Source organism: Gossypium hirsutum, chromosome D11 (genome assembly GCF_007990345.1).
Source record: "Gossypium hirsutum isolate 1008001.06 chromosome D11, Gossypium_hirsutum_v2.1, whole genome shotgun sequence".
In the NCBI taxonomy this organism is placed as follows: domain Eukaryota; kingdom Viridiplantae; phylum Streptophyta; class Magnoliopsida; order Malvales; family Malvaceae; genus Gossypium; species Gossypium hirsutum.
Window position 1 is genome coordinate 19,999,248 of NC_053447.1, and position 288,358 is coordinate 20,287,605.

The window sequence follows — 288,358 nt, forward strand, 5'->3', positions numbered from 1 at the left end:
GAGAAACAAACAGGAACATCATCATAATTCTGTATGTGAAGATAATTAATTTTTAGTGCAGAAAGGTTGAAACTGTCAGACAGCAAAACAGAGAAAACTTTAAAGAATAAACTGTACTTGTTGGCTAAACCAATAATTCTGAAAATTTTATGGTAAGAAGATATATGAGTCTGGTTTTAGGGAAAATTTGCAGATCTTAATTCGGAATTTTATAACTTAAGATACAAATAATTTAGTAACAGTGACTCAAGTAGACAACTTTGAAGGATCATATTAGTAAATAGTGGAAATACATATGAATAATTAACTAGCACGGGTTACATTAAAATGGATCACGAGGCCAAGGCCAATTTGGGTCATGTGGGCCACACGGGCGTGTGGGCCCACACGGGCGAACATCATGGGCTTGTAGGCCCATTTTACTGTTTGACTGATAAGGTTACACGGGTCGCCCAAGTCGATTGTGAACCTACTGTAGGGTCAGTAAGTTTACCTAAACCCCTAATTGACTGAAATAACTGTATGACTGATATGATTAAGCCTGATGATGTCCCACTAATTTGATACTGTATGCCCTGTTTACATGCATGATATTATGTTATAGCATGTCATATCTGTATATTGCATGACATTGGGTTGAGGGATTATAATGTTCGGAGGAAGTGTACTGAAAGGCCTCGAGCCTAATTTACTGGCAGCTCAGCTGCAAACTACTGTCTAGTGCCGCATTTGATACTACTTGGAGTGTAGGAATGGGTGGGTTGATTATATCCCCACATGGAGTGTAGAGTTGGACGGAGATGGTGTGTAGAGGCTGGATGGGTAGGATTTTTATGACTGCATATCTGTTACTCTAATGATACTGTGATGGGCTACGGCCCAAACTGGACTGATATTGATATTGAAAAGGGCTTAAGCCTAGACTGTGATTATTTGTTTACTGTCTATTCATTTGTATGGGAATTACACACTAAGTTTATGTAAACTCACCCCTTCTATTTAATTTGTATAGGTAATCCCCATATATAGGCGGATCGGTGCAGCGGAGGACTCAGTGGTGGTCACATGACTTCTTTTACACTGTTTACTGCCTATTTATGATTTTACTTTTATTTGGGAGTATTTTGTTGTAATTATGGCCTTTACAAATTTTGGTTTAAAATTTTTTCAAATGAAATTAATGTTTTATCAAAAATACCACAAATAAGCAAACTGTTTAAAAGCTTCCGCAATAAAAATAAAAAAAATTGAAATTGAATAACGATTTGTAAATGAATAATATTTTGAAAACGAACGACACGATTTGAAGTTAACATAAGATCATAAAAAAATAGTTAAATAGAAAAGAGGATTTAGTGACGACATATTTTTCAAAAAACACTACCATGTGACGTCGTCAGATTCGGCCATAACGTTTCGGCCGGGTTTGGGGTTTTACAGTATTATTTATTCTCGACTTGATGCCACAGTGTCTTTCAACAATGGTCTTATTCATTTTTCTTCGTGTTGCCATAGTGTCTTTCAACTATGGTCTTATTGGTTTGATTCATGATGCCATAGTATCTTTCAGTGATGATCTTACTTGATAAAATCGTGATGCCATAAAGTCTTTCAGCTATGGTCTTACTCGATAGAATCGTGATGCCATAACGTCTTTTAGCCATAGTTTTACTTGATAGAATCGTGATGTCATAACGTCTTTCAACTATGATCTTACTCGTTTCTGGTATGGTGCCATAGTGTCTTTCAACTATGGTCTTAATCATTTCTTTCAAGCCAACGAACTCGATTCATACATAATCAATCAGATATTAAACAACCAAAACAATAACTAATTGATTTAATCAAGTTCTGAACTTACCTCAACAATAACAGTTGTAAAAATGAAGCTGGCGACTAATCTGACACTTTAGCTTTTCCTCGGTTTAGATCCATTCGGTTCATTTCTTAATCTCAAACCCACAACCATGCAAGGAGAAATGCTTGGCCGGACCTCTTTTCTTCAAAATGGTTATTCGACTAGAAATGTTGAAAGAACAAGATGATAGACATTGTTTTACTCTTTGTTTAAGTTAATATTATTTTTCTTTACTAAATTACCATTTTTCCATTAAAATAACATATATTAAATATAAAATATATGTAATAACGGTCAACATAAACAAAAAAGGTTAATTTTCCTAAAAAAAAATCCCTCCACTCCTATAATCTTATTAATTTAACACCTTAAACAAAAGGAATTTAACTTTTGCGACTTTTACAAATTAGTCCTTTTCACTTAATTAACTATTTAAACGTTAAAATTTATTAACCAAATTTTTAATATGACCCTCATAACACTCCATAAATATTTAATAAAATATTTACAGGCTCAGTTTATGGAAATGAAGTCCCAATACCTCATTTTCTAAAATCACTTGACTTTAGGGATATACCACTTGAACCTAATTATTCATTCAAATAGCATAAATTATCAAATCAAAATTTATTATAACACTATATTTGACTTGTAAATATTAAATATAATATTTATGGACTCACTCGTCAGATTTGTAGTCCCAAAACCATTATTTCTAACACAACTAAAAAATGGGATGTTACATATAAAATGTGAATTAGATTAATGATAATGAGTTGAAATAATGATATGAAATGATACTATATGTGCATGTATGTGAAATGTGACTAAAGATAGCATGTGAAAGAACATGCGAATCATATTTTTACGAGCCTTGAGGGCCGACATGGGAATGAAATGAATCAGCCGATTCGAGAAATATCAAAATAAGAGAAACAAATAGACGGTATGAAATGAATGAATATGTTAGACTATTGTAATATAAGGCCTTATATGTGTGTATAAACTTGGCTATATGGAAACTTTACATTATTTTGGTAATTGGGATGAATAGTATATGAATTGGTTGATCTAAAGCATGAATTGGTTGTGTTTATATGGTTAATGTTATTGTTATAATATCTTGAATCATGAAAGTACCACTAAGCTTTATCACTCAACATACGGTTGTTTATTTCTGTGGGCAGGTTCTAGTAGATCTCAAAGTTTTGAGGAGTGAATTAACATAAAATTTGTAACCCTCGACTCAATAATTTTTGTATAGTTCATTTTTTCAATAAATGTCATGTACCTAGGTTTTGAGTCGGTTTCATATAGTAAATGGTCAAATTGGAAGTGTAATGACCTGAAAGTTAGTGGTGTCGAAAATGGTGGTTTCAGAACCCTATTTCTGACGAAAGATTCCATAAATATTACTATTTAATATTCACAAGGTTAGTATAAATTTTAATTAAAGTTTGGTCCAATAGTTTAATTTATGTTTTATTTTTTCTTCCATCGTTTGAGCTAGAGAAAACCTAGAGAAGTCATTTATGTGACCTTAAGCATTCAACCCTTCATCCAGTAAGTGAATCTAAGTTTTTTTTTTGTAATTTCTATGTTTTTGAGATCGTAGAAGCTCGAATTAGCTCACCTGACCATTATTTTGTAAAACTGTTAAGGTTTTAGAAACTTCCTATTCTTGAATACTTGATGAAATTGGTGTTGATTTGTTAGATTTTAAGCTTAGAAGTGAAAAAGGAATAATTTGTAAAGCAAAAGTTGTTAATTTTGAACATAGGGACTAATGTGTAAGTAATTCAAAATTGATGTTTAATTTCTATAATTTTAGATATTAGAGAGCTGTAGAAGGATGGAATTCAGATTGGTTTTGAAATCAAATTTCAAATTTGAAAGTTATATCAATTTCGGTTTTAGGGACTAAATTGAGTAAAATGTAAAACTTTAGGAAACATTAAAAAATTGAAATTGAACTGTCATATGCAGAAAAAAATGTTATAAAGTATTTCGATTTGATAATTGAAATGAATTATTATTATAGATCAGGATTTGAATTCACGGGAGGACAATTGAGAAAAAGGTAAAATTGCGAAATAGTCTTTGATGTTTTTTTTTGCTATTTTTTCCAATTAAGTTCATAGGGTGAAGTTATATGTAATTGTAATGTATATGTGTTTGAATTATGAATTTATTTGTGTGTAAGTGTAATTTGAATTGTTTATGATTTGGTACAAAAGGGTAAGATATGGACTAAATTGTAAAGAATTGGTTATATGTATGAAACGTGCTTGAGTAAACATATTAAAGAATAGGATACGATTGGCATGCCAACACACTTGTATGGGTTCAACACTTCTATGCTCTCTGTTTAACACTTTAGTTCTCTTTATTTAGCATTGCGATGCTTTTTGGTGTGGTGTAGTTACTCGTGTATCCGAATGTATTTATTATAGTTCATCGGGCTAAATGATTAATGAAAAAGAGAAATGACAGTGAAATGTTACTAGCCTACTGTACAAATGGTATTGAATTGTGAAATATATGCGTATAGTGCTAAATTGAATAGTATGTTAAATGTTGAATTACCATATTACTCGGTTATATAATGAAGTCAATGTATTATTGTAACATGCTATGTTAGACAATATAGTGACAAGTTAAACTAGTATGATATGTTTAATTGTAAATCGAGGTAAGTTTATCATTTTATTACCTATAAACTTACTAAGCATACAAAATGCTTACCTTGTTGTTTTCCATTTCTGTAGATTGTTTGTTTGCGGACTTCTTCAGTCGGATTAGATCGAAGATCACACTATCCCTCTATCAACTTGGTAGACTTTTACTCGTTTTAATCTCTATATTGTGGCATGTACTTAGATGCTTATATATGTAATTGTAAACTCAAAATTATAAAGGATTTCTCTATATATTTATACCACCTTTTAACTTAATAATTATATTAATCTTGAGTAATTGTTAATAAATTAAGTTGATTTTGCTTAAATGTTAATATGAGACATGAATTTATGAAGTATGCGAAATTATGCTTTATTACGTGACTTTTTTGCATAAATTATATTATTTTCATGTTAATTATTATTATGTGACTTTTATTATGCAGTAGGTCCATGGAATATGAGATTACCATAAGGATGCATGGACATGGACACATACACCTTACTTGGACGATAATGCCATGCAAAATTGAGTTATAATAATTCTAATTTGACCCAGTTAAAGTGTGTTACAAAGTGGACATGTCTAATTAATTTTTGGATCATGAAACCGTCCAACAAGGAGGAGTCAAGCTAAATTTCGACACAAGCATATGGCTGCCCAAAAATCAACTTTGGGATATTTCATTGGAGGTCCCTGCAGTTGCAATTTAATTAGAAATCAGTACAGACACTATGCATTTGAAACCGTCCACTCTATGCTAATTATAGCATGATTTTATGTTTGAAATAATCAACCAAACCACCTCCTTTTCCACAATTTATGGTCAGCCATACAATGGAGAAGATGGAGGGATTTTAAACTCTATTTTTAATAAACTTCACCCTCACCTTCACCTATAAATACCACACTACTCATTCCTCATTCTTCATCCCTTCATTCATAACACATCTCTCATTCTACAATTTTTTCTCTCATTCCATTTCCCTTTTCTTTTTCCCCACGCCTAGCCACTCCATTTTCCCTTCCATTCTTTAGCCAACAAAAGCCTTGTCAAGATCATCTCTTGGCCGCCCACCTTGAAAAACCCTTAGCAAAGGAGCAACGGGCGGATCGAAGAAACAACTCAGTCAAAAAGATCCAAGAGGCTGCTGAATTGAATTAGAGTTTACTCTTTCCTCTTTGTTGTTTAATTTAAACATGTTTCTTAAGTGTTTATTGATCTTGAAATCAACAATGATATCTTAATTTTGTTTAGCTAGGATGATTATGTTAATTCAATAATATTTGTTTGATTCATGTTTAATGTGTTTGTGCCTCGGCCGATCATGTTTTCAATTAAAATCAAGATGTATTTCATTCATATGTGACTAGATGCATTCAGATTAGTTGAGTGATCCTAACTAGACAACGGCTAGTAGACACATAATTGAAAAGTGTAATGCTCAATTTAGATCACTAAACTCGACTACATTAGAGGTTCATAATATCTTTAGTTAACTCTATTATCTTGCATAGTTTTTAGGTTTATGTGATTAAACTGTTTCAGACTTAATTGTCCCTGTTACCTTGCATAAATACTAAGAAACCCTTAGTTTAATATCATTAGTAAAATGTATGTTTCACTAAGTAAAATATCCGAAAGGACTTAATTTTGTTTCCAAACTCATGAAAGATTGAGTTGCCATGGAATGTTTTCCGAACATTGTTAAGCATGATGAAAATGAATTAAGTTGATTAATGTAATTATCCTACCCTATACATGTTATTGATTGTTGAAGTTGTGTTTCTGTTGCTAAAATCCATCTTATCCATTTTAAACATTCATTTCATTTGCATTTAGGTTAAATTGCATTAGAGATCAATTTTGCATTTAGTTGAATTAATCTAGTTAAATCATCATCACTCAAATTATTGTATTTTTATACCAAATTGTGAATTTATAATTTTGCAAATAATCAACTAACATACATAGTCCTTGTGGAGACGATAACTCATTTTACTTACTTATTACTTGAACGTCTGTGTACACTTGCACAAAAATCTCGTTACAATAATATCGTATGAATGGATTGTTTGGTTGAAAACCTTGTTTAATGTTTGAATTTGAAAAGCTAATGTCCATATATGCATAAATGTGGGCTTTGGCAATATGATAGGCTTTATATGTGTGTCTTGTTGAATAGAGAATTTTGGTTGTGTAAAGGTATGATTTGCTCATAAAAATGATATAATTAAGTATTATTTGAATGATTGAAAACATGATAAATAAGTTGGTACTTTTGCTAAGTTGTTTGGAGTGTTTTTTGTAGGTTTTGATGTGTGCTCTAAGGCACCTTTTGTATATATGTTAATTTGAGCATGAAATGGACACCAAAATGAAAGTTTTGACATTTTGGCTTTAAGGTATCGATACCCTAGTAAAAGGTATCGTTACTTAGCATTTTCAATTAGTTTTCAAATAAACAGAACACCAAAATGGTATCGATATCGGACTAAAGTATTGATACTTTACATCAGGGTACCGATACTTTACAAGGGTACCGATACACTTGTATTTTGATTAGTTTTTACAAAAGAAACTGAATCATAAAATGGTATTGATACTTGTAAGGGAGTATCAATTCCATAAGTATAGTATCAATACTTGTTGAGTTAAGGATGAATTTTCCAAACATCGAAACTAAATTTGGTATTGGTACCTTTTAGGGGTATCGATACTTGTTAAAAATTTTGAAATTTTGCAATTTGACCCTATTTCGTCTCCAGATTAACAATTAAGTTTTCGTATGTTCGATTAAGTCTCAATAAAATCTATTTATCATATAATGACTGTAATTATGAAATGTTTGTTTGTTTAAATGGTTTATTTTAATGTTTTAGTCAGTAGTTATTACAACAACGACTGTAGCATTCCATAATTCGGATCCAGCAATCGGGTCAGGCGAGGGGTGTTACAGGATGTTTTGATTGTAAATGTTAAATTGAACTTGGGAAATGACTTATTTGTATGATTAAAGTTGGCATATTAGTTGAGATGGTTGAAATGAATCAAATATGCAATTGTTTCAAGTGTCCTGAATTGGTACAAATAGACCTTTTGGAAACAGTGAATGACATCGCGATTTTGACATCAAGCTCTTAATGTCGTAACGAGGACAAGTCAATGAGTTGCATCACGACCTGGAACTCCCGAAGTCGCAACGTCAACTCGATATTTTGAAACCTTTTACATTCTAATCCTAATTCGACCCCGAGTTATTAAAAGAGCTTTTGTAAGCTCGTATAGGACTCGAATATGATTATATATTATATTATAATGATGTTTTGAACTAAATAATATGTATTAGCTGTGAAATTGAATTGTATTTAATCGTAGTTGCTCTAAAAAAGAATGTGACATCCCGTAGCTTAGACTCGATGATCGGGTCGAATATGGGATGTTATAGCTACCAACAATCTCTTAGTCCAATGGCAAGAGTATTATGTTGTAGGCATGAGAGTTTAGGTTCAATTTCGAGTAACCCCATTCCTCTACGCCAATTATAAAAAAACATTAATTTGCTAAAGTACTATAGTTGATTGAATCTTTGCAACATTTTATTAACCGAGGCCTTAATTTTTCTTGCTAGTTTTTAAAATAAATTATTTTAATTATGTAATGAGTTTGAATTGTTGAACATAATTAAAATCTATTAACTTAATTAACCATTTAAATATTATAATAATAAAAAATTTCAAATCATAATTAAAATAATTTTACCATATTTAATGTAAAACACTTCATATATTTAATATGACACAAATATATGTTAATAAAGCTTTTTTAAACATTTGTACAAACTATAGAAAATTATATATTTAACCTTTTCACTGTTTTTTATTTTTAATAATCAATAAATTTATCACAATAGCTCATAAATATTATATAATTAATTAACTTATAATATATTAGATTAAACTATATAAATATATTTGAAAAAAAACTATATAAATAGATTATTTATAAAATTTTATGTATAAAATATAAAGTTAATTATTATATAAATAATTAAATTTTATTATTTAAAACAAAAGTAATATAATTTTCCTTGTATTTTTTGTTAATGGAAACATAATAATACAAATATAAATTTGTTATGATACTCACTATTATCAATCCGTAACCCGATTGGGTCCGGTCAGGTTCTACACGGTTTGCACTTTAAGTTCGCGTGACACTATGAGTTCGCATATAAAACACTCGCACCCTTCTATGAAACTGCATGATGTGGGTTCACACACCATCACATAAGCGAACCCACATCGTATAAACACATGTCAACATGCATGGAACTTACCTATAGTATCACATTTATGAACAATAATCATGTCATATAAATACACAGCTCCACCCATCTAAATCACACACAAAAACACTTAACAAAATTAATTTAATATAAAATTTAATTTTTTTTATTTTCATTATATAAATTCATTTAATAAAAATCTTTTAATAGAAACAAAATTCTCATAGACAAGTATGATAAATTTTAGTAAATTTATTTAACAAAATATTTTAATTAAATTAAAATTCTTATTTATAAGTTTGATAAATCTTGTAAAAAATAAAAATATTTAAATAAAAATTCAGTAATATAATGAACAACAAATACTATATTGGTTAGTTCAAAATTTAGTCCCAACTCGTGTTTTTATATGATTTTATATAATATAAAGAGATTATTGATAGATAATTTCACTTAAGGTCTGTTTGGACAACACAACATAATTGAATGAAAGAATTGGAATTCACTAGACGTGTTCGATTGACAAAGTGTAATTACATCGTAATTTCTTATATCATGTTTGGCAGTACAAATTGTAATTACATGGTTACATAATTTATATTTTAAATAAAGATTAATTACTATAAAAATTATTAGTATGAAAAAAATAATTTCTAAATAAGTAACAAAAATGAAAACCAAATTATCGTATGTATTATGTTAGTATAAAAAAGTAGATAACAATACGATTGCAAATATAATAACAAGAACAATAAACATCATATGTAATTTTATCTAATTGTTCTAGTGCATACGTGTTGCGTTATTCCATCTTTAATATTTAACATATGCTTCTTATCATTATCTGTTAGTTCTTGATTGAGTTCATAATCATCATCATCTGATTTTGAATTTGTATCATTAAGATTATCAATATATCATTCTTCTATGTATTCTTTGTAAGGATGGAAATGGGACAGGTCGGATTTTTGCCCGCCTCGACCTTGATCTGAACATTGATAAATCCGCCCCGAACCCAAAATTTAATAGGAGATTCGGCTCCAACCCGACCTGAATTTAATGTAATTGTTTTATTTTTAATTTTCAAGCAAATAAGATTACATTTTTTAATTGTTTTATTTTTTTTGTTTTGAAGCAAAAATTTTTTGGGTAATTTACCAATAAAAGCCTTTTTTTTTCAAAATTTACCGAAATGGGCCAATAATTTAATTATTTACCGGAATGGTCCATTTTCCGCGAAATGGCGTCCACGTCAGCGAGTTGTCAGGGTACGCGCCAGGAAATCGCGTCCACGTCAGCGCAACTTGTTGACGTGGACACAAATCGCGCCCTCGAGGACGCGATTTGCTGACGTGGCATGAACAATTTATGTTTTTTAGCTTGAAAAACTTTGAAAGGCCATAACTTTTGGCTCGGTTGTCCGATTGAGACAATTTTTTTTATTTCGAATAACTTTTTGAGATCTACGGCAGTTTTCGTCGAAAAAGATCTTTTTTTGCTCCTAAATTTCGATTTTTTCGGTTTAAAATTGAATTTTGAAACATTCAAATCATTATTTTCCTTATTTATTTGAAGTATACACTGGATTTTTTTTACAGAATTGTTGTATTATTTTTTCTGATTTGACACATGTATGGAATAGGTCCAATAAATCGTTAGAACGTAAGTAATATAATTAAAGATAATAACAATATTTTTATAATATGTCAATTAATTAGGTTAGTTTAGTTGGTTAAGATGCTTGCTCTTTTCCCTTAGTACCTTGGTTCAAATCTTGTTGGTAATAATTTTGAATCTTTTTTGTACTTGTTGCATTTATTTTTTTAATCAATTAACTGGGCCCATTTCGGTAAATTTTAAAAAAATAGGGCTTTTTTTGGTATTTTACCCAGTTAATTGATTAAAAAAAATAAATGCAACAAGTACAAAAAGATTCAAATAAATGCAACAATTCTATAAAAAAAGATCCGGTGTTTACTTCAAATAAATAAGGAAAATAATGATTTGAATGTTTCAAAATTCAATTTTAAACCGAAAAAATTGAAATTTAGAGGCAAAAAAGGATCTTTTTCGACGAAAACTGCGGCAAACCACCTTCAGCAGTTTGCCAGCACGTAGATCTCGAAAAGTTATTCAAAATAAAAAAAATCATCTCAATCGGACAACCGAGCCAAAAGTTATGGCCTTTCAAAGTTTTCCAAGCTAAAAAATATAAACGGTTCATGCCATGTCAGCAAATCGCGTCCTCGAGGGTGCGATTTCCTTCCACGTCAGCAAGTCGCGCTGACGTGGACGCGATTTCGCGGAAAATGGACCATTCCGGTAAATAATTAAATAGTTGGCCCATTTCGGTAAATTTAAAAAAAAAGGGCTTTTATTGGTAAATTACCCTAAATGTTTTTTTTGAGTTTAGACTTAAAACTTAATATATATTTATTGAAAGCAAAAACTTGATATATATATATCAAAGGTATTATTGTAAATATCTCCGAGCGGTGCGGGGGGATGGATTTACCTCATACTCGACCCAACTATTTTTCTAATTTCAACCCGATTTTTCAAAAAAAAAAACCACTAATGAATTGGTTCGAGTTAGAACCTCTCGGATTTGAGGTTTTTTTTTTGTCATCCCTAACTCTTGAAAGTATATGGATCATCTCAATTCCACCTATGATTGAAGTTATAAAATATACAATATGCTAGTACAATTCTTTTTTTTAATGCTATACTAAAATGATGTTGTTAGTACAGAAAGATTTTTTCATAATATGTAAATTAAGTCAACATAATATAAAATTTATAATACTTAACCTTTATAATTTATAAAATAAATTATCCAAAACTTTCATAATACTTTTTATAAATAATATAATTTTTTATCATTACTTTTAAAAGTTACTTTTATAAATAAGTTATAATAAAAAAATTATAATAATTTTTTATAATAATCTATTATTTTTATAATATATAACATCCACGTATAAATAAGTTATGTCCATACTTGATTATAAATTTTTATAAAATATATTATAAAACATTTATAACCTGATATAACTTTTTTTTACATAAAATGCATAAATCATTTTTATAATATAATTTTTTACGATTTATAATATAAGAAATTTTTTGTCATAACTATCCCAAAATACTCATACATGTTATGTTTATAATATAATTTTATAATTTGTATAGAAATATATATATTTTTTAAATTGGGCTTGGGTGTAAATACATATGTAATTATTCAAATTCTCACCCTCCTCTAAAAATTAGAATGTGTATTTGGGTGTTCTAATTACACCCAATTCGGTGAGACTTATCAATTACAATGATTACCAAACATACCACCAATGTGTAATTATAAACAATTACACTCAAATTCAATTGCTAGGTAATTTTCCAAATACTTATTATTTAAAACTTCAAAATAAATTTTATAATTTAATGAATCATTTAAATAATTATTTTAAATATTAAAAAAATTATTTATATAAATTTAATTTAATAACTCTGTTTTGTTTTTTCACTCACTCACTCTTATATTTGCATTTGAATTTAACCCATAATTTTGTTTTTTAAACAATCTCATTATAAATTTTGATTATATTTAGAATTATCCTTAATTTCTCTCAACACATAAATAGAAATAGGAGGCTTCAACTTACTCGAACCTACATCCTCCTATATTAATAACAATACTCATATCAATTGAGCTAAAACTGTATCATCGTAGTCACCCATAATTTTAATCTTGCTATTCTAATATCAAATCTTAGGCTACCTTAATAATTTCACCGTCACCGGCTCGCCGTCCTTTTTCATTGAAATGACCTGGGCCTTCAAGTCTACGATATGGGCTTCCTACCCAGTAGTATCCAGGTTATGATTGCCGTTAAGCTCTGAACTCTTAAAATCGTTGGGTTTCAAAGCTCAAAACTTCTTTTGATATTTGATTCTTCGAAAGAAAGAAAGTGAGGGCAGGCCTCCGATTTCTACTCCAGGTGAAGAACTACTCCACCATTCCTTCGATTTTATTTTTCTTCAATAATAGTATTCATCGTCGATTACCGGTTGTAACAAAGCTTGAATTCAGATCAACATTGGATTCAATGAAGAAGTCGCCGTTGCCAGTGCAAAACCTTGGCGCCAAAGGCAAGCAACGCAAATGTGGAAGAGAAGCTTTAGTTAAGCTCCTGAGATGGAATTTCGGTCATCCTGATTTCAGAGGGAATCAGTTGGAAGCCATTGAGGCCATTTTATCAGGTATATTTTGAACGTAAAATTTTCATCAAGATCGTTTTTTTTTTCAAAATTTTGTTGAATTTAGCCCATTCCTTTTTATTTCAGGGAGAGATTGTTTTTGTCTAATGCCGACTGGGGGAGGAAAATCAATGTGTTACCAAATCCCTGCTTTGGCTAAAACGGGAATTGTGCTCGTCATTTCTCCGTTAATAGGTGGATGTATCTCTTCCATTTTATTTTATTTTTTAACTTTTACTCATTGAAAGATTTCTTAACCTTTTTTTTAACTATTCACTGGTTTTAAACCGGAAGGACATTGCACTTAACTTGTACATTTGTTCCTCCAATTTAATCCGCAGCCTTGATGGTAAGTATATCGCATGGCAGCTTCCTTCTAGTATAATAATTTTTTTTCTCCCACAAATTTTAAATTTTTTTTTTGGAATTTATTTACTAATTAGGAAAACCAAGTAATGGCATTGAAGGAGAAAGGAATTGCAGCTGAGTTTCTCTCTTCAACTCAAACGTCGCAGCTGAGGAATAAGGTAATCTAAGTTATGGCACTGATTGTTAAGCTTGAGCTTCATTTGTTACTAGGAAACCATATGTCCCATCGTGGCCCTTGGGCTATTATTATTTGCCCTTAATAGCAAATTTTGGTTTTATTTGTTGTAATGGATGAGATCGGTTGAAATGAACATGTTATTGTTGTTGTTCCAATAGGGTCGGAAGCGTGTAAATTATTATACTAAAAAATCACACAAAGTTCAATTCCCAGGAGAGAGGTGGATCACATGGATCTCTTAAATACCAAGTCTTTCCTTAGACAGAATATCCCTTCTATAGTAATTTAATAGCACAATTAAATACTACTATTATACCCTCAAATATTGAAAGAAAAATAGGACAAGAAAGAACAAAAGAGTTTTAACGAGGTTCGGTAAATTATACCTACGTCTTCGGGTACTAACACCAGATGATAACTTTACTATCTCCAAAATATTACAAACAAATAGAATTCCTTAAGAATTCTCAAATGGGAGAAGAGAGAAAACTAAGAGAGAAAGATTAGTTGGGATGATTGAAATGAGAAATGAGAAGGCCTATTTATAGTCGAGGTTCAAGGACCAAACAATAAATAGCCCATTATCTCAAGGACCAAAAAAAAATTATCCCATGCCACTTTTTCAAAGTCAACTTTAGGGTGCTAAACTTGCACCACTTTGTATTGTTTGCCATTAATGTTGTCTCCCATTAATGTTAACAATCTCCACCTTGAAGATTTGATTAGGATAATTACATCTTCACACACTTCCTTCAACTCCCCAAATTCGATAAAGCTATCTTTTGTAGTGCCTACAAATGCACTCTCGAGCGCCATACACCTGAAGGTGCTCAAATTCTTAGGATGTTAATCAAGTTCAAACAATGATTAAACTTGATTGTTGTTACCACCTTGGTCATCATATCTGCGGGATTATCTGCTGTCGGAATCTTCTGAAGTAGAATTTTTCCTTTTTCAAAGACTTTCCGCACAAAGTGATATCTTACGTCGATATGCTTGGTTCTTGAATGATAGACTTGATTTTTCGCTAAATGAATAGCGCTCTGACTGTCACAATATAAACTTATGTGACTTTGAACAACTCCTAAGTCTTTCAACAATCCATTAAGCCAAATAGCCTCCTTAACAGCTTCTGTAACTGCCATATATTCTGCCTCTATAGTAAACACAGCTACTGTAGACTGTAAGGTAGACTTCCAACTCACTGGGGTTTTCGCAAGAGTAAACAGATACCCCGTAGTTGAACGACGTTTATCTAAATCACCAGCAAAGTCGGAATCAACATATCCAACTACAAACTAACCCAGTGCTTTATCCTATTCAAAAATTAAACCAACATCTACGGTTTTTCGAAGATACCGTAGAATCCATTTCACAGCTTGCCAATGTCCTTTTCCAGAATCATGCATATACCTGCTCACAACTCCAACAGCTTGTGAAATGTCAGGCCTCGTACACACCATCGCATACATCAAACTCCCAACTGCATTAGCATATGGGACTTTCGCCATATATTCTCTTTCATCTTCAGTCTTCGGAGATAATTGAGCACTAAGTTTCAAATGAGAAGCAAGTGGGGTACTTACATGTTTTGTGTTTTCATTTACACCAAAACATTGTAATACCTTTTTCAAATATTGCTTCTGATTTAAACAGAGCTTGCCTCTCGGTCTATCTCTACTTATCTCCATGCCGAGAATCTTCTTGGCCTCACCTAGATCTTTCATCTCGAACTCTTGATTCAACTGAGCCTTCAGCTTATCTATCTCATTTTGGCTCTTTGAAGCGATTAACATATCATCAACATACAAGAGTAGATAAATGAAAGATCCATCATGTAGCTTCTGCAAATATACACAATTGTCATATTTGCTTCTTGTGTACTTCTGCCTTCTTATAAAGCTATCAAATTGCTTGTACCACTGTCTCGGGGATTGCTTCAATCCATATAGCGATTTGTTAAGCTTACAAACCCAATTTCTACCACCAGCATCTGTGTATCCTTCTGGCTGAGTCATATAGATCTCCTCTTCTAACTCACCATGCAAGAAAGCCGTCTTAACATCAAGTTGAGCTAGCTCCAAATTCAACTGTGTTACCAAGGCCAACAAAATTCTAATGGAGGAATGCTTCACAACAGAGGAAAATACATCATTGTAATCAATTCCCTCCTTCTGAGCGTAGCCTTTAGCTACCAATCTTGCCTTGTAGCGAATATTCTTCTTGCTAGCAGATCCATCTTTCTTTGCGAATACCCACTTGCATCCGATTGCCCTTTTACCTTTCGGTAATTGCGCCAACTCCCAAGTATTGTTCTTCCGGAGAGACTGCATTTCTTCATCCATGGCGCTTTTACATTTATCACTTTCTAAGCTTTGCATTGCTTCTTGATAAGTGATAGGAATATCATCAACAACGGGAAGGGCGTAGGCCACCATATCAGTAAATCGAGCAGGTTTACGAATTTCTCTCCGTGGCCTTACAACTGCAACTGGTTCTGGTGTACTTAGTGGTTCTTGGGTCAGAACCTCTTCAACCTCTAATTCCTCCATTGTGGCTGGAGAATTAGACTTATTAACTGGGCAAATCCCCATCTGCTCAAACTCCACCTGTTTTGGAGTACACTCCACCTGCTGTGGAGTATTGCTCGTCTGAATATCTTTATCTGCTACCTTTTTCAATGTGGCAGATTCATTAAAGGTAACATCTCTGCTACAGATCATTTTTTTGTGCTTAAGCACCAAAGACGAAATCCCTTCACTCCAGAAGTGATTCCCATAAAGAGAGCTTTCTTTGCCCTCGGATCTAACTTTGACTCCTTCACATGGTAATATGCAGTGGATCCAAACACATGTAAGGAATCATAATCTGTAGCCGGTTTTCCAGACCATACCTCCATAAGAGTTTTTCTTTCTAATGCAGATGATGGCAAACGATTAACAAGATGGCCAGCGTATGTCACAGCCTCAGCCCAAAATTGCTTGCCCAACCCAGCATTAGACAACATACATCGAACTTTCTCCAGCAATGTTCGATTCATACGCTCTGCCAATCCATTCTGCTGTGGTGTATCCCTAACTGTGAAGTGTCGAACAATACCATACTCTTGGCACACATCGAATAACGGATCACTTTTATATTCCCCTCCATTGTCCGTCCTAAGCCGCTTGATTTTCTTGCCAGTCTGGTTTTCGATCATAGTTTTCCATTTAAGAAAAACTCTAAGCACTTCATCCTTAGTTCTCATGGTATACACCCAAACTCTTCTGGAAAAGTCATCAACAAAAGTAACAAAGTAGTGTTTTCCTCCCAATGAAGGTGTCTTGGAAGGCCCCCACACATCTGAGTGAACATATTCCAAAATACCTTTTGTATTATGGATAGCAGTACCGAATTTCACTCTCTTTTGCTTTCCCAGAACACAATGCTCGCAAAATTTTAATTTGCAAGCCTTTGCACCTTTCAACAATCCTTGCTTTGCCAGAATTTGCAAGGATTTTTCGCTGGCATATCCCAATTTCATATGTCACAACTGTATTGAGTCCAATTCTTTGTTGCCGGAAGCTGCAGCGACTGCTCCAATAACTGTACTACCTTGGTAGTAATACAAGTTATTTTTCCTGATGCCCTTCAATATCACAAGTGCGCCAGATGTCACTTTCAAAACCCCATCTCTCATAGTAACAACTGAACCATTAGATTCCAGGGCTCCCAATGAGATGAGATTTTTCTTCAAACTGGGCACGTACCGAACATCAGTCAGAACTCTGGTTGATCAATCTTTATTCTTTAATTGGATTGAACCTATCCCAACAGTTTTACAGGCATTGTCATTGCCCATATAAACAACTCCTCCATTTAGTTCTACTAAATCAGAGAACCACTCCCGGTTAGGGGACATATGATAGGTACAACCCGAATCCAATATCCACTCATCTGAATGGAACGACGATGATGATGCAACCAGTGATAGTTCAGAGTCACTGGTATCATGCTTTGCAACACAAGCATCTACAGCAGCTTTTCCCTTATTCTTCAACTTTGGACAATTTTTCTTCCAGTGGCCTTTCTCATGACAAAAAGCACATTCATCTTTCCCGAGTCTGAACTTTGACTTTGATCTCCCCTTTTGAGTTTTCTTCCGAGTGTATGAACGACCTCGGACTACTAAAGCTTCTGTATCTCTGATTGAGTTTTTCTGTTTGTCCTTCTTTCTCTGTTCATAACTGTATAGGCCGCACAGACTTCGCTCAGAGATATATCACTCCTGCCATGAAGTAGAGTAGTTTCTAGGAACTCAAACTCCTCAGGAAGTGACCCCAACAGCATCAAAGCCAAATCTTCATCTTTGAATGTCTCATCCATATTCAGCAAATCAGTGACTAACTGATTAAATTTGGTGATGTGATCATTCATTGTGGTACTTGGGACGTATGTGAAGCGAAACAGTCTTTTCTTCAAGTGGAGCTTATTTTGACTGTTTTTCTTCAAAAATTTTTCTTCAAGTGCCACCCACAACTTATTTGCAGAAGTCTCCTTTGAAAAAGCATACCTCTGCTCTCGAGAAAGGCATGATCGAATTGTGCCACATGCCAACCGATTGATCGCCTTCCAATCTTTCTCCTGTACATCATCTGGTTTCTCTTCATCAATGGCAATGTCTAGACCCTGCCGAAAAAGGGCATCTAGAACCTCACTTTGCCACATACCAAAATGACCAGTGCCATCAAAGATCTCCACGGCCAATCTTGCATTTGCAATTGTCGGTCTTGTCCACATGGACGATGTTGAAGCTCCTACACTGACCGTTTTCTCCATAATCTTTCAATATACCTAAGGAAATCTTTTCTGATGTGGAAGATCAGTTTAAACTGCAACCACAGAGCATACTACGATTAACCTTCGGCTCTGATACCACTTGTTGTTCCAATAGGGTCGGAAGCGTGTAAATTATTGTACTAAAAAATCACACAAAGTTCAATTCCCAGGAAAGAGAGGTGGATCACATGGATCTCTTAAATGCCAAGTCTTTCCTTAGACAGAATATCCCTCTATAGTAATTTAATAGCACAATTAAATACTACTATTATACCCTCAAATATTGAAAGAAAAATATGACAAGAAAGAACACAAGAGTTTTAACGAGGTTCGGTAAATTATACCTACGTCTTCGGGCACTAACACCAGATGATAACTTTACTATCTCCAAAATATTACAAACAAATAGAATTCCTTAAGAATTCTCAAATGGGAGAAGAGAGAAAACTAAGAGAGAAAGATTGGTTGGGATGATTGAAATGAGAAATGAGAAGGCCTATTTATAGTTGAGGTTCAAGGACCAAACAATAAATAGCCCATTATCTCAAGGACCAAAAAAAAATTATCCCATGCCACTTTTTCAAAGTCAACTTTAGGGTGCTAAACTTGCACCACTTTGTATTGTTTGCCATTAATGTTGTCTCCCATTAATGTTAACAATTGTATTCTTTTTTATGTTTCTGTTTTAATTATCAGATTCATGAAGATCTTGATCGTGGACAACCATCTATTCGCTTGCTTTATGTGACACCGGAGCTGATTGCCACTTCAGGGTTTATGTCAAAGCTTAAAAAGATTCATGGTAGAGGATTGTTAAATCTCATTGCTGTAGATGAGGTGTGATTTGTATGAACTAGTATTGACCAATGACTTTAGTCTGGAAATTTGCAGCTTTTTTGACGAGAAGTTTTAAGACTTTAAGCCTTTGCCTAAAATTTTGCTTCTTTTGTGAAAATTGCAGGCACATTGCATCTCATCATGGGGTCATAATTTCAGGTTTGTGATCACTCCCACCAAAAGGAAAGAAATTTGAGTATGTTCTTTTAGTTCTATGCCAAATTACTGTAAAAGACAACAATTAGTATTCAGCCTGAATTTAGGCTTTCACTTTTCATATGTAGCCTATGTCTGACGTGTTCATGTTTGAACCGAATTTTATTTGCCGAGGTGTATCTAACTCTTGTTCTTTTCATATGTAATAACCTATGCATATGTTTTTTCTGCATATACACCCATTTGAGGACTATTTTATTGCTAAAACTCTTACATGAAGGTTTCTGCTGGTGTATTCTTGTAGGCCTAGCTATCGCAAGCTTTCATCTTTGAGGAACCAACTACAAGATGTACCAATATTGGCTTTGACTGCCACTGCTATTCCTAAGTGAGTGTGGCAATATACTTTTTGCTTTCATAAGGGAGAATATCATGTTCCAATAGTCTAGGAGATTTTTCTCATGAGGTACATTGCCAGAACCAATTTACTAAATAATTTGGTCTTTTTCTTTTTCATTTTGCAGAGTACAGAAGGATGTCATAGATTCCTTAAATTTGCAAAATCCTTTAGTCCTTAAATCATCTTTCAACCGTCCAAATATATATTATGAAGGTAAGTAGTAAGCTTGTACTGATGATGCTAGTGACAAGTACTAAGCAATAGGCATATAGTTCACATTTTTCCTTGCAAAAATTTGTTTTTTTTGTTGTATATGTTGATATTTGATTTGGTTTGAGTTTTCTTGTTATTGCTCTTCACATAGAGAACCATATTTAATTATTGTGCATCTAAGATGATTACCAAAAGTGCAGTTCGATATAAAGATCTTATGGATGATGCTTATGCTGACTTGTGTGATGTGCTCAAATCTGCTGGAGATGTCTGTGCAATTGTTTACTGCCTTGAACGGACAACTTGTGATGACTTGTCCACTCATCTTTCCAAAAATGGGATTTCCTGTGCTGGTAACTGATGCTTCTTTATTCCCAACCTTCATTGTAGACCTATATCATATGGTAGGTTTTACTTTTACATTTCTTTTTCAGCCTATCATGCAGGGTTAAATAATAAACTGCGGAGCTCTGTCTTAGATGATTGGATTTGTTCCAAGATACAGGTTGTTGTGGCCACAGTAGCTTTTGGGTATGATTAACCAAAAAGTTTACTTAATATTGAACTTGCTCTGATCTTCTCCTACTGGATTATATTAAAAGTGAACTATCACATATTTCGTCTTTGATGTACTAGTCTGTTTATCTACGAAACAATGTGAATAGAATAGTTTAAATAATAATAGTGAACTTAGGTTGTAAATAAGAACACTCATGTCAAGAAACTGGCAATGGATACTCAGAGGGAGGCATTCTTAAAGTTAGAATGCCTTTCTATTTCACTTCTAATTACCTGCAGTGCAACTTACTTGAGATTGTAATGAAGTCCATTTTTTTTTTTATAGTTTAAGCTATAATAACGAACTTAGTTAGTAACCAAGAGATCCTATGTCAAGAAACTGGCAATAGATATTCAGAGGAAGGCATTCTTAAAGTTAGTGTACCTTTCTTTTTCACTTCTAATTACCTGCACTGCAACTTACCTGGGATTGTGATGAATTCCTTATTTTCTTTTTGGTTTATGCTCGGGGCTGATCTTATATGCGCATGGTTATTCACATGGTCGTTTTCTTTCAGAATGGTAAGCTAATATATTACTAATTTTTTTCATTGAACAATGAAGACATCTCTTTAAAATTTTGACTGTTGGACTATTGTGGGAACTGATGAATATCATTTGCCTCTAATATCTCGGGGTCGATATTTCTAGGGTATAGACAGAAAGGATGTTAGAATAGTTTGCCATTTTAATATCCCGAAGTCAATGGAAGCCTTCTATCAAGAGTCGGGTAGAGCTGGTCGTGACCAGTTGCCTTCTAGAAGCTTGTTGTACTATGGAGTGGATGATCGAAAAAGGATGGTTGGTCACCATTTCAAACCGTGTGATCATGATAGCTCTCGCTTTGCATGCTTTTATCTTGAATTGATCTGTTTATTGGACTACTTGGCAGGAATTTATTCTTAGCATTGCTGAGAGCAAGAAATTGCAATCATCAGATTCACAACATGGATTGTCAAAGAAGTCCACGTCTGATTTTAATCTGGTCAGTAAAAGTCCTGTTGGTACAATGTGAACTCTCCTTGCTACTCATTTTTCATGAAGTGCATAAAACATGCAGATGGTTGAATATTGCGAGGGTTCTGGATGCCGTAGGAAGAAGATTCTTGAGAGCTTTGGAGAAGAGGTAATGGAATTTGTGGTAAAGCATGTTCTGTTTATGCAGTAGTTGGCTGCTTTTACCCGATCATCATTGATCCAAAACTACTTATGTATCCTGGCTAAAAAGGTTTCTGCATCACTGTGTAAAAAATCATGCGATGCCTGCAAACATCCAAACCTTGTGGCCAAGTATCTGGAAGAGCTAACAACTGCAATTGCTGTCCGCCAAAGAAATGGTTTCTCAAAAATCTTGAGCAGGTATGGTTTTAAACTTGTTTTAGTGAAAGGGATGACATGTTTTCTCCCTTATTATATTAAGTATGCTTGCAATCAATTATTGAAAAGTTTTTCTACATCACCTTAAATTTGGCAGTCATAGAGTCTTTAAACATGATCAACCAAGGCTGTACAAGCAATCTGTAGGCAGTTTTGCTCCATCTTAAGGACACTGAATTACTCATGATTGTTTTTTCCTTGAGCATATTTAAACAATCATCCCACAATTCATTCTTTGTAGTTTTAGTTAAGTGAGTGCAATGCATCAGTGTTTTCTAATATAACTAATTTTTAATGCTTGTGATATGAGCGACTAATGTTAGTAGCTTTGGTGATTGAAAGTGGCATAATGCATGGAGAATAAAGACTTTTTTGATGACCTAGCTTCCAAGTAAATGTGTAAACTGGCAGTAGTACAGTGCTTATGAGTTTATCCATGCATGTCTTTATAATTCAGCTCCACGGATGCCTTTGAAAATGAAAATTTCTCAGAATTCTGGAAACGTAATGATGAGGCAAGTGGCTCTGAGGAAGATATATCTGATTCGGAGGGTAAGTGAATTTGTATTAAATGTCAACATTCCTTTAGGGGTTTGGGTTTCCTCTAACGAAGGGATAAAGAAACAGAAGGCAATATGGAACTTTTTAATTAATTTACTTGTTTAATCGTTTAAATTTCCAGATGGGTTTGAGGTTGCAAAGGGCATATCCAGATCCAAATTTTCAAAAAAAACAGGGATAAATGAGAAGATCGAGCTCTTGCAGCGTGCAGAAGAAAACTACTATCGGAACAAAGCTCACGATAAACAAGTTAGTGCCCATATTCTCCAGTCATATGAACAATAATGGTTTCGCATAGAAACTTAAATGCTGCTTCGTCAATCATGAAATATGAAACTCTTAAGTATTCATTGTCTTCAATTGAGGCTTGTCCATGCAAATCAGAATGAGGCTGAATTGCTTTGACATAGAAAGCATGATCTATTAGTAATTTGATTCTTCAAGATGTTTGACCATTTCTGGTGTATGGTAGTTTTTGAAATTAGCAACAACATTATTTGTACTGAACAGGCCAATAAACCTGACAAAAATGCCATATCTGGAGCGCTGAGAGAATCAAGCAAGCAAAGATTGTTAGATGCCCTGAAGCAGGCTCATCAGCGACTTGGTGACTTGAAGTATGTGTACTTTTTTCACGCGCATTTTTCCTTTAATGGGTTGGGAAAACAAACATGGAAAATGATGTATCATCATCATACTTGCAATGCAGGGTTGATTTTGAAGCATCATCTACCATCCTTGAAAATGAGTGCTTTAAGAAATATGGGAAGAGTGGGAAATCTTTTTATTACTCGCAAGTGGCGAGTAAGGTGAGGTGGCTATCTACAACAAGCTCTGCAGCTGAGATAACAAATCAAATCGGTACTGGTATCACGTCTCCTTTGGAGAATATCACAAGGAAGGAAGAACCCTCTCCTCGAACAGTGTCAGCTATGTTACATGATGAGAGAAAAAAAGAAGTAAATAAAGTTATTGGTGAACAACGTTGTGGCGACATTGAATCGAAGACTTCAGTAAAGGCTTCAACCCCGCAGATGCAAACTAAGCTGCCTGCAATTCCATCTTTCTCTCAGTTTGTAAACAGCAGAAAGTCGAAAGAGATGCAACAACCAAAGGCATCAGAGGAAAAGGAGCATCACCATTCACCCAATAAACATACGAAGAAGAGAATGAGGTTGAAGTAGGGTGTGTCCCAAGCCTTTGTGTGTTATTTTCATTTCATTTGGTTCAGTGTATATAGGACTGCAAAATCCCAATAGTTCCAGTTTGCTTCTAATATGTGCTTTTGACAACTTTTCCCTGTCCCAGAATGTATCTTTTTTTTCTTAGGGTTTAGGGCAATTGAAACTTTCATTATAGAAAAATTAATCGAGGTTTTGGCATCGTATGGCCTGGTATATAATATTGATCTCATTTAGTTCTGCTGGATCATCTTTTATCACAGCAACGGAAAGGACCGAGAGCAACATTAAGTTTTAATTTGAATAGGCAAAAGCGTCCGGCCTCCCGCTTGAGCATTGGAATTACATGGGGAATTAAGCACGGCATAAACTAACAAGAACAAACCACCACCACCACCAAAAAATAAATAAATAAATAAATAAATAAATAAAAACAACTAGATTATATGGTGAAAAATTTTATGTATTTATAAAAATTAAATATGACTTTGATAGAATTGGTAAAGTAAAAACAAGGGAGATTTTGGTGTCTTCGGTTTAAATGTATTATGAGCATGTATTTTTTTAAAATTGGGACTTAAGTGATGGGTGATACTTAGTTAAGGTTTTTTTTTTTTTTTCTGGTTGAAAGAAAATTAGATTTCATAAAATGCGAAATTAAAATATTATTTGATACATAACACCTCCTTACATATCAGCTACTAGCAAATTCTGAAAATTTAAAACATTCGAGGGAGAGGTAATTTGAAAAATGCTCCCTAGCTCAGCTAGTGCGTCTGCATAACAAGAGATTAGAAGTTAGTTCATTAGTCATAAAATGGATAATGGTGGTGGCATTTGCTTCAATTTCAATATTATCTAATTTTAAATTATTGCCAACTGAAGGCCGTTTTTGAGGGCTCGCAACTCTGCTTCCACATTGGTAGATCTTGGGATATGTCTATAAGATCCTGTAACCCAATTCCCATTACGGTCTTGTATAATGGCTCCTGCCCTCGCTTCCCTGGGTTTCTCGGCGATGACCCATTCATATTGAGTTTGTACCAATCCCTTTGGAGGGAGGGGGGGTTCCAGGTCACTAAGGTAAAGGGAGGGGAACTCTTTAAACTGTTGAGGAGATGACAACAAATTGCCCCGTCGTTGAAAAGATTCTTTCCTCAAAAGTCTTTACTGGATAGGAATCACCAAAAACACGAGCATTTCTTACCAACCATATCTCCTAGACGGAAAAAGCAAACAAGGCATTTCATGGTAGTCTCAACCTGTTCATACATATCTTTGAGGAGAGATTAGTGGAGAGGCAATCCTCCTAGCTAGGTGGAACCAAGGTGCTAGATTGGGCAATAGTGTGGAGATATTCTCGGAAGCGCTTTCTGATGGGGCAATCCCCAAAAAGGTAAGAGATCTCTTACCATGCACTAAAGCAAAAAGAGCAAAGATCCTCTACACTTAGTTTCCTCAATCAAAGGAAAGCTTTAGTGAGGTTAGCCTTAAGACTACGTTTCCACAAAAAAAAAAAAAAGTTCAACTTAGAAAGATTCTAACTTTTCAAATAAATCTCCACAAATCATTCTCGAAAAGAGAGGCTCAGGAATTTATACTCCAAAAAAGGGAGTAAACGTTTGCAAGTGTGAAACATCCGTCGGTTGATGAACTTTAGCATAAAGTATCATTACAATTGAAATACCGAAGGATGGAAGTGCTCAAAAATACTTCAATCATAAGTGAAATAATAGTATGAATGTAACTTTTTTTCAATATAACTTTTTCTTTATCTCATTGCATGTGAAAAACACTTGAATCATGAGTGACAAGAAACTTAATATCAAATTTGGTTTTCGGATTAATTCTTGAATAATCCTTATCCATTTCCCTTATTAGAAAACCTTCTATAGGAGAGAGTGAGAGGAAACAAGGGGGGAGATAGCAATTGTAACACTTAAAAACGGATTTGAAGGAAACGGTAACAAGAGTTACAAAAACTGGATAATCCCTCTCATCATGCATAATGCTGTACATCCCCCCCCCCCCCAACAAAAAAAAGGAAGAAAGAAAGAAAAAAAAGAAATGCATGTATGCATGCAGTGAGACAACACGTGTAATTCACAGCATCCTCCTCTTCACGGTGGAGAAGAAAGCATCAGAAGACTTGATGTTGCACCCATCTTCCCCCTCATCTGCAACCTATTTCAAAGGTAACTACCACGCTTAGAATTGTTTTCTTTGACTCCACTAATTACAATTCCTAGTTTCCCATGAATACCTTTACCTCTTTAGCTATTTGTTTAAGGATATCTATAATTTCAGAAAAGTTAGGTCTTTGGCTTGGGTCCTGCAGCCAGCATCTCTCAAGCAGTTCCCTTAGTCTTGGGTGAGTATGCTTGGGGATTGTCGGGCGTAGACTCTGTAAAATGATCCTTATCAAACAAATGATACTCCTCATTATTAGCACAATAAGTGAGTGTTTCAGATTTATATACCTTTTGCACCACCGCAACGGCTGCTTGTAATGGAGTTAGGAGACCATATGGGAGCTGACATTTTGAAAGTATCCATACGTCAAAAAGAAATATTTATAATCTCAAACTGACTATCAATGCTTTGTTGATGAAATCAAGTTTGCACACAGACAATAATGCACAATTAGAAAGTCTTACTTCTCCTGTCAGTAGCTCCCAGAGTGATATTCCAAAGCTAAAAACATCTGCCTTGTGATCGTATGGTTTGTGCTCAATAACCTACATTAAATAAGATTGGTGAAAGAAATATTAGATTATAAAAACCAGGTTCTACAAATCAAATCATGCTTGACTCTCATTTGCTGGAAGTATTAAGTGTAATGCACTACATCGATCAAATGACCAAACAAAAAGTAGCCACGTAGAAGGTTTTTTTTTTTTTGTAGAAGTTGATTATATAATGCAGAATGATTCTTATAGTTCAGACATGGAAATTAGAGACCATAGCACATGTTTTGATTATCAAAAAGACATATTAAAAGGAAAAAAGGAAATGCAACGCATACTACAAAGATCATCCATGCAGCTAATTACCATGATGTAAAGAATATTAAGGAGAAACATAAATGTCCAAGAAAAATACATACCTCAGGGGCCATCCAGCGGTATGTTCCAGTTTCAGCTGTCATCACTCCTGATTGAGACTGCACTCTAGCAACTCCAAAATCAGCAACTTTAACAACCTATCTAGGACAGATAAGTGGTTTCAGGAAAAATATCATATGTTAATCAAATATGCTATTTTGCAATACAGTATTTATCCGAAACAAGATACAAGGAAAAACAAAATGGTCTTACTTGATTTTCATCCATCAGAAGATTGGCAGTTTTCAAGTCCCTATGGATGATGTTGTTTTGATGCAAATAGTTCATTCCCTTGGAAACATCAACGGCTACTTTGAGTAAATATGCTACCTCTGGCCATGAACTCTGATGATGCACAAATACCACTATCAAAAACTGATTATTTATAAAATGCAATGAAAATCTTATTTTCTTAAATGAAGTTCATAGAGTTTATCATAGGAAAAATTAGAAGGGGTGAAAAGGCATACAAATCTGACAAATTAAATTTTGGTATAGAGATGGAATTCACAGACATTAAATTCGTAATGGTAGGTTTTGTCAATCTCTCAGTTTGCACTCCAAAGCCAGATTTGTTCCCTTCTAGCAACATAATTATAGATTAATCTGGTAAAGATGAAAAACAGCAACATTGTTGAAGCAAAATTTTTAAATTTTACGCGCAGAGAAAGAAAGTATAGAGCATAGTAACACATGGCAGGAAAAGTTAACTAGATTATACCAGTCACAATGCACAGATTTGGAGATCTTGTACATGCGCCAATGAATTGAACAACATTCTTATGCCGAATTTTCCTGCAAACAGGATCAAAAAAACAAAACGCAGCATGTGAATTGGCCTTGAAGATAAGTACCAATCAGTCTCACCCTCCTAGAACCAACTTTAAGATTAGCACATTATAGTACATTCAATAACTTGGGAGGGTCTTAAATTCAACTATAATATGTAAGAAACCATGTTATATATGGATGATCCTTCCACAGTTTTCTGGTAGTATTCACACCCGACACATACAGACTGATAAATGGAATCATTTTTGGTTCTACAGGAGACTACTCTTGGAAATGCTCAAATTCAGACTTCTTTTGAACTACCAAAAAATCAAAGATAGCGTAGATAGCAATTAATTTTGAAGTGAACTGAAAAGGCATGGTACACGGAGCATAGATGTTATGCAGACAGCAAGCTAAAAGTAGCCTCTTTCATAGCTTTGTCCCTCTGTACCATCCCAACACTCCTAGGTCTAACCATCCACTTTTAAGAATAAAGCAGCAACAACAGAAATCCCCTTTGGGTTTTTTAGTACCGAACACCAATCTTCCAAAGAATTTTTTTCTTTTGAAAATTCACCATAATTATTAAAATCTGTAGTAACTAATAATTCAGACCAGCTAGGGACTAGAGAAGGATAGGAATAGAAAGGGAGGAACATGTTCTTTGGAGAGGCACGTGTGAAGAAGGGAGGAAAACATTTAGCAAATTGTGCCAGATAAATTGGAAGGCCATGGAAATAACATGACCTTTTAATGATCTCATCTTATAGGAGAGAAGGCTATACCCTCCAGGAAGCCAAACATCGCCTCAAAATCCCTTGATGTAACAATGGAAAGTGGATAAATAAAAAAAAATCCTCCTAGATAAATATCAAGAGCTCATGATAAAGTCGATTGTAAAGAATTCAAATTCAAATAATAGCTCCTATGATTCAAGAAGAGTTCAAGATGAGTATTTCCTTATTCCCTTATCATAACTTAAAATTGTTAAGGTCTATGTTATAACAATGAACTTCTCTGTGTGCACAAAGGTCTATGTTATATTTGTACTACAAACTAAAAGATCCATCAGATGAAATCTGCATCCTAATTTAAATACAAGCCTAGATCATATAAACTTAAGAAGAAACATCCATTTAATAGGAAAATCACTAAAATCTGATCACTTATAGAATGCTTATCAGAGAATGATAGGTTCCCTGCACAACAATAAGCATTTACAAGTACTCCAACAAACCTCATAATATAAACTTCCTGACTAAACTCTCTCAGCATTTCTCTTGTGATCTGCTCAGGCTTGAGGACTTTAATAGCCACTTCTTGACTACAATACGTGCCTCTGTACCTGAAGATGTTAAATCAGATAATGAGTTAGAACTTGTACTCTCCCCACAACAAAAAAAGAAAGAAGCTGGTTTGAAAATGAGAATACTTACAGATCAGCATATGACCCAGATGCAATCCTGTTTTCTATTTTGAGCTGCCTGGCATCAATTTCCCATACATTAGTTCCATCAGTAGGGATTTCAACACAACTAGGTAAGGAGACAACCCTTTCTTTGACATGCTCAGTCATAACTGAACTCTTTCTAGAATAAGATTGTTCCTGCAGCTGATAATAAAACACAAAAGGGAAGTAGATAAATAGGTTAGCTCCAGCAGTCCATAATATATAGGTATAATAATACTCAAATTTACAAGTCATCAAGTACAGAACTTAGGTTCATCTACTGGAAAGCATTTAGTATGCATCTGTTTAGAGGAAATTTGCTTGAAAAGCTAAGAAACTTATATTTGAAAAGTGGAAAATTAAGCTTCTGATAAGTCATATTTAGGATTTAGCCTTTTGAAGAACCAGACCTTAAATCAGATATTTAGTTTCTTGCTTCATCAAAATTTAAGTATTAATACTTTCTATAAAACTCACCGTTCATAAATTCAGAAATAATATATAGAAAAAAGAATTCATTTTTGTGCCAACAAGTAAGATTACCAATTTACTAGCTGTATATCAGGCATCATGTGCAGCACTGATAAGGCTTGATTCAGTGCTAAAGAATATATATATGTAATGTCATTGCTATAATGAGTGAATCATGATGGAAACGGTACCTTCGACTTCAAAATTTCCTTCTCCAATGCATTTTTGAGCTCCTCAATTTCCTAAAAGAGTAATGAGTGAGTCATGTTACAGCCTTAGCGACAAGCATTTTATCCACTTACGTGAAGAAATATAAGAGCATACCTCAGAAGGCCAACCATCAACAACAAAAACATCCAAAGAGTACCCATCAGTAGTGGAAAAAGCATGAGCTTCTTGAATGTTCAATCCAATCTCCGCAAGTAAAGAAGTAAGCTGCAAAAATAATCATCAATATTCATCATTGCAAGAGAAACTTCAAATACAACATTTTGGTCTTCCCACAATAATAACATAGCCAAGAGTAAGTGCCAGCAGAACAAATTTATCTTTGTCAATATCAAATTCAGTGATTAAAAATAACCAAACAGTTGTTTCAAATAAGCAACCAAAATACACCAATCTCATGTTAAGAAACAAAACGAGGGTGCCAATATCAATCTGAAATATATGAGAACACACAACGGCCCACTTCGTCAGACAGGAGAAGAGAAAGTATTCAAATACCTGACTAAGGAGTTTTGGCCGGTCAACTGTTGAAAAGGTGATCTCGTGCATGGGCCTACAAGATTCAACATTCCAGAAGAGTATTTATATCAAATCAAGTTAGGCAGATATTAAGAGCAAGGCAGTGGCTTTAGACTGTGCTTCAACGAAAAGAGCAAGCAAAATAATGTCAACTCAGCTCATGGGCTCTTAAACCATCTAATAACCAGATCAGAAAGGAGAAAGCCACTTTGCACCATAAGACTAAGAAGAGATAGTGATCAACTCATCAAAATCCTTACCGGAAAGGACCTGAGGTTGAATTGACAGCACTTCCTCCATCTTCAACATGATATCTTCTTGCTTGAAGAGCAAGAGCTTCAAGATTAGAAGACGAACCAAATGTAGGAGGTGGGTGGATGCTGAAGAAAGGAAGGAAATAAATGGATCCGATAGAAAGAATTTGGATCTAAAAGGAAAAAGGAAAAAGAGCACCAAAGAAATCCATGCAAAATAACTTTAGCTACAAGGAGCCTTACCCTTGTCTACATGAATGATAAGCACTTTGTGCATCTTCTTGCATAGAAGAATCAGAATGAACTGAGTCAATAGATTGTGCGGGGAAGACTGGATAGACCTATACATGACATGCCAAAATCACACAAGATTGCAATTTGACATACAAGAGTCAATGGTAGTCATGTCAAAGCCAAGCTTCATTAGATCTCCAGGATTTCATGGTGCTAACGAGGAATTGGAAGAATACCTGAACCATACGAACTTCAAAAGCAGGACGATTAGCGGGGTCTTCTGCCAAATGCAGTAATCTTTTATGTGTGAGCACATCTTCTTCCCGCTCCACAGTCACGTCTAATGCATATCTATCAACAGTAAATGAAATCTCAACAACGTCGAGAGAGGTGAACTTAAAAAGCACGATGAGAAATATGAGAAAAGACAAATAGAAATTTCCAGATTCACATGATTGTTCTATTTTCCTTGTTTGCTAGCGACGCTTTTTTTTTTTCTTTCTAAAGGATGATATTTATAAATCTACGCCAATTGTAAGATTCATGAATCTCATCTGAAACTTATCCTTCCGATCATCAGAAACCAAACAATCAGTTGAGAAAGTTTAAAGAGAAAAAGGTACAGCATCGAACAAAAGCAGAAATAATACATATATAAAGAGAGAGAGGGTTAAAGTTAGTACCGAGCAGGAAGTCGACTGAAATGAAGCCAGAGGTGATTATCAAAGCCAGGCAGATTAGCTTCGGCATAATTAGAGTGACGGATACGGTTAAGCACCTGGTGGAAAACGTCAAGCTTTTGCCTGTGATGTCGAGGATTCACATGGACAAGCGAGTCCACAGCTCTACTCCCGCAGCTCTCAGCGTCATCTTCAATCGCCATTTGGGTGTCAGAAATATCAAAAAAAAAAAAACCTCAAAGATTCATGGAAGAAAAGAAAGAAACGGGAGAAAGCTTATTATTACAAATATTTTGATCTAATTCAGCCAAGGAAAAAGGGAAAGCAGAGATGAGATGAGACGATACTAGAAGACAAGACAGGACAAAATGATCCAACAAACAGAAGGCAGATGACAGCCAGATGATGAATGGATGTTATATATTCCGTATTCTGTGCTCAGCCTGACACAGAGTCCCCCACGTCAGCATTAGGACCATTAGCTGGCGGGTCACTACATAGTCACGTCTTATTCTAATTTTTTCATTGGATAAACTTTAGAAATAATATTTAATGCAATATTAATGTTGTGCATCATTAATAAATAAATAATATTAACATGGTTATAATTTGGTGTCGCCTTTTGAAAAAATAAAATAAATTTGATATTCATATAATAATAGAATAACATTGTGATGGACCAAAATTTAATAAAGTGATAGTAACAATTCATATCATCATTTTAATTAAAATAAAATATTTAGACTAATTAATATTATAAAATTTGATATATTAAATTATGTCAAAATTAAAGTATAGATTAAATCTCAAATTCGGACGAGATTTAAAAATAAAATTGAAATATAACTATTTTTATAACCTAAAAAGTAGGGAGATTAAGAAAAAGTTTTTTTTTCCTGAGAAATGTATTTAAATTGATAAAAATTTATAAAAATACATTAAATGAATTTTTTATTAAAGATTAATTGTTTTATTTATTTGCATTAGGTTCAAATTTTTTATTTAGTAATTTTTTATTAAAGATATTAGGCTCAAAAATACTAAAAGGGATGAATTAGTATTTAAAAAATTTCTACAAAATTTTCTAAATGAAATGCGAGAAGGAAAAAAGCTTGATAAGTTATTACAATGGTTCCACCTCAATCACCTACCTCCACTATCTTGGCTTTCCAACATTAAAGATTTCCCTATTCACTACTATAATTGATACATCCAAACTAACATTTACAACTCTATTTTTTTTTCTCAAGGCTTAGATAATACATTTCCACCATAACTTTTATGGTTAAACTAGATCCGTTCATAGTTTTTATTGCTCAACTAAAACCCTCCCAATTTATATTTGATGATAAAGATGAATAATGAGCAATGGGAACCTCTAAAAAGGTGAATGTCTACAAGCATGAGCTCTAAACAGATATGTGAATGGCAAAAGATTTGACACTAGGCTCTTAAAGAATATTTACAAGAGAAATAAAAGAATGAAGATTTGAAGATTTTTCTCGTGTTTGATACATGGATACCTCTATCTTGTATCTTGAAGTGTCTTTGACTTATATTAATATTAAGGAATAAGTTTGTGGATGTTTATTGCCGCTGGGGAAAAATTCTAGCTATTGGAAGCATTCATTTCGGGCTTAAAAATTGTCTCTGCATCCTAAGTCTTGAGACTTGGCAAGATGTCTTGAGACATGACTGAAAAATAACTGTTATATAATCATTGGAAAGTATGTCTCAAGACATACAGACCAATGCCTTTAGACATGCAACTCCTGAAGCAGAATTTTGCATTCAAAGTTTCATATCTCGAGACATATGGTCTTATGTCTCAAAACTTGACTATCAATGTACCTTAAAAAAATTTTAAATACCTTAGAACATTTTGGTATTAACTCAAAAGCATTTAGATAAGTTAAAACACATTTAAAATATGTTTCCGGGTATATTGCAAGCTTTTAAAAATGCTTTGATAAAATTTTCAACTATATTTTCACAAAATGACTTAGAAAATATAATAAATATAAAATTTATATTAAATATTGTTATATCAAAAGCTTAAAACATCAAAATTAATAAAAAATAATAGAATATAATTAATTTTGAAATTATTCTAATTATTACTAAATTAAATTATAATTTAAAATTAATTTTGATAAATTTAATGTATAAGAACTTAAATTCTAAAATTTCAACACCAAACCTTAAATCTACATTTATATATAATGAAACTTTAAATCTTAAACGATTGTTCCTAAATCCTAAAAAATAAAATTAAGTATGAGACTTGTCTATGATTGTAAAAGGAATCACAAATTGTTAGTTTATACTTTTCCTATATAAGTATATGTTAACATAATGTATAGTTGAATTAATATATGTATTTTCTAAAAAGAACACATATGAATGATAGTTATTTTTCTCTCTTTTTTTTGTTTTTGAATAATTTTTATGCAAATAAATATTATATATTTTAAACTTAATTTTAATTCAATTATATTATTAACTTTGTGATAAAATCATTTTTTCTTTTATATTTTAATCAATTTTCCCCAGTAAAATATTTTAAATAATGATAATTAATTATTTTAAAAAAATAATGTAATAAATTTTTATGCCTCGATTAAAACCCTATCAATTTGTAGTTGATGATATGAAAGAAAGTAAACAAATAAGCCACTACAAGGTGTGTTTGTAAAAATTAAGCTCTTAAAGGAATGGGTTAAATACAAAATTATTACTCAAATTCGTCCACTTCTCCCAAATTGGTACCTATGGTCTTTTTTGTCCCAGATTGGTTCCTGAACTTTTTTTTCTGTTCATTAGTTTGGTACCTAAGCATAACTGCATTAAGATTTTACTGACGTTGCAGTGTTGGCCACTCGCGCGCCACTACGTGTCACACTCCCAAGACCACTTTGACTTGTGTTTAATTTGTTTTGACCGGATTGTTTTAAATATTTTTCCTTTAAATTTATTCTTCATCATCGTCTTCAACATTTTCCATGCTACTTTCTCTTTCATTTTCTCTGCATCGTCTTAAGCATTTTTCATTCATGTCTCTCTCTTTCATTTTCTTTACCATCTCTTTCATTTTTCCTTCTTTTGTTTATGTATTTGTTTTTTCCTTTCACTTATTTGTTTCCTATCTCTCATTTTTCATCTCCTTCACGTCCCCACCATGTCTTCTTCTACGAACAGAAAATCAAGTGCGCATGGAAGTGTTTTGTGCTGCCATTATGGTTTAAGGGCTCCTGTTTCCAATGCAAATACTCCAAAGAACAAAGGGAGAAAATTCTTTGGGTGTGCAAACTTTAAATAGGAAAATTAGGGTTTGTGTTTTGGTTTGCCATAGTTGGGTTTGTGAGAAACAAAGGGTTTTGTGTGTTTTGACATTTTGTTGCAATTTGGATTTAATATATATTCTTAGATTTTTAATATTCTAATTTTTTTGTTGAATGTGAGAAATGAAGACCGAGGGTTGTGATTTTTTTCGGTGGGTTGAAGGTAACAATGACGAGACGTATTCAATTGTAGAAGAACAATGATGCACAATTGATGAAGTAATGCTTCAAAATAAGATGTTATTGACAGAGAACATGAGATTAAGACTTGAGAACGATAAGCTCAATATTGACAAAATGCAAAAAATGCGATTGAAGGTAACTCGTTAGAAGAGAAGATAAATTTGTACAAGGCTAAAATGTCAATGAACAACAAAGAAATAGTTGATTATAAGTTGTTAATTGTATTATGGATGATGTTTTTGAATTATCTTGTTTGTGGATGGTGAAATATTGTCCATGTATTTTTTGCATTAGTTGTTAAGAATGAATGGATTGAATTGAATTGAAAAATCTTTTTTTGTTGTTGTAAAAGCATATGCAAATACCAAAATCGACATCAACAAAATAGAACTGTAACAGCCCGATTCTGGGCCTAGTCGGAACAGTGGTTTCGGGACCACAAATCTGACGAGGGAAAATATGATTATTATTATATTTTTATGATCTAAAATTTCACAGAAAAATTTCGTAAAAATTTCGTTCGAAAATTTCGACGTTTGGGAACTCAATTTAGTCAAAAAGACTAAATTGTAAAAAGTACAAAAGTTGAGTTCTACATGTTAGAAGTGTCTAATTGTTATGAAATTATAAATTGGGGGTCCTTATATGTCAATTAAACCATTAGTTAATTGATGGACAAAAATAGACATAAGAAATGGGTGAAATAGATTTTTTATGGGGGCATTTTAGTCATTTGGTAATAAAAAGAATAAAATGGGAAAAAGATGACAAAAATCATCATCTTCTCCATAAGTTGCTGTCAAATTTGAAGAGTCACCATAGCTAGGGTTTCTTCACTTTCTCAAGCTCATAGTAAGTGCATCCTAGCCCCGTTTTTAATGTTCTTCGCATTTTTGGAATCCTCGTAGCTCGGTTTAGCTTATTCTATCAATAATTCATGTTAGGGTTCATATTTGGAAAAATACCCATAGGTGAAATGTGTTTATTTTTCTGTTTTATGGTGGAATATGAAGCTAGAAATTATGTTAAACAACTTTTGCTAAGTGATTTTAAGCAAAAACGAGTAAATCGACATAATCGGTAAAAATATTTATTGTTCATAAGTGTATGTTACAGTGAGAAGTTGATGTTTCCATAGAAGAGAAAAGTGTTCAGCATGTTGTAAAACATAAGAATAAAGTGTGAAATTTAATTTTCGAGCTTGGGACAAAAATGTAATTATGTAAAAGTTTAGGGGCAAAATTGTAATTTTATAAAAGTTGAGATGAAGCTTGTTTTAATAAATGTGAATATTAAATAACCTCAATTTGCTGTTATAGATCAAGAAAGACGAGAAATCAACCTTAATCAGAGAAAAGAGAATATTGAGGATTAAATTGCAAAATCTTTACATTTTGCATCGAGGTAAGTTGTATGTAATTAATATATTATTATAATTATTTTCGTTATATTTTGTGACATTATACGTAAAAAGGTTGATATTATAATGTGTTTTGAACGAATTGCAAATATATTTGGAAAGTAAGAATCTTTGTGAAAATGTTGTAATGCTAAAGATTTGAGTAAGTATCGATGAACACGTGTGTAGTACTGTGTGAAGGCTACTACGTGTATCGATAAGTAATGGTCACATGTGTGGTACTAAGAAGCTTTGAGCACGTGTATAGTACTGTGTGAATGCTACCACGTGTCTCGATAAACTACAGTTATATGTGTAGTACTAAGTGAAGGCTACTATGTGAACTAAGAAGCTTGAGCACGTGTGTAGTACTAAGTGAAGGCTACTACGTGAGTCGTAAAACTTGTTCACGTGTGTAGTACTATGTGAAGGCTACTACGTGAATTGTAAAACTGATCACGTGTGTAGTACTATGTGAAGGATACTACGTGTATCGAATGATAAAAAATAATAATATGAGTAGTACTATGTAAAAAGCTCCGAATATTATTTTATATATACCGTCATGATGATGAAATACGAGGAAGTGATTGGAATGTAATAAGTTGTGAAAAGTGATTGAAGTGATGAAATTTGTGTTGTGTTATAAAATAAATGGTTATAGTGCTATGTGAACAAGAGATGTTGGAATAGAATGGATTTGGACAATAACAGTGACGTTAGTTTGAAAAATTACAAAAAAAATTGTAGAAATTGAGTTAGTGGTTGAATGAGATATGAAATTAAAGATTACTGAGTCTACTTTCATATAAAAGAAACAAAGCAAGCAAAAGAGTTGTATATTTTGAGATATTTAAATTTTAGTGAGACAGGGTCAGAATGATTTTGGAATCCCCTGTTCTGACTTTGGAAAATCACTAAAAATTGTAAAAAAATAATTATGAGTTATAATTTATATGCTTAGAATCCTTGATGAGTCTATTTTCAAATTAAATAAACTAAATTATCATCAAAATTCTGTACAGTGAGATAATTCATTTTTAGTGAAGAGAGGTCAGAAATGTCAAGCAGTGAAACAGGGGAAACTTTAGAGAATAAACTGTACTAATTGGATGAACCAAAAATTATGAAAATTTTATGGTAAGAATATATATGAGTCTAGTTTCAGAGAAAATTTACGGATCTTAATTTGGAGTTCTGTATCTCCAGATAAAAATAATTTACCAACTGTGACGCAGAAAAACAGTTTGCTGGAAGTTGACTAGATGATAGATTTATGTGTGATAGAGATTATATAATATACGATATTACCTTAGTAATTTATTTATTGATTACATACATACTTACTAAGCTATAAGGTTACTCCTCTTTGTTTTTCCTTTGTTTTATAGTGATATTAATCAACTCGAGAAGTGAACGGAGTCAGAACATCTATCATCATCATCTTTTGGGTATTTTGCAACCAATACTTTGAAAAAATGGCATGTATAGATAACTTTATGTAATGTAGTATAAATATATATATAGTATTGTTCGGTTAAATATGCTGGAGTTTATTAATGGATAAATTATGTCTGAATATATATAACTGTTATTGGTTGGAAATATTGAAGTTGGTTGAAATTGTTTTTTTTTTAAATCTGCAGGAGGTCTTATGTAAAAATAAGCAGAAATGCTGCCAAAATTTTTATAAAAAAAAATTAAGTATTTGAATTCTAGTAATACCTCATACTCTGTTTCGGTAAGGAACACGGGTAAGGGGTGTTACAAGAACCATCTATTACAATCATCATATATAAAATATCAACATAAAGTGTCCATCAAAATACAACCATCAAAATGATCTAACAAAATAAAACTATCAAACTATCCATCGTATGTTAACTAATTGAACCATCAAATTATCCACCTATGTTAACTAACGAAATCAGATTGGCATAAACTATCTCCATGGCTTACGATTGTGCTTGGGTGGATCTTTGGACTTAACTTTTTTTGTGTTCCTACTTTCCTGAGTCCCACCAACAGTTTCCTTGTTGCTGCTTCCCTTCCTTTTATTGGTGCACTTGGTTGAAACAGTCATTACGGTTTCCCCTTTCATACCATGCTGCAATGCATAAAATATATAATTAAAAAACATGTCGCACTCCCAAAATACAATAAGCATAATAATTTAACAATTTGTAACTTACATTCAAAATTTGTTGCATTGTCTTCTCATCAGTGTATAATCCAATCCCTTGCACAACTTGTTTTCCCCTACTACTTAGTCTTGTAAGTATTTATTGTGTTGAAGAGGTTAACATGGTGGGAGGAGTTGGTTGTGTTGAAGGAGCTGGTGGTGATGATGCAATGCTTTAAATGTAACTATTTGAAAAGAAGCTAGTGGAGCAGGATCAGAAAGAGTTGGTAGAGCTAATGGAGTAGGAGCAGGAGCAGGAGCAGGAGCAGGAGCTAGTGGAGTATGAGTAGGTGTACTCTGTAAATTTAACATGTTAGGAGTTCTCAAATTAACCAACAATTGCATTAAATTTCTTAGTCATCAAAACACTTACAGCAGATGAAGTTTGACAACTTTTGGAGTTGTGTCCAACCATGGAACACTTTGGCACTTTATCTTCCTCCCTCTTCTAAACAATTTACTTCCACTCCTCCCTCCCTCTGCTCTTACTTTGTTCTTTTTTGGTCTCCCAAGCATTTTCCTTGGAATGGGAGGTAAATTGGTCCCATATCAATTTTCAACCAAAATTTCTCACTTGGGACAGCATACAATACAAAGCCATACAATTTTTCAAACACATCTATTTTAAACCCCTTATAAAAAAAATCATAAATATCAGCTTTTTTTCCATAAAATGGCTACAACAACATGTGGACATGGGATGCCAACAACTACATGATCAATGAAATAAGTCAACAACTACAACATCACCAAAATTTTCCATTTCAAACCCTTCTACTCCATGCCATTTAACATGACAGTATGAACTCATTTGGATACTCTTGTTTAATTTCTCACATATCTTAGGATAGAATTGATCATTCCAATTTTTACATTTGGCCAAATTGTATACAATCCTCCCTATTACATACTGCCTAATTTCTTCATACATGGAAATGATAGACATTGACCTTGCTCCTAAAGTTGTTGCATTAAAGGACTCAGCAAAATTGTTGTCAGTTTCATCACATATAGACCTACCAGGAAAAAAAAAGCTTTTGATAATGGCTTAGGATCAATTTTAAGTAGATTTACCTTGGCACTATGTTTGATACAGTCAATCTTTTCGATGTGATCTTCAAAGTTAGCAGTTATGTATGATTTGCATGCTCCTTAAAATACTTGTTGCATGTCTCCTCTAAGATTTTCTTTCCTCCAATTGACATATAAATGCCTTGCATAGACTCTGTCCTCAAACCTTAACAACAACTCAGATATCTCTTCCATCAATCCCTAAATACAAACAAAAACAATGGTATTAGATGGATGGTTTAATAAATTAAGCATGGTAAGAAATTACTTAAGTAATGTCCCTAACATACCTTTTGTTTATCAGTCATGAATGTGAATCTAAAAGCATCACCAATTTGTAAATCTTAAATAAGATTCTTAAGAAAATAACATCATGTTTCTCTACTTTCATTTTGCATAATTGCCTATGAAATAGATTAGATTTGGTCATTTCCATCTCTCCTCACAACAGACAGAAGTTCCCCCTTGAATCTTCCCTTCAGAAAGCATACATCCAGACAAATAAAAGGTCTACAACACTTCAAAAACCTTTTTCTCAACATGGTAAACCCTATATAAAATCTCCTAAACCTGGGAACCTTAGTAGGGGTTGGTCTTTCTACCATCAGCTCTATATTGCCATCTGGATATGTCTTTCTAAATGCATTTGTATAGTCTCATAGTCTATTAAACTCATAGCTTACCCTTCCATTGATCTCCTACAGTGCCCATCTCCTATCCCTACTGCACGTACCCCCACTTAGATCAACTTTCAACCTTTCCTTGGCTAGTTTCTACATCTCAATTAACTTCAACTTTGGAATCACTCTAATTTTACTTAAGAAATGTTCCCAACAAACTTGTAAGATGCCCTTTTATTCTTAAAAGTTATTGAACACTCGTGGGTTTCTATAAAGGTTTTTATCGTGTAAAACCCATCACTATTATCTACAGTAGCATATATTCTAAAAGGCACTCATCTTCCCTACACCTAGCCCTAGTCCTCCCCTTTTTATTCCTAAGATAGACAATATCAAACCTCTTTTTTTTACCGCATACTTTGCTAAAGCATTCTTGAATTTCTCTGATCCCCTAAACACCATACCAAGCTCTAAATATGGGATTGAGTTATTAGGATCGAAACATACATGTTGACTTCTCCTGCAAACTACCTCACCATTTGAATCACTTTCATAAGACCCCAAATCTGATAAATCAACATAACCAGTTCCCCCGCCTGATGGATCTAAAACCTCACTATTTTTCTCTCACTTTTCACTACCTTCACCTACCTTTGGACCCTCACTGTTAACCTTATTTTCTCATTCTCTTTCATTTTTTTTTCTTACCTTTATATTTTCTATACCAAGCCTTGATATTTCTCACCTCTTCATTCTTAGATCTTGCCCCTAAAACCCCTTCATTACCCAATGAACTATTTATATCACTGGTCCCACTACTTTCAGAACTTTCCCCTCTCAGCACGTGCATCACTACTCTCACCCAACTCTGGTCCTACATTAGATTCCCCACCTAACTCGAAAAATGGTTCCCCAGCCCCCCATTAACTCTTTCATTACAATTTAATTCTTCATTACAATTTGGTTCTCTAACCTCAATATTTACTTCCCTTTCCCTAGTGGCAGGCAACAACATGATATCATCAACAACATCAGGTGTGTCTACCTCATGTTCAACATATACATGTATGGACCCTATTTTTCTTATATGGTTAATCATTTCTATGAATGATGAATTATCATAGCAAACACTCAGCCCCTTACTAAAATCTATCCCACCCTCACAATATAAAAAGTTCCTCACAGCTCTATACCCAACTTCCACTACCATCTCACACAAGGTGTAATAACACAAGAAATATAGGTCAAAATCCCATTGCAACACTTCCCCTCCTACATAACTTGCACAAGGGTTTGTGACAAAAGTTCCACCCGAATGCATATACACCACACATTTATCCCAAGACATGATAAAACACTGCACATACATAATATAAACTATAATATACATACATGATGAAAATACGACAATCTTGATTCGAATACCACAAATGGTTGGGTAATTGAAAGGGCTAACTAATTGATGATGAAACAAGATTTTCAATGAGATAGTGAAGAATTTTTCAGATGGGTGGATAATCAAAAGGGTTTCTTAAATGGCTGAATGATGGAATTGAAAGGCTTTCTAGTACAAATGTTGAAGGATGGAAACGAGACTGGTGAAAGGATTCATTGTCAATAAAATAAAATCATATATGGCTTTTGATGTTCAAGGATAATCCAAAAGGTTTCTTAAGCAATCGAAAAGATTTATGTTCTAATCGATCCAGTAATCGATGAAAAACATTTATTTGTTTTTTTTGTTATTTTAATGAATGATGTTTTTAATTCTTTTTTTAAGGAGTCGAGTCAACACAGGTCAAAGGGGTCTTAGGAGTGCAACACGTGGTGGCACGCGAGTGGCCAGCGTTGCCACGTCAACAAAATCTTAACGCTATTAGGCTCATGTACCAAACTAGTGGACGAAAAAAAGTTCGAGTATTAATCTAGGACAAAAAAATCATAGGTACCAATCTGGGAGAAGTGGACTAGTTCGGGTACTAATTTTATATTTAACCTTAAAGAAAATGAACTGGGAGTAATAAAAAAAATCTAACAATAAGCTCTTAAGAGATATGTACAATAGAAAATGAAAGCATAAAGAATTTGAAGTTTTTCTCTTGACTTAAATTGGATGTTATTGAGAAAGTGATTTGTAGTCGTTTATAGTTGTTTAAGATGATTTGAAGTTGTTTGGAGCATTAATTTTGGGCTCAAAAAGTGTTCTTACAGCTCATGTTCCAATACATATAATGTATCGATGCATCTAAAAAAATAGTCGTTAGAAAATTATCTTACAAGAACATAACTCCATGTTCTCAATGTTTAGGAACATGACTCTACGTATAGGAACATAATGGTGCCATATTTCGATACATATTTAAGTTCTAGAACTTTTACTTATATGTTTTGATACCCTTCAATTTAGTAGTTTACTAACTCTTTATGTTCCCATATATTTAAAATATGCATCAGAACTTGATTCTAGATTTGTATAAAATGAATTTAAACATCTTAGAACTTTGGTATTGACAGAAAAACATTTGAATTAGTTAAAACACATTTAAAATATATTTTTAAGTGCTTTGTAAGTTTTTGAATGCAAATCAAAATTGCATAAAATGATAATTTAATATAAGCTATTTCACCCTTTACCAATATACCAATTGTTATTAACCAAAGTAAGACATAGTAAGCACAAATGTACCAAAATGTGGATATCATAAGCTCACTAAAGCTACAATGATATCAATCATGAAGAGTATAAGAAAGAGAAATAAATATGCGAAACATACTTCATTGAATGAGTAATGCATGTGAACAACATAGTCCATTCCATTCAAAAAAGTATACTAATCATCACAACTTATCACAATGCTTAAAGACAATATTATGAAGCATAAGGCATGTTAATGACATCCAATCAATAATATAGCAATGTGAGCAAATAACGGATACCAAGATAAGTGTGATGTGAGCGAGGAGATTATGACATATTTCCTCAAGTCAATTTTTAAATAAAAGCACAAAATATGTCACGATAAATGTATCTAAAAATATAACAATTCACAGCAAGATACTAAACAAGGTGTCCTAATTTCTAAGTCTTAATATAAGATTAAATCTAATCCTAAGTTCTAAACCCTAAATTAAGTTTTAAGCCCGATTCTAAAGTTGATCCTACAAGCTAGTTTTAATTCTAGTTTTAAAGGCTAATTCCAATTTTATAGGTTAATCCTAGTATTAAGTCTAATACTAAGAATCTATACTATTCCTAAATTATGTATAAGTATCTTACTATAACTTAAGATAACGGGATAGTCAGAGCTTAAGTAAGGAGCTTAATATAATTTAGTCATACAAATCTGTTTTTGTTTTTAAATTTGTTTCTCAGACTTATTAGTTAGTTTTCTGAGTTGTTTTGTAGGCTTATTCTACTTTCCAGCCTTAACTCTCTTTTTTTTTTTTAAATTTCTCTTCACTTTTTCTGAGGTCATGACTACTATATATTGAACAAGAATAATCAGCAAACTTGTGCCAGTTGTGTAATTTGATTTGACAAACTCATTATGGTATTAGAGTTGTTGTAAATGCATGTGAAATTTTGTGGGTCAAGCATCTTCTCAAAGAACTTCATGTTCCTCTTATGCGTCCCATGCCACCTTCTGAGACAATTTCGGCGTTACTATAGACTGCCAACATCCTGCTTTACACAGAAAAATGAAGAACTTAAGAGTCGTAATACACTTTGTTTGATACCATGTTAACCGAAAAGAGCTTGATGTTCTTCACGTCCATACTGTTGATCGGATTGTTGATGTTATTACCAAGGCGCCACCCAAGTCAACTTTTCATTTCAATCATTCCACGTTAGGAGTTGCATGTCAACCCCAAAGTTAAAGGGGCTTATTAGTGAAACATGCTGACTTGGGCATTTGAGTTAGTCATACACCAAATCTGTTTTTTTTGTTTTGTTTTTAAACTTGTTTCTCAAACTTGTGTGAGATATTTCATCTAATTTGACAAACTCTATAGAGGCAGGGGTGGGCTACCAACAGTGGGAAGGGGGAGAAGATGAGAGAGGAGGGAGAAGGGGGAAAAGGATGGTGAGGCGGTGGCTACCTGCCGCCAGTCCAGCCAGTTGCCAAGGGGAGCTCTCATTTTCGGGGCAGCAAATGGGAAGATTTTCTTTTATACCAACTTTTTGGATGATTGATATGATGATATTCTTTGGTTTGTGGTTGACGCTTTTTTAGACGTTGGGGTGTTCACTACACGGGTATAGGGAAGCAGCAGCTGCATATGGGGTAATTGGCAAATTTTGGATATATTTTCTACGTATTACAAGTATTTGCAGCAAACTTCATATATTGCTCCCTATAGACATGGTGAATATAAAGGAGAAAATATTCAATCAAGTATTTTAGCAATAAGTTTGAATGAATGAATGAATACACGCATTGCACGGGGTATACAATGATGGTTTTGCATGCAGTTGCTGGTGTTTTAGGGGCCAAACCCGAGCTTCTCGACAATTATGTGTAATAATTTGGACAGTTATGGTCCAGGCTTACTCCACAGTAGCGGAGAGTTCCCTTGTTGCCTGGCACCAGCCAAATGGATTATCAATTTATAGGAGCAATTCTCATCACTGCTGTTATTAGCATCATTTGCCATTTGTTAATTTAAGGATGGATAATGACGACCTTGAGGTAAGGGATGAAGATATGCTATCGCCATGCACGAAGAGGAAGCTTATGCGTTGTGGGGAGATAGACAGTGAAAGGACGCCATTGCCAAAACAGGCGGATATTTACATATGGTGAAAAACATCATATCCTTTTCTACTATACGTCATATCATCACAAAGTACAAAGAAAGTCAATGGTAGGCAGCTCCATGTATAATTAGAATATTTATAACCTTCGGGGATCATGGATATGCACTGTCCTAGTTACCCCTAATCTTATAGGCAACATTTCTAAATTGAATATGTACATTATTTACTACAGTTTGTAAAACATGATTATGCATCCATTCCACTTCGAGGAATGACTCCTCAGGCTTAACTAAAACAGTGAAGGTTCCACTCTCAGAGTAATGAGTCTCGAGCCTCGCACCTTCCTCAAGCTCTACAAACTACAGCATTTTGAGCATGAACTGAAACACCAGAACTAACAACATAAAAATGCAAAAAGAATTCGACCACAAGCAAGCCAACCACCACCAATGAGTGTACAACCGTGGATACATCAGTAAACAGTTACTGGCCATGATCGCGTAGCTTCATTAATTTCTCTCTTAACTTTGCTGCAAGAAATTAAATAAATATAATTTTATCTAGTGTTAGTAAGTAAGAGCTTCAGTATGTCAAAACAAAGGAATGAAAAAAAATAGCATTGTGACTACTTCATTTAATAAATTTATAATTGAATAGAAACAGAATATTCTCTCTTTTTTGCCTTTTGGTGTGTTTTTTGGTCAGAAGATGGTATTTTTTTATTATTACCTGCATCAGTGTATCTTTCTTCTTTGACAGCTAAATCCATATTCCTCACCAGATCCAGCTCCTCTAATAGTAAATCAGGACCATCTGCAGCACTGGAAATATATAACCATGTCACTATGTGCCACACAATTAGAAGAGAAGACAACAAAGCCGGAATAAGCAATATACCTGTCAAGAGATACATCATAAGTAGACTTTTTGTCACGCACTCTGCCCATCCCGTAGCCAATTCTAATAGCATCTGCCAAGACAATTTGTTTGTTCACATATATTGGAGCCTGCATACAGGAAAAACAGATTAGAAGCTTTGGATTGAACCTTGAAAGAGCCATTTGTCATTGGAATGAGAAAGGCAGATTGCAAATTGGAAATACTGGACCATCTGACCACAGTTCTGGAATTATCAGCATATGCACAAAAAATGCAAATGCAACCACTTACATATGTAAAATGCCATACTTAATACTGACCAATCTACTCAAACTAAATAAGGCAGTCTTGTTGAGACTTTATACTGGTGCAAGTCAAGACAGGGAAACGGTGTAAGACTAGAAAGCAAGCAATTCCCTCTCATATCTCATTGTAATTGCTTTATGAATAATATTCCCATACGCACCTTGCATCTGTTAGCCACATTTATGGCATCTGAGGGTCGTGCATCCACAATTATGACATCATTTTCCCCTGGCTGTAAACATAAGAATAATAAATCAGGTTCCTGTATCACACCAAGGAAATATAAATATACACACAAGAATCTTTTAATCACCTTGCTCAAATACAATTTCGCAAAGTAAGTATTGACGACTCTTTCTGTAATTCTCACCATTTTAACCTGAAATGAAGACATGTAAAAATCAATGAAAAGAGATGCTTACACAACAAAGTGTCAAGTTTTCCTAGGTTAAAGCTAGTAACTCGGTAAGAGTAAAAACCAAGTATATTGGGCTTTATTATCCCCTTTCTTATTTTACAAATTTTGGTTACTTATCTCCCTCCAAGTTCAACACTCGAGAATGTTCTTCAATAGACATGCGATGTAAAGAAACAACTAAAGCAACTCAGCAAGCGACTGATAAAAGCTAGAAAGATTTCAACAGGTCTTAATGATACAGGAGAAAAAAACAAAATCCATACTTCATATCCGAGCTTCTCCACAACATTATTAACAAGCTGGAACTGATCAGGGGTATCCTGAAAAAAAAATTAAAAATAACATAATGTCCAGAAGTTTATACAATGAGTCATCAATAAAATCTTAAAATAAAAGTAACAGATTAATGAGTACCCCTTTATCATCTCCCCAAAAGGCAGCTATGAGTTTTTCCACAGAGAACTCCCCTGCAACATTAGATTAATTAGAATTAGTAAGAAAATAGATCCAACCAACAATGATAACTAATTGTAGTAAATAAGAATAGGGTAGAATTGTTGATTTATTAATGATAATAATTATTATTATATCTACAACAATGGGTAGCAAGAACTCCCCATCACAAGGAATCTTAAGAAAAATAGTTGGACTGGGAAAGCGAATGAGAACGGCCTGTCCTATTGAAGTAATTTTAGCTCTGGACATGGGAAACACTCCTTTTACGTCCTGTTGAAATCCATGCCTCCACATCCGGTAGTGTAAAATAGTTTCTGCACCTCCAAAACGAATCAAAACTCCAAATTATCTCCAAGAAAAAAAATCAATGAAAATTGAAAGATAAACGGGAGGCACTCGTAAACCTGAGACGAGAAGAGAAGCTTCGAGAAACTGATGATCTCGATTGTCGCCATTACTAGGTTGGGGGCGGAAGCTACCATAGGCGGAGTGGCAAGAAACGACGACGGGTTTAGGGGAAGGACGGCGGCGCTTCGTAGTAAAATGCGAACACAAGGAGGAGGAGCGGAGGCAGGAGGAGGAAGCGGTTGGATAAGGAGAAGCAGCAGTGTATTGGTCGGAGGAAATCGAAATAGTGGCGATTGTATGGACGTAAAGCTGAGCACCAAGCATTATGTGGGAAACGTGGAGAGATAGCGATAGGATACTGAGAAAAGAAATGATTTTCTTCGATTAGGAGATTTTCTTTCTTTTTCTTTTCTTTTCTTTTATGTTTGACGGGAAAATAAAGAAAGTTGGTATTCATATAGTGTCTAGTGTTACATTACTGGAGAAAGGTTTAATTTAAGATTTGGCCCTTGAAGTATAACTTGTTTTTTACTTTGGTACTTAAATATTTTTTTGTTCCAATTTGGTACTTAAAGTATGTCTCCATTATATTTTTTAGTTCATTTTTGGCAGATGTTAAAAAAATATCTTATAGCCAATGACAAAGTGCCACATGACATCTTTATATAAAAAAACAAATATTTTTTTTATTAAATCCATGCTTTTTTTTACTTATATAATATAAAAATAATAAAAATTTACCAAAATGGTATCCAATCCCATTATTTACGAAAATGGTATGGTATGGGTGGTAGAGGGTGGTGGAGAGGCGGCACCACCCTTGTTTTTTAACCCCAATCATTAGTCTGTTATGCAAAAAAAAAAAATTTAAGGGCGGAGGGGACCTGACAGGCAGTACCGGTGGAGACAGGTAGCACTGCTTTGCGCTGAAGAGACAACCTGAACTGAAAATGTTTTCTTTATAAGAGAGCAATGGTCCCCTCAACTAGGAAAAAAAACAAAGAAACAGCAGCTAATGAGAAGAAAGGGAAGAAGCGACATAGAAGAGAAGAGAACAAGGGTTTTGAGAGGTTAGTATTATTTTTGTAATTTTATTTTGGTTAGGTTAAGATTTTAAAGGGAGGAGACAACATATTTTAATATTTATTAACAGATTGGTTTAAGGTGAAAGCAAATTAAAATCTGTTGTCACCTCTCTTTAAAACCCTAACCTAACCAAAGTAAAATTATAAAATAACACTAAACCTCTCAAAACCCTTATTCTCTTCTCTTCTCTGCTGCCTCTTCCCCTTCTTCTCCTTAGTTGCTGCTGCTTCTTTTTTTTTTCCAATTGAGGGGACCATGGCTCTCTTATAAAGAAAATATTTTCAATTCGGGTCAACTTTCCGGCGCAAAGTGGTGCCGCCTATCAAGGTACCTCCATCGATGCCGCCTGTTAGGTCTCCTCTGCCCTTAAAAAACTAATTTTGTTTTTTTTGCATAACAGACTAATGATTAGGGTCAAAAAATGGTGGTGCAGCCTCTCCACCACCCACACCATACCATTTTCATAAATAATAAGATTGGGATACCATTTTGGTAAATTTTTTATTATTTTTATATTATAAAAGTAAAAAAAAAAGCCTTAAATCTACATACACATTAAAAAATATAAAAATGGAAATAAATATATAAAAATTCAAAATATATATAAAATCTAGAAAAAAAGCATATAAACCATAAAAAATTATAAATGTAAAATTTATAGAAAAAATATGATAATTGAAAGTAAATTAGTTGAAATTAATAATATTATTACAAAAAATGTAAAAAATTGTAAAAATTATTAAAAATTTTATTTTATTTTTTAAAGTTTAAAAATAATTTTTTAAAAATTCAAAAATATATCATTATAATTTTTTTAAGTATTTAAGTTTGAAGTTTTTTTTGCAATTACTTGAAATTTAAATCTTTTTTAAATTTTTATAACAATTTTCAATTTTTATATATTATTTTAACTTTTTAAAATTTAAAATTATACATTTTAGAATATTTTTAAACTTTTTATATATTATATATGATTTTTTTACATTTTTAATCAATATGATATATATATAATATTAAAAAAAAAGATGTGGTGTATTCTAATAGTGCCACGAGGCCGGTCAACATAGTCAACACTAGTCACTGTTGGTCAACGACCGATCAACGAAAACTCTTTTTACTTTGACCGATCATTGACCGGTGTTAACCGGTCATATGACACTATTAGAAGACACCACGTCTCCTTTTTTTATTTTTTTAATATTATATATATCGTATTGATTAAAAATATAAAAAAAATATATAATATATAAAATATTATAATGTTTAAAATTTTTATCAATATCTTATTAAGTGAATGTCCATCATGATCAAGATAAAGTTTTAATGTACTTTAAATTCTAATAGTTATTAGAATTAGATCTCTCCTTCTTTTATACATCTTATACCTATAAATAGAGACTCTGATAAAGCATTGTAATCACCCCTTTTGATTAATAAAGTACATTCTCTATTGCTTCCATATTTTCTTTGTTCTTTATTCCCTCCATCTCTCTTTATTTTATAACAAAAATAATTATTTTATAAATTTTATAAAGTCAAAGTAATGTATAAAAATTAGACAATGTTATAATTTTTTTTAAAAGTATTTAAACTTCAAGTAATTGCAAAAATAAAAACTTGAAATTTAAATAACTTTTTAGAATTTTATTTTAAAACTTTTTTAAATTACAATTTTTTTTATAATTTTACAATTTTTATATATTTTTTAATAATATTATTAATTTCAACTAATTTATTTTTAATTATCCTATCACTTTCATTTTTATATTTTTAATATATATACATTTAATAAAAGAAAATATTTATTTTACATAAGATGCCATGTGAAGTTTTGTGATTGGATATAAGTTTTTTTAACATTTGTCAAAAATGGATTAAAAATGTAAGGGAGACATACTTTAGGTGTCAAATTTGGAAATGATTGGTACTTTAAGCACCAAATTGAGACAAAAAAAAATGTAGGTATCAAAATAAAAAAATAATAATATGCTTATAAGGTCAAATTGTGAATTAAGCCTTGGAAAAATGCCTACCTTACACCCCATATATACAACACGTGTTTAAATATGTGGGAGGAATGAGAGTGTTTCTTTTTTTTTCCTTTTTAGATAAAAGGGTAAACTACAGAATTCATCATCTAACTCTTATAAGTTTTCTTTTTGGGCACCAATAAAAAAAGTTTGCATTTTAGGCACGATCATTAAAAACTATTTTTATCTTGGTCACTTGCTAGTATCTCAATGTTAGTGTACACTCATTTTAGTCACCCCACTTTAGTGGCTGAATGGTAAATAGTTTGGTTTCAATTTTGGTTCACTTAAGTTAGAACTGACTAGTTCCTTAGTGGGAGACAAATGATTAGTATCAGATGATTATTTGGGGCTTTGGTAGCCATGTGTAAAAGGGGTTATATATATGTATAAGAAGGATCCTTCTATAGGCAGAATTCTTCTCAATTCGGTTTTAGTTTATTCTCTTTTTAATCGTCTTCTTTGGTTGCTCCGAAGAAGAGAAAGTTAAGGAAATTCCTGTATGGGGCAGTGATCGTGAGGTTTGAGCCCAGGAAGTAGAGAATCCGATGAGCTGGTAAGCTGCTCAATATTTCTGTATTCGTGGATTTGAGAAACAAAAAGTAATGATTTCTAAAATCTTTGAAAAGCTTCTACATGTTACTGGATTCTGAGTTTTAAAGTTTGAATACTTTTGGTTAAACAGATATATTGGTGGTCATGTTTAGCTATCAGGACGAATGAGACTCTGGCGTTTGGAAAAGCTAAGTTGACAAGGACAAATGATAGCAGGTGAGTTTCAGTACTCCACTATGTGAGATGTTATTCTGGTTGTGGATCTACTTGTATGTTCTGTTTGTATGTTCAGCAAGTTCAGTTTGAATTCTATGGTTGTTTATGACTGCAATGAATGAGAAAGTTAGGTATGCATGAAGCTGTGAAATTTCATGAATGTTTGCAAGTATGTCCTTGAAATGCATGATAGAATTGGTATGTGGTGTATTCCATGTTATTATAGTAGCGTAATGTTATGCGTGAAATGTATGTTTATAAAATGCGAAGTACGAAGGGAAGTATTGGTGGGTTAGTTGAAGATAGGAAAATTGGCGTAATGGAGGAATGGACAGGTTTAAAGGAGACTTGAAGAGGTTTGACGAAATAAATTATCTACAAGCTCTACGGAGTGACATTATAACACCCCTAACCCTTCTTTGTCATGGATTAGGGTTACGAGCATTACTATACAATAGAAACATTATAATTAATTTCATTCGCAATCATAAACATAACTTTAACCATTCATACATGCACATATTGTCCCTAAATCGAGCCCTCAAGGCCCTAGAAATACAAATCGGGACCAATTTGAAATCATTTGGAAAGCCTAAGAAAAATTCATAAAAATTTAAAAATAGGGGTCACACTATAACACCCCTAACCTGTATCCGTCGCTGGAACAAGGCTACGGAGCATTACCAAAATATATAGAACAAATACAAACATTTCATATTATTTAACATTCATGCCAGAAATTATTCATAAAGTCCCTAATATGAGCCCTCAAGGCCCAAAACATACATTAGAAACAAGTCGGGACTAAACGGGGTACTCAGAGAATTTTTCGTAAAATCTCAAAATTTTTCTAAGGTGTAGGGGACACACGCCCGTGTGGTTCACACGGCCATTTGACACGCTCGTGTCTCAGGCCGTGTGGGCATTCGAAATAGGGCACACGACTGTGTCCCAGCCCGTGCCTGTACCCATGTAACTCTCTGACTTGGGTCACACGGCCAAGTCACACACCCGTGTGCTAGGCTGTGTGTGGGTGCAGGGATTACACGGTCAAGCCACACGCCTGTGTGCCAGGCCATGTGAAAAATCCTGAGCATTCTGTTTTGAAATTTTAAGATGTAGGGGACACACGACCAAAACACACGCCCATGTGCTAGACCGTGTGTCACACACGGCTGAGACACACACCCGTGTCTCTACCCGTGTGGACAAAATAAGGTCATTTCTAAGTCTTACTTCTCACTCAAACATGTCTTCCACCTAGATTAACACTTAAACACATTCACAAACCATATCAAAACATTTAAAACAAACCAAAACCATGTCTTAAATTTGACATATTACACATACAACCAATGTGCTCTTAGGCACCTCAATAGACAATTTATTAATATGTCATTCCAAAACTTATACTTACCTAGATTCCAAATGAATATATGTATAATCAAATTCATACTTCAAACATGAGAATACTATATATATATATATATATATCAAACATGATCATTTCAAGTCATTCCAATGACTAATTACAACCAAAACATTTATATGCCAACATTTGGCCAAGTTAACCTATACATGCCATTATAACCAAAGTTACTTTACTAAATATACTGAGATGAGCTGATGGATAGTTTGATGATATCTCCGCCAAGCTTCTAACCCAACGAGCCTCCGAATTACTATAGAACAGAGGGAAATAAAACAGAGTAAGCATATTATGCTTAGTATAACGGGAAGTTAACTTACCAATCATTTACATTTACCTTTAAAGTATAAGGGGAAGTTAACTTACCAATCATTTACATTTAAAGTAAGCATGCATAATTCATCCAAAGAAATTTGGCAATTTACCTAAACACATATAACCTTAAGAAACATATTAGTCATGTATTTCATGTGAACATCAAGAAACAAGGATGAGCTCTTCATGTAACAATTTTCATATACATAAGCTTTCCACATCATATATCCATATAACATGTACATTTCCATAATAATTCATCTCAAGTTCAGATTATTCCATGTCAGAACTTTACCCGTTGAATTTATTAGAAATATCGATGGATACACAGGTAGTAAACTTGAAGTGTACAAACTGTAATTCATCAATTCACATTCGAGAGTGCTTGTTAAAGCACATAATGTAACGCCCCTCACTTGAATCCATCACCGAAACAGGGTTACGGAGCATTACCGGAGTTTACAAATTAATTATCAGACATTTCATTTCATCTAGCATTCATATTTGAAACCAATCAAAATCAAAACATTAATGAGCCAACATTGGCCAAATTAACTTATACATGCCATTATAACCAGAATCAAATCATTCAAAATTACCGATAGAACCAATGGATAGTGTGATAAAACTTCGACAAGCTTCCAACCCAATCGAGCTTCCGATAATCTGAAAAGTAAAGAAAAACAAGTACGTAAGCAATAAATGCTTAGTAAGCTCGTATAAACTTAAATCATGTCCATTCATTTCAAATATGAAATTTATAAATATCAAGAATAATTTAATATTGATACCACAATGCTCATGTGGCTATATTAATCAACTCACAGGGTATATAAATCCACATCATCACTTGTACATATTATCCCTAGCAATATAGGATTTTAAACAACTTTATACTCATCCGAATTTCTTTATTTTTATTTGCGTTTCTTTACTTTCCACGCTTATTCTATATGCATAACACACAAATTATAAACATAGCATTCAACCATGGTCACAAGCTAATGCATTTAACCAAAGCCTTTTTTGTAACGCCCCAAAATTTCTAATTTCATTATTGTAAAAATATGACATAAATATCTGTTAGCTTTAGTGGTTACGTGTTCTGGGAGTATTTGGAAGGTCCCAAGTTCAAGCCTTCGCTTGAGCAAATTTTGGTATTTTGAATGAATTAGGTCTTACTCTTGTTTAGTAGGCTTTTATTTGATTGTTGGGTAAATTACATCAGAATGGGCCCATTGGTCTGGTGGTTAAATGGTTTGTTATTATGGTGGAGGTCTTGTGTTCGAATCCTATGTAGGCAAGGGTATTATTTTTTGCTCAGATTTCTGGATAGAGTTGTGTAATAGGGGATTCTGAGTAGTGGATGTATAGTGGGAATTAAAGGATAAGATTAAGGGATTTTGGGGGTTATCGAGATTTTATTTTTTTCCCATAACCGAATTTTGACTCTCTTTTCCAAAAAAAATGTTGTCGTCTATTCTTCTCCCTCTCCTCTTGCCAAAATTCTCTGAGTTTTTCCATCTTTCTCTTCTTTTCTTCTTCTTGATTTTTCCCTAATCCATTTATTTTCCTTCGTTTTCGCACGCGGTTAGTGCTCGCTTAGTTTCGGTAAGTGTTTCTCTTCATTTCTGTCATGAATCTCTTAACGACTAAAGTGATAATGTTTTTTCTTTGCGATTTAGGCTTAGGGGGAGGCTCAGACTGGTGAATTCAGTGTTCTCGTCTTAATAATTGTTAAACGGATGGTTATTGTTGGTGGTAAGTTGGGTTTCTGTTCGTTCTTGGTTTTCAATTCGCTTGTAAATCCGTTAAATCGATGTTGAGTATCTTGATTATAGGCTTTGGAGTGCTCGGGGACTATTTTAGCACCAAACAAAACCAGGTGTGTACCCGAAACACAGAAAATAGGATTTGGCGAAAAGCCGAAATTACTTGCTGTTTGGACAGCAGCAGTAGTATAATTTTGAAAAATCACCATAAATTGTGGAAATCGAATTAGAGGATGAATAAAATATGGAATTAAATCTTATTGAGTCTATTTTCTTATAGAAGAAACGGTGTAAGTAATCAAATTGTAAACCGTGAGATATAATAAGTTTTTGAGACAAGGTCAGAATGAATTCGGGTTCTCCTGTTCTGAATTTGGAAAATCATCAAAAATTGGAGGAAAATAATTAGGGGTTAAATTTTACATGTTTAAGTTATTAATGAGTCTATTTTCAATATAAATAAATGGTAACATCATCCAAATTTTTTACTAAGAGATAATTAATTTTTAGCAAAGAAAGGTCGAAGTTGTCAGACAACAGAACAAGGGTAAGATTGAAGATTTTACTGTACTTATTGGTTGGACCAAAAATTCTGAAAATTTTATGGTAGAAAGGTATTTGAGTCTAGTTTCAAAGGCATCAAGTGAACCTTAATTTAGAATTCTGCAGCTCAAGATATAAATAATTTAGTAATAGTGACTCAAGTAGACAACTTTGAAGGAACATATAAGTAAATAGTGAAAACATATATGAATAATTAACTAACACATGTTACATTAAAAATGGATCACGTGGCCAAGGCCAATTTGGGCCGAGTGGGCCACATGGGCGTGTGAGTCCATTTTTCTGAAAAATTCTGTAAGGTTGCACAGGTCGCCCAAGTCGACTGTGGACCAACTGTAGGGTCAGTAAGCTTTACTTAGACCTCTATATGTGTGATCTGTCTGTCTGATTTCTATACCGAGCATGACTTATGATATCTGAATATATGTACTATTAATTGCATAATGGCATGACTTATTTTGTATGTTGCATTGCATCGGGGTAGGTTGATGATATTTGGAGGAAGTGACTGAGAGGCTATTAAGCCTATTATCTGGCAACTCACCTGCAACCTTCTGATTATGTGCTGCATTTCGGTACAGCATGGTGTGTAGGGATGGGTGGGTTGATTTAATCCCCACATGGTGTGTAGGGATGGGTGGGTTGATTTAATCCTCACATGGTGTGTAGGGTTGGACGGAGATGGTGTGTAGAGGCTGGTGGGTAGGATTTTGATTTACTGTATCTACATTCTGTATCCAATTCCCTAATGTATTTCTGAGACTGTATCTGAATGGGCTAAGGCCCAAACTGATTCTGTGATGGGTACGAGCCCCAGACTATATCTAACTGAATTTTGTTGATTAACTGTATGCATGTTTTATGTGGGGATTACACACTGAGTTTGCGAAAACTCACCCGTTCTTTGTTTAATCTGTACAGGTAATCCCCAAACTTGACGGGTCAATGCAGTGGAGGACCCGACGGTGGTCACACATAAATTTTAGACTATTTTCCGTTAATGCCTAGAATTTATTACTTATTTGGGATTTTTGATGTATCTTCTGGACTATGGACTGGTTGGCTTTAAATTTGGGACTGTATACTGTTTTTTATGGATTTTTTTAAAACTGCAACTCCACAAAACACGATTTTTTTCTAAAAACTAAGGTTTTTCGTAAATAGAAACGATTTTCCCTAAATTAATTGGTTACAAAAGCTTCCGCTAAGAGACAAGTTTTAAAGCAAATCAACTAGTTTTTTTTTCGAATTAAATAAAAGCTAACTTACTGTAACGATTTTTAAACTCGAAAATATTATCTTCAAATCCCTTTCCATGAGACATCGCTAGATTCGACCATAACGTCTAGGCCGGGTTTGGGGTGTTACATTTTTTGAATTGATCACATGATAAGTCATTTCATAAAAATTGCATAATTTAAACCTTACCACTTTTTCATGAGCACTAGCATATTTTCACTTAAATACTTACCAATTCAATGCATTATATAAATAATCATATTACCATTCAACCAATAGCTTGGCACTTGCCTAAGCATCAAGCAACAACACTAGTTAGCGTATTTGCACATTTTACATATAAATTCAACATTGATAAACTTATTTTCTCATTATGTCACCCTTAAGTTTATTTCTCGTCTCAACATACATAATTTCTTTGTCAAATACAATATAATCAATAAAAACACTTCCTTCAGATTAATATCAATAATAATCTATAAATTTTTCAATTCAATCACATAAGTCTCTTACCATTTATTACTAAATCGAAGAATGGCTTACGGATATGAATACATCGTTCTTTTTGTGCCATAGTCCAACTATGGTCTTACACATGCATTGCCATGGCCCTGCCATGGTCTTACATTTGTAGTGTCATAACCCAGTTATGGTCTTATCCGTCAATTCATCATTTGCCACAGAACGATTGTACTCAATCCCGCGTTCAATCCAAACTGAGTATTAAATTCGATACATTTAGTTCATGCTTTCTATTCACATTTTCATATTCAATTCACATTTTCAAATTATATTTCACAATCACGTTTCTTTTCAATGGCTGAACTGATTCATTTCGTTCGATTTAACTTTTCAATTAATTACCCTTATTAACAGACTTAGACTTTGGCGGATATACGGATCCAACCAAACACACCAGATTGACACCCAGTGCCTCATCAGATAGTTCGAAGCAAAGTTGACACCCAGTGTCTCATCGGCCTAGTCGAAGTAAAGTGATACCCAGTATCTCATCGAATCTATCCAAAGTAAAATAGTGACACCCAGTGTCTCATCGACTTGAGGTCGAAGTATCCCTAAACTCTTCTAATCCTATGGCATGCCAACTATATCTGACTCAGCCCGACTAGTTAATAGGGTTTCCAATTCTCAATTCAAACTCACTTTCATTTCAAAATTTACTTTCAATATCAAATTCACTTTTTCATTTACTAATCAAAATTCAATTCAATACTAACACATATTTCTCATTCAATTCAAAACTAAGAATAGAACACACATATATATAATATACATCACCAAATAACATTCACTTTAATCAAAATTATACAGAATATAGTTCATACGAACTTACCAAGCTAAATTGCAGAAATACCAAAATATAGGGGCATTTTGGTAATTTTTTATTTCCCTCAATTTTCTGCTCGATCTTGATCTAAATTAATATTTCATTCAATTTATTAATTTAGATAATAAAACAATTTATTTCATGCAATTTGGTCATTTTTTATATTTTTACAAAATTACCATTAAATTTTAACTTTTATTCAATTTAGTTTCTGAGCCTAAAACATGCAATTTAGCAATTTTTAATGAAAACCCATGCTAGTTGAATATTCATATATTTTTTCTCCTCCTCTCCATTTCACATCTTTAATGTAAATAACATGCCTACATGTAATATTATCTATAACTCTACTATTTACTTATGTTCATATCAAAGCTGTCCACTTGTGTCATAGTCAATAAATCATTTATATCTTGAGCTACAGAATTCTAAATTAAGATTTGATTGATGTTTTTGAAACTAGACTCAAATATATTTCTAGCATAAAATTTTCAGAATTTATAGTTTAGCCAATAAGTACAGTAAAATCTTCAAATTTATCGTTGTTCTGCTATTTGACAGCTTTGACATTTGCTTACTAAAAATTAATTATCTCTTAGTACGGGGTTTGGATGATGTTTCCGTTTATTTGTCTTGAAAATAGACTCATCAATAATTTAAAAATATAAATTTAAACCCCTAATTATTTTTTTACAATTTTTTATGATTTTCCAAAGTTAGAATAGGGGAACCCGAAATTATTCTAACATTGTCTCACAAAATTTATTATATCTCATAATTTACAAATCCATTGCTTACACTGTTTCTTCTATGAAAAACTAGACTCAATAAAATTTAATTTCATATTTTATTCAACCTCTAATTCCATTTCTACGATTTTTGGTGAATTTTCAAATTCAGACTACTACTGCTGTCCAAAACTACTTTAGTGTAAAATGTTGATAACCAAATTTATAACACCCCCATTTCCTTTCTCTACAATATTTCTCATCACTTCCTCTTACTTCCCTTCATTAACATATCAAGAACATAGAACCTTATATAGTAAAACTCTACTTTAACATCAATTTCATACTTTTTCAATAATATCAAACTTAAAAATATATTGCAATCCTGATGTTCTTACCTTATCCTATTGATTTCAATCTTTAACTTGATTTTGTAACTAATTCACTAACACTTAACATTCCATTTAAACTTCCTAACACAATACTTTATTTCACACATAAACTTTTGTACACTTTACAATTTATTCTCTTTTTCTACTACTTCAATATACCATTTTAATTTTCATATATAATATTAGCACATCCACAATTAATTAAACTAATTAAGCATACTCTATACTTGATTAAAATTAAATAAAGTAAATTTCTTGAAGTACTTACCTTGTCTCTTTAATTTCCTCACTTTTTCTAGCATTTTCTCCACTTTCACTTTCAATTTCTCTCTTCCAAGATGATATTTTAACTCTCTAATGTCTCTACTTCACTTCTTCTTTTGGGTGGTTGTGAAAATTTCCAAAGAATTTGAGAGAAAAGGTGAAATTTCATAGTAAATGACCAAATTGTAAACAAAAGAAAATTTTCTTTTCTTTCTCTTCTTCTCACGTTGTAGCATGGAAAGATGAAGAGAATTCTTCATCTTTCTTTGCTTATATACTAAATATAATAAAAAAATAATAAAAAAATAATATCTCATTAAAATATTATTAAAATAATATTTATCTAATTAAATAATCATAAAATATTATCAAAATATCTCTAATATCATCATTGCATTCTAGAATTCTCTCTCTTTCTAATTGATCATCTTGTCCTTCATGATCTTTTAAAATTCCATCCTTGAGTCATCACTTAATTTGGTAAAATTGTGATTTAGTCCCTCATAATTCTTCACCTATTCAATTTGGTCCTAATTCATCCATTTCCTTAGTTTCTAGATCATTCCACCCTTAAAATATTTTCACTATTGGTCCTTTAACTTTTTCATATTTATACTTTAACCTCTCAAATTTTGAGTATTTACTTTTGGGCAATAAAACTTTTCTCACTTTTGCGATTTAATCCTTTCTTGCATTAACATGTCATAATATACTTCCCAATGTTGCCATAACTCAAAATTTCTCTTTTTGTCACTTTATTTCCTTATTTTATTATATCAAAGATACTATCTTACTTTCTTACTGTAGTAAATTTCGGGGTATTACACATAATCGGGGAGCTCTCTCTCGAGCCATATAACAGGAAACTCATGGGAGTCATGTAACGGGAAACTTATCTGGGCTGTATAACAGGAAGCTCATAAGAGCCATAATCAGGAAGCTCATGCGAGCCAATAATAGGTAGCTCTGAAAAGCCATTAATGGGAAGCTCAGGATAGCCATATATCGGGAAGTTCAAGCGAGTCATATCGAGAAGCTCCGGAGGGCCATTAATCAGGAAGCTCACAAAGAGCCTTTAATCGGGAAGCTCACAAAAAGCCATATAACGAGACGCTCATAAGAGCTGCGGTGTGCCCACAACACATGCAGGATCACAACCGATCAGGATGCTCCGAAGAGCTATAAACAGAAAGCTCGCAATAACCATATAATGGGAAGCTCGAGAGGGATAATAACGGGATGCTCTTTCAAGCTATGGTGTGTCCACAATGTATGCAGGACCACAACCAATACGAAAAATCTTGTATCCATCGAATTTCATTTATTCAAACAGAACTTGACATTTATCAAGCTTTGTCGGATATGTAATAAATTTCATATAAATAGAAATTACACAATTCACATATACAACATTAAATTCAAACATATAAATGCATAATTAGTTACACGAACTTACCTCAACAAGTGTTCGTGTATTTGTAATTTATTAATCTGATACATTCTCTTTTCCTCGTTCTAACTCTGTATTTGGTCTATTTGGATCTATACGAGTAAATTTAACTCAATTTAATACAATTCATATTCAATTCAATTCAATTAACATCTTAGTCAAAATTACCATTTTGCCCCTATACTTTTTAATTAATTTCGATTTTGTCCCTAGGCTCGGAAAATGAAATTCATGAAATTTAATCCTTATTCCAAGCCTGCCAATTTTTACATGTCACAATAACAGCCCATGTATTTCATAAATTTCAAAATTTTTCCATGAATTTTACATTTTTACAATTTAGTCCTTAAATCACAATTTCATAAAAATTCACTTTACAAAAGTTGTTTACCTATCAACAACCTTTCATTTTCTACCATAAATTTCATAATTCATGCATATTCATCCATGGAAAAATCCTAACACTTTGATAACTTTACAAATTAATCCCCGAGATAGCTAGATTAAGCTATTACGATCTCGGAAATATGAAAATTATTAAAAACGAGACATGAAAACATACCTAATTGAGCCAAAACAACTTGCTTGAGCTCAACACCCAAAAACTAGGGTTTCCATGTCTTTTAATTGGGAAAGATGATATAAAATGATGATATTAGATATTTATTTTATTTATCATCTTTTATTTATTTACTTTCCAATTTAGTCCTTTTCTTTTCTTAAATTTCCATGGATGAATGATCATACTTATCTACTAACTCCTCTTAATGGTCTATTTGCCATATAAGGATCTCCAATTTTGAATTTCATAGCTATTTGATACTTATAGCTACCAGAATTCAACTTTTGCACTTGATGCAATTTGGTCCTTTTATCAATTAAACATGTGATTGGTAAAATTTTCTTAACAAAATTTTCATACGACATTCCTATCATAATACATGCCATGCAATAATATTAAAATAAATTTTTCCTTCTGGACTCGGATTTGTGGTCCCAAAACCACTATTTTGATTTTACTAAAAACGGGTTGTTACACATACGGCCATGTGGCCAAGACGTGTGCCTCACACGGCTGAGACACTCGCCCATGTCTCAGGCCGTGTAACCTTCAAACTAGGGACATACGATCATGTCCCTACCCATGTTCTCACACATGTAACTCACTGAGTAAGGTTACACGGTTGTGTCACACGCCCGTTTGTCAGGCCGTGTAACTCTCGAAATAGCCCCACATGCCCGTGTGTCAGGCCGTGTGCTAGGCCATGTAAGTAAATAACTTGCACCTTAAGCATTCAACAGGTGACACATGACCGTGTCGCTAACTCGTATGTCTCACACAGCCGAGTCACACGCTCATGTTTCTCGCCATGTGGACTTAAAATGTACCTTAAACAACAAGTTTACCATTTCAAGCTTACTTGGGCCTTAAACAATTCAAATATCAATCATTTAACCTATCCAAAATACAATTAAACATACTCAAAACATGCCAAAACAATCATCCTAAGTCCTAAACAATGTACCCTCATTGGTACCACATTTTATATCATCAAAACACATCAACAATGTATCATCCAAACCAAATTTTAAAACATGCCAAAATCACTCAATTTAACCTAATGTATAGCTACTTTAGTCGTCAAGCTTTATATTGCATACACATATCAAGCCTTGGGTCAAACACATACTAATATTTAGCTTCAAACACAAACACAAACATATACTTATATACCACAACCAACATTATACTTATAACCCAATTTACATCACATTCACAAAATAACCAACAACCCGAGACACCCTAGGTACATGCCATTACAAAATTAAACATTACCACACTTGAGATCGGGATCGTTGTTGGATGTTGAGTCGGCGATCAAAAGAGAAGTACCTAACCTGTGTACGAAAAACAAAATCGCACGCTGAGTAAAACTTAGTTGTATTTCTATAATCCGAACATTTAAAGACATGATATGATACATGAATGCTCAAATTGAATAATACATTTATACTACTATCTAAGCATACAATTACAAGATATCACCATTTCAATTTCATGTATATTACCACATTATTTCATGCTATACTAAATTTTCACATGTATTGATACTTAATTGGTTTTAACAATATCTCAATTCACATCACTTACTATACAAATAGGTTCTCATATATTAAACAACAATTCTCTTGTACATTGGCACAAACCAATCCATGTTCAATCCATGAGTGCATTACTCATATATCTCATTTTTGTTCACAATATAATTCACATTTCATTTTTCAATCCACTTTCTCATTTCCAATTCACAAACTTTGCCATTTCAATATCAATTTCATATCTTTGTTATTTAATTGCCCCTATTAACACAACCCGGACTCTTAACGGATACACGGATCCAAGCAACACATCAGTTTGACACCTAGTGTCTCATCGGATAAATCTGAAGTAATAATTGCGCCCAACACTATATAAATTGACACCTAGTGTCTCATCGGTTAAACCGAAGCAAATTGGCACCCAATGCCTCATCGATTAAAATTCGAAGAAATCCCTAAACTCTTCCTATCCTATGGCATGTCATCTATATCCGACTTAGCCTGAAACAGTTAATAGGGTTCCAATTCACTTACAAATACATCCAATGTCCAATTCTCATATTTTCACATTATCACATTTAAACATATATTTATTTCAATTTCCATATAATCAATACATTCATAATATATACCAAATCAATCCAACTCAATCAATTATAATTTCAATTCTATCTCAAGATACTAAAATACTCACCTGAACTACTTACCATATGCAATAATTCAAAATACAATTATTAACAGCTAGGTTCGGATTATAGAAACACAAATCGTGGATTTCGAGCTATTCGACGTCGATTTTATCCTTCCCTTTTTTAGTCGAGAATTCTGGTACAATATTAGCTACGGAATTAAAACAATTAAAATACATTAATACTACATAATTTAATTGCACATTAAATATTTTAATTTTTACTCAATATTTGCTTAAATTTCAATTTAGTTCCTAAACCGAGACTAATTTTTAATCTTTACGTTTAATCTTATATTTTTATACTCATATCAATTTAAACAAAATTTAACTCTCTATTTCAATTTTACCCTTTAAATTTCAAAATTTTCACACTTTAGCCCCTATTGCTCAAAATTAACAATTAATTCTACAATTTAGTCCTTTTTCATTTCTAACTTAAAAATCTATCAATTTAATCCCTAATACTAAAATTATTCAACAATAACAACATCTAAAATCTTAAGCAATACTAAAAATTTCAACACGAGTCGGCTAGACTTAAGTATCAAGATTCCAAAAACATAGAAATTATAAGAAAATGGACTAAATTGTCTAACCGATTGAAGTTTGAATATTAAAAACCCTTAAATTATGTGTTCTCCTTCTTTTCTTTCTTTCTTTCTTTTTTTTTTCTTTCTTTTCTTTCTTCTTTTTCTATTAATTTGCATGCAACCACTTTCTTTTTATTATAATTTCATTTACTTATTATATAATACATATATACATACATTTATTTTTTACTTAATAATTTCTATAACATATAAATATATATATTAAGTTTACATATATAATGTATATAAATATTTCATTAATATCGTCCACTCAACAAGGTAAAACTCTATTTACCATTTTAGTCCTTTTTAATTTATTTCAATCTACAAATCAACTTTTAACCCTTACGCGATTTAGTCTTTGTACTTTAATAATTCTTAGTTTCACAAAATTCACTTAACTAAATTTTAATTCATTACTAAACTAACCTCGTAAATGTTAAATAAAAATATTTACGGGTTTGCTTTATGGAAACGTAGTCCCAACTTTATTTTTCGACACCCTAACTATCGGGTCGTTACAGACACCATGAAATGGTCTACATGCTCTACAAAGTGAAACCTCAAAAGAGGTTCATTGATTCTTCAGAGTCAAAAGTCCATGGCGAGCCATGACATGATCCCGTGGTGAACAGGTACATCTTATGGCGAATTAAAGTCCGCTAAGACGGTAAATAGGGAAGTCGTCGGAGGCATATAAGTGGAAATCATTGTATGATTCACATGGCAAAAAGTCTAACATAACGGTTATGGCGTGTATGGGAACGTAGGCAAGTATGCTAATAAGAGGTCCCACCAAAAATGCGAAGGCAAGAGGAACTGGTGAAAGCATTTTGTACATGAGTATATGTAGAGGGAAGGGGTATTTCCTTCAAAGAATTTGCGAATAAGTATCTGCCATTAAGAGTCTGCCAGAGGTAATGAGTAAGCCAACACTGGTTATGGGAAAGCAAGACGGTTCTTCAGATTTTAATTCTACGTATTTAATGGCAAAGAGATCGCCAAAAAAGGGAAGTTCGCCAAGGACTATCTTAAAAGGAATGTCCGTCAAGGATTGTCTTAAAGACGAGAATGCTTGTAAGGACCATATGTCCTGTAAAGTCCATCAGAGACTAACGAAGGAAGAGAAAGTCCACTAAAACTAACTGATTAAGAGGATGTCTATTTGGGCTCTTTAAATAAGGGAAAGTTCAATGGACTATCGTACTAGTATAATTTCATGAGAATGGAGTGGCGATTACACTATCCACCAAGTCTTATATTCGAAGGCCGCATATGAGGAAGTAAGAAAGTAGGTTTTTCCTCTGGAAAGGTATGTGTGCAAGCCAAATTATAAGAAGGGAAATTGTCGGGATGAAATGTAAATTAGTACTGAGTTCGATGTTGAATGAAGGGATCAGTGTAAGATTCTGCCATGGCGATGAGAAATTTGCAAGTCCACCAAAGGTAATCGATAAATTGTATATCTGTTGGCGTGATTATATTCTGATGAGTCAATCCAACAAGGTAAAAGGAAAGTTTGAGATGGAGCTAAACAAAGCTAAGACCTAAAAAAAAGGTGTAAAAAAGAGTATGATTACGTCTAAGTTTACCCTGATATGTCCGAAAATGATTCGTTCAAGAAGAACAAATTAGTGTTGTCTCTGCCAGTCAAACTACAGAATCTCGTATGAAACCCAAGGAATTTAATTATTTGCATTAGCTCTTAATTTCCCGATTTATTTCCTAAGACTTCGAAAGTCACTTATGAATACTGTTGTATAGATTCTCACTAAGTTCACGTGAAATTATGGGTATTTTGTCTTAAATGCTGGGTCTAGGAATGACTCGAGGATTGTGTAGAGGGACCAAGGCAGACACAACCAAGTCCACGGGAATAGCATTGCAGCTGTTTCATGCATATAGAGGGGTACCCTTAAAGGTTACGACTCAGGGGTTGAATAAGTGTATTTATACCAAATTTAAGTTTCAAGTCTTAGTAAATATTTATATACGGACCTAGTAAGGCAAAATGGTTGTAAGAACCTTAGTACTTGTATAATAGAAAATTTATTTGAAGTTTAAATTCTAAAACATGTTATTATCTAAGAGATTAGAATAAAGTTGCATGATAAGTATGGGTTTAAACTTTGGCGTTGTTAAGTCTGTAAATATTTCAAGTTAGAAAGGTTGTTAAGTAATATGGTATAATTGTGACATTTGGTATCCAGACCCTGTGATCGGATTGGGTATACGATGTTAGAAAAACTTTAGTAAATTTTCACTTTGGTCACTTATTTTATCTTTTTTAATTTTCTTTATTTCTTCTTCTTTTGGAATCAATTTTATTTATTTTTCATTAAAAGGAAAAAGGCTAGGTTTTATAAGATAAACTTAAGTTTTTACAAAAAAAAATCATTTTATCTTTATAGTTTTTTTATTTTTTTGAGTTAAATTTAGTTTTTCCAATAAAAGGGAAAAACTTGGGGTTTTACAGGGAATTACCTAAGTTTTTATAGGAAAAACTTGAGTTTTATAGGAAAAAAACCATTTTATCTTTTTTATTTCATTCATTCTTTTTTTTAGAATGGGATAAATACAAATTTTATACAAGAACTTTGCTCCAATGTGCAATTTGATACATAAATTTTGATTTGGTACAATTATACATATGAAATTAGAATTGTGATTCATATGTACACATAAAGCTTTGATTTTGATTCAATAGTACACATTTAAAGAAATAAATACATACATTTATTTTCATATTGGATGAGCATAATTGCTTGCGTATGCAATATATCAACGTAAAATGGTGGTAATTCGATAATATTGTTATTGATTTGTGAAAATTGAATCAAATAAAAAAAATATTGTATAAAACTATACAAAATCAAAATCCATATATGATATTGCACATTGAATCAAAGTTTATGTATAATTTTGAGATTTATCCTTTTTAGAATTAATTTTAATTTTTTTAGTAAAGTAGAAAAACTTGAGTTTTAAGGGGAATTACTTGGATTTTTATAAGAAAACCTTGGAGTTTTACAAAGAAAAACTATTTTATATTTATATTTTATTTTTTAAAATTAAATTTAGTGTTTTTAGTAAAAAGTAAAACAAGTGAATTACCTAGGCTTTTACAGAAAAAATATGGGCTTAATATTTGTAGATGAATAACTCAATTCTTAATACAAAATCAGACTTTTTCACTTTTATAAATAAAATTAATTTTTTTTTAAAAAATTGAATCACCAAAATAAAAATTTATTAAAATTAAGTGAGTGCAAACTAACATTAAATTAACAACTACTAAAAATAATTTTTAAGGAATATCTAAAATACAAACTTTGCTTGGATGCTCAAAATAAAAATTTATAAAAATGGAATAAAGTTGACCCTAAAAATCAGTTTGGACAGCAACTAAATAAAATGTGAGGAGCATTTTAAATTTGAATAATGTGGATTTTCGAAGCTTATCTTTGTACGTGTGAGGACGGAAAGTTGACAAAAAAAAATAGAGAAACGTGTGAGGACCATAAAGTTATGTTTTCAAAAATATCTTATGCTTAGCAGAATGGATATTACTAATTTTTGTTTTTTAATATATTCTTTTAGCAAATAAATAGCATTCTCTTTTTTTTTTTTTAGTGCAAGGAAAGTGGCATTTTTTTTTTTGAAAAGAATGGAGCCCAAAATAATAAAATGCAGGAGGGAGAAGCAGAAGCCATCAAAAGCAGAGCAATTTTCTAAACCACACATATAATCATTCAATTATAAAATGTTCAGAGCACTGAAGAAGAAACTCAAAAATTTAGAAGGAAAAGGAAAACCTCAACTTTGCCTTGTTTCATTCGGGATCTGTTACAGTCAAACTAAAACTCTATTTGTTGAGTAGAAATACGATAGATCTGACTTTTAGCATTATCATAGAGTAGCACAGGGATGGATCCTCCGCGTCCCTCTTGAAATTTTCAGATTTTTGAATTATATATATAAATTATCATGTATTTTAGATTTAGTGTCCACATCGTATAACATTCGCACCCCTTGCTCAAATTGTAATTCATATAATTAAGAGATATTGAGGCATTCCATATCGCGAAGTTGATTGACAGTGGTGAGCTTGAAGCTAACAAAGGGAAAAATCATGACAGTACTCTCCAACGTCCAGGCGATACCCAATGGGGATCTCATTTAACTTCTCTTAATAGCTTAATGAAGATGTTCAATTTCATCTATGTTGTATTACAAAATATCATCAATTCTGACAACCTTACTCAAAAGAGTGAAGCTGATGGAATATATGATGCAATAACATCCACTGAATTTGTTTTCATCTTGCCTTTCATGATTGAAGTGCTTGGAATCACTGATGATCTCTACCAAGCATTGCAGTATAAATTGTAGGATATACTAAACGTGATGTAGCTGATGTCATCAACTAAAATGTGTAACACCCCAAACCCAACTTTAATAAATAAAACTTAAACATTCCAAGCCATTAAAACATCATAAACACCCATCCAAACCAATCATTTGAAAAACAACGAAAATCCAGATAACAAGTACATAATAACATAAATTCAGACAACCATTAAAGAAGTTCAAACAAAGATGACCAAGCTCCCATTACACCAAGCTGCCTAAGCCAGTAGGTTACCTGAAATTCAGTCAAACATACAAGATGAGTTTAACTCAATGCGTGTAACTCACGCATTAAATCAACCAAAAGTATTTATATATGTATATATAAGTTAAGTGTTCAATTCCTCTTTAGTCAGAATGTTGTCAAATTCGAATACGAAGTCAAATATAGATGATATTCAGTATAGTTACAGACCGAATCAGATACAGATTCAGAACAGATCAAATATAGATGCAGATTTCTACCCCCATCTGCTACAGACCATCTCCAACCGTCCAACACACCATATAGGGTATCAAGTATCCATCCAGCCCTACACATCACTTAGTGTCGGTATGACACATTTTAGAGTGATTGCAGACTAGCTGCCAAATCAAATCACGATAATTCGCCAGAATAAGATATAAGCTTGTGGCTTAGCCACTAAAACCAGCAGCAGATTATTAAGCTGCCCTCACTTCCTCCTTTACACAATCTCAACCCAATTCAGATGTAGATTTAACAGACATCATACAAACGTATACAGTGATACCAATCTAGATTATAATCATGCAATGCTTTTGCACTTGTCAGATTTCAAGTCAATATATGTATGTAAACAACAGATTATTCAATAACAGATCATCAGAAAACAGATTTTATTGCCTAAAACAGATCAAACGGACCCTATAGTAGCCCTACATTCGACTAGAATGATGTTTACGGCCCTAACAAAAAATCTCAAATTTTGGCCTACACACCCGTGTGCCTCAAAATAGTGAGTTACACAGTCTGGACACATATCCATGTCTTTGGCCCATGTGTCCCTAATTCCAAAACAGTGAGTTACATGGCCTGGACACGCATCTGTGTCTTTTGCTCGTGTGCCTCTAATTCCAAAACAGTGAGTTACACGGCCTGGACATATGCCCGTATCTCTAGCCCGTGTGCCTCTAACTCCAAAACAGTGAGTTACACGGCCTACCACACGGCCGTGTGGTGTCTACAGCCATACTTTTTGGCCTCTTTCATTCGTAAGATTTTGGGTTTTCGTTACACACTTGATACATTTTTGTTGTAGAAACAACAGAGAAGACCCCAAAACCTAAAAACGAAAACCAATTGTCCCATCCAGAGAAATTAACCGAGTCAAAATGCTAAATAAACCAGTAATTCAAATTACGTTGAAAACATCGACGCAAAAATTTCAAAATGAAAATTAATCGCTTACCGATGAACAAAGCTACTAATCGAAACTAATGTGTTGGAGGAATGCTCCCCTTGAGATTCTCACCTAAAATAACAAACCAATTGAATGATTAACGAAGAACTCGGAACAATTGGCAGTATTATTCAACCATAATGAAAGCGAGAGAAATTTAGTAAAAACAAAAGAAATGATGACAACGACAAACATAAACTCCTCGATTATACTCGTCGCAAGCCACAGAGTCAAGCAAAAAGAAAAACCATAGAGGAAAAAGAAGAAACAATATTGAAGAAAGAAGAAAGAAGAAAGAAAGGATAAGGGATAAGGAGACAAAGAAAAAGGAAAAACGTAAATTACGCAGAGACTCAAACACAATACCACATAATATACAAAAGCTTAACCATTAAACCAATAGGTTCATTCTTGATACAAGTTAACGTAGAATTAAACTTAAGTCAAGAGTTTGAGGATAGAGGTTAAACCAAAATAAACAGTAAAAATTCAAGAAGGGAGACTCGAACCTCCGCTCTCAAACACAAAAACAAAATACTTAACCATAGATACAGAGACTTAATTATTGACAAAATTTATCAAATAGATGTTCAAAAATTAGGGCGTTACAAAATGCTTCTCCAGAAATTCAGAGAACATGGGTGGGATCCTTTGTTTGAGAAAGTGAAGTTATTTTGTAAAAATCATGAGATTGAAGTCCCCAACATCGATTCATTACTAACAGAAATAAATTCTTACTTTAATGATAAGGTGGTGAAGTTACTTGTTCTTAGCTCCGCTTTGGATCCATGCGACAATTACAAAGCTTTTCGAGTGGAAAATATCTTCAAGCTTATGAATTATTTTTATCCGGACAATTTTACAGAGTAAGAAAATCTACACATGAACATTCAAATGGAGCATTTTCAACTTGATGCTCATCAAAGCACGAAGTTGCAAAAAACTTCTACGGTTGCAAAAAACTTCTACAGTTGCCGAGTTATGTCAACTGCTAGCTAAGACAAATAAGTCAAGTATTTATCTTTTTCTTGATGTCTACTGCAACACTCGAAGAAACATTTTCAACCATGAAAATTGTGAAGACAAGGCTTCGCAATAGAATGGAGGATGATTTTCCTTCAACTTACTTGGTGGCATACATAAAAAAAAAAGATAGCTCGAGAATTTTTAACAGATTCTATCATTGATGAGTTCGATCTTATGAAGCAGATGGTGCAATTTTGAATGCCTAGTATTGAGAAATAGAGATCAAGTTTTTTTTTAATTTAATTTTTGGAATTATAATAATATTTATGAGATTTTTAGTATAGTATTAGTTATTCTTTTTTGCATATTGGAAAGAAATATTTAATTTTATATAGTGTGATTTTTTTTCTTTTAATTTTTTTTACAGTTAAATCGTCCACGTCTTTTAAAAAACATTAAATTGATTTGTTTGATAAGAAAAAAATATCCGAGAAGAATTAACACTTTTTTACGTTAAAACAAAGTTGTTCGGATTTAGAAGTTCTGCCCCCTTTGGAGTAAAATCTTGGATTCGTCCCTGCAGCAACAGCAATAGCAACAGAGAGGGAGGGGGACAATGGTAGGGGAGGGATGGAGGATTTTTATTTTATTTAATATTAATATAATTTTTTTATTTTTATTTAAATTTTTTGAATTTTTTATTTTATATATTTCTTTGAACTTTTTTAGAATTAGGATCAAATTAAGAACATTTGTAAATTTAGAAGAATAATTTTTTAAAATTTTTTTACTAAATCAATATAATATGTAAAAGTTGAGGGCTAAATTTTTTATTTTACCAATTTTTATAACTGTCACGTCAACTTGTTCTTTGTAATTTTAACAAGAATGACCAAAATGATCGAACCATATAACGTGGGTGCTTAAATTTTAATTTTTTTATTTTGGATGTCCAAAATGAAAATTTTATATAATTAACTGACTATCTGTGTAATTTACGCTTTCAAATTTTAGTTACTTCTTGTTAAATCCCTAACTAGATATTGACCCATCTTTTTTTTATTTGCATATAATAAATTTAACCTTTGATATTTACATATTTTTTTCAATTTGGTGATGATTAAAAAAAGTTAAAAATATATAAATTTTGAAAATTTAAAAAATAAGTTAAAAATATTAAAAAGTGCATAAAAGTATATAAAAATTTAAAAGTTGAAAAGATTAGAAAAAAAAACAAAAATAAAAAAAGTATTAAAAATAATGATGTAAAAAATAGAATAAATAGAATACAATACTCATATTACTTCATCACCATGCTCTCTCTCACACATTCTCAACTTCGAAAATCTCCTATGAAACTTCTCTCAAATCTTGGGGGTTAACTTGAAATGTTTTCGCCTGAAGAAATCCTCCACCGCGATTTTTAGTCTAAGGAAACATTGTGAAATTAAGCTTGAGGCAAAATCAATTACTTTCAACATCATTAATGTTTTTCATCGAGGACTATAGAATAACATTAAAGATTCCAAATGTACTAGAATTATAAATTGTCACAAATACAAGAAGCTTCAAACATGTTAGATACAAGTGTTAGAAAATAACAAAAGTTTGTATTGTCTAAGAAAAATTTAGTAACATTTTGTTGTACGAGCTCTCATCCTAAAAAGATTATTTTGAATTGCACAAGTTAGTGAAATGGGGAGGGAAAACTCAAATAATCAAAAACGGTGAACCTCCTATTTGAAGTAAATGTAAGAGTTTAATGAAATTGTCGATTCAATCTTAGCTTGATCGGTATCGACATTGTTATCAGTATAGAAAAATGTGGGAGCATTATCCTCCTATTTAAGAGTTGGAAAGGATTATAGATAGTTTTAAGTATTGTATTAAAAAATAAATAAATAAAATGGATTTACAAATCCAAAAATTATTTAGATTGCCTTTTTAATCATCATTCTTTGTTTTTGATGACTATATAAAAAGATAAATATTTATCAATGAGAAGACTAAAATCCTTGTTGACAAAGGATTTGGATGGAAACGAAGGTGGGATTGTGCCTGATGGAACGAGATGGAGTTAAGGTTTGGAAGTAGGGTTGCTCTGGCAGAGGAAGAGCAGGAGGTTTGACCGAAGTTGCGCCAATGAAAATGAAAAATTATACAAGTTAAATTATAGTTCAAGTTTTTGTTGTGGTGTATTTAGAATCTACTCTTCATATTTTTATTTTTAAAATTTTAATCTATTTATTTTTTTAATTTAAAAATTCAACTTCATTAATATAATCTTTTTGTTAAATTCATTAAAGTGATATTTTAATTTTTTTAAAACTACTCACACGATAATAACGTAAAAAAAAAACTTTGCAATGGATGTGAATTTAATAGATAATTATAATTATGTTAACAACTCTTAAAAATTTCATATCATTTTAATCAAAATAAAGCATTTGGACTAACCAATAACCTTATAAAAGTTGAGGTATCAAATTATGTCAAGAAGTTTAAATATAATAATTAAATCTTAAATTTAAGTTAGGACGAAGATTAAAACTTGACCATTATTATATAATTTATAGAAAAATATGATGTCTCGCCACAGTAATAGTCTCTCTTTTTTTCCTTTTTTTTTCTAAGACATTTATAATTAGTTGAAAAATCTTTACTCTTTCAATTACAAATAAATTTTTTTATTATTAGGCACTTGTCAGCATACAAAGAATATGATAGTACAATAATAAGATAGCTATCACATATAAGTATGTTGATGTAAATCATTTGGACTAATTAATGCTCTTGTAAAATTAAATGACCAAATTATGTAAAATATAAATATTGAATATCATATGTGAGCATAGTAAAGAAATTAGAACTGTAATTTTATCATTTTTTTCTAATGACTAAAAAAGGGGCAAAAAAACATGTTATTAGTTAATCTAAATAATTAGCACTGTTAATAATTTTTGTAGCTCATGTGGATTTTTTTAAAAAGACTTATTCCAAATCATCATGCCAAAATATATTTTTGTGTTAGAATAGTATTTTGTTTAAAAAAATTCATGTCAAAAATTTTATCAGAGTAATCAATATTAATTATTTGGACTAAATATTATAAAAAAAGGGACCAAATTATTGTTGCAACTCAAGTATAAATATTAAATTTTAATTTTAGGCCTAGTAGAGGGACCAAAAGTATTGTTTGACCAATTTTCTGTAAAATGCAAAAAAAAAAAAAGGGAAAGACTGAGCATGTTGAAGCAGAGTGACCTAAACTGATATTTGACCAATATTGTATAAAATGCAAAAAGAAAAGTTATGAATATGTTATAAATCTTATATTTATGAGAGAAGAAAAGAAAACCAAAACAACCACGGGAAGGGACCTTCAACAACCCCCGTAACCTTTTACCACTTAATGCAGGAAATATTTTTTTATTTTGATTAATTTTAATTTATGATTATTATGATTTATTTGAGTAACTTATTTTATTTTTATCTTTTCAAGGATGATGAAAGATTTGATGTCAGCATTAATTTTGACTCTTGACAAAGCAAAATTTAGATAGGTACGTGGTTTCAACCATTCAACTACATCAATTTTTCATACATACTTTTACATCATATGAATAATATGCTAATCAAATTCATACTCAGTATGTTTTTAATTTCGTTAAAAGTTTATTTTTGAAGTTATATTTTGTTAGAAATATTGGATCGAATTGAATCTGGTCCGCCCATAATGAATTAAAACCTAAATTCATTAAGGTTATTAAAAAATAGTTACCAAAAAACTACCATGGTGGTTTAAAAAACACTTCTATTTTGACAATTTTAAAAATAATAATAATGATGATGATGGTCATGCAGCCATTACAAAAGTTTAGAAAGACATTCTACCATTAAAAATTTGGTTATTTGAACAAAAATGATTTTTTGACGTTACTATTTATTTTTAAGTGACTTTCATACTTGAAGATATTCTGCCATTACTGAAATTAATGACACTCAGATATAAAGAGAAATAAGTTTCTCTTAGATAATGCAATACTTTCAAAGAGAACAATGTGAGTTCTCAAGATAACTCTTCAAATGGTAGAGATAACTTATTAATATGATATGAAAGATCATTGGTCATATATCTGTCGTATGCTCAAATATTTTGTTTCTATTAATATTGTTTTAAGTTTCCACAGCTGGGGTGGTTAAAGCTTAATATGGATGGTGGAGTTGACGTAGGATCCGAAATCGTCACTGTCGAGGGTTTAGTCAGGAATCATAAGGGAGATTGGATGTTTGGGTATGGTTGAAATTTGGGAGTTAACTTGGTGTTAGAAGTTGAACTTCATGCGATTGTGGATAGACTCCAATTGGCATGGGAGCAAGGGTGAGTCATTTAGTTATTGATAGTAAAACGATGATGGATTTAATACTTGGGAATGAGAGAGGGGGAAACTCTCGGCTGGAGTTGGAGATCTGTAATTGGATAGCGAATGATTGGTATGTTAAGAACCGATTTATGTTAAGAACATCAATTATGGCAACTGACGCTACATCTAAGGAGATTAAGAGGCGCACAATGGGGTTTCTTTTATTTGCTCATCTGCCTCCGACGGTGCAAGATGTGATCATACAAGATAAATGCTAAGCAAGTCTATTTTTAGTTTTTCTGTTGAACCCTGCAGTTCAACTTCCTTTTTGTAACCAAAATATATTTATGTCTCACTGGCAATGTAACAATGAATACCATCCTTACAAATAGAAAGTATTTATTTTATTTGGTATTGAAACAAACCAATATTATTGCAATATTTGGTATTACAAAATTAGTTGAAAGCTCCAGAATAGCTAATATATCAATCCGAAGTATCAAAATTTGTGATGTTAATGTATTGATTTTAAAAGAATTCACCATAATGGATCTCATATTGAGATTGTGAATAAGGAAAATATTTATTATATTTGGTATTTGATTTTAATGAGTTTGTGGATTATTTGGTATTTGTATTAAGTCAAGTCTTATATGAAAATTTGAATTGACTATGATCATCTCCATGACCTTTTTTCATCACCATTCTCATGAAGTGTTGAGAACAGAACATTTGACCATGTAGTATCCACTTGAATTGTGAAATAATTTAAAAGAACTATATGGTAGGGGTGACCATTCGATCGAATCAAGTGAAAAAATTTCGATTTACTCGAGTTCATGAGTCCTATTTTACCATCCTAACTCAATTTGAAATTTTTTCGAATTGAGTCGAGTGAAATTGTTCGAATTAAATTTAAAAAATTAAACATGTCAAATAAAAATATTGTTACATTATAACTAATTTTATATTAGAGCACATAAATTTAAAACCATATATATATATTTTAAATTCAAAGAAAAAATAATAATAATAATAATAATTTTGAATCATTAATTAGGTCTCAAAATTATTATTTTAGAAAAATTTTAAAATTTTAACTTTTTTATATATTTTTTTATAATTTTTTATAATTTTATAAATTTTTTAAAAATATAAATTTTGAATTTTTTCTAAATATTTTGAATTTTAAACTTTATTTTAAATTTTTGAAAATTATTTTTAATTTTTTTTGTAATTTTTGTTGACAGAGACCAGTTTGCTTATTTTTAAAATTGATAGGAACCAAAACAGTATTTACACCAATCTGTTACTCAAATTATTCAAATTGTGAAATTCAACTCGACTCAAACTCGAAACTTGAATCGATTAAATCGAAATTCGAATTTTTTTTGAATTTTTCGAATCGAATAAAGTTTTACTCACCCTTACTATATGGTCATAAAAAAGATAATTTTATCTAAAGCTTATTATGATTAGATTCACCTGAAGTTGTAAAATCTTCAATCTAAAGCTTTTTATGATCAGATGCACCTAGAGTTGCAAGATTTTGAAATTGTGAGTTTATGGGAGAATATTACTAATGAGATTTTATTAGAGTAAACTCTTTCAACTTTTCGTGCTTAAAATGTGCTATTAAATAATGATTTATTAAATGAAAAATCCTAAACCTTGCCATATTAGATTTGCTATATTTCCTGAAGTGAATATAGCAATATATAAAAATACGTAATCTGTAACAGCCCAATTTTTAGTGGTATCTAAAACAGTGATTTGGGATCACTAAATCCGACAAGTAAGCTTGAAAATTTAATAAATTAATAATTATGGGTCAAGTGTGAATTTAGAAGAATTTTTGAATTAGTGAATTCTATGATTTAGTGAATTTTATGATTTAAAAAGAACTTAATTGGTAAATTGGGTCTAAAACAAGGTATCGAGACCTCGAATTCATAAGTTGAGCCATAAATAATTTTATAAATATTTATGGAGTGTCATTGAGTTAGTATAAAAGTTTCGTTAGAAAATTTTAATGTTTGGATAGTCAATTAATTAAAAAGAACTAAATTGAAAATAATACAAAATTTGTTAAATTGTGATTAAATAGTTTAAGTGACTAATAAGGTGGGATTTAAAAGGCAATTAGGCCTAAAGTATATGGGCTGGACGGTTTGGGCAAGAAAATCTGCAAGAAAATAAGGAGAAATAAGGGCAAAATTGGAAATTTTGCAAATTAAACATATAAAATAAAGACAAAATTGAAAAATCTAGAGATATCATCATTTTTCTTCAGCCAAAACGCCATAGGAAAGAGTTTTCAAGCTGGTTTTTCATATTTTTCATCATTTAAGTTCAACTCTTGCTTTTTCTTTGTAATTTTTCATGTTTTGTGACTTTTACAATTAAGTCCAACTATTGAATTCATTTGTTTTTGATTCTATGAATGATTTTGAAAGTTACCATGAGTGAGTACTGGAATTTTATGATGAGTTATCATAGATTTTAAGCTTTAATTTTATTATATTATGATTTTATTAAGTGATTTTTGTAGAAAATGATTTTTAGGACTTAATTGTGAAAAAATCTAGGAATTGGGGTTTTGGACTGAAATTCTGAATATCAAAGGCTGTATAATAGCCAAAAATTATTAGATAAAGTGTTATTTTAGGAAAAATTAGTTCAATTAAAGTGTTAATTGAGTAGGGACTAGATTGTAAAAACTGTAAGTTTTGGGGTAAAAGTGTAATTTTGAAAATTGAAGGGCCTAAATTGTGAAGTGAACTAGTATTGAGTTACATGCTAATGAATGGAAAATTTTATATTATATATCGAGAATCTGAAGATAAATGCGAAAAAGAGAAAGTATCAAAATAGTCTCTAAACTTTTACAAATCCTACAAATTGGCCCAGGTAAGTTCATACGGCTGAATTTTTATGATTAATTGTTAATGTGGGAATGATATATTGTATCAATTTGTATATTGTTGTTGAATTATGGTTATGGTAAAAATGAGGAAAAAAATTGTTAGTTTAAATTAAGGGATACGCAGGATTGAGTACATACGTTCTATAATCAGTGATGAATTGACGAATAAGCCCATGGTGAATCCATGGAAAATTGTGAAAAGTAGGTATGGTGTTTTAGTGAAGAAAGCCATACTGAGTTGTGAAAAGTAGGTGTGGTGTTTCAGTGAAAAAAACCATACTAAGTTGTGAAAAGTAGGTATGGTGTTTCAGTGAAGAAAACCATACTGAGTTGTGAAAAGTAGGTATGGTGTTTCAGTGAAGGAAACCATACTGAGTTATAGCATTGTAAAATATCCAAGCAAATCGTGGCACCGGGCAAACGATGTACTCAAATCCGTAAGACGATCCTTAATTTGACAAGTATTTGTAAGTGCAATTGAAGCTAAATGTTGGAATATAAGTTGATATTTGATATTGAGCTCAATTGAGTAAATTCATTGTTTGAGATTGTGGTTGGCAGGAAATGTTATATTATACTTTGAAATTTCATGAATGCTATGGTATGTTCTTTTATATGAATGTTATTAAATTGAGATAATAGTGAAAATATAAATGTTTGAATAAAAGTTCTAATTTAGTGGAACATTGGATTGAGTACTTTCGTTCTGTAATGGCCTAAACTCAAGGTTATTGGAACAGTGGTTTCGTAGCCACAAATTCGATTTAAAGATAAATTTACTTTAATATTTTTTCATAAATATTGATATGATAGGAAAATCGTATGAAAATATAGATAGAAGAATTTTACCGATTTAGTGGTTAGTTAGAAAAAGAAATTATTGAAGAAATTGGGTAAAAACAAGGTATCGAGACCTCGATCTCGTAAAACCGAGTCAAAAATATTTTTATAAATATTTATGAAATTTTAGTAATATTTTATTAAAATTTCGTTAGAAAATTTTAATGTTTGGGTAGTCAATTAAGTGAAAATGACTAAATTGAAAAAGATGTAAATGTTACTAGAAGGATTAAATAGCTCAATTTTTAAATGAGGAGGGACATAAATTGCAAATAATCCCAAAAGGAGATATTTTGGGCGGCATAAGCAAAGAAAAATCAGGAGAATTGGTGAAATAAGGGTAAAATGGGAAAATAACAAATTTTACTAACATAAAAATAGGACCAAATTGGAATTTCTAGAATTCTCTTCATATTTTCTTCATTCTCATCAGCAAAAAATGTCCTAAGGGTTTATTCAAGCTGGTTTTTCATAATTTTTGCACCAAGTGAGTTAATCCTTGCCTTTTTCTTGTAATTTTTGTGTTTCTAAGACTTTTACAACTAGGTCCTATTACTAAATTCATTAGTTTTTAATTTTATGAATGAAATTGAAAGTTTATATGAATATGTGCTGGAATTTTATGATGAAATAGCATGAAATTTAAGCTTTAATTTGTTTATGAGATGATTTTATTAGGTAATTTCAACAGAAATTGATTTGTAGGACCTAATTGTCAAAAGGTTTGGAATTAAAGTCTAGTACTAAAATTCTGATTTCCAAAGGTTATAAATTAGTTTAAAGTGATGGGATAAAGTGTTAATTGAGAAAAATCAGCTCAATTGAGAGGTTAATTGAGCAGGGATGAAATTATCATTTATTGAAAGCTTAGGGAAAAATGGAAATTAACATCATGCACTCAAACAGTTTTGGACAGCAGCAGTAGTCTAACTTTGAAAAATTACCAAAAATTGTAGAGATCTAATTAGAGGATGCATAAAACATGAAATCAAAGCTTATTGAGTCTAGTTTCTTATAAAAGAAACAATGCAAGCAATGGAATTGTAAATCATGAGATATAATAGATTTTGTGAGACAAGGTCAGAATAAATTCGGGTTCCCCTGATCTGACGTAGGAAAATCATAAAAAATTGGATAAAAATAATTAGGGGATTAAATTTATATGTTTAAAATACTTAATGAGTCTATTTTCAAAAGAAACAAACGATAACATCATTCAAATTTTTAGTGAAGAGAGGTTGGAACTGTCAAACAGTGAAACAGGGGAAATTTTAAAGAATAAACTGTACTTATTGGCTAACCCAAAAATTCTGAAAATTTTATGGTAAGAAGATATGTGAGTCTAGTTTTGGGGAAAATTAGGATCTTAATTTGGAGCTCCGTAGCTCAAGATATAAATAATTTAGTGATTATGACTCAATGAGACAGCTTTGAATGCACTATAAATAATAATGCAATTATAGAGAATGTTACATATGAACATGAAATGTATTAGATTAATGATTAAATTTATTTATTTAGATCCAGAAAATTCAAATACGAAGCTAGATCGAGTAAAAGAAAAAGTTTGGGATTAGTAGATTTTTGTATACGAACAAGTATCGAGGTAAGTTCGTGTAACTTGAATTATATTCTTAAATGCTTGAAATGTTTGTATTGATGTGAATATGATTTGAATGTTCATTGTATGAAAATTGATGAAACATTGATATATTTGATAAAAAGGGGAAGAAATCCCAGTTGAATGGAAGGAAAATTCGATGGATCTCTGCAAAGGAATTGACGGTAAAAAGGATCTAGCCCGGACGGGTGATCCTATCCTAATATAGCCCTCCCGAAGAATATGTGGAAAATGGATTTAGCCCGGATGGGTAATCCAAATTAGGGTCTGAATTTAGCCTGGACTGGTAATTCAGATCCAAGCTCATTAGAGTAATTGTCATTGCAAGGGATTTAGCCTGGACTGGTAATCCCGACAATACTCTATGAGTTTATATTACAGGGGATTTAGCCTGGACAGGTAATCCCGCTATAAGGATGAGGTTCGCGGGAGTGTGCTCTCTGAAATGGAAATGTGCGCACATTAATATGAATTGACGGACTCGGATTTGTACACTAAAGTGTACCCCTGAAAATCCATCGAAATTTCGATAAATTCAACGGGATAAATATGGGAAAATAACAAGGAAATGAAAATCATGGTATTGATGAGCTCATCAATCGTGATATATATATTATTGATGCATGGAATTATTGACCTAACTTAAATGTTGAGTTTTGTGCATGTTAGGGGAATAATGTATTGAATGGATGTATGAATGTTTATTGCATTGTATTGAAAATATTAGGTAAGTATAATTCTTGTTACATGAGCTTACTAAGCACAAAGTGCTTACCCTGTTTCCTTTTCCCCTGTTTTGTAGTGTTAAGATCTCGGAGGTCGGATTTGGTCGGAGACGCATCACACTATCAATCTCAAGATCTCGGTATATAAAGAAACTTTATTTTGAAAATCAATGGCATGTATAAGCTAGTAAAGTAAATGTTAAAGTGAAATGAACGTATGGTTAGCCATTAGTATGTGATGAGGTTATCTTATGAATATGTTAAATCTATCTTGAAAATATGTTTAAATGGATTGGTTGTATTGGATTGGTCTCGGTTTAAAATTGCAGGGAAGATTAGATACTTATAAAGAGGTTATATTGAGTTCAAAAAAAAACTTTGGGATTTTGCGAAAAATTTATTCGGTAAAATCTGGTAATGCCTCATACCCCATTTCGACGACGAATACAGGTAGGGGGCATTACACGTTCAGTGACTCATACGCATTGACAGAAAAGACCATGGTTGGACCATGGCAATATGTGATATGTTATTTCCGTATAAGACCATATTCGGGATATGGCATCGGTGTGATATATGCTTCCATGTAAGACCATGGCTGGGCTATGGCTTCGGTGTGTAATGTGTGATTATGTGCAAGATCATAGTTATACTATGGCATTTTAAAAAACGAAGTACTTAATTCCGTAACCGTTTCCTAAATTGATTAAGAAAAGGAAGAATTGGTGAAATTATATATTGTATAATTGTTATAAGATGTTCAGTAAGAATTATTTTTTATGCCTATTGTCGAAACTATTTTTTATTATTTGAAAAATGGTGATCGACTTTTAAAAAATAAAATGGGAGTCGTCACCGACCCTTTATTGAGGTGTGATCGGATCACCTTGAAAATAATTTTAGGTCTGCGAATTTTGAGAAAAATAGGTTCGGGAGTCGGTTACGCACGAGGAAGGGTTAGCACCCTCATGACGCCCTAAATTGGTACCGAATTGATTGTTTAATGTCTTAGTGTCGAGATTTTGAAAAGATTTTAAAATACGATCCCTTGAAATGAAAATTTGAATGAAATAAATTGGATGATGAGACTTACTTATTTCAAAGAAATAAATTGTCGCACTCAGTAAGTTAGAGTACAACATTTGAAATCCTCAAAATTAAGTCTATCTTTTGATTTTCAAAACCTATGCAGTTTAAGAAGGGTATTTGGTTAATTGGGTCAAATGAGAAAATCAAGACCCAGTAAGTTAGGGTTTGATTTCACAAAATTCCTAAATATATCGAATATTGCCTTTATTGTAAAAATCCTTAATTCGAGGTAGCAAAACATCAGATCCAATAAGTTAGGATCCAACATTTTGAAATCCCAAAGAGCCTTGCTTAGAAGTTTTAGGGTTTAAAAAAAACACTTAGCTATTTGAGTTCTACAAGAAGAATCGAAGCCCAATAAGTTAGGGCACAATTATCTCGAGAATCATGAACACAGAGCCTTTTTTGAAAATTTGTGAAATAAAATGATTCTAATGCTTTAATGAAACATTATTTTTAGAACGAATATGATGCAATTAAACACAAATGTACAATGTAATAGAATAACTTGCAATCCAATCGTACACAAAAACATTAAGCAAGCAATAGGTAAATTCAAATAAAAATAACAATAATAATTTTAAGCACATTAAGCAAATACCAACATTAACAATTGAAAATTAAAAGAATCAATAATCAATTTCAAATGGCACATTAAGGTAAGGAATATATCATCTCAACAATGATTTTAAAAAAAGCAACGATACATTTGAGTTTGGAAGTAGATTTAAGAGAAAATTAAGAATGATGTTAAATAAAATAACTTTATTTGAATGAATTTGGAAGTGAATATTATAAGACATACAAGCATGGATTTAGAATGAATATTTCATAAGCATATTGTAAATAATAATATATAATAATACACATTGGAATATTTTGCATAAGAAAAATATATAGAAATTGGTATAAAAGAATATAATTTGAAATCATTGATCGATTATACAAAATAAATTATTATATAAATAACATTAAATAATAAAAAATGCGTGATAAAATACTAATGTATCGTAATAAGACAACATTTTAAAAATGATATGACAAATTTTTAAAAAACAAATATATGATAATAAATCTAAAATACTCAAACAATGAATTTAATTCACAAATAAAAAAACATAAAGAAAATTGAATATCATTATTTACAAAAGATTTAAAATCATAAAATATAATAATAAAATAAATAAATAAAAGGTATAAACAAATAAAAATGTAAGAATAGTAGCAAAAAAAGAGGAAAAAAGATTAAAAAGAACAATAAAAATAATAATAAACATAACTAAAAAACGGTTAAATCAAAATTAAAACATTTGAAGGATTAAAATTGCAATCGATTCAAAATTAGGAGACTAAAACAGCAAATAAACGCACGAATTTGGATATTCAAAATCAAGCATGGAAAAACGGCACTGTTTGGCCATGCACCAAATTGAAACCAGAATAAACTATATAGCATAAATCGAAAACTGCAGAAAAGTCGAATTAAAATCATGCGAAACTAAAGAGGACCAGTTGTGCAAATAAACCAACGAACTAAAATGCGTGGATCCTCCCTGGGTCGGGTCACCTGCGCGGGTTATATGGCCAATATGGCGCCGTTTTGAGGCTACTGAGAAAGGCCTCAAACGGCGTCGTTTTCCTCATTATAAAATGGAAAAGAAAACCTAAATCAGCAGCCCTCTACCATTTTCTAAAACCACAGCCACAACCTTCTTTCCCTTCTCTGCTGTTTGAGCGCTCCGTCACTTTTCAGCCTCAGAATCCTTGCCTGAACTCCGATCATGACGAAGCAACAAGGATTCCAGGCGTTATTATTAAGGTACCTCATTTTTTTCTCTTTTTGTTGTTTTGTATATAGAGAAAAAAACAGAAATAAAAAGAAACGGAGAACCAAAAAAAACCAAAGAAAAGAAAACTGCAAATCACCTTCCAAATCCTTTTTTGTTTTCGATTCCTCGGAATATTTCTGATTTTTTTGTATTCAAATTCGTGTAAAAAAAGGGAAGAAGAAACCCCCACAGTACAGAAAAATTGGGTTTTATAGCCCCTCGAAAATACAAAATATAACAAAAAGAAAATAATCAAAATCCTCTCTGCTATTTCTATTTTTTTTGTTCCTTTTTGCTGCCTCTGCTCGTTTTTGCTTGTTTGTTGCGTTGCAGGTACAGCCAGCTGGAGTGTACGGAGATGCGCGTGTGGAGCGGCTCGGTGGTCTGGTATGTACGGTGGCGCACGCACGAGGGCAGAGCCTGTGTTCGATCGCGGCGCAACACCTGCTAGGGTTTTCTATTTTTGATTTTTTTTTGCTTTGGGCTTCAATGTAATTGGGCCGAGGTATTTGGGCCATCATAATTGGGTTGTTTTTGGACTGTTATTTTATTGTAATCTGGACATTTGGACTTTTAATTTTTGATTTGTTTTATTTATTTATTTTTTCTGAAATGTATGTGGGCCGGGAAAATTTGGGTTACTACACCTATGAACTTACTAAGCTTACATAAGCTTACTCCTGTGTGATTAATGTTCTTTGTAGATTGATGTGAAATCGGTGGATCGGATCAACACATTAGGGCACACTATCCAGATTACTTCGGTAAATTTTATTGTGCATCTTAAGGTTTATATGGCATGTATAAGGTTTAATTGAAAGAAAGTGAAGGTGTTATAAACTTAGTTATCAACATTTTCCACTAAAACAGTTTTTGGACAGCAGCATTGACATGATTTTGAAAAATCACCAAAAATGGTAGAAATTGTATTAGAAGCTGAGTGAGATATGAAATTAAAGCTGAATGAGTCTACTTTCACATGAAAGAAATAGAGTAAGCAAAAGAGTTGTATATTTTTATATATTTTAATTTTAGTGAGACAGGGTTAGAATAGTTTTTGAAATCCCCTGTTCTGACTTTAGAAAATCATTAAAAATTATACAGAAATAATTGGAAGTTATAATTTATATGTATAGATTCCTTAGTGAGTCTATTTTCAATAGAAACAAACGAGAATGTTATCTATATATGTATAGATTCCTTAGTGAGTCTATTTTCAATAGAAACAAACGAGAATGTTATCTAAATTTTTTACAATGAGATAATTAATATTTAGTGAAGAGGGGTCAGAGCTGTCGAACAATGAAACAGGGGAGACTTTAAAGAATAAATTGTACTAATTGTCTAAACCAAAAATTCTGAAAATTTTATGGTAAGAAGATATATGAGTCTAGTTTCAGAGAAAATTTACGAATCTAAATTTTGAGTTTCGTAACTTGAGTTATAATTAAATTAGTGACTGTTGCGCAGGTGGACAGTTTTATTATGAATAGTGAAATGAATTGTTTTGATTTGTTTTAGTATTCGGAAAATTATTAATGTTCCCGGTTTGGACCCAAACTGTTTCTATTGCATGATTTAGGATCTCCAGATTCCTTTTTAGGGACATATTGAATGAAAGTGGGTGAATTAATTTTAAAAGAAAATTTTTATGCTTCGAACTAGTAAGTTAAGTTAGGTAATGCCTCGTGCTCGACTCCGATAACGGTCTCGGATAAGGGGTGTTACATAATATTTGATGTGGATGTAGTAAGTGGCTACATAATAATCGTAAAAGGGATGGTCATAATAATTTTTCTCACCACCAGAAGTGGAAAAATGAAGATAAATAAAGAACTAGAATTCCCAAGATGACCTTTTAAGGAGTAAAGATAACTTATCTTATTGATGTAGTATGAAAGATCATTGGTTGTGTACCTATCGTATGCCAAAATATTAAGTATGAATTGCATCTTTTTTATGGATTGTGACACTAATTACTTAATTATTTGATTTCTGATTAGTAATGATTCTCCTCACCTCTAGCAGTGGAGATATAGAGATAAGTAAGAGAACAACAAGAGTTCTTAATATAACCCTTCAAAGAAGAGACATAATTTATGAAAAGTGTTAGTTATGTACATGTCGTACACCTAAAAAAAATTATTCAATTACTATTTCTTAAAGGAAAGAAACATATGTCTCGTAGAAAATACAACAATGCATACTATTCTTAGAGATAGAAGTATTTTTCTTGTTTGGTAATGAATGAATTAATTTTTGGAGGTACAAAATTGATTTAGGGCTCCAAAAGAGCTAATATATTGTTAGCCTATGTTCAATGCAGTATGGAACATGTTAATCTTTCATAGTACAAAATTAATTCAAGAATCTAGAAGAATTAATACATTGTTATCATAAAAAAACAAAGTGATAATTTCTAGTCAGTCTCAAATAATTTATTTTGTTTTAAAAGGATATACATTGTAATAGATACCATATTGAGATTGTGGATGAGGAAACAATTAATTAAATCTTTTATATTGGGTAATTTTGTATTGGGCAATTGTCATCTTTTCCTCTAATTGGTACTATGTATATATTAGTATGGTTAAATAATATGAAATGGTAAATTAGAAATTTACATTAGTATCATTTAATCAGGTGCATAGCAAACCAAAAGTTTACTAGTCTAAATATACTAATTAGTTGGCATGATCGATTAGACCATCTCGATCAATAATGATGCAACAAGATGAGTATTTACATGGATATTTATTAAAGAACCTGAAGATTCTTTATTTTTCAAGTGTTGCTTCTTCTCAGAGAAGATTCTTTAAACCTCACTAGTAAAAGTTGAGATTGAATCTCTAGCATTTCTGAAAGAAATATGGGCCCATTTATTCGAAAAGTGGAATGTTTTGATATTATTTTAGTAGATGCATCTACAAGATAATTAAATATGAGTTATCAAATCGCATCTTGTAGTTACGAGATTACTTGTTTAATGATTTGTTTAAGATCAAAACTTTTAGATTATGCAATCGAGACAATAATTCTTGCTAATGTTGGTGAGTTTATTTCTCAGGTTTTAAATGATTATTGTATGGTAGATTGTCAGTGCAAATAAAACTCACAAAGTCTGTTGCTTATACATATAAATGATTTAGGCCCCGTTCTTTCTCACGTTTGAGAAGGGCTTTTTCACTAAAAAGTCCTTTTCTCTTAAAAGGAACCAAGAACAGCTTCCTTTCCTCTTAAAATTTCTCCATCAGAAAAGGGCTTCTCTCTAGATGGAAAAGCTAAAAATTTCTTCTTTTCTTCAGCTTGAATTGCTTTTGGATGATAATTGACCAAATTAACCTGTCTTCTCCCCCAAACGTTTTTTCCCCTCTGCTGGTTCCCCAAACGTTCTTTCCCCTCTGTTGGTGAAATTGGAGCTTTATACCCAATTTCTTTTCCCCATTTTCGGCTTTCAAAGCTATTTTATGTTCTTTGATCCGTCAGAGTTTCTTTTCTTCTTGTTCTATTTAATTAGTTCCTCTTCTGTTTAATATTTTCTTTCGCTGGAATTTGATTGCCATGCTTTATTGTTATAAAATACTCTGTTCTTTCGTCACCTAATAATAAAATAACAGCCGTAGCTTTCGCAAGGCATACACGTGTTTGGCTTTAGGATTTATTTTATCTGTGTTATCATACTTACAGTAGCTGGGATCAAAGAGATGCAGCCAAGCACACACTCTATTTATGTTTGGTATTTCTTGAAGCTGTTGATTTAAGCTGGTATTTCTTATTAAGAGTTTGAATATCTTCCAAACTACTGTCTACAACAAGCACCTTTTTCTAGATCTCTTGCTTTACAACAAAGATAAAAACTGCTCCAAAGTAGCCCTCACATAATGAGAAAAACATAAATATATCTGAACTCTGAATCTCATATTGGTAGAATGACAACCAAAGCCAAAAAACTAGGATCATGCATGAACAGAATAGAATATGTATTTATGATGCACATGGACATTAAAAGAGCATGTGCATGCAAAGAACATAAAAGGTTACGCACATTGTTTCAGGGTTGCATGTGTAGCAGAAACAAATTTTTAATACACATATTGAAGAGTGATACGCATATTTTAATCAAATTGGATGATGGCTATAATTATTGAAGAAATAAAAATTAAAACATATTTTAACAAAAAATAAAGTATATCTTAATTAATGTATGGATCTCATAGTATAATTAGATAAATGAAATATACTAATGTGATTAAAAATAGTAATAAAATAGTAATCAAAGGGTACGCATATTGGCTAGCTCTTCCATTTTTAAAGAGTGATGGTAGAATGATCACTGAAAGAAAATTAAACTAAGATCTTAGAATATTGAAGACGTCGTTTTCCTAAAAGAGATTTATTTTTGCATGTACTAAATGCTAGCCGCAGTGAACACTAGATTCGTGGTATGGCATTAGTCTATGATTGCTTATCAAGATTGAACAACTATCTGATTGCACAACTTTCACCTGAAATATGCAAAAGATTTCCATATTGAACAAGTTATCTATCTATCATTAAAATATGCAAAAGATGTTCATCTGAAATCTTATAGCTCTGTTTACACTATAGTGCAGCCAAGCACACACTCTATCTATGATCTTAGTAAGAGTTTGAAGCTGTTGATTTAAGCCGGTATTTCTTGAGACAAATGATTTCAACTAGGGCTCCTTTTCTTGTTTCAATCGTCCTTTCTCTCCTTGTCTTATTTTGCTCCCCTTCTGTTTGTTGAACTTCCCCAATCAATTCCATTTCTTGCTTCTTCTTTTTTCTTAAGAAATTATGTGGGAATGTTTGTTACTAATAAAGATTTTTTGGGTTCTTGTTTTTCTCGGTCATTTAGGGAAAGAAAACGAATTTTAACTGAAACTCAGCTCTTTGATTATTTGATCCCCGTTTCATATGATGAGAACCGAAGTGATCATTTCTTCTTGTATTTGGACTGGGAAAATGTTTGTTTTGTTCTTGCATTTGTTTGAATGGCAGTTTATTTTTTTGCAACCCTTGGTGATTTTCTTCTTTTTTTTTTGCAAGTTTAAATATGCCCCCCGTCCTTGCTTTCTTCCCATTTTTGAAGTTTAAGTCCCTCAGCTTCTCTGCTTTAAAAATTAAATTCCATGGTTAACGAATTTTCATGTGGCATTTTATTCTTAAAAGCTCTGATTTTAAAAAAGTTTAATATGTGGACTTCAATATCTTTTTTAATAAAAAAAAAAGTAAACTACAAAACTATCATCTACATTTTAGTGAGGTTCGTTGCTAGTTTGGCGCAATTTTTTGTTGGTTCTATTTCCAAGCACACCCTTGTGTTCAATAATTTTATTTTATTTTAGTTTTTGTTGTCTGATTATGGATGAATATGGAACTCTATACCTGTTAATTACGAACTTCCTTTTTTCCACAGAAACCTGTTCACTTCAAAAAAGTGGTGGCTTTGGCTTCGACTATAGGATTGCTCAGTTCTGCTGATTGTGCTGATAAGGTAAGGTTGACCATGATGGTGCTCAGTTACATACATGTTTGGTTGTTCAATGAAACATGTTATTTATATAACCTGATAAGTTTTTAAAATCTGGAACTTGTAAAAAGATAAGCTCGTAGTGATGTAAATATTTAAAAATTGAGTTAATCTCAAGTTCAGTATAGCATGTTCAAATTGATGGCTTGAGCTTTGTCAGACAATATTATTGTTTGACTACAGCTTCACTTGGTTTATTATGCAATAAGTTGAACATATACAAATTTTTCTCTTATTACTAAGGTTTAAAAAGTTTAATATGATTTACAATATATTTTGTAAATGATTTACAATATATTTAAGTTTAATATGATTGATTTATAATATATTATTGTTTAATTTATTTCCCCTTCACTATTTTCAGCTTATTCTCAATTAACCTATTCTGGAATTCCTTGGTTCTTAGATTTGACAAAGTAAATCCCAGGTTTGTGAGCTTATTACGTTTCTTTTATTGCTTCTGCCTTGGATTCTAAATAGTTGGATGCAGTTAACATTGATGTATCATTTTGCAAAATTCTATTAGAGGAAAATATTTTCATACACATTTAACATGTAAAATTAATATTAGAGGAAAATATTTACTGTCGGGTCCATTTTTTGGTAAAATTAATATTAGAGGAAAATATTTTCATACACATGTAAACAAATATACTTATGTGACATTTGATTTTCTTGATTACTTTACTGGCTTCAACGAATATGTTCGTATACACAATAGATGAGTACTTCGGCGGTTGAAGTTAGTGCTGAAAAGGTGAAAGCAATGTGGGATAAGAGATTGACAGAAATATTTTGTGATATTTGTATAAAGAGATATTAAAAGGCAATAGGCCTGGTACTCATTTCACAAAAGATGGATGGTTGAAAATAATGACCAACTTTGAGAAAGAAACAGGAAAGGGTTTTTCACAAAGACAACTTAAAAATAGGTGGGATGCCCTAAGAAAAGAATGGAAACTTAAAGGCAAAGATACTGGTCTAGGGTGGAATCCTATAAAAAGAATTGTTGATGCATCGGATAATTGGTGGGAGAGTAGGCTACAGGTACATTAATAATTCTGAATATTTTTGTTTTTTTCTTATTTATGAGGTTATTGATAATTACTGTTATTAAACTATCATTTTATATGTAGGTTGTGCTTGAAGCTCAAAAATTTCGAACTTCTGCCATTGATCCCGAATTCGAAGGGAAGTTGGATCAAATGTTCATGGGGATAGTTGCAACAGGTGATAAAGCATGGGCACCTTCTTCTAGTACACTCCGGAGTGATTTTTTTGAAGATGTTACCAACGAAATACCTGAAGAGAATGAAGAAGAAAATATGAGAAACGATGTTCACATTTTAAATGATGTTCACATTTTAAATGATGTTCACATTTCAAATGATGTTCACATTTCAAATGATGTTCAAATTGATGGGAACGGTCAAAAAAGAAAAAAAACCCTGAGATATCAAGTTCACATTTTAAAACTGGAAGAAAGAAATCCTCAAAGCAAATTGGAGGGGCTGCAAGATTGTCCAGTCAAATAGAAAAATTATGCAATGCAGCTGACAATATGAGTCAAGCCACATCTAGTTTGACTCCTGTTATGGATCCATATGGTATTCCACAAGTAGTCAAAGTGCTTAACAGCATGTTGGAAGAAGTTCCAGAAGCTAGTTCGCTATACTTTTTCGCACTTAAATTATTGCTCAATAAGGACAAGCGAATTATGTTTTTATCAATTAATCCCAAGATTAGAGCTTTGTGGCTTAAGTCGGAAATGGAGGATAGTTGAACGTTTTCTGATCTTCTAGGGTTCAGAGATATCTATTATATGACTAAAAAACAATTGTAAACTAGTTTTATCAATAGTTATTTATGTTTGGTTTTTGGATATTGAATTTATGTTCTACTTATTTATGTGTAATCTAGTTTTATTAATAGTTGTTTATGTTTGGTCTTTGGATATTGAATTTATGTTCTACTTATTTATACTAAATTAGTTTTATCAATAGTTGTTTATAAATGATTTTGGATATAAAATTTATTCACAGGTGATGACTATGGTTGAGAATTACAGCGGTGATGAAAATGATGATGAAAAGGAAAAGAAAGAGATTTTACAACGCATGGAATGTTTTAATCGATTATTTGTTGCTGCATCTTCTTCCGTGCAATTATATTACGAGAAGTATATATTGAGGCAACCATGCATGTGTGACACCCCTAATTTGACCCTAGTCGGAAAGCGGTTTCGGGACCGCTAAACCGAGTAACCAAATTATTTGAACATGATATTTATTGTCTAAAATAAATGTGTGAAAATTTTAAGCTTCGATTTAGTAAATTTCATGTGAATTTAGTCAATAGGACTTATGTGTGACATTTTTGAAATGTGATAGATCAAAACATAAGGACCTATTAGTGCATGTTGAAAAAGGGGGGACTTGCATGTCAATTTCCCCCCCCCATCTAGTAGTGGCCGGCCATGACATTAGGATGGACAAAGGGTGATGGGCAAAACATGTCATAGACATGTTGTGTTGGTGCATCATGGGAGGAAACAATAAAATAAAGAGCATGGGCAATAAAATATTAGTGTTAGTAGGATGAGAAACAAAAAAAAAGAAAGGATATGTGTGATTGTCCCCCCCCCCTTGCCATGAGTTGAAGGAAAGAAAAACAAAAAAAAAGTGTTCATCCTTTGGTTCATCCTTGGCCGAAAATTTTAAGGAGGAAGGAAGAAGAAAGATTGAAGAGGTTCGGCCATGCATGTAACTAGGCTAAGGTATGTTTGATGATGTTCCATGAGATGCATGCATGTTTTAGTTGTTAGCTTGAGTTCTACCTAGCCCATGGTCTAAATCTTGCTATGTGATGGAAATGACACTCGGCCATGGATGCATCATTCTTGCTTGGTGTTGATGTTGTGTTGGTGAGATATCAAGTTATTTTTGTGACCAAGTTGAGATTTGAATTTTTGGAATGAGTAAGGCTTTCGGTTATGTTGTTTTGTATGAGTAATGGATTGTTGAGTTCATGCTATTATGAATAAAATTGATTAAGAGAGGCTTGAGATAATTAAATATGCATGTTGGTGGTAAGATGAGCATTCGGTTTTTATCATGGAAGCATAGGAAGCTTGTTAAAGTTGAATTTTAGAAAAAGTTAAATGTGTGTGTGCTTGTGCTAGTGCCGAATGTGCCTAGGGTGATTTAGCATTGAGTTTGGTGTTATATGAATTGAGTTTTATGGTTTTGGATTTTTAAGTGTTGTTAAATACTTTGAATAATATATATATGTGGCTTTGAAATGTGAAACTCGGCCAAGTGGTTATAAGCATGATTTTAGAGATTCAATGATATTCGGCCGATTTGAATAATTCATGGCACCCCAAGCAAATTAGTTTTAGATGTTAATAAATATTGAAATTATTTAAAAGCATATTACCGAATGTGATTTTAGTCAATGATTCGGTTATGAGTGCTGATTTGTTTTATAATTAGCCGAATGTGTATATGTATACTATGAGGTGGTTTAGCTTAAAGAAAATTAAGGTGCTCGGAAGGTGATTGTCGTGGATAGTTTAAGTAATGAAATTTAATTTCTATTATGTAAAGTGATGACATTGCTGTTTGCAAATTTGAAGTTAAAAATTGTTGATTGAGCATCAAGAGCTTATGGAAACAAAGTCGGATCGTGGAAAAAGGGAAATTGGTCGAATAGTCGGAATTGACGTACATTAGCGATCGAGGTAAGTTTTAAGTATTAAAGCCTATAATGTGATTGAGTATGATATGTTAAGCACATATTAAAAGAATCATAACTCTATTGTAAATTTTTATGCATATAGCCTAATGGCTATTATGAAGTATAGGTAAGTTATTGATATGATATGTTGCCAAATGGATATGATATTATGAAGTGCTAAAAGGATATGTCAGAAGAGTAAAATTGTGATAAACCTGCTCAGGACAGCAGCAGTAACATGAATTTAGAAAATCACCATAAATTGTTGGAGTTGAATGGGAGGCTGAATAAATTATGAAATTAAAGCTTAATGAGTCTAGTTTCTTATAAAAGAAACTGTGTAAGAAAATTTATTTCCGATAATGAGATATTTAAAGTTGTGTGAGACAGTGCAGAATGACACTGTAATCCTCTGTTCCGTTTTTAGAAAATCATTATAAATTGTACAAAAATGGTTATAAGATAAAATTTATATGCTTAGACTCCTTAATGAGTATAGTTTCAAATGAAATCAAATACAACACATTTTGAATTCTGTAAAATGAGAAATCTGATTCGTAGTGAAGAGTGGTCAGATTAGTGAAACAGTGAAACAGGGGAAACTTTAAGAAAAATATGGTATTGATTGGCCAAACCTAAAATTCTGTAAATTTTATGGATGGAAGATATACGAGTCTATATTCAGGAAAAATTAACGGAAAGTGATTTGGAGTTTTGTAGCTCCAGTTATAAATGATTTAGTGACTATTGCTCAGGAAAAACAGCTTGTGCTGAATTTGAGATGGTGTTGTAAACCTTGATAAACTTGTTCTAGTTGCTCATAAGCTATTGATTAAACCCATACGTGAATTCTAAATTGTGATATTGGAAAATGATAGATGTAGATTCAGCCAAGACAGTGTATATATGTGATAAGGCCTAATAGCCGATGTGATGAATGTGAAAGTGTATATGTGTGATAAGGCCTAATAGCCGATGTGATGAATGTGAGAGTGTATATATGTGATAAGGCCTAATAGCCGATGTGATGAATGTGAAAGTGTATATATGTAATAAGGCCTAATAGCCGATGTAATGAATGTGAAAGTGTATATATGTGATAAGGCCTAATGGCCGATGTGATGAATGTGAAAGTGTATATATGTGACAGGGCCGAGTGGCCAACGTGATGGATGTGAAAGTGCATAAATGTGATAAGTCCCGAAGGGCATTTGTGTCAGTACTATATCCGGGTTAAAACCCCGCAGGCTTTATGCGAGACTATTATCACTGATTAATGTCCGTAAGCTTTGTGCTCGTACTATATCCGAGCTCTAAAGACCCGATGACTACGTGTGGGAATTTTGTCCGGGTAAGACCCGATAACTTCGTGTGGAGATTATGTCCGGGTAAGACTTCGTAATAAGAATTGCTTATAAATATATTCAATGCGAAAGGTTAAACAGGTATGTACTCCAAGTTTATATGTGAGCTTGATTTGCACTAAATCATAAGGTAGTTATGTGATGCATACGAGAGCAATCTATGAGACTATTCCTATGATTATGTGACATCGGATCAGTGTGAGAGGCGATGTGAAATCATACGATATATCTATGTCACATGAGCTCACTTTTATGTGAAAGTTTATCTGCCTATTGTATATGATGAGATGTGCATATTCGGTAAAGGGATGGTATGCCCGAAGGAAGAGTGAAATAAAAATACGAACAACTATGTTATAATTTGATTGTTATCTGTTGACACTGCTTAAAACTTACTAAGCATTGTAATGCTTACTCCGTTTACTCTGTTTCCTCTGTTTTATAGATCTCATTGCGAAGCTACAGGCTCGGGGATCGTCAGCAACTAGTCACACTATCACTATCCACTGTTTGGTACTGCTATGTTTTGGATTATCTTATGGCATGTATAAAATAGACTAGTGGCGGAAGAATATTTTGGTTAATGTATATAGCCATGCGAAAATGGCTTATATATGTTTGAGCATAATGTTATAATCATTTGGTATGGAATGGTTAATCACTATCATAATTTGTGCTATTTATGCTAAAAGGGCTAGTTGAATCATGGAAACTATGAAATAGGTAAAGTCCACCTTAAAGGCAGATGCTGGCAGCAGCAGTGATGTAGATTTGGAAAATCACTAAAACTATTAGGATTGGAATTAAATAATGAATAAATTATGTAAACGAACCTTGATGAATCTATTTTCATAGGAAAGTAACGAAACGATCATATGGACAGTATGTTAAGAGATATTCAGGTTCTCGTGAGACAGGTCCAGAACGGTTTCTGGATTCCCTGTTCCGACTTTGGAAATTCATTATAAATTAACCAGAGATAATTAGGAGTCATGCCATATATGTATAGATTCCTCTCTGAGTCTAGTTTCTATAGAAACAAACGGCATCAGTATTGAATCTCTGTGCAGGGAGATATCCAAGTCGTAATGCGCAAAGGTCAGTGTAGTCGATCCCTGTAACATGGGAGACTTTGACTAATAAACTGTACTAATTGGCCTGACCAAAAATTCTAGAAAAAAATCTGTAGATGGGCATATGAGTCTAATTTCAGGGAAAAATTACGAAACTTATTTTCGAGTTGTGAAACTCAAGATATGATTTTTAAGGTGACAGTGTCGCAGTTAGCCAACTTCCTGGGAAATTTTAAAATGGACTGCGATAGTAAGCGAATTTAGTCTGTGAACCCCTCGTGTCCGACTCCGGCAACGGTCTTGGGTACGGGATGTTACATGCATGGATTCAAAACAATCAGGTAAGACATGGATCCGAGAGATCCTCGATAGTCATGAATCATGTTGTATGATTAATTTTATGATGTCTAAAATGGTATTCACAAGTTTGTTGAGAGTTTTGGAGATAAGATACAACCTGCAAACTTCAAGAAACATATCTTCTAGTGAAATGTTGGAAATTTTTTTATACATCTTGGGCACCGACACAAAAGTTTCCCAATGTCGAGATAGATTTCAGAGGTCTGGATCAACAATAAGCCAACACTTTGCAATTGTGCTTGAGAAAGTTTCAAGGATGGCCACTGATCTAATTGAACCCGAAGATCCTTTTTTTAGCTCAATACCCGAACAAATACGTAATGATTCTAGATATATGCCACATTTTAAGGTTAAAATTTAATTATATATTATTATATTTTAATATATTTGGTTGACTAAAAATATGCATGAGAGTAATATGATTATTTGTTAAGGATTGCTTAGGTGCAATTGATGGTACTCACATTGCTGCTATTCTTCCACCAAATGAACAAATTCCCTATATTGGAAGAAAAGGTATCCCAACTCAAAATGTTATGGCAGTATGTGATTTTAATATGTGTTTCACCTTTGTCATGGCTGGATGGGAAGGATCGGCACATGACACTAGAATATTTCTTGATGCAATTCGAGATCCGAAATACAAATTTATGCACCCACCAAATGGTTAGATATTTTTTTTATATGTGATTTTTTAAATAATAAAGTATAAGTTCTTTAATTTATAATTTTAATAAAGTAATATGATTAATTGTTTGTTATATTATGACTCGTAGAAAAATATTATCTTGTTGATTCTGGATATCCTCAAATGAAAGGTTATCTTGGACCATATAGAGGTCAGCGATATCATTTACCTAACTTTCGTAGAGGTAGATCGGTATCTGGTAAAGAAGAGGTATTCAATCATTCACATTCATCATTACGTAGCGTGATTGAACGAACTTTTGGTGTTTTGAAAAAAAATGGGCTATTTTAAGGGATATGCCAAGTTATAGTTTTGAGAAGCAAACGATGATCGTTGTTGCTATAATGACGATACACAATTTTATCTGAAAACATATCGGTCGAAATGATGCAGATTTTATGGAATACGAAGATATTAACTAGGCATATGAGAATATTATTGATTCAGAAAATGCGCATGGTCGAGAAAGTGATGATGACGATGACGATGATGATGGTGATGATGACGGTGATGATGACGGTGAATCAAACAATTCAAGTGGTTTTGAAATGGAATTAACAAGAGATGCTATAGCTTCTAGTTTAATGAATTCCCTTTAAATTGTAAATGCTATTGTAAAATTTTTAGTATTTATATTTGGTATATAAATATTATCCCTTTTTAAAACTTTAATCCAAATATATGTAATATTTTAATTCGTTAGGTTTATGTTTTATATGTTATGTTAGTATATAACATGAGTTATATATTCAAATACATTTTAAAATAAAATAATACAAATGTGTTAAAAGCATTAATTAAAAATAAAAAATAATTTTTATAATAATACAATCGTGTCAATATCTAATTACAAATATTTAATTTTTATATTTAAATATTTAAATATAGTTTATATATTCTAATTAAATTTTATAAATAATTAATATTAATTACTTAGAAATATTTAAAATTAATATTATATATTAAAATATTAACAATAAGTTATAATAAATTATTTTTTTATATTTTTGCTAAAATATCATAATATTAACTAATTTGAACATTATTTAAATACATATTTGTTACTTTATAATATCATGTCTAATGGACATTTTATTCTTCAAAAGCATTTTTTGACAGCAATGCCAAACACTCAAATTTCTCAAAAGCACTTCTCAAAAGCAATAAAGAACTGGCCTTTAGTAGGATTAATAATTAAATGCCTCTAATTAGTAGTTAAATAATTACTTTTGAGAACAAAATTTTTTGTATATAAGGATATTATATTTTATATGAATCAACGTTTGTACACATCATGTCAATAAGTTGTGACAAGTACTCCCCATTACAATTGATTTTTGGTTAGGACAAAAAATAACCCAATTTAAGAATTTTTTAATGTGCGGTATATGTTCAAGTTGCTCTACAACTGTAACACCCCTTACCTGTATTCAATACCGAAATAGGGTACGAGGCATTACCAAAACACACATACTATGAAACTTTTATTTTCACACATGAGCTTAAACCATGACCAATAATGCACAAATATAAGCATCATTAATTTGTAGTTAAAGTATCGAATCCGTTGGGTAAGTGACAAATGGGCCCAAAAGAATTAAAGAAAGATGAATCAATGAGAATGTGTATTGATTACAGACAACTGAATAAAGTAACTATAAAGAATAAGTATATTCTCCCCTCCTTTAGGGATTTTCGTCCCGAAAATCTTACCGATAAACAAATTAGGATACTGTTTTCGCATAACTTCCTCGGGTTCCCACGTAGCTTCCTTTATCCCGTGTTTATGCCAAAGAACCTTCACAAGTGCAATACGTTTATTTCTTAATTCTTTATTATCTCCGGGCTCTAACGAAATTGCTTTGTTGAGACAAAGATGATTTTCAATCGAGCTATTTTCGATAATGCTGAAAATAATTATGAGTTATTTGTGTAAAAAAGGGCTCTGATACCACTAAATGTAACACCCCCTAACCTCAAACCGTCGCCGAAACAGGGTTACGAGACATTACCGGACATATCAACAAAAAATTTCACAAAATTTAAAAATAAACAACCAACATATTAAAATAAATCATAATTCATATAAATTTTACTAATTGATTTCATTCATTCATTTTTTTATATAAATTTTGACAATATTTCGGCTTATTTTTACATTAAACCCCCTGCAAAATTTCAAATGTAACCAACCCAATTCCAGTATTTCAACCAAGGCATTTATATATTCAAATATACCAAAATACCATTTATCAAAGTGCACCCAAAATGAACATAATACATAATTTTTCCATTCTAAACTAAACATTTCCAACTCAAGCCATATCACATAGCTTGATCAAACCCCAAAAATTCATACCAAAAATTAACTATACATGCTATATTTACATTAATACATAAGGTCCAAAAGTACCGAAAATTGCTTGGATAGTGTGATAGCAAATCTCCCACCTAGTCCAAAATCGAGCTAGCTTCCGAAACTATAGAACATAAGAAAATGAATGAAGTAAGCATTAAGCTTAGTAAGCCGTATAATATAGAATTAAAATTTTCCAATTTAATATCTAAGCATTAAAACAATTAAAATCAATTCATTTGTCCAAAAAGTCTATTCACATCACCATCCAAGAGTTAGTCATATAGCCAAATATATCATGTCGTCCCTATAATTCATATATTCATAAAACAACAATCCATGTAAATCATGTATTTCATGTAGCTTTTAAATCATGTAAATCATATAACATTTATATCATTTTTTTTTCTATTCATATAACCTGCAATTCATCGGTAATAACAGAAATTTATCCGTAACTTATACATATCAACAGTAATTCGTCCATATAATTACATAGCTTATTCATATAATCAGTAATAGTAATTATGCCCGTTGAACCTATTAGAACATCGAGGGATACACGGGTGATACACTATAAGTGTATTTATCAGAAATTCGTCAATTCATTGTCATTTTCGCTCTTTCGAGCCATGATCGGTAAGCTCATTCCGAGCTGAATAAACGGTAAGCTCTATTGAGCTGAAACGGTAAGCTCCGTAGAGCTGAAACGGTAAGCTCATACAAGTTGTGGTGAGTCCACAATAAATGCAGGAGCTCGACCAAACGGTAACCCTAGTGACAAGTCACTCGTATCCGACGATTTTCTAAAGTTCAAACAGGCTCAGTATTATCCAATTTCATCAATTAAGAAATGAAAAATCAATAGCTCAATTTCTCAATTCATATGCGTATTTATATATTTAATATAATTAAATACATACATTTAAATACTCAAAATTTAATATTCAATGCCTATTATTATACAAAATCTATATAACATATATAGTATTTGTAACATTTCATTTGCATTCATGTAAACAGTAATATAATAGCATATCAGTAATTTAAAATTCAAGTAGATCATTCATTCAACTTACATACTTTTATTTTTGGACAATTACAAATATTTAATAATTCAATTCTAGCTACACGAACTTATCTCGTATTTGATCGAATACTTTCGTCTACCCATCTAACTTTTGTTTCCCCCGATCAAGTTCCGGTATTTGTTTATCTTGATCTATATAAATTCAAATTTAACTCATTTATTCACCAAATCAATCAATTCAATCCATATAAATATATTTTGGCATTTTTACAAAATAGCCCTAATATTTTCACATTTTGACACTTTAGTTCCTAATTCACAAATACACAAAATATACGAAATTTCTTTATACGTATTCTTAGCCGAATACTATATATCTTCTAATCAGCCCATATTTTCATTTATTTCACATTTCTAACATAATATTTCTATTTATTTATTTTTTAAAACCCTAATGCTCATTTTTGTCAAAATTCACTTTATCAAACTTGTATATATTTCAATACCCATCAATAATCTAGCATAATACTTCAAAATATACTAGTATTCAACAATGGTACATATCAAAATCATCAAAATTTTCAGAAATTGAGGTATGAGCTAGCTAGAATACAAAGCAACGATCTCAAAATCGTATAAATTATTAAAAACGGAATAAAAACCATACCCTAATTGAGAATCTAAGCTTGGCCAAATGTAAAAGCCAAAACTTTGGCTTTCTAACTTCAAAATCGTGCAGAAAGAAAAAAATGCTTGCCACTTTCTGTTTTGCTTTACTTTAATTTAATAACCATTTTACCAAATTAACCTTAATGAAATAAAAGCATATTTCACATATTTTAAGGTCATTTATGACCAGCACCACTATCATTGGTCCAATAACATAATAAGGACCTCTCATTCAACTTATCAGCAAATAAATACTCTTAACTTATAGCATGCTACTTTTACATTTTACGCGATTAAGTCCTTTTTATCAAATTAAGTATTTAAACGGTAAAATTTCTTAATGAAATTTTTATACTATAATTCCATCATGCTGTAAAAATTATTAAAATAATATAATAAATATTTTTACTCGGTTAAGTGGTCCCGAAACCACTGTTCCGATCAGACTCAAAAACAGGCTGTTACAACAACAGTACATAAAATGAGTATTCAAAGAAAGTTGAGAATATATGTTAATTATGAACCTCCTTGTATTATTAGATGTTTTAAATAAATTAGAGATTCAATTATGATATGATTTGTTATTACTATTAGATTTAATAGCTTTCCCAACATTAGGAGGAGAGAAATAATAGCTAGATAAATAAATTACTTGGAATGAATTATCATTATTTCGATTCTCGTAGAAAGTGATTTGGACTAGAAGTTCAAAAAAATAATTCATTTTATTGTCAAATGCATTTAGAATAACTAAGTGTTGAAGCCTCAGTAGGACAACTTGTTAGAATAAATTAAAAGCAATGCATGCCTAAAACATAGTAGATCCATTGGTTTCAAACATGAAAATTATAGTAAAAGAAATTAATAAATCAAGATGGTCAAATAGTGAAAACTGGTGTTCCTAAAGAAACCCAATACATAATTAATTATTCAAACTTCAAAAGAGATCCAGATACCTGGATATGAAAATGATGAAAATAAAGAAATCTCAATAAGTTATGTCAAAACGAGAAAATATGGAACCCTAAAATAGAAAAGTTGTCAAGAACAATTTTGTATGCAATAACATTATTGAGATAATGAAAGAAAATAAGAATTTTGAATAAATCTATCGAGAAATATAGATATAGAAAATCTTCGTTAAAATGGAAAGACACAATTCAAGTATAATTAAATTCGTGAAGTTTCTAGACTAGAAGTAGTTTTGCAAAAATGAAATAAGAAAAATAAAGTTTTTCACTAAAGTCCTAGCATTGAAAAGATATTATTTATGGTAGATGCAATAACTTTTATATATCTTATTAGTCTGGCAATTTACGAAAGATTTGACATACATCTAATTATTGTTGTTATAGGCTTTTATATGTATCACTATATAATGGAAGTTTATGTTAAAATCATTAAAGGATTTAAAATGCTGAACGCACATAGAATTTTGGGGAAATTGTTCAATACAGTTGTGCAAATATTTATATGAATTGATTTGAACATATACATGAGTATAGAATGATCATGATCAAAGTTTGGCATGATTATTATTGAAACTTCTGAAGAGATCAAAATATATTTCCCTAAAAATTCTTTTTCACTCATGACTTCCAGAAAATGATGATATAATTATTCATCAACTTTATTCAAGTAATAATTTGCAAAATTAGTATTCAAGATTGGAATACGTAGAAGATGATATATTATGTGATGTTGTCATGAAGGGAAGTAAATATGCGTTGTACTAATTTTCTCCTAATCGAGGTTTTGTCCCACTAGATTTTCCTAGTATAGTTTTTAATGAGGCAGTATGTTATGTCTATTATAAATATTTGTAGTCTTTTTCCTTTACTAGGATATTTTTTCCCACGGAGTTTTTATCTTAGTAAAATTTTAATAAGACACGTTATCTACCAATGGACATCTAATGTTATGAATATTTTATTATTAAGTAAATGTCCATCAAGATCAAGACTTTAGGACTCTAATAATTATTAAAAGTAGAATTTTATTTTATTTATATTTCTTATGTTTATAAATATAAACTTTGGAAAAACATTGTAAAATATTTTTATTAATCAATAAAATATGCACTCCTCTTTTGCTCCAATTTATCTTATTTTTACTTACTCTATTCTTTTATTTCATACTAAAAAGCATATTTTTAATATCTTTTATGCAATTTTTTTATTTTTATAGTTTATTAACATTTTAAAATTTTATATCTTTTTAAGTAAAATTAAAATTTTTTGGGCCTTTTATGTATTTTTTATAATTTGTTATTAAATAATTAAATTAAATGTCTAACTAAAGATAAAATGATGAAAGAAACAACTTATTTTTAAAATTTTGTAATCTTTAACCGATATAAAAATGTCACTCCAATAGTCATTGCAACACCATTTTACTCATGTAAAGTTTTTTATATTTCAAACAATCACACCTGCAAATTAAAATTTACAAAACCACGATGAAAGTGAAAAAGAGAAGATGACACAAATCAACACCTTCGATTGGTGGTTCACCAAAAAATCATTGTCAAGAACACGTATATTAGATACAGCTACTACAGTCGAAGAAAAAGAATGAAATAGAAAATATTAAAAAATATCCTTGATGGCCTTTTCAATTATATTTCAGTGTCTACTGAAAGATACAACAATATCACACAAGGTTGATTGTTTCACAATCTCACCCATACCATTCCATTACATGGGTACGACTGCATATGGTATATATAGCAGGTCTAACAGATACAACATAAGGCTTTTTTTTTTGGGTTTTTGAGGGCACAACATAAGGCTTCCTGATTGTTCCACAACGGGCATTTAACTTTATAGAGATAATTACTCACTCCCTTTGTCACAATAAAAAGCAGAGCTACTGTCCCTTCCCCAATTACAACCATCTTTTTGCCTCATTCCACCAACCAACCTCACTGGAACTGCAAACTCCACAAAACTGAATTCCAGTCAGATATGCATTCATCACTCACATTATTTACATGCTGAAACCTATTCTTGAATGGACCACTTAGATATTACATTTATATTAGATAAATAGATGTGTTATCTAAATCATTTTACTGCAATTTTAGAAACTGCAACAATTTTAAAGTTATAAGATCAAATCAACCTTGCCTTCTTCTCCAGCTTTTTTCAAATATTGCATGCCTTATCGTTTACTCCTGTCATCCTTATTGCTTCTACCATCCTTGTTGCTTGGAGTGTACTGACTAGTTGATGTTGGTGAATATCCAGGGGCACTAGGAGAATACCCAGCACTTGGACTGCACACAACATTCAGCATAAAACAACAGCAACAAAAGAGATCAAATTTTAAATTTAACACTCCGTCTGCTTACCTGTACTGTGGCGAGCTTGGGCTGTAGTCTGGGCTCACTCCAGAGTTGTATGGGCTGGTTTCAGAGAAATAAAACAAAAAACAGTTCGTCAAAAAGCATTAGAACAAATTTGGTAATAGAAGTCAGTAATAACCATTTGCTTTAATCTGAAAATATCACAACCGGAGACATATCTCATTTAAAACTTCCTAAGTTTACCTATTCAATTACATAGAAAAAGATGAAAAGTCACCTGCTAGGACTGTATGTTGGACTTGAAGGGGAATAAGATGGAGAAGTTGGTGAGTATGATGGTGATGTTGGACTGCAATATAGAAGAGAGAAATTAAATGCATCAACAACAAAATCGCAAGCACAAAATATAAGCGATCATATATATATATATATATTCCTTAAAACCAAGGAGAATCGGGAATATAATACAACAGTCACACCACCCGAGCGCCAGCAGCAACAAACAAAAACAAAGAATCAATCTTAGTCTACCATGACTTACCTGTAATTAGGTGATGTTGGACTGTAAGGACTGGAAGGAGACAACCTTGGACTACTTGGTGAGTATGCCAGAGACGGACTGTACTTGGCTGACTGCGGGTTGTAACTTGGAGAGGTAGGGCTATAGCTTGGTGATGTGGGACTGTAACTTGGTGAGGTTGGACTGTACCCAGGAGAAGTGGGGCTATAGGAAGGAGATGTGGGGCTATAGGAAGGAGATGTGGGGCTGTACGAAGGAGATGTAGGGCTGTATGATGGAGATGTCGGGCTGTATGATGGAGAAGTGGGGCTATATGCAGGAGAAGTGGGGGTATATGCAGGTGAAGTGGGGCTATATACGGGTGAAGTGGGGCTGTAGCTAGGTGAAGTGGGACTGTAACTGGGGGATGTGGGACTGTAACTTGGAGATGTAGGGCTGTAACTTGGAGAGGTAGGGCTATAGCTTGGTGAGGTTGGAGAATATGAGGGGCTGGTAGGAGAGTAGGCTGGACTTGTCGGACTGTATCCTGGTGAGCTAGGACTGTAAGTAGGTGATGTGGGGCTGTAACCAGGAGAGGTGGGACTGTACCCAGGAGATGTAGGACTGTAACCAGGAGAGGTAGGACTGTAACCAGGTGATGACGGACTGTATCCAGGAGATGATGGGCTGTAACCAGGGGATGACGTAGGAGAGAATGCCATTCCACCAACATAAGGCGAGAACTGTGCATCTGAAATGGGTGAGAGACGGAGATTTGGGCTCAGCAAGTAACTTGGAGACATCATGCCTTCATGATAAGGAGTTCCTGACACTGGAGAACGTGCAGGTGTCATGCCAAATTCCAGACCTTCCATGTAACTAGGTAGCTGAAGTTCAATGGCATTCTTCAACATCTCATCATTGAGATACAAGGCACAGTCTCCCGTGCCAATTGGTGCAAGCTGGCCCAACATTATATTCTCTGTTACACCCCTCAAATAATCCGACTCGGCATAAACAGCAGCATCGAGGAGAATATCAACAGTTTCTTCAAATGAGCACCTCATCATAGGCCCTGTATCATTACGGTTGATGCCATGACGGGTGATGGCCATCAAGTGACCACGATAGGTCATTGTATCACAAAGGATAGCTAGATGCCGATAATTCACATAAGACCCATCAAACGATATCACAACGCGCAATTCATCCAACAAGGACCGACGAACTGCTTCGATTCCAAGAACTTCAATAACTTCAATCAAGTGATTGCTTGTTGTTCTCCTTGCATCAACATCTTCATGGCACATGACAGCCAAGAGATTGACACCTTCTGTATCCAGCACCCACTCCTCCCCAGTCTTATACCCATCAGCCTCATCAAATTTGCTTGCTTTACTATGTTTAATGAACACCTTGTTGATGTCTGGGATACCTCGAAGGGCCATTTCTGTCAGCATGTTACTCTCAATCTTCTTCAAGAACACATCATCCTCAGCAGACTCGTCATTCAATTCACCCTTTGGGGCTTCATCATTCATGATGCGGATACGTAAGATCAACTTCTCTGCATTGTCATCATTAAATATGCAAGTCAAATCATCATCAAATTCCAGGTTGATCTTCTCAGCTATGTCAGCCATACTCAATTTCTTATCGACCATCATCTCACGATTCAACTCTATTCGAAGCAGCCAAGGGGAGATCTTTTCTGGTGCAACCTCTTCATCTGGCATTTCATAGTAAGACTTAACGAAGTCTATATCCTCCTCAATAATTGTGCTCATTGGATCCGGATCATACCATACTTCAGTAGCATGCGTAACACTCCGAAGAGTAGTGTATTCTAAAGCACACTGGACATTCTTGGCCTTCTCCTTAGTTTTACTAGCTTCGGGAGAGAGGTAGACAGAAAGAGAAGGTGTCTTGATTTTCTTGGCTACATTAATAATTTCCCTCAACCTGGGGACACCAAGGGTAACATTCTTTGCACTCACACCAGCATAGTGGAAGGTGTTGAGAGTCATTTGAGTAGCGGGCTCACCAATTGATTGAGAAGCAACACAACCTATCATCTCACCGGGTGCCACTAGGGACTGTAAGAACCGTGACTCTATTTCTCCAATAACCCACTCAAATGCTTCTTTCGTCAATCTATACTCCTGCAACACCCTTTTACTAGCCAAAGTACTGCGAAGCAAAATGCAAAAGAAGAGGGTAGAATTCTTTTGGGCTTCCACACTCAGAGGATCCGCACCTGGAACAACCTTTAACCTTTCCTGGAGCTTATCAACAGAATCTACAATTTCCACTGGATGCAAATCTGACACCCTTCGAAAGTCAACCTTGAAAGTCTTCTGTGCATTCCAGATAAGCCTCTTCAAGTTAACAGGCAAAGGCCAATTACTATCACCTGTGACTACAATCTCTGTTCCAAGCTGGTATCTATCAGCTTCAAGTTTATTAACTTCAGCATCAAACACATCACGCAATTCTTGGATGGTTCTCAAGTCTTCAATATGCTCTGGTAACATGTAAGAAGTTGGATTCCAGTTTTCATCATCTATTTTATATCTGAAGACCCTATCAAATTCTGATTTCTTCATCTTCAAAGAATCCAGCTTCTGAGATTCTATCCATACAGCATCCATACCATCTTCACCGTAGAGGAATTGAATAACATCCCCCAATGAGTTCCTCACAGTTCCATCATATTTAACCATAATATCCTCCATAGCCTTCACGAGTCGCCTCTGTATGTACCCAGTCTCAGAAGTCTTAACTGCAGTATCTATGAGACCTTCTCTACCACCCATGGCATGAAAAAAGAACTCTTGTGGGGTCAAACCACGCAGGTAAGAGTTCTCCACAAAACCACGACTTTCGGGGCCATAATCGTCCTTGGTAAAATGAGGCAATGTACGATCTATGAACCCAAATGGTATTCGCTTTCCCTCAACATTCTGCTGACCAACACAAGCTGTCATTTGGGATATGTTAATGAAACTTCCCTTCGATCCTGCAGTAACCATCGCCTTCAGGTTATTGCTTTCAGACAAACTTTTTTGTGCACTGTTTCCTGCATCATCACGAGCTTTATTCAACACCTGAAGAAACAAACCACATTATAACCTACAAAAAAATGATGCCAAACAAAAGATAGCTTGAGCAATTTGACTTTAGGTACCTGGTTAACTTTGTTTTCAAAGGACTCCATCATAGTTCTTCCAGGTTCAGGCTCTAAATCCTTGTTTTGGGCTTTAACAATAAGCTGTTTCACATCGTCTTTGGCTTTAGAAATGGTTTCATTAATTTTTTCCATTGTTGATGCATCAGCTATTGTATCCCCGATACCAATACTAAAGGCATTCTGCAGCAGCCAATAATTGACAAGCCATTGTGTATGTCCCAAAAATTTCCGGGCTGCATCTGGACCTACCTCTTCCCTATAAAAGAATATTAACAACATCAATTATTTCAATATTTCAAAATATTAATGGGATTAAGGACAAAGCCAAATGCTCATGTTGGAGAGACCCCATATTCAACAAGAGGTATACATTACAGTAACCAAATCATTACCCACTCAAGAGGAGAAGTAATATAACAGTAAAATTTTCACAATCTTGGTTTATGAAAAGGGTTCAGCTTCACAGAATTATATATAAGGAAAAACTGATAGCACATCCATAACTTGTAAGATTTAGGGCTTAATCTTATCACACTTTTGCAATGGGCTAGCGCTCCTAGAATCAACAAACAACTAAAGACATACCAAATTACATGTATAAGACTTCCAGAAGATGTTCCAAGTGTTTTCTTGCAAAGAGTGCCAGATAGCACCTCCCCTTTTTCTATTCGCACTTGAGTATCCCCAGGGGTGATAGACCCAGTTTCACTTTCTGAATGCCATGCAGAAGTTCTCAATAGATTTATCTGTTTTGGTATGATAAGATTAAAAACCTGCTTCCCCGTCCAAAGTGGCCGTGGCTTTAGAATTGCAGGTGCAGGAACCTTCCCATCAAAGTCTTCCCACCACATCAATATATTCATGAAAACATCCTGCAAAACCCCCTCATATTAATTAGACTCGCATCACAACTACAAGAAATATATAGCATTTAAGTAGTCATATTTAATGAGCATCACTATCATCCTCATCACCTTTTCTATGAAGGTATCCCTCTTGGTGATTTTACGGCATCCTAAAAGTGTATCCTGGACAATCCCCATAACTGGCCTATTTGATTGAGGAGACACAATGCACTTAGGCACCATCATGAGCTCCAAAACCTCAGCTCTTGTCTCAAATGATTGAGGAACATGCATATTCATTTCATCACCATCAAAATCAGCATTGTATGGTGAAGTAACTGACAAATTTAGACGGAACGTTGAGTATGGCATGATCCTAATTCTGTGGCCCATGATTGACATTTTATGGAGACTAGGTTGACGATTAAAAAGGACAAAATCCCCATCATTTAAATGCCGCTCCACCTGCAGCCATGATTCTTACAGTTACAACATGGAATAATAAATCATATATACTAAAAGACTGTCAGAAATAGAAACACGCCTTATAACCAAGTTCTAGGTGATGATCACTGCTTTTCTTTAGGTAACGAAGATCAAGCCTTTGTCCATCATCTCTTATGATGTACTTAGCACCAGTCTTTCCAGGTGGAGGATGAGGCCCATATTCCACAAGTTCTTTCAACCTGTTTCAAAGATAGCTCAGCTCCTAATACTTGCCCAAATAAGGAAGAACATCAAAAAAATCTATCAAGCTACTTACCTTTCAATGTTATATGGTGTCACAGTTTCTGGATATGTAAGATTTAAAGCAATACTCCAAGGTACTCCAAGCTCATCAATATTGATATTTGGATCTGGTGTAATTACCGTTCGAGCTGAAAAGTCAACCCTTTTCCCCATCAAGTTACCCCTAATCCGGCCCTCTTTCGCCTTAAGCCTACTACAAATAGATTTAATAGGTCTCCCAGATCTCTGTGTAGCCTGAACAAGAAAAATAAATGCTTATTTTAACAACACAACATACAGATATCTCAGCAATACACAAATTCAATAATGCGTGGGTAAGGGTACCCTTGGAAGTCCAGGTAACTCATTGTCAAAATATGTTGCAACATGAAATTGCAACAACTGTGCAAATTCAGATATGATATGTGCAGGTGACCCGTTCCTCTCCTGTCTCCTCAAGTTCTCATTGTGCCGAATGATCATAGCCAATGCATGTGTTAAGTCATCCTGGATTCAGAAAATATGAGAATTCAGATTTCATCTGGTGCAATCATACACGGAATTAACTTCAGAGAACTTGACGTAAAAGGCAAGATAAAAGAGCTTGCCTCACTCCTAGAGGATGTATCCATCATCACAGAGGGTCTCACAGGAGGTGGAGGTATTGGAAGTACTTGAAGAATCATCCAATCTGGACGGGCATACTTGGGATTCAAACCTAATAGTTGGCAGTCCTCATCACTTATCCTCTTTAAGACACTAAGAACCTATAAAACACAATAGATATCAAATATAATAACTATAGAAGAAAAAAAAAGATTAACAAAGCCAAATTAACCATGCAAATTTAAAAATGGCTACCCGTTCAGCTGTTAGAGTCTGTTTTCTTTCCACAGGTTCAGGAAGTTGTTCCGGGTCATCATTTTTCTTCCTTTGGGCCTTGTACTCAGCAATCATCTTCATACCGTCAATAGTCAACTTTGGTTGCTGAGCACCACAGCCACCACGGCTCTTTTTTACCGGTTCCTCCACATCTTGACCTTGGACATCAATTTCATCACCACCCTCACATTTAGTTTTATTCTTGCATGCATCTAAAATTTTTTTTAGTCTGTTCTTTGGATTTTTTATCTTCAAAGCTTGCTTAAATTTATGATCTTCCTGAAAATACAACAATTAAATTAGAGAATGGCATCGTAAAACCACTGACCAGGTATATTTGCTCCTAAGGTTTTAATGCAAACTGAATAATAAACACATAAGAGCATGCATAAATAGCAGGTGCAACAACATATTAAAACACAAATATGGAAACACGGAAATCATATTCATAACCCGAAGCAGTTGTAATTAAAAAAAAAGGATCACCTATGAAGCCAGATATCACTCCCTACCCGACAGTCAATATTTCATAGTCAAAAGTAAACCATTAAAACCTATCATTCCTTTTATATGCTTCACATCCAGTTTCTATTAATTCAAAATACCATATCTAACACTGCTCAAGTTACTCAAACTTCTTCAAACGTATCTATGTGTTCTTTACCTTAGATGGCAAGCGGGAACTAATTAATATTAAGCATCAAAAATTACAGGAAGTTATCAACCCACTAAAAATACGTTCAGCTTGAATTAAGGTAAGCAACCTAATCAAACATAGTAGTACCTCATCAGCGAGAATCTTGGAGCAATTGAAGCAGACACATCTCATAATACTAAGCACAGTTTTCATAAACCCAATATGAAACATAGGCTTGGCAAGCTCCAAGTGCCCAAAATGCCCTGGACACTCTGCCATGTTAGCCGTACACGTCTCGCACTTTAATTTCCTGTCAATCGTGCCCAGTCGCGGGTCACTTAAACCTCCTACTTTGGGTTTTCCTCTCTCCGTCGTTTCACTGTGCTCAATCTGCACCACTGACATTTGCCGCTGCAAAAAGGAAGAAAAAAACAAGGAAATAAAAAAGCGTACTTCCCCAATTCAACAAGCTCGAGTAACGAGTGAAAAAGAAAAAGAAAAAGAAAACGTCCCAGCAGTTTCATCTTGTATAGTATACGAAAGAAGAACCGCAAAGAAGTTACCAGTTAAGTACAAAGATTCTAGAGCAACCAAAAAGACTGCAAGAAAAAAGGAGAAAGAAAAAGTTGGAGAAATTGAAAATTACAATTTCGTCGGGGCTGAGGATGCCGAACTGGACCACGCGAACCTTGGCGACTTCCGCGGGAGAGTAAGGGAACCGCAAATCCATGGCGACCGGATGTGATAAGATACGGACCTAGATTATCTCTCAAGTAAACAATCAAGTTTATTTTTAACTGCAAACTGATTTCTGTTAGCTGCTCTTTTTAATGTTTTATTTTTCTTTGAACTCTCAGGATCTAATTTTGTCGGAAAGAAGCCCTCCCCCGAAGAGAAAGAGAGAGAAACTCTCAAAACAGAAGAATTGGGAGGCCCTGAGTGCTTATTTATAGACAAACAGGGAAGCCCTAGCCGACTTTTCTAGATGACTATAGTCAATGGAATGTGTTTAGCATCAGGTCAAAAATACCCCCTCCCTCAACCAAAGTCGGGTCGGTTTACTGTGAGACCCAGCCCAATTTTTTTTTTCTTTTTAATGTAAATATCATTATATTGAAGTAAAGGTGCATTGGTCAAAGTAAGCTGAATTATGAAACAAAATTATTACATACTTACTTAATAGAAGATTTAACTATTAATGCCAAATAATTAATCAAACTCATTCCTCCAGTGCGTTTTGCTAATCAATGTTCTTTGATTTACCAAATCTTGATTCTCATTATAATGGTAATAAAAGAGATAAGCTTAGGTAAAGAATTATCGACAATAAAACTCGAAATTAATATCAATTAAAAATTTAACTGCAAGTTTTATATCACTATATGAAAAACAATCTAAATACTTAAGTGTTAAAATTTCATGACGACAATCAGACGTAACAAACCAGAAAGCATGGTGCAACTCATCACTTTGTCCTATTAAGCTGTGTGCTGTGTGAATGCATCAATACAGGGTTGAAGGCCATATATTCCCTTCCATGTAACATGATAATTAATTGCTAGCATCTAGCCATCTACTTCTCACTAAGCCTTTGCCCATTAAGTGTGTGTTTGTTGGAGGCGTCTCTTTTGATATAATTACATTTATTCTCATTCATTTTACGGTTTGAGTCTAGTCATATTTAGGTGAGGCTGATTTTTAGGTAAAATTCTTCCAATAATATTAGCTTCAAGATTTGAACTTGATCCAAAATCTTAAAAAAAAGTGGAAGTATTTCTTCCAACCACTTGTAAGAAGAGGTGTCTCTTTTATATAAACTAGTATGGTTGTTACCACGCTTTCAATTAGGTTAATTATTTTTGAGGTTAAATTATAAAATAAATATTTGAAGATTAAAATATACTTTTAAGTTTTCGTACTTTTCATACATTTGAAATTTAGTTTTCATACTTTTATTTTTAAGAATTTAGTCCCTCTATTTTTTTAATTTAAAAATTCATATTCAATTATTAATACCAATAAATACTCCCGTTAAATTCGTTGGTATGACATGTTAAATTTTTTTTTTAAAATACTCATTTTAGTAGCTATATAACAAAAAATGGCATTGATTTAATGGACTTGAATTTAACAAATAATTTTTGGGTAAACTAGACCCAAGGTCACTAAACTATTAGTAAGTTTACATTTTGGTCACTCAACTTCAAAAGTTACAAAATTTTCTCTAAACTATTCGAAAGTTTTCATTTAAGTTATTGGGATATTAAAATCACAGTTGTATGCCTATATCAATCAAAAACTCTTCTTCCCCTTCTCTTCTATAGTTCAGTTTTTTTTCATAAAATAGCTTTGAACATCATGACTCTATGAACCAAAATCCAAATACCTTTCTTCTCTGACCTCTGACACTGATCGTCGAATAGATTTGGATCTAAGATATGTTCTTCTACTCATAGATAGGTCTTGATCTAATGTACAGATCGTCAAGTCATTGCCTAGAGCTTGCTAGCCGAACTTTAAAAAATAAAACTTAACGGCCCAGTGACTTAAATCAAAACTTTTAAATAGCTCGGTGACCATTTAACTTTTTGAAGTTATGTAATCAAAACGTAAACTTACTAGTAGTTTAATGACATTGGGTATAGTTTACCCATAATTTTAATAGTGTTAACAGCTCTTAAAAGTTACATAAGCATTTTAATCAAAATAAAATATTTGGACTAATCAATGACATTGTAAAAGTTGAGGTACCAAATTATGTCAACAAGTTGAAGTATAAAGATTAAATCTTAAATTCAAGTGTGACACAAAGATCAAAATTAAAATTTGATCATCATAATATATTCTTAAATTTGATTGTAGCACAGCAACAAAAATTGAAATTTGACTATTTTCCTGTGTAATGCCAAAAAAATAAAAGATTGGGACATGTGTCAATGTAGAAAGGCCAGGGCCTTCATTTTATATATTGGTACTAGTAAGCTTACCAATGCTTCGCATTGGATTACTTATTTTTTGGGGTTAAAATATAGAGTAAAAATTTAAAGTTAAAATATTTTTAAATTTTAGTATTTAGTGCATTTAAAATTTAATCTCATTTATTAACCTTGTTAAATTTTTATAATAAAAAAACATTTTTTTTATAAAAATCAAATAACAAACAATTGTGTTAGACATTGATTGTTTCAGGTTAGTAGTTACATTTGGGAAGCTAAACAGATTCTAATGAGTTTTGAGAGCTTCAAATTTCAACATATTAAAATAGGAGGTAACCAGGTAGCTCACTTGCTAGCGAATGAGGGCTTTCTCCAGAAACGCAATGTTCAGTGGGTGGAGGAGGGGCCGATGGTGATTCAGGGGATTGTGGTGGCCAAAGAATGGAATACGCACAGAACCACCTAATGAGTCTAGTTGTACTGGGAAAGAGTGTTAGAGCAGAGGATGTTAGCTGGCGTTTGCTTGGATCGCTTCAAACTAGAGCATTTCATCGAGTTTCTGTTGCGAGTTGAAGCATTTTTGACTGGTATGTGGGGGGGGGGGTTGTAAGGGGAAGAAGACGAGTTTTTCAGGTTTTGATGTTTTGATTGTTTGGATGACCGAGAGGCATTTTTTTTCCTTGCATTGGTTTTGTATAGCAATAAAAGCATGCCAACATTTTATTAAAAAAAAATCATTATTATGGTCCTACTACTACATTTAAATATAATATTTAGTATCTACGCTTTCATTTGATATAATTTAATTCTCCCACTGTTTATATTATTAGTTAATTCAAATAGTTGACACTCAAAATATTTTGGATGAAAATGTTGGAGTCAAACTTTCTTAAAAATGTGCATTCCAACTTATCATCTTAAAAAAATGTCACTTCAACATTCTTAATTGGAACAATCAAATATATTAACAATTTGTACTAACTAATATTATTGTATAAGTAGAGGATTAAATTATGTCAAATTAAAATACAAATTTTAAATATAAATACATATTTTTATTAAAAACATATACTTTTTAATTAAAAGAAAATCTATCTCAGCATGATAAGTTAAAATGTATATTTTAATAATAAAAAATCGCCTCATCATTTTAACCAAAATAGTTAAGGATAATAACTATTTAAATTGGATAATGCCATTATAAAAGTACATGATCAAATTATGTCAAATAAAACGTAAAGATTTAATCTAAAATGTGATAAGATGGATCAGAATTAAGCTTTGACAATGGTAAGATAATAATAACCCAAAAAATGAGACACTTACATGTGTCAGGTAGGTTAAAATATGCTTTTAAGTTTTTATATACTTTGTATATTTGAAATTTAGTCATTATACTTATCAGATTTAAAAATCAAGTCTAATTGTTACTACAGTTAAAATTCTTCTATTAAATTTATTAGTGTGACATTTTGAAATTAAAAAATATATCATTTGGCATTCCTGTAACAAAAAATGATGATGTGGGTTTTTTTTAAAAACATCAATTCGAATTTGTCATGAAAAAATATTTTTCTGTTGTAATAGTGTTCTTGAAGAAAATTGATGTGGACATTTTGCTTGAAATAATTAACAATATTAACTATTTAGAGTAACTAATGATATTATAAAAGTATGTAAATCTCAAGCTTCATAGTATAGAGGCCCAAATAGAAATTTGACCATTGTCTTACGAAATTCAATTTATATATAACTTCGTATCATTTTAATCAAAAAGTTAAATTGATTTTAATTATTTTGATAAACTTTTTTTAAGTAAAAAGTTTATTAATGAAACCTTATAAATGATCCCAAAAATGCAAGAGCAAATGTTCTCCTACATGAGAACAACCATCTGACTACACATAACAGAACTCACAAACTAATTCCCTAAAATCCCACAGATTGTTTAGAACCATCTTTTATAATTAATAATATTTTAAAATATATATAGGGAGTAAATTAGGTTAAAAGATAAAGTATATAGATTAAATTTTAAATTTATACATAATAGAAATATTAAATTTGATATTTCAATATTTTTCTTGTACTGCAAAAGAAAAAGAAAAGAATGGAGCAGATGTCAACAAAGCCTTTATATATATATATATAGGTATACCGTTAAATAGGCTAAATATGTTGATTTTTTTAATTGGATATGAGTTGTTTTTTTCAATATTTAAGGAGATAAGCCGATTTTGGAGAGTGTGTGAAAGTGTTTCCAGTTGGACGCGCTTTTTACTGACATGTCAGGGAAAACACGCCTAGTTAGAAGCGTTTTTTAAAAAATTCTAAAGAAAACACATCTATCTGAGTGCGTTTTCCTTGACATGTCAGCAGAAAACGCACCCAACTGGATACGCTTTCACACACTCTATCCAAGATCGGCCTATTTCCCTAAATCTTAAAAAAGACAACCTATTTGACCAATTAAAAGAATCGGCATATTACCTATTTAGCCTAGGTATATAAATTAAAATATAAATTTATATTGTGAAAATTGATTTATAATAATTTGATAAATATACATTTTTTTAATTTTCTAAACACAAAAAGTTATAAACTAAAAAATATAAATCATTTAACCCTTGATTTTTAAAATCTTAAATTTTTAAAAATTTAAATGGTGATTCAAATTTTTAAGACATTTTCAATAAAAATAAATATTTTACTATTCAAAATTTTTAAGAAATAAATGAGTTATATAATTTGTACTTTTATTTGTACAAAAATAATTAAGTCATAATAATATCTAGGTAAACTATACCCATGGTCACTCTAAAAATGGAGTTTGTCTTCTTTTGATCATTTTAATATTTTTTCTTAAATTAATCACTCTAATTAAAATAATTATTTAAATTAGTCACTACCGTTAAAAATTTTGTTAATTGACTAACGGATTGCTGACGTGATACATTAGCCAATTGAATGACTGATGGATGGTTTTTCTTTTTTACTTTTAACTAAAGCTAGGGACTTCTTTATAATTATCCCAAAACGCTTTGTTTTTTGTTTTTTTTTTTTTAAGTTCTTTCTCTTCTCTCTCTTCTTTTGGTTTTGTTCTTTGGTTTTCTCAGATGACAAAGCCTATTCTGAAGCTAAACCTGAGACAACTATGACATGTTGGATAAAACTTCTAAAGTACCAATGAACCTACCGTCCTTGTTGATCTAAAGATTCTGAACCATTGAGAGAAGTCGGTAATGTGCCATTCAAATTGTTGTAAGACAACCTTGTACTTTTCAAGTTGTTCATATAATCGAAGATATCAGGCAAGGAACCGAACAAGCCACTGTTGTCTAGTTGAAGTTCAATGAGCCCCGTCAATTGGGACAAAATTGGGAGTGTCCATGGACTTAAACAAACATTGGTAGTGTAATATACCAAACTTTCTACCGGTAATCTTATTTCGAAACATTATTTTACATTCCTTAAACCAAACTCTTTTTAAAAGTTTGGTTTTGAGTTCCTTCTTTACTTTTTAATAGTTGGCTTTGCAGTGATAAAAATTTACTACTTTTTCTAGGGATAAATTTCAAATTTACATACGAACTTTGATTTAATATATAATGTGATACATGAATTTTGATTTGATGCAATTATACATATGAAATTTTGATTTGGTTCAATTTTACAAATAGAACTTTAATTTGTATTTTTAAATTAGATAAATATGATTGTTCGTGTATGTAATATGTAAACATAAAATAATATTATGTCAATAATAGTGTCAGTGATTTATGAAAAATAAATCAAAACAAAATTGTTATGTTTACAACTAGACAATATCAAAGTTTGTGTGTCATTGCACATTGAACAATAATTGATTATGTGTGGTTCTGAGATGGGCTTAGAGGTAATCATGGGTTGGGCTACCGGGCCTGGCCCGACGACTTGCCCTAAAAATGGGAAGGTTCGAGTAAAAATATAGGCCCGAAATATAGGTTTGGGCAAAAAAATGAGGCCCGTTTTAAAACTTTTTGGCCTGGGCCCCGCCCCGAATTATATATTAAATATACATTATTTTTAATCAAATATATATTTAATATATATTTAATATGGGCCGGGCTTTGGCTTAGTAATTTTATTTTGGCTGGGCTTGGACAAATTTTTAGGCCCATATTTCTAGTTGGGCAGAGCCCGGGCCTAGAAAACGGGCCTAAAATTTTGTTTGGGCCTAAACCTGGCCCGGCCTTGCCCATGATCACCCCTAGATGGGCTACTATGTAGTTTGTCCCCTTAACTTGTTTAAAAGTACCTAGTTTGTACCTAAACATTTTTTTAGACATAGGTGGTACCTAAATTTGTATTCCATCACCTAGATTGGTACCTCCGCACTAACACTGTTAATTTGTGCTAATGTGGCACTGATAGTCAATCTAGTGGTGACATATGGTAGCTTCTCAATATGTTCACATTAAGAATTAACCTGAACATATGGTTGTCCAGATACATCTGAATCTAGACACTCATTGTTCAAATTCTAAATGCATTTTTAATAAGTTTATTTATTTTTAATTTTTTTATTAAACATCATTTTCTAGGTTATTATTATTTTTAAAATATATAAGATATAAAATTATAAAATTATATATAAAAGCTATACTATTTTTAAATATATATACAATTTTATAATACATAAGTTAATAAGAATTATAAATTAAAAAATTATAAATATATAATAAATATATACAAGGACTAAAAAGCACGTCTATAAGGAATCGGGACAACCATTTGTGTAAGTTCATTTTTTATATAAAACTTTCTTTTATTAATTTATATATTTTATTTTTATTTTTTTTAAATTTCAAAATAATAACAGTGTGATATTATATAAAAAAATTAAAAACATATAAACTTACTCACAAATACACCTATAATGAATCAGGACAACTGGATGTTCAAATTTAGATGTATCTAGACAACCATATGTCTAAGTTCATTCTTGATGTGGAAAATTTTTAATTAATTTATATATTTTTAAAGATTTAAAAAATTAATTTATTTTTTCCATGTGGCATACTAAGTGACTGTTATGTGTTCGAATTGGCTATTAGTGTCATGTCAGCATAAATTAACTATGTTAATGCGAATGTACCAACCTAGGTGATGGAATATAAGTTTAGGTACCGACAATGCCCAAAAACATTCATGTACCAACTAGGTGCTTTTGGACAAATTAAGAGGGCAAACCACGTATTAACCCTTTTGAGATTTATCCCTTTTCTTTTTCTTATTATTGCATATCTAGTACTATATCTTCAATTCCGATTATTTTCAGATGCCTCCATCCATTTTTGTAAAAATATAATTATAATCGCATCATTTAAAAATAAGTTAAACTACACAAATGGTCACCTAATTATGTCCACATTTCTGTTTTGGTTATTCAACTTTAAAAGTTTTCAATTTAGGCACTAAACTTTGTATTCGTTCTTATTTTGGTCACCTGTCGTTAAAAACCTTTTTCTAACCGGTATAATAACACATTTAGTCCTCAATATTTATATATTCTAACAATTTGATTCTAATTCTAAATAATTCAATAAATTTAACCCTTTACGTTTACAAATTTTATCAGTTTAATCCTCAAACTTCCTTCCCAAAACTTTTAACTTTTAAAACAGAGGCACTTCACATCTATAAATTTGTAACCCCCTCCCCCCTAAAAAAAACTTCTTCAATTGTGCAAATATAGCATACTTGTAATATAAATATTTGGCATCACATAATACCATGTCCATTAATATCTCTTATTAATAAAAAATTTTGGGGAATGCATGCATGTGCATATTTTTGTCCATTAAGATTTTTTAATCTAAAACTATTCAAGAGCAAATTATAATAATAAGCATAAATCAATAAATTGTAAAGGGTAAGTTATAATGTTTGCACAACACAAAACATAAAATTAAGATTACCATGTTTTCTATTTCAATGCAATTAATCTTAATTTGAATTTTGTGTAAATGTGAACTTGTTATAAAATTTATTTCCATTTATGGTTTTTGGATATTAGATTTGAGATAAATATATTTAATGAAATAAAAAAAGTAAAAATTAAATTAAACATGGGATATTTTTTAAAAAACCTCACTTTAAAAAATTAAACTTTCACTATCCATATATTTGATGATAATCCTTGAATCAAAAGAATTTTTTTATTAGCATATTTGGCAAAATTGGAGAAGTTTTTTTTTTCTTTTCTTTTTGGGGTTTTACATATTTATAGACCTCAAATGCCTCTATTTTAAAAGTTGAAAGCTTTAGTAAAGAACTTTGATGATTAAATTGATAGAATTTGTAAATGTGAAGGGTTAAATTTATTGGATTATTTAGAATTAAGATCAAATTGATAGAATATGTAAATATTGATGACTAAATATGTTATTATACCATTTCGAAAAAAGTCACACTATTATTTACGTTATCAATTTAATGGCGGGTAACCAAAATAAGAATGAATACAAAGTTTAGTGTCTAAATTGAAAAATTTTAAAATTAGGTGACCAAAACATGAATGCAAACATAATTGAATGATAATTTGTATATTTTACCTTTAAAAACATATTATTTAAATAAAAAATTGCATGTAAATGAGTTTAATCAAGTTGACTCAAATGGTTGAATTTCATGTCGAGATGAACTTAAACCTGATAAATAGTGTAATTTTACCCTGATTGAATCGAGTTTTAAGCAGAAAATTTGGTATCAATCTGGAAGCGTTGACTCAATTACGATTTTGGTTGTAATGAGCCTGGCCATCCCCCAAACACTACTTCTCATAGCGGTTAGGCACAAAAATAACATGCATTCTTCCTCCCTAGACCTGTCAAAGGGTTAGGCAGTTCTCCTAGCCCAATAATAAAAAAGTTTAAATTTAAAATTGGTTATAAAAATATATAAAATAATAATAATTTATTTATTTATTCCTAATCTGACCATAACAAATACAAATACAAATTGTTTTATTGTGCCTCAATTCCAGCACTACTTATCCACTATTAATATAATATAAGTTTAAGTTTAATGACAAATTTGGTCACTAACATTTACATATTTTGTCAAAATGATTCTAATTATATTTTTGAGCTTTTTCTTTACCATCAATCTTTGTTTCTTCAATCTACTTTTTTCTAACAGATTTAATAAAAGTACTGTTAAAAAAGTTAAATAAGATGTAATTTATTACTAAGATAACTCAATAAGATAATTACATGTAGAAAATAATAAAATAAATAACAACTCTTAATTTTAAGAAAACAAGCGTAATTATCTAAAAAAAAGCCTCAGTAGAAAAAGTTCTCCGTAAACAAAGGTACGAAAGATTGAAACCTTATGAAAGAAAAGCAAAATTAAAACCTTGAATTTATTCATTAAATCTGTTAGAAAAAGCAGATTAAAAAAAAATAAAGGTTGATGGTCAGAAAAAATTTAAAAATACAATCAGGGTTATTTCAGCAAAAACATGCAAACGCTAATGGCCATTAAACAAACAAAAAAAATAAAGCGTGAAAGTCAAATAACTGGGTTGACCTGATTTGGGGTAATTAATAAGAGATCATGGATGAGCTGTACTTCATTTGTTATTTGATCTCTGAAAATAAACAAGCTTAGGTAAGTTGAGGGAGTAAATCTCGAATTTCACTAATGTATAAGCACTGGAAAAGAGTAAGGAAAGACACGGAGGTGCAATTAAAGTACGAAAACATTTCGAAAGAACGACTTTGTCTTTGGATGTGCATAATTCAACGAAGCCAACGAAAATAAAATAAAATAAATTTCTAAAAATCAATCTCTCTCATTAAACACCTAGTTGAGGAAAATTCCAGATCTCGATCTCCCCAGTTTCACTATCAATGGCGAAGCCAAGGCTTTCGCGCGTTCCGGCCCGGAGATCTTCATCGTCAACCATGTTTCTAACTCTGCTTATCATGTTCACCTTCCTGGTTTTAATTCTTTTGGCGCTCGGGATCCTTTCAATTCCCACCAGTAACTCCCGCAGTTCGCACAAACCCAACGATTTGAGCTCGATTGTGCATAACGTCGTCGACAAGTGAGTTCCTTTTTTGAAAATTTTCGCTTCAATTTTATGATGCCATTCTGGTAATAAGTCTGATTCTAAACTGCATTTTTCGGAATCGGCAGAAACGATTATGATGAAGGGGTAGGAGAGCAATGGGTTGAAGTCATCTCCTGGGAGCCTAGAGCTTTTATCTATCACAATTTCTTGGTAAGGTTTTTCTTTTTTGGCTGAATCTGTTGCTTATTTGGTTTCATTTTTGTTATTTTGGTTCGGGTTCAAATTTATCTTTTATTATTAACTGAAACCTGATTGCAATTGAAACTATTAATTAAACAAGCATTTTCTTTTAAATTTCAATCTTAGAAAAATTTCCAGTATTCTAATGCTTTAAACTGAAAATGCATTGCGCGTTTTTTTTTTTTATCAAGTGTATCCCAAATCCTAATACATTCTTTAGTTATTTGACGGATCCATGAACTAGAAGATGATTGACTGTGAAAAGTTTATAGAATTCTTCATGGGAACTTAAAAGGAAGAAAAAGAAAATCACATGAAGTAAATATTAGAATGATAAATGACTTTGTATCATGTTATCCGTTCTTTTTATATTTTTGAGCTGCTCCTATGAATATGGATTCCTTAACTAGCCGGAAGCTAATTGTTAGTTAGATTAGAAAGATTTTGAACCTGATCGAGGTCCTTATTTGATATTTTGGCAGTCCAAGGAGGAATGTGAATACCTAATTGACCTTGCCAAGCCTCATATGGAAAAATCAACCGTTGTTGATAGTGAAACTGGCAAGAGTAAAGATAGCAGGTATGTAATTCTTTCTGTTCTTGTTGCATAAGTTTTCCTGTGCATATTTGTTAAACTCTTTGATTCTATCCTACACACTGGATGTTTACATTTAGGGTACGTACAAGTTCTGGAACATTTCTGCCTAGAGGACGTGACAAGATTATTAGGAACATTGAGCAGAGAATTGCAGATTTTACCTTCATACCTGTAGGTATGTGCTGGATTAATCCAAATTTTCACATATTATTCCTTAAAGTCTTCTTTAAGTAGTTTTTGGTTTTTTATGCTATATGTGGAAAGTTACTAATGTCAACACGAAAATACACAGAGCACGGGGAAGGACTTCAAGTTCTCCACTATGAAGTAGGCCAAAAATATGAGCCTCACTTTGACTACTTCATGGACGAGTTCAATACTAAGAATGGGGGCCAACGCATAGCTACAGTCCTTATGTACCTGTAAGTGACATAGTAGATTTATCCTGTGTTTCTTCTCCTAATGCATTATGAGAAAGTTGACTTTTTTTGCTGTTATCTATTTACAGCTCAGATGTTGAAGAAGGGGGAGAGACGGTGTTTCCTTCTGCAAAGGGGAACATTAGTGCCGTGCCATGGTGGAATGAATTATCTGAATGCGGAAAAGGGGGGCTTTCTGTCAAACCAAAGATGGGTGATGCATTACTTTTCTGGAGCATGAAGCCTGATGCAACTCTAGATCCTTCAAGTCTGCATGGTTAGTACCCTAAACCTTAATTGTTTATCACAAGTTAATATCTACTTTCTCTTCATCTGTTTTCTGGGTTCATTTACTATTTACTATTTTTAATCATCCAGGTGGCTGCCCTGTGATTAGAGGAAATAAATGGTCATCTACAAAATGGATTCGAGTCAATGAGTACAAGGCTTAAATGGCAGCTATAAAGGTAACTTTTACTACAGCTATGCTTCATCTGATTTTTTATCTAGGCTGCTTAAAGTGAAGTAATGAACATGAAGATTATACCATATGTGATATAGGTCTACATTATAGATATATTTTCTGGAAATGGGTGTATTATATAGTAATTAAAACTAGACTTGATTGCAAATGATGATCTTATAGATATATTTTGTTAGTTGACAGGATTGAATTGGATTCCTTACTGTCCTTGTTGTACTTTGGAAAGTTAAAAGTGAGAGTTCTACAACAGCTTGGGCTTGGTGCCTTCTTCCTATTAGTTTACCGGTAGTGATCTTTCCTGCTGACTTGGACACATGCTCATACTTTGAATTTTGTTTTTTGGGTTTGTTTCCAGATTTAGTAAAGGAAGTGTCTGTTTTTTTTTTATGTTACTACTAGCAATAATTATAGTAGAATAAAAGTCAGGCAAAAGCAATACATGCCAAAGTGTAATGCCTAGCAGTGCAGCATAGATGAACCGATTAATGGGAACACACAATCATTTATTTGACATAATATTACAATATATTCATAACAGTCCCTCTCTCGTTTCCCTTTTGGTTACTTTTCCTGATCGTGAAACCTGATTTAATTTCCTGCAACTGCAAATCCATTGGCTCAAGAGAATTCTGTAAGAGATTGAAAGAATATGTATTACCCAATTATACATTACTTTGAATGAAATTCAATAATTTTGAAAAGAATTTTAGTAACTTAGCAAGTTGTTGAAACTTTTGTAATTGGAATTGGATTTAAATGCTTGTAATTACACAATTGTGGCATGTTTGAGTAATTATTATAATTAGTGGGTTTCACCGAATTGAGTCATGTTTGAGTAATTATTATAATTAGTGGGTTTCACCGAATTGAGTGTAATTGGATTATATTTTTCCATTCTTAAGAGTGAGGTTGAGGGGTAATTATCAATTACCTATGATTTTATAAGAAAAATAGTGGTGATTTAAGTTTAAAAAGTTATTTTTAGACTAATGCGAAACTATTTTAATTTTAGGGCATATATTTTACTTTTTAAAATATAATTATATATTTATTATTGGATAAAAATGCTTATACCCAGGTTAGTCTTTCACACAATTTTTGACTTAATAGCAAATTAAATTTATAAAAACTATATTATAAATTGACATAATTGTAGAAAATACCCTCATCGTTTATGGGTTTTTGAGTTTGAGCTTTTAACCTTTCTTTTTGGATCGACACTTTTAACGTTATGATGTTTTCAAAAATCGATCTAATTTTAATGGTAAACATGAATTAACCTTTAATCAAACCGCGATTCAACAAAATAGACTATGTAGCATGCCATGTCAACATTCGACATCATAGATGACGTCTTCTATAAAAAATTGTTTAACAAATTTTTTTTTTCATTTTTGTTTTTTCTTCTCCTCTTTCTCTCTTCCCCTTTAGCTGTTCTCTCCGTTGTGTCCACCACTGCCTCCCCCTTCCCTCTTCTTGTACGGCTGACCAAGTCCATATCTAAGCTTCAGTCGATGAATTGCATCACAGAGTTTTTTCACCAGTGTTGCTTTGGGACTCAATAGCTAATCCTTAGGCATGAGATTAAACTGCATTGCACTTGCAAAGAACTGAAACCTAAGCCTAAGCTCCAGATTTCACCCAAATGAGAAAACAACCCATTCGTCGCACCCACAAAGGACGAAAAAACCAAATACCAAATTTGCAAATCTACAAAATAGATGGGAACACCAGGCGTCCACAGCAACATAACAACAACTCTATTCTCTTGGAATAAACAAACCGGCCCTAAAATCTCATCAAAATACTACTAACATCTAACAAATAATTTGAAGTTCACTTTTAATAGTATATTTTGCAATATCTATGGGGAAAAAAAAATTCAAAAATGGAGTCTTGATGCTTAAGCTTATAGCCACAGACACAAAAAAAAAAAATTCAAATCGTTTGCAAGAAAACCCATGGTTGCTATTTGCTAAAGATAATATCAAAGCAATTTCTAGTTCGTACATGAACTTCACCCAAAAACAAAAAGAAAAGAAAAAGTAGCGGAAATAAAGCAAACAAAAAATTAGTATCTTTAAAGTTGCGGTAATTTACTACTGCAATTTAAGAAAAAAAAAACAATCGTAGAAAATAACTAAGTTCAAGAAAGACAAAGCAGCCAAGGTAAGGACTCAAACAAACAAGATAAACCTCATAACCAAACAAAACCTACAACAACTTGAAATAAATAAAGTAATTAATAAATAAAACCCAGATTTTTAAACTAAGAACTTTAGTAGAATCAAATATAAGAAAAAGAAAAGAAAATCATGATCAAAGAATCGCAATTTCTGTAGAAAATATCATCAATTGTAAGAGAAGAAGAAAAAAGAGGATGCAAAAGAGCACAAACCAGAGAGAGAGATGTTGATGATACATTTGAGGGAAAGAGGGAAGGGAGCAGTGGGGGGGGGGTTGGACACAATAGAGAGAACAGGGGAAGAGGGAAAGAGGAGAAGAAAAAACAAAATGGAAAAAAAATTGTTAAACCATTTCTTTTTATAGATGACATGATCTATGATGCAGTGGCTTTTGTGGCATGTCACATAATTTATTTTGTTGACCCGGGATTTGTTAACGGTTAATTTATATTTATCGTTAAAATTAGACTAATTTTTAAAAAAATTATAACATTAAAAGTGTTAGTCCAAAAATAAAAAAGTTATAAACATTGAGAGTATTTTTAATAATTATGTCTTATAAATGGAAGTGTATTTGAGTATGATATAAAAGCTATTGACTATTTTATAAAGGTTATATTATAAATTCTATATTATTTTTTACCTAATTTGAGTAGAATAATAGTGATCAACTGATTATAAAAGGGTTACAAAGCTAGTTTGCTATTGGACACTCTAGTGTAAGTCACACGCAAATTAGGTTTACAAAAGCTATTGAAGGATTACAAAAGTGGTTTGTGTAGAGTTGTCCATGGTCGGTTCGGGTTGGGTTCGGATTGGCCTTAATAAAATTTTAAGCTTGATTGCTAGGCCCGATCCTAGCCCAACTCTAAAAGTGGACTTAAATGTTTTTTCAAGTCCAGTTTGGATAAAAATGCTAAAACTCGAATTCGACTCATATTAATTTTTTTAATTTTATTTTTATATAAAAAATTAAAAATATAATACAATAAATACACTAAAAATATTAAAATAAATGTTTCCTAACAGATTGAAAATAAATTTAAAAAAGTCTTTATACTTAAATAACACTAATATAAGTGCAACTTAATAAGTAAATACCTCTGAAATAGTAGCAAAATCAAGTGTTATACAATATTCAAACATTAACAACAAAATAGTAGCAACATAATAGTGAAATGATAGCAAAATAGTGATAAAAAATGGGAAAACAGTTGCAAAACATGGAAAAACAACGGCAAAAATAGTAGGTTTTTTTCTTGAAAATTCGGGTCGGCCCGAACTTGGGTTGGGCCAAAAAACCTTACTCGAGGTCCGACCCATTTTCTAATCTGGTCTTATTTTTTTGCCCAAGCGCTTTTTTTGGGTCTATATTTTTGTTCAAACCCTCATATTTTTCGGGCCTGACCCGACCCATGGATAACTCTAGATTTGTGCCTGGGACTTTAAAGTGCTAAGAAATGTTTGGAAGATATTCCAAAATAGGTTAAAAATTGCATCTTGTAATCCATTAATATTATAATCTTGCCATTGTTTATTTTATTTTATTTTATTTATAAATTATTCAAATTGTTAAATTTTTTTAGAAACAAATTATGTGGTATATGACGGTTATGCAAATACAAAAGGTTTTCTTATACAATATCATAGGGTATGATACCATTTGAAAAAAATGAAGCTAAGCACAAACACTAAAGACAACTCACAAACTATTTAATTTGAGACATTCAAAACTTCAAAATGTGATTGAGAGGACATTTGATGTTCTAAAAAAAAGATATCTCATATTAACACCACAACCTCAGTCAAAAAAAAAAAAGGGTTGAATCGTTCTAACATATTGCATACTTCATAACTTTATTTGTAGATTAAATTGGTCAATTACCAACAAATGATGATGAGAGTAATTAATATTTTAAAAAAACTTTTGTAATTATGTAATTATAGTTTGTACTACCAAACACGGTATAGAAAATTACGATGTATTTATACTTTATCAACCAAACACACCTATAGTTCTTTTCAATTAAAGAGAATATAATTACTATCTTAATTATTACACTTTTATTTAATTAATCTGAGATGTCAAGTATTTGGTAAATATTATCTTCACAATTTTGCAAGAGTTTTAGTAAATTTGTAAGAATTTTAGTAATATCATAAAAAATTTAGTAATTTACAAAACTCTAAGAAATTAGGTATAAATTACAAAGTCATAATAAATTTATTAATTTGCAAGCAATTCAATAATTTTGTAAGAATTCAAGGAATTAACATTGCAAGTAATTTATATGTTAAATTTATGATTTAATAATTATAATTATATGTTAAAATAAGAAAAACAAAGGTCATCATCTCCATTTAGTCTCTCCACCGTAATATAAAACAAAAACACCATTTTTTGAAGTCTTAAGGTTCAACCAACTTCAGTTCTTTGCATGGTAAGTTAAACTAAACCTGTTTTTCGTAAATTTTATGTTTTTGAGATAGTTGTAGTTTAACCTAATTAATTTAGGGACTATTTTCGTAAAATTGTTAAAGTTTTGAAATGTTGCTATTGATGATTTTTGAAACTTTTGGTGTAAAATGATTTTATTGAAAGATTAGATGTGATATACAGCTAATTTGTAAAGTGAATTTTGTTGGTTTTGAGAATAGGGACTAAAATGTAAATATGTCAAAATTGATATGGAATTTCTATAATTATTGTTTCTAGAGGGTTATAAAAGGATGTAATTGAAAATGGATTGAAAAATAAAGCTTAAATGTAAAATATATGATAGTTTCGGTTTTAGGGACTAAATTGAATAAAATGTGAAACTTTAGGAAAATTGTGAAAACTAAAATTAAGTTGAAATATACATTGAATAAGATGATTTAAGGTCACTGGCACTGATAATTTGAAATGAATTACCATATAGATTAAGAATTGAACCGACTAGTAGATAATTAAACAAAAAAGGAAAATTAAAGACTAGTCTTTGACACTTCTACTATTACTATTTGTACCTAGTAAGCTCATAGAAAATACATTTATACCTAAATGTGATGTTTGTGCTAGAATAGAATATTTCATGTTTATTTAATATGCTTTGGGGTTGTATGCAAATTGGTACAAAGGTGAGAAAGGATTGTATTGTAAAAAAAATGTTCTAATATGTGTAATAAGCCTGAATGAACATAGGATAAGATACAATTAGCAGGCCAATAGGGTTAGTTGCGTGCTTGAACGAGATTTGCACTATGGTGCATACTGATTTGCACTACAGTGCCTACTGATTCACACTTCGGTGCCTACTACTTTGCACTACGGTGCCTACTATTAAAATACTTCGGTGCCTATTGGTGTGGAGTATTTACCTGCGTATCCGTATCTATTATTATAGTTTATCGAGCTAATGATTTAAGGAGGAAATGTATTGTCTAATTTGGTATAGTGTTTGGAAATGAGTGTGTTCATATGTTTTGATTGGGCAAATGATGTATTTCATTTGATAATTCTGATGAAACGATACTGAATTGATTTGTACTAGTGAATGGATGGACTATACGACTGTATAAGAAATACTCACCTTCGGTTGTAATATGCTGTGACAAGAAACATAGTTAAACTTGTTGTTTTAAATTGTTTAATTATGAAATAATGTAAGTTTACTGTTTTAACACCTATGAGCTTACGAAGCATATATAATGCTTACCCTGTTATGTTTTTTTGCTTTGTAGTTGTCTTTGGCAGAACATGAATATTGAATCAACTCAGAGCTCACACTATCCAACTTTAGTTTCGATAGATTTTTAATCATTTTAGACCTGATTATGTGGCATATAAATATGGTTTTATATGGTTAACTGTTGATATTGAAAGTTGGTGAAATGGTCACTAAATAATACTTGTTTTGAATGTGTATATAAATTGTAAATAGGTTTGATATGTCAATGTGTAATATCCCAATTTTAGTGGTATTCGAAACAATAGTTTTGGTACCACGATTCCGACAAGCGAGTTGGTATTTTATTATTTATTTAATACTTACAAATATTTATTAGAATCATATTAAATTTTAGTTCAGGAATTTAAATGTTTGAATTGTTAATTAAGTAAATATGATTAAACTATAAAAGCTACAAAAGTTGAGTTCTATTAACTAATTGTATCTATCAACCAAGGAAAAAGGATTAGGTGGACTAAAATGGTGATTACACCATATCAAAGAATGGTGGATGGTTGGGTCACCAACTTTAGATATTTGAGTGATTAAAATTTTTATTTTAATTAAAAATATGGTAATTAGTGGTATTAGGTAAGAAAAAGTAGAAAACTTTGGATTCTTTTACTTCCCCTTCTTCCCATAAACGTGAAACACCATTGTTGAGCAAGAAGAGTTTTGCCAAGCTTCCTTCCTTGCTTGGGCGAGTTTTTGAGGTCTATTTTTATTGATTTTTATGTTTTTGAGTTCGTTTTAGCTTAATTTAACTAACCCAAAGGTTCATTTGTGAAATCATTAGAAGCTTAGAGACTTAACATGAATGAGATAACTGTATTTGTGTACTTAGTTGTTAAAATCCTTGAGTTTGAAGGTTAAGTACAAGTATTTTATGAAATAATTTTTGTTGATTTTGAGTTTAAGGACCTATTTGAGAGTATAGTAAAATGCAATGTAAATAATATGAAATGGTAGAAAATTGGGCTGAAATGAACACATAGAAAAGTTGGATAGTTGGGTCTTACTTAAATTGTGGTTGAATTTCGGTTTAAGGACTTAATGGTACAAATTAAAATGTTAAGGGCAATTTTGTAAAATCACCTTAAAAATGATTATGACTTCGAATCAGTTAGTTTAAGTTTATTTTGAATGATTTAATTGAATAAAATTATTATTTAGATCAAGATACGCAACAACCGGACTTGAATCGAGGAAAAGCGAAAGTCTTGGATTAGTACTCGACTTTTGTTGATACAATCGTTGTGGTCGAGGTAAGTTCGTATAAATTTTATGCCTATTAAATGTTATTTTGGTTGATTATCCATTAATGTTATGTTATTTATAATTGATTCGGAAATAAATAGATATTTGAATACTTGATTCAAATGGTCTTGAATGTCCTACCGATGGCTAAAGTCCTGCATTTGTTGCGGATTATCCACAGCTTGTGTGAACAATATCGTGTAGCTAACATCCCGACCTACAGCTCATGTGAGCAGACCCATTTCACAGCCCGTGTGAGCATTATTGAAAAGGTTATAGTTCTGTGGAAAGCTGTTCCCCAGTACCTGATGTTATTCTATACGATTCAACGGGTAAGTAAAGGAATGAGAAAGCTTATATATGGAATTATGGATAATGATGACTGTGCGAAATGGTAAGGTGAGCTTTAATAATGCATGGAAAAAAGCACTAATCAAATATGTGATGCAATATGAGTAATTATAAACAATTCATGTTGTATATCATGTTCATAGAGGATGTATTGTTAATTGTTAATATATATACTAATGATGTGAATGGTGATGTTAGGAAAGGCAAGTGCTAAATGATTTAATGTTAAGGAACGGTAATTTTAAGTTTCCTTATACGAACTTACTAAGCATTATATGTTTACGTAGTTGTTGTTCTTTTGTTTTATAGATCATCAGAAAGCTCATTCAGTTGGAATATTGTTGGAGCTCTATCACACTATCTGTCGATCATTTTGGTAGTTTTTGAACATTTTGGATATAGTTATAAATGGCATGTATAAGGCTCATATGTAACAGGTGTCATGAATATGTTACTTGGTCCACTTGGTTTGGTCATATCTTTTGGAGATTATGTTTTGTGGTGGACTTGTAAAGCTTTGTAAATAAGTGTCTTTTGGTCACTTTGAGTAACATGTAAATGTATGTTTTAAACATGTTTATATGTGTGGTTGAAATGTTTATGGTTGTTGAGTGATAGTAAATTATTTTAAGTTGAGGTGCCTTTGAATGGCATATAGGTTAGAACCTATAGGTTGATTGTTTTAGGCTTGTTTAAATGTGTTTTTAAAGTATGGAAATGGTTGATTTTGATTTGGCTTGGAACCTAGGTATTGGATGAAAGTTTGTCTTGTTTTAAAAGCTTTTTAAAGTGCACACGGCTTAGGCTATTCCATACGGCCATGTATCTTATTAATTTTTAGGTGTAGGATTTTTCACACGGTCACAGTTAGTTTCACGGTCTGGCCACACGGGCGTGTGGGGAAGCCATACGGCCTAGGCTACTTCACACGGCTGACTCTTATTTCTAAAATTTTTAATTTTTTGCATATATTTTTGTTTTGGTTCAAATTAGTCTCGGATATTTTTAGAGCCATGTAAGCTCGATTTAAGGCCCATATGTGTATTTTTACCCTAATTTTTATAAGCTATTGAATGTTATCATTTATTTTATATTTTTGTTTCTGTTTGATGATAAATTTCCTGATTTGTGCTGTAATTATAACACCCCTAACCCATATTCATCGTTGGAATAGAGTTAGGAGCATTACCGGGAAACCGTAACTTAAAAACTTTTATTCTTAAACATTTCATATATCTTAGCATAATTCATTCAAACACATGTATAACGTCTCTTATTCGAGCCCTCGGGGCCTTAGAATCACTTTAGAAATGATTCGGGACTAAATCAGAAACATTTAGAATTTCATAAAAAAATATAGAATCTTTTTTCAAACTGTAAAGTTCACACGGCTGAGACACATGCCTGTGTCTAAGGCTGTGTAACATTCGAAATAGAGACACATGGTCGTCTCCTAGCCTGTGTCCATGCCCGTGTAACTCACTGACTTGTGTCACTCGGTCAAGCCATACGCCCGTGTGCCAGGCCTAGTAACACTCGAAATGGCCTCACATGCCCGTGTGCCAAGTCGTGTGCTAGGTCATGCAACTGGCTAACTTGAAACCTTTAGAAACTACAGGGGACACACGGTTATGTCACGTGGCTGTCTGTCCCACATGGCTGATAGACACGTCTGTGTCTTAGGTCGTGTGGACAAGAAAATGACCACTTCCAAGCCATTTCTTTCACCTTTTCAAGCATAAACCTACAAGAAATTTGTACATGTATACAAGGCCTTTAAACATACCCAAATTATGCAAAGAATGACTAATGTTCATACAACCAATATGCCAAAAGGCACCTCAATCATCAAGCATCAACTTATATATGCATGAGCATATTTGTTCAAACCTTAACCATACATACCTAACTTATCTCAATACTATTTCCATGCCATATCAAAAATAACCTCACCACATTTGACCACATTTATACCATTTACCAACTGACTTGTTTCCATACCAATACATAACATAATTGACATATACCAACCTTACCATATTAGGCATACCATATTTAAATCATGCAGATCTATTCAATACCTTTCCAAAGCATACCATGTTTTGGCCATATTGAGGTCGATACAAAACATACCACTTTGGTCATTTAAAGATACATTAACACATACCAAATTTGGTTATTTCTAAATAGGCATCAAATTGATCATATCAACCACAACCAACAAGGCATCAAGAACACCATAAGTACCTTAAATCCAAGACAACATTACAAGCTATAAATATCAACTAAACTTTAGACATAGTCCACCTATACATGTCATTATAGCCTTATCCAAGACATCATAATCTACTGATATAATCGCTGGATAGTGTAATAGATCTCCAAAAAGCTTTCAACCCGATCAAGCTTCCGATAATCTATAAAGTAAGGGATAAATAGCTACGTAAGCAATGAATGCTTAGTAAGCTCATACAAACTTAAACATAATATTCCAATTCAATAATAAACTTTATATGATAAATATAAAGTTATATCAATGTCTCAAGATTTATCAACTACATAATCACCAACTCATAAATGAGTAAGTCTATCAACATCATATATATATTCATTCTTAACATAATAAAATTTTATAAAACATTTTACACCATCATTAACCTTTTCATAAAACTACGAATAACTTCATTTACTTACTTCCCATTCCATTTACTAAGAATAAACTTAAATAACAACATCAATTAACTAATTAATATATTTATTCATAACATAGGTAAGTTCAACCTAAATTATGTAATTTCTCATATATAAGTACATTATTTAACTCATCAATCCCTTTTTCATCATATCACATTTCAATTATGAACTTACCGTTTCATTACTTTTTCTTACCGTTTCATTTGTATAATACCAGACATAAGCATATTGTCAATCATAATCTCAAGCTTGACATAAGCCTAATCACCATCATCAATACACAAGTTAGTGCATTTATGTATAGAACTCATTTGGGGTCAATCACATGATAAATCGTTTTATAAGAAATTACACCTTTTGAATATTACCACATTTTCATGAACATAAGCATATTTCCATTTGACCAATTACCATTTCAATGTATATCATTAATATTAAACATGATATAATGCAACCAAAAGCTTAGCACAAACCTAAGCATTATCCACAATCTCAACTGATAACTTCATTTATGTCCAGGTTAATATTTAATAAATAACAAATCTTTCAAATTCATTAAATAAATTACCTTACCGAGATTTTCCATACGAAGAACGACTTATGGGTAAGAGTACATTGTCAACAGAAGCTCATAAGAGCTGGTCCTTCTGAACATGCCAACAAAAGATCATAAGAGCTGAACAGAAGCTCGTAAGAGCTGATCCACCCAAATCACGCCAAACAGAAAGTATAACGCGAGAGTTTGCAACAAATGCTGAACCTTACTTGGGTAATATGCTGACATCTCCCTCCAATATCATCTCCACTCCAAACCCCCGTAATACACCAAAACACGAATGTACTCTAATCCCGCGTTCAATCCAAATCGAGTATCAAGATCAATAATATATCTCAATTTACTATTCATTATCCACAATTAAAAATAAATATATAAGTTTTTCAATGATAATCTACTCAATAATTCATATTGATATTAAATTCTAAACCCTACAAACTTAGCTGGCTAAATTGTAGAAATGTCAAAGTACAGGGGCATTTTGGTAATTTTCTATTCTCTTCGATTTTCCACTTGACCTTGATCAAATCATCAAACCAAAGTTGGCCAAATACTAAGCCCTAGCTATGGCTTCCTTATTCAACAATTTCGGTGGAAAAACAAGGGTTAAAAAAGATGATGCCGCCTTTTATTTGTTTTAATTTTCTTTTAATTATTAAATTACTAATTTAACCTTTGTTATAATATTAAAATTCACTCATTTAATGTCCACCTTTGTCCATTATTTTTAATAATGGTCTAATTTCCAACTAAGCCCTTTTTCTATATTCAATAAACCATTTACTCACTCAAATCAAATAGTGACTAAATTTTATATCTTTTACGATTTAGTCCTTTTTAATTAATTAATTATCAAAATGTTAAAATTTTTCAATGAAAATTTAATACCACCTTAATGACACTCTGTAAATATTTATAAAAATATTTACTGCTCAGTTTATAGAAACGAGGTCCGGATACCTCATTTTCTAAAACCACTTGACCTTAAGGTTTTACCACATAAACCTAATAAATTGTTATAAAACATAAATTACCAAATGAAAAACCTTTTTAAAACCATATTTGACTCCTAAATATTAAATAATAATATTTACGAACTTAATCGTCAGATTTGGTGGCCTCAAAACCACTGTTTCTGGCACTATTAAAAAATGGTTGTTATAGTAACACTCTGTAACCCCAATCCGACGACGGTGATGAGTTAGGGGTGTTACACAATGTGTATACCTTTGCTAGGTAAGAAGAATGATTTATTTATGTAATGTTGTTTTGAATGGTTTGATGATATGTATATATGATTTGCATTATAAATATGTTTACTTGTGGGTTCATGGAATTGAACCAAGAATGAAGTTGGTTTGGATGACTTAGTATGTGAAATGGTAATATAAGTTTATGACATTTGGAATGTTGGGAAATGTGTCCATTGTAACACCCCTAACCCATATCCATTGCCAAAATAGGGTTACGAAATATTACCAGAGTTTACAGATCAATAAATCAGACATTTCATGTAATATATCATTCATATTAGAAATCAATCAAAATCATACATATTATCCCTTATACAAGTCCTCGGGACCCAAAATACACGTTAGAAACAAGTCAGGACTAGATCGAATAATCATAAAAATGTTTAGAAAACATTGAAATTTTTCAAAGTTGTAGGGGACACACGGCCATGTCCCAGCCTGTGGTCGTGCCCATGTAACTCTCTGACTTGGGTCACACGGTCAAGCCACACGCCCGTGTGCTAGGCCTTGTGAGCATACTGACTTGCATAATTTAAAAGATACAAGGGACACACGGCCGTATCACTTGGCTGAGTGTGACACATGACTGAGACACACGCTCGTGTCTCTGGCCGTGTGGACGAAATAAGCCATTTTCCAAGCCATATTTCTCACCCAATTTGACATCAACCTAAACACAACAATTTGCATATCAACAGGCCATAACAAGACATTCAAAATAAGCCAAAATCAAGTCTTAAACATGAAATATTACCACATACAACCAATATGCCCTTAGGCACCTCAAATGATAATTTAAAAACATGTCAACCAAGTATCCAAGCTTACCTAAATGACCAAATACATATATACATATTCAAACCACATTTTACTTCTTTCATTTGTAACATACCAATCACACATCAAACATGATAAGGTCACTTATATATATACATCAAAATATACCAAACATAAGCCATATAAATGGCTAATCTCAACTAAACAATTATATGCCAACATTGGCCAAAATAACATATACATGTCATTATAATCAGAATTAATTTACTTAAAGTACCAAAAAAGCCGATGGATAGTGTGAAATAGTTCCGACTAGCTTCCAACCCGAATAAGATTCTGAATTAATATAAACATGAAAAATAATACAGAGTAAGCTTTTAAGCTTAGTAAGTTCGTATAATACATAATTTAATTTACCATATTTCCATAAAATAGGTAAGTAAACATAGCATATCTTAATCAATTTCCCCAAAAGCCTAAACACATGATCACAACATATTAGCCATGAAAATCACATATAAAATCCAACACACATGGTTGAATTCATCAAATAATCATATTTAATGTATTTCATTTATATACCAGTAATAGTTCTTATCAAACTCATATGATTTCATAACAGAACTTTGCCCGTTGAACTATTTAAAATTTCGTTGGATACACGGGTAGTACACATGAGGTGTACTGAACTGTAATCCGTCAATTCATATTCATGTATGCTCATACGAGCTGTAAACAGGAAGCTCATGCGAGCTGTGGTGTGTCCGCAACACATGCAGGACCCCTACCAAATTGGTAACCCTAATGACATGTCATTTGTATCCTACGAATTTCATAAGGTTCAAACGGAGCTCGGTAATTGTCGAATATACAACCAACATTTATTCATGGAAATTATACAATTCAAAAAAAATAATTCAATTTAACCCATATAAATGTATAATTTAATTACACGAACTTACCTCAACAATGTACGTAGATGCAAAGGCTACTAATCCGATATTTTTCCTTTGCCTCGATCTAACTCTGTACTAGGTTTAACGGATCTATACGAATGAATTTAACTCAATTCAATATAATTCATATTCAATTTAGTCCAACACAGTTTTTTACAAAATTACTATTTTACCCCTATACTTTTAGTTCATCGCAATTTAGTCCCTAAGCTCAGAAAATGACTTTTATGCAATTTAATCCTTACTCAAGACTAGACGATTTTTATACATATTAAAAGAAGCCCCTATATTTCATAAAATTCACAAATTTTACCTTAAATTTATCATCTTTTCAAATTAATCCCTAATTGATAATTTCATCAAAATTCTCTTTACAAAAGTTGTTTATCTAACAACAACCTTTCATTTTCTATCATAAAACTTCAAAATTAAAGCATCATCATCAACGGAAAAACTCTAATACTTTAACAATTTTGCAAATTAATCCCCGAGCTAGCTAGATTAAATTATTACGATCTCGAAAACATAGAAATCATCAAAAAACGGGACAAAAATACATACCTAATTGAACAAAATAAGCTTGCTAATATCTCAAGATTCCATGGCTAGGTTTTCTCCTTTTTTTTTGGTGGTAAATGATGATAATAGATTATTTTATTTTATTTTATTTATTATAACTTTAATCGATAATTTTCAAAATTACCCTTAATAATTTATTCAATTTCCAAAGATGACTATTCATGCTTATCCACTAACAACTCTAAATGGCCTATTTACTATATAAGGACCTCCAATTTCAAATTATATAGCTATTTAATACCAATAGCTATTAGAACTCAACTTTTGCAATTAATGCAATTTAGCCCTTTTCATCAAATTAGATATGTAAACGGTAAAATTTCTTAACGAAATTTTTATACGATATTTCTATCATACTATAAACCACTATTCTGATTTCACTAAAAGCGGGCTATTACATCCATGTTGTAGTAAAAATGTAACTATTTTCTATTTATTTGAACAATGAATAAATAAATAAAGTTAATTTCACATTTCACTATTATATCTTTTGAATTTTATGTCTTTTATATTTTGCATGCATAGCAAAATTGTGACAAACAAATATTAGCTTATTGATTGCCTAAAGTTCAAATTAAAGATAAGTGGCATTGTAAAGAACGTTTACATTGCGAGGAAGATGACTTACTTTAGTAGATAACCTAAATGAGTCTGTAATCCAATAAAAGATTCAAAGTAAGCATTTGATTAAAATACTGAAAATGATTATTATATTGTCTACAATTCCAATTGAGGAGATGACTAGTCTTAGCTATCGGAGCAATTGACTCCACGAGTAGAGACATAAATGTATTCATTGGTAGAATGATGCATTGGACTGGACCCAAGATGAATTAATTCACTTGTGACGTTCATGGTGTGATTTACCTAAATCCTGAGTTAGTCACTGACTATACGTATGAAACTCATGTGCTTTGATATAACTGGAGGCTTATGCTCTAAAGATGATCAAGCCCATAGCCGGTATGTAGGGTACATGACTTGTGTATGGTATGGCTTTACTAACAACAATGAAATTCATAGCTTAATTAAAGAGTTAATGATATCATCTCATTGGCATTGTGTGGATTGATAAATATGGAATGTGGCCACGGGTTGCTTGTTCTTGAACGAGCAATTTATCACATCCATTTGTTGATAGTGGTCATATTAATCATTAAGAAGACACAATGGTGACAATAAGATAAAATAAGATTGTATTGAATGAACAGATTTAACTCAAATGAATCCATGATATCATATGCAGGTAACACACACATGACGAGGTCATTGGATAAAGTAGTTGGATGAATTGCTTTCTAAAGAGTATACAATAAGGAGTTTTCAATCATGGTACTTCTTGTGGATTGACTCCATGATTAAGTAATTGCGAATTATCAAAACGATGCTTTTAGACATAATTACAATCACTAGAGTCTAATTGTATATGTCCGATTAGTCCCTCTGCTAGCTCAACAAAAGCTCGATCGAACTACAGTTGAATAAAAGAAAGTTCTACAACTATGGAAATAATTTAATTGAGTCGATTTATTCGACGTGGAATTAAATTAGGTGGTTGTGAGATTGTTCAACTAGAGAATTTGATTAAAGAATTTTCTTGAAAAATTAATTTAGAAAATTTAAGTGATTTTTGGAAAAATTAATTTTGATCAAGTAAAATTAAATTAATCAAATCAATTAAAATTAATATGATATTTTTGGAAGTTAATTTTCAAGCCAGACAATTGGCCCAATAGGTAATTAAACTTGAAAATTGGACCTGAAATCGTAAATTGAACCTAGGAGCCCAAAATCGAGACCAAAACCCAAAAACTGGTCGAACCGAGCTTGGGATGTGAAACTGGGTCAACGGTCCTACCGATGGCTAGATTGGACCGGTAGGGTCGTCACTGACCCGAACTGAATCGACAGCAGTTGAACCAGCTCGGGGTGCCGTAAAGGTGTCGCACCTATATCACTGGACATGACGGTGTCGACGGCTGCGACGGCGTCCCGGTGACCGTTGGTTGTTGGTGTTTGGGCAGTGGAAGAGTTTCATTCCTACTAGAATTCTACCAAAGAATTTGATTTCAGATTAATTATTTCAAAATTAATATTATTTTAATAAGATTTAATATTAAATGACCTCTAGAAAATTTTAATTAGAAAAATATCTCTAGAATTTTTTTTTGGAATAATCTCTTCATAAAATTTTCTCTCTACAACTTTCTCTTAAATACAAGAGTGAGTAAATATTATATTAAATTTAATATTAAAGTGATTAAGTTTAATCATAGTTGAACTCTCTAAACTCTCTCTATATAAAGAGAGTCTTGGGTTATTATTTATACACACTTGAATTCAAGAGAAAGTTGTAGAGAGAAAATTTTCTGAAGAGATTATTCCAAAAAAATTTTCTAGAGATATTTTTCTGATTTACAACTTGACCCAAAAGTTTATAAAAATTACAAAATTACCCCACTGATAATTTTTGTGAAATTTTTTTGATTCGAAGTGAGCCCACATTCAACAAACGTGAGCTTGAGGATAGCGGAGAAGACTACTCTGTCGAAGCGCTCATCCTAGACGAATCGAAAATGTACTATTTTGATTAAGTGCTTATTACTTTATATATCACAACCAAGATATTGTTTTGGAAAAAAAATTTAAAACTCTGGTTTTTTCCTAAATTTATTTTCCGTTGTGTTTTCCAAACTTGTTTTTCCTACATGGAAATGATATGTTTTGGTGCATAACATGAATAGAGTGAATGGTACAATTTTAGTTGAATGATTTTTTGTTATTTGAGATTTTTTAATTGTGATGGTGCCATTAAGGCATATTGGTTAGAGGAATAGGGCTTGTTATATGCTATGTTTTGGATAGGTTATAAAAGTTGATAGATGTTTTTTGTTGCCCTATTTGAAAGATTGGTTTTGGTAACTTGTACAAAAAGACACATTTTTGCACCACACAGACTAACATACAGCCGTATGTCACATAGGGGTAGGTGATATGATCGTGTGCTCATTGAAAAATAGGAACATTTAGTTTTCACATGGTTTCAACCTGTTACCAGGTCCAACCACACGACCGTGTGACTTTAGATGGAAAATTTATGTTTTTAACCCACACGGCCTAGATACATGGCCATGCGACTTCAATTCCGCATGGCCACTATTTGTAACACAGTTTGGGCACATGGTCATGTGCCCCTAACTTTGAAGCTTACTTTTTGAAAAGTTTTCAATTTAGTCCTTGTTTGTGCTCGAGTCAACTTAGGAGCTTTTGTAAGCTCAATTGTGACTCAAATTAGTTTGTAAATCTTGATTTGAGTGAATGTATGATATATTTAAATGTTTATATGAGTGTTTGATTTAAGAATCGCATGTAACTATTCTGTTAATTATTGTAGCATCATATAGCTCGGGTCTGGTGACTAGACTAGGCGACGGGTGTTACAAAAACATTATGGAACCTTAATATTCATACCTTGTTCTCTTGATTTCAAACCTTAGTTGGATTTTCTCTCTCCTCCAACATGAACATACATCTTCACTTAGAAATCACCTTGCTATGATGTAGTATTCTTGGTTTCACTAAGGGCTTCTATGGAAATTTAGTGATTTCTAGCTTGAATTTGATGATTATGGTGGAAAGAGATTAATTTGTAAAAGATTCAGTAAATTTGTAAAAAAAAAAAAGGATAATTTTGTTAAAGATTCAACAATTTTGTAAGAAATATAGTAAAAAATCCAGTAATGTACATTGTTGTAAGAAATTAAGTAAACACGATAATGTTGTAAGAGATTTAATAACTGTCAAAGGTGTAAGAAATTAAGTGAAGTTTAGTAACTTTGTAAAATAGTAAAAAATTCTATAAGAAATTAAGCTATCTTTAAGAATTTTAGTAATTTCGCAAGAAATTCAGTAATTTACAAAGTTTTAAGGAATTAGGTAAGTATTACAAAATTGTAAGAAATTTAATAATTTTCTAAAAAAATTACAACATTATAAGAAATTCAATAAGAGTTATTCAGAAATTTACAAAGTAATAACATACTAAATTCAAAAATTTAATCTGTTACCTGCTAAACAAGATATAGTTCACAAAATCTCTTATTTTAAGCACCTCACACTGGATCTTCTTTTTTCTTTTTCTCCTCAAAATTGAAATAATAATTATGTCATTAATTAATACAAAATGGAAATGGAAGATGCCCAATAAATTAATTAATATAAAAACATGCCGTTAAAATATGTCATAAGTCTTTGTACTCTTCGTAAATTTAGAATTTAGTATCTATATTTTTATTTCTAAGAATTTAGTTCCTGTACTTTCCAGATTTTAAAATTCAGGTTCAACTGTTAACAATATTAAAATTATTTTGTTAAATTCAAATTCATTATAATGTCATTTTTATAATATTAATTTAATCTTCAAACACATATAATCGAAGTAAAAAAAATATTAGTCTCTGTTTTTATATTTCCAAAGTCTTAATATTTTTGGGATGGGTCAAAGATCATGAATTCGTAATATTAGCTACTGAATTCAATTTCTAGATTCTAAATTTGGGTCTCTTTCTCTCAATTCTTTCTAATTTGACCTTATTTGAATCTGGTTTCTTTGATTTTGAGCTTTAAGGTTCATTGAAAGAGCGAGCTTCAGTAATTGTTTAAGTAAATATTTATCAATGGCTGCTGCAAAAAATAATGGTGAATCCAACAAGGGTGTTGGTGATGGACAATATTGGGAGGGTGAGAAAGGGAATGAGAATGTGTAAATATGAAGAGTTTAATCATTTAGAATTAAGATTAAATGGATAAAATGTGTAAGTATTAAGGACTAAATATGTTATTCTACTAATTAAAAAAGCCACAACGTGCGTGGCCAAAATAGAAATGTTTGAAAACATTAGTGACAAAGTTGAAATTTTCTATAAATTGGTTACCAAAATAGAAACATACTAATAATTGAGTTACCATTAATTTAAGAGCGGAGATAGATGGATGGGTATATCTAGATGTGCTCATGGGCCAGGTTCGGGTTGGGCCCAACCAAAATTTTAGGCTCGTTTGCTAGGCTCGACCCAACCCAAAAAATGGGCCTAAAATTTTACCTAAACCCAGCCCGAATAAAAATGCTAAAACTCGATCCCAACCCACCCATATTTATTTATTTTTTATATTTTTTATATATTTTTTAAAAATATAATACATTAAAAAACTAAATACGTTAAAATAAATGTTTCCAAACAAATTGAAAATAAATTTAAAAAAATGTATACTTGAATAACACTAAGATAGGTGCAACTTAACAAGTAAATGCCTCTAAAATAGTAATAAAATTAACAATAAAATAATAGTTATATAGTATCTAAACAATAACAACAAAATAGTAACAACATAATAATGAAATGGTAGAAAAATAGTGAAAGAACAAGAAAATAGCAACAAAACAATAAAAAAAAACAGCAACAAAATAGTAAAAAAAACATTCGGTCTGAGCTCGGGCCAAAAAGCCTTACTTGCGGCCTGACCCAAGCCCAAAATTTGGGCCTAAAATTTTGCCTGAATCCACTCATATTTGTAAAAAATTAACCCAAGCCCATTTTAGGCCCGCTCATAATATTTTTAAATTTTTAAAAATATTTATATTTTTTTATTTTAATAGTTAATAATTTTATACATTTTTTATTGAATTTTTTTATAGCCATCTTAACATTGTTTTAATTTTTACATTAGTGTAGTATTATATATTTAGTATATGTTTATTTTGTTAATTTTTCCTAAATTACATAATATATAAAAATAACATAATATAAAATATTATAAACTTAAAACGGATTGGGCTGGGTCCGACTAGGCTTGAGTCTTAAATGTTCAAGCCCGAGCCCAGCTCATATTTTAAACGGGTTTATTTTTTTTACCCAAGCTCATTTTTTTAGCATAATATTTTTATCTAAACCCTCTCAAATTTCGAACAGACTTCGAAGTCTGAGCGAATAGTCCTACCATGAATAGGTGTAAATACATCCGGTTGCTGAATGTATATATATGAAAGAAACATCTACATACAGTTCCAGCAAATACACAAGAGTGTATGTATATGTATATATACGACTACAGTTTGAGTGAGAGGAGAATTGTAAGATATAAAAATTAATATTAGCCCTTTTCAAAGGATAATCAACATTGCGTTGCTAAGGGATCCCATCTAGAGGTGTTCATGGGCCGGGCGGCCCGACCCGAAATATGAGAGGGTTTGGACAAAAATATAAGCTCAAAATATGGGTTTGAATAAAAAAATGAGGCCCATCTAAAAAACGGGCCGGGCCCGTCCCGAATATAATAAATATATAGATCGAACCTATCCAATTTTTACAGTGCGATGGTTGGTTGTTCACGGACTAGCTGTACCTACCGTTTCTGTTTTGGGGTCAATATCAGCAATGCAGTTCATCCAATGATAAACCTAATTCGAATTAATTATAGAGCTATGACACAATCAAACCCGAACGAACAAAATGTTGAATTGAATCGTACCAGTCTCTACTGGAGGTTATTACTCATTTTTGTACTTGCTGTTTTATTTTCCAATTATTTCTTCAATTAAGAAAATATATTTTTATTTTTAATTTTAATTTTAATTTTTTAAAATACTTTTTTATTTTTAAAATAAATTTTTAGTGTTTTATTAAAAAATGAGCCGGGCCGGGCCAAGCTGGGGTTTAGAAATTTTTTTCCGAGCCTGAAAAAAATCTCAGTTTCATATTTCGAGCCAGGCCCGGGCCTAAGATGTAGGCCAAATTTTTCTGGGCCGAGCCCATGAGCACCTCTAATCCCATCCCAGCCTTGTTCTTTCAACAGCTGTCAATTAGGGTTGAGGAAGTTATTGTTAAACTAAAAAGATTTTTATCGAATTTTAATTGGAAAGCAGGCTGAAAAATGTGAAGTTTTTCGGTAAAGAAAATCAATGGTGGTGGTTAGGCTGGAGATATTTCTTCTCTTGCAGAAGAAAAATAAATGAAAATCATAAAGCATTACATCATTAAATCTTTTGGTGTTCCATCAAACAGAAAATCCCAGCATTTGTTTTGATATTAACCAGGGTTGTTCCAGAAATTTCAGATTTTGTTGTTGACAAATTTTGCATACAACTGATCTCGTATCAATGTCATATATAGCAATCTCTGGAGCTTTGTTGACTAGAGTAGGAGATCATGTTCATGTATGCATAATCTCCTTGATGGGGACCTTTCTTGGAGATCAAAGCACCTGACCTTCCTAACCTTTCTTTCTTGTTCCTTTGCTTTTTTCTTTTTTCTTTTTTTTTTCCAATGAATTACAATAATAAGATAAAATTTAAATAATAAACGCGATTAACATAACTCGAATTCAGAGCACACATGGGACCGTGAATATCTTTAATCATCATGCCATCACATGTAGTTCCTTGTTGCTACTTTTATTTGCTCTAATTTTACCACAACATTTTCAAACTTTCACTAGTAATGCAACAATTTTGGCCAAAAAAACAAATAAGCAACAATTACAAAAATTTATATATTTTGGTGGTTTGATGAATTCATTGTATATATATATATATATGCGGAGAGGGAGGTTAAGTGTAAAATTAAAGTAGTATGAATATTCTAACAATTCAATCATTCGACTTATTGTTTCATTTATGTAGGTAATGTATGTCAAGTTTAACATAAGTTTGAAAATTATTAAATATTCGTTTTAAGCATAAAAAGAAGAAGCTTTTAACCATTAAATATATATTAATATAGATAATATTTTAGACTGATATGATAGAGATATTGAATTGATTAAAATTTTAAATTGATGTAAGTGGATGTATGTATGTATAAGAAGAAGAAGAAGAAAATGGTAAAACTATAATAATTGAATTTCAAAGGTGATGATGATTGAAACTTAGAAGGATGAATCTAATCTGGAAGAGGAAGGGTGATGCATGCGACGGTTGTGATTTAGATGTTGCATCATTTTTATTTTCTTCCATCAATGCCAATGCCATCATCATCTTAACTTGAAAGGCATGCAACCTTTTTTTTTTTTTTAATTATTAAATTTAATATTTCTTCCTTTTTCCTTCTTTGATAAACGAATCAGATATTTTCCCTCCCACTTCTATGTCTGTTTTTGTTTTTGTTTTCTTTTGGGACTTTGCATTGGCTCCAACGTAACTCATTGGGAGCTTATGACCGTTACCATTGGAGTGCAAGTAACAGGAATTACATGCATATATACTTATTCAATGATTGGGTTACGTGTAGAAGCTCAAATTTTTGTTTTTGAGCCAAAAAAATAATTTTTTTCGGTTAAATTAGTCATATATATCAACAAAAAGTTTATTGGCTAAATAGGCCGATTTTTTTAGAAAAAGCGGAAAAGTGCGCCCAGTTAAGAAATTGAACTTGAGTCTAAATGATGAAATTATTATTATTTAACCATTTACCCAAATAAGCTAATATGATAAAAAGCATTAATTAAAAATATTAAGAACTTTAGAAAAAAGAGAAAAAAATATAAATGCGAGTGGGAGAAGAATCAAACTCGAGACTTAATGATAAAACTATTAACATTTGATCATTTGACCAAAGAAATTGATTATATTAAATAAGTTAGAAAATGCAACTTAAAGATAAATTACGTCCAGCTAGATGTCTTTTCTTACTTTCTCTCGAAAAACAGTCTATTTCCTTAAATTTTTAAAATATCGACCTATTTAACCAATAAACTTTTTTTTTGGCATATATGACTTGTTTAGCCTCTATTTTCAAACTTGACTCCACATTCAAGACTTGAGTTTTATTTATTTTTTTAAAAAATTATGTCATATATTATATTATTTTATATATAATATATTCTATATCACATAAAAATAAAAATTTATAATAATATATAATAATATGATATAAACAATATACTAATTTGTTTAAATGTAAAGTTTTAATAAAAATATATATATTAAAATGTGAAATATTAAATTAATTTTTTTTTTGTAAACTTTGTTTTCTTTTTCTAAATATAAATAGACCTATATGTTAATATGAGCCTCAATCCAACCCATCCATACATAGAAAGGAAATATGCTCATAGACTCGGATAAACAATCTATCATTTAAGCAAAGGCAAAAGAAAGGAAGCGTCCCTTCCCCATAGGGGAGGAATTCAACTACATCAATGTAAAACTTAAGTAGTTTTATATAATTTCATAATTTTTATGTAATTTTAACAATCAAACCGTTAAATTTATCAAGATATTTGTATTTGTTATGTCTGTGAATTTTTGAACAGATCTAATATTTCTATCATATCGAGTTAAAATAATCTAGATGTGTATATATATAACAATTGAAAGTCTTTTACTTAAAACAAACATTAAAAATTTTTAATTTATATAAAATTTGGCATACATAATTTGCATGAATAGAATATAAAATACGATGATGGTTATACTATTAATAGTATAATAAGTGTAAAATAAGTTAAAAAGTGTTTATTAGGTAAGTGGGAAAAAGTAATAATTGGGGATATTAGGAAAATCATAGTCATCCAACCAAAAGCAAAAACAAAGAAAAGAAAAAGGGGAAGCTAGGAATCATCTTTAATATGGTGGAAAAATTGCTAAATGTGGAGAGAGATGGGGTTATTTGAAGTTTGAAGGGATCCATGTCTTAATACAGAGTTGGCAAAACATCAAAAGCAAAGTAAAACCAGTTCATATAGAATCTGATACTTAAAAATGAAATTAAAAAAAATTAGTGCTAATCATCCAAATTTTAAAGATGAAAATGGGGAGTCATTATGAGTTTTTCTCATACAGACAGACCATGAATATTTGTAGTCCACTTCATTGATGAGTTTTTGACAATGATCACTATTACAATTTAAGAACTTTAATTTTATTCATGCATTTAAAACCCTTTTTTCTGTGTATTAAATAGAGATATTAAACTACAACACAGAGAGAGAGAGAATATCGTCTCTTTCATCCACAAGTCCGAAAATTTCATGTTCTCAAAAGAAAAAAACTGGGAGAGAGAGGGGTCTAACAAAGAAATTAAGCTTTAAATGCGAGTTGGTTGATTTCCTCTCTCTTCTTATCTCTTAAGCACTAAGCATACATACCCTTTCTCTCTTCTTTTTCTTTAATTCCCTTGTATATATATAAGCTTTCTTCGTTCTAAAATCCTGTACTTGTCGATCACCCATAACCCGTCTCATTTTCCAACAATCACCCAAATCCAAGGGAAGTGAAAAAAGAAAAGAAAAGAAAAAAGAATGGAATTTCATGAATACCAAAGTCGTTTTTCGAGGCCTCCACCTTCCTTCTTTGGGGATTTCCTTGAAAAGCTTAAAGATTTTTGCAATTTCGCCTTTTCCGCCATTATTGGCAACATTTTCTATGCGATCTTAACCTTCTTCTTTGCATTAGGTTCGTTTCTTTCTCTCGTCTCGAAGCGTTTCAATTTCTCGTTGTAGATCTAATTTATATGTACATATTGTTTCGTTCAAGCCATTTGATTATTGATCTATTCATGGCCTTTGATGTTGGTTTTGCAATAAATTGATATATATATATTACTTTGATGTTATTATTTCATGTTGCTGTTTTGTTGGATTGCGAATACTATGAGATTATCTTGCGTGCAGACAAAGCAGTTTGGATTAATTTGTCTTACATTTATTTCTAAAATACACCTAGAATTAATGACTTTTTGTTTGGTTTCTTAGAATTAATGCTTGATACTAAGCTTAACCATCATGTACTCAAGTATTGGGAATGAGATTGACATTGTTTGTGTGCAGTGGGCACCCTGTTAGGTGCCATGACGGGGGCTTTGATAGGACAAGAGACCGAGAGTGGGTTCGTTCGAGGCGCCGCAGTTGGGGCTATATCTGGAGCTGTTTTATCAATCGAAGTTTTCGAATCTTCTCTTGTTCTTTGGCAATCAGATGAATCCGGGATCGGATGCTTGTTGTATTTGGTGAGCACTTTTGTTTATTCACCTGATTTTACAGTTTTGTTTTGGTTTGATTTGTGCTTTCTATGTCAATGAAAAGAAGGATATAAAACACAACTCTTGGACTTGGTTGATCTAAATTGATGAGTTCGTGATAAAATAATATTGCAGATTGATGTCATTGCAAGCCTTCTAAGTGGGAGGCTTGTCCGAGAACGAATTGGTCCGGCGATGCTGAGTGCAGTCCAAAGTCAGGTAATATGCCGAGGAGTTTGGTTTGTGTGCCACAACTTGATGGTTCCATCAATCAGCCATTTGCTAATGATTTCAGTTTCTGTTATCAGATGGGAGCTTCTGAAACAGCTTTTGAGGAGGTTCAGAACATCTTCGACACCGGTGGTGTTAAAGGATTGGCTGGAGATTTGGTTGAAAAAATCCCAAAGATCATAATCACTAAAAATAACAATGTCGATGCTTCTGGGGAGAAAGTCTCCTGTACAGTTTGCCTTCAGGTCCAACCATATATATTTTTTCGATTTTTGAACTAGTAACATCAAAGAAGCTTGTCTGGTTGACGTTTGGTGTTTCATTTTATCTTTATGCAGGACTTTCAGCTCGGAGAAACGGTTAGGAGCTTGCCGCAGTGCCATCACATGTTCCACCTTCCTTGCATAGATAAGTGGCTTGTTAGTCATGCTTCTTGTCCATTATGCAGAAGGGATCTGTAATGTTAATTTTTGTAAATTATACCATTGGATGAGTTCTTTATGTTTTTTGTTTATACTGCTGTTACTTACCTGGGCTGCTTGTATTTTTTCATCGAATCAAATGCTTTGCCTACTCTGTCTGCCTACGTTATATCGCAGAATCAAACATTGTAATTCAATTAGCCCTTTGTATAAAGCTTTTGATTTACACTTTTTCAAACTTTTAATTGCCTATCATGATATCGACTCTTGTGCTTTCGATGAGCGACTCTTGTATATTGAATTATATTCATGGTAGAAACTTCCCAGGAACTTAGAACACGTTTCATCAAGAGACTTAAAACATTAGGTCAGTATTTCTATGGTTCTTCGCGTCCGAATAAACATGGATTTGATTGTTTTGATGGACATATTGCAACCTGAAATAGTTGATAAAGCAGGTGAAAATGATACATGACCAAGTTCACATGATGAGGTTCCAAATCTAGTCTTGAGCCATGCGATGAGGTTCACATGATTCATTTCCAAATATAGTCTTAGGGGCCATAAATATACATGTATAATTAGCAGTCTCATGACTCATCATGAGAGCTATATGAACACTATTTTGTCTCATGAAGAGATTGAAAAAGGAATGGTTTCATTTAAGAACTCGGGGTTGTTTTTGCTAACCCATCCATCACCAAACTTTTGATTGTAAAAAATCTTTATTTAATTGTCAACAGATGCTTGTAAAGAGTCAAATGCAGCCTAAGTTGCAAGGTAAAGCGATAGTTAAGCTTATTTGGTTATCTTCAAACAAGAAAATAGTTCCAAAATTACTACAATAAAATTTCACTTTCCGACTTAACAACCACAATCTGATCCACATAGCTCATCCCGTGGGCTTATCAACAAAAGAGAAATGGCCTAAAACGTATCAACAACAAAACCTGGGGATTGAAAATGAAGTCAACATATCAAAGCAATCACAAAAGGACATGGTCTACTACTTAATTGGGTTGCTCCATCATCACTAAATAATTTCTTTTAAATGTGGTCCTCGCTAATCCTCTGTACTTGCATCACTCACTGTAACTTACTCCCATGCAAGTCCTTGATTTTCCTTGTCTCATCTCATCTGAGGTTCTGGCCTTAAGAACATGGAGATTCTTTTCTATGCCCCTTTATTATTTCTTTTCTCCAGAAATGGCATGAGATTCTTTTATGTCTTCTTTTGGCTTATGTGCCGTCTCAATAGAAGAACCAGTCCATGAATGCGGTTTTTAATTTTAATTTTTTACAATTTGTTATATTTCTTAATGATTTATGCATAATGTGTTTATAGTTTTCTAAAGGACAGACAAAACCATTTCTCCATGTTTTTTGATAGATGCAATTTTTTAAATAATTATTTGTTTTTAGGATTCCTTCAACATTTGTTAACATGACAACAATACCACGATAGTATAATACACATGGCCACCACATGTTGTGTCCGATTGGTCTATCAACCATATCAGCAAAACTTAATAATCAGACTTGGTCAACGTTAACGGTGAGCTTGATTGATTAGTTTTTCAATATTTAGGGTTTCAATTGGGTGTAAATTTTTCACGAGTGCTTACTTGAATGTATTTTTTTTAACATTAAGCCTTTTCAACTTTGTGAAATTAATTTTTAAAATATGCTTTAAGCCTTTGTACTCTTTGTACATTTGAAATGTAGTCCCTCTACTTTTATTTATAGGAATTTAGTCTTTTACTTTTTCAAATCTCAAAATTTAAGTTCAATTATTAACACCATTAAATATTCTCTATTAAATTTGCTGATGTACATTTCAAAATGAAAGAAATACTCATTTAATAGTCATGAAACAAAAACATGACATTATAGTAAATCTAAATTTAGCAAAAAAAAAATATTTAACTGTGCCAAGAACTGGACTTACATGTTAAAATTTGAAAATAAAAATAAAAACTATTTTTTTTAAAAAAATAGTGTAATTTTTAAATATACAAAAACTATATAAAAAAACTTTTAGAATGGCTATTAACAACACCCAAAAAGATAAATTTTTTAAAAAAAGAAATTAATTAGGTGCTCTAAACTTTAAAAAAATTTTATTGTGCCTTTTAATCTTTTTGAAAATTTTAATCAAGTTTTCTTAATTTTTTTGTAATTGTATATAAATTCTTTTTAAAATTTTAGTTAGATTTCAACTTATAAAAAAATTGACATTAAACCTATAAAAATATTAAAAAATTTAATTAAGCCAATAACTTAGTTCCAAGATCCTATGCTCGCTTGTGTTTGAAAGTAAGTTGCCGGCAAGTCAAAGAAAGGAAAAATGTTAATAATGAAAGAAATGAGGTGATTGCGTCAAACATATTTTGGTATTTGTTTTTTGAGGTAGGACCATAGACTTGTTTATTTACATGCACAGATTTCGTTTGGTAGAGGGGTTCTCATTCTCAAGCATCTTCTGATCATGCTCATTGTCATTAGCAAATGTGGCCACTTCTTATCATCGCCCTTTTAACAGCTTTGCTGGGTTCCTCCTTATTCTTCTGCAGAAGAAAGCTTAGTCAAAGATGGAGCCGTAAAGGTTAAATCACTTACCCCCCCCCCCCAGTTTTCACAACTTTTAGAATGCTAAAGCGATTTAATATCATTCGTTATTCTCAAACAGGAAGTTTAAAAGCTGAGGAATCAAGGTTAAGGCGTTTCCAGTTGGAGGAGGTGGCTAAGGCTACCAAAAATTTCAGTGCAGAGTGTTTGTTGGGGTCTGGAGCATTTGGGAATGTGTATAAAGGAACCTTTGAACTCCATGGTACGTTAGCAATCAAGATAGCTCATGCCGACTCCTATCAAAGCGTTGAAGAATTTAGAAATGGTAATAAGCTTTGGCCAATTGGTTCAAGTTTTTCAGATTTGTTGAATGCGAATTTTTGTAATGGTTTTCTTGTAAAGCAGAAGTGAGGCTTCTTTCGACTGTAAATCACCCCAATCTGGTAGGCTTGGTGGGGTATTGTGAAGAATCCGGTACGCAAGTTAAACATTGATTTGTTTTTCAAATTAGTATTAAAGACAAGAATAATCCAAGACTTGTTGCATTTGCAAGTTGTAAACAGGACCCGAAGGTGCAAAAATATTGGTTTATGAATACGTACCCCATGGTTCTTTACTTGAGTACATTATGGGTAATTTCCCCCTACTTGTTTCATGTCATAAATTAAAAAAAAGGAACCCGAAATGCTTACTGTTTGGAGTGTAGGAAGAGGAGGAAGAAACTTGACGTGGAGGCAACGAGTAAACATAGCTATTGGAGCAGCTAAAGGTAGATCCACTTCCCAATTTAATTTCAAAGATAGAAAAATATTGAATGATTCTTGTTTTAATTATCAGGAATAGCATACTTACACGATGGGATTAAGCCTAGCATAATCCACCGTGATATAAAACCGAGCAACATCTTAATTGGAGATGCTATGGAAGCCAAGGTTTCGGATTTTGGACTTGTGAAACTAGGACCGGTCGGAGATCAATCACATGTTAGCAGTCAAATAAAAGGAACACCAGGGTACCTTGACCCTGCATATTGTACCACCTTCCATTTGACTCCTTTTAGTGATGTTTATAGCTTTGGTGTCATCCTTCTGCAACTTGTATCTGCCCGCCCGGCTGTGGATTCAACTACAAGATGTCAACCTAATTATCATATCATCGATTGGGTCAGTGCTACTTCATTTATTAATTAAATGGATTTATGCAATAAAAAAGCATGTTGGTAAACTAAATCTGTATGTTCATGCAGGCAAGGCCGAGTATAGAGAAGAGCAGCATCGAAGAAATCCTTGATATTAGTCTTTTATCTCAGGCCCAGACATGCAATATGGAGATGATGCTGAAGATGGGTGAACTCGGCCTAAGCTGTGTGGAGAAAATGCCTAAAAACCGGCCTACTATGGCTCGGGTCTGGCAAGAACTAGAAGATACACTTCATTTAGTGGACAACTCCACGCACAAACAGCTCTGGAGAAGTAGTGGAAGAGCAACTAGCAAATTTGCTCCACCTACAGAACGAGTACATCATAGAACATTGGATAAGGATTTTTCTCAAAGCTTCGTAAGCATAGACGGTGTTGGGTTTCAGAAGTTCCGCATTGAAATGGATAGTGTTTCATTGCAAAGTAGTAGCAGCTTAAGATGTTTTGAGTTCAACACTAATGATGGTGTTGAAGTTGATAAGAAGAATTTGACACCAGTTACGGAGGAGACAAGTAATCAGTGTTTTTAAGCTTTAAGAAACGTAAGTCTTTGTGTCGTAGTTGGTATTTGAATTCATCGTCCTGGCTTTTAGTCCCTTCCTTGTTTTGGTGTTTGAAAAAGGTTACAGAAAAGGAGATGAATTGTTCCACTAGTGTCCATTCATATCAACATGCAAACAACGGTTACAGGAATTTTGATTGATTTTCGGGGATGTAAAACATAATTTACAAACCCAAAAACACTCCAAAATGCCAGCAAATATACGAAATGAATGCTAACGAACAGAAAAGAATCTTTCTTCTGTCACCTTTGCTCTATTTTCCTGCTTCTTTCCTTTCCAGCTCAACGGCTTATAAACTAAAAATATTCCTCAAGTTAAAATGTTACATTATACACTAGAAAAAAATTAAAAATTAAAGACTAACCCACTGCACCTTCTCTATTGCCTTATAATAACTGCTGGCATCATGGAAGTTCAGAACAGGATCCTGCACTTGGTAGGTAGAGTATAACAGCATATGTAGCCAACCCCATTAACAGGGAGCCTTGGTTTTTGCAGGCAGTTTGATTCCACCTCCTCTCAGGGATAATGAAGGGCCTTTTGCTGAGCTGGCTCTGCTCACGAGATTCGAATCAAGAAATACAACTATGACTGTGATGTCATCGTGGAAATGACGCCGCACGCCTCGATCAATCTTCTTTAAATCTGAGTACCTCATTTCTCTCTTTTTAGCAGCTTCCTGCAAGGCAACTTTCACAAGCCTCCTAGCACTCCCCTGTGAGAGTAAAAAACACAAAACAGTCAAATAACAATTACTTTCCTCCTGTAAGAGCATTGCTGCAGTAAAACTGTATTACATGTCCATACATCCACAAAACACATTTCACCAACAGAAACAAAAAAAAAATATGCGGTCTTGGGAGCTCAAGTTTCCATTCTCCCCAAGCCTTTCATTCATGTGCATATGTCACCATTCAAACAAGGAACAGTTTGTGCTAAAAAAACCTAACAAACAACCATCGTAATCAAGAATGAGCTGCTCAAAGCAACATTAGAAGTCTAGCAGAACAGAATGAAAGTTCATGAGTGCTGATGTCACACTAGCTGAAGCAACAAAAAATTAATGATTTAAAGCAAAAACCAAAAGAATAGCTTACATGATGTCATGACTCATTCAAAGCATGTATACATGCCCAAAATTTCCACTTAAGCACCAAAAACCGCAAATCATGAAGTTAAAAAGTAAATTACAAACTCAAACCATATTAAATTATCCAGCAGGTATATCTTACATTGCGTGGATGATTTTGAACTATATCAACTGCGCCCTGATTGCTGAGATGTTCCCAGAGCCCATCAGAAGCAAATATGAGAAACTGATCATGAGGTTGGAGTTCATGCATTGATACTGATGGTTCTGAGCTCAAAATTGGCATCCTAAAAGGTTGACGAAGACGAAACTTTTGATATAGAGGCTCCCTGTTGAACTCAGCCTTTTTAAGATAAACATCACCTATTGATCTAGAAATCTGCAACAAAGAGGTTCTGTAAATGTCATATGCACAAACAACTCACAAAGTCCCTCCCAAAAAAGAACTTGCACTTATTTCAACACATTTACAGAATTCAATAATAACAATAAAATATAATTAGAATAGACCCTTTGTATGTCTAACAAAAGCACAAAAGCTTACCTGTATCAGGCCCTTTACACGCCATACATTATGCTTTAAAACTACAATGTGTGAGTCATCAGGGTGCAAAGAATGCATCTCCTGCCTGACCGACTCTATTGCTACATTATGCTCTGATGACAGCTGGATGGCAAAAACCTCCCCAGTTGCCTTGACAAGCCTTCCAAGCACAGCACGAGAGTCCCCAACGTTAGCAATGTAAAGGGTTCCATTACAAACAACACCAACCAGGCAACATGATCCGACAGCTGCAATCTGGGGATTCATAGGCCATTGTTTTGTAACAAGAGAGAAAAATCCATCTTCTGTTGCTTGATATGCTTTCTTTATGACATCCACAGACATTGATTGCTGCTCTGTGGTGAACCCTGCAAAATAATATTAACAACTGAGCCACACTGGCACCAACCTGACTCTCTACGTAAATCTTAGGCATTAAAGAAAAATTCTACTTTAAAATTAATAGCTGGGCTTTAGAGAGTGGAATAAATACTGCAATTAATGCACAAAAAGTCAGATATGCCAATGATTGCAATGGTTCCAAAGGTCTCTTACTCTTTAGATGCTGGAATAAGTGATCGTTGATATAGCGCGATGTCTCAGGGCCACCATGACCATCGTATATTCCTACAAAGGTACCGTATGGACCAGACTCAAGAGTGCTCAAGGAGCCAGATTCAATCTGGCTCTGATCCTCAAGCAGATTGTTGGCCTGGACAACAGCCATGGAAAACTCACCATTGAAGTGCTGCCCATTGTCTTTGTACCATAGGAGCCCATCTTGCCAGCCGGATGCATCCGAACCTTTGTGCGCATAACGGTCCAAGGATGGCCACCAGCAGGCCTTCAGAAAGTTGACCAACCTTGATAACATCCCTCATCTCACCTGAGCCAGCCTCCAATTCCCCATAAACATCCAAATTGGATGCAATATACCGACCAAAAGATACTTAAACCAATAAACAATCAGAGCGGTCTCCTGTACACCAAAAAGAATATACACAGCTGCTAAATTGATATGCAGTCGAACAAATAATAGCTCACATCTAACTGGTAATAATACTTCCAGGAAAAAAAAAGAAAGAGTAAAACCCACATCCATTTCTGCCTAAAAATGGAAAAATAGAAAAGAAAACGAAACCCTTAAGCTACTACTACCAGCCAAGTAAATAAAAAACAACAGACACGACATAAGTTGAGGTCAATAAGAAGAGTGAAGAACAACAAATAGAAAGTCAAATCTACCTTTACATTCCTACACTTGAACAAAACAGTAAAAATCGTTAGCAACAGTCGAAATAATACAACTATAAATGTTGAATCACAAACTGGAATTAAAAATTAGGGGAAAAACATACCAAGTCGAGATTAAAAACATCAATCACATAAATTACTAAATATATTTTTTTAAAAAGAAAGGAAAAGAAAAATAAACTCACAGTAGAAATTAAGCTGTTTGGTTTTCAGCTACTGAACCATAGCAGGTGAAAACAACGGAGATCAAAAGAAACGGAGCGATACGTGTTGGGTTTTTTTTTTCTTTCCTCAAAGCGTTAGATCTACAGATCCATCAAATCAACAATCATAGGCTTTTAGGTTTTTTTTTTTCCCTTTCTACGGTTTTTCCCCCTTGAAGAAGATAGAAAGGGAGAAAAAGAAAAATAGAGATATGAATGAATATCGGGGTGATAATGATAATGAAAATGAAGGAACTAAAACTGGGTTCGGGTCTGGTCGCTGGGTGTGTGGTCTTTCTCGATTCTCAGTAGACAAAGGCTTATAAATGAAAAAGGAACCAAGTCATAGCCGATAGCCCGCTATGCATGTGGGTAGCCATGGGTTCCACGCACATTCATATATAAAAAATAATATAGGAATAACCATAAATTTAACCTCAATATTTATATTTTTTTTATCAATTTGGTATTAGCCTTCTCAAAAAATCAAATCTCTTTCATTAACGAAAATTTTGACCAAGACTTTAAAATTTTAACGATGTTTGTCAAGTAATGTAAGCGACAGTCAATGTACATTTCATACTGATATAATATTATTTATCTTATATATCACGTTATGAAATAATATGAAATTTATTAAATATTTAAAAATAAAATATTATTATAACAAAATTCATAAGAATTTACATAAAGTACGCTCAAATTATAATGTCTGTATTTCCTTTAAAAAAAAGCAGTTCAACTCTTTTTGAAAAATCGATGATCAAATTCAACTTCTTTTAAAATTTTGAAGACTAAGTTTAACTAAAAATAATAATAGAGACTAAATCGACAAAAGAAATGTAAATATTAAATACTAAATTTATCGTTATGACAATAATATATTATATGCGTCAAGTAAAATATAACTAGAGTAATTGATATTCGATTTCATATGTTCGGGTAAATAAATTTATTGATTTGATTAAATAAATTATTTAAAAATTAAAAATATTTTTTTAAAAATAGTTCAACCACCCAATTCAATCTATTCGTATCAATTCACAAATCAACTAATCAAATATATTTCTTCGAACTGATATTCCTATTGATTCTCAAACTAACCGGACTAACTAATCGATCTAATTCGATTCAAACAACCATGGAATAAACTATATGTTAAATTTCAAATTAATTTAAAATATTTAATTATTCCTTTCTTAGTTATTAAACAAATATAATTTGTATGAGAAAAAACGTAGTTGACATGCAAATGATAATTGATAAGTATAGCAAAGCAAGGTTCCTTTAAACATACACGTTCTACATGTAAATTTAATCTCCTTTGTATGTAGTTATAAAAGAAAATGGCAAATATTGAATACTAGGAATTAGAGGTACATTATACCCAGCAGAGATGACACAAGTACATAGGTGTCCTCCACCACTGCTCCAACTCCATCTCTCTCTCTGCCACACGTGTGCATCAATATTGATAAGCAAGTGGCCATTATTTTATGGTTGGATTCATGTTTAAAAAAGAAATCTGGTCTCACACTCACACGTGGCTGCTGTGTGCGGCTGCTGCGACTGCCATCTTCCCTAACAGCAAACAAACGCATAACTAAAAAAAGTTCAAAAAGAAAAAGAAAAAAAAAAGGTCGACTACTGCCTCACTGTCGCAGTGCATGCAATCCAACTGGGTTTCTCTGTGTGTCCGGTGAAATCCAGCTATTTTCTTAATTTCTTTATTTACTTAACCCCCCTCCTTAACCACACCCTCTTTGGGATCTGCATTAACACGGTTTACGTCTACCTTACTCTATCTCCTTTTAAAGATACGTGCAAATCTATTATCTTTTAACACACATATAATCTCTCCAATTTAATACTAATGAAGAATTGCACTTCTTATGTTTTTCAACTTCTTTAGGGAAAGAGGGGTTGTTATGAGTCTTTAATGCTTTTTTTCCCTCATAAATAAAAAAGACAGAAAAAAATCAATTATTTTTCTTATTCATCGATATTTAAGGGTGAGTTTAGATGGGAGGTAAAATGTGGTACATTTAGCTTACTTTTTATAAAATGCTATAGTAATCACAAGTAAATAAACCGCCTCTCCAAACCCACCTTAAATTTACTTGCATATACAAAAAACCCCAGTAGAGTTCAACCATGATCCTTCAATGCAAGTTTAGTATCTGATGTCTAATAAGGATAATTTTAAATTTTAAAGACATAAAAATTAATATTATATACTTATATTATCCAATTCAATTTAATTATAATAAAACATTTAAAAACAAGTAACTTACATTCGAAATTATTTCGGCCACAACTCTACTGGCAAGGGTAAAATGTGGTCATATGTCCTAAGAAAATATTTAAAAAAAATAAAAATAGTTTAAGTTTCATGTATTATTTGCTTTTACATACGGATTCATGATCAATTTTTATAAAGCTTAAAATGCGTTACAAGTCTCTATATTTTTTTAAAAATTAGAAATTTAGTCTTCCTATTTTTCAGATTTTAAAATTCAGATCTAATATTAATACCATTAACTTTTTCTTTTGTCAAATTTAAGTTAATTACAAAGTTATTTTTTAATTACATGGCTATCAAATGAATATATTTTTTTTGAAAAAAATGATAGTAACAAATTTAAAAATGTTAACAGTTAAACTTGAATTCTGAAATTTAAAAAGTAGAAAAATTAAATTTCATGAAATATAAGTATAATGACTAAATTCTTAATTTTTGAAAAGTCGGGAACTTGTGGCGCATTTTAACCTTTTATAAATTTATTGTCCCAACCTATCAAAGCTTTGAAAACTTAATAAAATGGATCAAGAAATTTAAAATAAAAAACAAAGGCTACTAATGACTTATTTTTCAATTCTTTTTATAATTTAGATTACTATTTTTTAAATGTTTTAACTAAAATAGATTGGATTAGAGAATATATTAAATATGTATAAGTATATAATACTGATTTTATATCTCCAAAAATTAATGAGGTGTCATTATTTTGTTGGTGTCTAAAAACTAAAATTTTTAAAATAATCCTAATATAAAGCATTCCCAATGGGCCCATTTTGACGACGTTGAAATGCCTTATCAATGGATCCGAAAATAGGCCTAGCAAAGGAAGCCCAACTGGTTGCCATTCAAAATTATAAGGGTATAATTGCAAATACTTTATAGTTTTTAGGAAAATCCATAACTAGTGCATTCCGTTTCCGACAAATAAAAACCAAAATGACGCACATTATTAGTTAGATATTAGATTAAAAAAAGAAGAAAAAACACGCACACAAAAACGACAAGAATCTCACCTTCCTATTATTTCCCCCCTTCCCACACCCCTATGAATCGAAACCCCAAAATCCAATTACGAAACCCTAATTTTTCCCCTTCTCTCCGAGGAATCTCCAATGAGCGAGACGCTTCCTCCGCCGCCGTCCCCCTCATCCGATGAAGACTTCGCGAACGACGGTGCGTGGTATGGCAACATCCAGTATCTCCTCAACATTTCAACCATCGGCCTCCTCTGTTGCGTCCTCATCTTTGTCTTCCTCAAGCTCCGCAGCGATCATCGCCTTATTCCCGGGCCATCCGCTCTGTTCGCTAAGCTCCTTGCTGTCTGGCACGCCACCGGCCGCGAGATTGCCCGCCACTGCGGAGCTGACGCCGCCCAATTCCTCTTAATCGAAGGCGGCAGCTTCGCGATTCTCTTGTCAGTCGCCTTTGTGGCTGTTTCCGTCTTGCTCCCCGTTAATCTCTACGGCGGCACTGCTTTATTAGACGATCAGTTCTCGAAAACCACTGTAAGTCATATCAGTAAAGGTTCAGGGTTACTTTGGGTGCATTTTCTTTTCGTGGTTTTCGTTGTTGCTATTTTCCATTATGGAATGTCTGCTGTTGAAGAAAGATTAAGAATTACTAGGTTTAGAGATGGGAATGGAAATTTAAGTGACCCCAACTCGAATTCAACTGCAATTTTTACGATTATGGTTCAGGGTTTGCCTAAGAATTTAGGGGTTGACAAAGGTGTTGTGCTCGAGTATTTTCAGTATAAATATCCGGGGAAAGTATACAGGGTTGTCATGCCTATGGATTTATGTTCTTTGGATGATTTAGCCACTGAACTAGTTAAGGTTAGGGATGAAATTACCTGGTTGATAGCAAAGATCGATTCACGTCTTCTGCCGGAAGAAAGTGAAGATGTGAATGGAAATGAAGGGTTTCTGGGTTGGATCCGTTGGTTGGGGAGGAAAATACAACGAGTTTTTGATCAGATTACGGGTACATTTGGGTTTACAGATGAAGAAAAATTAAGAAAGCTGCAAGAATTGAGAGCTGAGTTAGAGACTGAATTACCGGCTTATAAGGAAGGGCATGCACCAGGTGCTGGGGTTGCTTTTGTGATGTTTAAGGATGTATATACAGCGAATAAGGCGGTTCAAGATTTCCGGAATGAGAAAAAGAGGCGGTTTGGGAAATTCTTTTCTGTCATGGAGTTAAAGTTGCAGAGGAACCAATGGAAAGTTGAACGAGCCCCTTTGGCCACTGATATTTACTGGAACCATTTGGGATCAACAAAATTGTCACTGAAACTGCGAAGAGTGTTTGTAAACTCATGTTTGTTGTTAATGCTTTTGTTCTTCAGTTCTCCACTTGCAGTAATCACTGCTGTGCAGAGTGCTGCTCGGATTATTAATGCAGAAGCAATTGATAATGCACAGTCGTGGTTGGCTTGGGTGCAAAGTTCAAGCTGGCTGGCATCCCTAGTCTTTCAATTTTTGCCCAATGTAATTATATTTGTTAGCATGTATATAGTGGTCCCTTCAGCTCTTTCTTATCTTTCCAAGTTTGAACGGCATCTCACTGTATCCAGTGAGCAGAGAGCAGCATTGCTAAAGATGGTTTGCTTCTTCCTTGTCAATTTGATCCTATTGAGGGCTCTTGTTGAGTCATCATTAGAGAGTGCAATCCTTCGGATGGGTCGATGCTATCTGGATGGAGAAGACTGCAAGAGAATTGAGCAATACATGAGTGCTTCATTCCTTTCAAGATCTTGCCTTTCTTCTCTTGCATTTCTAATCACAAGTACATTCTTGGGAATATCATATGATCTGCTGGCTCCAGTTCCTTGGATAAAGAACAAGCTTCAGAAGTTTCGGAAGAATGATATGCTCCAGTTGGTCCCAGAAAATACTGAAGAGTACCCATTGGAAAACCAGAACCTGAATAATTTGCGGAGACCGCTGATGCCTGAAAGTTTATTTGACTCTCCTAGGATGGGTGACATTGACATTCCGGGACAGGATCTTTCTGTCTATCCTATCAGCAGCCGGACCTCGCCTATACCCAAGCAGAAATTTGACTTTGCGCAGTATTATGCATTTAATTTGACAATATTTGCCCTGACCTTGATATATTCTTCATTTGCACCACTCGTGGTGCCAGTGGGTGCAGTTTATTTTGGATATAGGTATGTGGTTGATAAGTACAACTTTCTGTTTGTGTATAGAGTCCGGGGATTTCCTGCTGGCAATGATGGAAGGCTGATGGATACTGTGTTGAGTATCATGCGGTTCTGCCTCGACTTGTTCCTCATCTCGATGCTTTTGTTCTTTTCAGTCAAAGGAGACTCCACAAAGCTGCAAGCCATATTTACTCTTGGGTTGCTAGTAATTTACAAACTGTTACCTTCTGATAGTGATAGTTTTCAACCAGGCCTTTTGGAAGGCATGCAAAATATAGACAGCATTATTGATGGACCGATTGATTATGAGGTTTTCTCACAACCTAGATTCGATTGGGATACATATAGTTTATGATTATCAAGTCATTTACGGTTCCCCACTAATTAATTAATTCAATGATTTGTGTAGCGTACCTCAATGGCTTTCTAGTGAAATCTTTTTAGGTGCATGTGCGTATCATATTGCCCTTCTCTTTTTACCCTTTTTAACACGTGGGTTGATTTTTGATCATTACTGTAATGACCTGCTTTGTATTCATACCTGGCTCGTGTGTTTTCAAGGATGTATTTCAGTGTCGTGCAAATGTACATGAAACGCATGACTGATTAAGTCCAATCAGAACAAGGAAAATGGCACTATGATCTTAATTCAAGTCGAAACATTTCATATCCATTTATTATAGTTTGGTTATCAATTTGCAAAACCCATATAGCATTTATGAATATCTCTTTGCTCTGTTGATGTTGTAATAAATAAAACTGTAATTTGCATCCTTTTTTATCTTCTAATCTAGGCGATGGCATGTCAGCCTAACTGGATAATTATCCGTTGTTTTGTATATATACATAAAAGTGAATATATCACGATATTTGGCAGCAATAGAGAGATTTGAAGCGGAAAACAAGGCCTAAAGTATCCAAATCCAATAAAACCATGCTGTAAACGTGAGTAGAGGATTCATGATTTTCATGCGAATTTTGTTTTAGATGAGGTGTCATTTGTTCTATTAAAAGGTAAAGAGAAAATGATACGGTATGTGAGTATGAGATAGCGAGAAAATAAGTGAAATAATGCAACCATTTATTATAAATGCCTGAAATGGTAGGGAGAAAGAGAAGTTCCAAGTGAGGAAAAACATGGACGAAATTATTTGTAGGCAAAAATTAGAAACAGAGGAAAACTAGGAGATGAATGCCAACTATGTCAACTGTCAAGAGTCTTTTAGACCTGTCCTATAACATATCCACTCTTGGCCAAGCAAATGGAACCTCTCCTTCACTCTACAATCCATTGCACACCTTGCCTTCCTTCACTCATCACTAATCTCTCTCCTTCTCTTTCTCTTTCTCTTTCTTTGACTGCCTTGTCTTTAAATTAAAGGGCCTTTTTAAAAAAAAAATTATTTATTGCCATTTGAATTCGAATGAGAGAAGATTAACAATAATAACAAAGGAGGGAGAAAAAAAACAGTAGTCACAAGTAAGTTACCGAGTCTTTGCTTGTGACTTGGAATTTCGTTTCTTTCTTTGGAGAGGAAGGCCGACGAGAGAACCATGCAGCATTTACCAGTTAAAAGCAACCTTCTTGATTCAGGTTCGGAGACGACCAAATTCGGCTTCGGTGGTTACGAGCAGCTCCTTTGCCCCAAACCTCGCCGTGTCGGACCCGTCGTTCCCGAGTTTCTCAAGCCCCTCAGATGTACCAAACACAGGTTGGTTTCAATTTCATTGCTATGTTTTTTTTAATTTACATTACATTGGCTAATTTGGCCTCTCATGTAAATCATCATCAGCGAACACAACACTGATGGGAGAAGTGGAGTTCTGAACATAATTGCTGAGACGGTAAGGGTTTTCATTCATCAAAACATAAATATATATACACATATATGTTTCATAGATTACTAATAGTATCGCATGATCTTAGACCAATGATGGAAGAGAATCGGCATGCACGGGGTGTTCCCCATCTTGCTATGCAGGGTCACCCCCAGGCAGAACAGGCAACCCTCTGGTTCATGACGTCAACTTCATTCACCAGATGGAGCTTCTTTCACCTTTCACCAGAACCAAGCTTTCAGATAAATTTGGCATCACCTCTGCCTCTCCTGTTTGAGACCATTCATGTCAAATTTGTCCACTGCACCATCAGAAACTACTCTTTTTCTGGGATTTTTTTGGTAGCTTAACATTTTAGTACCACTATGTCTTTTTATTATTATTTTCTGTTGTAAATATTATGAGTTGAAATGGACTGGGGTGTCTCTTGTACATAAAAAGCCAAAAGGGTTTCTTAATTGTTTTCAAGTTGGATTTCCTTCAATGAAGTTCAAAGTTCTGCCTATGAATGCTCATGCAAATCCTTACTTAAAAGAAGAAATTATTGCATTGAATATAACTGCCACCGCCAGTTCAACTTCCTTAACTGTCATATAATAAATGAAAGTTAGACCCCACATCTTCAAATCCTTTGAACATAAATCCAAATACCACCAAAAAAAAGTAATGATTTTTCTCTTTTAAAAACTAAAAGCTACCCAAGATCCAAACCCAATCTTTACTTCCTTCTTTTTTAATATCCATTTTTGTTTGTTCCAAATGCAAATCTTTGTGGACAATCCACTTGAATTCTCCTGATACAATGATTAAAAGAAAAATGTCATCTTTCACAAAGACTATATTTTTCTTGTGGGTCTTAAGCACTAAGCTCAGCGATGGCCGCATCTTCACTTTCAAGATGCACCACCTTTTCTCTGAACCCGTCAAGAACTGGTCCAACTCCACTGGGAAACTCTCTCATTGGCCTGCAAAAGGTTCTTTTGAGTACTACGCCGTTCTAGCTCACCGGGACCGCCTCCTCCGCGGCCGCAAACTCTCTGACATCAATGCAACCCTTTCTTTCTCTGATGGCAACTCCACTTTCCGCATCAGCTCTTTGGGATTGTAAGGATCTTTATGCCCCCTCTTTTTTTGTATTTTCTTGGAAGTTTTAGATTTAGGGCACTGTTTATTCTTTTGTAATCTTGCTTGGGGATTTCTTGGGGTGCAGTTTACATTATACAACAGTTCAATTGGGGACTCCCGGGGTGAAGTTCATGGTGGCACTTGATACAGGGAGTGATCTTTTTTGGGTGCCATGTGATTGTACCAAATGTGCTCCAACTGAAGGAACTACTTATGCTTCTGTATGTTTTCTTCTTTTCGTTTTTTTCTCCCTTTTTATTCTGATTTTCTATGTTTTCTTCATGTCCCTGATGCATTTGAAAACGCTAAGACTATACCCCAACTTGTCCCCTCAAATGCAGCTCCTGTTTTGAATTTCACTGTTTATAACAAAGTTTTGCTCTCAGATCCTTTTCTGTTCATTCTAGAAGTCAAATCCAAATATGTAGTCCAAAGAAGTATAGTAGAACAATTTTCTTTTGTGTGTGTGTAAAGGACAGGGTATCCCAAGCCACATTGGACTCGAGGTCCCTCTCAACAAGTGCGCTTCTCAAGGTTTGAACTTATGCTTTCACCCTTAGGAGGGCAAGGCCGCTACCACCTCAACCTACAGCTTGTTGGTATAGTAGAACATTTAACCACATAAGGATGCTGTAATTTAACTACATTGAGTTAATGGGAAAAGTATTAATGGGGCTGGCAGTTAACCAGCTAGTGTGGAGATCAGTTCTTACACTGGTTGTCCTTTGAATTTATATTAAACTATGCATCTCCTTTGGAGGCTGGCAGGATTTTGAGCTTAGCATATACGACCCTAAAGGATCATCCACCAGCAAAAGAGTCACCTGCAACAGTAGCTTGTGTGCACACCGTAACCAATGTCTCGGAACGTTCAGTAGTTGTCCATACATAGTCTCTTACATGTCAGCTCAAACTTCTACTTCTGGGGTTCTACTGGAGGATGTTCTTCACCTAACAACTGAAGATGGTCATGCAGAATTGGTTGAGGCATATGTCACATTCGGGTAAGCTCTTGTAGTATGCAGCTTAAACATTTTGTATGCCTTATTCTGCCATCCTTCCCTTTTGCTGAAAGGCACTATGTAGGCCAATATTTGTTTCCCCAACGCTTTTCTAGGTTCAGATGAAAATGCAATATGAATTGTGCAGCTGTGGGCAGGTACAAAGCGGCTCATTCCTGGATGTTGCAGCTCCCAACGGTTTATTTGGGCTTGGCATGGAGAAGATAGCAGTTCCGAGCATTTTATCACAGGAAGGTTTGACAGCTAATTCTTTCTCCATGTGTTTTGGACACGATGGAATTGGAAGGATCAGTTTTGGAGACAAAGGTAGCCCTGACCAGGAAGAGACTCCGTTTAATCTTAACCCACCGCAGTAAGTGGTAATTTTCTTATTTACTTGATGCTTGATAAATAGTGAATTTAGATTGATGTATTAATGTTGCTGATGGAACATTTTATGTTATTCTTTAACATCTAGTCATGATTTATGCTGCAGTCCAACCTACAACATTACCATAACTCAAATTCGGGTGGGGACAGCTATAATTGTTGGTGATATTACAGCTCTTTTTGATTCTGGGACTTCGTTCACATACTTGGTTGACCCAACTTATTCAAAACTTGCAGAGAATGTATGTATTTTGCATGTTAAAAACCAACAAAACTTGATGTCCCAACTTTAGTAACTTATGCTTTCCTATAGTTCCATTCGCAGGCACAAGATAGGCGTCGCCCACCTGATACAAGGATCCCTTTTGAGTACTGTTATGACATGAGGTACATTCTTTAGTCTTGTTCATACACTGTTTTTCTCCATTAGGGATTGAACTTTAATTCTGCACATATTATCTCTTTCTCTTTGCATCATGCAGCCCGGACGCAAATGCTACTTTAATACCCAGTATGAGTTTAAAAATGAAAGGTGGAAGTGACTTTCCAGTCTATGACCCGATAATTGTCATTTCTACTCAAGTAGGATCCTTCTCCTGGACTTCTTTCATTTCGTACATAGGGAGTGAAGATCGTGTTAAACACATTGATCTCTAATGATTTGCAGAGTAAACTTGTATACTGCTTGGCTGTCATCAGGAGTACGGAACTGAATATTATTGGACGTAAGTCTTGCATATAGCATGTGATTAATCGAGTGCTTCTGCTAGGTTATTAAGTTGGAACTGATTAAAAGGCAAGCCTCAGTTGTTCCTTTATTGCTCGACTGTATGAAGATAGGTGAATTAGCAATGTATTTCATGAGGTTCATTAATGCTCTTCTCTGTACACCGTAGATGATGTCACTAAGTTCCAATATTTTATATCTTTGCTTATTGGGCTGTTCTTTCGCTAAACAGAAAACCTTATGACTGGTTACCGAGTGGTATTTGACCGAGAAAGATTTGTATTGGGCTGGAAGAAGTATGATTGTAAGTGATGCTTTGCCTCAATGCTTTAGTATGTTGGACCTTGTTTGCTTACGAAATTCAATGGCTTTCATGCAGGCTACGACGTTGAGGAAACTAATACATCTGAAGTAGAATCTTATGCCGTCTCCACACCTCCACCTGTTTCTGCCGGAATCCATAATTATTCTACCCCAGAATCAACTAGTAAAGATATCAGAAATACCGATTCTGGCAGTTGTGTTCCCTTGCGAACTTGCCATCTCCATATTTCTCTTCTGGCTTTCTTCGGAGTTGTCTCCATATACATGCATATGGCATATATGGCTTAGATGTCTGTCTTGTTGTTGTCTTAAGGCACATATGGCAGACAGATTTAGCAAAGGATAGGGAACTGTTGATCATTGTCGAATTTTAGAACACCGAGTCCAAGACAGAGACAGTATCGTCACAGTTTTGCTGGAAATAAAACCATGAATCAGTTTTGATCAGCGTAAGATATGATATCATGGGGCAACCACTGAATTGAATATTCAAACAGTCCACAACTAGGGTAGATAGGAAATTGTTGGATAGAATTTGCAAGTCATCTCTCAATCAACTTGGTAAGGTCGTGACTCGTACCGCTTTTGCTTTGCAGCTCCATCTTGGAACCTTCCCTTTGAAAAATTCCACACTTAAAATGATAATAATAATTAAACACATGACGATAATTTCTTATCAAATAATTATTATATAAAAGGATTGCGTGCGACTTAAATAAATTTTCATATAATTGACCGCATCCCAGACTATGATATGGATTGGTTACCAACCTAAAGTAGAAGTGAAAGGTGGCTTTTTGGCTTTAAATATTAACCAAAAGGCAGGCGGAGCAATTGCTAAGCTACCATGGCTTTCTTCTTCTTCTTTTATTTTTTATTTATTGTTGACTCCTTCCATTGCAAACCCAAATGCAAATATGATGAAATTCATTACTATCCTTTATTGTTGTCGTACGCAAATGTGATTGAATATTTTACAATCAACCTTGGTTTTGGATACTTTTAAAAACATTCCAAAAAAATAGTTCTTAAGATGTGTTATTAACAAATTAACATTAACTTCAATTTTATATAAAATTTTAGTAAAAGAAAGTATTAGTTATTAATAGTTTTTTATTTTTCTTAATTTTGTATTTATTAATAATATACCTTCAAAATTAAAACATAATAATATATAATTGATGTCAGAATAAATCATATTTTGAATTTATTTTTATAATATAAATATTATATAGTAACTACTCTCCTTCTTCTCTTGTATATTATATCAACAATTGGTGCAATGAGTGTAGATTATATGACTTCTCAATCCTAAAGTGGCACATCAACTAATTAAACCAACCAGACCAGAAACCTAACTGACCAAGTCAACTCTTTTGTTCCACTCAACACCTCCATCCCACCTATTTCAGGTATTTCTACTGGCTTGAGCTCTACACAAACCTTTTTTTCTACCTCCATTTTCGTTGGAGCTCAATTGCAATATGTAAGCATCCTTCTCCTCACTTTGGAACAACTGGTAAAGGCTCTACAAGTTTCTCTAGCCTCCAACTCTACCACTCTTGATTCACCAGCAGGAGTAGCTCCACTAGTCACCTTGACTCCCCTATCAATTGCAATGCCTCAATTGCAGCCTAATGTGATTTCTTCTAGACCTTTCGGCCATATAGCCCGCTGCTTGCAAGAAATTGTAACCTGTCTCACAATCGTACCTTCTCCTCCAACCACAACTCTCATCCTACTAGACCAGGGTTCTCACCAATAAGCATCAGTTCCTTAGCCTCATGACTTAAAGACTCAAAAGAAACTGTGATGTCTAGAAGAGCAATTCTCTTATCAAGAACGTCGCTTCAAGGAGCAACAACATATCCTTGACAAAAAGAGCGCTCAAAATGAGCAATTTATTACAAAGTTGAGGGCCGCACAAAAGGTCCCGAGGTAAGAAAACCTAGAGCATTAGAAGGAGGAAGCTTAATATGCGCTCTAAGGGGGTAACGAGTGCGACAATTTGGAAGGTCTTCATAGGCACAATGCCGACCTCCCGGCGACATCCCAACACTCTTAAGGTAACAACATCTCCATAGAAGAACAACTTAAGGCTTTCAAGGTAAAGCTGATGCAATAGGTAAAAAGGGGGAAGATCAGAAAAATCTATCTAGAACTACTCCAATGAATCATTGGCAACATCCCATTTCTCTTGTTCTATTCATTCTATTCATTTCTACTCAAATATGCAATTCATTTATGGTTTCAACGAGCTATCGGAGGGACTGATTGGAAATATGAAGTTGAGGCTCAAATGATTTATAATTAAGTTTCGGCTTTTCGCCTATTAATTATAAACTCATTTAGTCATGAAGTCATTCCACTATAGTATCGTGATTGAGCTCTCCCCAATGACATACCATTACGAAAGCAACTACTTAGTGCTTGTCCAATTACCTTATCATTAGTGTGTTACCCTCATAGGATATTCTTGATCTCCTTTGGATAATATTTGTTTTCCCAGTATGATCATATTTTATCTCATGGTAACCATTACATCTTCCTTCATAAAAAGTTAATCACTATCAATTATTGATCAAGTCATCCATCACAAAGATGGACGACTCATGACCACGTTTACTTTTCATCAATCATGTAATGTCAATGCAAGGATATTATTTGCCCATGTTTTGGGCTATGAATTCCACTGTTGTACACCCAACGCACCAATTTTCGGTTCCTTATCTATTTGAACTCAAGATTTTGCTTACATTAAAGTGTACGAGTCACGTGTACATAGTCTGCCATTCACTTAGGATTTAGGTATGTCATACTATGAACATCACAAATGAATAATTTCATAAATGGATTCAGTATCTATTCTGTTTGGGTCTTTTTTAATATATTGTTAGTCAAGTCAGTCACATCTATGTCTCTATCTTTTGTGAATCATCCGCTCTAAATCCCAAGACAATGCATCTTTTGTGAGTCTTTCAATTGATTTGCTCATTCCCGGTTAGACTAAAGATGTGTTTAGGTTTGGCTACTAATACAAGCTGTCTTTCCGTACTACTATCCAACCACGTAATACTGCTTAATATTAGTTAAACATTAGATAACCAATGAGCAACGTTTTCTTCCATTTGAAACAACTTGGAAAAGAGAAAGTTATCAGATCAAAGTGTTTCGAAGAAGGCCACGTTATGTAGATTGTTCATCTCCCCTAGCCATTTGTTAACAATTTTTTAGCATAATGGTGAAAATAACTCTGATAACTACAGAAAACAAAAATGATAGAGCGGATTGAAACGAAAGAACTTAAAAAATGCATAAATCGTTCCAGAAAACAAACAATGGCTAGTAAATCGCTAATAATAGTTGCAAAAATTTTCAAAAAGAAAAAGGAGGCAAAGTAATCTCGAAGAAAAAACCTAGAGAATATATAGACCTATCTCTTAAAACGTATCGTTTCGAAGAACAAACGACACCCAATAGCAACTTACCACCTGTTCTAAAAGAATGTTGTTCATCATTATCACGTATCGTTTGGATATAACGTTTCACTATAGAATAAAGCCACCATTCGAAACAACATGGAAAAGAGAAAGTTATCATATCAAAGTGTGTCGAAGAAAGCCACTTTATAACCCTTCTCTCGATTCCGAAGGGGGATATTGTTATACCCCCATCTGTGTTAGGACACGTGGCAAGCTTGGAAAATGCCTCAACAATAAACCTACCACCAGCAAGCCAAGAGGCCACCTGTGAACTCACCCTTCCGAGATGACTACCCGAACAACGAATGGTCTAATCTTTATTGGGAACATGAAGTCGTTTGGTTACCAAACATCACATTGGCTAAACTACTTTATTTCATCAGAGTCAGAATGAATGACAAGGTTTGTTTTGTCACAAATATCCTCGTCCAACACGTTAACACCATATTACACGAGACCCCTGCCTATAAATACCCCAAGAACGATGAAGAAAAAATCAATCCTTCGAGAATACTAAGCTTGCACCCTGTCAACACACTCTCAGCTCTCAGCCTTTACGTTCTCTTTATCACCACTGTCCATAACCTCCGACTCTCCGTCTCGACTGGGTGAACCAACCTCCACAACAACTATTCTCCTTTCTTCAATATTCTTTATCTTGTTGTACACTATATCAACAACAATGTTCATTGTTTTTGCATTAAATAATGAACGAATTAATTAAGAAGACTCTAACATGGAAGAATTAGTGATCAAATTTGGTAGTCATCGCGATGTTTCCCAATGAGCAAGAAAATACGGAGGAGCTGCATAATGGTTACGAATTGTTCCTTCTGTGTTTTTTTTTTAAAGGAATGGTAGCTGATTGCTATACTGTTTGTCTTTTTATGTTCATTTCTTTGCCTTAAATACTTGAAATTATATGGGAAAAGTCATTAAAAATTGTTGGTACTTAATTAACATTAATAAGTTTATTAAAAATATTTTTTCTCGATAATTTGACTTTAATATATATATGAAATAAATATCAAATCAAATACATTGTTAATTATTTGCCAAATGTCACCACTGTAGTTGCTAAATGTTATTTTAATTAAAACTTAAATTTTTTCAGATCATATCAAACAAAAGTAGTGTGAAAAAAAATCAATATTAAATTAATGTATGGTTGAAATTTTATTATAGTGACATAAAGATTAAAATAAAACACAGAGATAACTAAAATATAATTATGATTAAATTAGTCTAAATAGAGTAACATAAAATATTGTTTAAATAATATTATTTACTATTTAACAAATTTAATTTTTGTTTTAAGTTTTTATGATTTTATAAATAAAAATTAATAGTTTTTAAAATCATTTGCCACGTGGCGTTAAAAGCTAAGGTCATGAGGGTGATGGCCTCTTCCTTTTCCTTTGCCTTTCCCCCTCTCTCGATTGCTTTCACCAACTCCCCCTTTCTTGCCTTTTACTTTTGATTCATATCATTTTCTCTCTTTTCAAACATGCCACATGCCCTCCTTCAACCATACTTGTCATTTGCTTCAATCCATTAAATCGAAAATAAATAATTTAAATTACATTAATTGGATAGAAAATCAGAAAAAAAAAATAGATTGGAAAAATGCGGTAAACTAATTAAAATATTATTTGAATAAAATTTAAATTAGTTCAAATATTTAATTTCGTTATTATAATTTATCAAATGAATATTTATGATTTTATTGTTATTTATTTTTGTTTATTAATTTAAAAATAATATTTTTTATTTTGTAATAATTAAATGATTTGAAATCTAATCAGTTCAAATATGGATCTAGTATTTACAACTTTTTTATCCCAATAATACAAAAAATAAAATTAATAACTGAAATGGTATCTCAATTAAATTAATTACCAAAATGGTATGTTTTGAATAGTAACCATGGGTGGAGAGGCGAAATACGGGTTGGAGGGGAATGGAGGAGAGTTGTCAGGTGGCACCCAGGTGGAGGGACGCTGTCAAGCGGCACCGTTTGGGGGAGGAGCGCTGTCAGGCGACACTGGACCCCTATTTAAACATCAAAATTTTGTGTTTTCTTAAACGACTTAGCAGTTAATTGATAAGAAGAAAGGGAAAAAAAATTGGAGAATAGGAAAAAATAAGGAAGAAAATAATGAAAAATTCATAAGGTTAGTACTTAAATTTATTTTATTATAATTTTTACAGTAGAATCTTGTTTTTCAAATAATTATTGAGAAATTTAACTATTTGTATTAAAGATGGATAATCAATTCTTCGTATGTGTTTATTTCAATGGAGTAATTTTAAGAGCAACAATTGGTTGTATTTTTTAATCTCGCCAACAAATAAAAATGAGATTCAATAGAAATGTGCCTGTTGATGATGTGAAAAAAAGGATCAATGCAAAAATTGTTACACGTTATGGAATGAGGATGTCGAAACTATTCTACAAATTCCTAATTTCGTCAAATCACATCAAATATACCAAGATGGAACTTGTAGACGATGAAGACGTGGGGACAATGGTCGCATTTTATTGCCGGATTGGGAGTGTCAACATTGAATCGATTCAGTTTGCTAACTTAGCTAATGTGGAACTAGTTGAAGATTCCACTCAATTAAGTGAAGAATATGGAGTTCAAGATCCGTGTACGAAGGTTCTGATAGCGTCTGTCAATAGGCGATCATCTGTATGCCGGTTTGACATCGACCTTGATGCTCCACCTGTATCTGAGAACCTTAACCTAGGCCCCCATTTACAAATATATCTAGTGTTGATTGAGACCGATACGGATGGTGAAGATGAATATGATAATAATGGTTGTTTTGATCACGAGGTTGAAGATTATAGTGATCCTGATCTAGATGATGTATTGAATGATATCGACGACGAATGCGCGAATGATGATGGAAATGTTTACGCATATTTAGTCGAAAATCCGAGTCGAGACATTGTCATATGCAATGATCCTGGGGACCATATGTCGAACGTAAATCTTGATATGGCGCATGCATCCGAGTTTCCTAAGTATCTCGATATACTACCTGCTCACTTATTGGCCACAGCTCTCAAATGAGAGGAGTTGTTCGTGGGCTAAAAAATCACAACCAATGAAGACTACGTATTTTCTATTAAGCGATATAGCATGAATGTGTCAGTTGACTACAAAGTCGTTGTATTTAAACCAACATTATATATTGGGGAGTGTTAGAGGTTGACAAAAGGGTGTAATTAGCGGGTACTGGAGCTGTCCATGGGCCGGGCCCACAAAAAAATTTCAGCCCGTTTACCAGGCCCGGCCCGAAATATGGGCCTGAGATTTTGCCCAGGCCCGGCCCGGAGAAAAAATATGGGGCCCGAGCCCAGCCCGGCCCGGCCCGTTTTTAATTTTAATTTTTAAATAAAATTAAAACTAATTGTTATACATATATATTTCCTTTGTTTTAATTCCCACTTTCTTCTTAAATAATAAATAATTTGATATCATTTAATTAATACATACATTCAGTTCGTACATCGCACCAATAAAAAACTAATAAAATATATTTAATATGAATTATTAGTATACTAAATTTACAGAAATTTTTTTAAAACATATCAAAATACATGAATATATGAGAATACTGAGATAATATAAAATATAAATCAAAGATCTGGACCTATAATCTTCAAAGCCCAAACCTAACCGAGTACATTTTGTGAAGCAAAAGGGTAAAAAATGTGCTTTTTTCTGTTCTCCCGAGAAAATGCCGTCTCCATTTTACCTCTCTTGCTGCTCATAATCACAACTTTTTAGCCTTTCAGCTTTGAATTCACTGTAGAAGTTGAAGGAAGGCGATTCGTTCAACCAAAGGCAAGTTCTTTTTATTTTTTCACAAAATCAAATTGGAAGTTTCTTGGGGTTTTTTTAAAAAAAAATTTTACAGGTATCTGGGCATTTATTTCTGTTAAATTTTTATGTTATGAATTGGTTTTTTTTTTAATATTGTAAAAATTCAGAATTTAAAGCAAAGTTCATTTTTTGGCTGTTATATGTTTTGTGATAGGATGAATTATATGATTTCCTCTGGATCTGTTTAGAGTTTTTCATGCATGAATATGTTCAAAAAATGAAAAAGGAAGAATTTTTGTAATTGCAATTTTCTTTTTCTTTTTCTTAGAAACAGTTTGAATTAAAAATGGAAATCTAATCTAACATTCTTACTTCATTTCTTAAAAAATGAGCAAACCCGTACCTGTGGTCCTGTACCAAACTCCTCGTTCTTGTATGCTTGCTTCTACTTGGCGATTCGGGAATAAACAAACCGACTAGAGGTGGATCGGTGGAGGTCTTGACGGTGGAGGTGAATCGGTACTGGAAGACTCTGTCGATTTTGGAAATGGGAAAAAAAAGAGGAAGGCACAGCCGCACAGCACAATAGGGTTAGGGATTTTAGTGTCTCTGTAGTCTGTAGCAGTGTAGTGTGAGGAAATGAAAGACAAGTAAATGAAACTAAAAATAAAAAAACTATTATATTTTAAAAATAAAAAATATATATAATATATTTTCGAACCGGGTCGGGCCGGGCCCGGGCTAAAAAAATTTTGCCCGAGGCCAGGCCCATTTTTTAAACGGGCCTAAATTTTTGCCCAAGCCCATATTTTGAGTGGGCCGTCGGGCCGGGCCGGGCCGCTCGGCCCATAGACAGGTCTAGCGGGTACAAGCAGCATTTATTTAGAAATCGCAAATGTGGGAGATCTGGAAAATTTTTGGGCCTCATACATGCACTTTTGCACGTATGACGCAAGATGATCGCAAAGTTGATGCGAAAACTATGTACAACTGCATTATGTCAATGGTGAAGGACATGTCGACCATTCCTATATCGATATTGATTCCCGAGATGGAAGAACTATTTCAGTACCGAGTGTCATACCCGAAAGCATGGATAGTTAAACAGATGGCAATAGAGCTATTGTACGGAGATTGAGATGCGTCATACAATGAACTCCAAATGTGGATAGTCGTTATGCAGGAGTATATGCCAGGAATAGTTGGTGAGTTGCAGACACGACCTTATTACAACCCAGACTACCAACTACAATTGGGAAGAAGAATTTTCCACCGAATGTCTTGGACATTAGATCTATGCATATGGGTCTTTCCCTACTGCAAGCCGCTTGTACAGGTTGATGACACCTGGTTATACGAAAAATATACGCAGATCCTTCTTATTGTGGTTGCACAAGACTGGAACCAGAACTTGCTACCGATAGTGTTTGCCATTGTGGAGTTGGAGAACATGAAATCGCCAGAATTCTTCTTGACGAACTTGAGGACGTATGTTGTTAGAGAAGACAATATTTGTATCATATTTGATAGGTAGAAGACTAATTGCCGCAATTAGGCGCTCCGGTGTTCCCTGAAAATCTATTTACTGTATCCATCATATTGCCACCAACTTCTACTGAGACTACATGAATGCAGACTAGCGCAAACAAGTAGTGAGCATGGGTAAATTTTGATTTCAACATATTTTTAAATATTCTTAATACTTCCATAAATTAATTCGAAAAGGTAGCATGTCTTTTCGAAATATATACGCAGTGTACGAGCTGGAACAACACTGTTTCAAGCAAAGGCTAACCAGGCTTGAGGTTGATATCTACAGTGAAGCAAATACTCTTTTTTTAGAGTGGTTGGGTACCATAGAGCCATGGTAATGAGCTCAAAGTTTTGATGACGGATCTCGATATGGTCATATGACCACCAACCTAACAAGTGTTATTAACTTTGTCTTGAAGCAAACACGACATTTTCCAATTTTATTTATTTTTTCAACTATATTTTACAGACTGACAACATTTATGCCAAGAATTGGGAAGAAGAATTTTCCATAAAATGTCCTGGACATTCGATCTATGCATGTTGGTATTTCCCTACTGCAAGCTGCTTGTGCAAGTTGATGACACCTGGTTATATGAAAAATATACGCAGATCATTCTTATTGTGGTTGCACAAGATGGGAACCAGAACTTGCTACGGATAGTGTTTGCCATTGTAGAGTTAAAGAACATGAAATCGCCAGAATTCTTCCTGACGAACTTGCGGATGTATGTTGTTAGAGAAGACAATATTTGCATCATATTTGATAGGTAGAAGAGACTAATTGCTGTGATTAGGAGTTTCGGTGTTCCATGAAAATCTCTTTACAGTATCCGCCATATTACCACCAACTTCTACTGAGACTACAAGAATGCAGACTAGCGCAAATAAGTAGTGAGCATGGGTAAATTTTGATTTCAACATATTTTTAAATATCTTAATACTTCCATAAATTAATTCGAAAATGTAGCTTGTCTTTTCGAAATACATACGCAGCGTACGAGCTGGAACAACACTGTTTCAAGCAAAGGCTGACCAGGCTTGAGGTTGATATCCACAGTGAAACGAATACACTTTTTTTAGAGTGGTTGGGTACCATGGAGCCATGGTAATGAACTCAAAGTTTTGATGACGGATCTCGATATGGTCATATGACCACCAACCTGACAAATGTTATTAACTTTTTCTTGAAGCAAACACGACACTTTTTAATTTTATTTATTTTCTCAACTATATTTTACAGGCCGCAAACATTTATGCCAAGAATTGGAAAGAAGAATTTTTCACCAAATGTCCTGGATATTCGATCTATGCATGTGGGTCTTTCCCTACTACAAGCCGCTTGTGCAGGTTGATGACACCTGATTATACGAAAAATATACGCAGATACTTCTTATTATAGTTGCACAAGATGAATACCAGAACTTGCTACCGATAGTGTTTGCCATTGTAGAGTTGGAGAACATGAAATCGCCAGAATTCTTCTTGACGAACTTGAGGACGTATGTTGTTAGAGAAGATTATTTGCATCATATTCGATAAGTAGAAGAGACTAATTGCCGCGATTAGGAGATCCGATGTTTCATGAAAATCTGTTTACTGTATCCGCCATATTGCCGCCAACTTCCACTGAGACTACAAGAATGCAGAATAGCGCAAAATAGTAGTGAGCATGGGTAAATTTTGATTTCAACATATTTTTAAATATTATTAATACTTCCATAAATTAATTCGAAAACGTAGCATGTCTTTTTGAAATACATACGCAGCGTACGAGCTGGAACAACACTGTTTCAAGCAAAGGCTGACCAGGCTTGAGGTTGATATCCACAGTGAAACGAATACTCTTTTTTTAGAGTGGTTGGGTACCATGGAGCCATGGTAATGAGCTCAAAGTTTTTATGACAGATCTCGATATGGTCATATGACCACCAACCTAACAAATGTTATTAACTTTGTCTTGAAGCAAACACGACATTTTCTAATTTTATTTATTTTCTCAACTATATTTTACAGACTAACAACATTTATGCCAAGAATTGGGAAGAAGAATTTTTCACCAAATGTCATGGATATTCGATTTATGCATGTAGGTATTTCCCTACTGCATGCCGCTTGTGCAGGTTGATGACACCTGGTTATACAAAAAATATACGCAGATCCTTCTTATTGTGGTTGCACAATACGGGAACCATAACTTACTATCGATAGTGTTTGCCATTGTGGAGTTAGAGAATATGAAATCGCCAGAATTCTTCCTGACGAACTTGCAGGCATATGTTGTTAGAGAAGACAATATTTGCATCATATTTGATAGGTAGAAGACTAATTGTCGCGATTAGGTGTTCTGGTGTTCCATGAAAATCTATTTACTGTATCCACCACACTGCTACCAACTTCTACCGAGACTACATGAATGCAGACTAGGGCAAATAAGTAGTGAGCATGGGTAAATTTTGATTTCAACATATTTTTAAATATTCTTAATACTTCCATAATTTAATTCGAAAAGGTAGCTTGTCTTTTCGAAATACATACATAGCGTACGAACTGGAACAACATTGTTTCAAACAAAGGCTAACCAGGCTTGAGGTTGATATCTACAGTAAAACGAATACTCTTTTTTTTGAGTGGTTGGGTACCATGGAGCCATGGTAATGAGCTCAAAGTTTTGATGACGGATCTCGATATGGTCATATGACCACTAACCTGACAAATGTTATTAACTTTGTCTTGAAGCAAACACAACATTTTCTAATTTTATTTATTTTTTCAACTATATTTTACAGATTGGTAACATTTATGCCAAGAATGAGGCTAAAACAGGTAAACCAAATGGATGCAGGACACATGTTTTTCGAGGAGGTCAGGAAGGCAATTGATGCCAACACCCAAAGAGCGAGGTCGATGCATGTAGAATTATTTTTTTGACAGTTAAAAACTTTTCGAGTTACAGAGTCCATCGATCGTCGACCTAGTATCCCACTTAGGTCCTATGGAGTTGATCTCCGAAACAAACGGTGCAACTGCGAGAAGTTCCAGAAACTTTGGTACCATTGTACACATGTCATAATAGCTTATGCCCGCGCCTCCATCAATGTTGAACAATATATTGATGAGGTGTACACTCTGAAATGCACATTGCATATTTGGGGAAACTCGTTTCCCCTTTTGCATGATGTGTCAACATGAAAAGTGCCTCCGCTGACTTTCGAGCTGGTCCAAGACATGGGGTAACGTAGGAAGTCGAAAGGTTGTGCACATCACCAAGATTCATGGTGAAATAGACTTGAGGGAGAAAACTAACCCTAAACATTACGATCTGTACAGAACAATTAGTCATAATTGGGGGAAATGCCTACATCAAACCTACCATCCTGGACAATCATCTCGATCTAGTAGAATATGAATTTATATACTCCATGTTCAAATGTATGTGAAATGTTGTTGTTAATTGAAGTAATATTTCATTTTATGTAAAATTTATGTTACTTTTAATTTTATCAAAATTTATTTGATTATGATGTAATTTTGATATTGCTTAAACATGCTCAAGTATAAAATAATGTTATATTGGAATACTGAGAATATGACTAAACTATATTGCTTAAACATGCTCAAGTATAAAGATTGTACTTCAATGAATATTATATTGGAATACTGAGAATATGACTAAACTATATATTATACACAATTTAAAACTTGAATTACAATTATAAAATACATGCAATAAAAATAATATTAAACGTGCTAAAATTGATGGTTTGATGGAGTTGTCCGTGAAGTAAATTGTTGCGGTGTCCGGTGTTGGCGCTGAGGGTGTTTGGGATGGTCATTGTTCTCCTCACTCGAACTTTCATTCACAGTATCCATCAACGAACCTTAGGATGTGCTAAACAAACTTGAAAAATCGTATTTCTGAAAGGTTTGCCCGGGAAGGGTGAAGTATTGGGGTGGTAATGGGCTAAATGTATCAAACATCATTGAGATCTAGGTTGTTGATGATCAGAACTGAAACTAAAAATCTCCGAGTGATATGCATATCCTGATGACTCCAAAAGATAATTATCTACCTCTAAATCTGGATGATAAGAACTATCGAGAGATTGTGTATAGGACCGCTCGGGATCAGGCTCGAGTTGGAGTGTATGAGCCAAATAACCTCTTCGACATTGTTGGTGCCCTCGTCGGTGCATGTGTGGAGGGATTGCCATCAATAGGCTACCAAATAAATACGATTTCTCATTCTCGATATACCAACGTTGGTACTCAATCGAAGGCCGTAAATCAAAATCAAAATTAAAATCCATTTGAGGTATCTGTTTCATCCAGCCATTCCATAATGCAAGATATCGTTGATGCTCTAATATTTAATTCTTTGATTCTTTCCCCCTTTTGTTAATTCCATGGCCATTTTCAAAATTTTGTGGAACATTCGAAACATCTTATTTGCACTTGAACTGTCGCATAACTCGATCCTCGTTGTGCCACTCGACTATTGAGAAGTTCAACATGGGTGCATTAATACACCATAAGTGTGAGTGGATGTGAGCCAACGGGGGAATAACAACCGCAATGTCTGAGGCAGAATATGACATCCACATGAACTGCACAATTAATAACATGGTTATAATAACACAAGTCAAATAACATAAATTAAGTAATTACATGACATGATGATCTGTTGTAATTTGATGCATCAAATTATGCTCCCCATTACACTTAAAGAACTTATTCTTAGGCAATTTAAGTGTTTTTTATATTTTTTTGTCAATTTTTAGCTTTATTGTTAATAAATTGTTTTTATTAGTTTTAAGCCATTTTTTAGATCCAAATTGGCCAATCGTTCCATAGGGAACCTAACAAGTTAATTGAGTGTTGTAGGGAGTCAACGATGGTCTAAACATGACAAAAAAATCACCTAGAAGGGGGTATCGCGATATCGAAGCATGAAAGTCGTGATACCTCTGACAGTGTTGAAATAAGGAGAATAGAGGCTATCTACAGTGGTATCACGATATCAGACCATGGGTATCTCGATACCGAGACCCCAAGACTTCTAATCTTAATATTATTGTGGGTATTGCGATACCTAAGCCTTACGAGTGAAAAAACTACAAGGGCAAATTTGTGTTCAAACAATTTTATGTCTTTTTACTTAAGGGCAAAATAGTCAATGTCAGGTTAAATGTTAGTAGGCTATAAATACAACTTTATAAGCCTTTAATTTTAGATTTTGGTGGCTAATAGTTTCTTTTAGTTTTCCATAGTTTTGGGGTCAGGTTTTGTAATAGCCCGTTTGGTGGAGTCTTCGTATTTGGTTGTTGTTTGACGTATAAATGGTAAATTAAGGATAGATTTGTGTAAGTAAATTAGTTGTCATGGATAAGTATAGAATTCTGTGTAATTTTCCATTTGGCGAACTTCTAGTTTTGGCAAGCTCTAAGGTTTGGTGAACTCTTTTATTAAGTATCCGACCACCTCAGATGCTTTGGGTGAACTTTTTGAGTTTTTTGTCATTTAGATTTGTTTATTATTTTAATGTAAGATGATTTGGTTAGTCAAGTTGATATTTAATTAGAATTGAACTAGACTACTATAGATTGTAAGACCTAAAACTTGTTAAGTACACTTAATCATGGGAATCAAGAGTTTTAGTGGAATTATCTGATTTTTCTACTAATTTTTGTCTCTGTTGCTTAAGTATATAATAATAGCGGTGGTCTTTCTAAAACACCTTTACATCTTCTTTCTTGAATTCCTCTGTAAATCTTTTAAAAAACTAAGTTTAGAGTAAGTTCATTGAAGTGAAGGTTTGCAGTATTTAGCTAACATCTACGTTAGTACCAGCTCCCTAGTAATTACTGATGAACCCTTAGGTTATTATTTAAGCACTACACTAAAACAGATTTATAACGGCGTTTTTTTATGCCTTTAGCGGCGCTAAAAAGCGCCGCTAAAAGTATTTGCAGCGTTTTTGAAAGCATTGCAAAAAATGCCGCTGTTGACAACGCCGCAAACGTTTGCGGCGTTTTTAGAAATAAACGCTGTTATAGACCATGACCTTTAGTGGCGCTTTTCCCACAAACGCCGTTATAAATCAAGACCTTTAGCGGTGATTTTTCCACAAACGCCACTATAGCTCAAGACCTTTAGCGGCGCTTTTTCCATAAACGCCGCTATAGATCAATACCTTTAGCTACGCTTTCCCCACAAACGCCGCTATAGAACAAACCTTTAGCAACACTTCTCGCAAAAACGCCACTAAAAACATAACATTTAAAAAAATTATTTTAATCAAATAATATTTATTTTTATGATAAATATTATATTATGTTTTATTTTTTAAATTTGAACTTTAAATATACTTTCAAGGATAAATAAAAAATATTATTTAAATTAATAAAACAATTAAAATTCAAAAGTTAGAACTCAAGTTATCATAAATATTAAAGTAAAAATAAAAATTTAGAATCAAAACTAAAATAAATAATACATATGAGAAACAGACTGACTAGTTGAACCTGCCTATGACTATACACATTGCAAGTTAGTAAAAAATACAATGCAGTCTGCTGCACCATCTTTGCTCTGCAAGTTTCATTGAAGGCATTCCAAACTATATCCTGCAATATAAACATGCATTATTCATAAGAAAGATAAAAGGTACAAACCACACATGTAGGGAGAGGAAAAGTGAAAGAAAACAAAAATTTATGTGTAAATACAAAATGCTTCAAACAAAACCTAATTGTGATTCATAATAAATATTACCTCCACTTATGTTGAAGAGTAAGCTGGATCCAAGTTCTAAAACAACACAAGTTTTCCAAACTCGTGTGCATCCCACAAACTTTCTTCCCAAGGCTGAAACAATGTAGGAAGCAGTTTAAGATCAGCTTAAAGAATGTAGACTAATTTTCCCACAAATAACAGCAATCAAAGTAGGCTATGAAAATAATTTAAACAATTGGTTTAGGAGTGACAGAGGAGTGCTTACGAGTTCTCCAAACTATTTGCTCCTATCCTGTAAGCATGAATAAACAAAATATAAGTACTTCTTCACAAGAAATATCCACATCAAGGAGAACAACAGAGGGATAACAGGATAGTAAATCTGCAATAAGGAGGGATAACAGGATGATGAGGATTAAACAAATAAATTTATTCAACCAAAAAGAAATACGAGTAGAAGCAAGAACCAGGTAGGAGAAACAATCAAATGAGACCACATTATTCTTCCAATAAATGTTAAAAGAAATTGAAATTTGAGATCATCTGATTTTAAAAAAAAAGATCCAACGCAGGAGGGAAAAAATAGGCTATAAAGTGAGGTGAACAAAGAAAGAAAATGTGTCACAAGATTTACCTATCACTTATATAGCAATACAAGAACTGCAACAAATCCATCACGTCAAACAATAGCATAATAACAATTGAATTTTGCAAAGTAATCACATCTTTCTTAACAAATTAGTAATTGTCATTGTGTGTTTTTCAATGCAACTAACAATCAACTATTAAATTACTAGCTTGAATATCAACACTTCAATATTTAATATGTAAGGAATTATCAAAAATCAATATTTAATATGTAAGGAATTTATATGCAAGAAATTAGCAAAAATCAATCTTACAACAGTTTATGTGAAACAAATTAGCAAAAATCAATTATTCATAGTTCATATATTTACCGGCAATAGGGCTAAATCTTCAATTTCTATAACGATTTATATGCAACAAATTAGCAAAAATCAATGGTTCAAGTTCATGTATTTACCATAACATGCCTTTGCATAAGAATAGCAATCATTTCTCTGTATGTCAAAACATACTTCAGTTTGTTTCGCAGAATGAGAATAAGTGGCAAACATTCCCTCGACTTGTGGGGTCCAGACGATGGCTTTGGCGCCTGCATTGACAAATACAATGAATACAAAATTAAAATGAAGCAGCATCGGACTAGAAAGGAAGCCAAAAGAAAGCTCGGGAAAATAACATATGAATGCACCACCAAGCTTGTCGAGCATCCAATGCCTGGGGGCACTGAGCCTCTTCAAGTATTTCTTCAACCCTCTAGCCTGAAAGAAGAAAACTTTAAATAAATCCAAAATTTATATTGTTTAAAGCACAAGAATTTTCACATTAAAAACAATATATAGACCCAAATTTAAAACAAAGGAGAGTAAACACATTAAAAAAACTCAATTATAAACCAATTATCAAAGAAACCCAAACCATTTTAAAACTACCATAACATGAAATCAACAGCAAACATTGGCCAATCAAGTTTGACATTATCCCTTTTTTATTAGTAAAAATTTCAATCATCCAGGTTTATCTAAGTCTATTGCCTTACAAAAAAGAGCACCAAGGCACACAAGGCGTCTATGCCTCATTAAATGGGCCTCGCCTGGAAAGGTCTGAGGCATTTTTGTTGAATGCTGCAAAGGCAAAGACACACCTAGGTACATGCCTTGACAACACTGACCCTACCATTCAGCCTCAAACAAGGGACCCATATTTCATCCATCCATGCAGCAAGTAAATTATATATGGTAACTATATACCACAAATTCAAATTCGAAGCTAAAAATTACTACCAAATATCCCTATCTCCAGAAAAAACGCAAAAACACAAACAATGGTCAAACAAAAATCATATATACAGCAAAAAAAAAAATCTACACGCAAACAGGGAAAGCCCATGACCAAAAAAAAAACAAATTATAAACATAAAAGAAGAGGTAAATTTGAAAAGTTACCCTCATACGATCAGACAAAATTGAGGGAGTGATGAGCTTATTATTAGGCAAAAATTAAAGGAAGAATGAAAAGTATTCACTTGAAACTCGAATGGTTGGAGGAGAGCTCTTGAGAACGACTGATGATTGGCAAAGATCTTCGGATAAATGACATCTTTGAACAGCAGAAGAAATTAACTGACAATACAAAAAATAAAAAGAAATTAAAGAAAAAAGAAGAAGATTAGAGTGGATTAGCATATTATTATTTGGTTTTTTTCCAAACCTAAGATTGCTTAAGGTATCAATTAAAAAAATTAAAAATTTTCAGAAGAACTGAAAACATCAATGAAAACCCCAATTTTCTAAACACCAAACCAACATAACCTAGAATTCAGAAGAAAAGAGAAAATAAATTACAGCAGATCTAAAAATTAAAGAAAAACACAAAAATAAACAACCAATGAGAAAATTTAAAAAAAAACACAATGTCGATTAAGACTGAGAAAAGACTGATATTTTATTCAATGTAAGGAGTAGCTAAAATAGAAGAACAAAGGACGAAATTTTAGGGTTTTCCAGCAACAAAGAGACTGAGAAAGAAAAGGGACGCCGTCTGGTAGCGAGATGGAAAGCTGGGTTCCTTTGATAGGGTCAGGTGAAGAGGAAAGAGAGAAAGGGAGAGAGGAAAGGGTAATAGGAGAAAGGACTTGGTGAATGGAAGGGGAACGGATATCAAAACAAAGTTCAAAACATTGTCGGCCATGGGAAGATTAGGGATTTCACGGGGGAAAATTTGGGTAAAATGGCGCAATTTTGAAAAGTAAAATGATTATTGCGGCGTTTTTATGCTTACTTTTTGTGGCGTTTTTACAAAAAAACGCTTGCTTTACTAAAAATCTTTTATTTTGTCTGTTAAAAATTATTAGTTAAGTGATTTTATAAAATATTTATTATTATTTTTAATAAATTAAATTTTTATAAAAAACCTAAGTACTCTCAAAATATAATATTTAAATATATCAAATAGTTTAAACCATTTAATCTAAATTTAGATTAAATATTTTTAAATATAAAAACATTAATTAATTGTATAAAATTTCATCATTTAACAAATCTAAAGTAAACCTTAAATCCTAAACCATTTAATATATATAAAATTGATCTATTATCTCTTAAATAATTTAAACTATAATCATAATTTTAATATATTATAATTAATATTATATCTTTTACAATTATATAAGAAATTATTAAATATATAAATTAAAAAACACTAATTAACCTAAACCCTAAACCCTAAACCCCTAACCCCTCTTTTACAATTATATAAGAACTTAGTTAATATATAAATTAAAAAATACTGATTAATCTAAACCTTAAACCATAACCCGACCCCGAATCTCTAAACCTTAAATCACTAACTCTTAACCTCTAACCTCTAACCCCTAACCCCAAACCTTTAACCCCTAACTACTAACCCATATATCTTATTTAATATATAAATTAAAAAAAACTAATTAATCTAAACCCTAACCCCTAAACCTTATTTAATATAAATTAAAACACACTAATTAATCTAAACCCTAAATTCTAACTTGACACCAAATCCATAAACCCTAAATCAAACCCTTAAACCAGAATCCCTAATCCATAATCCCTAATTCCATAATTTATAAACCTTAAAATTGTAACTCCTAAACCGGCCTTAAAACCTAAATTAACCATATACCCTAAACCATATACCTTAAATCATATATATTAAACCCTAAACTATAATGATAATTAATTAAATATTTTAAAATTAATACTATCGTATCTTTTACAATTATATATAAAATTATTTAATATATAAATTAAAAATTAATCAGTCATGTACCCCAAAAATTTTAAATAATAGTATTTTAATTTTTCTATTTTTAACAAATATTTTTCTCCGTTTTTATTTCAAATTATTTCTACGTGTCATTATTTCAAGTTTATCCATTTTTAATAAATATTAAATTAAAAATAAATTGAATTTTAATTAATATAAATAAACAAATTAAATAGTAAATAGACAGATAAAATGTTTTTGCGTCGCATTTTCAAAAATACTGCTAAAGCCCCGAGCATTTGCGGTTCTTCTTCAAAAACACCGCTAAAGCCCCGAAAGGTCAGAAAACGATGCCGTTGGGCTTAGGTTTTTTGCGGCGTTTATCCAAAAAACGCCGCTAATGCTCATTTTTAGCGGCACTTTCCTTAATGCTCCCCTAATGCTCGATCTTTAGCGACGTTTTATGTAAAGCGCCGCAAATGATCAAATTTTAGCTGCGTTTTTTATCCAAACACCACTAAAAATGCCGCTAAAAGCCTGTTTTGGTGTAGTGAAGTCAGTTACATAATTTTCATATTGCATGAATAGATGTTAGAATGGTGTGTGAGAAAGGAAACTTTCTAATTTTAGATTAAGTATGGTCAATTCTTGCATGCATGTTAAGATTTGATAGATTAATGATCTGATGTGTAGAATTATCTTTCTTTTAGCTTAAGAAGCTAATGAAAGTCTAAGCAATAAAGACAAAAGACCTGCTTTGTAAATTTATGCTAAAGTTTATGGTGAGTTCCTGTTCCATGTATTGTAGCTTTCATTGTTATATAACTTGTGTAAGGTAAGTAACCTTCTTTAGTGATGCATGAATGGCATATGTATGGATGATGGTCGTCTAGTGTCGTCAGTTTATGTAACAACCCATTTTTCAGTGGTGTCAGAAATACTATTTTTGGGACCACAACTCTGACGTTTCAGTCTGTAAGTATTAATTATTTAATATTTACGAGGTCATTAGAGTTGTATTAAAATTTGGTTAGGAAATTTTATTGTTTGGATAGTTAATTAAGCAAAAAGGACTAAATTGTAAAGGTTGAGAAATTTAATTTCTATTAGTTAAAGTTATCAAATAGCTATATAAAGATTAATCAACGGACTTGAATGGAAAATAAACCATCACTACTTTAGTGGATGGTAATGGGTTTAAAATTAGTGAATATTAAATGTATGTTAAAAATGTAAATTTGTAATTAGGTAAATAATTATATTATAACAAAACATGATAAAATTCTTATCATCTTCTTCCATACACTTTCAAAACCGAGACCTGAGGAGATAGAGAAGACCATTCGGCCAAGTTTTAATCCTCGATAGGTAAGTGAAGTCTTACCCGTTTTTAGTAATTTTTATGTTTTTGAGCTCGTATTAGCTTAGTCCAGCTAACCCAAAGTCTAATTTGTAAAACTATCAAATGTTAAGGATTATACAATTGATGAGTTTGCGTTATTCTTGAAGTTTTATGATAGATTATTAAGCTTGATTGTTAGATAAGATTATTTTGTAAAGTAGTTTTTGATGATTTCAATGTTTAAGGACTAAAATGAAAAATTAGTAAAATTACTTGTACTTGTTGTGAATTAATTGCTAATATGGACTGTAGTAAAGCCCTTGACTGTTCTACTAAGCTGGGATTTAATTAAAAATGGTCAAATTGTGTGTTTTGAATTTAGGGACTAAATCGCATAAAAGTGAAATATTAGGATAATTTTGTAAAAATGTATAAAATGACTTACTAGCATAAATGAGTTAATTTTTACTATCTGAATTGGTTAACTGAATGAAATTATAATTCTAGATTAAGAACGAGTTGAAAATTGAGAAAAAGAGAAAGTTGTTGAATCCGCCAAAAAATGGTAACACAGTGGTTATGCCATTCTCTATGGCTCCACTAAATAAAATAATAATTTTAGTTTTAAAATAAAAATAAAAATCAATTTAAAATTTTTAAAAAATAATAATAAAGATGGTAACACTAATATATTTGGCTCCATCACTATTATTTATTTTTTGGTCTTCGAAATATTCAAAAACACTCGTATTGGAGTAATATTTATACAGGTCTCGCCAAATAGATTGGCTCCACCCAAAAATTTAATTTTTTAAATTCTACCAACCAATGATTGGTTGACGTGGCAAGTGGGTGGCGTCAATTTTTTTTACTCCACCAATTTTTATTATTCATTTCAGGTCATTTATGCACATACTAAAAAAAGTGAGGCATTTTTTTAATTAATAAAAAAATGAAGTTATTTTTATAAAAAAAAACCCATGTACATATAGTTAAAATTTTGATTTAATCTTTAAAAAGTTATAAAGATATAATCTATTAAAAATTAAAATTAAATTTTGACCTCCCAAAAAAATTTTCATGGCTTCATCCCTGATCAACTTTTTAATTACATTACTATAAAGTAGATATTTTTTTTATTTTAAAATGTTATATCAATGAATTTAACAAATAGTACTATTAACGATGAAACTAAAATATTAAAATAAAAATATATGAACTAAAATTCATTTTAGGAGTAGAGAATAAAAAGATCATACTCTCATGCACACTAAATAATTAAAGAAACTGTAAATTTCTCAAATTAGCAAAGCATATAAACATGAAAGAGTTAAAACTTAAATACTTTTATATTAGAAATTCTGAATTTCTTTTTAGAAAAATAAGACTTTTTTGGCATTAAACTTGTAGAATAATACCAAATTAGCGCACCAGTTAACAAAGGAATCTTGATCCAACATACATTTATACGGCTTCGTTATTAAAAAGGGAAAAGAATGAGGTCCAGAAGCGTAAAATCTCCAAAATACAAGGGGATTTTCGGGAAATAGAATAATTAATTAAATAATCAAACCCTTAGCTAGGGGACCCACGTTTGGACCCTACTTACAGTTGGGGTACCAAACTGCAGCGGTTTCGTCTGCTCAGCAAACTCAAAACTAAAAAATAAACGTTAATTTGACTTTTGGTTTTTTCCTTCCCATTTATTTTATTTCATTTTCCTTTCCAAACCTCAAAACCTTTTCAAACCTTCCTTTTTTCTTAAGCTTAACTCCCAAACACCAAAATTTTATTTTTTTTCCTCCAGATTCCTATTTTTTTTTGTGGTTGGTAACGACGGTACAGAAAAAGTTTTCAGACATGAGAGAGCTTAGTAGTTACAGTTGCGTGTTGTTGTTATTGGTGTTGGCATTAAGCGCCGGAAGATGTTACGGATTCGGTACCTTCGGGTTTGATATCCATCATAGGTATTCGGATCCGGTTAAGCAAATCCTGGCTGTTGATGAGTTACCGGCGAAGGGAAGTCCGGAATTTTACAGTGCTATGGTTCACCGTGATAAAATAATCAAGGGCCGTCGACTGGCGACGGCTAATGATCAGACGCCTGTTACGTTTCTCGACGGGAACGAAACTTATCGATTGGATGACTTGGGATTGTATGATTTCTTGCCACCTCACTCTCTCTCTCCTTTTTTTTCTTTATATATTTAAAAAAAGTATTTCTGTTATTGGATAATTATTAGTTTTTTTTTTTGCTTGCTTCTGCATTAACTCAACACTTGTTGGAATTTCATTTCGTTTCGTTTTTTTTCTCTGCTTGTTAGCTAAGAAAATCTGGAGTAGTTTCAAAAAAGCCAAATTCCCCCCCCCCTTTTTTTTTACAACGCGTGACTAATAGTTTATACTATGAAAAAATTATATCAATTTCTCTGCCATATATATATATTTGAAATCTCTACAACTTTCTTGTTGCTGTTGGATTGAATTTGTTAAAAGTAATAGATTTCCAATTTCTGGGAATTTTACAGTTTGCATTACGCGAATGTATCAATAGGGACGCCTGCTGTGTCCTTTTTGGTGGCGCTAGACACCGGCAGCGATCTATTCTGGTTGCCATGCGATTGCTCCAAATGCGTGCGCGGCCTCAAGACATCCGATAATCAGGTAACCCTTTTTCTTCTTACGTATTCAATACAAGCTTTCGGATTTAATATAGTATTGGATACATGAAGTATCGTTTTTTGATGGGTATATGTTGTTAACTTTTGTGTTTCAGATGATAGAATTTAACATCTATAGCCTTAATTCCTCCAATACAAGCTCCAAAGTTCCCTGTAGCAGCGCCCTGTGTGAACAACAAAAACAATGTTCTTCACCTCAAAGTAATTGCCCTTATGAAGTTCTCTATCTCTCTAATGGCACTTCTTCTACTGGGGTCTTGGTTGAGGATGTCTTGCACTTAACTACAGATGAAGATAAAACCAAAGCCGTCGAAGCTAAGATTACATTCGGGTTTGTAACTTTCACTTCCTTTTTTATATTAACAAACATTATCTATTGTCTTGGGAAATAGCATCAATGGATGATATTAATATACCCTTGATCAACATGATATGCGCTGTTATTCCTGAGGAAAATAACCTGGTTCTCCCGAGTTGTTGCTCTTATGATTTGGATGTTCTGCTCTTTTTTGCAGTTGTGGGCAGACTCAGACTGGATCATTCTTAAATGGTGCTGCTCCTAATGGTCTTTTCGGGCTTGGTATGGACAATGTCTCTGTTCCTAGCATATTAGCGAATGAAAATCTTGCTTCGAATTCTTTTTCTATGTGTTTTGGAGTTGATGGGGTTGGAAGAATCACTTTTGGTGATAGGGGCAGCTCAGGTCAAGGAGAAACACCATTTAATCTCAGGCAATCCCAGTAAGTAGCCACTCTTTTTTCAGCTTCCATCGATGATGATAACAAACTTGTTAGTGGAACATGCAGCCTTAGAAATGATTCCAGTTTTGGCTTTTTAGTTGTTGGTTGTACTCATCTCTCCTCTTCTCAATTTTCATTTTCAGCCCCACTTACAATGTCAGTATCACTCAAGTAAATGTTGGAGGAAATACTGCAGATCTTGATGTCAATGCAATTTTTGACTCCGGTACCTCGTTTACATACTTGAATGACCCAGCTTATACACTTATTTCTGAGAATGTGAGTAGTTTAAATCACGTATTCCATGCTGTTTTCCGAAGCCTCTCTTTTTCCCATGTTAAGAAATTTTCATTATGTCGTTTGACAGTTCAACAATTTTGCCACAGAGAAGCGGCATACATCTAATTCTTCCGGCCTTCCCTTTGAATATTGTTATGACCTAAGGTATAATCTATTTGTTTAGACCTACCAAAAAACAATTCTCCGTTTTATCCCTTTGAAGCACTGACTTCTTCTTTTAACCTTGCAGTGCAAATCAAACCAGCTTTGAGTACCCCATTGTGAATCTGACAATGAAAGGTGGAGACTATTTTTTTGTTAATGATCCAATAATAGTGATTTCCTTGCAGGTAAAAAAAAAAGTAGTTCATTTTATTTCTATAGATGCGCTTGACTTGCCTTGAAATTAATCTTTTCTTTTTTTGATCTGGCAGGGTGGAGATGTATACTGTTTAGGTATTGTGAAAAGTGACAATGTGAATATTATTGGACGTGAGTATCTTCCAGCACAATTAACATTGCTTATTTTTGGTGCTTACTCTGTAATGATTAAATGAATTACTGGGGATTAAAATCTGGTCATTGGAACCAAGGGTCTATCTAATCCTAAACTGACAGACGGCATGGCCTAGTATAGCACTGCACTCACAATTTGTTGTGATAACGAATATAGCTTCTTACACTTTTGTTGTTTCTTACATTGAAACCAGAAAATTTCATGACCGGTTATCGGATAGTTTTTGATCGTGAGAGGATGGTGCTGGGCTGGAAAGCATCCTACTGTGAGTAACTTGTCTTTGTTTTTCCGCATGTTTTATGCATCCAATTGATCTCTTAAACGTCTAACAATGAGATCCGATTTTCAACAGGTTATGATTTAGAGGCCTCGAACACTTTACCAGTGAACCCACCAACTGCAGTCCCTCCAGCCATTGCTGTGAATCCTGAAGCCACATCAGGGAATGCTAATAATACAAACATTTCAGGGGCGTCACCATCCATTACAAGTCCATCACGCCACCTCAAAACATTGTTTTACGCACTTACATTTGCTCTCATTCCATTTTTTGCTTTGATTTAAATCATTCTTTTACGTCAGAGCACCCCCACCTTAGCTTGTACCATAGATACTGTTTTAGGTTTACAGGAAAGGAAAGCATTTTTATACTTCACGTCATAGCTACACCTACACGTGGTTGTAAATATGTTTTGATTTTAAGATACGATTGATAATAATATTATAGCATTGCTTATATTTCTTAAGTTATAAAATTTGGAGTTGTTTGTTTTGCTTAACAACAAAGGCCAATTGCATACATTGCTTCGTAAATACTACATTCTTTCTGTAGGAGTTCTCTGTTATACAGCTACGTTACTGAAACGTGGATGAGTAAGTACATGTTTGACAAGAACACGTTGACCCAATGGTGACAATTATACTCTCGTACACATACTCAATTTTAGAAAAATGAAAATTTCCATCGATGAAGATAAGCAAGCAACTTCGACTATATGTACAAAATGGAATTAATTTTATTCTCAGCAATCAACAAACAACGTACAAGTGACGAGATATGGTCTTTCCCCCTTCTTCAATGACTGCTGAGCATGGTTATTGAAACTTCAAAGACAAAAGACATATGGTATATAAAACGCTGCGTTTTAATATGCAAATGCCACAAGCTAGAAGCTCTAGTCTAGTGTGTAGTCAACAAGATTAACGGCGATGAATACGTGATTGAGAATGGCCCAACGTATAAAATGAGCTCATTTGGTTTCTGGAAATCGTCCTCAACTAACTGCTCCTCTCTCAGTTCCACTGATTCTGATGGCTTTTGCGCATTATTTGGTTACAGTTCCAGGGTGAGCTTGGATGTGCGATTGGGTGCGGTGCGGTGCGTTTAGTTTACTTTTTATCTCACGCTATAGTATCGCTACAATATTTAATCTCAACGCCACCGCTGTTTTTACACTACAAACTCACCCCCAGTTGACAAGAAAAAACCCACTTTTTTCTTCTTATTTTGATCCGTCTCTGCCTTCTTCCATAGCTTTTACATCTTCTCCTCCTCTCTTGTCTATAGCTCGAAATCTCTCTAACTTTCCTACAATCAGACACAAAGGTAATTTCCTTTAATGTTGCTTTAATTTTGATATATATTACAATGTTGGGTTTAGTGTTCTTGAGTTTAGGAGGAAAACAACATGGAACATAATTTGTTGGATGTAATGGAAAATTTAGGCCGACTGTTATTGTTTTGTTATAGGAAGCTCCCGTTTTGATATTTTTGTATGTTTTTGGTCTAATTGTTGACAGCAAAGGCTGTTCCTCAACCTCAAGACTCTGAAGTGAGCTTAGTTGCTGATGCATTTACTCATTTCAAGCATCTGCTTCTGCCAATAACAGGCAGAAATCCGTATCTTTCCGAAGGAACAAGACAGGTTTCCTTCTCAAAACCCCAAATCCTACAACATTAGCTTTAAATCCTTCAATAGGGGAAAGCAATGGTGTTTTTCTAAGGATGCTTTGTCGTGATTTGCATTTTGGGTCCTCGCACAATTCTGTTAAACATCTTAAACTTTTGAGCAGGCAGCTGCAACTACTGCTGCTTTGGCCAAGAACTATGGCGCTGACATTACTGTCGTGGGTATGTATGTGCACATTCCCTCTCTCCATTGCAGCATGTGTGTGTTGTTATGTAACATGCTTCAAAAGGAAGATTTCAAAAACTTTTATGTACGTTGCATTATAGATGAAAAACAGAAAGAGGAGTTGCCAGAACATGGAACTCAACTGTCCAGCATACGCTGGCATCTCTCTCAAGGTATACATACGATAAAAATTCACCATTCATACATATATTTTTTATGTGATCAAACTGGTAATAAACCTGAGGATAGATGTCTAGACTATCTAAAAAAGGTTCCCTTGTGCATTTTCTTGTTCTTGATTTGTACTATATATCTGCCTCGGTAGTTATTTGATTGGTTAGTACAAAATATACGCCAAGCATGAAACTAAGGTGGCGGTTGTTCCCACAATTCAAGTTTTGTTCTTCAAATGTTCCTTTCGGATAAGATGTGCTAACATGTGAAAAAATAGAAAACAACAGGTGGGTTTAAGGAATTCAAGTTGTTGGAACGACTTGGGGAAGGAAGCAAGGCTACTGCGATCATTGCCGAAGTTGCGGACGACCTAAATCTGGATCTAGTGGTGATGAGCATGGAAGCCATCCGCTCCAAGCACGTGGACGCAAATCTACTGGTTGAGTTCATCCCCTGCCCTGTCTTATTTTTACCATTGTAAGATGTAGCAGTCGGAACAGGTGACTGCCCTAGGCTTTTAGTGATCTCCTTTCTAATCTGTTTGTTTGAGGGATGCTAGGTGAATTGTGGCATCTTCTACTAATTGGACTTTGCTCTAGAAATTAGGATCTTAGTTCCCACGGGACGGTTGACGCTTGACATGAAACGCATCTACTTAAACTAAAGTAGTAGCAGAGTGAGTGATATCCATAACTTATGGGAGCTTCCCTGTCTTAATTTCCGTCCAAATCCATTGTATTCCTTTACGAATAGTTGCTATTTTCACACTTTGTCATCATATAGCAGTGATTTTATGCATATTAGCGGTGTCTCTATTCATTCTCATCATTGTTCCACCATTACTTTCCATGCTACTTCTGCTTATCCTTGCTTTTCAATTTTACTCTCCAACTTACACTTAAATTTTCAACCCCATTTATATTTATTTAAATTAAATTTTAAATTATTTTCTTCTATATCAATTTTTTCAAACTAAATCTTTGTTTCGATCGGCGACCCCGACCTTTGAGCTGATTGTTGGTCGCGGTTTACTCAACATGTTTTTTCATAGTTTTATTTTGTATTTAATTTCAATCCACATCATTGTGGTTTTGTCCACACTTTCCTGATTTTATTTTGTTCACATTTTTCGTGGTTTTTGTTTTGTCCACTCTGGTTTCTTTGAAAGCAAAGGTGTTTTGATTTTACTTTTAATTTTTAGTCATGTTCTATTTTATATGTGAGAATTGCCAATATAAAGGTGCCGCCAAATTTATTAGGAACCGTTCTTAAAGGATTTTATTGTGATAGATCTTAGTGATGGTGATAGATTCGAGATGATGAAGAGGATAGGCCATCTGAGACTTGGCCTTTTGTGCATTACTAATGCGGTGGGTTTCTCGTGACTTTTGACGGTTGTTTCTTGGTTGATCGGTGTTCAACGTCAAGTTAATTTGATGATGGCGAGACTAAAATGCAAATTTAAGCGATTTGATCAAGTTGATGCATCTATGGTGTTTTCACAGTTATTCTAGTGTTGGAATTACTATCAATTTGTCATTATCTTATTTTGATATTATTTTACAGACATGACATTGTACATTAGTTTGTCGTAATTTATTTATCGTTTGTAGTATATGTCATGTTTTTATATCATTATTGTTCATATTTTCTATTAATAATAGTGTTTTCTTAAAAAAAATTATTGGTTACTTAAAAAGTATGTACATTTTATATTTTATAAATCATAATACTAACCATAGTAATTTTTTTATATTTTATTAATTTGTTGAATTTTTATTAATGTTAAAATAATATCACATCATATTAATTATAAACAAAGATAGGTCGAATTAGGTTTTTTTTTTAATTTGAGTGAATTATTCCATCAATTATAATTTTTTTATTAATTTATAAAAGTTATCTTCATACGTGATTTTAAATCTATAATATGATTTATTCTTCTAATTAAAATTTATAAACAATTTTTATTAATTACTTAAAAAGTATTTAAAATCCATATTTTATATATTATAGTATTAACAAATTTGAATATTATTTAAATTAATTTATTTTTTAATAATACTTTTTTGACAACACTTTAAATTTTAAATCACATTTTGTCTATAGAAATTTTGAAAAGCAACATTAAACTAACCCTAAATAACTAGAGTTTTACATTACTTTGTTATATCCTACTAATGTTATTTTTTGCCATATTTGAGTTAATAATTTGAATTATTGAAAGTTTTCATTTTATCATATCAAAAATTACTATAAATAATAAATAGTATTACCTACTTAAATTTTGGGCCTAATCGTGCAAGAAAAAGAGTTCCTCGAAATTCAACTGGCAGTCCTTTTCTTTTTGCAAATATGGGTAATAAATAATTTAGATCATACCATATCCATCTGGATGCATTAGTATAATTATATAAGCCTGGGGCTGGCAGTCATATTTCAAAACGTACACACATTATTTCACCCAATCCACTTATTAAGTACAACTTAAGACATTTACATGTCACAACACACATGCAACAAGTGAGTGAGAAAACACACACACAGCAATCAGCAAATAAAGCAGGCAGCCACAGCCGACGCCTTTAACTTGTAGAGTTGCTGCGGAAGGATTTTAAAGCTTTCATAGCCTCAGCTCTCAGTACGTATTGATGATACGCCGCTGCCATCACCGCTCCAATGAAAGGGCCAATCCAAAATATCCACTATTTTCAGCAGATTAAAAGTCAATAATAGTCAATCCACAATTAAATATGGTAATAAATGAAATTAATAATACATATATATACACCTGATCATCCCACACTTGTCCATTGTTGTAGATGACAGCAGCACCGAGACTCCTAGCCGGGTTAATGCCAGTGCCGGTGATGGGAATGGTGGCCAGGTGCACCACAAACACAGCAAATCCTATTGGCAAGGGCGCCAACACCTAAACCACACCGCATCACAATAAACCCGAAAAGTTATACTTTAATTCATATTAAATTGGTTTAATGATAAATTTACACTAAATACTGAATCATTCATTTTTAAATTATTTTTAGATAATTATATTTATTTATTTTAAATTAAAAATTATTTTTTATTTTTATGTAATTATCTTATTTAATTATTTAAATAATAAATTATATCTCTTTAAAAATATTATATATATAAAATTTTACATCATCATTAACTTTTTTTTAACGATATTTTCATTAAATTTATTAAAAAATAATTTAAAATAAAGTATAAAAATTGATGACTAAAAGAACTCAAAAATATAATTAGGAGCATTTTTATAAAATATGTAAATAATTATTGCTATTAAATTTAAGAGTGATCTTTGCATGTCTGGTAGCTACTATGATACTTACGGGGACATGGGAATCGCGTGCATTTCTTTTGGGATCAGTGGCAGAGAAAACGGTGTAGACGAGGACGAAGGTGCCGATGATCTCAGCTCCCAAAGCGGCGCCTTTCGAGTTCCCAGCAACCACGACGTTTGTACCACCTCCTAGTGTATTATAGTAGTGCTTCATGACGGACTTTGCTAAGCCTGCGCCAAAAATAGCTCCCAAACACTGCGCCACCATGTAGGCCACCGCTCGAACCAATGAAACCTTCCGAGCCACGAACAACCCCAACGTTACCGCCGGATTAATATGACCACCTGTTTTAACAATGATGGCAAGGTCATAACTCATAAGCATAGTTCACATATTCATCTACTTCATAGGCTAACTTAGCTGATTCGCTAAGTACATAGGGTTACCAGAGATTCCCGCAGTGCAGTAGACGAGAACGAAGATCATGCCGCCGACAGCCCAAGCAATACCAAGGGGACCAACACCCTGACAAGCAGGTTGCCTTTGGTGACCGATAACAGTGGCAACTAACACGAAAAGAAATAAAAGAGTAGCAACGAACTCGGCAAGGACAGCTCTGTGAAAAGACCAGCTCTTAAGTTCTTCCATGTCCAACAAGGGAGCTGGTGGCGGGTCTACGTAATCCTTCTTCCCCTGTACCTCATCCATGGGGTGAACGAACTCAGGTTGTAGACTACTTTCCTTTTTTTGCTCAAACAAATGCAATTATGGGTAGGAGCAGAGGCAGTGGTACTTTCTATGAGAATAAATATGCTTCAAGTAAATGCATTGCATACAAATTACAGCTCGCGCATAGTTCCAATTAATTTCCCATTGTTATAGTTACTAGATATGCCGCAGGCAAATGTGAAAGCAAATATTTGTTTTCATTGCTATGGCTGTTCGCTAAAATCTAATTCTAGTTTTGTGTTGAATTTACATTACTAATGATTAAAATAACCTTAACCTGCAGGTTTAGTATAAATATTTGTGTTGAATTTTTGTCATGGAACTCTACTTCGGTATAATCAAAACCACCTTTTCTTCTTGATTGATTTTTTTTTTGTTTATATTAAAAAATTGAAGGTTAAAAATATATTTTATTTTTAAAGATTCAAACTCTCTATTTTTTTCATTTAAAAATTTAATTTCAATTGTTATTGCTATTAAAATTTTTCTATTAAATTAATTATGAAGGTTAAAATACGATCTAAGTCCCTATAGAATTCACACATTTGAAATTTAGTCTCCTTATTTCATTTTTCAAGAATTTAGTTCCTTTACTCTTCAAAATTAAGAATTTAGGTTTAATTATTACCATCATTAAATTCTTCAGTTAAATGTAATGGTGTGACATTTTAAAATTAAACAAAACTCACTTAGTAATAATGTAATAAAAAATTACGTTGAAAATGCTTATGTGATATTTTTTCCTTAAAAACACGCATTCAAATTCGTCATAATAGAATTTTTTGTTGTTGGAATAGTGTTCTTAAAAAATGGCTACAGCATTGTAATTGAAATACTTGACAATATGAACTATTTAGACTAATTAATGACATTATAAAAGTAGAAAGATCAAATTATGTAAAAGAAATAAAGTATAGGAATTTAATCCAAATGTTACCATATTATAACCGCCAAATTGACTCTTTCAAAAAATAAGGAACTTCATAATATTTTAATAAAAAATTTAATAATATTAACCATTTGAACTAACTAATAACATTATAAAAATATAGGATCGGATTGCGTTAGAAATTAAATATAAAACTTAAATTTTAAATTTAAATATAATAAAAGGAGTAAAGCTAAAATTAAATCAACTTTTGTAAAAAAAAAAAAAAAAGGTGAGTGGGTGGGTACTGGGTATCCTCATTTCAATAGGAGGAAGGTCCAAGGTAGTCAAACGACTTTCTTTTTATATATAGGTACTAATATAATTCTCATGGTAGTCAGTATTGCAGAGCGGACGTACCATCTTTTAGATTTATCACTATTTTTATAAAATATTTGATGTATGCATATAAAAAATATTTATAAATATTAAATAATAAAATTAAGTAAATTTAAATATAAAATATACATAAAAATAAAATTTTAGTTGAAGTAGTAAAAAACTTTTTAAAAATTTTGGTGGCATGAGTTCAAACCTCATTTTATGTAAATTTTAAGATACAAAAAAAATACTCATCAATTATATAAAATTTTATTTTATCAGCTTCACAAATACAGTCCACCATTAAATAAACTTAAAATAAACAAAACCTCGTGTGTTGGCCTGATGACCAATGTGTTCACCGTCCTAGGTATGGCCTGGATTTGAGTCATGCTAGTCGCATTATTATTGGGGCTTTGCCCTCCTCTCTTGTAACTCACCAAAGAAAAATTAAACAAGCAAAACAAATTATTCCATAAATTAAACAATAAAATTACTCCATATAACAATTCATAATTAAATTAAAAAAATAAAGTTAAAATTAATTTTTTGATACCGGTTGGTTCACCATATTTCAGTCAGTACGAGCGAAATTAACCAATACGCGTCAATACAACTTATACCAACCGAAATTTGCATCAAAACGAAACCTAAAATTTGTTGTTTCAGTTTACTATTGGAACAAAGCATTCCAGTCAGTATGGATGGTACTGAAACAGTATCGACTACCATGATAATTCCCCCCATCATTGCTTGGGAAAATCTCTTTGTATTTTTTTCCTTAAATTTTTAGGTTAAAATATGTCATAAATTCCTATACTCTTAATAAATTTAAAATTTAAGCCATATATTTTTATTTTTAGATATTTAGTCCATCTACTTTTTAGATTTCAAATTTTAGATAGTGTTTGGTGTTTTCCCATATTATGATTCCAAGGATAATTCTAATGGAATGTGATTCCTTGAAATCTTACTTTACAACGCGTGGTATGCATTGGAAGGCATTAATTAAAATATCAAGAAAGTTACATTATCTCGTTTGGTTAACTAAGTACTTTCCTAGGCACGTAATGATAATTTACGAATTTACCCTTCCTAAATAAAATATGATATTCATGTATTAATTATTATTTTTAATTTATAATTTTTATCAGTACCAAAAAGAATTATAGTTTTAATTGAAAACAAAATCATTTCAAATTTGTCTTACATTTATTTTTTTAAAAATATAAATAAGGGAAATTATTTGGTATGTGGAGTTTTTAGACTCCGCAAACAGAATCAAGTAGTTGACAAGTAACTTATAAGAGTATAGTAAAATATTTAAAAAATATATTTTAAAAAAAGAGATATTTGTCAATTTTTCAAAGCTACTAGTGAAATAAATACAATAAACTGTTAGACAAGTGTACAAAATACTAACCTATATAATAATGCATATATAAAATCATTGATATATAAAACTTATTTTGAAATAAATTAAAAAAACTTGCGAAGAATTTATTGGTGTAATAGAAAAAATAAAGTAGTAGGAAGAAGAAATGGGGCAATAGTTGTAGCTTCTAGTTTTTACATTAATTAATAGACTAATACCCCAAACCAATATGAAATGGGATTAATTTCGTCTTAATACTTTTTGAATTTTCCAATCTACATGAGGAAATAAATTTCTCATATTTTATTATAGGAATCACATTGCCATGTTTATAAGAAAGTAACTCCCAAAGGAAAGCCAGATTCCAAAGAAATTAAATAAAATTTGGCATACCATACGTTGGAATCACTTTTCAATAGATTAAATTTCCAAGAAAGTTAGTAAGTTACTACTTTTCATCATACCAAACACTTAAGTCAAATTCTTAAGACTATTAAAATTATTTTGTTAAATTCAAATTCATTACTACGTCATTTCTTATAGTTACATTACTATCAATTAAATATTTTTTTTATTTTTAAAAATGTCACATCAATAAATTTAATAAAAAAATTAACAACGTTAACAAGAATTTGAGTTTTGAAATCTGAGAAGTTAAGGTAATGATGGCAATGGAGCGGATATTGCTAATTCCACTACTGCTTCACAATTGCCCCACTCCACTAAGGATGTATAATTTTGAAAATCACCACTACAACGATAGTTTTCAATGGTATCGAAAAAATGTAATTTCGGAGCCCCGTTTCTATAAATAAAATCTGTAAATATTAAATAGAGATATTTACGGAGTTAGTGTATAGATGAGTTGAAATTCGATTAAGTAATTTAGTTGAATTTGTGGTTAATTAACGTTGATGGGAAGATGAGAAGGAAGTCTTTGCAACCAGGCTCAGGGATAGACGATGGGTCACTTGGCCGTTTTAAATGCCTCGAGAGGAAGGAAAGTGACTTATCAGATGGCTGGATTTGATTTTTTTTTTTTTTTGGTTTTCATTTTTCTTTTTTTAGGTGTTACTATTGTTGTTTTAAGTTCCAAAAACAGTTATTTTTTGGGGAGCTACTTTATTATTTTTTAATATAATCCAACCTGTTTAACTTTTTTGAAAAAATACTAGTAATTATGAAATAAAAAATTAACAAAAAATTTCAATGGCGGTAATAATTAGACTTGTATTTTTTAATTTGAATAGTAGAGTGATTAAATTTTTTAAAATAAAAAGTATGGAGTAAATTTCAAATGTGAAAAAAGTACAGGGATTAGAACATTTTTTTGTTAAATTAAACTCCAAGTCCATGTACTTTTTGAAATTTACTCCCCTTTTATTTTTAAGAATTTAATCCTTTTATTTTTTAATATTTCAAATTTCAAGTCTAATTGTTAAAGTTAAATAATATTAACAATTATATTTGTATTTTTAAATCCAAAAAACAAAGAGATTAGATTTCTTAAAATAAAAAAAAATTAAATTTTAAATATATAAAAATTGAAAAGTATTGAAATTTAAAACATATTTTAACCTATTTCTTTTCAAAGCAAGTTGTAAAATATTTATGCTTAAGAAATTAGGGCCTTTTTTGTTCAACGGGCTACGCTTTTAAGCACATATCGAAACTTGAAGCCTCCACATTGAGGTATTCATCAAATATACGTTTAAAATTTTGCTTAAGTTCTCCAAGCCCATTTTAGATTTTATGTTTTTTTAAAAAAAAAATATTTATGTTATTTTTAATGTATTATTTTTACAATTTCAAGGCTTAATATATCAAAAAGTCCTTGTAAAATAGTGCAATAATCAATTGAACCCTAAGTTGAAAACATCACTCAATTGAACTTTTAATTGAATATAACCAATTTCCTTGTAAGCCCTTATGTCAATTAACTTTGCCAAATGGCACGATAGGGTTATGCCATATGGCAAAATATGGTAATTTCCCTTAAAATTGTTTAAAATTTTTAAAAAATTATAAAAATTCAAAAATTATAATAAAACCTAGAATTTTGAAATTTTAAAAAAAGTTATAAAATTATAAGAGAATTTGCAAGAATTTTAAAAATTGAAAAGAATTGCACTTAATTTTTTTTGTAATTTTTAAAAATTATAAAAAATGCAAAAATATGAAAAATTATATAAAAATTATAAAAATATAACAATTTTTTTTTATGGATTCATCTTTGATATTGATAAACTTGTTGATATAATCATTATAACCATCGATGTCGCATGGGAACATGGTGCCATCTAGACCTGGCATGGGTTGGGCCGATGCTAAGTGTCTAGACCCATTTTCTATGCCTAAGCTTGACTCGGCCCAAAAAATGGACAAAAATTTTGCCCAAATCCGACCTAGATAAAAAAATTATAAACTCAAGCCCGACCTAACCTATCCGTATTAGTTTTTTAAGATTTTTATATAAAAACAAATTTAAAAAATATAATACATCAAATACACTAAAAATATTAAAATAAATATTTCCCAACACATTGTAAATGTATTAAAAAAGTTTTTATACTTAAATAATACTAAAATAGTTGCAACTTAGCAAGCAAATGCCTCTAAAATAGTAGCAAAATTAATAATAAAACAAAAGTTATACAATATCCAAACAACAACAACAAAATAGTAGCAATATACTAGCAGAATGACAACAAATCAGTAGCAAAATGGTAGGGAAACAACAACGAAACAACATTAAAAGCAACAACAATTAAGATTAGGAGGTTGGGTGCTTTTTTTTTTTTAGTTTTAACTTTTGGGTAATATATTTAGTTATAATTGGGTTAGTGATTTAATATATATAATTAATATAATTACTTTTACAATATAATACATTCGGGCAAGGTAGGGTCAAGCCTGGGCCAAAAAATATTGTTCGAGTCCCGACCCATTTAGAAAACAGACCTTAAATTTTTTTTAAGCTGTTGAGTATGCCTCAAGTTTCAGTCAAAATTGAGAGATAATCTCCTAGTTAAACTCTGTTTATTTGTTTCAGTCGAACTCTAATTAGTCTAGATTATTTTATTATTTGACCTACAAATTTAGCCTATAAATAGACTCTTTTACAACCTTAGAAAATACACCCATTAAAATATTAGAACTCATAAAACTTTTGGAGAATTTTGTATTTACGTTTTGAGGGTTCTTTGTTTTCAGGTTTTGGGGTTTAGTTTTTATCTCCATCTTTTGTATTCTTCGTTCTTTTGTCATTATAGTAAAACTACTTTGCCCATGATTTTTTATCCTCTTTGGAGGGGTTTTCCACATTAAATTTATGTGTTCAGTCTCTCAATTTCTTCTGCTTTTTTTTACTTGTTCGTTACTTAATCGGGTTGATCCCGAACAAGTGGTATCAAGAGCTAGGTTAATTTTCGTAGATCAGCTCGTTTAAATATGATAGCAACAATGTTTGACATTGAAAAGTTCGATGGTGTCACAAATTTCAATCTGTGGCAAGTTTAGATGATGACAATTCTAGTTCAGACCAGTCTGAAAAAGTTCGTTACTAGGAAAGAACCTGTAACACCCCTAACCCTTATTCGTCGCTGGAACAGGGTTACGGAACATTACCGAACTTTCCAGATCAAATACGAACATTTCATATCATTTAACATTTCATATCATTTCCAGATCAAATCACTCATATTGTCCCTTGTATGAGCCATCGAGGCCCAAAAATACACATTAGAAACAAATCGAGACTAAACCGGAAACTCAGAGAATTTTTCACAAAATTTCAAAATTTTTCCTATGTGCAGGGGACACACGCCCGTGTGGACGAAAATAGGCCATTTCAAGGCCACATTTCTCACCCATTTTAATATCAACCTAAACACAGCATTTTAACACATCAATATATCCCAACAAACAATCAAAACAAGTCAAAATCATGTTTTAAACATAACATAACATTATTTATATATGCCCAAATACCTATACTTACCTATTTAGTCCATCTAACTAGTCTACTAAAGTTAACCACAAATTGAATACAATAAACCTATATCATTCACATCAACATCACTAATATGTCTCATTTTCAACCCAACATATATATATGTAAGTAATATTATAATTATTAACATTTACACAAGAAAAAATTTAATTAAATCCACACAAACCCTATACATGCCATATAAACCATATTGAACATTTCAAAAACTACCGGAATAAGCTGGATAGTGTGACTTGATATGCTGATCCAATCTTCCAACCTTTTGAAAATCTACAAAGACATTAAACAACTCGAGTAAGCTTAATGAAGCTTAGTAAGTTCGATAGGTTAAACATAAATCATACCGAACCTACAATAACACATCAATTAAATAAATTCATTCAATGTAAACTTACTGTTTCAAGTGATGAATACACTTATTTCAGATCAATATCAATAACAAACAATATGACTTTCAATTTTCAATTACATAATCACTTACCAAATCTTCCCAAATCGGAGAACGGCTTACAGATAAGAGTACATTGTTTTTAGAAGCCCGAAAGCTGAACAAAAGCTCATGAGAGCTAAACAAAAACCCATAAGGGTTGAACGGAAGCTCGTAAGAGGTGAGCAGAAACCCATAAGGGTTAAACAGAAGCTTAAAAGAGCTGAACGGAAACTAATATGAGTTAAACAGAAACTCGTGAGAGCTAAACGGAAACTAAGCACGAAATTTAGCAACAAATGCTGAACCTCGGTTTGCTTGGATAATTTTCCACATTATCCTCCAATGCCACCAATTCACCGAGTGCCGAATGTACTCAAATCCTGCGTTCCAATCGTTTTGAACATTTAATTTAAATTCATAACTTTAACAAAATTTCACTTTCAACAATAGATATGAATAAATACTTAATACCATTCATCAATTCAATATATATATTTATATATTAAAATTTAACCATACGAACTTACCTAGATTGAATTGTAATATTTGTAGAAGTTCAAGGACTATTCCACTAATTTTCCTTTTTCACGGGTATCTACGAGTTCTTGTTCTAAAATATAAAATGACTCATACATTAACATATATTTCAGTTCCAATTCATTTCGTAATTAATACCCTTCCATTTTTTAAATTTACACAATTACCCCAAAATTTTACAACTTTTGCAATTTAATCCCTTAACAAGTTAATCTATCAAATGAACTAGTTTTTCTAAATTAATAATTTATTTAAATATTATAGGCTATCATACAACCCTTGATAAAATAGAAATTTAATACCTAACCCTAATACTTTAACTTTTCACACTTTAGTCCTAAAATCAACATTTTACAAAATCACTTTATACAATCATCATATAACATAATTAAAGCTCTAAATCCATGTTTATTCATTTAAAACATCCTATATTCATCAATGGTAACTTCCAAAATTTTCAATAAAATAAAAAACTAAAGCAAGACTTAGTTGGACATAATTGTAAAAGTCTCAAAAACATAAAAATTATAAGAAAAGGGAAATAATTAAACTCACTTGAAGTAAAAATATAAAAATTAGCTTAAGGATCTCTCCTATGGCCTTTTTTGGCTGAGAATTGAAGAAGAATTTGTCTAGAAACCTTTAAAATTTCAATTTGTAGTTTTAATTTTGCTTTATTTACTATTTTACCATTAAATGACTATTTTTATTATTATTTTCACTACTTATGCAGCCTCAGCCATTTAATTTTGGCTTATTTGCTCTTTAGGTCCTCCTTATTTACCATTTCAGCCATTTAACCACTATTTCTTTTAATTAGTAACTTTTGCACCCTTTTCAATTTAGTCTTTTTTAATTAATTAACTATAAAAAAGTTAAAATTTTCTAACGAAACTTTAATACTACCTTAATGACACTCTATAAATATTTATAAAAATATTTATGGCTTGATTTACAGAATCGAGGTCTCGATACCTCATTTTCTAAACCACTTGACCTAATAAATACTTATAAAACACAAATTACTAATTCAAAAATCTTTCTAAAACCACGTTTGATTCGTAAATAATAAATATTAAAATTTACGAGTTTACTCGTCAGATTTTGTGGTCTCGAACCACTATTTCTGACACCGCTAAGAATCAGGCTGTTATAGAGCCTAAGAATCTAGACCAAATAAGATGGGAAGAGATTGATGAAAAGGCCATGTCTATAATCCAGTTGTGCCTCACAAATAGGGTATTGCAGGAGGTATTGATGGAGAAAACATTATCTGTCTTGTGGAAAAAAGTTAGAAACTCTTTATACGACTAATTCTATGGCTAACTGTTTAGTGTTGAAACAACGTTTATTTACGTTTCGCATTAATGAATGTAAGCTTCTTAAAGATCACATTAGTTAATTTATTACTCTTTTGAATGATTTAAAGGATGTTGAGGTTAAGATTGACGATGAAGATAAGATTATGCTATTATTGTGCTCTTTACCCTCTCTATACAAGTCTTTCAGGGAGACCTTGATTTATGAAAAAGACAAACTCTTGTTCGAGGATGTGAAGAGTCATTTGTTGAGTAAAGATAAACTCGACAATGAGTTTGGTTTGGATAGCAAGTCAGATAGGCAAGCTTCTATTTTGGTAGCATCAAAGAAGTGAGATAAAATGTGTCACTATTGTAAAAAGTTAGGTCACGTCAAAGCAGATTATTATAAACTACGAAATAAAAGGGCTGCTGAGAGTAATGATGAAGATGTAGCTAGTGCTAATTTAGCTGACAAAAGCGGTGATAATTTCTTGTTAGTGTCAACGAACGATAGCTCTGAGTTTACGTCCGAGTGGATCTTAAATTCAGGATATTCTTTCCGCATGTGTCCCAATAGAAAATGGTTTTCCACATACAGTTCGATTGAAGGTGGAGTTGTGAGCAAGGGAAACGATTCATCTAGTAAGATAATCGATATTGGTACTGTTAAAATTAAGATGCACGATGGGACGATTAGGAAACTCTTAGATGTCAGGTATGTACCTGATTTATGAAAGAATCTCATCTCATTGAGTATTGTACACTCGAAAGGTTACAGAATCAACTTAAGGTGTCTCGTGGGGCTCTCGTTTTGTTAAAAGGTAAAAAGTTTGACAATATTTATATTCTAAAAGGTTCTATAATGATCGGTGAAACTGGACGTCCCTCATCCATTACGGAGTCGAAGGCAACTTGGTCATAAGAGGGAAAATGTATGACCGTTTCGTTGAAGAGAGGTTCTTTTTTGGATACATGTTTTGAAAAGTTAAAGCTTTATGTTCATGAAAATTAGACTCAGGTTAGTTTTGATTTGGCAGTGCACAAGTCGAAGGCTAGAAGTCTTCCAACTTCTAAGTATAGATTCGGCTTAGTTAACTCCCTGCATAGTTCAAGATAGGTTCGTGGCGGGCTTTGGCAATGATGACATTGTGGAAATACGAGTCAAGGTGGAGATTTGTTGAGTATGACTTATATTTCAGTCAAATTTGAGAGATAATTTCTGAGGTAAACTCTGTTTATTTGTTTTAGTTGAACTCTGATTAGTCTAGATTATTTTATTATTATTTGACCTACGAATTTAGCCTATAAATAGGCTCTTTTACAACCTTAGAAAATACACCCATTAAAATATTAGAACTCATAACACTTTTGGAGAATTTTGTGTTTACGTTTTGAGGGTTTTTTATTTTCGGGTTTTGGGGTTTAGTTTTTATCTCCACCTTTTGTACTCTTCGTTTTTTTGCCATTATAGTAAAACTAACTTTGCCCGTGATTTTTTATCCTCTTTGGAGGGGTTTTTCCACATTAAATTTGTGTATTCAATTTCTTAATTTCTTCTGCTATTTTTTACTTATTCGTTGCTTAATCGGGTTGATCCCGAACACAAGCCTATTTTTCAAGCTTATATTTTTGCCCAAACCCTCCCACTTTTCGAATGGGCCTTTGGGCCTGGGCGGGTGGCCCAACTCATGATCAAATCTAGAGCTATCACTTGGAAACCTGAACCTCTTCCTTTCGACCTTAACCCAATTCTGGTCATTTTTCTCGACAATCAACTCTTTATTTGGCATGTTAGCAAACCATGCAAACTTGTTTTCATAATTTTATATAATTTTTTTGCAATTTTTATAATAATTTTAATAGTTTTTATATTTTTAATATTTTTTGCAATTTTATATTATTTTTAATATATTTAATGTTTTTTTATAACTTGTCATTTTTATATATTTTTACTTTTTGTGGCTTTTGAAAGTTTAAGTATTTTAAATATTTTTTATTATTTTTAATAAATTTTTATATATTTTCAAAAAAATTTATAACTTTAAAAAATTTTAAAATTTTAAAAAATTAACAAAATTTAAAGGAAATTACCAAATTTTGCCACGTAGCACAATCTTAGCATGTCATATGGTGAAGTTAATGAATATTGCGAGCTTACACAAATATTAGATTTTTGAGGACTTAAGCTTATATTCGATTGAAGGTCCAATTGAATGGAGTTTTCAATTGAAAGCTTAATTGATTATTAAACGAAATCTTTTCATATCACGAAATCAAATTTGAGATTTTAAAAAGTAGAGAGGAGATTAATGGATTGAAAAGGACGTTAATAGAAAGCTAATGTAGTGGTACTTTCCTAGTAAAAGTAGTTGAGATGAGTAAGTAGAGCAAAGTCCCTGGATGTGGAAGTCAACAAGCCTGCCACCAACAATTCCAAATTTATATTACAACAATATAATTGCCTTCTTTCATTAGATGATAACTCACTCTGCCACCAAAGTCAAATGCAGTTCCCCACTTAAACTGTCTCATAAATTTTAGCCTCTTTTCTAGATTTGGTAATTTTCAACATTACACTAAATCATTTGCAATCATATACTCCAATGTTTAGGATGCTCCTCAACTATTTCATTTTTCATGTAAGTTTATTTTTGGGTTAGGATTGTTATGTGTTTGAATTTTTTAAAATTAGAATTGTCATGAGTTTGGATTAATAAGGATGGATTTTCAAGTTTCGGGTCTATTTTATCAGCTATACGTAGGGTTAGTTTATTGTTGAGATTAAAAAATAGTGAAAACATGCTTTTGAAAAAATAGATTTAATAAAAAGATAAAAAATATATATATTATTAAAAAGTACTTTTTTATGTTTTTGGCTTTGCTTAGAATCCCATTGGTTTACCAATTTTCTTTAGAACGGTGAAAGTGTTATTCAAAAATGCTAAGCAAAGCTTTAAGAATTTTGGAATCTCGAATTTTATTTGTTTAAACCATATATTGGTGTGGGTGCTGATATGGGTGAAAAATAATTTATACAAAATATATATTTATTGAAATTTCACGTTAGAATCAAACAAATCTTTGATATTTTTTTTAAATGTTGGATAAAGTTAGGTTTTAAAAGTTATGGTGTAGTAATGACAAATTTATGAGAAATTAAGTTTTTTTTTTAATTTTATTGATTTATGTTGTTTTTGTAGAGAGGCAGAAAGACGCGTACTATAAGGCACTCTGTAGGGCACGTTTTTCTTTCAACGATAACATTTCCAATAGCTACATGGGCTCCAACAGCCATAAATTTTCCTATATGAACCCCTTTAAACTTCATTCTTTGCAACCAAATACCCAATACTCATTCTTCCATTCTATATTCTCAATCCTCAATTTTCAATCCTCAATTATATTTTTAATTCTTTTTTTTTAATTTTATTATCTTTGATTTTATTTTATTCGTTATAACTTTTAAATGGCAAATCAACTTATTCGTTTGGATGACAAGTATATCTCCGACGTTCAATTACAAATGATAAGAAAATTTATTAAATTATTTAATTTTAAATAGTTAATTATTATGTTGTTTAGATTATTAATTTTTTATGTTTATATAATCGACTCGAAGGTCTGATTTTGGAGACGTACATAAACAATTTAAGTGAAGGTGCACTGAATGTCATTTTTGAACACTTGCGAGATGCAAGATTTTTATACGTGGCTCGCATGCTCAGGGGGACTAAATTGGATCCCCTTACTTATCAGTGCTTTGGTCGAAAGATGGAGACCGGAGACACACATTCCATCTTCTATACGGCGAATGTATAATTACACTCGAGAACGTTAGTTTACAACTCTGTCTACTGGTCGATGGGGAAGTCATTATGGGGCTAGTTATTAGTGTCAATTGTAGTGCAACATGTGAGCAACTATTAGAGAATGTGGTAGTTCGGGTGTATGCAACGTATTTCGCTGCCACCCTAAGAGCTCGATGACCTGCACAAGATCGACTTACGAGGGAAACTCAAGGAAGGTTGGCCAACATTCCATAAGAAGTATATTGATATGTGGCAGCTTCAAAAAGGAGTTGGCCAACATTCCAACATTCCACGCATGAACCATTTCTCACATCGGAGTTGGCAACATCTCTAGATTACATGGACTGATTCAAGCATAACGACAAGTCATATCTACGGGCCGGTTTAAAAAGGAGTAGGCAACATCGCCGTAAGAGGCCAAGACAAGGGCCCATCAATCCTAGGTCGGGAGAAGATGTCGTGGCAACATCAAGATCTACCCATCTACACCGGAGGACCCAATTGCCGTGCAACTTCCCAATCAGTATGGTTAATTTATTTTTGGGTCTAACCTAGTTTTTTTTTGTCACAAGGATCACAGCACGCACACTCATTCCCCGTATCAAAACCTTCAACTCTAGTTTATTTTACCCAAGCACCATAGCATGCACAATCATTTCTTACATCAACACATTCAACACTAGTTTATTTTACACAAGCACCACAACATGCGCAATCATTCCCTACATCAACACCTTTAGGGATATATTTTGCACGACTGCCACCCACCGTATCATATTACATGTCAGTCCTGCCAACAACACCAATGTATCGGGTATCATAAAAAATTCTCACCATTCATCCATAATCAACCCATGTGACATGATATAGTCATCTAACGTTAATCTCGCAAACACTGCCAACATCGTTGTTCTACCAATGTGGGTCATCTTTGTAACCATTGACTCAAACATGGGGGATGTACGATGTGCAACTAGGACATGGTCCCAGTCAATGATGGACGAAGTAGTTGATTGTGGCGATCAACCCCGGCGTGCACATTAAGATGAAGATGAAGTCAATGAAGAGTCGCCAACCTAAACAGTATGATGGAACCCTAAGCGTGCCCAACGCCCATCCGATTATGGCACACATTCAGGACGCCAATGATTATGTTATTTTTTAATTTTGTAATTTTTTATATACTTTGTTTTACACCCCAAATGTACATTTATTTACAATATACGAAACAAATTTATTAAATTGGTTTGATTGGTACACAATCATATCGTGAGTTTAAAATTTACAATTATTTATGTTATTTTTTCATTTAAGTTTTTCTTCATCCATTTGTTAAGTACAATACTTTTAGAAAGTAAAGAATTGCTCAGAAGGTTCGGAAAAAATTAAACGTTGTCTTGCATATTGTAATATATCTTACTTAAATAATTAATATTAACATACACTTTACAGAAAAAAATAAATAAACGAATAAATTAGTGTTTTCACTGCATGAGTTAACATGTAGTCATTAGCTCTTCTCTTCGATGCTCCTTAGTTATGTGCACATAATGAAGTCATTGAGTTCACGATTTCTACATTTTCCCCAATCAAGTTTATCTCGAGAATCTCGGGTTACAGTCGCTCAGAAGCAATCAAGTTGGCTTGGTTGAAATGGTCGAAGAGAATAAGCTCTCTGCAGAGGATGGTTTCATCTAACATGACAGTGAAACACTTTCTGCAGGACGTGTTTTTCAGCTACATGTTTGACATGTTAGTGGAAAACGCATCCTATAGGAAATGTTTTGATCTACCATAATTTGATATGGCAAATTAGGTTTTCCAGGTATACTTAAGAAGCTTATTCTCGAGTAAAGTAGCGTTTTTTTCATAGTTTTTCGTAATTTTTAGATTTTTAGTTAATAAGTGTAAATGTCTCATTTTTACTTATTGTATGACCTAATTTGGCCAATGGTGTCATTGGGGGGCCTAACATGTGGTTAAGTGGTGTCGAGATGTATTGAAGATTGAAAATGAGCGAAAATGACACCAAAGGAAAGGGTATCACGATATCCATACCTTGGAATCATGATATCTCTAACAACATAGAAGATTGGAGACCACCCTTCAGTGGTATCGTGATATCCACTTTGGGTATTGCGATATCCACCCTTTAAAGAAAACCCCAAAGTTTGAAATTGCTTGGGGTATCGCGATATCCTCTTTTGGGTATCATAACACTGACATCGTGAGGGGGACAAAATTGGACAAAAAGGGTAGTCTTTATCCATTGGGTCCACCAATCACCCAAAGCCTGTATAAGGGTAATTTTGGCAAAAATAATTTATTAGCATTTAGCCTAAAACAACCAATTTTTGCTGAGGAGGAGAGACGCACACATTAGTTTAGTTTTAGCCTTAGTTTCTTTAGGTTTTTTCTTAATTTTTTCTATAACTTTTCTAAGGTTTTCATTTTCTTTTCTTCTTTCTTAGTTCTAGAGTTTATTTTTCTACATGTACTTTTTGTTCTTAGTGTTCTTAGTATTAGTTAAATTAGTTATCACTGTAGCTTAGATTTATTTACACTTTCAGTCATTGTACCTTGGTTGTAAGACATTTCTAGCTTTAGTTTAATGTATTTCAGTTTCTTTTACTTTAAATCAGTTAAAGTTTGTTCTTTTTATGTTTATTGCTTTAGATTTTCTTGTTGAATGCCTTTAGTTTCATGTTTTTAAGTTTTATTGTATAAAAATCCAAACTTTTATATTTTTCTTAAGCTTTACTTCAATGACTTCCTTGCTTTTCATTTCCATGTCCATTCTCTTTATTTTCAGCATGAGTAGCTAAACCTAAAAAAGAGGTTGGTTGATGGAGACGTGGGTAAATTGATTTTTTTGGACAAGGGGCTAAATCATAATAAATTGGACTAAATCGAATAGACCTAAAAACTTAGAAAGTGACGCCCCTAAGGGAATATCTAAACAAGTGAGACCGAGAGGTAATCTTGTTGTGCACCAATTTATTAGTCCCAGATTAACTGTGAGATCGGGAGATAAATCAGACTAATTCATCTAACTTGATAAAATTGAGATCGAGAGATAAAATGGAGTCACTTAGTAATTTAAGCAATTTAAGTCCCTCATTCGAGGACTGACGAAGCAAATCGAAATCAACCAACAACCGTTAGTTATTTATTGATTAACCTCTTAGGGTTAAACTAAGCTTTATTTGATAAAATATTTTGATATAACAAATTGAAATATTTTTGAATAAAAGTTAAAATTGAACAAAATTGAAAAAATAATTTGTTTAAAATTGAAGTCTAAGTGATAAAATTTTGAATATCTACTTTGAGCTCTTTGAAAATTTTTGAAACAACTTTAAAATAAAGTTAAAATGATTTTCACTTAGTAAAAAGGCTTTTAATAAATCAAATAATTTTCAAACAAGTCAAAATTACTCTAGGCCAAAAAGGTATCAATATTTTTTGAATTATCGATACCCCCTCTTAAAAGCGATACCAAAAATGCATTTTATTTTTCACAAACCCTACTAAGTATCGATACCTTTTTGGTCAAGTATCGATATTTTTTGAATTATCGATACCCTATCTTAAAAGCAATACCAAAATAGCATTTTGTTTTTCTCAAACCCTACGAAGTATCGATACTGTATCGATACCTTTTCATAAAGTATCGATAAAATTGTTTTGGTATTGATAGTGAAACTCCAATGGTCATTGAATTTAGCATTTATTGCAAAAATTATCATTACCTTTTTATATCCCCAACGGCTCTATTCATGACACCAACAACCTCAACTGTTGGAAATCAATTAAGAGGTATAAATACTAACTTCTAAAGATCCTACAATAACAAGAAAACACTTTCAAGCAAAAATCATCAATCAAACAACCTTTGAACTTAATATTTCCATTTTTTTTACATACACTTGTGAGCTTTACTTCTATTCTTTTGCTCAAGTGTAATTCATTGTATTTGAGCTTAATTTGTAAACACTCTGATCTTGTAAGGATTATTTCTTTGTTTGCTTATTTGTATTTCCTTGAGAGGATTTGTGTCTTAAGATTTGAGGTAGAAATCTTAAGGGAGTTGTAAGGTTAAACATTATCCTCAAAGGTTATCAAATTAGTGATTTTGGGAAAATCCTTAGTTGTGGAAAGCTAAGGTAGTGGAGTAGGCAATTGGGGTCGAACCACTCTAAATTATCGTGTTTATCTTTTAATTTTCTTTCTAGCTTTCACAAATTTTTTAAAAAGCCAATTCACCCCCTCTTGGCAATTTCAGTTTGATTTATCGAGCTAACACTTGGCTTTGTACTCTTTACAATTTGGTTCTTAGATTAACATATTTAATTTTCTTTTAAAATTTTCTTGTTATGATTTGCTGTACTATAAAAATCATATCAGTAACCGCTTAGACTCTATAGTGTATGCTATTTATCACTCAATCGCCATCTCCTTTGGGTTCGATCCTTGGAATACTCAGTGTTCCATTGTAACATTACAAATATTTCAAGTAATTTGTACGCTTGTAGTAAAACCGCGCTTTAAAATTATTTTATAAAATCATTTATTTTATGCGCACATGCGAATGAGGTCACGTTTTAACTGCCATGTCAGATGAAAACGCCTTCTACAAGGAGCGTTTCATCTCTAGCCATTTCAACTAGCCTAACTTGATTGCTTTTGAGCCCCTGCAACTCGGGATTCCTGAGATAAAAAAAGTTTTTCCCTTTATACCCCGCCCCATCCCCTATATAAATGATCCTTCTTCATCCCTTACTCACCCACATCTCAGTCTCTTCTAAATTGTTTTTTTTTCTTGCGTGTTGAAATTTTTGGGTTTAAAGATTTATTTCTCTTTTGCTTTAAGGAAGACATAGTCATAATTTTAAGTTGTGTTTGGGTTTACAGTGATGTCATGGAGCTCGATAACCTACAAATTTCACCTTCCGTATGAGTATGATGCCATCACTCAGGAAGTCAGGATCACATTGCAACTTGAGGTTCAAGTTGGTGGTGATTATACCATCTCGGATTAAACTGTAACTAGGGCTTCAAGGTTGCAAAAGTTATGCTGTCAAAGGATAAAGCAAAATTGGGGCCCTAGTTGAAGATGGTTATGTGGACATGGCAACAAGTTTCTCCTCGTCAAAGGAGCATGCTTTATAAAACTCATATGAAAGTGTGAGGAAGAAAAACGCAGAGGCCTTCCAATATAATTAAGTAATTCATGTTGTTTATCTCCATCAAAGGCAATGACCCTGTTAGTAAAATATGTTACACCCCAATTATGTCACATGTTATAATAACGGGGTCACTGGACATGGATAAAATGAAATACTTGATTATACTAAAAGGCCACTACGTTTTTCTTCTTCATATGTCTGTTTGGGTTTTATAAAGCATCCTCCTCTGACGAGGAAAAACTGGTTGTCGTGCCTGCATAACCATTGTCAATTGGGTCCCAAGCTATGCTTTATTCTTTGACAGCATAACCTTTGTAAACTTGAAGCCTAAGTTACACTCAAACCCCAGACCGTATAATCATCGTTAACTGAGACCTTGAGTTGAACCGTGATCTGGCTTCCCGGGTGATGACTCCATACTCAAATGGCAGATGAAATTTGTAGGTCACCCAACTCCACGACATCATAGTAAATTCAAACATTCCTTAAAACTATAACCATGTTTATCTTAAACACGGACAAAAATAAATCTACAAACTTCTAATTTCCAACCGTAAGAAAAAAAAATTAGCTAACTGAAAATGCGTCCTACAAGGTGCATTTTCATTGCCACATAAGTGAAAATGCGCACTGTAAGATGCGTTGTTATTCTCTCTCCTGAAAACGCGTCCTACAGTGTGCATTTTCCTTTCTCTCCCTAAAAACAGTATAGATCGATAAATTTTTAGAAAAACAACCTAGTTTCTCAAAAAAAATTTCCAACATATTCTTATAAATTTTTTGTGTCATAATTTTAAGTAATTTATTTTTTTTAATTTGAAAAAAATGTTTATTTTGAAAATTTTTAAGCTTTTGGGTCAATTTTAGAGATATTTAAGAAAAACGCTTTTACAGGGCACACTTTCTAATATATCAACTCATTTGGTCAAATGATTAAATGTTAGTGATTTTATTTTTGAGTCTCGGGTTCGATTTCTCTCCTACGCACATTTATATATTTATTTCATGTTGTTTCAAACTTTACTTTTATTTTTAATTACTATTTTTAAATATTAACTCCTTTAGTTAGATGGTTAATTAATAATGATTTTATCCTTGAATCTTAAGTTTGATTTCCTCTTCTAAGCATATTTATATTTTTTATTTAATTAATAAATATATTGTTTTAAAGTTTTTATTTTTTTAATTAATAACTCTTTTATTTATAAAATCAAATATTTATTTTTCAATTCATATCATGAGTGTTGTAAATTTTAGTATTATATATTTTTGTATGTGTATTTAAAATAATTATTTGAAATATTTCACATATAAAAATATTTGAAATATCATATTCATAATGTAGATGAAAAAATAATGATATTTGAAATATTATACATATAAAAATAATAATGATATTTGAAATAATTATTTAATTTTATAATATTAGAAATCACCATACCCACAATATAGGTGGAGAAAGTAAATATTTCACATATAAATATTATATATAAAGAAAAAATATCAAAAAATATTAGTTGATGTTTTTAAAAAATAAAATATATTTAACATAATGATAAATATTAATTTTATCAAAAAGATATTTTTTATTATATAATTTGTAATAAATATTTGATTTTTAAGTAAAAGATTTATTAATTAAAAAGATAAATTAAAAACAAATAATTTGGAAACAATATATTTATTAATTAAAAATAGTTAAAAATAAAAATCTTAAAATAATATAAAATAAAAAAATACAAATGTACTTAAAAGAAGAATAGAACTTGAGAAAATTACAATTAATTAATCATCTAACCAAAAGAGTTAATATATTAAAAACAGAAATTTAAAATAAAAGTAAAGCTTCAAACAAATGAAATAAAAATACAAATGTAAGTAGAAGAGAAATCAAATTCGAGATTTGAAGATAAAACTACTAATATTTAACCATCTGACTAAAGGTGATGTGTTAAAAAGCTAAAAAACACATCTTATAGGATGTGTTTTCATTTCATATTATCTCTAAAATCGATCTATTTTCTATTTCAAAAATCAGCTAAAAATTCTAAATATTTTTTAAAATCTAACCATTTTTTTCCAAATTCGGCTAATTGATTTTATATAAAAATATTTTTAGAAAAACAAAATTTATTTTTGTAAAAAAAATATAATATATTTCAGCTATTCGATGGTTTATGACCCCGTTAACATGGTTACGTGGAATATTTTTATTGGATTCTAACTTACGTATTTGCTAAGCTAAATTTCAAAGAATACTGAAAACGTGAAATAAGGAAAGCAAAACTGTTAGAGAGAGAGAGTAGCAGAGGTTACAGTCCTACAGAGCCTCCGTTCCTCTTCTTCCCCTTTTTCTATTTTTTAAACTATTATTATTGTAGCATTCGTCTTTCTTCGATTAAATCCCTACATTTTTTTCCTAAAAAATCCCAAAATTTTCATAACCAAAGCATTGAATTGAACTCACCTTCCATCTTTCTCGCCCCATTATTTTTTTTTAAATTTTATTTACTATCAACATTTTCTTCTCTGTTTTCAAGTGTTTTTCTCCGTCGATGAACTTTTCCCCTTAGAAAATTAAAAGTAATCAGGGTTTTATATGGGCGCAAATATTAATATGGATAATTTCAGTACCTCCGCTGTGCTGACAGCAGTTAATCACTCTCCCAGTTGCCCTGACCAATCACATCCTGCCACGAGGCCTATTTCTGCCTCCTGGTCCCAAATCGTCCTTGGAGAATCGGAACCGCTCGCTGGTGTTCCTTTATCGCCTTCCTCATCTTCTTCGTCATCGACGGCTGTGATTGAACCACCTGTTCCCACGGCGGTCGAAGGCGAAGGCGTAGACAACGTGAGTGCTGGGCCCAATAGCAATGCCGGTAAGAGGTTAGCTTGGAACAAGCCCTCCGACGGCGCTACCGAGTTTGCTCCCGTTATAGAGGCCGACGCGTGGCCTGCTTTGTCTAAGTCCGCTAGGGTTTCTTTGAAACCCTCTTCAGATTCATCCAGAGCTTTACCGGATGGATCTCCTTTTGTCCCCTTTTCCCAGGTTTGTTTCTAAAAATTTTAAGGCCTTCTTTATTAAATTAAATTTAATCGTTATCATTTCGAATGTTCTGTTACCAACTTTTAAGTAGCTGAAAATAAATGTTTCAAATGAACTGAATCTAAGTGAAATTAGTTTTCCAACTTGTTTAGTTATCTGTTTGGTAAGCAAGAAATTAACTACAAAGAGTCTTATTTGGATGAAAAATGGTAAGTACCTTAAACCCTTAATCTAACTTTAGGGTTTAATTGAATTTTGTCTTATTTAAAGGAATCTGAATTATAGATTTTATGCATGAATTTATTTATCATTTGAAGGAATGTTAATGATAGATCTTTACTTGTTCAAAGATATATATCATGTAAATTGGATTAGTTTGGACTTTGAGGCTACTTAGGGTCAATTTGGGTTGGCAATGAGATCAGAAAAACAACAATGATGGTGAGATTAGTTACTGTAGCAGTGAGATTTAAATTAATGGTGGCATATGTGTTTGGATCCAAATGCAATGCTAGCGATGAAATGGGAATGAAAATGAAAATGGAAATGACTATTACTAATATGAAATTATAAATATCGATAAATTATTTTTATGTATTCATATTTATTTTAAAAATTTTATTCTATCAAAATATTTATACATATTGTTTTACATTAAAATAAGAATTATAATTTATGTGTTAAAAATTTAAAAAATAGATCAAAACACTTAACATTTGAAGAAATAATACTTATAATATTCATAGTATTATTTTTAACAGAAATAACAATAAATTATGTCATATGATAATAGTGTAATATATATTTTTCTACTACAATACATAAATCCTAAAAGTGTAAGGACAGAAGAAAAAATGTAAAAGACAAGCACACTATTGTCCAAATTTCACCAGTGTTCGCTGGACCCATAATGCTCCAGTCACTGAGAGTGCAGTGAGATTTGTGATTAACTTTCCACTGCACTGGTGTTTGCCAAACGGGTGCAGTTGGAGAAAACAGCACTCCAAATGCACTGTACCGCAGCTCTAGTTAAACCCAAATGGAGCCTTAGTCTTGATGGTTTTGCTACGTCCCATAAACTGTAGGGGAGTGGAAGCACATCATTGTTATCATCTTCACAGAAAGAAGCCAAGAAAGTTGAAAAATTGAATTTAAATTCAACACCAAACCATGTAATGCCTGCACGCCAGAGGTCAATGAAGCGAAATAGTAATAACTCAGCATCTAGTAGTGGACTCCTGCAGCCACCACCTCAAGGTCCTCTAGTTGAAGCACCTGTGAATGGCCCATCTTCTAGGGACCATATACAGAGAAGTGGATTTGTGTCACAGGCTGGTAATGATCACCCAAGGAATTCATTCAGACATCGTAATGCTGGGCCGCGTCCTAGAGGAGATGGCTCTCACCATCAGAATTATGGAGGTAGGCGCAATCCATCCCTAGGAAATCAAGACTGGAATGGTCGAAACTTTAATAGCAGGGATGCTTATATGCAACCAAGAGTTGTTCCCAGGTTAATGAGGCATCAACCACCAGCTCCACCGCCTAATGCTGCACCATTTATTGCTCCTCCACCGGTACGGCCTTTTGGCACTCCTGTAGGATATCCTGGTAAGCTATATTTTTCTAATTGTTTTTGCTTTTTCTAGTTGAGGAAGGGAGGAATTCTAAGTTTCCCTATTTCTCTATCTTCTTGCAGAATTGGCATCTCAATTTTATTTCATACCTGCTCCCCCTCCAGAATCACTTAGAGGTGTGCCATTTGTTGCTCCAATGCGCCCAGTGCTTTTCCCTGCTCCAGAGCCTCCAGACCGCCAGTTGCATGCTAACATAGTGAATCAGATCGATTATTACTTCAGGTTATGCTTTTTTTTGCATGTTGACTTAGGCCAGCTTGGTTAATTCTATGGCAACATCTTGGTATTTATGTCAGATAAGAGGCTAACTGCCTGTATCTTTATGGTAGTGATGAAAATCTTATCAAGGACACTTACTTGCGGCAGAACATGGATGACCAGGGATGGGTTCCTATTAAATTAATAGCTGGCTTTAGAAAGGTAAGTTTCTAGAGGCTTTGGAGCTGGTTTCATTTTCTGATTGTGATATCCTGTTAGGTAAAGGTAATGTGGCATGTTAGGTGTCTATCATTGACTATTTATATGCATCAATGATGAAGAAATCACAATTTCTTGTACTCTCTTGTTTGTATATGTATACATTAGATTAGCATTCAGTTGACACATGCTCATACGGTCTACAAATTCATACATGTCTTGCTATAAATGGACATTTCCCACCCATATGCATTCATGCCCACCCTTTAGATACTATTCAAAGTAATCTCTGTTTTTAGAGATATTTAGTGCATAAGCACCTGTCTACATTACTTGTATTGAGGTACATTGGATCTTGTAGTCCTTCCATTTGATTTTGCTCCAACTACTTCTACCAATGGTTTTTTTTTTTAATTCATGGAGAGCTGGATCAACCACAACGGGTAATGATATTTTTTTTTAGTTTAATAATTTTTAAATATTAAAAATTGTATATTCTTTACATGATCATAAACTTAACGTTTCTAATTGAGCAGAATTTGCCTGTGTCAGATGATATTCTTCTTTTACCAGTTGAAGTTTTACAGTCAAATAGATGATATTCTTCTTTTACCAGTTTAAGTTTTACACTTTTTTGGTGTAAATTTACTCACTTGATCATTCTGTGAAATTTTCTCTTAAATTAAATATTTTAGGATGATCATATAACGTTTAAACCTTTTGCCAGGTAAGGTAGTGAGCATCACTTTGTAGAGATGATAGTCCTATAGGTAGAAGTGATATACTCTTCCTCTGGAAGTCTAGCTTTTGTGATTATGTCATTTTGGTTTCTAAAATTTGTATCTATTTCTTGTGAAATATATGCTGATGCTATTGCTATGCCTACTGTTAGAAGGTGAGCTTATTTTAGGACTCTCTGCAAAAGCAACATTTTCTATGGCTTCTTCTTTTCAGGTTTCGCTTTTGACCGATAATATTCAGCTTATACGGGATGCTCTGCGAAGTTCAACAGTTGTGGAAGTGGAGGTATCTTCTAGAGTGAAGTCCTGGGTTGTATCTTCTTCACTGCTTGGTCAATAATGAAATGTTTCCCCTTAACATGTGCTTCTCTAATCCATCTTCAAGACATGCACATATGTGCATACAGATTACGACTTACTTGATGTCCTGTTAGAACTGAGCTCCACATGATGCTGTTTCTTTTTCTTTTACTCACTTATGAATTTACATTTTAGGGTGAAAAAGTAAGGAAGCGGATTGATTGGATGAAATGGATCCTGCCACCTTCCGTTAAGTTCCCTGCCATGTCTGGTCAGGATATGCTGGTTGCCCGTGTTCAGGATATTTCATTGGATCAGAGAACTGCTGACGTGAGTGGTTCAAGGAACCAAGAAGATGCTTGTGCTGGACTATCAGATAGATCATCATCTGGGGAGTTCAATAATCGGTCACAGGTATTCAGCAGTGAGGGAACAGCTGTGAGTGCTCAAAGTGTTGCAGCGAGTAACTAATAATAAACTAATTGTGCATTGGAGAGCTTATGCTTGCTAAACTTTCCGGGAGCTGAGGGTGATTTGAAAGACATCAGTTTTTGCCTTGGCATGATGGAATATGATCTATCTTACAGGTTGCTAAGTTGGGAAAACATGACTAGAAAGAAAAGGAAAGGCAATTTCTAGAATTCTTAGAAAAAAAAATGGAGGATTAGAACATTTTAGACCTGAGATAGTAGCTCGAAATTGTGGTGGCTATATGTAATGGATTTAAAAGTTAGGGGGATTTTACATTTGGCTTTGCTACTATTAGTGGTGGAGCGGTGGACGTTAAGATCGGGGGAATTTTTTATATGCTTCCCATTGCTACTCGTAGACATCTTTTCCTTTTTCTTTGCTTTAACAGTTACCAAGAAAGAGCTGCATTCATTTCGCATCTATGTACTGTATTACATATTTCATAGTGTATCTACTATCTAAGGACTTGCATTTGCTGCATAAAATTGGTAGGGCAAACCTTGGAAGACGAGGACCGGCTGTGATGAGTCTTCTAACTTCTGGAGTGCTATTTGATTGGAGACATTATTTTATACACCGTTTTTTTACCACGTTTTTTCTATGGTAGTTGAACGCAAATCTTATTCCAAATCTATTGAAAGACCTAATAGCCTTAATTTGCTTGCTGGCATTGGACAGGTGAGGTTTGCCAAGAATCCGTTATTTCCAGCAATCTCATCAATGGCAGTGATGCTAAGAAACGACCATCTTTGAATGAGACCGGAAAGATACTGAAAGAATCAGTGATTATGGAATTACAAATGAATACCATTTCTATGCCGAATCAATTCTTTAAGTTGCTCTCCTCATTTTCAGCACCGGGTCGATTCTTATATATATAAAGAAGCGAGTATTTGGTATATACATGGATTTTTCTAAGCTGAGTCGAATGGAGTTCCAAAAAATTAGAAAATTTATATAATATCAAAATTAACAAAACATAACTCCATTCGTTTTTCACTGGTTTTATCAAATATATACGTAAAAAAAAAAGGAAATATTATCAAGTGTCAGTTAGCCAAACACTCAAAAGGATGTCTGTATTTCCGTCTAACATTTGAAGTAGTTTTAGCTGGAAATCCTGGATTCTCGGCAATCTTTAGCCAAGCAAATAAAATAATTTAATTGATTTGGAGAAAAATAAATTAGGTAATTTGGAAGTTTTTGGTAAAAATAAATATGGGACAGAGAAATTTAATTAATTAGGCACATAAATAATGTGATATGAATGATTTATAAAATAATTTCTTGTACCTATAGAAAGAAAAAAGGAAAAGCAAATAAGTCCCTTTCCCTCTTTTCTTTCAGGACCACTAGGCTGTGCTCCATAGACCATCTCATTCCATTCTACAAGGAAAAAGCAACCAGACACAAGCTTTTGTTATTACCCGATTTGTGTTGCATCTGTACTACTACATTGCATTGCACAAAAACAGAAGACACACAAAGTACTCACTACCCAAAAGTATAGGGTATATCTGGTAATTGCTACATACTTGGACAACCATTTTTATGGGTTTTTTAAAATTTGAGAAATATATTATTGAAAATACATTCTACTTTCAAAAACTTTGAAAAGATAATATTATTGAAAGAAATAAGAATTATAATATAAAAATAAAAATATATTAATCATATAAAAGAATTTTAAATATATTCTGTTGATTAAACTCTAGTACAAGTATGGAAATGGGTGAAAACACGTGAAACAAAAAATCCCTTATTCTTTTTTATCAAAAACAAAAAGTTACCCTCTTACCCTTCTTGGTTAATTTTATTTAGGATGTTTTAGTAACCGATATTGGTGCATAAATGTATCGATTTGTTTCGGTGTATAGTTTTCAATTTATTATTATTTAAAAAAAAGTAATATTTGTATATAAAAAATATTCAAAAATATCAAACAATGAAATTAAATAAATTTCAATGTAAAATATTCATAAAAAAAAATTTAGTTGAAGTGGTAAAGAAATTTTTTAAAAAATGTTGGTGACATTAGTAGCATGGGTTCAAATCTCACCATATGTAAATTTTAAGATATCAAAAAAACAATCATCAAATATATATAATATTCTTTAATAAACTTCACAAATGCAATCCATCATTAAACAAACTCAAAATAAATAAGCAAAAAATTATATTTATATTTATATTTTGGTAAAATATTATTTTTAAAATTATAAAAAAAATATTTTTTGTACAAATAAATAATAAAAATTAAATTTAAAATATATTTTAAAATTAACTTTTTTGGTATTGGTTGGTACACCATATTCCGACTGGTATAGGTGAAATCAACTAGTACGCACCAATTTTGATAGGAATTTGCACCAAAATTGAACCTAAAGTTTATTGTTTAGATTACAACCAAAACAAAGTGTTCCAACCAGTATGGGCAGTATCTAAACAATACTGGCTACCATGGTTGACTCGCGAATTAGTATGGACTGCTTGAACCTGTAACACCCCTTCCCATAATGACCTGAAAAATCCCAAGCAAGGGATGTCACATTTGGACCCTAAAATTACTTAACTTGAACATCAATTTCAAAACTTTATTTTAACATAAATATATTAATTTGAAGCTATTCAATTCATTTCTAGGCTTTCTTTAAAATTTGGTTACAAACAGGGACCATTTAGGACTTATGCGGGTCAAAACAAGGTAAACAGAGTCAATGTCACAACACGAGAAAATGGGTGTCCCGACACTAAGGGCAGAATGCTCCAATATTACGACACTGATTTGTGGTGTCGTGACACTAAGGGCAGATTACTCTTATGTCATCCAATGTCACGATATTGATGGCAAATTACCTAAAACATATTTGAAACACCTAAAACCAAGTCTAAACTATCATAAGCTATTCCATAACACTTCTAAACATTAAAAAACATAAATCTCCATCAAAACATCATATAATTCAACATATAACTCAATCAAAGCTTAACTAAGTTCATAAATTTAACAAAATGATCAAGATTCATTAAGTATTTTCTCTAGAAATCTTGTACACATACTTTGTTTTAACCTATGTACATGCCATAACCTATACTCTCTTCCAAGCTTTGGAATGTGATGTGATGAGTTGAGATAATATCTTCACTCTAAAGCTTCAATTCGAGTCTCTACCTACGTGTTGAAAAAAATAACACGTTAAACTTATAAAAGTTTAGTAAGTACATCAAAAATTAAACTTACCATTGAAAGCAACTGTGGGGTGTGCCTTTTATTTTTCTCCCAATTAAACTTTGCTATCTTTTCCCAGTTAAACTCTGATTATTCCAGGGATATTTTACTATGATTAGAACTCTAATCTTAGCCTATTTAAAGGGACCTTCTATCCCTGTTTCAAGATGCCAATTTGAAAAAAGGATTTTTCTTTGGAGGCGACAAGATGTAGCCGCATATAAGTTTTGGTGAGAGTTTTGTTGTAATTATGAAGAGTATTTTATACCCCATTTGTGAGTGCCTATGAGATTTAGAGTTTTATTTATCGGTTTGTTCTTTGGGATTTTAAGCTTTGTATTCGGGGTTTTGGGTAATGTACATTTAGTACATTTAGGTTAATTTTTTCCATATTGTAGTCTTGTTTGTTTGCGCATTTAGTGAAAAGCCGAAGCCTTCTTTGCCCGTGATTTTTCCCTCTTTGAAGGATTTTCACGTCAAATATTTGTGTTCGTTATTCTCCACTTTTATTATCTCATTTTTTATACGAGTCGATCCCCAATAGCAACCAATGTTAACATATAAATTTATGAATCAATAATAACATACAACGAAGTTAAATAGAGAATAACTATAGTGAAATCTCAAACTAACATTTTATAAGTCACTTACCAGTTTCCTTATTAAGTCCGCTTACCATTAAATTTTTAGCCCAATTTTAAGCTGAATAGAACATGTAGGATATGTGGAATGAACACTGAATCATTAGCACAAACGTACATATGTCATGAGGCTAGAACTCTATGGCCCGTGACACATACACTATCTTACACAGAAGTGTAGAGTTAATGAAATGTACTAAATGCCATTGTCGCTAGCATCGAAGCGTGAAATCATTGAATTGCACCGAAGTGTCACTATCACTAATGCACATAAAAGATTCCTAATGATATGTCATTTATATTCGACTAGTTCACATCTTGCCTACATGGGCAAAAATATCACTTGACATTTAATTTATTATTGTTTAAAAATTCATTTAATTTCTATATCTAATTATTTTATTCCACTTACCTAACTTTTATGCACTTTTGAATTTAGTCCTTTTTACTTCAAATACACTACACATAAGCTATTCACTTTGTTATTTAAATTCAACTTCTATCTCCTTTACTTTTAAATAAATTCCATAATATCTATCAAAATTTTCTTATATAGATTAATCCCATAAGTATTACTATAACTATTTTAACAAGTTTTTACTTTGGATTTTTTATAGGTATTGTAAAATTCTTAAAGTACTTACCATCAAGTGCTTAATTGCATTTCTGTCTTCTTCTTCACTCTTTTGCTACTTCTTTCCCCTTATCAAGACCTTATTGATCACCTCTCTTGTCTTTCTCTTCATTAACATATCACACATATACAAGATTTAATACCAAAACAATAATCACATATCACTTCCATGCACTTTTAATGAAATAAACTTGAAATTCTTAAAGAAATCTCCTCATCCTTGCCAAATCCCTAACTTCACTTTTCTCTCTCCTCCAGTATGAACACTAGTTAACTTTACAAGAAACTAAACTTGCTATGAGATTGCGCTATTGATTTCATTAAAAATTCATAGCAAAATTTGAAGTTTTTAAAGTTGAGGTGCTTGGAAATGGTGGAGAGGACTAAGATGAAATTTTGTTCAAATAAGAAGCAAGGGTGACGTGAAGATGGAGAGAAAAAAAATGGCGATATTCTTCTGAATTATCTAATTAACTTAATAAATAAAATATTAAATGTTATATAAAAAATTCTATCCATCATCATTACATGTTTAACATCCCCAATTTATTCCAAATTTCCAACATCATCCAAAGGTTCATAATTTTCCAATAAATATAAGTACTTTTTCTTAATTATCTATTATGAAAAGACCATTTTACCCTTATCAATCTCTATGATTTTATCTTTGCTTCATGACACTTTTATGGTATAGTCACATTTCTAGTCCTTCCTCTTTCTCACTTTAATTTAATAATTATTATTTTTAATCCTCAAACTTTTTCCCCAACACTTTTCACACTACTACGATTTAGTCAATAACTCAAATAATTTCTCTAAATGTAAGTCTTTTTAATTTCCTTATGGTATCCAACTACCTTCTCTACTAGCACCCATGATTCCTATTTTTATTTACTTCGAAAAGTTTAACATATGCAAATCTTGAAATAACACTATTCTCATCTCAAGGGGTGTTAGGGATGTTACAGAATCGAGCTAAAAAACTAGTTGAACTAGCAGTTGAACCAATTATTATTTTTAAATATTGTGATGTTTGTTTTTTTTTTTATAATTTATTTGCTTTAAACTAGTCAGATCGTTTGTTCTAGGAACCAATTGGTTAGACTAGTTCGAAATAGGTTCAATCCGCAGTTCAATTAATTTTTTAGCTCTCATCAGACCGATGCCCAGCCAGTTCCCGGTCCAATTGGCCAACCCGATTCAATTTAAATAACATCAAATTTTGGAATTTTTTTATATTTTAAAAATAGTTTTTTAAATTTTAAAGAGTTTTATTTTTCATAACTTTTATTTTTAAAAATACATTTTTATGTTTTTTTTATTTAAAATATAAAAATAATTATTTTAAAAATATTTTATTGACTTTTGAAAGGTAATGACAAATTGACAAAAAAAGGAAATGTTGATAGCTAAAAAAATTTGATTGATGAGAGATAATTTCCTATACATTTTAACCTACTAAATTACATGGTATATGTTATAAATTATTTATATTAAATTATATAATATTTATTATTAAATATTTATATTTTATCAATAACCAACTGATAATAACAAATAATACATGTTAAATGTTAAAGAGTGAATAACCCCACAAATATGTAATGCTAGAGGAATTAGATAAAATTACATAGTATGTTTATTTTTTTATTAGTTTTATTACTAATCATATTGCATAATACTTTCTCGAACTATCGCATTATATAAGATGATTCGATTTGAGGTTTTGGATTTATTGATAAATTTATAATAATTAGTGTTTGATAAGTTACATCGAAGATTCTCGAACTTTAAGATGTTTTAATTATATCCCTAAACTTTTAAAGTTATGTTAATTAAGTCATTCTATTACTGAAACTATTAAATTCACTGTTAAGTAACACATCAAATCTTACGTGGCATAATTTAAAATTTAAAAAATAAAAAAGATGAAGGTAAAACAGCAAATTTTGCCACATAAAGTATAATTTCATATGCAGTTATATTATAATTATGGATTGTGAGTTTTAGAGATACAATAAATTGATGTTTGGGTTAAATTTTTAAAAAATCTCAATTGCTTATTAGTTCCAACAAACGAGAACTTCGCACGAGCTTGCTTAAGGCTCCGTTCTTCTGCGCGTTTAAGAAGGAATGAAGAACGGCTTCCTTTTGCTTAAACATTTCACCAGCAGAGAAGGGCTTTTCTCCAGATGGAGAAGCTAATTTTTTCTCCTTTTTTTCAGCTTCAAGTGCTTTTGGATGATAATTGACCAAATTATCCTGTCTTCTCCCCAAACGTTCTTAAAATGAGAACACCAGCGACAGCTGATCGACGAAGAAGACCAAACTCAGATTCAGACCAAAACCCAATATTACATTCTTGATTTGCTCTTTCTCTATTTGTTAAAACAGTAAGTTCTGTCTTGTATCTTGGCCTTCTCTTCTTCCCCCTTAATTATCTAATGTCGACTTTAACTTGCGAAAAGGTTTCCTTTTTATAAAAAAAAAAAGAGTAAATGATCACCGGCAGTGGCGCCGCTACCACACGCGTTTTCTTCTCGTCTTGTCTAAATTTGCTAGCACTTAGCTGCCTATAGCATTTAGCAGCCTCCAAGAAGCTCTCTTACATTTTCTTTTGTGTTTATTCTATTAATACATTTTCGACTCTTTTTGACATTGTTCTCAAAGGTTGATAGAGAAAAGCTAGAAAAAATTCTTCTTCTTTTGGACATGTATGGACTCTGGGGATTCGAGCGGTTGAAGCTCAGGATGATGGTGGTCATGCTGTTAATGCTGGTTTTATCATTGTTTGAGCAGAATATGAGCTTCTCCTCGCCTTTGAACAGTGAAGGTATTTATTCAGGCCTCAACAAGAGTTTCTTTGTATATTATATATGTTCTTACGAGAAATTATTTGCCTGTGTGGCAAAAAATGGTGCAGGTTTGGCTTTGTTGAGGTTCAAACAGAGAGTGGTAAGTGACCCCTTTGGTGCTTTATCGAACTGGAAGGAAATTGATGGAGAGATTGATCCGTGTTCTTGGTTCGGGGTCGAATGCTCTGATGAAAAAGTTGTAATTTTGTGAGTTTTGTCTCTTTTTGCACATTTTATTGCGTTCTTTTTAATTTGTTTTACAGGGAGATTGTTGAAGTATATGAAAGTATTTGGAATCCCCTTTGCATATGGTAGATAGCTGAACATGTTAGGTTCTATTCTTTGCTTAATAACTTTTTAAGGGTTGAAGACTGCAGAGTCAATTTCTACTTTTGGCTCTTGATACTAAAAAAGGCTCTTTTTATTTTCTCAAAGTGATTTTTCTCTAAAGGGATATGGACCTGTTTTGGATGTTTTTTGATGTTTTAACTTGTTTATGAAGAACTGAATTTGACATAAATAAAACTTGACACAAATAAGACAACCAAGTTTTAATGCTCCATGTAATGTTCTTATTTTAGATTTTGTTAATGTTAACTGGCTCTCTACCCTGTGGATTTTGCCTGTAGATGTGCCATGTTTTTCACTGTATAGTTAATTAGATGGTAACCCTGGTATGCTTCTTGCAGAAATTTGAAAGATCTTTGCCTTGTTGGGAACCTGGGACCTGAATTTGGGAAGCTGGAGAATTTAAAATCTATGTAAGTTTATCATCCTTGGTCTCTTAGTTCTGCTTTATATACTGCTGCAGTATATTGCGCAACAACTCTTTCTCTGGAAGCATTCCTCAAGAAATTGGGGAATTGAAGGAGCTGGAGGTGTTGGATTTAGGATTCAATAACTTTAGTGGACCATTTCCATCTGATTTTGGCAACAATCTCTCCTTGACAACACTGTATGATCCTCTTTTCAAGTTGTTTATATTTCGGATTTTATTTTATTTCCAGCTGTTATTTAGTCCCTTACCTTATATTATACGAATTTCTTCTTAATGCAGTTTACTTGACAACAATGAGTTTCTTGGAAATCTAGCACCTGAAATATACGAGGTTAAGATGCTTTCTGAATTTCAAGTAGATGAGAATCGGCTAACTGATGCTGCTACTATACCATCTTGTAAAAGCAGTGGTTTCCCCTGGTAAGCAATTAAAGTTGATGCAATATATCAACTTCCTTTGAGTACTTTTTTGATGCATCCATCTTAAGAAGAAAAAGTAGTTCTACATCTGCATTATTGAACAAAATCGATACTTCTACATTTTAATGCCACTTTTGATTTATTTGCATCTGCATTATTGAACAAAATCGATACTTCTACATTTTGATGCCACTTTTTTTTATGCCACTTTTGATTTATTTGCATCTGCATTATTGAACAAAATCGATACTTCTACATTTTGATGTTCTTTCAATTTTAAAACTGTATGAGCAAAATGAAATGGACTAGGATACTGCAAAGGAGTAATCACTTTGATAAGAAGTATTATTTAATGAAATCTTCTACATATTCCTTAATGTTTTTGTCATTGAGTTTAAGTTGGATTATAGATTCAATTGTATTTATTGTTCCTTGACTGTGTTGTGTTGCATGTATGTACTAAAATCCCCCAGCATTGCATCAATATCAGATTGTTATTCATGTCACATGATGAATGAGTAGTTTTCAAGTTTCTTAATGAAGTCAATCAAAGTGGAGAGCAGCAGTGTTCCTATGAGTTGTATTTCATGGTTCACCTTGCCACAATACCAGTCTCTGGGACTGGTATCAACCCTGCTAGGAGCTTTGGAGCTGCTGTGATATACAACAAAGTGGAGGTTGATCAAAACACTCATCATGCAAAGCTAGTAAATATCCCAGGAAGCTACACAAAGCCTGTCGAGTAAATTTTTTTTGGCTATTTTGGTATGGTGTTTTTTTTTTTTACTTATATGTAATGCTATTTTAGTATAGTTGACTCTTAGGTGTCATTCTTTGAAGAATTTTTTCCGATTTGTACACTTCTTTTAGGAACTGATCTAGAAAACAAGAAGCTTGACCTTGAAATCCGATTTTATAGTGGTACAATTTGTAGATGAAGATATAGAAAATTGTCTTTCCCCTCTGTCTTGATGATTCAGTTTTTGCTGATATCTGGGAATGAATTTGCTTTTATATGTGTATTGTTCATCATGTTCCAGAACACTTGATATTTCTTGGTACAGATTATGCATTGACCTTTTGATTGTTCTTGCAAAATTCAATGTTTTCAGTGCTTGTGTTAAAAATTGGTCTTACTGAAGAAAGAAAAGCCAACTCCCATTTTAATATTGATGGATTGTTGAACTCCTTAAATGTTATTGTATGATTTAGATAATATTGATGGATTGTTGTATTAACCAAATCATTTTCATATGCTTATTAAATATAAGTATTGTATTAACCAAATCATTTATTGAATATAACCAAATCATTTTCATATGCTTATCAAATATAGCATCTAGTTTAATGAATTCACTTTAAATTGTAAATGCTATTGACAAATTTTTAGTATTTATATTTAGTATATAAATATTATCCCTTTTTAAAACTTTAATCCAAATATATATAATATTTTAATTCGTTAGGTTTATGTTTTCTATGTTATGTTAGTATATAATATGAGTTATATATTCAAATAATACAAATGTGTTAAAAGCATTAAAAATAAAAATAATTTTTATAATAATACAATCGTGTCAATATTTAATTACAAATATTTAATTTTTATATTTAAATATTTAAATATAGTTTATATATTCTAATTAAATTTTAGAAATAATAAATATTAATTACTTAGAAATATTTAAAATTAATATTATATATTAAAATATAATAAATTATTTTTTTATATTTTTACTAAAATATCGTAATATTAACTAATTTGAACATTATTTAAATACATATTTGTTACTTTATAATCTCATGTCTAAAATGGACATTTTATTCTTCAAAAGCACTTTTTGACAGCAATGTCAAACACTCAAATTTCTCAAAAGCATTTCTCAAAAGCAATAAAGAACTGGCCCTAAGTCATGGCGGGTGGACACTTGTTTTTTTTACTTTTTATTTTAAAATTTCACTTTTTTTCAATTTGCCACATAGAAACTAGTGTCACTAACATAAGGGCTTAATTGATGTACTTCTAAAAGTTTGAAGATGTAATTAAAATATTTTAAAGTTTAGAGATCATTTTAAAATGAGAATCATGATTTAAGAAATTATAATTTAACTTTCAATAATTTTTATTTTAAGCACTTAAATATATAATTTAAGCATTTATTTTTATTATTTTCCTTAAAATTAAAAGCTAGAGAATCGGAGATGAAATTATTTCTAAATTTGATTTTTCACATCATTTAAGTAAAATGAAAAACTATCATTTTAGTCCCTGTAGCCACGGAGCCGAATCAGCGTATTATCTGCTACCGCGCCGGTGGTGGTTTCTCCTCCTCCCCTGCTGTCATCCCAATTTCCCCTAACATCTCTTACTCCGCCGTCGCTGGTGGCGAACCAGCTTTTGCGCACTCTGGTCCGGCGGTTACGGCCTTCTCTGTTGTCTTTACCCAGTAAACGCCTCTACAATAACGATATCGTCCTCCTCCAATCCCTCTTTGTCAGCGACGAATTGATTTGCGCTACGGAGACGAACAATACACCGCCGGTAACCTGCTGGAGAACGGAGAACAGCACTGAAGAGTTACCCAACGATAATCACAGAATGGGTAAAATCACATCCGAGTTCGGGTTTTCATGTGGGATTGCTGAGGAAGTAACTCAATGGTTGAAACCACAGAAAGACAATTGGGGAACATTTCAATGGTGGACATCGAAGCTGGGGGAAACCATGTTAATGGGGTTAACTCAGATGGTGAGTTAGTTTACAGAGGAGATAACTCAGCATATCAACTTGATGTTTATACACTTAAAATTACAATATAACTACCATTTATAAATTAAACATGTTTAGTGGATGGTTTGTAAAGGGAAAATGTGTTTATATTTAGGGGAACTCACCACCACGAGACTATTTGATCATCTCCTTCGATTTGATGGGAATATATATTTAGATACATCCAACGGTTAATATCCCACTTCAGCAGTACCCTCTGAAAGGCAAAAGTGCGGACAATCGCCACTGTTGAATGTTTGATTGTTGAAGAATAAGAATCTGGATAAGATTGATAGCACCTTTCTCATGCCAAACCATAAAAATCTATCCAACCCACCATTTTTGGTTCTCTACATAAAGAAAAGGTCATGGCTACCATAATCAATTCAAAGGATTTTATTCTTTTATATAGTATAATATTCAAAATAAATAAAAAAAACTCAATTCAACCTCTCTCGTTATCCGCATGTGTCGCCAAAACCTCGTCCAGTTATATATCGCAGATACAAAGCGTATTCCGACTCAAAAACCAGAAATTAATCAGCCAGCCAATACTTTTTAAGGTTTAAAGGCCGACAGCTACTTGTGTTGCAAAATGGAGAGGCTGTCTCCAACAAGGGAAAGTAGATCAAATAGTAAATGGAGTTGGCTGGGGTGTACTGTTGTTGTTGGCCTTTTTTACTTTAATATATGTCTACACAGCCCTACCTACCTACCTGCCTGCCTGCCTGCCTGCCTCCACAGCCAATGAATGGTGAATGGACTCCCTCAACCCTGTACCTGCACCTGCACGTATACGCTCGTATATTTTTTAAGGTTAAAATGTGCCTATAGTCCCTTTATTTTTTGAAAATTAAAAAGTAAGTCCCTACACTTGTATGTCTAATAATTGAGTCCCTCTACTTTTTAGATTTCAAATTTCAAGTCCAACTGTTAACACTGCTAATTTTATTTTATTTTTTAAATTTGTTGTTGTGACATTTTGACATGAAAAAATTTACTTATTTGGTAGCCATGTAATTAAAAAAAGATGATGTAATTAACTTGAATTTAACCAAAAAATAATAATATTAACAATTGGACTTAGATTTTGAAATCTGAAAAAAAGTTCTTAAAAATATAATGACCAAATTCCTAATCTTCGAAAAGTAAAAGGACTATAAGTACGTTTTAACCATATTTAATTTTACTTCGTAGTTGCACTGTTGCAGTTACATTTGTTCAAAGATTGGGTTATTTCTTTAACCCACTTGATATTTAGAAAGCTTTGAGAAAAAAAGAATATTATATTCATAAAGACACACACAAAAATTAAGCCTCATAAAAAATATGGATGGAATTTCAGTCTTCAAAACTTGAGCTGAGTTTTATCTAATTACATGTTAAATTATTTATATTTAAAGATATATATGATGGAGGTAAAACAAATGTATATATAATTACTATGGTTAAAATATATTATTTGCTTTTGTATTCTTTGTAATCTTGGAATTTAGTGTCTACATTTTTATTTTTAAGAATTTTGTTTCTCTAATTTTTAGATTTTAAAATTCAGGTCCAATTATTATCACCATTAAATTTTTTCTGTTAAATTTGTTAGTATGACATTTTGAAAAGAAAAAAATTCACTTGGTAGCGAGCTATTATGAACCCGAATTTGACAAATGAATTTTAATCTCATTAAAATAGATGATTAAATTTCAAAAATACAAAGAGTACAAAAACTTAAAAAAATATTTTAAGCAAAGACTAAATATCAAATAAAAATAAAAAGGATATGTCCAAAAAAAATAATATTGATTAATGTTAAACCTAAACCCTTTGGATTAGAATTAATATTTGAGAAATGCTTTTCCTCCATCATATTCAAACTGCAAACATTTGTTACATCCGGATTTTGATTCACCTTTAACTTTAACCAAAGACGATCCCAACTCTCATGATTCAAATTATTTTTTAGACTAATTTTATGTAGGGTTTAAGGTTAACAATAAACCACATTTACGATTACCTAAAAAGAATTTTCCTTATCTGGGAAGTGTTTCAACACTTATTTAAGACCATGGTCAAGGTTTCCTTCGACTAAACTTAGTGCTTGGTTGAAATCCTCGACCCAGCAAAGACGCAACTTGTATAGGTTAGAGGGAAATAGTTTAGCCCGCATTATCAAATGCTTCAATTTTGGGTTTAAAAGCTTGAAAATAGGTTTAGGGTTAGCGATGTTTAAGGAAATGGGTTAGTTGAGTTAGGGTTTTTAGTTACAATCTACTCTCTTAACTGCATTGTATTCATCATTTTGTACTTGTAATTTTTCGAATTGATTGATTTAAATCAAATTTCATTACATATTAATATCATCTGTGTTTTTCATCAATGATTTTTGCTCATAAAGCAAAACGTAAGTAAATATTGACTTGTTGATTATCTAATGTTGATTAAGTTGCAATATGTGACCGGATCATAATACGGTAGGACAAGTTATATTAGTAGATAATCTAAACACGTCTTTAGTTTAATCGAAATTGAGCAAATCGATTGAAAAACTAATATGTTGCCTATCAAGTCCAATTGGGGAGATACATTGTCTTAGGTATTGAAGCAGATGACTCTCAGAAGATAGAGTCATAGATGTGACTAACTAGACTAATAGTACATTAGACATGACCTAAATAGATCATAGATCTGTTTATGGATTCATTCACTTGTGACATTCATAGTGTGACATCCCTTAATCATGAATGGATGATGGACTATAGATGTGTGACTTGTATGCTTTGATGTAAATAAAAGCCCGAGTTCAAATGGATAAGAAAACCAAAAGTTGGTGCGTTAGTTATACGACTTCTGCAATATGTAACATCATTCCATAACAGTGGAGTTCATAGCCCAATTAAAAGGGAAATGATACCCTCTAATTGCCATTACATGATAGATGAAAAGTAACTTGGCCATGGGTCATTTACCTTAGTGATAAATGATTTAATTGCTATCTGTTGCTAATTGACTTTTCATAAAGGAAGATGTAATGATTATTGTGAGATACAATAAGATCATATTGGGAGAACAAATTTATCCCAAAAAGAATAAGGATGTAACGACCCGATTTTCTGTTGGATCTAATGCCCTAAGTGTAGTATTTTCGTCTATATACACTTTGTTTTTTTGAATAGATTGGTTAATAAAATCATTCATGAATTACATTAATATCCTTTGTATAATGTCTTCACGTGGTTTTTGCATGAAAAGCAAAATAAAAGTAAATATTAGCTCAATGGTTATCTAATGTTTAACTAATACTAAGTGGTATTACATGGTCAGATCGTAATACAGAAAGACAACTTATATTAGTAGAAAAACCTAAATATATCCTTAGTCTAATTGGAAATGAGCAAACTAATTAAAAGACTAATATATCACCTATCAAGTCCAATTCGGGAGATGCTTTGTCTTGGGCATCGAAGCGGATGACTCCCAAAAGATAGAGACATATATGTGACTGACTGGACTAACAATACATTAGTCTAGATTCAATAAGAATAGGTATTTAATATGTTTATGGATTTATTCACTTGTGACGTTCATTGTAATAGACTGTTTTCAGTGAAATCAGAATAGTGGTTTCGGGACCACAAATTCAAGTCAGAAAGAAAATTTATTTTAATATTATTTCATGGTTTGCATTATGATAGGAATGACGTATAAAAATTTGTTTAAGAAAAATTTTACCGATTACATGATTAATTGATAAAAAGGACCAAATTATATGAAATGTAAAAGTTGAGTTCTAGTAGCTATAGGTAGCAAATATCTATGAAATTCAAAATTTGAGGTCCTTATATGGTAATTAGACCATTAAATGGAGTTATTAGATAATTATGATGATTCTTCTATGGAAAATTAAATAAAAAATGGACTAAATTGGATATTGAAATAATTGAAGATGATAATAATCTAATATCATCTTCTTCCCCAATTTACTTTTATGGAAACTCTAGCTAAGAGAAAAGAATTCAAACAAGATTAATTGGGCAAGCATTATTGTCCCCTTTTTAGTAATTTTTATATTTCTGAGATCGTAATAACCTAATCTAGTTAACTTGAGGATTAATTTGTAAAGTATAAAAATTTTTCCATGGATAAGTATGCTGAAACTTTGAAATTTATGGTAGAAAATGAAAGGTTATTGATAGATAAACAACTTTTGTAAAGGAAATTTTCATGAAATTGTGATTTAAGGACTAAATTGAAAATATGTAAAATTTATGATTTTTGTGAAATATATGGATTGTTATTATTATATGTAAAAATTAGTTAGGCTTGAAATAAGGATTAAATTGTATGAATTCATTTTCCGAGCTTAGAGACGAAATTGGAATTAATTAAAAGTTATAGGGGCAAAATGGTACTTTTCCTAAAATATGAATTAGATTGAATTGAATATGAATTGTATTAAATTGAGTTAAATTTACTTGTATAGATCCATATAGACCTAGTACGGAATTAGATTGAGGAAAATAAAAAGTATCGGATTAGTAGATTCTCGTATACGAACAAGTGTCGAGGTAAGTTCGTGTAACTAAATTGTGTACATTTATATGTTTAAATTAAATGTTATATATGTGAATTGTATAATTGTCATGTATGTGAAAGTGATTAAAAAATATCCGAAAATGCCTGATAAATGTTAAGTCCCGTTTGAATAAATGAAAATCGATGGATACAAGTTTCTTGTATTGGTTGTAGTTCTGTATATGTTGCGGACACAAAACAGCTCGAAAGAGCATCCCGTTATTAGCCCTCTCGAGCTTTCTGTTATATTGTTCTTACAAGTTTCTCGTTAATAGCTCTTGTGAGCTTCCCGTTAATAGCTCTTCGGAGCATCCTGATTGTTTGTGATCCTACATGTGTTGTGGACACACACAGCTCTTATGAGCTTTTCAATTATGGCTCTTTGTGAGCTTCTCGTTAATTGGCTTTTTGTAAGCCTCCTGATAAGGCTCGTTTGAACTTTCTGATATTAAGCTATCCGGAGCTTCTTGTTAATGGCTTTTCGAAGCTACCCGTTATTGGCTCTCATGAGCTTCCCGATTATGGCTCTTATGAGCTTCCCGTTATACAGCCCTGATAAGCTTCTCGTTACATAGCTCACATGAGCTTCTCGTTATGTAGCTCGAGAGAGTGCTTCTCGTTTAAGTGTTCTTTTGAACACCCTCGAATATGAATTGACTAATTACAGATTCATACACTTTATGTGTACTACCCGATGTGCACCTATATTTCATAAGGTTCAATGAGCAAAGTTCTGATATAAGTTAATATAAGGCCTGAGTGAATTAATAATTGTATCTACCTAAAATACATAGAAATGTTTATACGATGAGCTCATCTCTGTTACTTACTTGAAATGTATTTGAAATACATGACTAACTTTCTTGAGGATGTATATGTGTTAGGTTATTGATTAATTTGATTTGGATGTACTTTGTATGCTTATTTTAAATAAATATGAATGGTAAGTCAATTTTCCGTTATACGAACTTACTAAGCATTAAATGCTTACTATATTTATTTCCTCTATTTTATAGTACTCGGAAGCTCGAAAAGGTTGGAGTGGGTCGAATGCAAGATCACACTATCCTTCAGCTCTTTTTGGTAAAAATAGCAAACTTTAATTAGAATATAATGGCATGTATAGGTTAAATTGGTCAAATGTTGACATACACATGTTTTGGCTGTAAATAGCCATTGAAATGGCTTGTAATGATCATGTTTTCATATATATATAGTATTATCATGTTTGAAGTATGAATATGATTATGCATATATGCACTTGGTATCTAGGTAAGTATAAGTTTTAGAATGACATAATAATAAATTGTCTATTGGGAAGCTAAGGGTACATTGGTTGTATGTGTAAAATGTCAAGATTAAGACTTGGTTTTGGCTTGGTTTAAATGTCTTGAATTGGTTGGTGAATGTGTTAAAATGTTGATGTAGGTGGAAAACAAGTTTGGGTGAGAAATAAGGCTTAGGAATGGCCTTATTTTATCCACACGGGCAGAGACACGGGCGTGTGTCTCAGTCGTGTGTGACACACGGTCTAGTACACGGGCGTGTGTCTTGGCCGTGTGTCCCCTGCACTTAATTATTGAAAATTAAATTGTTCACACGGCCTAACACACGGTCGTATAGCTTGGCCGTGTGACTCAAGTCAAAGAGTTACACTGGTATAGACACGGGCTGAGACACGACTGTGTGCCTCACATCGAATGCCCACACGGCCTGAGGCACGAGCGTGTCATTTGGTCGTGTGAGCCACACGGCGTGTGTCCCCTGCATCTAGGTAAATTTTTTAAATTTAGTAAAAAAAAATTTAAGATTTCGGTTTTGTCCCAACTTGATTCTAATGTGTATTATGGGCCTCGATAGCCCATTTAAGGGACAATATGATTGATTATGTTTGATTTTAGATATGAATAGTAAATGATATGAGTTAACTGTATATGATTCGTAAACTCCGATAATACTCTGTAACCTTGTTTCGGTAATAGATATGGGTTAGGGGTGTTACATTTATTGGTATCAGAGTTACAATTTAGCCATTTCTTGGACTAACGTAGCAAATATGAGTTTAACTATACATGCCATTATATAATTTGTGATAGTGAGATATCTCCTGACCATTTTAAACATGTTTTTCATATAGTAATGTCGTCCAACTGAGCTAAATTCGCATAAGTTGAGAGCAATGCTCAAGCTTCAGTTCAAAGAGCTGCTTCAAGTAGTAGAAGGCCCATATTTGAGGGCCGAGGTGAGAAGGCTAAAGAAGCCTTCATTCAAATGATGAATTAATGGTTCATTGAATTCTTAAGGAATTTTTAGCCAAAGATTCCTTGATTAGAAAAGGAAGAAATTTTTAGAACTCAAACAGGGGAATATGACTGTATCCGAGTACGAGCGGGAATTTGTCATATTAAGCAAATATGCCAGAGGGTGTATCTCGACTGAAGTTGCTATGTGCAAATGGTTTGAAGAGGGAGTAAATCAAGACATCAAGTTATTAGTTGAGATTCTAAAATTAAAAGAATTTGTTGTATTGGTTGACCGAGCACATAAAGCTGAAGAATTAAGTAAAGAAAATAGGCAAGTAGAGATGGAAGTTTGAACTTTGAGTAAAAGATTTATGGGAAAGTTACAATCATTAGCTTCAAATAAATTGAAAAAATATCATGATCGTTCTACCACATCCGTGGGGTATTTTGGGAAAGTCACAATCATTAACTCGCAAGAGCTTCCCGTTATACAGCTCACATGACATTCTTGTTACATGGCTCAGAAAAGCTTTCCGATTACATGCTCGTATGGGCATACCTGTATATAAATTGATGGATTATAGATTTGTACACTTCGTGTGTACTACTATGTATCCAACGATATTGTAAATGGTTCAACGGGTAAAGTTCTGATATGAGACTATGAATTCGAGACAAATTGTTACATGTATGTACTTGAAATACATGGATATGATTTGTACATGTTATATGGACACATGATGTGGAAAGTACATGTATATGGAAATTTGATTATTGATGAGCTCATACATGTTTCTTGATATTCATATGAAATACATAACTAACATGGTTGATGAGGATAAATGTTTAGGTTATTGGCCAAATTTCTTTGGATATATCTTGTTTGCTTACTTTAAATGTGAATAAATGGTGAGTTAAATTACATGTTATACGAACTTACTAAGCTTAAATGTTTACTCTATTTTTTTCCCCTGTTTTATAGTAACTCAGAAGCTCGTTAAGGTTGGAAGCTAGTCGGAGCTATATCACACTATCCATCGGCCCATTTCGGTATATATAGTAAATTCATTTTGGTTATAATGGAATGTATAGGTTCATTTGGCTAATGATGGCATACAATTGTTTTGTTGTGATTAGCCTTTTGAATGGCTTAAATTTAATGTATATATATATGGCACTATCATGTTTAATGTGTGCTTGGTATGGTTGAATAATGGATAATTCATAAGCATATTGATGGTTGGATTGGTATATTAGGTATAAATATGCTTATATATGTATTTGGTTAATTTGGTACGTATCGATTCTTGGATATATGTGATGGTATGTTATGTTTAAGACTTGAGTTTGACTTGTTTTAAGTAGTTTTATATGGCTTGATGATGTGCAAAAGTGTTGAAGTAGGTTGAAGACAAATTGGGTGAGAAATGTGGCCAGAAAAATGGCCTATTTATTCCACACCGGTAGAGACACGGGTGTGTGTCTAACCGTGTGTGACACACGGCCAGGTGACATGATCGTGTGTCCCCTGTATCTTTTAATTAGTGCAAAACAGAATGCTCACACGGCCTAGGACACGAGCGTGAGGCTTGGCCGTGTGACCCAAGTCAGAGAGCTCATAAGTTTAGACACGGGCTGGGACACGGCCATGTGTCCCTATTTTGAATGTCCACACGGCTTGAGACATAGGCGTGTGTCCTCTACACCTTTGAAAAATTTTAATATTTTCTGAAAAATTTTCTAAGTACCCGGTTTAGTCCCGACTTATTTCTAACATGTATTTTAGGCTTCAAGGGCTCACAAAAGGGACAATATGATGGATTTAGATTAGTTTTTGATATGAGTGCTAGATGATATAAAATGTCTGTTATTGGATCTGTAAATTTTAGTAATGCTCTATAACCCTGTTTCGGTGACGAATTCGAGTTAAGGGTGTTACACACACAACCGGGAACACGACCGTGTGTGGCAACTCAGAGAGTTACACGGCCTGCGACACAGTTGTGTGACTCTTCTCAATGAGTGACACGGGTCAGGACAAGGGTTGGGACACTGTCGTGTGTCCCTTGTTCAAATGTTACACAACCTGGACTATGTCACACGGCAGTGTAAACCCCTGTTCTCAAATTTTTATAGTTTTTTCTTAAAACTTTTATTTTGTTTCAATTTAGTCTCGAATTGCTTCTAAGCTATTTTTAGGGCCTCAAAGGCTCGATTTAGGGACAAAATGCATATGATTGAAAGGTTTATAATATGTTTAAGTTATTTAATGTTATAATGTTAAATGTTTTTCGATTGTACGGTAATGCTCCATAACCCTAACCCAGTGATAGGGATGAGTTAGGAGTGTTACACCAGGGACCTTGAGTGAGTACCATTTCATAGTCTTCCCTAGTTTGGAATTTGACAAGGAAATAATCGTTCTCAACGTTCATAAGATGGAAAAAGTGCGAAGGTTTCCAAAGATTGAAGATCCAGTTTTGAATGATGGAGTACGCTAAATTTCGACCCAGCAATTTCACCACCACCATGGTCGCCATGTCCCTTACTAGGATCTTCTGGATCCTCTCAAAAAAATTAATCTCAGAGCCACCATTAATAGTAGTCCTCATGATATCTCCCTCCTAGAATTCAAGATCCTCTTCATAACCAGAAATAAGAGATCATCTCACCAAAGCTTTAATCTATCGCAACTCCACCGGTTTCTCCTTCACAGGTAAGTTTATCTTCTTTGCATCTTTAACTTTGGCATCGGCATTTGCTGGTTTATTATAAAGACATAGATCACGCATGTGGTCATAACAACTACACGAGAAACAAACCGCCAAGAAAGATTCGTATTCAACGCGTTGCATCATATCGTTAACCAAAATGTGAAGGACTAGTGGTTTATCTAAATTGATAAACACTGTCATTCATGCAAAACGCCCCATTGACCCATAATCTATCTTAAAATCAAGGTTAGCAACCTTACCAATTAAATTATCGATCTCTTCCAAGATTAATTTTTTGTATAAGACCCCTGGCAACCCACGTAAACGAACCCAAGCCATAACAGTATTTGGGAAGAGGGTTAAAATCTAGAGACCATGATTGAACCATGAGGTGTTGTCCAAAGACAATCAAGGAACCTTAGGTGAGTACCATTTCATAGTCTTCCCTACTTTGGAAATTGGCAAGGAAATAACCATTCTCAATGTCCATAAGATGGAAAGAGTGTGAAGGCTTCCAAAGATTGAAGATCCGGTTTTGAAGGATGGAGTACGCTAAATTTCGACCTAACAATTTCACCACCATCGTGGTCTCCATGACCCTTACTAGGATCTTCTGGATCCTCTCGAAAAAATAATTGCAGGGACACCATTAATAGTAGTCATCGTGATGTCTCCCTCCAATAATTCAAGATCCTCTTCACAACCAAAAATAGAAGATCCCCTCCCCGGAGCTTTATCTTTCCAGGACACCATTAGTGCTGGAGACAAGTCTACAACCATATTATTGTTGGTTTTTGTTTCCAAATCCTTAAAATGAACTTTTTTAGTGTTACGATCTTCATTCGATTTGTTACCGTCGCTGCCCTCAACGAAGTTTTATAGCATGCTTTTTCAGAGAATAATTTTTGTAAGATACATTTTTCATAGATGATTTTATGGGTTTAAATTTTTAAAATAAAAAAATTGGTTGGAACACATAAAACAAATACCCGGATTGCATGGCCCCATGTAATAGAAAGGATGACGAATGACCAAAGTGGAAGGTGGAAAAAGAAAGATAAAGGAAAGAGAAAAAAAAAAGAAAAGAAAGAAAGAGAGAAAGACTAAGGAAAGAGGAAAGGAAAAGGAGGAAAAAAAAAAGGAATGATAGGATTAGGATGCACCAAAATGGGGAAGATGATGGGAGCCACTACAATTTCGAAAATGATGTATCTACCCATACCAAATTGATTCCATTAATCAACCTTTTTTTGTGTGTGTGCGTAAATGTTTGGCCTTATAGCGTCCCTCTTCTTCTTGTAAAAATGTTTGTGCCCCACTTCTCTTACCATATAATAATACCCTAATTAAACACAGTGTAACATGATTTATTTTAAATATGCCTAAAATCTCGACTTAATTTCCCTTTTGTTTTACCAAATTTGTTACATTTTTATGCTTAGGTTTTGGGTAGAGCTATAGGTGTAGCTGCAGCTGTTACAGCCTATTGGAATAGCATCATATTCGTATGGTATAATGAAGTGATAAGGAACAGGTACACCATAGCCTAAAGGTGGACTGACTGACGTATCGACATATATATATATCGTTCTGCATATTAACCCACGGTCGATTTAAGCCACAGAATATGAGTACTGACTGACTGACTGCAGCCTGGCTGACTGCTGAGACAGCGTTAGTGCACTCCCAATGTGGACCATTTTTTCCATGCTTGGAATAGGGGAACGTAGAAGCGACACATGTTGGTAATAATATTAGTTAATACTAACTATAGTATCTGTCCTCTTTCCCTATAACAGAAACTAGATTCTATTGTAAGTTTATTATGCTCTCAACCCAAAGGCCAAGGGGCACTGGCCCAAGTTGCACGATCCTGCTTCAGGCGCGTCGCTGCAGTGTTGTTTCACACTTTTAAACGACCAATGAAACAAAGCAAAGCCTAAAAACCATTGAGGTCGAGATAAGCTTTTGTTTTCTTATTACAAAAATTCTTTCCAATTATCACTCCCTTAATAACACCTTCCTCTCTTTTGTCTTAACTCTCAACTCTCTTCTACTACTTCTACTAGTGGTAAGTTGCATTTAAGCTGAGTTTCACACTGCTTCTCTACAAAGGCTTCTCTGTTTTGTTTTTTTTTTTAATTATCCATATTGTCATCACCCAACAATAACACACCAACATTCAGCCTAAACACACTGTCCTCAGTATCATCATCATCTTCTTCTTCTTCCTCTTCTTCATCATCATCATCATCTTCACCACTCTCTACTCCTTCCCATCTTCACAACCAAACCCATACACCCAAAACTATGGAAGAGGTATGGAAGGAGATTAACCTTGCTTCTCTACATGATAACTCTTCTTCCAGGGAAGGCCTAAATCCCCACAATCCCCATTTTATCCTCCAGGATTTTCTGGCTAGACCTTTCAGCAAAGACCCACCAGCAAATAGGGTCTCCGCAAACGGGGACACCACGTTTCTTGTTTCTCCACCACCGCCACCCCCTGCCACTCTTTTGAGCCTGAATTCGGGTCCCGGCTTTGATTTCCTTGATAACTCGTGTCCTCTCAGGTCTAAGCCGCGTTTGCAAATGCAAAACAACCCCATCTCGGATCTGCCCAATATGAATTGCCCATTTGAAGCTCTAGCGTCGCCTTCTGGTTTGGCTTGTTTTGATAAGAAAAGGTTTCAAGATCCTGATAACAATTCTGGGGATCGACGCCACAAGCGTATGATCAAGAACCGGGAGTCTGCAGCTCGATCAAGAGCTAGGAAACAGGTATGTACTAGTGTGTTTCCCAGGTCATGGATTTCAATAAAAAGGGACGTTAACATTGAGATACTCTATTTTTTTTATATTGCAGGCTTACACTAATGAGTTAGAGCTAGAGGTTGCCCATCTTATGGAAGAGAATGCAAGACTCAAGAGACAGCAAGAACAGGTAAGGTAACTTGTATAGGCTGAGAACCCAAAAAAGAAAGAGAAATTAAAGAACCATTTAGTTTGTGATATTTGACCCAAATCTAGTAATGCAAACAATAAAGCATTGGTATATGGACTGATTGTAGTCAATGTACCAGACCAGTAGTGGTAGTACAAGCCCGTAGAAGAAGAAGAAAAAAGCATTTGGTAAGATACAGTATAAAGAGTATTGACATTGTGCTGGTATTTTTGTGTGTTTGGGGCATGCAAATGGAAGCAGTTACGCGTAGCTGCTGCCACCCCACTTTCTGGAAAGCGCACGCTTCAGCGAACGTCAACGGCTCCATTTTGAGGAAAAGATGGATCGAACCCTGCCTTCCGTCCTTGCTTGCCTGCCTTTTAACAATTAACTTTAATATTATTTTGGCTTCGTATAACAGCTGCAGACTGCATTGGAGGGGTTATGTATGTATGTGTGGGTGGGTGAGAAGACATTTTGGCTTGGGGTAAAATAAGGGAAGAAAGAAAGGGAAAGGGCTGACATATGTAGCTGGGACTTAGGTGTTGGATTGTGTATGTTGTTATGGTTAGACTTAGTCAAAATGTCGTAATTTGGTGGTTATTAAGGTTTTTAATGTTAGCATAACCAAGAAAACAAGATGTGACAACTCCCCGTACCCTAGCCGCCTCACTCAGCAGCACCCTATCTTAAGAAGCCTAGATTTTATGTGACTTTATCCTTTGAATTTTGTTTACATTTTCTATTCCATTTAATATAATACGAAAACAAAAATCATAAAAAAAAATTACAATTAAACCAGTTTCAAGTTTAGCCTTGGATAATGAAACATAAAATAGGAGGATTAAGTATAAAAAATTACAAAAGAGTATGAAAATGAATTGGGAATATTTATAATTCAATTTATTCAACAAACATTATTTTAATAACTTAATAAATCAACCTGTTCTTTGTTCCGTATACGCCTTCGCCTTTGCCTTATTATTTATTCCACTTTATCTGCTTCATGTTTGGACCTGATTGAATTTCCATCCAATAGAGAAATGGCAGCTTTCATTGTTCATGTGTTTGGTTCCCTTTTGAATCAATTCAATTTTTTTTTCACAGCATCCATCCGGTCAAAAAGGTGATTATGATCATGATTTCGTTTTAATTAAATAAATTATTATAAAATTTGAAAAATAACAAATTTAATTTAATTGATTTTATGGTTTTTTTCCCGAATCGATTCATCTAATTATATTAGAAAACTACAAGACATAAGAAAAGATGATAATTATTCCTTTTGTTTGAATTCATAAGTTTATAAATTATTTTTATTTATAAGAATATAATTTTACTTTAAGATAATACTAGAATGTCTTGCACCTTTTGTTGGGATTCAATTTTTTAATTTTAATTATAATTATTTATTAAAATTGTAATATATATTTATTAAAATAATTAACATAGATTAAATCTTAAAATTTTAGTAAAGTAGAGGGATTAACACTAAAATTTTATAGTTATCTTATATGAAAAAAAAGGGGTTTGTGTGCGCTTAGGAACTTTTCATATAAATAGCTAATGAAATTATAAACATTTAGGTAGTAAATCATGTAAAAAAAATATGAAAGTTAAATTTTAAATTCGAGTATAGTATAGAGATTAAAATTAAAATTGAATTGTTTTTATGTAATCTAAATAAAATAAAGGGAGTAGAATTGAAAATTATTTTTATAATGAAAAGAAAAAACATGGGAGAAGATGTGAAGTAAGGAAGGGCTTGGGGGTTCCATTTTAGGGAATTGGTATGACCCAAAATTGAGTAAATTGGATTATCCTTGGAAAAACAATGTCCAAACTTTTGAGTGTTGGAATATTCTAATCCTACATGGTTGCCAAATAAAGAGAAAAAGATATGGGTAAAATATTTGACTTGAGAATTTGTTTATTTGTTTTTGGCTTATTATGCACTAACACTGTGGCTATCATGAAGAATATCATGAAGAAATTGAAATGATAGAAGAAGAAAAAACCAGATAACTGGATGGGAAAGAAACAGAAAAAGAGGAGAAGATTGCTACTGATTACTTCAAATCTCTATTTGAATCGTAAGGGTCCTCGGTTAACGAAGAAGTGCTAGAAGCAATGGAGAATTGAATCTCTTGGGATTCAAACCATCTTTTTTGCCATGAATTTAAAGTCGAGGAGATTACAGAGGCCCTCAAGTAGTTGAACCCAACGAAATCACCAGGACCTCATGGTATGCTTGCCTTATTCTTTCAACAGTATTGGCATATTATTAAAAATGATGTGATCAAGTTTTGAATGAAGGAAAGTCCTTAGTCGAAAGAAACTAGATTGTATCATTCTGATCCCACAAGTTTTGAATCCTACATAGATGGCTCATTTCTGTCCAATCAGTTTGTGTCATCTACAAACTTCTTGTCAAACCGATTGAAATCTGTGTTTCCCCTTTACGTTAGTGAGAACCAAAGCACTCATTCACCGTATTCACAAGAATACTAGAGGGACTATTAGTTGTATATCACAGCGACGTTGCAAGCCTATTAGTTGTGTGATACAACCAACTCGCAAGTCTGTTGCAACGTTCTTTGTCTCTATTCTCCATTCTATTACAAAGGACAAATTTACGATATTATATATTTACATTCATTGTAATTGTAAAGAACATGTTTTTTAGTAGTACAATACTTTAGCAAATATTTCCTCTTGGCATGTTTATTATGGTATCTGAGCCTGGTTTTTCGATCCTCCATACCTGAACTTGATTCTGTTGAACCTTCTTTTTCTTTATATAATGTCTGACTTAGATGATAGTCCACAATCCCTCACTGCTGCCCTCATTTCAGACTCTCAATCGCCATCATTTTTCTCCACCAAACGTGTCAATGTTAGATTGGATAGAAAAATTATCTCATTTAGAAACAGCATATCTTATTTACTATTTGAGGTCATAGCCTGGAACATATTCTCGACAATTCTACCACCTCACCCCTAAAATTTTCTGTCACCACATCGAGTGAATCTATTCCAAATGCAGCCTATACTCATTTTGTCAATCAAGATTGTGCGCTTGCCTCATGGCTTCTGTCCGCTGTTAGCTCCAATATCCTCCCACAACTTATTGGTACAGAAACCTCGGCCTTCATCTGGTCTACCTTAACCCGCCTTTTCTCGGCTCTGTCCACTACCAAAGTGATGTACCTTCACTACAAGCTTTGCTCTCTCCGCAAAGGTGCGCTCTCCATGCGTGATTATCTCTCCCAGATTAAAGAAGTGTGCGACACCCTTGTCACTTGTGCAAGTCCCATCTCCGAAATTGAACACATTGCAACCATTTTAAATGGTTTACCCTAAGACTATGACTCATTTGTTGCTATAATTACCTCTAGTCATGAGCCATATACTCTTAATCGTGTCACGACTATCCTCTTGGATGCTGAGTCTCGTCTTCACGACCCTCTCCGTCTTCCTCTATCCATAATACTGCTCAAGTTACAGCACCCACACCTACATATTTTGTTTCCACCCCGTGCCTTAGGCCCAACACTTCCGGCCCGTCAGCTTGCTTTATCCTTTTTCCTGGTCAAACCAATTCTCAAGACATTTCCCCACTTCTCATTTTGTTCCCAGACCACGGTCATCTTACAACAATCGTGGCAGAGGTAGGACCACATCGCGTCTACAGTGCCAACTCTGCAGTCGGATGGGACACTTTGTTTACCGATGTTTTTATTGTTTTGACCTATCTTTTTCAGGTATCCAAACCTACTCTCCACCTTAACTACCAGTTGTCAACCCTTCTATCAACACTTGCACCTATAACAACCCTTTCTGTTGGAACAATGGCAGCAGCAACAAAGAGATTTGCAAGCAGAAGCAAGAGTAATCGAAGCAGAAAAGAAAAAAACAAGCAGAGCAGCAAGTAAGAAACTTGAATGTACAGCAAGAATTGTAACTGAACATTACCTTTTTCATTCAACATTTGAAAATAAAAAGGAGTTACAATTTGTTCATTTGATAGTTACCTACTAATCTAACTGCCTCCACTAATTTACAACCAATGTAAGTTAAAGTCAAATACAAAATGAGCTGCCATATCAGCTTTTACATCAGCTATCTAATCACTAACTTAATCCTGCTAACTATTAAAGCTAGTTACAATCAAACTGAACTAAATTACATCAAAACAAAACAGTAATGTCAGTTGCTTCATTTGGTCCAAAAACCATTCGTGCGCGCCAAGCAAAATGAGCTGAGCTTGATAGCTGCTAGTCTCGACAGTAGCATGCTTCTGGCTCCATGTTGCATTGCAGTCCAGCTTTCAACACTCCTCCTTGGACTGTATGCAACACATTCCAATTGCACTTCTCAAAGATTCAAATCGAGCAGCCCCTAAAGGCTTGGTCATTATGTCAGCCAATTGTGCCCCTAAGCTGCAATGCACAAGGCTGACTTCCTTTGCTTGTTCAGCCTCTCTAACAAAATACAGTTTGATTTTAAAATGCTTAGTCTTACCATGGAACACAGGGTTCTTGGCTATCGCAACTGCAGACTGATTATCCACCCAAATTTCAGTTACTTCATCTTGAGTTTCATTAAGGTCATGAAGCAGCTTCCTTAGCCAGATGGCCTGATTAACTGTTCCTGCTGCAGCAATGTACTCTGCTTCAGCTATGGACTGAGCAACAGTTTGTTGCTTCTTTGAACTCCAACAAAACATGCCCGATCCAAGTGTGAAGAAGTATCCAGAGGTACTCTTCACGTCATCGAGGGATCCTGCCCAATCACTATCAGAGTAACCTTCTAATTTCAGTTCCTTCCCACTTTCAAACATTACACCAAAGTTAGCTGTGCCTTTGATGTATCTAAGGACCCTTTTTGCAGCTTTCAAATGTGCCTCATTGCAACAATGCATGAATCTCGATAACAGGCTAACACCAAACATGATGTCTGGCCTGGTTGCTGTTAGATACAACAGACAACCAACTAGGCTTCGATAATGCCTCTCATTAACCCTTTGCTGATCACCATTGCTGGTTAATTTTTCACCCTGTGCCACTGGTGTACTTACTGCTTTACAATTTTGCATGCAAAATTTGCCAAGAATCTTCAAGGTAAATGTTTGTTGGCTGATGAAAATGTCCCGATCAGACTAGTGAACTTCCATGCCAAGGAAGTAAGTCATGACCCCTAAATCTGTCATCTCAAACACTTGCTGCATTTGAATCTTGAACTCATCAATGAGCTCAACTTTGCTCCCTGTCACTAACAAGTCATCCACATACAAGGAGACAATCAGCAAGGTTTCAAATTCTGACTTCTTAACATACAGAGTAGGTTCACTAAGGCTCTTCACAAATCTAAGCTTGGTCAGATCAGCATCAACTCTGTCATACCAGGCCCTTGGTGCCTGTTTCAGGCCATAGAGGGCCTTTCTTAACTTGTACACTTTTTCTTCATGTCCAGCAACTTCAAAACCTTCAGGTTGCTCAATGAAGATCTCCTCCTTGAGAAAACCATTCAGGAATGCAGATTTGACATCCAATTGGTGAACTTTCCACTGCTTCTGAGCTGCTAAAGCAAACAGTAGCTTGATAGTGCCCAGTCTTGCCACTGGAGCAAAAGTCTCCAAGAAGTCCACACCATACTGCTGACTGTAACCCTTCACCACAAGCCTGGCCTTGTGCTTGTTCAATGAGCCATCAGCATTGTACTTGGTCCGGTACACCCATTTAACCCCAATAACCTTCTTATTTTCTGGTCTGCTCACCAACTCCCATGTTTCATTTTTATTGATCATTTTCAGCTCAGCTTCCATAGCTTCCATCCAGCTTCTGTCCTTGGCAGCCTCTTCAAAGTCTGAGGGCTCAATCACAGCAACATTGCACCTCTGATAGACATCAGCCAAAGTTCTAGTGCCCCTCACTGGTGTGTCATCTACAGCATCTTCACTTGGTTCCTCTTCTGTAGGCTCAGCAACCAAGTCCAACTGATCCATTTCAAACATGTTAGCTTCAGCACTATTCCAATTCCACACATTTTCTTCATCAAATTTTACATCCCTGCTGACTAAGACTTTCTTTGCTATAGGATCATAAACTCTATAGCCCTTCTTGTTGCTGCTATAGCCAACAAAGATTCCTGGAGTGGCCCTGCTCTCGAGCTTGGTTCTCTTTTCCACTGGAACAAGAGCATAACACACATAACCAAACACTTTCAAGTGTGTTACTACAGGTTTAACTCTATGCCAAGCCTCATAAGGAGTCTTATCCTTGACTGCTCTAGTTGGCAGTCTATTGAGCAGATACACTGAGGTGTTAACTACCTCAGCCCAAAACTGACTTGGAAGCTTGTCTTGAAACAAGAGGCACCTGGCCATGTTCAGCACTGTCCTATTCTTCCTCTCACAGACTCCATTCTGTTGAGGAGTATAGACAGTTGTGAGCTGATGATGAATCCCATCACTGTCACAAAGCTTTTGAAATCTCTCAAACACATATTCAGAGCCATTATCAGTCCTCAAAGCTCTAATTTTGCAGCCTGACTGATTTTCAGCATAAGCCTTGAATTTACAGAAGGCTTCAAACACTTCTGACTTTTGCCTCAAGAAGTAGACCCAGCACAACCTTGTCAAATCATCTATAAACAGGGAAAAGTACCTATTCTCACTGATTGAAGGTGTTCTCATAGGACCACAAACATCAGAGTGCACCAATTCGAGCTTGTTTTGAGCTCTCCAAGCACTGTCAGCAGGAAAATGCAGTCTAGCCTGCTTACCAAGCTGACAAACCTCACAAACATTCCCACTAACCTCAACTTTTGAAATGCAATCAACCAAATTCAGCCTATGTAGCAGATCAAGTGATCTGAAATTGGCATGGCCTAGTCTCCTATGCCACAAGTCAGTGCTGTCAGCAAGGCTGGTGTATGCCTTTCTTTCTACTTGGCTAACATCCAGCATGAAGCATCTATCGGTCATGGAGACTGAGATTAACTCTAGACCATTCATGTCTTGAACAGTACAGCAACCATCCTTAAAAACCAATGTATAGCCCTTTTCAACTAATTGGCCTACACTAAGCAAATTCTAGTCTAAGTCAGGTACAAAAAGCACATCTGAGATCAGCTTGTTACCTGAACCAGTGCTAACCAGCACACTGCCCTTGCCCTTAGCCTCAATCAGCTTGCCATCTCCAATTTTGATCCTAGAGTGGAAGCTTCTGTCTAAGCCTTTGAACAACTTCTCATCTGCTGCCATATGGTGTGAGCAGCCACTGTCTAGTAGCCAATCATTGCTGGTTTTTGTTGTGCCAACAAAACAGGTTGCTGTAAACACATGCTCCTCCTGAGCTTGCATGTCCTCAGCTGGTCTAGCTTGTTGTAGAGCAGCCTCCCTTGGTTTGCCTTTGCACACCTTCTCTATATGACCAAACTGCTTGCACTTTCTGCACTGAATATCTGGCCTAAACCAGCAATATTTTTCTGAATGTGTTGTCTTCTTGCAGTGAACACATGGTGGAAACACCCTTTTTGCTTCATCTCTTCCTGACTTGGCCTTTCTATTGTGCCAAGGCTTCTTGCCTTTTGCACTCATGCTTGAGCCTTCACTGGCTTTAGCCTGGAAAGTAGCTTCAGGATTCTCCTCCTGCCTATTTGGCCTCCTTTGTTCAAGTGCATACAGGAAGTTTATCAGCTCAGACAATGAAATGGCTGATAAGTCCCTCGAGTCCTCAAGTGAAGAGATTTTAGACTCAAATTTCTCAGGGAGAGTTGTAATAACCTTTTCAACAACTCTGCTCTCTATGAAGTCCACTCCTAGGAGCCTAATGCTGTTGACAATGGCCATTATCCTGTCTGAGTACTGCTTGATGGTCTCAGACTCCTTCATCCTCAAATTTTCAAAATCTCTCCTGAGGTTGATCACTTGATGTTGCCTTGTCTTGTCAGTCCCCATGAACTCCTCCTTCAGCTTCTCTCAGGCCTGTTTTGGTGAGTCACAGGCCATGATGCGAGTGAATATCACATCAGAGACTCCATTTTGCAAGCAGGCCATAGCCTTATGCTTCTTGGCTCGCTCCTCAGCATGCTGCCTCATCTGTGCAATGGTGGGATTGGCTCTCAATGGAGGTGGTTCAGCATCATTCTCAATCACACTCCAAAAATCGTGTGCCTGAAGATAAGTCTTCATTTTAACTATCCAAATGTGATAGTTTTCTCCAGTGAACACTGGTGGAGGTGGTGGAGTTAAACTCATCTTGCTAGACTGAGTTTAAGTGCTTCGATCCTTTTTAGTTTTAAGCTTTACTGTAGATTTTAAATTGAAATCAACAGAATGCAAGAAAAGGCCCCTCAAAGACTCGGGCTCATGATACCATTTGTTGGAACAATGGCAGCAGCAACAAAGAGATTTGCAAGCAGAAGCAAGAGTAATCGAAGCAGAAAAGAAAAAAACAAGCAGAGCAGCAAGTAAGAAACTTGAATATACAGCAAGAATTGTAACTGAACATTACCTTTTTTCATTCAAAATTTGAAAATAAAAAGGAGTTACAATTTGTTCATTTGATAGTTACCTACTAATCTAACTGCCTCCACTAATTTACAACCAATGTAAGTTAAAGTCAAATACAAAATGAGCTGCCATATCAGCTTTCACATCAGCTATCTAATCACTAACTTAATCCTGCTAACTATTAAAGCTAGTTACAATCAAACTGAACTAAATTACATCAAAACAAAACAGCAATGTCAGTTGCTTCATTTGGTCCAAAAACCATTCGTGCGCGCCAAGCAAAATGAACTGAGCTTGATAGCTGCTGGCCTCGACAGTAGCATGCTTCTGGCTCCATGTTGCATTGCAGTCCAGCTTTCAACACTTTCTAATGCTATGAACTTGCATCTCATGTTCATACTTCTTCAAACGAGTACTGCCCATTTGTTCAAGCTCCCTCAAATACTATAAGCCTTAACACTGTCATATCTTCTCCAATGCACCCCTCAACAAACACATATTCCCCACAAGTTACCAATATTACCACCGCTATGGTATCATCTCCCAGAACACAAAACTGGGTTCCCGATTCTGACGCTTCTCATCATGTCGCCAACAACCTCGCCAACCTCTCAACACATAGCCCCTATACAGGGTTTGGTAAGGTTACTGTAGGTGATGTTTTTTCCCTCCCAATTAATCATATTGACACTTCCACTATATCTTCTTCATCTCGACCGTTATTGTTGAATGAATTACTACATATGTTTATTGTTTCTAACTATTTGCTCTCAGTTTCCAAATTCGCAAAAGCTAACTTTATTTACTTTGAGTTTCATCCTGGTTACTGTCTTGTCAAGGACGAACATACAAACGAAGCTCTCCTATATGGTGTGGAACAGGATGGTCTGTAACGATTTCTTGCTACACCAACTCGACCTCAACTAATACAAACTACTGTAATAGATGTTGCTCGCTCTACATTACCTTCCTTGCCTGTTGAATTTTGGTTATGGCACAGACGTCTTGGCCATCCCTCAATTGAGGTGTTGAATAAAGTCATGAAGAAATACAATAAATCTCACTTTGTACGACAACAAATTCCACTATGTGAGGCTTTCTGCATGGGAAGAGTCATCGTCTACCTTTTGTTAGCTCAACCACCACTTACACCAAGCCTTTTGAGTTAGTCGAGCTTAACTTATGGGGATCAGCTCATGAAACTTCATCAAGTTATCGATATTAGTTGTCCTGTATTAATGCCTTTTCAAGGAACTGTTGGTTGTATTTACTAAAATCAAGAGATGAAGCCATTGTTGCCTTTTCTCTTTTTAAAAAACTTGTCTCTAATAAATTTTCCACAACTATTACTGCTGTTCAAACTGATTAGGGAGGTGAATTTCGAATCATATTTGGCTAACTTTGGTATCCAACATCATGTTACTTGCCCTCATACATCTCAACAAAATGGGATTGTCGAGCAAAAACATAGGCCTATCGTTAAAACGGGTATTACCTTATTAGCTCAAGCAAATCTACCCTTTCGATTTTGGACAGATACATTTCTTAGTGCTATCTATCTCATAAATCAACTTCCAACCAATGTTCATGGTGGAATCCCACCGTATGAGAAACTTTATAGACGACCACCAAATTATGAGTTTTATGTGTCTTTGGATCTCAATGCTTCCCTCACCTTTGTTGATTTATGTCGCACAAGTTGAATTTTTTGTTCCAAAGCTTACGTTTTTCTGGGATATAGTTCAATGCATCATGGATATAAGTGTCTTGACAAAGACTCTGGTAAGATCTACATCTCCAAACATGTACTATTTAATGAACATGTTTTCCCTTTTGCAGCTAGTCAATCATCCTTGGTGACCAATGCTCTTATCGAATTTGAATCCCCTCCTCTCCCTATGGTCTCCTCACCTCAGTCAAGTTCTTCCACTATACAGTTTGGATCCTTACCACTATTTTCATTACCAAAGATGTTTGCTTCCCCTTCTACAGCTATAAGTCACTCCAATAATTGAGAGGACTATTCTGATGTTATCATTCAAAGTCTACCTTCTCCATATGAGACACCCATTGATTCACCTATAGACAATGATGATACTCCTGAAGATACTGACACCACCAATAATTGTCCCCCCATCAATATGCACCCCATGATTACACGCAGCAAAAATAACATTTATAAACCTAAGCTTTATTCTGCCATTCTTGATAACCATGAACCAATGAACATCGAAGAAGCTTTGATGGATTCAAAATGGAGCGAAGCAGTCATGACAGAATACAAGGCTCTCATTGCAAACAACACATGGTCTTTAGTTGAATTGCCACCTGATCGCAAACCTATAAGGTACAAATGGCTCTTCAAGTTGAAGAAAAACCCGGACAGTACAGTAGCACGGTATAAGTCAAGACTGTTGGTAAAGGCTTCTTCAAGTCCTGGAGCATGATTTTCGTGAAACCTATAGCCTAGTAATTAAATTTGCTACCGTTAACATGTTTATTGCTTTGGCAGTATAAAATTGCTAGAATCTAAGACATATTGATACCAATAACGCATTCTTAAAGGGATATTTATTTGAGGATATCTATATGACTCAACCCTCTGGTCTTGAGCAACATCATGATTCGACAAGGCTCTAGTTTGCAAACTTCATAAAGCCATATATGGCTTGCGCCAAGCACCAAGAAACTGGTTTTACAAACTACAACAATTTTTGCTTACCATTGGTTTCACTCCTTCTAAAGCAGACCCCTCACTATTTATTCTTAAATATGGGGGAAATATTACCTACATGATTGTTTATGTTGACGATATACTGCTAACGGGAAGCTCACACGAAACAATAAAAAATACAGTTGATCAACTTCACAAACAATTTTCTTTAAAGAATCTAGGTAGTCTTGAGTATTTTTTGGGAATCGAAGTTAACCTATTGGTAATGGTTTCTTCATCAATCAAAAAAATACACATTGGACTTGCTTGATCAAACTAACATGATGAATTGTCAACCCACAACAACACTAATGGCAGTCGGCAAGAAACTAGCTAAAGATGATGGTAATGCTTTTAACGATCCTCAACACTATAGAAGCATAGTAGGGTCACTGTAATATCTCTGCCACATAAGGCCAGACATATCATATAGTGTCAACAAGGTTGCTCCATATATGCAAAATCCTAGAGATTCTCACTGGGTTGCTGTTAAGCGAATTCTTTGCTACTTAAGAGGTACTTTAGATTATGGATTGATGTTCACTTCTGGTAAAATGATGAACCTCATAGCATACACCAATGTCGATTGGGGAAGCGATGTTGATGATCGAAGATCAACATTGGGTCACCGTGTTCTTCTTGGACCCAACATCATCTCATGGGGTTCCAAGAAACAAATGCCTGTCTCTCGATCAACTGCGGAAGTAGAATACAAAAGCCTTGCTGATATGGCCTCAGAAATTATATGGTTACAGTCCTTGTTATTAGATTTACAAATCAACTTAATTGAACCACCCAAAATTTGGTGTGACAATTCAAGCATTGTTGCCATGGCTGCCAACCCTGTACTACATTCGAAAACAAAACATGTTGATTTGGATCTTCACTTTGTTAGCGAAAAGGTGTTTAACAATCAAATTCATATTGGATATGTTCCAGCAAAACATCAAGCTGCTGATGTATTCACTAAACCTCTCCTGACCAAGGCATTTCAAGAATCACGAGAGAAGCTGCGTGTCATCTCCTATGATGATGCTACCACTCTGCTTAACAAAGAAAAAAGACAGAAAACATAGCAAATATTAGCTGTATATCACAGCCAAGTTGCAAGCCTATTAACTGTGTGATACAGCCACGTCGCAAGTCTGCTGCAATGTTTTTTGTCTCTATTCTCCATTCTGTTACAAATGACAAATTTACGATATTATATATTTACATTCACTGTAATTGTAAAGAACAGGTTTTACAGTAATATAATGTTTTAACAAATATTTTCTCTTGACATGTTTATTAGGGAACAATGGTTCATTTGCCCTGAAGTTTGCTATGACAGAGCAAAATGGAACTTTCTCGAAACTATCATGAAGAAGATGGTTTTGATAAGAGATGGGTAACTTTAGTCATGCACTGTGTCAAATCTATCTAATTTTCAGTAATCCTCAACAGAAAGATTTCTGATCGCTTTCATCCTAGCAAAAGTTTTGGGCAAGGAGACCCACTATCTCCCTACCTATTTTTACTTTGTACTGAGGGTTTATCGGCCATTCTTCCAAAAACACAAAGAGAAGGGGGTCTAATAGGAGTTACGGCTTGTCGACATAGTCCTAGAGTTAATCATCTATTTTTCGCTAATAACAGCTTACTTTTCGCAAGCACGAAGAGGAGCGAAGCGGAAAAGATGAAGGGCTTGTTAAGTTCATACGAGGAAAACTCAGGACAGAAAATCAATTATGACAAATCTACTATTTTCTGTAGCCACAATACACCCAACATCCTAAGGAGCTATGTACGAAGCCTCTTGGCACTCAGGTGGTGATGAACCTAGAAAAAATATCTCAGAATGTCGACGTTGGTTAGTAAAAGGAAAAAATGGGTTTTTCAAGATATCATCAACAAAGCTCAACGCAAAATCTAATGGTGGAGTAAAAAATTATTTTCATTTGGGGGAAAATAAATCTTCATCAAAGCAGTTTCTAAGCCTTGCCAACATATGTAATGAATTGCTTTCGGCTTCCAACTACATTATGTGACGAAATTACACGAACAGTTAAGAATTATTGGTGAGCTAACATATGTGATAAAAATGTATGTATTGGACTGGTTGGGACAGAATGCGCATTCCAAAATTTACCCCCAGATCAGGATTCCGTGAGTTGAAGCCTTTTAACACAGCTCTTCTTAGGAGACAAGGATGGGGGTTGCTTAATGGAAAGAAAACCTTGTTTTCTAAGGCTACCGACTCTAAGTACTTTCGCCATGGTTGTTTTCTTGAATCAAAGTTCCTTCCTTTTTATGGAGAAGCTTATAGTCCTCTGAAGAGTTGCTGCAAAAAAGAACCCGATGGAGAGTTGGAAATAGAGAGCATATTAAGATTAAAATCGATGGATGGATACCCATTAATGATTCTTTCCTGGTGTTATCGACAACCTCTAACATCCATCCGAATGATAAAGTCAGCCTCCTCATTGACAAAGCTAACAGTAGATGGCAGGATGACTTGATTAGAGTTGAATTCAAATTCTATCATTGAAATTCCCCTTGCAGCCAAACTTTATGAGGATATGATTGTTTGACACCATAACAGAGATGGGAAATATTCAACCAAGAGCGGTTACAAACTACTTTCTGTAGATTCTACTCCTTATGGGCCTCATAAATGCATTTGGAGAACTTTATAGTAAACTAAAGTTAAATTGTTCGCCTAGAGAGCATGCAACATGGCCTTACCAACAGTCGAGAATATTGCTCATAGGATCCAAAATGTCCAACAACAATGCAAGCGATGCGGATGTGACAGGGAGATTGATCTATGCCTTACGTGACTGCACCTTGTCAAAAGAAAGTCCTCTATTGCCAAATTCCTTCCCCATTATTGAACGATGAATTTGAGACTGCTGTTGACATGGCTTCAAGGATTATGAATCTTAATTTTTTTTGAATATTTTGTGTTGATGATTCTTTGGGGTCTTTAGAATGCTTGGAACTTTATGATTCATGCTACCAAATCTTTATTGGCTTCCAACTATGCTGATGAAGTCATGAATCAATTGCAGAAATATAAGAGAATTACCAACTTTGCTTCCTAGGGATATAGTCAGTCCACTCTCGATTTTTCTTGGCAAGCTCCACCATATCAACTTATCAAGGTTAATTTCGATGCCAGCTTCGATCATATGTCTAAACAAGGTGCAAGTGGTTTCATCATTTGAGACAATGACGAATTCGTTCTTGCATGTGGACAGTCTAAAATGGAGAGAGTTATGGGTGCTAGTGTGGCAGAGGCAACTACTGTAGTCAAAGCAATGGAATTTGCCTTACAACTCGGGTATCCAAAGGTTATTTTTAAAGGGGATGCTTTGAATGTTATTATTGGATTACAGGGAAGAAACAAGGACCTATCTTGTATGGGACTTGTGATTTCAAAAGGAAGATCTCTTGCCCTTCTTTTCCAGATTTGTGTCTTCAAACACACCAAAAGGAAATGCAACGAAGCTGCTCACCTTTTAGCCAAAAAGTTCTTTTCTGTGTGATGCTTTTTGGATGGAAGAATGTTCATCTTTTCTCTATGATACTGTAATCAAGGACACTATTTATGCTTAATCTAATGCAGTCATATTTCTTTCAAAAACAAAAAAGTTTGGAATGAGGAATACAGCAGTGAAAAAAAAAAATCTCAAAATTACGTATCAATTTTGATTTAATATGTAATTTGAGATATAAATTTTGATATGGTTTAACTGCATACATGAAATTTTGAATGTGATTCAACTATATACATCACTTCTTTTTCATGTTAGATAAATATGTTTATTTGTGTATGCAATATGTAAACGTAAAATGGTGTTATATTGATAATTGTGTTAGTAATTTGTGAAAATTAAGTCAAATTAAAATTTCATATATAAAATTGCACAAAATCATAGATCATGTTTGCATTACACATTTAACTAAATTTGATGTATGGTTTTAAGATTTATCCCAAAAGAAAAATATTAATTTAATGGGTTTTTTTTAACTTTAGGTTGGCTGCTTTTCTTTTTGCGTTTAGGCTATTGTGGAACACTTGAGATTTTATTATAATTAGGATTATTATATTTAATAATATATATAATTAATAATTAAATATAGAGAGAGATTTATTTATATCGGTATAAAATATTTCGTAACTTTTAATACTATGAATATTTTAATAATCTAACCATCATCTCCATTCATGTAGATCATAATTGTCAAGTTTGACAATTCAATGTAAGTGAATCCCTCCACATTAAATATATAATTATAAATTTGGGCCGAGTTCGAACTAATTTTTTTGCCTAAGCCCATTTTTTGAGTCTCATATATTTGCCTAAGCTCTAAATTGAATTTCGCGTAAAGAGTTCTTAAAGGTTTGACCTCAAGTGATAACATTCACACCGACAATGCTCTTATATAACATAGGGTACAAGTTCAAATACCATCAAGTGAAAACCTTACTAGGCATGCGACGAGGTGTTGTCGCTTGATGAACCCACCATCATCACATCTTCAAACCGCCTCTTTAGGCGCTTTAGCTTTTGATAAAGGCACTCTGTGAACTTGTTTAAACTTTCAGTAGAATTAGGAGTCAAACCCTCCATCAAAAGTACTACTAATCTATTAAGGGGATTGACGACTCTTGATAAACAACACTTTGCAAACGTGTCAACAAAATCGACCTCTTATAAAAGTATACATAAATATAAACATGTTCCAAAATCAAGTATTTCTTTTGACTTCTTATAATATACAAACCCCATTAACCTAGTTCTTCTATCCAATACTTTATATATAATAAATAAATATTCCCCAACTTTAATGTCTATTCCATTGTCGTCCAGTGGTTAGGATATCTGGCTTTCACCCAGGAGACCCGAGTTCAATTCCCGGCAATGGAAATTTTTATTTAATCTTTACGTTTTTAAGCTTAGCTATATCTATATCCAAATTATGTACAGTAAGGCTTTTCTAATTCTTTCTGCGTTCTTTTAGCTATATCCATTGACACCAGTTGAAAAAGAAGTATGAAGCATGTCAACTCCCTCCTCCATAACCTATTTCAACTTGTTCTGAAAGCTTCACCATTAGCTCGCTGCAACTTTCTCTCGCTCACCCCTCATTGACCTTCTTCCATCTCCACATCGCCCAGCTTTTTTTTTGCTTCTACTCTTACACCAATCATATTGTAGACTACCAACTTCTTGAGAACCATTTGCACCATATATTTAACAAGAGATTTGTTCCCGAAAACTAACATGCCACTTTCTACACCAAATTCCTTTGAAGAAAACAAACAAGACTGCCCATATGAGACGGGTCGCTTGAGTGCTTGATAAATATAGCTGAAAATGTTTCTATAGCAGTGACATATCACTTGGTTGACCAATAGGATTAAACAGCGCTTCCAGTGATTGGATTCATTCCAAATATTCAAAAAACCCGAACAGCAATCAGGATATCAGTCGTGAGTCAAGCATATCCAATAGGTAGTAAGTTAAATATCCCGGAACATCATCATCGTAAAATGGATTGGTCAAGCATGCTTCTAAGGAAGCAAGACTATGAGAATATAGCACTAAAAGATAGCCCCAAAAGGAATCTCAAATGCATGAATTTAGCAACGCAAATTCTCATGAACAAACAAAATACGTGTATGCTCATTCTTTAAAACCTTCAAAAATAGGAATCATGATTTTATATCCCAAAAACAGTTTTCCTTTCTATGCAATCCATGTTTTGGGTTCTAAACTGAACACAAAGGCAGCAAAGAAACATAGAACAGGCAGTTTACAAAGATAAATAGGTGAGGTCTTCTTTTTCCATCCATAGCACCATGGAAATAGCAAGATACAAGGATCCCCAACTAGCCATTCGTTACTTGTTGTTAGCTGAATCATCAGCAGCATTATCATGTTTCATTGTATCATCAGTATCAAGTATCTTCCCATCTGTCGGCACCAAACATGGGATCCCATCCTTTATCTAACCAAACCACACACAAACCATAAGCTCAAAAGCCCAACTACATACAGATAAGTTGTAAAAGGTTTTCGTTTAGTAAAAACAGTAGAATTGCAACTCCAATGGCAACTTCAGAGGTATAATATTATCATAATCTAATAGCAAATCATTAGGCAACCAATTCCCAAGGAAACTCAACAATTGGAAAGAAACAGCCTAACTAAAAAAAGGGGAAATAGAAATGTAACTCACAGGAAAAGAGACACCAATAGAATCGCTGATAAGAGAAGGTGGTTCCTCGCAAACCCTATCCAATAAAAATACAAAAATCAGAAAACGGAAAACATCGTAAAGGAAAGGGAAACCAAAAGAGCGAGCACCTTAAAGCTTGTTTGGAGAGCGGACAAACGAGGATATCTGAAAGTGTCTTGTTAACTCCGGTTCCGGCTTCTTTTAGAAGCCATTTGGATAATCTCACCATTTTTTTTTGTTCTTTTTCCCTTCAATCTGTTTAGGCTTTATCCCCATCTGCTACTGGCGATGGTACAATGTAACCCCAGCGCTGGCCCATGCACTAGTCCTTTTAGGCTTTTGCATAAATAAAATCCGCTACAAGTACTCTTCATTTTAAATTTTGTCTAATTTAATATTTAGAGTTAATTAGTAATGTTTTTAATTATTTTTATGTTGGATTTTTTTTAATTACTTTTTTTTCTAAAGAGTAGAAATAAGCAGGTGTCTAATTAACTATCAATCTTGAAAAACCAATCCCTTAATTATTATTATGCAGAATTTTCAACACTTCATTTAAAGGTATTTTAATCCATCATTGCTAGCGCATCTGCGACCCTATTCCCCTCACGATAAGCATGCACCACCTTTGCTTAAGTAAGGCCAAAATCGAGCGCCAAACCAGATATAATAGAGCAGCCTCAGAACCTTCCATAAGTAGCCACACAACCTCCAAGCTCTCTATTTCAAGAACAATGCGAAGTTCACCCTCCTCCCATGCACAGCGCAAACCCTCACACAACTCCACTTCCGTTATAGAACAAATGCCAATGCTCCCCACAAGCCAGCGTCTATTGTAGTGTCTCGCACTACACCACCACAAGAAGCCAAGCCGCCATCGGTCCTAAGCACCCCATCAGTGTTCACCTTGCGGCGAGCCCTCCCACTTAATCAACCAACACACCCGATTGTTACTAGAACCCACCTGGCTAGAGCAATCAATCATAGCCCGTCGAGCAATTAAATCTTGGAATGTTAAAATACTACCTATTCAAATTTATCTTCAGTTTATAAATAACGTTTTCCATTAAAATTTATTTTTAAATTACATAGATAAATAGAATAAATTTCTAAATTAGAAAAAAAATGACAAATTTAAATATCTAAAGGGAACAAATATTTGATGCATAACTAAACCCAAATAAAAGAGGTTAATTGCAAGTTAAGGTACATACAGGTCTCTGTATTATTAGGAGAAATAGTTAAACATAGGCATAATCGATCAATCCCATTGTAGTCAATTTTTATGATCGTTCTTTCATCAAGACAATGAGCTTTATGGTCGTCCTTTCGTTAAAATATTACATATAAACAATTTTCAAAATAAAAACATCAAACATAAATGATATTCAAAATATAACATAATATTGAAAATAATCATAATCACACTTTTATTTATCCAAGACGAAATAATCGTAAATACTAACATTTTGAAATACTGCATTTTAAAATATTTTCATTTTAAGCCTCCAAAATTTTAAATTTTTTTATCCAAAAGCACCCTTAGATTGAATACTTGTTTCCCTTATATCTAAAGAAACAAGTTTAATAAACTAAATCGAAAACCACTATACAGCTAAAAATTAGTGTATAATACAACATGAGGTGAATGAATCTCCTCAAATAATTGGACTAATTTACATATCTATAGGTTCAAAAGCAAAGGGCCCCATATTCTTAGTACAGTTTTCATTTCACAGAGGCCACTAAGGAGGGTTACGCTCTATATATTAAACCTCCAAAAAAACAAAAAAAAAAGGGGAAAAGCTTTGAATCCTATCCTGTCCTGTTACTCATGATTCCATAAATTGTGATGGTGGCGGGCTTGTTTTAGTCTTCTCTGACCCTGCATGATCATATGAATTTCACGTTTATAACATGAAGAAAACAGTACCACAAATATGAAATGCATCATTCTGGGGGAAAAAAGAGGAATTCAAAAGAAAAGCTACCCCACACGATCAGTAACTAAAACTATCCAATATGTTCTGATTTGATTGTCATTAGTTACCAATGAATATTTAGAAGAAAACTGAGATTTCAAACCAGATCACGAGGTTCTTGGCATATATTGGACATACCATTAAACCCACGTATCTCTACTTCTCGCCATTCTTGAACAAGGGCGCAACAGCAGCACATCAAATGTGAGAGGAAATCATCAATAAATCCACCCTGCCAAAAGGAGGGGAAAAAAAGTTGCATTTTAAGGAAACCCAATCGGAAGTAAGATAACCCTGAACAACTTAATTGTAGCCCTTATACCTAAGACAAGACAGTCTAAAACCATATGCCATTAGTTCATGTACTAAAAACAGCACCACATATGAGCAATGAGGACCAGGTAACAGCATCTATGCCATATTATTTCATGGCACTAAAAATAGTAGAAACGTATGATTCAGGGTTTTATAATTTGCACAAGCAGATTACTCTTTCATTGGCAGAGAAAATACCGTGATGTTTAACGCCTTGCGAAGCTTCCTTCTAACACAGCATGTGTAGCAACAGCATGACAATATCAATGAATATGCCATCAATTCATTGCATGCTTCTGCAGAAGCTGAAGAAAGTTTCTATGTGAGCTTCAAAATAATACCAAAACCGAAACAGAATTCCAAAGGTGTTACAGTTTGTATGACATTTTTCATTAGCAAGACTAGAATGCAATTTCCTTTGCTAAGGAAAGATTATAATCACTTGTTCATACAGGCTGAGCAATATAGAAACACACATGCATATTTTAGTAAGAACACATAAAACAATATGATCAGGGTAAATTGAAAACAACACATCAAATTCTTGCACAAATGAAGATCATAAAAGTTGCCCAAGAAACTAAATCATAACAAGCTAGCGATTAAAATATGCTTCAGAAATACTTACACATGTGCCTGTTTGTTGCCACAGTAGCAATCTTTGAAAGCGTACCACAAGGACAGAAGAATGTCTTTATACCTGCAATGAAAAATGGTGGCTTAAGTGACAAGATAAAACATCAAATTCAGAAGGTAAGTTCTGCAAAAGAGATATATCCTATAAATCTTGCTAAAAATCATGTTCCTCGTCCCAAGCAAAAGAAACAAATATTCAAATTTAAAATAAATGTTCCTATCCCTTTCTTGGGGCTAAATAACCTCAAGTTGTAAGTTGCAACTTCTATCAAGTCAAATAGAATAGAAAGTAGACATTTCATACAATAACGGAGCAACAATGATGTAAGAAAGACGTACACAAATATGGTTCTGAGCAACAACCAAGCAAATCAGCATGCCATTCGTCATATCGATCCGAACCTCTATCAGAGAGCAGATCACGTCGTGATGAAACTGAAGATGTGTTTCTGAGCAAAAAGATAAGGCATAAAACTTTTAGAAATCATATTTAGCTCCAGGCAAGCATGGATGCATATTCAAAAGCTTAAGGACTTAAAAAGACACCAAGACTGTAACTCAAATGCCAAATTCCATCTAAATGGTAGGTATCACGATGTTGGCATCCTAATACCACCAAGGTTTTAATTCCATTACAGTAATCAAGGTAAATTAGTTATTGTTTTGAATTAAATTGGCAGTTAGAGAAACTAATTGCACTTTCTTAATAATGTCTACATCAGCTTTCAACTCTTTTTAAGGCATAAGGCCAACGGAAGAAAATAGGGAGAGGTTGCACAGGATATTGCTGCATGAGAAGATGTTTATATAAAACTACAGTTAGTTGCATTTTGACAACACAAGACTTATATATGAAAGGAAAACTAACATTGAAGTTATGTGTGAACCAGGTTTCTTAGGAGAGATTTCATCATACGAATGACCTTTCTCACTATTGGCATCTGAGTAATTACGCTCTACTTTCTTCGACCTCTTATCTGGAACCGAAGTTGCAGCAGCAACTTCTGTTACCTCAAGCAAATGCTGGATTACTTCACACTGCTGGACATCATAATTAGATTGAGATCGTTGTAATTCCACTTGGAGCTTTTCGTTTTCCTCTCGAAGTGCTTCATTAAAACACAAATTTGGATATGAGCAAGAAAGAGTTTTTTTCAATATTATGGCATCGTTTGTTGAGGGTTCTGGTTTCAGTATAACATCTTGCACCCTTCGGTCCTCTTCATCCAATGTGTATTCATGTTGATCTTTCTCTATAACTTCTAGTCTCTCCTGCAGGTTTGGGAGAACTGAAAAATTAGTAAAGCAGGCAAGCTGAATATGATTTGAAATTGGTGCAAACCACTAAACATTTTAGTCCCTTCAGTTATCCAATTGGTTTATTATTTTCCAATGAATTTGCTGGACACAAAGAAACATATTCAGATCTTCCAATAGAAAACATCTCTTCTCTGCATGCAACATTTTCTATAATTCAGTGCATTTTCCTGCCAATAAAGACTTGGTCTCTATCATCTTTTTGATGAAATTAGAGGCCTTGTACAAACTATTTTGGCCAAGGGATTCATCAATAGAGAAGTTGATAGGCCTGAATAGTTTAGATTTTCATTAAATATAGGGACCTCTATTACCTAGAAAAGCATTAATAGGAAGGAAAATCGTATATGATTTACCCACACTTCCAAACAATTAAATATCAAAGGAATTGATAAGGACATATAACTACAACTGAAGCTATGAAGTTTGTTCCTTCCTTCTTTTGCCTTTCCACCTCTGTCAACTAGACAGGCTGAAAGATGTTCCCTTGTCTTTCTATTCACATTCGCCTTCCCTTCTCCACCACCCACCCCAACCCTTCCAAAGCTAATAAAAGAAAATATAAAGAACTAGAGAATAAATGTAACTTAGCTGGTCTTAAATGGTTGGCTAACATAATAAGGAATGAAAGATGATCCTTCATCTATAATGGCCAAGGAAAGGAATATAACCGAGGGAAGAAAGAAAAATCAACTGGTATGGGAGATCCATACCAGTTTTAACAACCAAAATATATGACGAGCATTCCTAAGGCTAAGACAAGTACCAGTTCCAAATCCGAAACCGAATCCGAATATCATTTCAAAATTATTTTGGGAGTCATGCAAATAAGGAAAAACAAAATCTAGGTGGGAAATTATTCAAACAACAACTAGAATAATCAATACCCTGACTCGAGAATTATCCACCAGCGTGATAAGAGGAACAATCTTCAAATACTGGTCGATTTCATTCTGGGCCTTCCTAAACTGATACACGATGTTCCATCCCATGGCCAGGAGATACAGATAGCTCCTATCCTGACAGCTATTGACCAAAATGTAAGCCCTCCTTAATGCATCCTCAAGTTGCTCCAATGGCTCACGCGTCTCCGGATACCTCTTAAGCTCCGAGATCTTAAGCTGCTCCAGCAAGTTACCGATCAACTTGAGATGCTGTGCGAATTGCCTGCAATTCTTCTTGTGCATTCGGGCCGTGCTTGCAGCTTTACCTATCATAGCTATTAACCGCACTGCATCAAACCCAGCGAGCTGGGCTACATTTGCAACTTCTCCAAAATGTTCCCACGCAGATGCCATCCTTTCCTCTCAATCCAATCTAAAACCTGCTTCTAACATAAATTTCCATGGTATTATATCTTTGGGGAGCCAATATCGAAGTTAACGAACAAACAAAAACAAATAAGCCAGAAAGGTGAGAATTGAGAAATCTTCGGTGGTTTTTACCTCTTCTAAGCTACAAGCTTCAACAAAAGAAATCAGTAAGAGCTTCGGTTCTTCGGTTAGGCCTCTCTAACTGCATTGCGTAACAAAAGTCAGAGCTGATTTCTCTAAAAACATCGACGAAGCGTCACCTCAAACTTGAGAAGGAATATAATCTGCGGTTACAAGCTGGATCAAAGGTTCCGTCCCAGGATCTGTAAGAAAATTGCATAATCACTTCAGATCTTCCATTATTCAGAGCTAAGAACTGCACAGTATCCGTTTCAACTGCTTAAGGATTAAAATAAATAAATAGATAAATCAGTAAAATACCATAATCTATAAGAGTATCCTTCACGCTTTCTTCGCTCACCTTTTATCGAGTCAAACAAAAAGCAAGGCGATTCAATTCTTCGAGCTGGAAAAAAGAGAAGCGCCAAAAAAAATAAAAATGCAACTTTCTTTTTTGGACTTTAAAAAATGCAATTTATTACTATACAGAAATGAATCGGCGGATGAGCTCTTTCATGAAAAGTAATCAAGGCCAAAAGTTAAAATACATTGAGAAGAAAAAAATCAATGAACTGAAAAGTAATTGGAGAGAATTAAAGAAAAAAATGAATGGCAGTCACCTGCTTCTCTCTCTCTCACCGGCACGTTTCTCTTATTTCTATGCTTTTTCTTTGTTTTTGTTTTATATCTTCAAGGGAAAAAATAAGGCGTAGGAGTTTAGGAGAAGAGGTGCATTAAATTGAGGGATTAACGGCGAGAGCTCCTTCTGTCTTCCAGAGTGTGCAGTGCATACCTGAATAAGAATGAGTTGGCAGCGGCAATGTTTTTAGAAGTGGATGGGGTTTTGGGTAATCATAAAATAATTTTATAAATAATTACTGTTATTTTAATTAAGGAGAATGGATGTTAATACATAATGTGAGTGACGACTATAAACAGTTTGATGTCCGTCGTAAATAGACAAATGTCACTCACCTCAGCGGACATTTAAAACATAGGTCGAGCTTTTGAATCTCCTCAACAAATGTCCCCTTGACAGTCTCATTAAACAATAGTAGAATGTTTATGGATTACACAAATATAAAATTCTTTTTAGACATATAAATCTACTAAACCCAATTTTTAAACTCAAATTTTGTATCAATATACTCAAAAAGTTATCAATCTTTTTCTCTTTTAATATTTTTTATATAATGACTTATTTAGTCCTTCAACTTTACAAAAAAGTCATTTTAATCCTCCATTTAATTTTTCACTTCTTTTACCCCTTGAGCTTGCATTATTTTTTAAATCACTCCAAAATGAATGGAAAAGTAATTGCGTGTTAACTTTGCTGACGTGGATTAATTTTTAAAAATTAAAAAATACTATAGTTTTAATAAATTTTAGTTTTTCTTAAATTTTAAAAAAGTAATTAATTACTAATTTGAGATCCATTTTGAAGTGATTCGAAATAACACAAGTTTAAAAGTTAGAAAAAACTAAGAATTTAAATAAAAACTAAAAAAAATTAAATAGCTAAATAAATTATTGTAACTATCTTTTTGGTTTTATCCTTACAAACATAGGGAGGGGCTCAAACCGTGATTGTTAACACTTTTACCGCTCCAACTGTGGTTATACTGATTAAAAAAAACCCCGAATTTAATGATAGTAATATATGTTATTTTTAATAGTAATATGTAGTAGAAAAATGTAAAATTGGTTTTTAAATTCAGTAATGATTTTAATGTAAGTTGATGAGTGGTGGTAAAGCATGATTGAAAGATTTCTTGGTAAAGAAAGGTAGGACATAAGATAGCCATGCATCAACTTCGAGGGGTACCCTTTGCTTGCTTACATTATAAGCCTGCTTTTATCAATTCCAAACTTGATAACAACCATCTTAATTATTAATTACTAAAAGGTTTACAGTTTAGTAACATAAATCAAGGCTTGATTTAAGCACAGGTTACTGATGGCCAAAAAAAACAACCTATATAATTTACCCTGGTTTGTTTTTTTAGATCGAGTTTTTACATGAATTTTTTATTAAGATTTTGATATTGGGTTGGGATGAGTTTAGGTGAAATTCTATCTGTGATATATATATATTTTTAATATTATTATAATTTATACACGTATTATAAATTTAAGATATTTTTACATATTCTGTTATAAAATTTCACATTATATATTTATTTAATTTTGTAAAAAAAGTTATATCATAAAAATTAATTAAAATTTCAAGGTGGGACAAGGCAATATCAGGTGGGTTGTTTCGGAGTTTGAGAAGGTTTGGATATAAAGAAATAAAAGTAAGGTCGAAGTTAGAGCAAACAAAAATTTATCTTGCCTTATCTCGTTGTCATCTCTAAAACAAATAAAATTACATTTTTAAAGGTGATTGGTTTGGATAATTGCAAATATATAATTTTGTGAACAAAATATCATTTTTGGTTAAAATCTTTTCTTTGAGATAGTAATGTTGTAATCAATAGTCGCAAATTTTGGTAACATAGTAATTTCGATACCAATTATTCTTAAATGACATTAAATTACTTTGATAATGACATTTTAGTCCCAATTTTAATATACTGATTCATTTTACTTAAATCAACATTATTCTTTGATATATTGCTTCAACTAACATTCCAATGAATAAATTAAACTTTTGTGCATAAATGAAAAGGCTGATTACTAAAATATAAAAAATTGTGGTTGCCTAAAGTGAGTGGTAACGGGTAAAATAAGGTGTAGGGTTATCTCGAAATTGATGAAAAGACTAGATGTTGTTTGAAGATTGCAAAGGCTTTTCTTTAAAGATGAACCGTCTAGCTTTGAAGAATATAGGTCATTGTTATTTAGTTTTCTTAGATTAAAGAATTGGCTTTCCCATCAGAGGTGACGTGATCAAATTACCTGCCAAGTTTGTTCATGTGTCATTTAGTTTGCACGTCAATTGTGAGTGTTTTCCGACTGCTATTACCCTAACATTATACATCCATGTGTTTATAGCGGTATAAATGTTGATAATCTAAGAAACTTCACTGTCAGTTAGCATGTAATGTGGATTTACTCCAAATACCAACAAAAGACCAAGACCAGAAATTGCTAATCATATTCCTCCTCTTCTTTTTGTACAAGTTGTAAATTACAAAAAGAAAAACACAAATAAAACAGAGATACATGTTTCTTTATTGTCACGGGGTGGGATTCCACCTAAAAACAATACCCAAATTGAAATAAGTAGAAAAAGTTAAACCCTTTAGTATTATACTTATTTATATGGTTCTAGGGTATACATTGTTGTGGTTAATTGATGCTGTCCATGTGGTTTAGTGGGGAGGTGCAGTAATCCAACTAGATGTGATAGTGAAGTAATGGAATCTGCATGTATATTCTTTTTGTTATATAAAAGTAGCTATGGAGTTAAAAAAAAAAGGTAAGCTTGGGAAATGAGTTGGGTCACTAGAAAACAAATGATCCCTAGGCTTTAAGGTTGTAAAACGGACTGAGGGGGCTCCAAAACCAATATCAAGTTCACGAACTTGGAATTGCATTAATTTTACAGGTTGTGGCAACTACGATGCCCATTACTTAAATCTTTTTGATATTTTAAGTTATTTATTTATTTATTATATTTCGAAATATAATATATTCCTTAAATTAATTTATAACTTTAATTTTTTATATGTATTACTGTATATATAAATAATTTAATAAAAAAAACTTATAAACTCAAATTAATAAACGAAAATGCACCAACATTGATGCGTATCATAATGGATATGTATTAATAAATACAAATCGAAGGTATATTTAATGTGGTTAAATTATTAGTAATTTATATTTTGATCATTTAATTTTAAAAAGTTTAAAAAAATAAATAAATTACTCGAAAGTTTTCATTCAAGTCATTAGGTTGTTAAAATCATTATTGTGTGGCCTTCTTAATTCGCACCGTTTACACCAATTGAAAACTCTCATTTTCTTTCTCTTCTATAATTCAATTTTTTTTTTATGAAATATTTTTGAACATCACAAATCTGTGGACAAAAATCATAACAACTTTTTTTTCGATCTTCAACACTGACTATTAGATTGACTTGGATCTAATGTATGTTTTTCCACTTGCTAATGGGTAACAATCCATCATACTGATCGTTGAATTATTGCTTGGAGCTCACTAGCCGAACTGTAAAAAAAAAAAACTAATAGTCTAGTGATTTAAATAAAAACTTTCAAACAATTCAATGACTTAAATCAAAACTTTTGAATAGCTCAATAACTTAAATGAATATTTTTAAATGATCCAATAACCATCTTGAGACTTTTTGAATTAAGTGGCTAAAATATAAATTTATTAATAATTTAATGATATTGAGTGTTTTTTACCCTATAAACAAAAAGCATGTTTACTCATATTGTAGGAACAATGTTCCTAAAAATGCCAAAAGGAGATGTTATATGGGATTAAAAAATAAAGGCTTAAGGGTGTAAAAAATCCTTAAACTTAAAAAAAATAAGCAATTAAGCCCGTTTCTTTTTTTTTTCTTCTGCACTCAATTGAGTACTTGAACTTTCAAAATGCATCAAAAAGGCCCTCAAACTTCTTCAAAAAAAGCAATTAAGCTCATACTTTTTTTCACTCGATTGGGTACTTGAACATTCAAAATGCATCAAAAAGACCCTAAAAATGTTTTAAAAAAGCAATTAAGCCCCTGCTATTATTAAAAATTAGGAAAAGATAAAAAAAATTATTAATTTTAGAAAAATTATTGAATTTTAATAAAAAATTTTAAAGTTTATTAAAAATTAGAAAAAAATTATAAAAATCATAAAAAAAATTAACGACCCGTATTTTTTTCAATTAAAGTCATCATGTGTCGCAACACAACGTGACATATGGCGAAAAATGATAAAAAATTAAAAGTCAATAAAAGTTATAGAAAAATTTTAAAATGGTTCTTTTGGTATGATAATTTTTATAAATTTTATACCAAATTTATATTTATTTACATTTTGTATAATTTTCTTACAACTTTATAAAATTTTACAATTTTTATACTTTTTTCTAATTTTTAATATTTTTTATTAAAATTTAATAATATTTATAGCTTTTATTGATTTTAATTTTTTATAATTTTTTTCTAATTTTTAATAAAAGCAGGGCTTAATTACTTTTTTTTTTAAATTTGAGAGTTTTTTTATGCATTTTGAAAGTTTAAGCATCCAATTGAGTGTAAAAAAAATAGTGACTTAATTGCGTTTTCTTTTTAAAGATTTGAAGGCTTTTTTTTATGTATTGTAAAATTTCAAATACCCAAATGAATATAAAAAAAACAATGACTTAAATATTTTTTTTTAAATTTGAAAATTTTTTACACCATTAAGCTAAAAATAAACATAAGACCAAGAAGTTAAAAGGTAGTAGCAATGTTGCACATTTCATAGGTGCCGGTGTCGTCAAAACCCCGTTTAAGTGGCGGTCCTTTTGGAGTAGTTGCCCATCAACATAGCTGTCCATCCATCGCACACTTGTCGCTATTCTCTCAACCCATTAATTCAGGGGGAATGCTTACTTGATAATATAAAGGAATTCTTTTAAGCCACTTTTCCCATTACTTGTATAAAAATGCAATAAAAAAGGATATTTCATCATTGTAATATGTAAATGTGCTCTTACTCTTGAGTATTAATATTTCAGGTATGGTTTAGATATTGTAGTTGGACAAAATTTAAGATTTAATTTTTGCATTTAAAAAATCTAGAAATTAAATCTTTCAATTGTTTAATTTTAAATTTTCAGTTTAATAATTAAAATTTATCAAAAGTAAGTATAAATATGTTAAGTTGATAAATATTAATAAAAATTATCAATGACGATAATAATTACATTAATATTTTTAAATTAAAAAAATAGAAGGATTAAATTTTTAATTTTTAAAGTACAAAAATTAAATCTCAAAGTTTATAGAAGTACATGAACTAATAACATATTTAACCTTTTAAGTATCTAATTCAATACAAGGTAAAGTACGATGAACTTTCAAGTAGTATATATCCTCTTACCTACATTTAGAAAATAATATTTAATAAGTTTGAAGATTATATCACTAACATTTGCTATATATGTACTTACGATGTGCGAGGTAGTTATATGTATTAATTAAAATATATTATAATTTTTAATAGAGGTTGAAATAAATAAATAAAAACTAAAAGCAATGGCTAAACAACATAAACCACAAGACTATGTAGGACTGAAATTGAAATTATCTCATTTTATAAAAATAACATGAATCAAACTGAAAATTGTGCTGGACGATGGTTTTAACATAATTTTTAAAATTATTTTCATTTATTTATTTATTTCATTTGCTTTGACATAAATTTATTCCATTTGTTTTAATGGTTTTAATTACTTAAATAGTGGTGCCACATGTTAGAATGAGAACTTATCATAAACTAAAACTTATCTTAATTACTTCAATATCTTATCATGAATGTTGTATATAAGATGATAGATTATTTTATGGACCTTTCTCATCACATTATTGATGACCCCTTTTTAATTATTTAATAATATTTTAGTAATTTTTCTCATATTATTGTTACATAATTTTGGTAATCTTTTATCCTGAATCCCAAACCTGAACTCGAACATTGTAACCTGAACCTCGAACCTTAGATTCTAAACCCTAAATTATGTATCAATGACATGGTTCAGAATTTGAGATTCGAATTCAGGACTCAAGGTAAAAAAATTACTAAAATTATGTATCAGTGACATAGAAGAAATTGTTAAAATATCATTAAATAGTTGTAAAGAAACCATGGGTACTGTGGTGAAAAGAGTTTATAAAATAATTTCACTATAAAAGATGCTTAATCTCGAGCTCAGTAATTAGTGGAAATAGATTGTTAGATTGAAAATTATTTCAAATTCAGGCAGACCCATTATCTTTTGAAGAATGTGGAGAACTACACAATACAATCTTTTTGGTTTAGTCTGTATAATTTTCCTTTTCCTAAAAAAGAATTTATGGGGTCAGGGTTCTGATACTCTCCAATACTTTTTCTTCTATTATTTTCTGATACGCTAATTATTACCATTTAAATGTGCAATGATTAAATAATAATAATGGACGGAAGGTAGTCTGGATAAGAAACAAGGGTGATCAACCCAATTTTTGTGAAGATAAGAAACAAGGGGGGTAGGTTTTGGGCCTTTGGTTTTCTAAGTTAGACTACAAAAGGTAAATGGAGATTTTGTTGCAGCTCATATGAAAGTAGTAGTCAAATTTGAGTGGACTTCCGCTTTCCTAATTTCTTTCCGCTTGCTTTTTGTATTTTTTTTCTTACTAAATTTAGGGTGAGTTTGAATAAGCGGTAAGGTGTATTTAGTTTTTTTTTTTGTCTTATACTACAATATCGTTACAGTATCTAATCTCTCTACCACCGTTATTTTTATACTAACCGTAGATAAATACATCGCCCATCCAAACCCACGCTTAAATTTTGTTAAATAATTTAATCTCTAGAAAATGACTAAAATCTCTATGTACAAACATCTTATATTTAGAATACAGATTTGTATTTAAAAATAACATATATTATAATAAAATATATGGTTTGAAACTAATTAATAATAACACATGGAATATGTATAATATTAAAATACAAAAAATTAGATTAAATTGTAAGTAAAACGAAATTTAAACACATGAATACATTAAAATTAACAACATTATTAATAAGAAATCCTACCACACTCGTATACGCGTGGAAACAACAAAATTAGAACACAAATGTGTGTTTAAAAATAACATAAAATAAATAATGAAACATATGGTTTGAAATTAATCAATAATAGCACATGAAATATGTACAATATTAATTTTTTAAAAAATTATTAAATTATTTATCATTGTGTTGTCATCAATCTTGAATTAATGTCGAGTTAAATTGTGACATCGATTCAATCAAATACATTATTAATATATGTTATTGATGGAAGTAATAAAGTGTGAATAATAAAATTAAAATGTATAAAAGTGTTAAAATAAAACTTTAGTTGAATAATAAATTAAATATTTTTATTAATGCAATTGGTTCTACTTCAAATCCCGCAATATGCATATTTTTATTTATTTATTAATAAAAAGATTAAAATATTCTCAAATAATATAACTTATTTTAATTACGAAATGACATTTTCGTAATTTACGTAACTCAATTAGAAACTTAAATAATAGTATAGATAACACGACATTCCCTAAAAATATCACGTAATGAATTTTTTTTTAAAAACATTGTATACAAAATCTATAATACCACTCCGGGTTTTGTAAATTGTATACAAAATCTTAAATTTTATAAAGAATTATAAAAATTTAGAAAAAAAAATTGGGCAATCATTTATTTAGATTGATCCTAGATATTATTATTTCATATCTTTTCAATTCAAAAATAATAATATTTTCAAAATCAAATTTTCAAATTTTAAATTATTTTTAATTATGATGTTTGTCCAAATTCATTCTAAACATGCATTTTGGCATATAACGACGATGATTCTTTGTTGGATCTTTTTAGCACCAGACTTGAGTTGAATCTGGAGGTGGACAAGGAAGAACTGTATTGGGAATAGAGGGCTCGAGTTAATTGGCTACAGTTGAGGGATCGAAATGCAGGGTTCTTCCATTGGTCGGCCACCCAGAGAAAGCTGACAATTAGAGTTGGGTGTCTAATTCAGGAGGATGGTCGAGTGGTTTCGGATAGGGAGGCTATGCTTGACGTGGCGACTATTTACTCTGATGATTTGTTCTCTTCACAGGGACAGGATGATTCCCACCGTATCTTGGAGGGGGTTGCTTCTTGTATTATAGATTATATGAATGTTGCACTTTTGGCCCAGTTCACAATGGCCGATATCCTTTCTACTCTAAAATCCATGGCCCCGATGAAGGCAGCTGGACTAGATGGACTTCCTGCTTTGTTTTATCAGAAAATTTGGCACATTGTTGGACCCTTTGTTAGTGATTATTGTCTTGGTGTTTTAAATGAGGGCATGCTTATTGCGGTAATTAATAATACTCACCTTGTTTTGATTCCGAAAGTTTCGCCCTATTAGTCTTTGTTTTGTCTTATACAAGATCATTTCGAATGCCCAGGTTAATAGGTTTCAATTAGTGCTCCATTTGTGTGTGGATAAGGTTCAAAGTTCGGTTTTTCCTGAGAGGTTGATTACAAATAATATTATTTTGGCCTATGAGATATTCGATGTGTTTCGACGCAAGCAGTGGAGGAGGAAAGGGCATTTTGCCTTAAAGTTGGATATAAGCAAGGACTACGATAGAGTGGAGTGGGTCTTTCTTGAGCAGATGATGTTGCGAATAAGATTTTCAGACCGTTGGGTGAGTCTTTTTCTCCATTGTGTTCGATCTGTCTCTTACTCAGTAACCATGAATGGGGAGGTCAGTCGTCCATTCTCACCGGGTCGGGGTCATTGACAGGGTGACCCGCTTAGTCTGTGTCTTTTCCTTATATGTTGTGAAGGTTGTCTTCCTTTTTGCGACAAACACTCTATGATAATCTGATTCGTGGGGCTCGTGTTAACCATGGAGGCCCATCTATTTTACACCTGCTATTCGCCAATGACTGTTACTTTTTAAGGAGGCTATGATTGGAGGTGTTTTGGTGTTAAAACAAATCCTTTTCGATTATGAGCGCTCACCGGGGCAGTGTGTTAATTTTGACAAGTCTGTTACTTATTTTAGTTCAAATGTTGATAACACTATTGCCACCTCTATCTCGGATTGCTTAGGAGTCCGCATCTCTACCGAGCCTGAGAGATATTTTGGATTGCTAAATATGGTTGGGCATACGAAGAATCAAACTTTTCAAGGTTTGAAGAACTGTATGCATTCCCAAATAGAGAATTGGTGTGTTCGTCCGTTGTTGATGCAATCTCGTACTCGTTGGTTGATTTGAGTCGCTTGTATTCTTGATTGTAAAATTAAGTAGTATCTGGTCTAGTTTGTCAAAGGGTTGAATTTGGACAAAGATAGGTTTAACAAGGGATTAATTGGTTGTTTAACAAATGGACGGATAAAAGATAGGCTTAAAAGCTGAAGAATGAACCAATATTAAAAATGGAATATTGACCTGATTCTTATAATGTTCCTAAGGTGGAAATGGCTGATAGATTGTACTGTGACCCACTATCTATTGGAGATAGGAACCAAACGGTATAATTGGAACGCCACAGTCGTTAGAGTGATAATTCACAAAGAGAATCAGATTGACACCACTAAACTAGCTAGATAGTCAGTTTAAGTCATAAAAGAATAAAGAGAGTTGAACAACTCGCAAATAGATTAAAATTCATCAAAGGTTCAAAAAGTCTCAAATACAATATTTAAGCTTAGTATTTATAGCTCTACAAAGTCCAGCCGAATGGACTAGTTTAATTCAGCTTAACTGAGCTGAATAACCATTGAGCTATCCCACAAGACTTTTGAAGACTCCCATACATAGGTGACGCCAACAGCCATGCTATTTGCACTCCCCAGACAGCTAAAACGTGTAGCCTTTAATTTGAGCTGATGGTTCAAGTAGATGATCGGTTTTGGATGGTGTGAACATGGTTAATGCCTTCTTGGGAAGTCGACTGTATAGTATCTATTTTAATGTTGCATAGGGCACACGAACAACTCTTAAGGTGTGAAAACTCAAAATTGGATGGGCACTTGGTGTGAACATAGCATTTAGTTGATTGGACTGTGAAAGCACTTGTTTCCATTGAATTCCACGAAAGGTTGCTTGGAAGAGATCAACTAGCAGCTCCCTCATACATGCACGTCCAAATGGATGTTTCCCCCTTTAATGTCGTCCATTGAACACCCTAAAAGACACATTCAACACAGCTTAAACATGATTTAATTTGTCTGAACTAAAGACATGTATTAAAAATGTCTAAACTAGGACATATTTAAAATATATATTTAAGATGTCCTAAACTATGACATAATTAAAAACCCTTATTAAAGATGTTCAGATTATGACATAATTAAAACTCATATTAATGATGTTTAAATTATGACATAATTAAGTACTTAAACTAATTTAACTAAATAATTAGAACCGAATTAACTCTTTATTCTAGCAAAAAAATTCACAAGCTGAAGAAAGCTAAAGTTGTGCTTGAAGTAAGTTGCATAGCATGCATGGAGTACATGCCTATGATTGATCAATGAACCCCGCAACGACTTCACCCCAAATTTGATCAATAAGGCCCGCAACAGCTTTCTTGAACCTCTTAGCTCGAGCACGAGTAACCGACCCCGTTGGTAGCTCCATTGGTTCTTCGGCAGCCTTAGTTGGGTCTTAGACCATGATCGCATCATCTGCTCCCCCTTCGAAGTGATTTGTCCCCAAATCGTCACCTACATCATAAGGAGATAGGTTAGATACATTAAAACTTGCACTTACATTGTACTCACCTGGGAGATTGAGTTTGTATGAATTATCGTTGATAATTTCCAATACTTGAAAAGAACCATCGCCCATTGGTAGCAATTTAGACCTTCGTTAGGCTGGAAACCTTTCTTTTCTCATATGCACCCAAACTTAATCTCCGGGTTCAAAGATTACACGTTTCCCTTATTGGTTTTGTGCGCATATTGTTTGGATCTCTCTTCTATATTCTTCTTCACCTTTTGGTGTAATTACTTCACGTACTCAGCCTTCCATTTAGCATCTACATACACAAGTTGTTCATTAGGTAAATGAATCAAATCAAGGGGTGTTAAAGGATTAAAACCATAAACAATTTCAAAGGGAGAATGCTTATTTGCCGAATGAATAGATCGGTTATAGGCAAACTCAATGTGTGGCAAGCACTATTTCCATGTTTTGAGATTCTTCTTTATAATGGCCCTCAACAATATTGACAAGACTCAGTTCACCACTTCCATTTGTCCGTCCGTTTGCTGGTGGCACGTCATAGAAAATAATAGTTTTGTGCTAAGTTTTCCCCACAATATTCTCCAAAAGTGGTTGAGGAACTTCGCATATCGGTCGGACACTATAGCCCTTGAAACTCCATGCAAACGCACGACTTCTCTGAAAAACAAATTTGCAACATGTAAAGTATCGTAAGTTTTATTACAAGCAATAAAATATGCCATTTTAGAAAATTGGTCAACTGCTACAAATATCGAGTCTTTTCTACTTTTAGTTCTAGGAATACCTAAAATAAAATCTATTGAAATATCAACCCAAGGCCCCTCGAGAATGGGCAATGGCGTGTACAATCCATGATGTTTGATTCTCGATTTTGTCTTTTTACAAGCTATGCATCGATTGCACACTTTCTCCACGTCACGTTTCATCATTGGCCAAAAGAAATGCTCGTGGAGCATAGCCAATGTCTTTGTGACTCTAAAATATCCTATGAGGCCTCCGCTATGCGCTTCGTTCACCAACACATCCCGAATAGATCCTTGAGGAATGCAAAACTTACCTTCTCGAAAAAGTTAATCATTATGTCTATAAAACTTCTCAAAGGTTCCGTGTTCACAGGCCTTATACAATTCAGTAAAATCAAAATCATTTTCATAAAGTTCTTTCAAATACGCAAAACCAAGTAGTTTCGAATCTAAATGGTTAAAAAGGGCATACCTCCTCGACAACGCATCTGCTACGACATTTTCTTTACCTTTTTTATATGTGATTACATATGGAAATGATTCAAGGAACTCCACCTACTTGGTGTGTCTTTTGTTTAACTTGTTTTGGCCATTGAGGTATTTTAATGCCTCGTGATCAGTATGAATAACAAATTCATTGGACCACAAGTAATGTTGCCACGTTTCTAATGCCCAGATCAATGCATACATTTTCTTATCGTAGGTTGGGTAATTGAGGGTGGCACCATTCAGCTTCTCACTAAAATAAGCTATGGAACACCCATTTTGAGTCAGCACAGCTCCAATTCCTATACCTGAGGCGTCACACTCAATCTCGAACGTTTTATTAAAATCAGGCAAAGAAAGTAAATAAGCGTTTGTCAAACAATCTTTAATTAAATTAAAAGAATTTTCTTGTTCCTCACTCTAATGAAAAGTAGAATTTTTCTTAATGATACTCGTCAATGGAGTAGCCAAAGTGCTGAAATTAAGAACAAATTGTCTATAGAAACTCGTCAAGTCATGGAAACTTCTTACTTGGCTTATGCTCGTAGATCGTGGCTATTCTCGAATTGCCTTTACTTTATCTTGATCAACTTTGAGTCCTTCCGAGCTAACCACGAATCCTAGGAAAATAACCTAGTTAGTACAAAATGAACATTTATTAAAGTTAACATACAAGGTTTCCTTACGCAATACTTCCAAGACAGATTTCAAATGAAGCAAATTATCTTTTATAGACTTACTATAGATTAATATGTCATCAAAATAAACTACGCAAAATTTACCAATGAAAATACGTAGCACATAATTCATCAAACGCATAAAAGTGCTTGGTGCGTTAGTTAAGCCGAAAGGTATAACCAACCACTCGTACAAACCATGCTTTGTCCTAAATATTGTTTTCCACTCATCTCCTTCTCACATTTGGATCTGGTGATGACCACATTTGATATCTATTTTGGAGAAGAGTTGGGCTCCACTTAGTTCATCCAACATGTCATCAAGGTGTGAAATTGGGTGCCTATACTTGATTGTGATCTTGTTGATTGCTCGCCAGTCCACGTACATACACCAAGTTCTATCCTTTTTGGGCACCAAGAGCATGGGCACAGTGCAAGAACTTAAGCTCTCTCGAATGTACCCCTTCTCCATCAACTCAACTACTTGCCTTTGAAGTTTCTTAGAGCCTTTGAAGTTTCTTAGTTTCTTCAGGGTTACTTCGATAAGCTAAACGATATGGAATTGTAGTTTCGGGTATGAAGTCAATTTGATACTCGATCCCTCGAATAGGTTGTAATCCACTAAGGGTGTCTTCCAGAAATACATCTTTAAAATCCTGCAACAAGAACACAATCGAAGAAGGAAGGTTGACATATAAATCATTAGTATTAAAGAAATTTTCCTTGTACATAAGTACTAGCATCGACTATTTCAACAACAAAGACTTTCGAATCTCCCGCTCTTTTACACACAGTCGTTAGAGTGATAAGTTCACAAAGAGAATCAGATTGACACCACTAAACTAGCTAGATAGTCAATTTGAGTCATAAAATAATAAAGAGAGTTGAACAACTCGCAAATAGATTAAAATTCATCAAAGGTTCAAAATGTCTCAAATACAATATTTGAGCTTAGTATTTATAGCTCTACAAAGTCCAGCCGAATGGACTAGTTTAATTCAACTTAACTGAGCTGAATAACCATTGAGCTATCCCACGTGACTTTTGAAAACTCCCATACATAGGTGACACCAACAACCATGTTATTTGTACTCCCCAAACAGCTAAAACGTGTAGCGTTTAATTTGAGCTGATAGTTTAAGTAGATGATCGGTTTTGGATAGTGTGAACATGGTTAATACCTTATTGTGAAGTCGAATGTGTAGTCTCCATTTTAATGTTACATAGGGCACATAAACAACTCTCAAGGTGTGAAAACTCAAAATTGGAGGTCACTTGGTGTGAACATAGCATTTAGCTGATTGGACTAATGTGAAAGCATTTGTGTCCATTGCATTCCACGAAAGGTTACTTGGAAGAAATCAACCAGTAGCTCCCCCATGCATACACGTCCAAATGCATGTTTCCCCCTTTAATGCCGTCCATTGAACACCCTACAAGACACATTAAACACAGCTTAAACATGATTTAATTTGTCTGAACTAAAGACATGTGTCAAAGATGTCTAAACTAGGACATATTTAAAATATATATTTAAGATATCCTAAATTATGACATAATTAAAAACCCTTATTAAAGAAGTTCAGATTATGACATAATTAAAACTTATATTAATGATGTTTAAATTATGACATAATTAAAGACTTAAATTAATTTAACTAAATAATTAGAACCGAATTAACTCTTTATTCCAAAAAATAAATTCACAAGCTGAATAAAGCTAAAGTTGTGCTTGAAATAAGTTGCATGGCACGCATGGAGTGCATGCCTATCATTGATCAATAAACCCCGCAATGACTTTATCCAAATTCAATCAATAAGGCCCGCAACAACTTTCTTAAACCTCTTAGCTCAAGCATGAGTAACCGGCCTCGTTGGTAGCTCCATTGGTTCTTCGGCAGCCTTAGTTGGGTCTTGGACCATGATCGCATCAATTGTCTCAAGATGGGAAGTAAATGTTTATTAAAAGTGTTTTACATGCTATTCCTACATTTATTATGTCGTGTTTTCTTTTACCAACAGTTTTCTGTGTTGATTTAGAGAAAATTATTAAATGATTTTTGTGGAAGCGATAAGGTGGTCGGGGAGGTAAGCACTAGTCCAATTGGAAATCTTTATGTGCTCTAAAGTCTGAGGGTGGTTTGGGTTTCCGTGATTTGGCAATGTTCAACATTACTTTGTTGGCTAAGCAAGGTTGACATTTGATTAATAACTCAAGTTCATTATTAGCGCGTGCCCTTAAAGCTAAGTATTACCTACATTGTGATTTCATGAGTATAGGTTTGAGAACTTACCCTTCTTACCTATGGAGGAGTATCTGGTCTGCAAAGGGGTTGTTCAATATGCGGCTTTATTATCGTGTGGGTACGAGGTCGAATATACGTGTCTAAGATGATGCTTGGATCCTAGGTTTACCTAATAGACGTTTGCAAAACACTGGTGTTATGTCTCCAAATTTACTTGTTTTAGAATTCTTTAACCTTTATTCGAGACAATGGGAAGAAAACCGACTCACCAGAGTTTTGAGCTGTACCTTGGCTAATCGTGTGCTCTGTATTTCTTTTTCTCGGATGGCCCACGATGACTTCTTGGTGTAAGGTGCTGAGTTTTCGAGTGAATTCTCTGTTCGTAATTGTTACAGACTCCTTATTTTTTCGGGTTACACGGTGATTCCAAACTCTTATAGACTTTTCTATACTACTTTATGGAAGTTGAAACTACCAGAAAAGTTAAATTACAGTTTGAAGAGTTTTTTACAACTACATTCCTAGCTACTATACTCCATATCACAAATGTTTGCGAGCATCTATTTTGTGTCCACGGTGCCTTATTGCTGATGAGACTTTGGAACATATCTTCCGAGATTGCAGTCAACTTCTGCTATTTGGGGGTCCCTGCACATCACATGGCCAAGTAAAACACCAAATGCATCTCTACAAGATTGGCTACTATCCATTTTTATAGTATATACTAGTGATATAATCCGGAAAGTAATGTGTGGGTTGTGGTTTATTTGACATGCGAGAAATAGAAGGGTTCATAATAATGATGTTGTTCAAATGCATGTTGTGGTGCGTAGAGTTTAGGCTTACCTTTTAAAATTGGATGTGATAAATCAGCAGTTACCTGATCGCTTGATCGGTGTTGAGCGATAGCGACCTTCGGATCCTCCTTTTGTAAAGGTAAATTTTGACGTAACTTATAGTGGGTCTGGTCTTTTTCCTGTACATGTATTGTCATTAGAGATCACACAGGTAAGGTGTTGGGTTCTCAATCAGTACGCAGTGCGCACGTACCTTTGCCTTTCTCTGCCGAGACAGTGGCTTGTTATCATGTAGTCCACTTGGCTCTAGATTTGGGATTTCAGTCGGTCATTTTTTAAAGTGATTCTTTAACGGTGATCTGCAAACTCCTCTCTTCTCGACCTGATGTGTCTGTTCTAGGTCCTTACATCAGGGACATTATTGCCATGGTAGCGCACATTTGTGGATGTCACTTTCTGCATGTCCTTCGCATTGCAAATCAGGTGGCTTATCGGTTGGAATTAGCTGGTCTCTAGGATGGTGGTTTTGTTTCTAGGGTAGGCGCGGTGCCTCTATTTATTTCAACGGTGGTGAACCATGACAGGGGTGTTCTCGGGTCGGTTTGTCGAGGTAATTGAGGAGTTCTTGTCGTGACCTGGATCGGGGGGATCTGGAAGGTGGGGGGAGCTCAAGGGTTTTCATGGTTTCTGTATGACTGGCTTGAGATTTTGGATCTCTCTACTAGAACACAAGCTTCAGATTCAGTGGTTGCTCGCTCATTGGTTTTAATAGCTGTTTCTCTAGTTTTCCACGGTTGCTAGTTCATCTTTTTTGTCTCGTCATTGGTGGCATCCCTTCAGCTTTGGTTTTCTCTAAAGGGTTCGGA

At 33.0% G+C, this 288,358-nt stretch overlaps 19 protein-coding genes, 3 long non-coding RNA genes, 1 other non-coding gene and 1 pseudogene across 52 annotated transcripts; 14 read left to right on the forward strand and 10 right to left on the reverse strand.

Annotated features, from left to right (window-relative positions):
• Window positions 1-12,698: 12,698 nt before the first annotated feature.
• LOC107912858 (ATP-dependent DNA helicase Q-like 3) lies at window positions 12,699-23,981 on the forward strand. 2 transcript variants are annotated; one of them, XM_016841211.2, is made up of 20 exons: window positions 12,699-12,827; window positions 12,920-13,089; window positions 13,174-13,281; window positions 13,428-13,435; window positions 13,530-13,613; window positions 19,148-19,288; window positions 19,413-19,447; window positions 19,749-19,832; window positions 19,969-20,057; window positions 20,258-20,410; window positions 20,492-20,588; window positions 21,134-21,137; window positions 21,267-21,416; window positions 21,508-21,600; window positions 21,676-21,741; window positions 21,844-21,974; window positions 22,450-22,544; window positions 22,675-22,802; window positions 23,064-23,170; window positions 23,263-23,981. In XM_016841211.2, the coding sequence occupies exons 2-20, from the start codon at window positions 12,936-12,938 to the stop codon at window positions 23,735-23,737; spliced, it is 2,202 nt and encodes a 733-aa protein (XP_016696700.1). In that variant the 5' UTR covers window positions 12,699-12,827; window positions 12,920-12,935; the 3' UTR covers window positions 23,738-23,981. The 2 variants fall into 2 exon arrangements, with proteins under 2 accessions (XP_016696700.1, XP_040962358.1); XM_041106424.1 differs by lacking the exons at window positions 12,699-12,827; window positions 12,920-13,089; window positions 13,428-13,435 and having other exon boundaries at window positions 13,173-13,281.
• Window positions 23,982-25,553: 1,572 nt separating this feature from the next.
• LOC107912857 (serine/threonine-protein kinase STY17-like) lies at window positions 25,554-31,831 on the reverse strand (annotated as a pseudogene).
• A 13,212-nt stretch (window positions 31,832-45,043) lies between these two features.
• Window positions 45,044-47,839, reverse strand: LOC107912856 (bifunctional nuclease 2). 3 transcript variants are annotated; one of them, XM_041106426.1, is made up of 9 exons: window positions 47,467-47,839; window positions 47,197-47,376; window positions 47,021-47,073; window positions 46,870-46,926; window positions 46,502-46,567; window positions 46,349-46,420; window positions 45,901-46,010; window positions 45,733-45,824; window positions 45,044-45,533 (listed from the first exon to the last, which is right to left on the reverse strand). In XM_041106426.1, the coding sequence occupies exons 1-9, from the start codon at window positions 47,732-47,734 to the stop codon at window positions 45,487-45,489; spliced, it is 945 nt and encodes a 314-aa protein (XP_040962360.1). In that variant the 5' UTR covers window positions 47,735-47,839; the 3' UTR covers window positions 45,044-45,486. The 3 variants fall into 3 exon arrangements, with proteins under 3 accessions (XP_040962360.1, XP_016696698.1, XP_040962359.1); XM_016841209.2 differs by having other exon boundaries at window positions 47,224-47,382; XM_041106425.1 differs by having other exon boundaries at window positions 47,197-47,382.
• Window positions 47,840-90,797: 42,958 nt separating this feature from the next.
• On the forward strand, window positions 90,798-91,707 carry LOC107911039 (L10-interacting MYB domain-containing protein-like). Its single transcript, XM_016838934.1, has 3 exons — window positions 90,798-90,971; window positions 91,061-91,352; window positions 91,478-91,707. The coding sequence occupies exons 1-3, from the start codon at window positions 90,798-90,800 to the stop codon at window positions 91,705-91,707; spliced, it is 696 nt and encodes a 231-aa protein (XP_016694423.1).
• Window positions 91,708-103,790: 12,083 nt separating this feature from the next.
• On the reverse strand, window positions 103,791-112,259 carry LOC107912855 (DNA-directed RNA polymerase II subunit RPB1). 5 transcript variants are annotated; one of them, XM_041106428.1, is made up of 15 exons: window positions 111,938-112,259; window positions 111,439-111,702; window positions 110,634-110,933; window positions 110,381-110,539; window positions 110,118-110,279; window positions 109,807-110,027; window positions 109,588-109,729; window positions 109,173-109,508; window positions 108,784-109,070; window positions 108,196-108,454; window positions 105,618-108,115; window positions 104,787-104,858; window positions 104,555-104,608; window positions 104,331-104,479; window positions 103,791-104,134 (listed from the first exon to the last, which is right to left on the reverse strand). In XM_041106428.1, exons 1-14 carry the CDS (start codon window positions 112,019-112,021, stop codon window positions 104,365-104,367), a joined length of 4,953 nt encoding a protein of 1,650 aa, XP_040962362.1. In that variant the 5' UTR covers window positions 112,022-112,259; the 3' UTR covers window positions 103,791-104,134; window positions 104,331-104,364. The 5 variants fall into 5 exon arrangements, with proteins under 5 accessions (XP_040962362.1, XP_040962363.1, XP_040962364.1 ...); XM_041106429.1 differs by having other exon boundaries at window positions 104,326-104,479; XM_041106430.1 differs by having other exon boundaries at window positions 103,791-104,151; window positions 104,326-104,479.
• A 9,597-nt stretch (window positions 112,260-121,856) lies between these two features.
• Window positions 121,857-124,567, forward strand: LOC107912854 (probable prolyl 4-hydroxylase 10). 2 transcript variants are annotated; one of them, XM_016841205.2, is made up of 8 exons: window positions 121,857-122,322; window positions 122,415-122,499; window positions 123,012-123,109; window positions 123,205-123,302; window positions 123,420-123,549; window positions 123,636-123,823; window positions 123,925-124,013; window positions 124,207-124,567. In XM_016841205.2, the coding sequence occupies exons 1-7, from the start codon at window positions 122,126-122,128 to the stop codon at window positions 123,996-123,998; spliced, it is 870 nt and encodes a 289-aa protein (XP_016696694.1). In that variant the 5' UTR covers window positions 121,857-122,125; the 3' UTR covers window positions 123,999-124,013; window positions 124,207-124,567. The 2 variants fall into 2 exon arrangements, with proteins under 2 accessions (XP_016696694.1, XP_016696695.1); XM_016841206.2 differs by having other exon boundaries at window positions 121,882-122,322; window positions 124,214-124,567.
• Window positions 124,568-125,283: 716 nt separating this feature from the next.
• Window positions 125,284-126,677, reverse strand: LOC121223813 (uncharacterized). The gene is made up of 2 exons (XR_005921223.1): window positions 126,429-126,677; window positions 125,284-125,653 (listed from the first exon to the last, which is right to left on the reverse strand). It is a non-coding gene; the product is annotated as an uncharacterized lncRNA (long non-coding RNA).
• A 21,509-nt stretch (window positions 126,678-148,186) lies between these two features.
• On the forward strand, window positions 148,187-150,255 carry LOC107912853 (NEP1-interacting protein 1). Its single transcript, XM_016841204.2, has 5 exons — window positions 148,187-148,799; window positions 149,174-149,352; window positions 149,500-149,583; window positions 149,673-149,840; window positions 149,934-150,255. The coding sequence occupies exons 1-5, from the start codon at window positions 148,646-148,648 to the stop codon at window positions 150,054-150,056; spliced, it is 708 nt and encodes a 235-aa protein (XP_016696693.2). The 5' UTR covers window positions 148,187-148,645; the 3' UTR covers window positions 150,057-150,255.
• Window positions 150,256-152,376: 2,121 nt separating this feature from the next.
• Window positions 152,377-154,767, forward strand: LOC107912850 (probable serine/threonine-protein kinase PBL7). The gene is made up of 7 exons (XM_016841201.2): window positions 152,377-152,622; window positions 152,707-152,910; window positions 152,991-153,059; window positions 153,149-153,217; window positions 153,292-153,354; window positions 153,423-153,748; window positions 153,832-154,767. Exons 1-7 carry the CDS (start codon window positions 152,526-152,528, stop codon window positions 154,312-154,314), a joined length of 1,311 nt encoding a protein of 436 aa, XP_016696690.1. The 5' UTR covers window positions 152,377-152,525; the 3' UTR covers window positions 154,315-154,767.
• On the reverse strand, window positions 154,419-157,837 carry LOC107912851 (probable protein phosphatase 2C 46). The gene is made up of 5 exons (XM_016841202.2): window positions 157,421-157,837; window positions 156,537-156,960; window positions 155,982-156,349; window positions 155,580-155,816; window positions 154,419-155,062 (listed from the first exon to the last, which is right to left on the reverse strand). The coding sequence occupies exons 2-5, from the start codon at window positions 156,853-156,855 to the stop codon at window positions 154,820-154,822; spliced, it is 1,167 nt and encodes a 388-aa protein (XP_016696691.2). The 5' UTR covers window positions 156,856-156,960; window positions 157,421-157,837; the 3' UTR covers window positions 154,419-154,819.
• Window positions 157,838-160,697: 2,860 nt separating this feature from the next.
• Window positions 160,698-163,577, forward strand: LOC107912847 (CSC1-like protein At4g35870). Its single transcript, XM_016841197.2, has one exon. It carries the CDS (start codon window positions 160,853-160,855, stop codon window positions 163,259-163,261), a length of 2,409 nt encoding a protein of 802 aa, XP_016696686.2. The 5' UTR covers window positions 160,698-160,852; the 3' UTR covers window positions 163,262-163,577.
• A 144-nt stretch (window positions 163,578-163,721) lies between these two features.
• Window positions 163,722-165,250, forward strand: LOC107912849 (uncharacterized). Its single transcript, XM_016841200.2, has 3 exons — window positions 163,722-164,618; window positions 164,700-164,751; window positions 164,834-165,250. The coding sequence occupies exons 1-3, from the start codon at window positions 164,461-164,463 to the stop codon at window positions 165,020-165,022; spliced, it is 399 nt and encodes a 132-aa protein (XP_016696689.1). The 5' UTR covers window positions 163,722-164,460; the 3' UTR covers window positions 165,023-165,250.
• A 121-nt stretch (window positions 165,251-165,371) lies between these two features.
• LOC107912848 (aspartyl protease family protein 1) lies at window positions 165,372-168,765 on the forward strand. Of its 3 annotated transcripts, none has more exons than XM_016841198.2 (10): window positions 165,372-165,849; window positions 165,956-166,091; window positions 166,639-166,874; window positions 167,020-167,244; window positions 167,368-167,503; window positions 167,575-167,648; window positions 167,744-167,843; window positions 167,929-167,986; window positions 168,221-168,292; window positions 168,368-168,765. In XM_016841198.2, exons 1-10 carry the CDS (start codon window positions 165,548-165,550, stop codon window positions 168,598-168,600), a joined length of 1,572 nt encoding a protein of 523 aa, XP_016696687.2. In that variant the 5' UTR covers window positions 165,372-165,547; the 3' UTR covers window positions 168,601-168,765. The 3 variants fall into 3 exon arrangements, 2 of the variants coding, with proteins under 2 accessions (XP_016696687.2, XP_016696688.2); XM_016841199.2 differs by having other exon boundaries at window positions 167,587-167,648; XR_001688316.2 differs by lacking the exon at window positions 168,368-168,765 and having other exon boundaries at window positions 167,929-168,101.
• A 14,868-nt stretch (window positions 168,766-183,633) lies between these two features.
• LOC107912846 (uncharacterized) lies at window positions 183,634-186,771 on the reverse strand. Of its 5 annotated transcripts, none has more exons than XR_001688310.2 (6): window positions 185,932-186,771; window positions 185,166-185,247; window positions 184,947-185,078; window positions 184,167-184,193; window positions 183,941-184,033; window positions 183,634-183,792 (listed from the first exon to the last, which is right to left on the reverse strand). It is a non-coding gene; the product is annotated as an uncharacterized lncRNA (long non-coding RNA). The 5 variants fall into 5 exon arrangements; XR_001688311.2 differs by having other exon boundaries at window positions 185,178-185,247; window positions 186,012-186,747; XR_001688307.2 differs by having other exon boundaries at window positions 185,178-185,247; window positions 185,932-186,747.
• Window positions 186,772-190,754: 3,983 nt separating this feature from the next.
• Window positions 190,755-194,021, forward strand: LOC107912844 (aspartyl protease family protein 1). Of its 2 annotated transcripts, none has more exons than XM_041106431.1 (10): window positions 190,755-191,224; window positions 191,623-191,732; window positions 191,845-192,080; window positions 192,265-192,489; window positions 192,633-192,768; window positions 192,857-192,933; window positions 193,019-193,118; window positions 193,203-193,260; window positions 193,479-193,550; window positions 193,638-194,021. In XM_041106431.1, the coding sequence occupies exons 1-10, from the start codon at window positions 191,161-191,163 to the stop codon at window positions 193,847-193,849; spliced, it is 1,290 nt and encodes a 429-aa protein (XP_040962365.1). In that variant the 5' UTR covers window positions 190,755-191,160; the 3' UTR covers window positions 193,850-194,021. The 2 variants fall into 2 exon arrangements, with proteins under 2 accessions (XP_040962365.1, XP_016696684.1); XM_016841195.2 differs by having other exon boundaries at window positions 190,784-191,224; window positions 191,597-191,732.
• Window positions 194,022-194,509: 488 nt separating this feature from the next.
• On the forward strand, window positions 194,510-196,443 carry LOC107911322 (uncharacterized). Of its 3 annotated transcripts, none has more exons than XM_041106433.1 (5): window positions 194,510-194,891; window positions 195,086-195,210; window positions 195,359-195,416; window positions 195,522-195,593; window positions 195,872-196,025. In XM_041106433.1, exons 1-5 carry the CDS (start codon window positions 194,642-194,644, stop codon window positions 195,889-195,891), a joined length of 525 nt encoding a protein of 174 aa, XP_040962367.1. In that variant the 5' UTR covers window positions 194,510-194,641; the 3' UTR covers window positions 195,892-196,025. The 3 variants fall into 3 exon arrangements, with proteins under 3 accessions (XP_040962367.1, XP_016694672.1, XP_040962366.1); XM_016839183.2 differs by having other exon boundaries at window positions 194,514-194,891; window positions 195,882-196,443; XM_041106432.1 differs by lacking the exon at window positions 195,522-195,593 and having other exon boundaries at window positions 194,514-194,891; window positions 195,882-196,443.
• Window positions 196,444-197,908: 1,465 nt separating this feature from the next.
• On the reverse strand, window positions 197,909-199,970 carry LOC107911321 (aquaporin PIP2-7). Its single transcript, XM_016839181.2, has 4 exons — window positions 199,352-199,970; window positions 198,954-199,249; window positions 198,386-198,526; window positions 197,909-198,299 (listed from the first exon to the last, which is right to left on the reverse strand). The coding sequence occupies exons 1-4, from the start codon at window positions 199,611-199,613 to the stop codon at window positions 198,180-198,182; spliced, it is 819 nt and encodes a 272-aa protein (XP_016694670.1). The 5' UTR covers window positions 199,614-199,970; the 3' UTR covers window positions 197,909-198,179.
• Window positions 199,971-219,780: 19,810 nt separating this feature from the next.
• On the forward strand, window positions 219,781-224,721 carry LOC107912843 (la-related protein 1C). Its single transcript, XM_016841194.2, has 6 exons — window positions 219,781-220,585; window positions 221,668-222,193; window positions 222,282-222,441; window positions 222,549-222,639; window positions 223,591-223,662; window positions 223,872-224,721. The coding sequence occupies exons 1-6, from the start codon at window positions 220,136-220,138 to the stop codon at window positions 224,145-224,147; spliced, it is 1,575 nt and encodes a 524-aa protein (XP_016696683.1). The 5' UTR covers window positions 219,781-220,135; the 3' UTR covers window positions 224,148-224,721.
• Window positions 224,722-230,721: 6,000 nt separating this feature from the next.
• Window positions 230,722-233,720, forward strand: LOC107912842 (protein MALE DISCOVERER 2). Of its 2 annotated transcripts, none has more exons than XM_016841192.2 (7): window positions 230,722-231,044; window positions 231,322-231,484; window positions 231,575-231,713; window positions 232,196-232,267; window positions 232,318-232,461; window positions 232,564-232,704; window positions 233,178-233,720. In XM_016841192.2, exons 2-7 carry the CDS (start codon window positions 231,364-231,366, stop codon window positions 233,224-233,226), a joined length of 666 nt encoding a protein of 221 aa, XP_016696681.2. In that variant the 5' UTR covers window positions 230,722-231,044; window positions 231,322-231,363; the 3' UTR covers window positions 233,227-233,720. The 2 variants fall into 2 exon arrangements, with proteins under 2 accessions (XP_016696681.2, XP_016696682.2); XM_016841193.2 differs by having other exon boundaries at window positions 230,723-231,044; window positions 233,195-233,720.
• Window positions 233,721-234,847: 1,127 nt separating this feature from the next.
• Window positions 234,848-236,238, reverse strand: LOC107912841 (uncharacterized). Of its 2 annotated transcripts, XR_001688303.2 has the most exons (3): window positions 235,925-236,144; window positions 235,600-235,824; window positions 234,848-235,417 (listed from the first exon to the last, which is right to left on the reverse strand). It is a non-coding gene; the product is annotated as an uncharacterized lncRNA (long non-coding RNA). The 2 variants fall into 2 exon arrangements; XR_005921224.1 differs by having other exon boundaries at window positions 234,848-235,824; window positions 235,925-236,238.
• Window positions 236,239-247,148: 10,910 nt separating this feature from the next.
• Window positions 247,149-248,969, forward strand: LOC107912840 (protein FD; the record flags this gene model as incomplete). Its single annotated transcript, XM_016841190.2, has 3 exons — window positions 247,149-247,781; window positions 247,867-247,944; window positions 248,203-248,969. Coding segments are annotated over 3 exons (786 nt in total), but the record flags the coding sequence as incomplete, so codon positions are not given.
• Window positions 248,970-264,019: 15,050 nt separating this feature from the next.
• Window positions 264,020-264,091, forward strand: TRNAE-UUC (transfer RNA glutamic acid (anticodon UUC)). Its single transcript has one exon. It is a non-coding gene; the product is annotated as a tRNA-Glu (tRNA).
• A 735-nt stretch (window positions 264,092-264,826) lies between these two features.
• LOC107912839 (UPF0434 protein Mmwyl1_2153) lies at window positions 264,827-265,762 on the reverse strand. Its single transcript, XM_016841189.2, has 3 exons — window positions 265,535-265,762; window positions 265,407-265,461; window positions 264,827-265,175 (listed from the first exon to the last, which is right to left on the reverse strand). The coding sequence occupies exons 1-3, from the start codon at window positions 265,633-265,635 to the stop codon at window positions 265,068-265,070; spliced, it is 264 nt and encodes an 87-aa protein (XP_016696678.1). The 5' UTR covers window positions 265,636-265,762; the 3' UTR covers window positions 264,827-265,067.
• Window positions 265,763-266,953: 1,191 nt separating this feature from the next.
• On the reverse strand, window positions 266,954-271,963 carry LOC107912837 (protein MID1-COMPLEMENTING ACTIVITY 1). 11 transcript variants are annotated; one of them, XM_016841185.2, is made up of 10 exons: window positions 271,710-271,963; window positions 271,411-271,495; window positions 271,102-271,292; window positions 270,544-270,980; window positions 269,208-269,611; window positions 268,679-268,788; window positions 268,332-268,403; window positions 267,902-268,008; window positions 267,527-267,620; window positions 266,954-267,291 (listed from the first exon to the last, which is right to left on the reverse strand). In XM_016841185.2, the coding sequence occupies exons 4-10, from the start codon at window positions 270,952-270,954 to the stop codon at window positions 267,239-267,241; spliced, it is 1,251 nt and encodes a 416-aa protein (XP_016696674.2). In that variant the 5' UTR covers window positions 270,955-270,980; window positions 271,102-271,292; window positions 271,411-271,495; window positions 271,710-271,963; the 3' UTR covers window positions 266,954-267,238. The 11 variants fall into 11 exon arrangements, with proteins under 11 accessions (XP_016696674.2, XP_040962371.1, XP_016696675.2 ...); XM_041106437.1 differs by having other exon boundaries at window positions 270,544-270,983; window positions 271,710-271,916; XM_016841186.2 differs by having other exon boundaries at window positions 270,544-270,986; window positions 271,710-271,916.
• Between the last annotated feature and the right edge of the window lie 16,395 nt (window positions 271,964-288,358).

Excerpts from the sequence above, each read along its gene's own strand:
- LOC107912858 (XM_016841211.2), top strand. The coding sequence starts at position 12,936 with ATGAAGAAGTCGCCGTTGCCAGTGCAAAACCTTGGCGCCAAAGGCAAG. Across the intron at positions 13,614-19,147 it reads CGTCGCAGCTGAGGAATAAG|ATTCATGAAGATCTTGATCG; the intron begins GTAATCTAAGTT and ends TTTAATTATCAG. Across the intron at positions 21,975-22,449 it reads TTCTCAAAAATCTTGAGCAG|CTCCACGGATGCCTTTGAAA; the intron begins GTATGGTTTTAA and ends TTTATAATTCAG.
- LOC107912856 (XM_041106425.1), bottom strand. The coding sequence starts at position 47,734 with ATGCTTGGTGCTCAGCTTTACGTCCATACAATCGCCACTATTTCGATT. Across the intron at positions 46,568-46,869 it reads TGGAGAAGCTCGGATATGAA|GTTAAAATGGTGAGAATTAC; the intron begins GTATGGATTTTG and ends TCTTCATTTCAG. Across the intron at positions 45,534-45,732 it reads AGAAAGATACACTGATGCAG|CAAAGTTAAGAGAGAAATTA; the intron begins GTAATAATAAAA and ends AATTTCTTGCAG.
- LOC107911039 (XM_016838934.1), top strand. The coding sequence starts at position 90,798 with ATGACCAACTTTGAGAAAGAAACAGGAAAGGGTTTTTCACAAAGACAA. Across the intron at positions 90,972-91,060 it reads GGTGGGAGAGTAGGCTACAG|GTTGTGCTTGAAGCTCAAAA; the intron begins GTACATTAATAA and ends TTTTATATGTAG. Across the intron at positions 91,353-91,477 it reads TGTTCAAATTGATGGGAACG|CTGACAATATGAGTCAAGCC; the intron begins GTCAAAAAAGAA and ends TATGCAATGCAG.
- LOC107912855 (XM_041106427.1), bottom strand. The coding sequence starts at position 112,021 with ATGGATTTGCGGTTCCCTTACTCTCCCGCGGAAGTCGCCAAGGTTCGC. Across the intron at positions 110,540-110,633 it reads AGACTCTAACAGCTGAACGG|GTTCTTAGTGTCTTAAAGAG; the intron begins GTAGCCATTTTT and ends TGTGTTTTATAG. Across the intron at positions 110,028-110,117 it reads AGTTACCTGGACTTCCAAGG|GCTACACAGAGATCTGGGAG; the intron begins GTACCCTTACCC and ends TTTCTTGTTCAG.
- LOC107912854 (XM_016841205.2), top strand. The coding sequence starts at position 122,126 with ATGGCGAAGCCAAGGCTTTCGCGCGTTCCGGCCCGGAGATCTTCATCG. Across the intron at positions 122,323-122,414 it reads GTGCATAACGTCGTCGACAA|AAACGATTATGATGAAGGGG; the intron begins GTGAGTTCCTTT and ends CGGAATCGGCAG. Across the intron at positions 122,500-123,011 it reads TTATCTATCACAATTTCTTG|TCCAAGGAGGAATGTGAATA; the intron begins GTAAGGTTTTTC and ends ATATTTTGGCAG.
- LOC107912853 (XM_016841204.2), top strand. The coding sequence starts at position 148,646 with ATGGAATTTCATGAATACCAAAGTCGTTTTTCGAGGCCTCCACCTTCC. Across the intron at positions 148,800-149,173 it reads AACCTTCTTCTTTGCATTAG|TGGGCACCCTGTTAGGTGCC; the intron begins GTTCGTTTCTTT and ends GTTTGTGTGCAG. Across the intron at positions 149,353-149,499 it reads TCGGATGCTTGTTGTATTTG|ATTGATGTCATTGCAAGCCT; the intron begins GTGAGCACTTTT and ends ATAATATTGCAG.
- LOC107912850 (XM_016841201.2), top strand. The coding sequence starts at position 152,526 with ATGTGGCCACTTCTTATCATCGCCCTTTTAACAGCTTTGCTGGGTTCC. Across the intron at positions 152,911-152,990 it reads CGTTGAAGAATTTAGAAATG|AAGTGAGGCTTCTTTCGACT; the intron begins GTAATAAGCTTT and ends CTTGTAAAGCAG. Across the intron at positions 153,749-153,831 it reads ATTATCATATCATCGATTGG|GCAAGGCCGAGTATAGAGAA; the intron begins GTCAGTGCTACT and ends ATGTTCATGCAG.
- LOC107912851 (XM_016841202.2), bottom strand. The coding sequence starts at position 156,855 with ATGTTATCAAGGTTGGTCAACTTTCTGAAGGCCTGCTGGTGGCCATCC. Across the intron at positions 156,350-156,536 it reads CTTATTCCAGCATCTAAAGA|GGTTCACCACAGAGCAGCAA; the intron begins GTAAGAGACCTT and ends ATTATTTTGCAG. Across the intron at positions 155,817-155,981 it reads GTGTAAAGGGCCTGATACAG|ATTTCTAGATCAATAGGTGA; the intron begins GTAAGCTTTTGT and ends TCTTTGTTGCAG.
- LOC107912847 (XM_016841197.2), top strand. The coding sequence starts at position 160,853 with ATGAGCGAGACGCTTCCTCCGCCGCCGTCCCCCTCATCCGATGAAGAC.
- LOC107912849 (XM_016841200.2), top strand. The coding sequence starts at position 164,461 with ATGCAGCATTTACCAGTTAAAAGCAACCTTCTTGATTCAGGTTCGGAG. Across the intron at positions 164,619-164,699 it reads CTCAGATGTACCAAACACAG|CGAACACAACACTGATGGGA; the intron begins GTTGGTTTCAAT and ends AATCATCATCAG. Across the intron at positions 164,752-164,833 it reads TGAACATAATTGCTGAGACG|ACCAATGATGGAAGAGAATC; the intron begins GTAAGGGTTTTC and ends GCATGATCTTAG.
- LOC107912848 (XM_016841198.2), top strand. The coding sequence starts at position 165,548 with ATGATTAAAAGAAAAATGTCATCTTTCACAAAGACTATATTTTTCTTG. Across the intron at positions 165,850-165,955 it reads CGCATCAGCTCTTTGGGATT|TTTACATTATACAACAGTTC; the intron begins GTAAGGATCTTT and ends CTTGGGGTGCAG. Across the intron at positions 167,844-167,928 it reads TAATTGTCATTTCTACTCAA|AGTAAACTTGTATACTGCTT; the intron begins GTAGGATCCTTC and ends AATGATTTGCAG.
- LOC107912844 (XM_016841195.2), top strand. The coding sequence starts at position 190,929 with ATGAGAGAGCTTAGTAGTTACAGTTGCGTGTTGTTGTTATTGGTGTTG. Across the intron at positions 192,769-192,856 it reads ATACACTTATTTCTGAGAAT|TTCAACAATTTTGCCACAGA; the intron begins GTGAGTAGTTTA and ends GTCGTTTGACAG. Across the intron at positions 192,934-193,018 it reads GAATATTGTTATGACCTAAG|TGCAAATCAAACCAGCTTTG; the intron begins GTATAATCTATT and ends TTAACCTTGCAG.
- LOC107911322 (XM_016839183.2), top strand. The coding sequence starts at position 194,642 with ATGTGCGATTGGGTGCGGTGCGGTGCGTTTAGTTTACTTTTTATCTCA. Across the intron at positions 194,892-195,085 it reads TCCTACAATCAGACACAAAG|CAAAGGCTGTTCCTCAACCT; the intron begins GTAATTTCCTTT and ends AATTGTTGACAG. Across the intron at positions 195,594-195,881 it reads ACGCTGGCATCTCTCTCAAG|GTGGGTTTAAGGAATTCAAG; the intron begins GTATACATACGA and ends AGAAAACAACAG.
- LOC107911321 (XM_016839181.2), bottom strand. The coding sequence starts at position 199,613 with ATGGATGAGGTACAGGGGAAGAAGGATTACGTAGACCCGCCACCAGCT. Across the intron at positions 199,250-199,351 it reads CTGCACTGCGGGAATCTCTG|GTGGTCATATTAATCCGGCG; the intron begins GTAACCCTATGT and ends TTGTTAAAACAG. Across the intron at positions 198,300-198,385 it reads GACAAGTGTGGGATGATCAG|TGGATATTTTGGATTGGCCC; the intron begins GTGTATATATAT and ends TGCTGAAAATAG.
- LOC107912843 (XM_016841194.2), top strand. The coding sequence starts at position 220,136 with ATGGGCGCAAATATTAATATGGATAATTTCAGTACCTCCGCTGTGCTG. Across the intron at positions 220,586-221,667 it reads CTTTTGTCCCCTTTTCCCAG|GGGAGTGGAAGCACATCATT; the intron begins GTTTGTTTCTAA and ends CATAAACTGTAG. Across the intron at positions 222,442-222,548 it reads CAGATCGATTATTACTTCAG|TGATGAAAATCTTATCAAGG; the intron begins GTTATGCTTTTT and ends TCTTTATGGTAG.
- LOC107912842 (XM_016841192.2), top strand. The coding sequence starts at position 231,364 with ATGTATGGACTCTGGGGATTCGAGCGGTTGAAGCTCAGGATGATGGTG. Across the intron at positions 231,485-231,574 it reads CTCGCCTTTGAACAGTGAAG|GTTTGGCTTTGTTGAGGTTC; the intron begins GTATTTATTCAG and ends AAAATGGTGCAG. Across the intron at positions 232,705-233,177 it reads AAAAGCAGTGGTTTCCCCTG|CATTGCATCAATATCAGATT; the intron begins GTAAGCAATTAA and ends AAAATCCCCCAG.
- LOC107912839 (XM_016841189.2), bottom strand. The coding sequence starts at position 265,635 with ATGGTGAGATTATCCAAATGGCTTCTAAAAGAAGCCGGAACCGGAGTT. Across the intron at positions 265,462-265,534 it reads CTCTCCAAACAAGCTTTAAG|GGTTTGCGAGGAACCACCTT; the intron begins GTGCTCGCTCTT and ends TTTATTGGATAG. Across the intron at positions 265,176-265,406 it reads CTATTGGTGTCTCTTTTCCT|ATAAAGGATGGGATCCCATG; the intron begins GTGAGTTACATT and ends TGGTTTGGTTAG.
- LOC107912837 (XM_016841185.2), bottom strand. The coding sequence starts at position 270,954 with ATGGCATCTGCGTGGGAACATTTTGGAGAAGTTGCAAATGTAGCCCAG. Across the intron at positions 268,789-269,207 it reads GGTTCACACATAACTTCAAT|AAACACATCTTCAGTTTCAT; the intron begins GTTAGTTTTCCT and ends CTTTTTGCTCAG. Across the intron at positions 267,292-267,526 it reads AGAGATACGTGGGTTTAATG|GGTCAGAGAAGACTAAAACA; the intron begins GTATGTCCAATA and ends ATGATCATGCAG.